This window comes from Hyperolius riggenbachi, chromosome 1 (assembly GCF_040937935.1).
Source record: "Hyperolius riggenbachi isolate aHypRig1 chromosome 1, aHypRig1.pri, whole genome shotgun sequence".
Taxonomy (NCBI): domain Eukaryota; kingdom Metazoa; phylum Chordata; class Amphibia; order Anura; family Hyperoliidae; genus Hyperolius; species Hyperolius riggenbachi.
Window position 1 is genome coordinate 514,439,310 of NC_090646.1, and position 266,752 is coordinate 514,706,061.

A 266,752-nucleotide genomic window follows, 5' to 3' on the forward strand; every position below is an offset into this window, starting at 1 on the left:
CTGGCGAATCCAGTTCACCGCAGCGTATATTGCTGCGGTGCTCACTGATCCTAGTCCTTACTTCCCAAGAGGTCTGTAGAACATAAACCCGGCCGCAGGGACAGAAAAGACAAACGTTCTTAGTGATATGTTCCCCTGTACGGGGTTGTGGAAAAGAGGGGCCCCTTTGAACATAACTACATTGTGCGCAGTGGCCACATGAGAACATACCGATAGGCCTTGGTAAACTGCTGAGCCAAGTGTTGCGACTTGATGTTGATGGACTAGTGCTTTTGGCATGAACCAGAGAATCCCGCAGATTCTTGGAGCGACGAAATGCACATACAGGTTGATCGCGAAAGGTGTCAGCTAGAACTGGATCACTGCGTAACACATGCCAGTGTTCCTTAATGACTTTACGTGCCTGTAGGGATAGAGGAGAATAAGTTAGGATCATTGGGATACGCGTGGTACCCTCTTTGGGCTTAATTGAAAGCAAGGCTGTACGATCCTTAGAAGCAGCTCTCTCTAGGGCCTGTCTCAGAACATTAGTGTTATAACATCTTTGTTGGAAATTGTCAAACATGACCCCCGCCTCTCTATAAAATGCTTCGTCTGTGGAGGAAATCCTCCGCAGGCGTAGAAACTGGCTGTATGGGAGTCCCTTCTTCAGCCTCTGTGGATGGTAACTCTTTGCTTGGAGGTAGGTATTTTTGTCAGTGGGTTTTCTATATGGTGCTGTATGTATCGAGTCTCCCTGAATGGAAACCAAAACATCAAGAAAATGTACTTGTGTTGGGCTATAATCCAAACTAAACGAAATGGTAGGCACTGATCTATCAAGATCTTGTTTAAAGCTAAGCAATGATTCCTCTGTGCCGGCCCAAATCAGGAAGACATCATCATTGTACCTCAGCCAGCATAAAGCATGGCTGAGGTACAGAGGGTGGGTATAGACAAAACTGACCTCAAAAGCCTCCATAAAAAGATTAGCGTAGCTAGGGGCCACATTACTTCCCATGGCGGTTCCCTGTTGTTGCTGGTAAAAGCTATTTTCAAAGCGGAAGTAATTCTTCATCAGAACCACTTCCAACAGCTGGAGAAGAAAGTCCATCAGAGCTGGGATAATATCCATTTTAGCCAGGTTGTTCCGAATAACAGAGATGCCTTCAGAATGAGGAATAGAAGTGTACAAGCTAGTGACGTCCATCGTGCATAAGAGAACAGGAAAGTGAAAAGAACCAAAACCGGAGAGTTTAGAGAGAAAATCAGTTGTGTCCAACAGAAAAGAACGCATGCATGTTTATTGTCTTTTCTGCGGCCGGGTTTATGTTGGACAGACCTCTCGGGAAGTAAGGACTAGGATCAGTGAGCACCGCAGCAATATACGCTGCGGTGAACTGGATTCGCCAGTGGCACGTCATTTTTTGGAAGCAGGCCATAATGTTTCGCAGTTGAGGTTTAGGGTAGTAGAGGAGGTGACCCCCATCGTTTAGGGGGGGTGATCTGGAGCAGAAATTGCTTCAGAGAGAGTTATATTGGATTTATAAACTAGACAGTAAATCACCAAGTGGTATGAATGAGGAGGTGGATTTAATACCCTTCTTGAGATAATGACTGAGGCTCTGGGGACTGCTCGATTTGGTTTTGGGTTAATGTGAGGTTTTTTCAGACTACCTGTTGGTTTTTACACATTAGTACTTTATGTAGGTTTTCCTCTTTAAATGCTGCTGATCGGTGCTGCTCCTGTAGATTTATAATGTATTTTTGTGTTTTTACTTTTTAGATTTATATCTTGGTAACCTGTACGGGAAAGCCTTGCTCCTGGACACCGTTTTGTATAAAGAATTGAAGACCCGCCTTCTGGAACATCCACATCGCTACCTGCCTATCTTATGTTGCTCATTACTGTTATTGTATGTAGCGTATGTGTCTCCGGGTTGGTGTCCCCGCTTTGCGCATGTGCGGCGGCCATATTGGGGATGTCTGTCCCCGTATGGTTGGTGGTACAGGAAGCGGGGATTCGCGATACCGGAAGTGACGCGGTGGGACTCGCGGCGGCCGCCGCGTAGTCTCTCATGCGCCAAAAGGGCTAGCCCAGGTGTCCAGGGCGGGCGGTCGGCGTTTGCTTCAGGTATTTAAACTAGTGTGTCATAGTGCTTTCTTGCAGCAGCCAGAAGGAGCTCATTGTGTATACTCTCTGACGAAGGTTACGAAACAGCGCGCTGTCAGGGTATACTTTTCTCACTATGGAGTCCTTGTTTTGCTCTTTCGCTTGATTTGATTTGTACAGCTCACCATCATGTTTGTTGCCAGTGTCATGTATTTATCAATTTATACTTATTTCAACTTGACTCCATGTGATTGATCAGTGTGATGCTCATTAACTGTGATGTCTGCTAAGCAGGCCATTGTATGTAATCCTTTCTGGCATGTTATACTGTGTTGCTATTTATTGATATTTTGAATACAGACTTTTTGCATTTATAGCCTTGCTGGTGTGCGAGTCATTTCTGTATATATTTTGGTATTATAGGGCCATTTATGTGCCCGTCTTACAGACTCAGCACCCATTAAACCACTTGTATGATTAATTTAAGGCTTGTTGCATAATTAAGGGAGTGCAAACCTTTTTTTTGTAAATAATTCATATTCACTGCACAGTAGTGTTGTCCATTATGATCTTTTTTGTGAGTCAATCATCAGGAAGCAGGGAGGATATACAAGATACAAAATGGATTTATTCGGCAAGTACGGTGGTGCCGTACTCAGAATTGCTTGTGGTACACATGGCTAGGGCAAATACGTAATGACAGTTGTACATTTTACACATATACGGCAACAATTACACATACTGACACAGCATTTACAATACATTAGCGGCTACAGTTCCACATACTAGCAGCATAACAGTACGATAGCATCTATTTTGAAATTGTGTGTTGGAAATGCAGAAGAGAAGGCAGAAGAGCCACTAAGGCAAGTATGCTGGTTGCAGACTAGGATGGAAGAGTCAGGGGTCAGAATTGTTGAGCAGCAGAACTGCCTGGGGGAAGAAAGAGTTCCTGTGCCTAGTGGTCTTGGTTGGGATAGTACGGAAGCGGCGGCCGGATGGGAGGGGCTCAAAAAAGCGGCTGCCAGGGTGGGTGGGGTCGCAGGAAATCCTGGTGGCCCTCTTCCTCATCCTAGCCGCGTGGAGGAGATCGAGAGGTGGCAGGGGCGATCCGATGATCCTTTCCGCCTCACTAATTATTCTTTGCAGTTTATGTCTGTCACTGGCCGTGGCGCAGGCATACCAGACGATATGGTGACATCACAATTGGCTTCATAGGAGACAGACAAACATGGAACCTGCCATCATTCTCTGCAAATACTATATAAAAATTCTGTGAAATCCAAACGTGGACAGTGAAATGCATATGTAATGTAAGTACAGCCAATATTTAGCTACTGATATGTTTTTTTTTTCTCTGAGACCTTATACCTAACAGCTCCTCTTTAAAGGTTATGCTGTTGCATATCTTTTAGGCCTCTTTCAGTGGGAAGTTGCGTTTGATACGACGTTAAAGTCGTGCAACGTGCCCCTAACGCGGCACATGTAGGTTATGAAATTAGATGTTATTTTGCACTGCGTTGTCTCTTGTTGCGCCGTTTTCGTCGCATACTGATGGAACGAAAACAGCGCATGTGCTACATTTAAAAAAAAAACATTACTGAGCAACGCAGCAAATTTATTGCTAAACGCACAGCATGCAGCACTATCTAAATATTGTTACACACAACGCAACGTGTGCACTGTGAATGTCACACAGACTTTGTATTACTGTGCGTTAGTCTGCGTTATACATTTTTATAACGTGCGACTTTAACGTCCCACTGTGAAAGAGGCCTTAGAGCAGAGAGGATGTTCTGAGTTCAGGTCCACTTTAAAAAATACACAAAACCCCCAAAATAAACTGGCTGCTGGATGGAGTCAAAGACTACACATTTTTCTCAACTCTCCTCAACCTCGACTACAATACTTAATTTTATTCCAGGTGCACAGTGGTTCGGCATAAAGGCTGCTGAATAATGTGGCTTGACGCACTGCAGTGCACCACCTATGCGACATTCACAGTGCATTACAGCGTATGCAATGCCCACTGTGAACCTATCCGTTTCATCACTCTCGTGTTTTGCCCATTTGAACTGGTGCATAAGGGAAAATTAACAGTCTCATGCCATGTAAACAGTGCTTTCCTCAGGGATCCAAAACTGCTTTAGGCGTGGGGCACACTATAAAAATCGCAAAACGCTATAGCAATTGCTAGCTCTTTGTGCAAGCGCTTTGCAGGCAATTGCAGCTGCGGTTTCCAGCGATTAAGCTAGCTCACATACTATATATACACCAGTACAATCCTCACAAAATGCTGCATGACAATAGATGCCACAACACCATAGACTTGCATTAGCAAAGCTGCTTTGTTTTTTACAATGCCGGTGATCAAAACGCCAAAAAGCGCTGTAGTACATTTCAGGCCTTACAGTACTCAAGCTATTGGAGAGTTCAAGCATAGCCATGTGGAAGACGACGCACCATTCCCAACACAATGTGAAGTCCTTAAATGAGAGGTATTATGATCTCACAGAACTAGGTTTAAAAGGGAGTATAGCATTATCCAAAGCACCTACTAGACTTACCGGTAGCGGTGTTTCTATCCTGAAGCTGGGACACGTCCTTCAGGAGTTTGGGCACGCCCAGACACCTGCTGAAACACACCAAAAAGGATTAAAAGCTCCCTCCCTCTAACCTCAGTGTATAAAAAGTAAAAGACCAGACACACCAGGAAAGAAGAGGAGCGAAGCACCTCCTAGTGACCCCTAACAGGAACAGACGCCAGGAAAGTGCGCAGAAGGGTAGGGTAGTGGACAGTGTCCCAGCTTCAGGATAGAAACACCGCTACCGGTAAGTCTAGCAGGTGCTTTCTCCAACCCTCAGCTGAGACACGTCCTTCAGGAGAGATGGAAAAGTAAATGACCCACCTAGGGAGGGACTACAGCCTGTAGCACTTTCCTGCCAAACGACAAATCCTGTTGCGACAGCACATCCACTCTATAGTGTTTGATAAAGGTGGAAGGACTTGCCCAGGTCGCCGCCTGACATATCTGCTGAACTGTAGCCCCCGCTCTCTTAGCCCATGATGAAGAGATGGAACGAGTCGAGTGTGCGTTAATACTAGCTGGTGGAGTGGAGTCTGAAATCTTGTAGGCCAAAGAAATAACCTCACAGATCCATTTAGCCATAGTCTGTCTAGAAGCTTGGTGCCCACAGTTATTTGATCCATACAAAACAAATAAATGAGAGGTCTTCCTAAACTCCCTAGTTCTAGTCAAGTAGGCCAAAATAGCTCGCCTGACATCTAAACAATGAAATTCAGACTCCTTGGTACAAGAAGGTTTATCACAAAATGACGGCAGAACAATACTTTGTGATCTGTGAAACTCCGAAGAAACTTTCGGCAAATAATTTGGATCTAACCGAAGAACAACCTTGTCCGGAAAAATCGTCAAAAAAGGATCCTTAATAGATAAGGCCTGAAGATCACCCAGTCTTCTGGCCGACGTAATTGCAACTAAAAAGATAACTTTAAGTGTCAAAAATTTTAGATCGATCTCAATGGGTTCAAACGGAGGTTTGGTTAATACATTGAGGACCAAGGAAAGATCCCACTGTGGAACAATCTTTTGTTTGATAGGTGTGGATTTTTGTACCGCTCGAAAAAAATCTCTGATTAACCTTTCTTGTGCCAAGGGCCTATCTAGTAAAATAGACAACGCTGAACATTGTACTCTGAGCGTACTGAGGGACAAATTCATTTCAAGACCCTCCTGAAGAAAATCCAGAATAGTACCTAGCTCAGACTTAAATCTATTATGCGAAATACACCATGAATCAAACACCTTCCACACCTTTCTATAGATTTTGTGCGTGACAGGTTTCCTGCACTTCAATAATGTATTAATCACTTTCTCGGATATCCCTTTATTCCTAAGAATTAGCCTCTCAGGATCCAAGCCGATAGACTGAACAACTCTGGCCTGGGATGAAATACAAGCCCCTGTCGTAAAAGATCCGCCCTCAGCGGTAGAGCTAATGGAGATTGAACTGACAGACTCAAGAGCGTGGCAAACCAAACCCTCTTGGGCCAGGCCGGTGCAATCAATTAAATTTGCCTTTTCCCTTTGCACCTTCTCTAGAACTCGTGGAATTAACTTTAAGGGCGGAAAGGCATAGCCTAGATTGAATGTCCATGGTACTGACATTGCATCCAATCCCAGGAAGCTCGGGCTGCTGTGGAGAGAGAAAAACCGGGCTATCTTCGCATTGCTCGGAGAAGCGAAAAGATCGATCTCTAGAGAACCTAACTTTTCTGTTATCCAGAGAAAAACTTCCTGATTCAATTCCCATTCCGCCTGATCGAGTTCGTGGCGGCTCAAATAATCCGCCTCCACATTCAGCGTTCCCTTTATGTGAATCGCCTCGACCGACAACAGATTTGCTTCCGCCCAGCAAAAAATCTCTGTAGACAAGAGGGACAGACTTACTGATCTGGTGCCCCCTTGCTTCTTGAGATACGCCACCGCAGAAACGTTGTCGGAAAACTCCAGAACATGCCTGTTCTGTATCGATTCCTGAAAGGCAAAAAACGCCTCCAGAACTGCCCGAAGCTCTCAGAGATTGCACAAGCTCCTTGCCAGTCTTTTGGACCATGTCCCCTGTGCCTGGTAACCTAGGGTCGTGGCCCCCCAACCCCCAGGCGCTTGCATCTGTGTGGTTTCTCACTGGGTCTTCCTGTCTCCACACTCCGCCCTGAGCCAGACTGGAGGTGTCCAGCCACCAGTGTAAACTTTGCTTTACCTGACCTGGAATCTGAACTACGTGCTCCATAGACTCCTGAGTCTTGTCCCAGATTGTTAACAACCACCTTTGCAGACCCCGACTGTGAAACTGTGCCCAAGAGACCGCCGGGAGTGCTGCTGTCATTAAACCCAAAACGTTCATTATGTTTCTGATGGATGTTTCCTGTAACCGTAAAAGGATTCTCAACTGACTGTAATTTTTCTATTTTTACTGTGGGAAGAAAAATCCTGCCTCTGACCGAATCGATCATATAGCCCAAAAATACAATAGTCTGGGTTGGTATCAAATGGGATTTCTGATAATTTATTATCCACCCCAACTGTGTTAAGGTTTGGATTACCTGGTCTCTGTGCTGGATTAATGTCTGCTGTGTTTTGGCAAAAATTAGCAGGTCGTCTAAATAAGGAATTATCTCTATTCCTTAAAGCCTTAGAAACTTCATGACCTCGGCCAGCACCTTTGTAAAAATTCGAGGGGCTGTCGCAATCCCGAAGGGAAGTGCTTGAAACTGGTAATGGAGACACTGTCCCTGCGATTGAATTGCGAATCTCAGAAACTTCTGCTGCAACTGTGCAATGGGGATGTGTAAATATGCGTCCTGTAAATCTATTGACACAAAGAATTCCTCCCCCTGAAGTAGAGCCTTTACTGAGGAGATGTTCTCCATTCTGAACCTCCTCTAAGTTAAAAAAAGGGTTAAGAGACTTCAGATTCAGAATTGAATCTGAAATCTCCTGTATTCTTTGTCACCAAGAATACGTGGGAATAATACCCCTGGTACTCTTCCCTTTGAGGCACCGGAAGTATTACCCGCTTTGAAATTAATTTTGAAATTTCTGTTTGAAGACCGTTAGCCTTCCTCTGATCTTGAGGAAGATTGTTCACGTAGACCCTGGGAGGAGGTGGAACAAAAAATTGCAGACAATAACCATCCCTTATAATTTTTAAAATAAAAGGATCTGGATTTATTTAACTCCATTGAGAAACGAAATAAAGAAGCCTCCTCCCACTGGCCGAGAGTCATTTATTTTCTTTGGGGTTGTTGGGCTTTGCAAGGGAAAATCCCCCTTTCCCCTTGCCTGCTGGAAAAGACCATTTCTTTTGTTGCGACTGAGACTTGGGCTGATCCTCCCCCTCTGTCCAGGTCTCCTGAAATGTCCGTGTTTCTTAAATTGAAAGGGTTTACGTTTACTGGGAATAGGTTTCCCCTTCTCAGCTGATCGGGAAAGCACATTCTCTAATTCACTCCCAAAAAGTAAATTCCCCTCAAAGGGTACCGAATATAATTTGTTTTTTGATGTCAAGTCCCCATCCCAGGTCTTGAGCCAGAGCGCTCTTCTGGCAGAGTTAATAAGAGCCATAGAACGGGCAGAAACTCTAATAATTTCTACCGCCGCGTCTGCCAAAAAAGCCACCGACCTCAAAACCACCGGCAGAGACTTGACATATGTATTTAAGGCTTTACCAGAATATGTGAAACTAAATTTTCCATCCACACCTTTAAATTTCCTGATATGCAAGTAGCCGCCACACTCGGTAAAAAGGCAAACGAGGCAGATTCCCATGCCTTTTTGAGCAATAAATCAATTCTTTTATCCATAGCGTCCTTTAGAACTCCTGCATCCTCAAAGGAAAGGTCTGCATTTTTTGAATATTTAGATAAAGAAGCATCAATCTTTGGACACTTCGTAAATTTTTCCATATCTGACTGAGCAAACGGATATTTTCTTTTAGCTAACTTCGGGATAAACAAACGTCGCTCTGGCTCCTGCCATTGCGATGCAATAATGTCTTTAAAGGAGTTCTTTCGCGAAAAAAGTAGGCAGTTAAAAAATGTGACAGATGACAGGTTTTGGGCCAATCCATCTTTTTAAGGGGGATTCTCAGGGCTTTCTTTGTTTTCAACAGCATTTCCTGAACAACAGTTGCAAAATTTAACTGACATAATAGTGTACAAGTGATTAGGGAGGCTGGCTGGTATCTTGCTATTTTGGCAGTTAAACTGTTGTTCAGGAAATGCTGTTGACAACAAAGAAAGCCCTGAGAATCCCCCTTAAAACGATGGACTGGCCCAGAACCTGTCATCTGTCAAATTTTTTAACTGCCTACTTTTTTCACGAAAGAACCCCTTTAAGAGACTGGTGAAAGGGAAAGACTCTACCCGTTTGCTGAGCCAAACCGGAATATACCGGATCTTGAACTGAAAGTTCCTTTTGAACCTCAGGAATTTGTTCAGTAGTGTATACAGCTTTAAGTAACTCATTAACTTCATCTGTATTAAACAAAAATCTTGCTGGTTTTTTAGACTGTTCATCAGAGTCCTCCTCCGATTGAACGTTCTCTCCCTCCTCAACCTCAGAGAAATGTCCCCTGCTCTCTAAATCTTCCCTCTCCTCCTCCTCCTCTAAAATAAATCGGTAACTGAGAAGGGCCTGCAGGAGGGTCCGACTCAGCCAAATCACCTGAGATAGGAGGAGGAACGGACTCAATAGGTGCAGGGGAAGGACCAGCCCCGGAGACCTCAGTGGAAACGGACAAAAGAGACTCTTTAAATTTACCCAAAGTCTCAGTCATATCCTTCTTAACTGAACGCATTAAATTTTTAAAAATAGCAGATGACTCTGAAGCAATGACTGCATCAATACAATTCTGGCATAAACTTTTTGTATAACTGGAAGATAATTTAGACAGACATTGGCAACATCTCTTAGATCTAGGCCTATCACTAGAGCCACCAGATTTAGACTCCACCTTGGCCGGAAAAGAGATAACAACAGAGACAGAGAAACCCCATTAGTACACTTAGCTCTTATGGCCGGTTCCATTAAGGGAGCAATATCTCCCACTCACCTCACCATCAGACTGTTTGGTTGTGGAGGCTGAGGATGCGGACGCAGACGATGCTGCAGTTACTGTTGCCGCTGCAGGCGCACTGCCTAGGGATGCAGAGGCCGCTGAAGCGCTTGCTGACTCCATTCTGCGCCATAGCCGCCTCTCCCTGGCGTCCTTTCATACACGCGTCTCCTGTACGTCACTTCCGGTCGCCTCCCCTCTCTCCCGGAAGTTCGTCATGCGCCTCACCCGGAATCCCTGCCTCCTTCTCACAAAAGCCGGCAGAAGACTAGGCGCGCAGGAGGAAGGAAGCTGGACAGCCCTATTCCACCAGAGGGCGTCCAGCGTAATGGCGGCGGCACATTCTTCCCGGTGTTCCACGGACTACCCCCCGGCCTAACTAAGGTACCACTGCCAGGACCAAACTCACCCTCCGATGAGAGAAAAAAATAACAAATAGGAGCTACCTTTCCGTATGTTCCCGGGCGGAAACACAAATACAGTGGGGTTAGAGGGAGGGCGGGAGCTTTTAATCCTTTTTGGTGTGTTTCAGCAGGTGTCTGGGCGTGCCCAAACTCCTGAAGGACGTGTCCCAGCTGAGGGTTGGAGAAAAACTGTTAAAAGACATGGCAATATTAGAAAACCGGTATAAAAGATTTAAACATGCAGCACCGTGTCTGCGGCAGACACAAACATACAGCATGGGGAGATTTTTAAAAAAACGCACTCAGAACACTACCGGTCACAGGAGCACGGCCTGGCCGCTCATGCACAGAAGCACACGACTGGCCAGATTTCCTGGGGCGAGGGGATTACAAGACAACAGAGCGGCCAGAGAGGAGAGCGAGGTAGCCCACGCACCTCACTGGGCTGGGGGAAGCCACAGGTAAGTATAAAAAGCCCCATTATAGAAATCCCAGGTACACTTTAAAATATATTTCTCTGCTCTCCACTAGATTGCTATGCCAATGCGGTGACTAATCCTCCCATATCTACAGCATTACATTTTGCTACTGATATTAAAGGCTCAATATTTTAGCACTCATAGCTCCTACACACCAAATTGTGATGGTAAGGTGGGTACCCTCCAAAAAACTACTTCTGCCAAATGGCAGTCCCGCTGGTTAATGAGGGTATATCAACGCTATCTTGTAAACTGCTGAGGCTGTAATGTGGCACAGAGGTAGTTCGGGGGGTCCCCTCCCTACCATCAAAATTTGGGAGTGTGCAGAAGCCACAAGGCTATGCATCACTAGGTCAAACTTTAAATAGGCCTACAGTATGGGAGGGGTTTTACCTTTTCAGCTGGATTTTCATTGGAAAAAGCTGCTGTGCCTTTAATAGAGTATGCTCTAATATTTTGAGGAATTAGTAATCCTTTTTATTAAGGAAGATGGTGACCTTGAGGTTACTGCTTGGTTTCTTCTCGGGGCTCTAGTAGCTACAAATAGGTTGTTGACTTTCTGAAAGATGATGTACTCTACATTTTGAGACATCTTCCAATATCCAGTGCATGAATAGCCTGCTCTTCACTGCTAGAAAAGATGAGTGAAACTGGTTTAAAGAAAACCTGTAACGACAAAAAGTCCCCCCCCCCCCAGGGGGGTACTCACCTCAGTAGGGGGTAGCCTCCGGATCCTATTGAGGCTTCCCCCGCCCTCCTGTGTCCCACAGCGGTCTCGCTCTGGCCCTTTGAACAGCGGGGATGTAAATATTTACCTTCCCAGCGCAGGCGCAGTATCGGCTCTCCGCTCGGAAAAAGGCGGAAATAGCCGATCGCTGTCGGCCTGCTCTACTGCGCAGGCGCAAGTGTCCTGCGCAGTAGAGCGGACCAGACAGAGATCGGCTATTTTCGCCTATCTCCGTGCTGAGAGCTGCAACAGCGCCCCCGCTAGAGCCGGAAAGGTAAATATAGCAAGACTTGTCAGGCTTATCGAGTGTGGATTGCAGGAGACTTCAGGGGAGCCAGCACTGGATTGACTGCGACTACAGCAGAGGGGGAAGCCTCATTGGGACCCTGAGGCTTCCCCCTACCGAGGTGAGTACCCCCCAGGGGAAGCTTTTTTTTTTTTTTGTTAGAGTCTCTTTAAAATCAGTGTATATAAAACTTGGAGGGTATCTTGGGTACGCAAGATATATGCGGTCCTAAGACTACCATCTTCAAAACAAAATGAAAGCAGCAGTTGTAGTATGACCGCACAAGGAGATGAATGAAACCTGCAAACACATCAAGCATTTTGTCCACAAAAATGTTTAATTCGATCATCTCAGGTTCACTTTAACGAGGAACTGGAAGGTGGAAATGAACTCACCACCAGTGTCAAGAAGATGGCAGGTTTGTCAGAGAAAACCCAGGTCTTAGAGGGGAAAAAGTCCTGCAGCCAATGAAAATGCAGCTGAAAAGGTGAAATCCCTTCCACAGTGTAGGCCTAACTAAAAAGGACCACTATTGCGGAAAAAAAATTATTTTTTTTTAAATACATGTAAAACATACAAATAAGAAATAAGTTTTTTTCCGGAGTAAAATGAGCCCTAAATTACTTTTCTTCTATGTTTCTATCACTTACAGTAACTAATAGAAATCTAACAGAACTAACAGGTTTTGAACTAGTTCATCTCTTCATGGGGGATTCTCAGCTTGGCCTTTATTCTTCATTAAAGTGAACCTAAAGTCCCCAAAAAAAACCGAGATGAACTCACCTGGGGCTTCCCTCAGCCCCCAGCAGACGATCGGTGCCCTCGCAGCTCCGCTCCGATGCCTCTGGACCCGCCGGCGAGCACTTCCGGTTTGGCCGTCACCGGCCGACAGGCATGGGAACGCGAGTGATTGTTCGCGTTCCCAGCCTGTATATCGCCCCCTATGCTGCTATTGCGACCTCCTGGCCGCAATAGCAGCATAGGGGGCGATATACAGGCTGGGAACGCGAACAATCACTCGCGTTCCCATGCCTGTCGGCCGGTGACGGCCAAACCGGAAGTGCTCGCCGGCGGGTCCAGAGGCATCGGAGCGGAGCTGCGAGGGCACCGATCGTCTGCTGGGGGCTGAGGGAAGCCCCAGGTGAGTTCATCTCGTTTTTTTGGGGGGACTTTAGGTTCACTTTAAGACACTCTTCTGAAAAGGATTTAATGATGCTGGCCAGCCCCCCTGCTCGCTGCACACTTTTTTGGCAGTTACGCGGAGCAGTTGCCATTCACTAAGTGCTTTTGAAAATAAAGAAAACCCTGAGACTCTCCCATGAGAAGATGGGCTACTCCAAAACCTGTTGGTTCTGTCAGATTTCTACTAAAATTAGTGGCTCATTTTACTCTAAGAAATGTACTTCTCATTTGAATGTGCTTACATGTATTTTAAATTTTACCATGTTCTTGATAGTGGTACTTTTGCCCTACTGATGCACACCCTTGTGGCTCCTACACACTCCAAATGTTGCAGATTTTGTTATTTTGGACATTTGCACTATTTATTTAGCGGTTTAGTCTACTTTTAAAGAGAACCCAAGGTGGCATATTATAATCCTAATAGGGTCATTGTACCGCCACTGCCAGCCCCCCTGCTCCTCCAATAGGAAGCCAAGCCACATCACAGGATGTACTCCTGGGTCGTGGCTTGGCTTCCTATTGGTGGAAACAAACAGAGGCGGAGAGAGGCGGGGGAGCGTGTTATCGAGGGGGTGATGCTACAAGGCTGACTGACAGCCTCACATAAATAAAAGCCAGCTAGCGACAAGCAGATTGTCACTAGGCTGGTAATCTTTTAAGAGGGTGCAGCATGGCGTAGGGGGGCTGGCAGCGGTGATACAATGACCCAGAGGCATGTCATTGTGCACACAACATGCCTCTGGGTCCTATTAGGATTATAATATGCCACCTCGGGTTCTCTTTAAAAGAACAGCCACATATGTGGGTGTGCACAGGTTTTAGAACTTCAAAACAAAGCCTGAACTATTTGAAATAGTATGAATACCGAAAACAAAATAGATTGTATGCACAGAGCTAAACTTGTGCCTATTGTCGTCAACATAATAAATATGTAGAATAATACGAACAAAATTGGAAACCAAATAGTATAGGTTTGTTTATTCTACAACAATCTTGTTTGCCCATAAGTATATTACTTTAACAGTAGAATTCATGGACGATAAGCATCTATCTACATTAGGTAATGAACCATAACCAACAAGAGTTCAGCTTAAATGAACAAACTTCATTTGTGCAAAAAAGATGGTAAAAAGTATGCATTTTTCTTCATTTTTTTATATTTTATAAAAAAAAAAACCTAACTGATATGTTTTTTCCCCTTGTTATATTACAGCGTCTAGAATTATATTCGAACATACACGTTTGTCGACTGCTTTAACACCTATTACAAACATATGTAAACCAAGGTTTTGTCTTCAACCTCCAGGATGAGTGTTTAAGAATGTGAAGTGAAAAAACATCTGTATAGACTTACCAATAAGTTCAGACCTACTTATGTGGTCCGGAGTGGGAAAAAAAGAAAAACCCCACATAGATGAGCACACCTTTCACATCATACACTCTTCTGAATGTCCAAAAATATAAACTTTAAAGCTAGAATAGCTTCCTATTGTAGTTTAATGAAAATGGTAATTTGATGACACTAACACCGGTATCACTGCTATTTACAAAAAATGATTGTGTTTTAATAAGTTAAAGTCAATGCAACATCCATGCAAGCTAGAATCCTAGCTTTTTGGTTACAAGAACACAAAGTGAGAAGTCCAGAGTAGATGAAGTGATACATCCATTTCTTCTCAGTTAAACAGCGTCCATTCCTCGCATGGATGATGTAAATCCTAAGCCCATGCCCCTCTGGGTGTGAGTCTGTGACCTTGCCATCTCGTACTGAGCATCCAGGTTTCTGAAAACCTCTTCTTGCGCCTTTAAGGTTCTGAAGCTTTCTGCATCTAATGAGCTAGGGCCAGCAGCTTCCTCTTCATTCTAAAACCGTAAAAAAAAAAAAAAAAAAAAAAAAAAGAAAGCACATTTCATTTCATGACTCAGTGATATAAATGTACAAGCACTGACAAGTGAAGGAATAGAAGAAAATTTGGTGCAAGAACAGGGTTAGATACCAGCACCAGGGTCACAATGTTGACAAGTATTTTTTCTGAAGAGTGGGGTGAACCAGAGGTTGGGTTGTTAAAAAGTAGGAGTGCAGTAGATAGCAAATAGCGTGTCAATGTTCCAGTATTAGTCTGGTGCACCATCTGTCCACAAGAGACAACGTTAGGATATGTGCGCCTAATCTTTTCATAGGTTGATGCACAGTATGCTTGCATTTTGCAATATACATGTTACAGGGCCAGAATTAGGGCACAAACTCAGGGGAGCCTCAGCACCGGGTATGTGACTATGCAAAATAATGCGGTTCCCCCCCCCCCCCTACCGAACACCCCTGCTTTTAACTTAGCAGTAGGGATAGCATTGGTTTTTGGGTGGTTGGTTTGCAACAAGTATTTGAGTGCACAAAGGGTTAAATTACTTGGCATACTGAATAAAGCATCTCAAATATTTAGATCTAAAACATGCAAGCACCATGCAGTAGCACTAGAACTTCACAACAAACACTACAGAGGCAAGTTCACCATGGTGTACAGCGCATGGAGTGCAAATCTTAGGGATTGCGGGCATAGCTGATCCTGGGTTTGGCGGGGGCTTTGTGTACAAAACCAAATAGGTAAATACTTAAGACACATCACCTCAGATATACTTAAATGTTCTGTTCTATACAGTGACAAAACACAAACTAATGGGGAGTAGAAGAAACTTATTTAGCTTTAGACCACACATTTCAAAGTTTTCTGGACATTTCTAGCCTCATAAGTAACTGTACAGAGAAATGTAGTTAATCAGTACTAGAAGATGGGGATTAATAATTAGGGCATCTCTTGAACAAATAAGACATACTGTAAAAGAGAAATACCGTCCTATATTATGCATTTTATGGGTCTTATGTGATGTCCGTTTATAATTCAATGAAAATGTAATAAAAAGATAATATATCAAAGAAATACCATGCTGCAATCTGAGTCAAGCACGTCGGTGGAGGCGCCCCAAGGATATATTGTGGCAGCAACTAATTAGTTATACTCATATAAATTATGTAGAAAAATTATATATGGTATAGTAATATAACAGTTATTTTAATAAAGACTCCTTTTTCTATCTACGCGAGTTCTTTTGGAGGTAAGAGACCTCCTTACTATACCATATATAATTTTTCTACATAATTTATATGAGTATAATTAGTTGCTGCCACAATATATCCTTGGGCGCCTCCACCGCCGTGCTTCACTCGTATACAACGCTTGAGGTGTCACCCCTATCCCTAGGGACACAGTCTACTGGGGACCAGGACCATAGGAGGAGAGCGACCACCCAGATCCAGAGGGTCCGGGACACCGAGCGGAGACGGTTATCTTTCCGCAGGCATTTATGGTGGTTATACTCACCTTTGTGAGTATAATTTATTCACAAACTTACATCTCCAATTATACTAACAATACTGCACCATAAGGGCTCCCGGTCTCACCTTTTCTGTAGGTCAAGGACAGCCCTCTCCATTGCGATGGGAGCACCCGAGACCCACACAGATATACATGCTGCAATCTATATTTTACAGTCCGCTAGAATGTTATGATTGTTACCTATCCTCATCTATTGTTAATGCATAGAAACACACTGAAATATGGTTCTTGTAAAAAGTTTTATGTAAAAAAAATAAAAAAATCAATATAGAGTGTAGGCCAAGCAAGCTTCAATTTGCTTGAGGGGGTCCACTGTTCTTTCATGTCAGCTCATTTATTTCTGCTGCTAAATAAGTCCATTGCATTAAGATCAAATGGCCTCAATTCACTAAGCTTATCTCCTGTCTTTAATAACTCTTCTAGAGTTGTTACCATGGTGATAAGGCATGTAGTATTTACCTCAGGCAAACCTAAAGTTAACTCTTCAATCCTTAACTCCAGAGTTAAAGACAGGCTGTTTATTAACTGCATGTGAAAATAACTACAGAGGAGGTAAATTAACTACAGGGGAGGTAACTTAAGGAATGAAGAGATAAGATAACTCTCACTTATGTGGAGGTAAGTTTTCTCTTGCCTTATCTCCAGCATGATCTTAGTGAATTGAGGCCAATGCATCATAGTTGAAAGATGCGCCACATGTTACCACTATGGTGGGACCAGACAGTGAGGCACGCAATACAATGAAAGTATACCTTACTGCCACCAAAAAACGCAAGCGCTACAGCATTCTGTGCATTCCTGAACCAGATCCCACCACACTCACTGTGGAATTCCCATAGGAATGTATTTTTTACTGCAATGCAACAGATTCAGTGTGGAAAGGCCCTTATAGGCTTCATTATTTTTCTCAGTACATATGAGACAGTCCGTGCACAGCTTCCTTAATTCACATTTATTTTAACATTGACTTTCGCCAGCAGACATAACATGAGATGCAGGTTCACAACATGTGTAAAGCGGAACGATCTGACCTGTATCGAAGACGTCTTCGATACAGGTCAGATCGTTCCGCTTTACACATGTTGTGAACCTGCATTTCATGTTATGTCTGCTGGCGAAAGTCAATGTTAAAATAAATGTGAATTAAGGAAGCTGTGCACGGACTGTCTCATATGTACTGTGAATCCCTTGCTGCCTACGTTAGCCTGGATGCACGCCTCCTCACATATATAAAGCAGAGAAGTGGAATAAGATGGAGCTTCCATTTAAAGGTGCAGAGACCAATCCATACCCCCATCACTGAGTGCCAGGCACAACAGCTCCTTTTGTGTACTTCATTATTTCTTAGCCTAAAATGGGCTTTATACAGTCATTTCTCGAGGAAAGTTTATTTTGATTGGTATTAGGTGCTTATGATGTCTGTATTGTATTTATTTTGCCCGCAAATAAAACATTCTGCCGATTGGAAAAAATAGAAAAATGAATGTCAAGATGTCAGGTATGCAGCAAAGGTTGAGAAAAATATCTTATGTATCAGGAACCAAAATATGGTTTTTAACACTCCAATACTGCAGGTAAGGTATATTAATAACAGAATGAAAAAAAAAAACTTCAGTGTTGGACAGCGGTAATGTGTTTTAAACTGTCTGGATTTTTAATGTTGTCCTGTGTTCTTGTGTGTGTGAATTCCTATCGCTTTCTAAAATCTCTCCCACAGTGACAGTGACCAATGCATAATGTTTAGAATCCCAGACTAATACTTATTGCTGTCACTTATTTTCTATGCTTCCACAGTTTCCACATGAAAAGGTAATTCTACCTTTATAAAAAAAAAAAAAAATAATTTAAAGAGAACCAGAGATGAAGCACCCTCTTGTATTTTACCTTATAAATCAGTGGGAACATGGCAGTAAACACCTAATCTGCTCTTTGTTTAATCTGACTGACTGTTATCACCCCTGATAAGAATCCCCGACTGAGCACTCAGTCTAGCTTTGCTACGGAAAGATTATAGTGGAGTCTGTCTTCTCTGGTGTCTTTTCAAGCCCAAGCCTGCCCCCTTGTGGCTCTGCTATAATAACTCAGCTATAATTATTCCCTGCAAAGCCAGACTGAATGCTGGATTCTTATCACAGCTGATAAGACTCTTTTAACAGTGAAGATGAAACAGAGAGCATGGTAAGCGTTTTCACTAATGTTCTTACTGATATATATGGTAAAATACACAAGGGTGCTTCATCTCTGGTTCCCTTTAAGGGGAGGGGATGCGCACACATCTAAAAATGGCGCCAGGAAATTTGGTAACAGGGTGAAGCTGGAAAAACCGTCTAACCCTGCTCCTGCAAATGTCCCGGCAGCGTTAAATATTCCCCCTTCAGGCCACCACACTCCATGTAATTAGGCTGCCAGCTGTTGCTGGAAGCTGAACTGCACTGTTTATGTAGTTTAGGCTCCATCTTTTGCCAATGCCCAAATTACCTACTGAGCACCGCTGTAGCCATAATTCACATTACAGCCTACGGTGGCTGTAATAATTCATATTCCAGACTATGATGGTGGCCATTTTGTTTTCAGCTTGGGATTAGTTTAACCACTTCACAACTGAGGGGTTTTACCCCTTGAGCACCAGAGCAATTTTCACCTTTCAGCGCTCCTTCCATTCATTAGTCTATAACTTTATCATTACTAATCGCAATGAAATTAACTAGATCTTGTTTTTTTCGCCACCAATTAGGCTTTCTTTAGGTGGGACATTATGCCAAGATTTTATTCTAAATGTGTTTTAATGGAAAAATAGGAAAAAATGTGGGGAAATTTTTTTTCAGTTTTCGGCCATTATAGTTTTTATATAATGCATGCTACTGTAATTAAAACCCATGAAATTTGCCCATTTGTCCCGGTTATAAAACCGTTTAAATTATGTCCCTATCACAATGTTTGGCGCCAATATTTTATTTGGAAATAAAGGTGCATTTTTTCAGTTTTGCGTCCATCCCTTATTACAAGCTCATAGTTTATAAAGTAACAGTGTTATATCCTCTTGACATAAATATTTAAAAAGTTTAGTCCCTAAGGTAACTATTTATGTATTTTTTTATTGTAATTTTTTTTTTTTATTACAAAAAAAAAAAATTGGGGAGTGTGGGAGGTAAGGAGTTAAATTTTAGTGTAAAACTAAGGTATTTGTATATGAAAAATGCTTTAGGGTGTAGTTTTACTATTTGGCCACAAGATGGCCACAGTAACTTTTTGTAAATGCGTCCTGCAAGCGTACAGGAAGTACGCTTGCAGGAAGTTCAGGGAGGCTGGGAAACGTTTTTTTTTCACAATGATCGCGCTGCTTCTCAACGAACGTGAACGGTTTTCCTGTTCTTTGATCTCCGGGTGGGAGGCGGCGTGCACGAGAGTGCGCGAATGAGCGAGCGGGAGTGCGGCCAGCGGCGGGAGGTGCGGATATCTCCGTCCCTGGGGGGTGAAAGGATGGAAAAAGGGACAGAGATATCCGCACCGTTGGGGGTAAAGTGGTTAAAAAATTTTTTTAATCAAATCTTCATATTAAAAAATGTTGAGCAAGTGAAGTATGGTCCAGTGCTGGTCGAGGTGGCAACTCCTACACATTAGGTAGGATTATTAACCACTTAAGCCCGAAGGGTTGAAATTTTTTTTACATCCGAGCAACTTTCACCCCCCATTCATTTGCCAATAACTTTATCACTACTCATCACAATTAATTGATCTATATCTTGTTTTTTCCGCCACCAATTAGGCTTTCTGTGGGTGGTATATTTTGCTAAGAGCCACTTTACTGTAAATGCATTTTAACAGGAAGAATAAGAAAAAAATTGAAAAAATTTATTATTTCTCAGTTTTCAGCCATTATAGTTTTAAAATAATACATGCCTCCATAATTAAAACTCACGTATTGTATTTGCCCATATGCCCCGGGTATTTCACCGTTAAAATTATGTCCCTATCACAATGTATGGCGACAATATTTTATTTGGAAATAAAGGTGCATTTTTTCCGTTTTGCGTCCATCACTGTTTAGAAGCCCATAATTTATTAAATCATATTGATATACTCCTTTGACATGCATATTTAAAAAGTTCAGACCCTTAGGTAACTATTTATGTTTTTTTTTTTTTTTTTTTTTTTATTATTGTCTTTTTTTTTTTTAATTTAAACTTGTATGTGGGTATTTTTTGGTGTGGGAGGTAAACAGGGTTTTTTTTTAATATATTTATATGTTTATCTGTAAAACTTTTTTTTAGGTGTAATTTGCTATTTGGCCACAAGATGGCCAGAATCAAAAAGTCCTGGGAGCGATCGATCTCGCTCCCAGGCAGAAGAAAGGAGACCAGAGCTCAGAAAAGCCGCAGCGTCTGAAGAGACGCTGCCGGCTTTTCTCCGGGGGTGGGGTCCGATCAGTGAAAGGGATTATAAATCCCTTTCGCTGATCGGTGGGCTAGCGGCCAGCAGCGGGGGCGCGCACGGGGGACCCGCGGGAGTGCGCGCAGCCCAACTGGACGAGAAATCTCGTCCAGTTGGGCTTAAGTGGTTAAAGTGAATGTTTACCAGATTAAAAAAGAAAAAAAGTCAGATACTCACCTAAGGAGAGGGAAGGCTCGGTCCGAATGAGCCTTCCCCCTCCTCTCCCGATCCCGCGCAGGATCCCCCGTGGCAGTATTCGACCAGTTCGGTCAAATACTGCCACTTCCGCATGCCTTCGGGAGCTTTCGGAAGCCTTCGGGAGCACTCGGGCTCCCGATGACGCGGCCGCTCCATACTACGCATGCGCGAGTGCCCTCTATGACGCACTCGCGCGTACGTAGTATGGAGCCGCCCGTCTTCGGAAGCCCGAGTGCTCCCGAAGACCTCCAAAGTTCCTGCGGCGGCGGACGCGAACGGGGGAGCCAGCGCAGCACCGAGGGCACCGGGAGAGGAGAGGGAAGGCTCATTAGGACCGAGCCTTCCCTCTCCTTAGGTGAGTATCTGACTTTTTCTTTTTTAATTCGGTACCCATTGGCTTTAACAGAAAGAAGTTCATTTAGCGTTACTACTTTACACTGTTAATATCAATGGGTATTAAGCCCCTGAAAGCATGCATATATTTGTTTTAGCATATCCCAGGTTGAAATAAACAAAACACGCAGACAAGAGAATTATCACTAAATATAATGTATTCTTGTGATAATATACAGAGAATATACAAAAATTACATATAAGAAAGTTATGATTAAGATGCCAATTACTAAGATATCTGCTAACATATTATAATGTCCACCAAAAAAAATTGCATGAAATACATTACCAGGTCCTAGAAACCGTTTAAAGGGATACTGTAAGGGGGGGAGGGGGGGGGAGGGGGGGGGGGGGGTCAGGGAAAAATGAGTTGAAGTTACCCGGGGCTTCTAGACATCCTGTGCCCGCTCAGCCACTCCCCAATGCTCTGGCCCCGGCTCTATTTCACTTCTGGAATTTCAGACTTTAAAGTCTGAAAATCACTGTGCCTGCGTTGCCATGTCCTCACTCCCGCTGATGACACCAGGAGCAAGGGAAGCAAGGACACGGCAACGCAGACGCAGTGATTTTCAGACTTTAAAGTCTGAAATTCCAGAAGTGAACCGGAGGCGGGGCCAGAGCATTGGTGAGAGGCTGCACGGGCACAGGATGCCTGCGGGGGACCATTAGAAGCCACGGGTAACTTCAACTCATTTTCCCCCGACCCCCCTACAGTATCCCTTTAAGCAAGAGCAGCAGCAGCCTAAAAATCTCTCTCTTTCATTACCTATCTTTATAGGGTTAGAACAAAGAAAGAACTAACTCCTCCTGCTGATTAAAGGGAAGGTTCAGGGACACCTTGAAAAAAATAAAAATCGATATCCACTTACCTGGGGCTTCCTCCAGCCCGTGGCAGGCAGGAGGTGCCCTCGCCGCCGCTCCAGAGGCTTCCGGTCGTCTTCGGTGGCCGACTCGACCTGGCCAGGCCGGCTGCCAGGTCGGGCTCTTCTGCACTCCAAGGACGGGCTCTTCTGCGTCCCACGCGGGCGCGCTGACGTCATCGGACGTCCGCCGGGCTGTACTGCGCAGGCGCAGAACTACTGCGCCTGCGCAGTACAGCCCGGCAGACGTCCGATGACGTCAGCGCGCCGGTGTTGGACGCAGAAGTGCCGGGCGTTGGAGCGCAGAAGAGCCCGACCTGGCAGCCGGCCTGGCCAGGTCGGGTCGGCCACCGAAGACGACCGGAAGCCTCTGGAGCGGCAGCGAGGGCACCTCCTGCCTGCCACGGGCTGGAGGAAGCCCCAGGTAAGTGGATATCGATTTTTATTTTTTTCAAGGTGTCCCTGAACCTTCCCTTTAAAGGAAAGGTTCAGGGAGGGTGGGCAAAAAATAAAAATAAAATTCCACTTACCTGGGGCTTCCTCCAGCCCGTGGCAGGCAGGAGGTGCCCTCGCCGCCGCTCCGCAGGCTCCCGGTGGTCTCCGGTGGCGCGCCCGACCTGGCCAGGCCGGCTGCCAGGTCGGGCTCTTCTGCGCTCCAAGGCCCGGAACTTCTGCGTCCCACGCCGGCGCTCTGACGTCATCGGACGTCCTCCGTGCTCTACTGCGCATGCGCAGTAGTTCTGCGCATGCGCAGTAGAGCCCGGAGGACGTCCGATGTTGTCAGAGCGCCGGCGTGGGACGCAGAAGTTCCGGGCCTTGGACCGCAGAAGAGCACGACCTGGCAGCCGGCCTGGCCAGGTCGGGCGCGCCACCGGAGACCACCGGGAGCCTGCGGAGCGGCGGCGAGGGCACCTCCTGCCTGCCACGGGCTGGAGGAAGCCCCAGGTAAGTGGAATTTGATTTTTATTTTTTACCCACCCTCCCTGAACCTTCCCTTTAACATACGCGTATGTCAGCACATCACATTTCAGAAATTCATTCCGATGATGTAATGTGCTTTTGGTTTCACTTTCTATCTTAGGAGTCATTCTAGGAGACCTTGCCAACTATTAGCTACTTGCTAAAATATTTCAGTTATTAGTTAGGTCATTTTCAGCGTTAGAAAAAAGCGTGAGAATAAAGTGTGGGAATACATGAGAATAGTTTCACATCATTACACTCTATGCGAGATATAAAACTGGTTATACAAAAACTGATTACTTATTTCAACAGCAATTTTGAGACTATGATATAAGAATAAATCAAAAGATATAAATTCATGATATATAAAAGGAATACAACGTTAAATATTTGACAGAGGAGTTGACAAACCAAAAAAAATGTGGGTAATACCTTTAATGACTAACTTGGTTACATGTAACATGGTTTGTTACAGCTTTTAAAAGCTTACAATAAACCATGTAGTTAGTCATTAAATGTATCAACTGAATCAACGTTTATGTCCGCATATTAAAATGTAATATGCCAAGTTACTTACCTGGGGCAGTCCTCTTGCTACCTCACTGTGATTACTCTGCTGTCCCCCTCCATGTGACGGACGACGTTTGTGCCGGCAGCCACTGCACATGCCTCCTTTATCATCTTCCCACAGCCAAGGGTAATTTCTGGAGGAGGCATGTGGCACGCATACGAGAGGAATCGGCGCAGGATACAGCCGGTATTCGGCTGATCCTGCTGCTGCACAAGTCCCGGCCGTATTAAATACTATTCCCCCTCCGGGCCGCCACGGATGGTAGGGAATGAAATAATTCGGCTTCCAGCAATTGCTGGAGGCCGAATTATAGTGTTTTAGAAGTAACTTCAGCTCAGTCTTCTGACGGCGTTGAAGTTACTCACTGCTGCGCCCAAGTCTCCTGCGCTGGAATGAAAGAGTTCGTGTGGCACGGGGCCACGTATCCAGCGCTCTGAGGTGGACCGCAGAGGAACGGAGCAGCGTGGGATGACAGCAAGAGACCTGGAAGACTTCAGGGGATGGAAGAAGCCCCAGGTCCTGTTTTGGGTTATGCCGTATATACTCGAATATAAGCTGGATGAAAAAGCTGGATTTTTTTGATGACTCAAGTATAAGTCGACCCAAATCTGGCTGGGATAGATACCTGCTGGCTGAGATCAATAACTCTGCTCTCCCCCTGGCGCTGCACAGTGACTCTAGTCGAGTATATACGGTAGTTTCCTTCAATCATCCTGCAAGGAATGATCCGTTTGGGTCTGCTTTAATCACCTACACAGGTATTCCATTTCCAAACAACTAGATCTAAAAAAAATTAGATCCGGTTGATTACAGCCAGAAAGCTTGAAATTTGTCACAACAGATGTGCTTTAAAGAGGAACTCCAGTGAAAATAATGTAATAAAAAAAGTGCTTCATTCTTACCATAATTATGTATAAATGATTTAGTCAGTGTTTGCTCATTGTAAAATCTTTCCTCTCCCAGATTCACATTCTGACATGTATTACATGGTGACATTTTTACTGTGGGCAAGTTATGTAGCTGTTTCTAGCTGTTCTGGCTGTTAGACAGCTCTAAACAGCCATTTCCTGTCTGTGAACATTGTTACATTGTAGCAGTTTGCCAGGAGTACCGCGGTATTCAGAGCCTCTAGTGGGAGTGGTTTCAGCACAAAATCAGTCACACAGCGCCCCCTGATGGTCTGTTTGTGAAAATCATTCTATTTCTCATGTAAAAGGGGGTATCAGCTACTGGTTGGGATAAAGTTCAATTCTTGGTTGGAGTTTCTCTTTAAGTCCTGTTTATATTATGTTACACACCAGGTAACATTGCTTCAACCTACACCCTTTATATTATTTTTAGCAACAGGTTACTTACCTTAATTCCCATTAGTTTTCTAAATTTAACATTTTGGTCCTTGTTTCCAAAATTTAGTTTCTCCCAGATTTCTGCAGATTGAGATTTATCCTAAAAGAGGAAAAAACATGGAGCTTTAAACATGTCTTCTCTGTATTAGATCAACATGAAAACCATATTAAAAATACTGTACGTGTGCGTGTGTCTTCTGGCCACCTTTTAAGTGGCACATTGAAGGACACAAAGATGCAGTTCTGGGGATGCTAAATGGTGCACATCAGCTGACACTAGACAATGGGCTCTATTCACAAAGGGCAGTTCAGTGAAATCAATTTGTGTCTGTAAAATACCTCATTCGGTATTTTACACTTTTTTCCAAATTCACTAAAGATTTTGCACAACTTTGTTAATTTACCGAACAAACATGCCTCAATTCACTAAGACCTGCTGGTAAGTGTCACTTACCAGTGTGGAGCAAGCCAGCGGGCAGAGAGCTGCGTGCATCACTGAGGTTTTCTGTCCTGTGCATCCCAGTCATCCCCTTTAGATGTGCTGCAGCCACCAGGGGGAGCTCTTCTGTATGCCATAATAAAGAATTTCACATCTAAAGGGATGCAAAGAAGCCCCCCCTCCCACCCAAAAAAAAAATATAAATAAAAAATAAAATAAAAACTTCCTCTGCTCTGATACAGTGAAAGTCCTGCTCGATACCCCTTTGCTTCAAATCAGAGTGAGAAGCAGGGCTGTGTGGCTCTTCCCAAAGGCTGTCTGTCAAGTTACCGCACAGAGACAGCATGGAGAGAGAAAGTTATCAGCTGCTATGGAGAAAAATACTGAACACTTTTTTTTTGCCCGGTAAACCGAACGCGGAAATCTTAGTGAATTGCAATTTCTTGACATTTGAGGCAAATACTGCACAAGTCAGTATTGTAACTCACTAGTCGATGACTAATTTTTTTTTTAATAGTTTTTATTCAGAATTTTTTTTTCAAAGAATAAACACACAGTAAGACATGAGAAATTATCAGAAGAAAATATACAAGGTACATGACAGTCCACTAGGATAGGTAATTACCAAATATAAAATCAGAGTGTTAGCGGACTCATTTAACAAAAAGAACCACTTATCACAAGAAGTTATGTTATCCCTTGACCATGTGGTCCCTCGCTTTGAAAAACAAAGTAGTAAATTGTGAAAGAATTTGGTGAGCAATGGTCACCGTAATGATAGCTAAATTATATGTAGTAAGGGAAGACATGGTCTGAAATAATTGATCACATATGTATGTAAAGTATTGATGAAAATTAGTCACTATTGTCAAAGTCAAATATCAGATTTGTGTAACAGTAGGCATACATGAACCAGGCACATCTGCATTAGCTGATAATTCTAGAAAAAACAGAGGAATTGGAAGAGAGGGAGAAGAGAAAGAAGAGTCGGTGACTAATTTTTAGTGCAGTAATAGATTTAGTGAATTGCGATGTGTGAAGGTGATCAGTAAAATTAGCAGTTTCAAGATTTACCGAATGCGGTAATGCTTAATGGAGAGTGTTTGGTGCATAGTTCTAACCTGGACCTGCTTTGGTATGTAACTAAACTTCAAGTTGTAATGTTAAAAACTTAACGGGATACTGCGGGGGGGGGGGGGGGGGGGGGGGGGGGGGGGGGTTGGGCGGGGGAAAATGAGCTGAACTTACCCGGGGCTTCTAACGGTCCCCCGCAGACATCCTGTGCCCGCGCAGCCATTCCCCGATGCTCCGGCCCCGCCTCCAGTTCACTTCTGGAATTTCTGACTTTAAAGTCAGAAAACCACTGCGCCTGCGTTGCCATGTCCTCGCTCCCGCTGATGTCACCAGGAGTGTACTGCGCAGACACAGACCATACTGGGCCTGCGCTGTGCGCTCTTGATGACATCAGCGGGATCGAGGACACGGCAACGCAGGCACAGTGGTTTTCAGACTTTAAAGTCTGAAATTCCAGAAGTGAACCGGAGGCGGGGCCGGAGCCTCGGCGCCAACACAGAATGTCTGCGGGGGACCGTTAGAAGCCCCGGGTAAGTTCAACTCATTTTCCCTTGACCCTCCTACAGTATCCCTTTAAAGACAGCTAAAAGGAAAAGTCCAATTTGAGTGCTTGCCAAGGGAGATTGAAGCCTCTGGATCTTTCATCTCCCGTCACCCTCCTCCTCGCCATTCCAGCCTCGAAAACCCCCGCAAGACTGTCGACAAACCTCACTGTGACTGCGCCGGCAGCTCGTGCCTGCACACTAGCACGTAGTTGCACAGGCTTGGCTTTTTCCGCTGAGCTAGAGCGGTAGCTCCATGCTACTGCGCAGTTTGTGCAGTGTGGGCAAGCTCCATGGAACTTCAGGGGTCTCAGTACTGAAACGGAAGGATGGGCAACTCTCCCAAGGCAAGGATCCACATTTTTCACCTAAAAGTTCTCTCTGATTTAATTTAAGATGGGTACATGCTTTCAATTGTGACTGGCCAATCACTGACCAATTAGACCACCTCTATGTAGTACGAGGGTTAACCTAAGCAATCTGTTCATAGTACTCAAGGGGCTTGATTCACAAAGCGGTGCTAACTGTTTAGCACGGGTGTGCTAAACAGTTAGCACGTGAAGTGCCGTTCGCGGACTGAATCGCGGCAAATTGAGCACGCAAAAGTCCACGAACGGCACTTCGCGTGCTAACTGTTTAGCAAACCCGTGCTAAACAGTTAGCACCGCTTTGTGAATCAAGCCCCATATCTGTTGACACTCATACTACATGGAGGTGGTAAACTTGGCCATCCAATTTTGATTGACACAAAGAAAAAGAAGTTGGCCCTGCAAGAACCGCACCACAAGGTATTTGAGTACAAAAAGTAGCCTTTATTAAACTATACCAACAATAAAACCAGTTAAAAACAATCACACAGTATAGGTAATGCCCTCAAACATTGCACTGTAAGTGCTCAGTAATGCAGTAAAAAACACCTATTGTAAAAAATAATAATACAGCTGCAAGCCAGTAGCAGTCTGGAAGTGAAGGGGTAAAAGAAAAAAAAGGGGAAGATCTGAGAATGGAAGTAGACCAACCTGTAAGGGTGAGGTGCACCGAGTAAAAAGGGTGGTAAAGTGAAGTGAGAACCGGTATCCGAGGTGAAACGGAAATCCGAGTGTAAGGACCAAAATCGGCCAAAAAGTGAAGAGATTTGGACTCAAAGGGTCAAGCGTGAGTGGAGAGCTTACCAGTCAGGCAGCTGTACGGAGGGACTAGTCTGTGGAGGCCTCCACAGACTAGCCCCTTCGTACAGCTGCCTGACTCGGATTTCCGTTTCACCTCGGATACCGGTTCTCACTTCACTTTACCACCCTTTTACTCGGTGCACCTCACCCTTACAGGTTGGTCTACTTCCATTCTCAGATCTCCCCCTTTTTTTTTACCCCTTCACTTCCAGACTGCTACTGGCTTGCAGCTGTATCATTATGTTTTACAATAGGTGTTTTTTACTGCATTACTGAGCACTTACAGTGCAATGTTTGAGGGCATTACCTATACTGTGTGATTGTTTTTAACTGGTTTTATTGTTGGTATGGTTTAATAAAGGCTACTTTTTGTACTCCAATACCTTGTGGTGCGGTTCTTGCAGGGCCAACTTTTTCTTTGTGTCAAAATTGCTGCGGTTATGGCTGGCCTTTCTGCACACAATGGTTGTTATTCTGTTTTAGAATTAGCTTGATATACAACAATATAATTTTTTGATGGGGCTTGTCCGCTTCTCTGTTTTGTCATCCAATTTTGATTGGCTAATCAGCCAGCTTTACCACATCCATGTAGTAGGTGTTAACATTTCAGAAGATTTGAAAGTTATGACCAAAGCTGAATTGTTGATAATACAAAGTCATAATTCTTACCCCCTCCTTCTTGCCTTGCCAAAGCATCTTTCGCTTCTTCTCTTGTTCAGCAAACCTCATTGGGTTTACAGCTGCAGGGTTATAATAGCTAGGAACAGAAATGCCAGTTTCTGCTAATGCCTTTGCCTGTAAAGCAGCCATCTGGGCTGCCATTGCAATCTGAGGGGTAACCTGTGTTCCAGAGGCCAACAAAGCTGCAACATTGATGACGGATCCTCCACCTGCTGCAGCAACTGCATAACAGAAAAGAAGAAGAGGAGAGAGTTATTAGCATTACAACACAGATTTCTATTACAGTACATGTGAAAAAAAAAAAAAAAAAAAAAAAAAGAGGGGGAAAAAAATTGATAGTCCCTTAAAAGGACACCCGAGGTGAAAATAAACGGATGAAACAATTGTATCTATCCTCCTACTCCTAAAAATATCCCACAGTTTTATTTTGTATTTAAAGTTACTTTTTACGTTTTTACTGTTCCATTGTCTCTACTCAATGACAAATTAATTTAAGTATGCCAGAGCTAAAATTTATTAGCCATTGACCCTTTTTTATTCATTTCCTGCCCTCAGAAGCCATTTTCTGCCAGAAAATGTATTTTATGGTTGTAATTCTTTATCAGTGAGGGTTACGCTAGAGTCTGACCCAGTCCCGACCCAGACAGACAAACTGTCATTTGCATACCTGATTTTTAACTTTTGAAGCCAGAGAAATAAAAAATGAACACAGCACAGTTGTGTGCTTGGCACTATACATACACATATCTATCTTATGTCACCTCGGGTGTCCTTTAAATGACATTTTATACTTCAGTCCTCTGTGTACCACATGCCTCTTTACACTTCAGTCTTTTGACGTTCAGAACTGCTTGTACTCCCACACAAAGTCCTTTCTGCGCACCTTAACTATGCCTGCCATTCGTATATTTAAAGTGTACCCGAGATGACATGCAATGTGATAAGATAGACACGTACGCAGGAACACAAACACCTATGCTATACTTTTTTTTATGTTCTCTTCTCCCCTGCTTGAAAGTTGATATCTAGCTGTGCAACTGGGGCTATAACATCCCTCACTGAAAAATTAAAGCTATAAAACACTTTCCTAAGCAAATAACTGGGCTTCTAACTGCAAGGGATAGAGAGGGGAAAAAAGTCAATAGTTCATGTATTTTTGCTCTGGGATGCTTGAGACACTACAATTGGGTAGAGACAATAAAACATCCACTTTGTAAATGTTAATACATAAAATAAAACCCACGAGATGTTTAATCGCAGCCGCCGGATATGTAGAAGGCGCACTTCTCTTGCGCAGACTGGCCGAAGGTATGGGACCCGGTACCGGAGCTGTAGAAGGCTAAGGGGGCAGCATAGGAGCGATCTGTGCGGATGGGGCTGGAGGAAGCCCCAGGTATGTATAAAACTTTTGTTACTGGTCTCGGGTTCCCTTTAAAGTGGACCCAAATTAAAAATACAAGGATTTCAGAAATAAAATCTATTTTCTAAATTATAATAATAAATAGCAGCCTTTTTTCAGCTTGATGATGACAAATATAAAATATTTTACATTTATTGGAGGAACCCCTCCCTTCCTTTCAAATTGCCGGGACAAAATCCAGCAAACTGGTGGAGTAGGTGGTGTAAGGCAATGGAGGAATTGCTAATGGCTGCCCCCAGTATAACCCTAGTTATGAAAAAAGAGAAGGGTGAAAAGCATGCACTGAAATGCTCATAGGTTTGAAGGAGTGTTCATTTATCTTTGTATGTCAGAGTGGTGCAACTAAATATTTTTAATTAAAAAAAATGTTTGGTTTGGGTCCACTTTAAGAAGGATTTGTTAAAGGGACACTTAAGTCAAACAAAAAAAATGAGTTTTACTCACCTAGGGCTTTCAATAGCCCCCTGCAGCTGTCCGGCGCCCTAGCCGTCTCCCTCCGATCCTCCTGGCCCCGCCAGCAGCCACTTCCTGTTTCGGTGACAGGAGCTGACAGGCTGGGGACGCGAGTGATTCTTCGCGTTCCCAGACACATTAGCACCCTCTATGCTGCTATATGGTATATGATATATGCTATAGCAGCATAGATGGTGCTATTGTGGCCAGGAACGCGAAGAATCACTCGCGTCCCCAGCCTGTCAGCTCCTGTCACCGAAACAGGAAGTGGCTGCCGGCGGGGCCAGGAGGATCGGAGGGAGATGGCGAGGGCACCGGACAGCTGCAGCGGGCTATTGGAAGCCCCAGGTGAATAAAACTCATTTTTTTTGTTTGACTTAAGTGTCCCTTTAACTACCGTATTTTTTGGACTATAAGACGCACCAAGGTTTAGAGGGCAAAAACCAGGGTGAAAAAAAAAATATACTAAACCTAGTGCGTCCATGGTGCAGGGGCGTCTTATGGACCTTTTCCCCAACTATTATGTCTTCCTTATGTCTTTATTGCACTTCTTGTGCTCCCCTGTGTTCTCCTATGTCCCTCTGTGACCTTTGTACCACTTGTGTCCTCTGCCCCCTGGGTCCACTCGTGTCTCTGTGTCCTCTTTTTACTCCTTCCTCTGTCTCCATATCCTCTGTCCTGGTGTCCGATGCCCTATACCCTGTGCTCTGTCCCTCTTGGCCATTGTTTCCTCCATGCCCGGTGTTTGCTATCCCTGTGTCCCCGTGCCTGCCTGTCCCCCTATGCCCCAGTGCCTGCCTGTCCCCCTATGCCCCAGTGCCTGCCTGTCCCCCTATGCCCCAGTGCCTGCCTGTCCCCCTATGCCCCAGTGCCTGCCTGTCCCCCTATGCCCCAGTGCCTGCCTGTCCCCCTATGCCCCAGTGCCTGCCTGTCCCCCTATGCCCCAGTGCCTGCCTGTCCCCCTATGCCCCAGTGCCTGCCTGTCCCCCTATGCCCCAGTAACTGTGTATCTGCATGTACCCCATGTCCCAATGCCTGCCTATCCTATGTCCAAGTGTCTGCCTGTCCTATGTCCCAGTGCCTGCCTGTCCCTCTATGCCCCAGTGTTTTTGTGTCCCCCTGTGTCCGAGTATCTGTGTGTCTGCATTTACCCCATGTCCCAATGCCTGCCTGCCCGCCTATGTCCCAATGCCTGCCTGCCCGCCTATGTCCCAATGCCTGCCTGCCCGCCTATGTCCCAATGCCTGCCTGCCCGCCTATGTCCCAATGCCTGCCTGCCCGCCTATGTCCCAATGCCTGCCTGTCCGCCTATGTCCCAATGCCTGCCTGTCCGCCTATGTCCCAATGCCTGCCTGTCCGCCTATGTCCCAATGCCTGCCTGTCCGCCTATGTCCCAATGCCTGCCTGTCCGCCTATGTCCCAATGCCTGCCTGCCTCCCATGTCCCAGTGTCTTCATGTCCCCCTGTGTCCCAGTATCTGGTGTCTGTATGTACCCCATGTCCCCGGTGTCTGCGTGTCCTGATGTCATGCATACATGCAGCTGCCACTTATTCATAGTCAGGCTGTTCCCCCGTGTCTCAAATACATACATCTCTTTCTGCTTTGATCATCGCTGTATCCCCCGGTAATCTGCGTGTCTGCATGTACTTAGTGTAATCGGCGTTTGCGCGTTCCTGGTTGCGGGTTTCCCGATATCTTATACGCATATTTGAAGCTGCCACTTAGGCTTTCCTCGGCGTCCCAAATACTTAACTCTCTTGCAGCTTTGATCATCGTCCGGGCCAGCACGTCTCCCGGTACCGCTGCAGTTTGTATCAATCAGGAAGTCCCGGACGGCTTTGCAGAGAAATGTACCAATCAGGAGGGCGGCACTGTGATTGGCCCCAATGACAGAGGTGGTAACGCCCTCTTGCTGAGCTGTGCACAGCGTGATTGGCGGTTGAGGCTAGCGCCCCCGCCTGATTGGTGCTTTTCTCGGCAAACACGTCCGGGACTGATTGATACAAACTCCAGCGGTACCGGGAGACATGCTGGCCCAGACGATGATCAAAGCTGCAAGAGAGTTAAGTATTTGGGAGGCCGAGGAAAGCCTAATAAATAAGTGGCAGCTGCAAATATGCGTACAAGATATCGGGAAACCCGCAACCCGGCACATGCAAACACCGATTACACTAAGTACATGGAGACACGCAGATTCTGGGACCGGGGGCACACAGACACTGCAACACAGGGAGACATGCAGACATGGGGATAGAAAACACGGAAAGGAGGCACAGGTCAAAAAATTGTAGCATTCGGTCTATAAGACGCACTGACTTTTCACCCTTTTCCCCACTTTTGGGGAAGAAAAAAGTGCGTCTTATAGTCCGAAAAATACGGTATTCACTTTAGAATTTCTGCTCACCTGCGACTATTTCTTGTTGCTTCTGCTTTTCAACCATTTCTTTTTCTCGCTGCTCCTGTAGTTTTTTAGCCCTCTCCAGCCTTAAATAAAAGAAGTGAAGTGATTTAAAGTGAAGTTGCACACATTCTGCATCTATATGCATGGAAACCTATCTGGTAATACGAAAGATGTTAAAAGCTTTCCTCAGGCAAATTACATCTGCTATTACAGATAATTAGATCTGCTTTATTGGGCACTGTAAGGTTTTTCTGCTGCCAATGCATGCAATAAAAAAAAAATAAAATAAAAAAAAATAAAAAAAAAATTTACCTTCTAGCCAAAGCTTCCTGAGCATCCATGGCAGTATTTCTCCCCCTAAATACTGGTGGGGTTGTCGGCGTACGGCTTCGACTTCTACTTTGCCTGGGTCTTGGTTTCTCAATTTTCTTTTTTCTTTCCCTGAGGAAAGAACATTCTTATACATTAGGATAACAGGATGCCATACTGCCAGCAAAACGATCCACTTCAAAAAGTGGCACCATAATTAAAATTTTCTCACTGTTTCAACTGCCTAGCCACACTGATAGAATGTCTACAGAAAAGCAGTTATTTCGCAAAACGTTACTGAAAAGCTTAACAGTCTATTTAACTTTGCTTAGAAGCTTATCAGTTACATTGCAAATCGGACCATCAAAAAGGAACTTTAGCAAAAATAGGAACAAAATAAATCAATACATTGCAAAGTGAGAAGTTAAAAAAATAGATATCAAAAAATGATTGAAATTCGCCATGTAATTTGTTCATGTTGTTTGATCCACAATCAGCCTGCATGTCATCTTTACTACTGGCAGACAGCACCAACTGACATTTATAACCACACCCACTAATATTGCAATAGGCTAAACATTTTTTCTTTAAAGATATACATATGCACAGAGGAACATACTGGTTGCTTGGCACTTGGAAACATGTTATTTCCCACAATGCAACAAGGTTCATAGACTGGAAACTGTCAGGACTGTGGGAGTGATTTCACCACTATATCAGTCGTACAGACCCCCCCTAATGATCTAATCAAGAAAAGGTAAAGACTTCTCATGGGAAAAGAGGTATCAGCTTTCTCTTTTAATCGCAGATGATTCGACAGTTATTTTCTCTGCAGGATTCAGTTACTTTTAGCAGAGCACGTAGCATTTTCTTTACGGAATAACTTTTTGAATAAACTTAATGATAAAATATACAGTATATTAACCAGGGCTGTGAAGTCGGTACAAAACTCATCTGACTTGAGCTCCGACGACTCAGTTTATGAAACCACTGACTCCAACTCCAGGTACCCAAAATGGCTCCGGCTCCGAGACTCCTTAAGGGTCCCATACACCTAACGATTTTCTCGCCGATATACAGATTTGATCACCGTGATCGAATCTGCTGTGACATCGTTGTGCAATCGATTTCCGTCCGAAATCAATCGTTCCTGCCGATTCCCGTCGAGCCGCCCGTGCGGAAGATTTTGCTCGATCGCCGGCAGGTCGGGAGTGCGTCGATGGCGGCGTTCGAATGCCCAATGACCGACGCAGTTAATTACCTGTTCCGCCGGCGCGTATACCCCCGGTCACCGATGCTCCGTCTCCGCGCTGGGCTCAGAGTCCAGCAGGCTTCACGTCTTCATTTCCCGGCAGGAAGTTTAAACAGTAGAGCGCCCTCTACTGTTTAAACTTCCCCGGACAGAAAGAAGTGAAGCCAGCCGGTACACAGAGCCGAGAGCGCAGAAGACAGCGGTGACACGCGCCGGCGGAGCAAGTAATGTATGCGGGGGAGGTGGGGCAGCGGCAGCACCACCACAGATTGTGATCGGTTTCATGCTGAAATCGATTCACAATCTGTTAGCAGTAAAGGCAGCCATACGATCCTTCTCTGATCAGATTCGATCAGAGAGGGATCTATCTGTTGGTCAATTCTGATGGCAAATCGACCAGTGTATGGCCACCTTTAGTCTAATACTTACCAGGGCAGTGGATTTTGTACAAGAATCCTCCGACTTCTCAGTTTATGAAGCCACTGATTCCAGGTGCCCAAAATTGCTCTGACTCCGACTCCAACTCCAAAGCCCTGATATTAACCATTGTATTCTATGCAGGGAAGCCTTCTCATTTTTTTCACAGATGGCCATTACTTTAGAAGAAAGCAAATGGGATCGCTAAGGTCAATACAGAATAGGGGACAAGTTTTTGTTGTATGCTATGTAAATCTGCTTTAAAAAAAAACAAACAAAAAAAAAAAAACCACACAAGACATACCGGCTTTTACTTCGGCTGCGGCTCCTATGACGGTGCCTGGGTCTTGACCCTGAGCGTGAACGAGGTCGTCGTTTTCTTTCTCTGCTTCTTGATCGGGATTTTCTCCTTTCACGACTCCTACTACGACGACGTCTTTAAATGCAAAAAAACAAAAAAACTGTTATATCTAAGGTAGACTAAAATTAAACATTCAACATAGCCAAATAGTATTGTGTATAAAACTAAATTCCACTCACACACTCGCTATGAACATACTAAGTGCTGCACTCATATTTTTGCAGTTTAGCCATTTCAGCCGCATGGGCGTGAGCCTCACGCCCATTGCGGGAGTGCGCGCGCAATCACAATGGTCACGCAGACGGGGGATTGGTGGAAAGGGAGAGAAGTCCCCTGAGCCAATCCGTGCTTGTGCAGCAAGAATGATCACTGTTTTTGTTATAAACAGTGGGCCAGATTTATCAAGGCAAAACGCTGGTAGGTGTGTAGAACTCCATGAAGAACTGTCTCGGGCACCTTAAGAAGCCACTAGATGGTGCTGTTTCCTTCCTAAACTGTTCTAAGTGAGGAGGAGCTAGTACAGTGTCTTACACAAATGAACACATCAGTGTATGACTTGTTTGTTTATCCATCTGGGACACAAGCAGCCCAGGCTGTAATTTCTCTCCTAAAAACTTTCATTCTCAAATAATCCCAATGTCTGCTCCGTCTTTTACACATTTTTAACATGCTCTAAGCAGTCAATTCTCCACACACTCCCCTCCTTTTCTTAAACAAATAAACATCACCAGGGTGAAGGGGAGTTCACCTCAGTAACAAATGAGTGTGGGTAGATGGCAGTAAATTAAAAAAGGAAGCTATGAGGTGTCAGCGTAAACCTGCTCTGCGGGGTTAAGAAGTGGTATTAGCCACTTCTTATTCAGGGACAGTTCTGCGCTGTTCTTAATCTAAGGAAAAACTCTCAGAACTGCTACAATCTCCCTTCACTTAAAGTGAACCTCTGGACTAAAAATCTACTCAGCAGAACTGAAAAGGCTTGGTGTTTCTTTAACAGTTTCACAGCATCAGAATTTTGTTTTTCTTACCAAAGCGTCATTTTTAGCTGCATTTTTAGCTAAGCTCCACCCAGCAAAGAAAAAAAGCCCAGGCTTTTTTCCCCCTGATGCTGTGCAGAGCATGATGGGATTTCCTATGTTGTTCACGTTGCCTAGCAACTGGGAGAGGTGCTCAGGACTCAGGACAGTTGGAACTGTGTCTCATGCTCCCTGTCACCTCCTTTCAACTTCCTTTCAAAAAGATGGCTGCCACCATGAAATCAAACATTTGCCTGTTCTTTTAAAACAGTTTGGGTAAGAGACATTACCTATCTATTTTAATTAACATAACTAATGTAACTTAATGACAGTATGTTTCTTTAGGCTGGAGTTCCTGATTAAGAAAGCATTGGGGAGCACTCCCCCCTGCTGGTAAAGACAGTTTAACCCCCTTGCCATTCCAATTATGTCGGCAAGGGGGCGGCAAAGCACTTTTTAAAAAAAATTGTTGTAATTCACGTAGCTAGCCTTGCGCTAGCTACATGATAGCCGCTGACAAGCGGCATCCCCCTACCTACTCCGATCGCCGCTCCTTGCAAGCAGGAAATCCGGTTCAGAACAGGATTTCCTGCTCGGCTTCCCCCGTCGCCATGGGGGCAGCGCGGCTGCAAATCGGCGGCGATCGAGATATGCACGCAGGTAGCAAAGTGCTAGCTGCGTGCAATAAAAATTGTGAAAAATCGGCCCAGCGGGGCCTGAGAAATCCTCGGGATAACCGGCAAGGAGGTTAAGAAGAAAAAACAGTCGGTAATGCTTTGATAAATCTGGCCCACAGATCATTCTCAGATGTAGGACGGCGTGCGCGCAATCAGGCCGCCCACACATGCCCACCGCCCATAAGAGGGGAGATGAATGAATGAGAACGCAGTTCCCATTCATTAATCTAAATACCCATGTGAATGATCTAACTAGTCATTATTAACCACTTCAGCTCGCAGGTGTTTTCACCTCAGGACAGAAGCAATTTTCCCGTCAGTGCCCCTTCCATTCATTCGCCAATAACTTTATTACCATTTATCACAACAAAACAATTATCTTTTTTGCCACCAATTAGGCTTTCTTTGGGTGGCACATTTTGCTAAGAGACACTTTATTCTAAATGCATTTTAACAGTAACAAGAAAAAAAAAAGTGGAAAAAAATTATTTGTTTTCGCCCATTATAGTTAAAAAAAAAAAAAAAAAAATACATGAAGTTCTACTGTGCATGAAATCCACACATTTTATTTGCCCACTTGTCCCAGCTATTGCAACATTTAAAATCTTTCCCTAGTACAATGTATGGTGCCAATATTTTATTGTTTTGAACCAACCAATAATTACGAGTCCATATAGGCAAAAGATAACAGTAATATACTCTTGCAACATACATATATATAAAAAAAAAAGTTTAGTCCCTAAGGTAGCCATTTACTGTTTTTTCGGACTAGAAGACGCACCTAGGTGTAGAGGGCAAAAACCAGGGTTAAAAAACCTGGTGCATCCATGGTGAAGCAGCATCTTGTGGATTATGCTCCCTTTGCATCTCATGCCCCCTTGTACCTCGTGTCTCAGTGTCCTCCTCTCTCCTAATGTCCCCATGTGTCCGCCCCTGTCCTTGTGTCCCATATGCCCCTTTGTGTCCAACTAGTATCCTCCTCTATGCCCATTTGTGTCCTCCATTTGTCCCTGTGTCGTCATCTGCATGGGCACAGTACAGCGAGTCCCTGACATAGCAGAGGGATGGAGGTTCGTATTGGCAGGTGTTCACTGGATCTCCACTTGAAGTTATGTTTTTATGAATCATATCAACATGCCTCGTGATTGAAGACATGTAGATTGATTTATAGGGGATCAGTTGTTTTAGGGGAACACTCTTTCCCCTTTAGTAATCACTCCCTTGTAATAGCGGAGGAAAACGAGTGTGCACTCGACTGCTGCAAGCACCCACCTACCGCTGGACGAATATATTCATCCAGATTGCCGCTAAGCGGCTCCTGCTGGACAAATATACTTGTCCACTTGGGCTTAAGTGGTTAGAGAAGGCTGACACCTATCTTATATGCATATAACCATTGTGCTACTGATCACTTGAGCGCCTCCTACTTCTCTGCTTGCTGAAGTAACTTAAAGAAAACCCGAGGTGGGTAGATGGGACACAGAGGCATGTTCTCTGCCTCATAACATGCCTCGGTGTCCCCAACGCCGCCGCTCTCTGCCCTCCCCCAAGGTTAGCGACAAATATTTGTCGCCATCTTGGAGGTTAACAGAGGGGATCCCTGTTCAAACGCCCGCCAGGGGTGTTCCTGCAGGGTTTCCAGAGCAGCCATTGGGCACCTTTCCCCGGCTGCACCCCCTGCTCGCTATGAGAGAGACACACAGTCTCTCAGTGCAGCGACGTGACCCAGGAGGTCACCAAAGCTAAAGTGGGCCATTACGGCCTACGGGAGCGGCGTTTTTTGCGGCTACCTGATCCGCTCAGCCCTCCGGATCAGGTAGCCTACTTTTTGTTTTTATTTTTTTTTTTTTTTTTAACCCACCTCGGGCTCTCTATAAATGTTCTACTCTTTCAAAAACCAGTTTCCTCACAAACATGGATGGCTAAAGAGATGCAATTCTGTGTTGATGCAAGATTATGCAAGAATATGCGGCGTGAAAATAAACCAATCAAATGAACCTTGGTGGGTTTAACCAACTTCCTCCCCTTCTCTTGTTCTACCCCTTAGCAGTAATATAGCATGAGTAAGAAATGATGCAAGATGAGTTCAGGTCAAATTCCTTCATAGGACCTATCTAACTCCTGAGAGGATGCACAAGATCAGCAGCACAAATAGTGAACTCTGCCTTAGATGTCTGATGGAGACAGGAACATTCTTTCGTAAGTTCTGGAGCTTTATACATATACAACCCTTTTGGGAAGAAATGTTTACTATTATTATAGATATACAGTATTATCTTTTTACCTATCCTGTTCTACTAGGGTGGCATTATTGGGTTTGTAGGATGAGACGCCTTCTAGTAAACATGCCCAATATCTCATACGCCCTCTGTTACCATGCCCACAAAGATATTAACCTTCCTGGCGGTAACCCCAGATTTCTCAGGCCCTGCTGGGCCGATTTGCATAATTTTTTAACACGCAGCTAGCACTTTACTAGCTGCGTGTGCATTCTCATCGCCGCCGCTCCGATTCCGATTAGCCGTCGCTCCACCCCCCCCCTCCCTCCCCAAGACCCCGTGCGCTGCCCGGCCAATCAGTGCAGGCAGCACTGAGGGGTGGATCGGGACTCCCAATGACGTCACGACATCGGTGACGTCATCCCGGGATTTCCTGATCGCCGGAGGCGCTCGAAGCGGGTGGGGGGATGCCGCTGCACAGTGGCTATCATGTAGCGCGCCCTGGGCTCGCTACATGATTTAAAAAAAAACAAACAAAAACTGCTGCGCTGCCCCCTGGCGGTTTTTAATAGACCGCCAGGAGGGTTTTAGGGCTCGTCTCCACTAGTGCGGCGTGCGTCTCGCAGACGCACGCCGCACTGAGCCGGTGGGCGGGATCGCAGGCGAATCCCATGAGCTATGGGATTCGCAGCCTCCGCGGCGAATTCTGCGGGGGTTCCGGACGAATCGCTCCCGCAAACGATTCCGCCGCTGCGCCGTCATCCCCTATGGCAGAGTTTCCCCGTGCGAATCATGTGCGGGGAAACTGCAGAATCGCCAGCGAAACCGCCCTAGTGGAAACGGGCCCTAAGAGTTTGGAAAGGGGATAGACTACCCTCTGAATTACTGGAAGCAGTTAATACAGCCCTCCCTCTTTATTGCCCGACTTACAAGAACCATAATTGCCTACTGAGAATTGATAACATATGGTCCGTGGTATAACAACATAGGTACAAGTAGTTCCTGAGTGAGTGGAGATTGATGATTGGCCTTTGCTTGCGTGTGAAGAGCTGTTACAGCAGGTGATGGTGAGGTGATTGGTCATGGATTTCCGGTGGGAGGTACTCAAGCAGCCCAATCTCTTTTCCTTTCTCTTATGATTATTTATTTATTATTTATTTATTGTATTTATAAAGTGCCAACATATTACGCAGCGCTGGACAATAAATAGGGATACATACAATATTTAAGGGTGACATACAGCAAAATAACAATACCTGAATACAAGAAAGATCAGATCATGCAGCACAGTATGAGTACAAGGTAATGCTTAGTCACTGGATGGAGCATGGAGATTAGGCAAGTTAGGTTCACTCAGATGCCTAGCATGGGTTCACAGTAATGGAGGTGCATGATCAGGTTGGACACAAAAGGAGGAGGGCCCTGCCCAAAGGCTTACAATCCGCCGGGCGGATCGTTCAGAAACAGCCTTATCAGTCCGCCAACAGACAGTACACACACTGTACTGTCTGCTGAAAACCCGCCCAGCGGGAGGTGACGACGGACCAGTCGTTGCCTTTAGTACGGTGTGTGTGTACGAGCCTTTAGGATCACTTTTAGGACAATAAGTTATTGGTGATAATTTGTTTTCTGTTTTTTATTAGCATTAATCTTGGGCACAGCAGAAAGAGCTAAAGAAAGTTTAGGCAAGAGATTACTTTCAGGTGTACTTAAAAACTCAAGATTTTATCAATTTTTAAAGTGGACTGGAACTCAGAACATCCTCTCTGTTTAAAAGATAAGCAACAACATACTAAACTTTAAAGAAAAACATCTTTGTTACAGCTGATACAAATCCTGCAATAAATCAGCAGAGTTTCTACATCCTGCTCTTATGGAAGCAGACATATGTTAACATCCTGTGTTTACCAATTAGCTGCTCTGCCTGACAGCTAGCTGACTCAGCTCAGATCAAATTACAACTTAGAGAAGTCTAAGACACAAGTCTAATTAGGCACAAATGAGGGAGAATTAGAGATGCTAAACTCTCTAAATACATACAGTGTGCATTTCTCAATGCTCTCTATCTGTCCTGTGCATAAGTTCATGTCTACTCTAAACTAGCTAGAACCATAGCTTGTAAAACACTGAATTGTCAAGATATAAGCTCAATTAAATAGGACCTGACGGACATTTACCTATCACGTGAACGAGACCTGGAATGACTTTTCCCTCTAGAAGGTCTCCGATCCTTCCGGCGGTGTTTTTCCTCCCCATTTTCTGAAGAATTAAGCCGTTCCCTCACTCTGTCTGAATGATCTCTGTCCATAGCGTCATCCATACGGTATTTCTTTGAAGATTTCTCTTTGGACCCATGCCTTCGAACCTGTTTTAAGAAGAAGTTGGTTCTTTCAGGAAAATAGTGCAACAAAGATAGTTAGTATAAAATGTCAAATGACTGACATAGGCTGTGAAGTAACGTGAAACCTTAGTCAAATATTAAGCTTAAACCACAGCTTCAGTGTTGAATTTCCACAATGTGTCAGGTACTAAAGGAAACGTGCTGGTGTATATAAAGGAAACTACCCTAAATTCACAAATCTGCAAGATATTAAAAGGAAAGTCCTAGTTTAAGTAGGATGAGCCATATTGTAACAGGAAGTCCCCCTGTAAGTTGTCCATAAATAGATTGCTGCAACAAGAGACATTACTTGAAGTGCCACCTACTGGTGAAAATCTGAAATCATGCATCACGGACAAGAAAGCATCAGCCCTTATGATATAATCCTATAAAACAGTTATTGCACAAGCCCATCATGTACCACTTTGCTCACACGATAGCAGGCAACATGCAGGTGGTGGCCCACATCTCCCAGGTACTCAATGGCTGCAATAGTTTTTCTAATATCTTTCGCCATTGCATAATAGTCTTCTCTCCTGACATGGCTTAATCACTCACAGTGCAGGCAGCATATTATATGGGGGGGGGGGGGGGGGGGGGGGGGGGGGGAAGAGAGAGAGAGGGGGGGGGGGGGGAAGAGAGAGAGAGAGAGAGAGAGAGAGAGCTGCATAGCCACTAAGCACTCAAGTGATGTACGAAATCAAGGAAGGTAGCACAACAGGACATGCTACTTATAAAACCAGTATCTACTTATTAATAGTAACAGATAGTGTTAGCAAAAGTAGAAGACGGGGTCATAATTTAAAGGCACTAGAAGCATCAGAAAGAAGGAATGTATGGAGGTGGCTTGAGAAAAAGGCTATAAGATAGTGGAGACAAAGGGCCAGATTTATCAAGAGTGTCTGAGACAAAATGCTGGTAGGCTTGTAGAACTCCGTGCAGAACTGTCTCAGGCACCTTAAAAAGCCACTAGATGGCGCTGTTTCCTTCCTAAACTGTTCTAAGTGAGGAGGAGCTAGAACAGTGTCTCAGACAAACAAACAACAGTGTATGACTTGTTTGTTTATCCATCTGGGACACAAGCAGCCCAGGCTGTAATTTCTCTCCTAAACTTTCATTCTCAAATAATCCCGATGTCTGCTCTGTCTTTTACACACATTTTTCACATGCTCTAAGCCAGTCTTTCTCAACATTTTTACCTTGGAGGAACCCTGTAAATAACTTTTGGATCTCAAAGAACCCCTTCAAACAATTTTTTGGTCTCGAGAAACCCCTACATTTATTTTTCAGGAGGCATGGTCTTTAAATAGGTTAGGCTGCTAATTTCACTACCCCCTATTACACTGCCACTCAGTATACTGTCTCCTGACCCCCCAATTTAGTGCTTCTTGTTACCGTACCACCTATTATAGTGTGCTTTATTATACTTCCCCCCCCCCCATGATGGGGTAAAATGCCAGGGAACCCCTGCAGAGTCCTCAAGGAACCCTGGTTGAGAAAGCCTGCTCTAAGCAGTCAATTCTCCACACACTCGTCCACAATTCCCTCTTTTTCTTAAACAAATCAACATCACCAGGGTGAAGGGGAGATCACCTCAGTAACAAATGAGTGTGGGTAGATGGCAGTAAATAAAAAAAGGAAGCTATGAAGTGTCAGCGTAAACCTGCTCTGTGTAGTTAAGAAGTGGTATTACCCACTTCTTCAGGGACAGTTCTGCGCTGTTCTTAATCTAAGGAAAACTCTCAGAACTGCCGCAATCTCCCTTCACTTAAAGGACTTACGAGGCCAAATGCCCCCCCCCCCCCCCCCCAAAAAGTTAGATACCTGCATAACTTTGGAGGACACGGAGGAGTCCGTGCCATTCCGCCGGGTCCCCGCTACTCATAGCCCCCCCGAACGGCTCACGACCCCGCGGCCAGGGTCGGGCTCTCCTGCCTGCATAAAGATGGCCGCCGGCGATGGCTACAGTTGCGCACTCCGCATAGCCGCTAGTGCGGCTGCGCAGCTCTAGGGCCAACCCCCCCGATTCACGATACAGGAAACAGCCTGTTGCATGGATCGGGGGGTTGGCCCTAGAGCTGCGCAGCCGCACTAGCGGCTATGCGGAGTGCGCAGCCGCGGCCAGCGACCATCTTTATGCAGGCAAGAGAGCCCAACCTTGGCCGTGGGGTCATGAGCCGTTCGGGGGTGTGTGTTTGGGGGCTATGAGCGGCGGAAGGGCACGAACGGCGTCCTTCGTGTCCTCCAAAGTTATGCTGGTATCTAACTTTTTTTTTGGGGGGGGGGGCCCAACATTTATCCTCGTAAGTCCTTTAAGAAAGCATTGGGGAGCTTCTTACAAATGTGCAGAACACTCCCCCCTGCAGGGGGGACAGTTTAAGAAAAAAAAGCTGTTGGTAATGCTTTGATTTGATAAATCTGTCCCAAAGAGCTGTGGCAGGTTTAGGATCCCATAAGGCCCATCTATGCCCACTTTTTAACCATTCAGTTACCGCTCTACTGCACCTAACTGGCTCTTTTTCCCCCCTCAGACACAGAAATTAGGCATGAGCAAAAAGCAAGCAGACAAAAGGAAATTGGCAATATTTAAAATGATTGACAACTTGCCTCTAGTTATGAATGACAAAGCTCAGGTATGCATATCATAGCATGTCCGCTTTTCCAAACACCCATTTCTAGAATGCACTGGATGTCAGAAATTTTCATATACCAGTACATGTACGGTTTAGGGTTGCCATACTCAGGGCAATACTGTCCAGACAATCCAACATTAGATCATAAAAGCAATAAGGGTGCAGAGATGCACCAAAGTAATATCCAATCTTGATCAGATTTCTACAGGAAAATTTTAATTGCACCAAGGCTCCTGATCAAACTTCCAGACATTAAAGTCTGAATATATCTCTGTAAAAACAAAATGTGTCCCTCTAACAAAGTGTGAGTACCTAATGTACTCTGAAGTCCCCCGTCTCAGCCTCAGTCCAGTTCTGCCTGAAGCCACATACTACAACGTCTTCTGTAGCTCACACTGCCTTCTCCGGCCTGCGCGTTTATCAGTTCGAGTAACAGATGCTGATTTATGGCCACAAATAACCAAGTCCATTTGTGCTGAGAGATTAGCAAAAGCACATGGTTAGGGAAGAGCTGTGCATAACTCTGCAGTCCTGTGAGCAGGGAAGGCTTCCTTACACTGACTTACAGGACCACAGAACGTGGATGGCAGATGAAGCTCTCTCTGCACCAGGGGTCAGGAACCTTTTTGGCTGAGAGAGCCATAAACGCAACATATTTTAAAAAGTAATTCAGTAAGCCATACAATTAAACTGGGACGGTAGAGCTCATGTCCCTGTTACCATGGTGATGTGTATACAGTTGATCAGCCAGGCAGCGGCAGTGTCAGACACTTCTTCAGCTTCTCTTGGGTTTTAGCAACATCAGCAATTTCCCTGAGAGAGGGGAAATACAGACTAACAGCTTGTACAATTAGCTAGCTGACTTGGGGGTTGATTCACTTTGTAGGATGAAATCCCTGCACTTTGGCCCAATAGGCAGCCTGTTGGCCCAATCACAGTGCGGGGATCTCGTCCTACAAAGTCAATGGACCTGACAGGGTCCAGAGTGGGACAATTGGAGCAGCCGTTCGTTTTGGGGTAGCGTGAGTAAGTTAGCAGTGCATGTTACAGCAGTAGCGTGCCTACTTTGAAAATGTTACTTGCGCTGCTTGAGCAGTGTAGCTTAGTGAATCAACCCCTACTGATTTGGCTGTGAGCCAGATGTAGCCTCAAAAGAGCCACATCTGGCTCCTGAGCCATAGGTTCCCTACCTCTGCTCTACACTATCAAAAACTGCCACAGCATTTTTTGCTAATGGTGGCTTCAGATGAAAGTGGGAGGAGGCAGAGATAGCGGGCCAATTCAGAGCACTTTATGTACTCACACTTGTTAAACCACTGCTATACTTGGGGCACATTTGTTTTTTTAAAGAGGTAGAGACATATTCAGACCTGCTTTAAGTTTTGTATATATGTATGAGGATTGTCACTGGGCATGGATTGGGGCTGTACAGACAAGGCTGCTATCCTAGAGGTTAGGGACACATCTGCTACTATGGAAAAAGGAGGAGGGATGATGTGTGGTGCATGACAGAGAGGCTTTCGGTTAGAGGGGTAAGAGAACAACGCACTTGGGTATTGGACGACGCTAAAGATCTGCAATGTCAGATCTTTATGGGATGTTGGAACACCCACTACATTCTCGCCTGAAGCAATCTTTATCGGCCTCCCTGGTTAAGTAATCTAGCATGTGTGGGTAGTTTTAGTCACTTCGATTATAATGGAGCATTAAAGTGACACTGAAGCGAAAAAAACCCAGAACATAATAAATTGTATGTGTAGTACATATAATACAACATTAATAGCAAAGAAGAGTGATTTTTGTTTTCAGTAAGTTTTTATATAACTGCACCATTCTATCATATTTGCAATTACAAACCACACACTGTATTTTAAACTATGAAACACAAAGCTAATGCCCCATTGAACTCCCCTGCAGGAAAACCGTATCTGAAGCTGTCTGTTTTTTTTTTATGTATAAGTGCTTCAGAAAATAAGAGTCTACTTAGAGAAGCTCTTTTGCATCGATAACAAGTGAAGTTTTTTAAAGAGAAACCGTGACCAAGAATTGAACTTCATCCCAATCAGTAGCTGATACCCACTTTCCCATGAGAAATCTTTTCCTTTTCTCAAACGGACCATCAGGGGTCTCTGTACTGCTAATATTGTGGTGAAACCCCTTCCACAGTGTGATGCCAGGACCATGGTCCTGACAGTTTCCAGTCTGTGAACCTCACTGCATTGTGGGAAATAACAGTTTTACTGTTTACAGCTGTTTCCAACTGCCAAAAAAGCAAACAGCATCTCCATCCACTGACATCACATGCCAGCAGTAAAACTGTCACCATGTGTCAGAATGTAAATCAGGGAGTTGAAAGATTTTACAATGGGCAAACACTGACTAACTCATTGATACATAATGTAACAATGAAGCACTTTTATTACATTATTTTCACTGGAGTTCCTCTAACTCTTCTTGTACTGGAAACAATATTATACTTTGTTCTTTGCTACTAATGTTCTATTTGTTACCTGTACTACTAATACAACTCCTATCATAAGTTTTTTTCACTTGAGATTCTTTTTAAAGAATTTTCAGGCACAGTCAATACAATTTTGAAGCTGCCTGAAAAACTGACCCATGTGTGTCCACCTCAAAGTGGATCGGAGATAAACTTTTACTCATTGCATAATTGTGTTCCTTACATATAGTTTATAGGGCATTCCTCCAACCCAATACTGTTTTTTGTTTTTGTTTTAATACTCCAATTCCCTATAAACTAAACAAGCTTCGCCCACAGCTCAAAGTGCCCTGGCACTCCATGTAGCAAGGGCTTATGGAAGCGCAGTCTGGGCAGGAGGAGGAGGTGGTTACTAGCCATAGATTTCAGAGGCAGAGGGGAGGAGGGAGCAGGAGAAGGGAGTGAGCTGAGGGCGGGAGATGCAGTTGCAGCTTACCTGTGTGTAATGTTACAAACAAAACATGGCTGCTGTCATTGTATCACAGGAATAAATAAATATGAAACTGTTGAAGCTGTTTGCAGCTAGATTTGCTGTGTAAACTATCTAAACTTTAGATAAGATATATAGACAAGTTACTTGTCATAGTTAGTTTTTCATCTCGGATCCACTTTAACAGTTTGTGAAGCTTATGTCTACATGTAATAAAGGTCACTCCAAATTCCAGCTTGCCAGACAGTGATAAATATTAGAGTGTTATATATAGAGTGAATATTTAAAATGTTCATAATAAACCTCTGGTTGGGGCATCACAGAGTATGGGAGGAGTGTAAAGAAAAGTGACCTAAACTCCGAGTGGATAACTTCAGAACCATTAAAATAAAAATACAAAAAAGTTTTGATTTTAACAACAAAATAACTTTGCTTTATTATGAACACGTTACACAAGAATTTGTGCAATTTGCTTCCAAGCTACATTCCAAAGGTCAAGTTTGCTCAAAAATGTAGTATGTGGGCGAATTAATGCAGCATTCAGTTTCTCCTCTATACAGAGAAAGCGGTTATTTAAGGCCATTATATAGTGTTATTGTTTCCTGCACAAATATCCCTAAAATCCTGGTCCACTGGGGCAGTATGCAAATACAGGCCTCCAGGGAAAACCAATTGTAAAACTGGAAAAGACCATCATCACACTGTTTTCAGGGTGTTCCAAAAGTAAAAACATGAGGAAAAAAAAAAAAAAAAAGCTTGCTGTAAAATATCAACCTTAAACATTGCACTCAAATTATTGCACAAGTCAAGTAGGAGGTTGAATGACTGATAGTTACCTTATCATGAAGTAGGCTTATTTTTTTGCTATGAGTCTGCAGCGTCTTCAGTTCAGTCTCTTCGTGCTTTAGCACGCTGAGTATGATTTATTACAGAAAAGTTATCATGTGGTCTACGCACAATATTCAATTTTTATATAAACTCTTCCTATCATAAGCGATCACCATATACTTTTAGAATATTATTCCAGCTTGCAGTATCAACCCAGGCACTACTGCTCAGCAATATGTTTTTAAAAGATGTGAGCAGCTACAATACAAATGGGTAGGGAAGAAACTAAACTTGGACTACTCCGTTAGTGATATATACTCTAATGAAGTCAGTCCAATGAAATAACCCTTCCGCTAAACCCAATTTCGTAGCTAGACAGATAAAACCAATGTAAAAAAAAAAAAAAGGTAACTCCAGAAATGCAAAATCTCTGGATTGAGCTGGTGTAAGCCAAAATGTGAGTTTTACACCCACCTGCATGGCCCAATCCCAATATCTTATGTTGTGGTGAACAAATTAAAATGGATTTTGGAAGCCAATCGGAAATTTTAAGAGACGGCTCCAGTGACAATTAGAGAAAGGCTCAGACAAAGATTTTAAAGGAACCTTGGCTACCTGGGATTTGTCCAGCTCTGTCTTAAACCTTCAGGTGTCATAACTGAGGCCTCTGAGCATCAGCCTGCAGCAAGGTAGAACTGATGGTCAATAGTGATGTCATGTCTAGAACTCATGGAGAATCATGAGATTGGTTTGATCAGCTGATACATTTGCAAAGCTCTGATCTGCTGTGATCACATCCTGCTTTAGCACATGATCGTGACTAGCAAATCACCTAACCAAACTGATCACATGCTTCTCTCCTTCACTAACAGCCAACCCCAGAGGGGTGGTGGAAGAGAGCTTTTAGTAATTGAAGTTCTCTTGGGCACAAGAAGGGGCACAGGTATAATTGAAATCAATGTGCTCATTTCAACCCAAGCAAGAGAAATTGCATTGCTGAAGAACTAATCAGTAGGGTTGCTGTTTATACTAGGTTTTAACAGCAAATTTTAAAATGAATTCAGATACTGCTGAAACTGCAATAATAACAACTGAATAGCATTTGACAAAGTGTGCCATAACCAACAATATGGTGATAAGTTTCAAATACTTCATTACTACTTACCATGAAGTAAACAATCTTCAATACATACACAAAGACAAACTTATTCAAAGTACACTACAAAGTATTAATTACCTCTTTGCTCCTGCTTCGACTCCTGTGTTTTTTTCCTTCATGATCTGTGAAGTGGTGACAAATTTTGAAAATTAGAGCATTGAATAAGTAGTAAGAAAAGGCGTAAAATAAAAACAAAGGCTCATCTTACCAGGCTTCCGTTTATGTTCTCTTGAACGTGAACGAGATCTGGATCGTGAATATTGTCTGAAAGTTGATGGGGACTTTGATGGATCACAATCTTCCATTCGCTTTTCTAAGGTGGGTGAGCAGCTATCTGGGGAACCACCTTCTCGTTCTGTATCGCTCGACTAAACAAAAAGATAAATACAATTACAAACTTTGTCAGGATTCCAGGAGCAGAAGACAACAATACCACACATTTCACCATTTTGCAACAGTACTGGACAAACAGTTCTCTCCACCTTTGTCCGATCATCAACATCATGAGGTAGTCTGGGAGGGCATTTGTACGGCTGGTTAGAGGAAAACCCATGCTACAGATGGTCATGTACAACAACTCTTAGCCCAAAGTACCTCCCAGGCTGTATACCAATAATAAATCCAATAGGTCAACAACACTGTAGAATTATGCCTGGTACACACCATGCAATTTCCTGTCAGATTGATAACATCGATCTGATTTCCGATTTTTTTCAGGTCGATTTTGTACAAAAGGGATTGGAGGAAAAAAAAAAAAAAAATCGATCAGAAAAACAATTGTGAATCAGATCAGACCTGTAAGAAATGGACAATTTGACCACACACAGGCAGGGAATCCCTAACGTGCCAGCAGTTCGTATCGGCAGACGTTCGTAACTCGGGTTTCCATGCCTTTGCCGTATAAGACGCAGAGACTTTTCCTCCCCATTTTAGGGAAGAAAAAGTGCATCTTATACGGCAGCAAATAGGGTTTACTAATTGACTCAAGCAAAGTAAGCTCAATAAAGCGATCCCAAGCCACAGTTCGGGATCAAAATCAGATACTCACCTTAATAGAGGGAAGCCTCAGGATCCTATTGAGGTTTTCCTTGCTACTCAGATGTCCCCGTAGCTGAGCGCTACTCCCCTCCAGATCGGGGCCGCGCAGTAGACCTGCAAGCATGGCCACGCATGTGCAGTAGCACGGAGCCTGTTGCTCCGACTTACTGTACATGGGTGGGCTCACGCTGCCACAATACAGGGAGAAGAGCAGCACGGCCTATAGGAGGTCGCGCTCAGAGACGGGGGGACATTAGATTAGAGAGGGAAGCCTCAATAGGATCGTGAGGCTATCCTCTCTAAGTATCTAATTTTGTACCCGAGCTTTGGGCGGATGAGGTAGCTGCCAAAACCCACGCTCCTGTGGCCCACTATGCCCCACTTTCGTTTTCATGACCTGAGGAAGGGGGCGTGTCCAGCGAGAGCTGCCCAATGTTAGCTCTGGAAAGCCTGCAGGAACGTCCCTAGTGGGTGTTTTGAGCAGGGAATATCTCTCCTCCCATAGCCCTCCGAGATAGCAACAAATGTCGCCAATTTTGGGGGGCTATAGCGTGGCAGTGGAGGCACACAGAGGCATGTCATGAGGCAGAGAACATGCCTCTGTGTCCCATCTGCCCCCCATGGAACCAACTCAGGCTCTCTTTAAGCAACAATTCAGACTACCTGGTTGATGTACATACACCAATCAAGTGCTCATGAATTCTTTTACCAGCACAAATCCTTGAAAACAAAAGATTCCAGGGTGAATGTTTCTGTACACAATATGCTGCAAGGTAGAGCTGAGCTCAATGAAAGCAAATATTTGAATAAAAATCTGGTCACTGTAGTTCGGGTATCATGTTTCTTTTGTACTCTTAAGGTGGCCATACACTGGCCCGATTCACGGCCGTTTCGACAGCAGATTCGATCCTGGGATCGAATCTGCTGCCAATCGTTCGCGCTAAACGCACCCGCCGATCCGATTTCCTCCCGAAATCGGATCGGTCCGTCGATCGCGCCGTGCGGGAAATTACCCTCGATCGCCCGCGGGTAGGGAGCGTGTCGCTAGCGGCGGCCGATCCGGTATACATTACCTGACGCTGGCTCCCGGGCGTCTTCTCAGCGCTGCACCGCTCTGTTTCGGCTCCATCCCGGCGCTTCCTGTGTCACTGCAGTGACCAGGAAGATCAAATAGAGGGCGCTCTATTTGAACTTCCTGGTCACGGAGTGACACAGGAAGCGCCGGGATGGAGCAAGAACAGAGCGGTGCGGTGCAGCGCGGAGAAGACGCCCGGGAGCCAGCATCAGGTAATGTATACGGGGAGGGGGCACAGGCGGCAGGAGCAGCTCAACAGATTGTGATCGGTTTCAGGCTGAAAGATTCACAATCTGTTTGCAGTAAAGGCAGCCATACGATCCCTCTCTGATCAGATTCGATCAGATAGGGATCTGTCAGCTGGTCGATCTAATGGCAAATCGACCAGTGTATGGCTACCTTTAACAGGGAAGAAATCTGAAACTCGATGTAAAGTCTGACACATGGGGCCATACACAAGTTTTCTCCTAGGAGATAATTTTTCATCTTTGATCTTAAATAACCTTCCAGTACATAACTATAAAAAGTGCCAAAAAGTTGGTGAAAAAGTACTATCAAAATTATTATGAGTATATTCCTGCCTTCTGGGGGCTTAAAAGGCATTTTATGGACAAGTTGAAAAATATCACCTAGGAGAAAACTCAGGTGAAAAAGTGAATTGCATATGGTCCATGGGACCTTATGCATTTCTCTTTTTCTCCTAAGGAGTGTGGGTACCCTAGCCGTCCTCTACAGCTATGCCCCCCCTCCTGTAATCTGGCCACTCCTGCGCATGTGTGGCTTGGTGTGCCCCAGTGGGTTCTAAAGTGCAATTAGGGCCCATTCCCACTGGAAATCACAGCACTATCAAAGTCAGTAGCAGTTTCCTAATTTCCAAACACTTCTAAATAAAATCATCAGAAATCTGATCAGACATGACAGAAATAATCGATTTGATCTGTCTGATGGGAAACTGCATGGTGTGAACCAGGCATTAGAGATTATTTCTTACAAATTAGTGGTCATGACCAAATTAGGAAATGTTCTGTAATCTGAGCTAGTCTAGGAGGTTCCCCGCTGGGTCCCTTCAACTAGACTAGCTCCATAAATCATACCAAGTTACCTTTGAACCAGCCTGGCCATACAAAGCTGTAATGAGCCATTCTGTACAGGTTACAAAATCTCACAGCAAATATACTCGAGGAAAAAAACTCTGAAACGTGCGTTCCTCTCTTCTTCTGACAAAACCGTGCAGGTAGATATACACTTTAGATTCAGAAATTACTATTTTGCAAGATAAAGAAAGTAAAACACATCTCACTATCGCCAGGCAGCCATATTGCTATCCGGGCCAGAGATCTGTGTAACCCCATACTGCATGGATCTATGACACAAGCTACAGTCATACAGTGGATGCTGCCACAGCGCAGACGCCCGTCTATCCGGGATGAGGAAAGGAAAGGCAGCGCAATGCTAGGCACAAGAGGTGCGGCCGCTCTATGCACAGGCCGCATCCACCATTGCGAAGCCGCGCCGCCATTTTCTCCCTCTCTACAAATGGCCTCACCAGACTCGGGTCGAGGCAAATACCTACCGCCATCTCCGCGGCTCAGTCGCCTCTCTCCTCCGTGCGCCGTGCTTCAGGATGCGGCCACCCAGGGCAGCGCCACACAAGCGTTCAGCGTCGTCCGATAAAAGCGGGTGGAGCAGCTCCAGCATACAAAGAAGAGACACACAAAGGAAACGACCGTCCCGCACAGCCTGATGGGAAGCAGCGTCACGGCGGAGAGGTTGTCCGGCTGACGTCACTTAGTTTATGCCGCCAAATTGGAGTGGGTGACAGGAGTGTGGTGACGGTAGATGTGCGGAGGAAGAGGGCTGAGCTGAGCTGGATGAGAAAGCTGGACCGGTGACACCGGTGTGTATTGCTTGCTGGACTCACTGCTGGTATCCCTGCATGAGGGCTGTACAGGCTCTATTTCACAAGAAATGTCACATAATTAACAACACTACTACGCATAATCTGAGGGTCTGATTATCAAGTGCGAAGCATAGGGAAAAAAGTGAAGCAGATGCCCAGAATGGTGTTTCTCTTTGCCTTTTCTGGGAATCAATTCTTCATTTGCTCCAGTTAACTAGGCACACTTCTTTGTATATTAGTATTTGTCACTTCAAATCTTTTTTACAATGAAATGTGCAATTGACACTTATGTGCAGATCATGAACTGTATGTATCCCTTGTCAGAACTTTTATTTTAGTTTTTCTCAGCAGTGTGAAGGGTTGGAATTTCAGAATATTATTATTGATTTAAATAGTTTTATGTAGCGTATTAAAACAAACCCGGAACAGCATAGTAATTAACACTACCACATCAGCAGTGATGGCTGCTGCCATTCATTGGGGTCTTCTGAAACTCATCTGGTCTTTAAAGGTGTGCCAGTAACCATGTCTGTAAGAAAATTAGGCTTCCAGACATAGCCGTCAGTACAATATTTGCAATACTGCTGATGAGATGGACTAGTCCAAAGCCTTTCAGATCTGTCATATTTGTGCTGCCTACCATAAGCGACAGGAACATAGGAGAATGTAATTTATAGTGCATTTCACTCATAAGAAGTTAATTTCTTCCAGAGTATATTTACACATGTATTTAAAATTTTACCATTTTTTGCAGTAGTGATCTGGCCCCTTAGAGACGAGAGCCTTTTTTTTTTTCCTGCCGTTTGTGATCACTATGATTGGCTTAAGCTGGCCACTAACGGTCCAATTTCTAGCGAAAAATCGTTCGAGCGATCAGAAATTCTGATCGGACGAAAAATCGTTCACTATACCATCAACTAACCAATTATTGCTTCCCATCTATCACGACCACCAAGAAAATCCAAATTTTCGTTAGACGAAAATTCATTCGGGCGACATTTTTTTCACTCGTTCATAATCGATTGTGTCCACCAATGGAGATTATTTACAACCAATCCGATCAGAATTTCTCATCGCTCAAACGATTTTTCGCTAGAAATTGGACCGTTAGTGGCCAGCTTTACAGTGATCACCTAGTAAGGAGCCAGTGAAACTGGCTTTTTACCAGTAGGCAAAAGCTCGGCTGTCACACTGTCAAATCTGCTGCCGCAGCAACTGCTCAGGAATACGGAAGGCCGCAGCGTAAAATCTAAGCCTCATTGTAGATAGAGCGGCGTAGATTCTCACTTTCATGGTCCGAGCTGGTTAGTATACAGTAATATCCCTGTTATCTAGCACTCTCGAGCAACCAGGTTGCATATGGCAGTATTCTCCCCAGGCTCTTTTAGCCGGGTGCTCCACCCGGCTAGTTTTGATGAGCACCCGGCTGTCATCGGCTCACCTCCTCCTATTCTGTAAGCATAATTGCTCACAGAAGCACTGGCCCTGCATTCTCTCATCTCGCCCCACCCGACCACTTTTTCATGCCACCCGACTACTATTTCATGCCACCCGGCTGGAAAAAAATTCTGGGGAGAACACTGTATGGATTACTACACCGCTAGTGAGCTTGGTGTAGAGTGAGCTGAATGATGAATCACCCTGCTGCTGCTCAAACCCCCGGCAGCATTAAATACCATTCCCGCCTCCGAATTGTGATCGCAGGAACCCCAAATTACCCTTACGCACCATGCGCACTATAGCATTGCTGCTATAGAAGTGATGAGTTTCAAGCCTTGAGGGCCGTGCATTGAAACAAGCTTATTGCCATCCTTTCCTGTTCTTCCAGCCAGGCTATGATGCTGTATCCTCCTGATGATTGTCACCTGACCCATTGTATGTCAGATAACATGTATTGGGGGACCATAGAGCAGGGCTTTTCAACCCTGTCCTCAAGTACCACCAACAGTGCATGTTTTGCAGAAAACCACAAACATGCACATGTGAGGTAATTAGTGTCTCAGCAGAGCTGATTAACTACCTATGTGGATTTCCACAAAACATGCACTGTTGGTGGTACTTGAGGACAGGGTTGAAAAGCCCTGCCATAGAAGATGGAGCACCACAGTAGATAGCTGTGAGGAGAGGAGGACTGTGCCTTGTGCTGTGATAATTTACTCCGCTTCTTGGTGCGCTGTATAGCTGGGAAGGCGACCCTCTCGAGCAAACAACAAGAACAGTTATTTGGTATCAAGTAGTCCCCGTCTGAGCTGGATAACAAGGGTTTTGCTGTTGCTTTAAAATTCCTAAGCTTTGGCTATGATGTAATGTCATTTATGTTACATACTTTCAATCAACCTGAAAAATACATTGTTATATTTAAATGAGAGAAGTTGGAGTCAGTAGTACCATAAACTGAGGAGTTGGAGTCTGATTTTTTCCGACACGCTAGAGCCCTGATTTTATTTTATTTTTTATTTATGTCCTCAATCGCCCAGTCCCTTTTTGTTTTTTAAATAACCAAAGCCAGGCTTTATTGCAGACAAAGAGGATTACAGTTACATAGACATGAGTGTCAAAAACATTACAAAAATGTCTTGCAGATGTCAGATACTGACTGCAGTTTATGCAGCAGTGATCGTAGAGATACACCAATGTGTAAATGTGTAAATATTTGTCGTACAAGCAGAGTGTGTTATTGTATGACAGCTTTTTGTACTCCCATTCTTTGGGCCTGATTCACAAAGCGGTGCAAACTTTTTCGCGGACTTTTGCGCGCGCAAAAGTCCGCAAAAAAGTTTGCACCGCTTTGTGAATCAGGCCCTTTGTGATAAATAGCTTGTGTTGGACCTTTTTATTTTATGATGGGGTAGTGTTTTGTAACCCATCTATGTCAAGATCACTGCTTTCTTCTTAGCTACATCTCTCTCTCTTATAATATCACAATACTGTAGTTTTTAATTTTGCAGATAAACCCGCCTTCAACATGTGGAATGACATTGAACTTTTAGCAAGTGACGATACTGGAAGCTGCCGTTTGAGTATTGATTCACGGCAAGAAAGTGGGTCTGCTTTATACCAAGTGGACACTTTGCTTAAAATCTCATCAACTGAAAAAGTAAGATTTCTTTTTTGCATTTATTTCAGGTTATGTAACCAATGAATGAAATGGCAAAAACAAACATGTTCAGCCGTGGTTAAACTGTTGCATATAGCGAAGTAAATGTAAAGCCTAGTATCAAACTTTTTTTTTTTTTTCTTCTAATATGGACTACGATGAAAATTTCCCTCTTATCCAATATTTAGTCACTCTATTTAAAAAAAAGTGCCTCAACGATTTTTTAGTTTAACTTAGTCCTAGAATTATTAGTGGGCCACACCACAAGAGAATGTTGTTTTTATCTCTGACTGCAAGAGATAAAAGGCCAATTTTAGCAGAGAGCTTCTGTGTGCAAGTACAATAGTTTGTAATGGCATCTTCCTGAATGCAAAACTGATTCTGATTGAATTGGACATTACATTATTATGCAGAATGGCTGCTTCTGAATTTACACTAGCTCTTGTGACTTGGGGAAAATGGTTTTAGTGAGTGATTCTGAAAGTATTAAGGCCAGATAATTTGCACTGCAGTCAGGAATGGCTATGTGCATGTTTCACTTTAAAGAGACTCCGTAACAAAAATTGCATCCTGTTTTTTATCATCCTACAAGTTCCAAAAGCTATTCTAATGTGTTCTGGCTTACTGCAGCACTTTCTGCTATCACAGTCTCTGTAATAAATCAATGTATCTTTCCCCTGTCAGACTTGTCAGCCTGTGTCTGGAAGGCTGCCAAGTTCTTCAGTGTTGTGGTTCTGCTATGAACTCCCCCTTCCAGGCCCCTCTGTGCACACTGCCTGTGTTTTATTTAGATAAGGGCAGCTTCTCTCTTCTCTCTTATCTTTTACAAGCTGGATAAATCGTCCTCTGAGCTGGCTGGGCTTTCACATACTGAAGAATTACAGACAAGGGCAAAGCTGTTTGCAGGAAGAAAAGAGCAGCCTGAAACTTCAGTGCATGAGAGATGCAGGGGGAAAGAAACACACAAATTATCTCTTGAGATTCAAAAGGAAGGGTGTATACAGCCTGCTTGTGTATGGATGTATTTTCTATGTGTGGACATACTGTACATCAACCTACTTCCTGTTTTGGTGGCCATTTTGTTTGTTTATAAACAAACTTTTTAAAACTGTTTTTAACCACTTTTAATGCGGCAGGGAGCGGCGAAATTGTGACAGAGGGTAATAGGAGATGTCCCCTAACGCACTGGTATGTTTACTTTTGTGCAATTTTTACAATACAGATTCTCTTTAAAGGATACCCGAAGTGACCTGTGACATGATGAGATAGACATGTGTATGTACAGTGCCAGCACACAAATAACTATGCTGTGTTCCTTTTTTTTCTTTCTCGGCCTGAAAGAGTTAAATATCGGGTATGTAAGTGGCTGACTCAGTTCTGACTCAGACAGGAAGTGACTACAGTGTGACACTCACTGATAAGAAATTCCCCTTTTTATCTTTCTTGCGCTCAGAAGCCATTTTCTGCTAGGAAAGTGTTTTATAGTTGGAATTTCTCATCAGTGTCAGTCACACTGTAGTCACTTCCTGTCTGAGTCAGGACTGAGTCAGCCACTTACATACCCGATATTTAACTCTTTCAGGCCGAGAAAGAAAAAAAGGAACACAGCATAGTTATTTGTGTGCTAGGCACTGTACATACACATGTCATCATGTCACAGGTCACTTCGGGTATCCTTTAAAGTGAAACATGCACATAGCCATTCCTGACTGCAGTGCAAATTATCTGGCCTTAATACTTTCAGAATCACCTGTATATATTGGGACCCCATAATTCACACATTGTAATGTGTTGTTTAGAAATTTTGAGGTCAGTTCATATGTCCTTCACTAATAGCGTGTGTTTATTATAATTTTGGTCTAGATCTACAGTATAACTTCAACATTTCTTACTGCTTTGGCTATTATATTAATATTCTTTATATTTTAAATTCCTTTATCAAGGTGACGGACAATCCAAAGCTATACGCCTGCAATTCAAGTGAAGGATGTGTCATTGTTGCTGACAAATCTGTTTGCCTGCTCGACAGCATTTGTCAGTCTCTTCAACTTCAGCTACAGTTTGGTAAGTTTTGTGCTCTATAATTCGGAACCTTGACTCAAATATATCCATTCAAGCCTCATAATATAATGCACAATATTAGCAGCAATCCTGGTGCATATCTGTTGTTAACATTTAGAGGCCAGTATGTAAAAATAAAAGTTGTGAAGTATAGTAATAATTCAATCAGCAGTACGCACACGTGCAATATTCAAGAGTGTATACACCTGATCAAAAGTAATTTTCAGTCCACATACCATTATATGTAAAATCTCATTTACTTTTATTACTTTCCTGTCCCGAATGCTCAGTAATATAAGGGAGAGCAGTCTTCTCCCCAGAATTCTTTTCCAGCCGGGTGGCATGAAAAAGTAGCCGGGTGAGGCGAGATAAGAGAATACAGGGCCGGCACTTCTCAGCACAATTCTGCTTACACAGAATAGGAAGTGAGCCAATGACACCCAGGTGCTCAAAAAAATTAGCCGGGTGGAGCACCTGGCTAAAAGAGCCTGAGGAGAACACTGGAGAGGTCTCACCCAATAGCGAGAGTGTGTTAATATGCTGCTGACCAATGGACAGTAAGTGGGCAGCATCAGGCAAGGTTACTGTTCTGGGTCTGAGGGAGGAACTTGTGTGCAGGGCAGAGCAAAGATGGCATGGTCTGATGTATTGTATTTTCTTTGGTCTCCAAATTCTTTAGAATATATTCTGGGATACTCTGTATAAATGCAATTCATAGAGGTCCCACATTGCTACAGGGCTTAAAGGATCTGTTTCGACTGCCTTGATGCCAGTTACCACAGGACACCCCGTGGAGTCCATGCCTTGTTTAATGTTTTGGCAACAGGAGGTGTACTTCACAGTGTTAGCGTGGTCTTTTAAATGTTTTGACTGATAGGCATACATCTACAGTATGTAGTATTGATTATATTATTGATTGGGAGTTTGTATTAAGGATTTCTGGGAAGAGTTATTTAACTCGTTTTGGTCCTTAATGCTGCATTGCTTCTTCCATATGACAAGTGTCTGTTACTGTTTTCTTGAATTTTATAGATACAGAAGTAGATGTTGTTGGCCTTTGCCATGAAGGACAGTTTCTCTTGGTTGGAGAGAGAAATGGCAATATTCATCTTATTCATGTGTTATCTAGACAGATCTTGATTACGAAGGTATTTATATTGAATATTATTACAATGGCAATGGAAATAATGATTTGAAAGGTTTTGTTTTACACTTTTTTTTTTTTTTTTTCATCATGACCATGTCCTGTTTTGTTTTGTTTGGTGTTTTCTTGCAGGCTATGGTACAAAGTTCTGAAAAGAACAAGGAAAGGACATTTACAAAATTACTTCTGGAGAAAGATGCTGCTGAAGAAGGTTAGTACAACTCCTTTTCAGCATAACTCAGGTCCGGTCCTGTTGCACGGCCCACGTCCCTATCACACTCCCATCGCTGGGAGCGTTCTGTGCCTGTGCAGTACTACCTGTGCAGACGCAGAATGTTCCTGGTGATGGGAGTATGCAGCCCGCATGCGCAGAGCAGCGTACCTGGACCCTATTACTGCCAGAGAAAACTACAAAGTAAAGTGGGGCCTGCTAGACCACCAGAGAAAACATTTTAAATGTTTTATACATGGTGAAATGTGGATAAATGATTTTCTTTTGGACATATAGTGCAAATTATGTTTTTAGTGTGGTTTTTAAGTGTTTTAACCCCCTTCCGACTGACTGCCTAACACCGATTGGCGTCAAGTCCTAGGGCGATGTTGTGCATGTGATCGTGTGCGCCAATGTGCTCGCATCTCCGCTTGAATGTCAGTCTCCCAGCGGCGAACGCCGCTAGGAGACTGTTAGACGGCAAAACCGCATCCATTTACATTGTACAGCGCTGCGATCTACGGCAGTGCTGTACTGGGGACAGCCGTGACACTCGGCTGTCCCCCTGGGAGAGGCTCAGAGAGCAATCGGCTCTCACAGGCTGATGTCTATGAGAGCCGATCACTGTGATTGGGAGGGGGGAAAGGGATCGGGGGAAAAAAATCATAATTTTTATTATTAAAAAAAGGCAGAATAAATTAATAATAATAAAAAAAAAAAAACCCTCTGCCTGCAGCAGCGACCAGAGCCCGCCAACAGAAAGCTCTGTTGGTGGGCAGAAGAGGGGGGAGGGGAGATTCATTTGTGTGCACGTATGTGTGGGCTCTGCAGCAAGCCATTAAAGCTGCAGAGCCCTAATTTGAAAAAAAAATAGCCTGGTCACTAGGGAGGGTAAAGCCTGTGGTCCTTAACTACTTCAGCCCTCAGTCGTTTTCACTTTATGCATCCAAGCAACGTTCACCTCCCATTCATTTGCCTATAACTTTATCACTACTTATCACAATGAACTGATCTATATCTTGTTTTTTCCGCCACCAATTAGGCTTTCTTTGGGTGGTACATTTTGCTTAGAGCCTCTTTACTGTAAATGCATTTTAACAGGAAGAATAAGAAAAAAACAGAAAAAATTCATTATTTCTCAGTTTTCAGCCATTATAGTTTTAAAAATAATACATGCTATAATTAAAAATCACGTATTGTATTTGTCCCGGTTAATACACCATTTAAATTATGTCCCTATCACAATGTATGGCGACAATATTTTATTTGGAAATAAAGGTGCATTTTTTTTTCCTTTTTGCATCCGTCACGATTTACAAGTTTTAAAATTAAGAAAAAAAATAGAAATATTTAATCTTTACATTGATATTTAAAAAGTTTAGACCCTTGGGTAAATATTTACATGGTTTTTGTTTTTTTATTGTAATGTTTTTTTTGTTTGTTTGTTTTGTTTTTTTTATATATTAAACATTTTATTTGGGTATTTTTGGGAGGGTGGGATGTAAACAGTAATTTTTTTTTCAGTAAATATGTGTTGATTTTGATTTTGATTTTCATTTGGTTGTAGTTTTACTTTTTGGCCACAAGATGGCAGCCATGAGTTTGTTTACATGACGTCACTCTAAGCGTAACACGCACGCTTAGAGGGACGCTAGAGCCAGAAAAAGCGAAGCTTCCGAGAGAAGCTGTCGCTTTTTCTGCGTGGGAGAGGAATCAGTGATCGGGCACCATAGCCCGATTCACTGATTGCCTGGCTAAAGAACCGCGGGCCGGTGCACGTGCACGATAGGCCGCGGGAGCGCGTGCACGCGCACATGGCCTCCTGGACGTAGCTAGTACGTCCAGGAGGCGAAAGTAGTGAAAGAGAATCTGTACTCTCAAATTACAATAAAGTGAACCATTCTATTCATTATGTTCTCCTGGGCCCCTCTGTGCCGTTTCCGCCGCTCCCTGCCGCGATCCTGGCTTTTAATCACCAGTTTTAGGCAGTGTTTACAAACAAAAACATGTAACCAGGAAGTGATGTTTGTGTGTGTGTGTATATATATATATCTATCTATCTATCTATCTATATATATATATATATATATATATATATATATATATATATATATATATATATTCTCATGTTACAGTATACTACAAGTTTTTATTACATAGAGAATTAACTGCACTCCAGTCTGACATTCTCACAGTTCTCAGCATGAGACAGGCAGCTCCCTTCCCCCTCAGAGAGCTCTGCCTGTGAGTAGTAAACAAAGCACACAGAGCCTGGAGGGGGCGTGCATAACTCCTCCCTATCACAGCAGAGGCAGCACATTCCTCCCTGGGTTGACAAAGAAAAGAAGATTAGATATATTAGAGACAGTGCAACTAGATAAGACTGCAGTAATCCAGACCACAATAGAACAGGTATAGGAAGTTATAGGATAGAAGAAATAAGGCTGAAAATGTTGTTACAGAGTCTCTTTATGGCTGGTTTCACAGTGGGACGTCAAAGTCCCACGTTACAGCAGCCAGTAACGCAGCCTAACTCACAGCACTGTAAAATCAATGTGCTGTTTCACAGTGCACACGTTGCGTTACATAGTAACGCAGCACGTTTAAACAAAGTGCTGCATGCTGTACGTTATACTGGGCTAAGCAGCGTTAGACTGCACATGCTCAGTAATGTTGGAGGAGGAGGTCTCCCCTCTTCCTCGTGGCCAGCCACATGGCTAATTAATATTTACTGCACTGTGGAGACTCGTGGGGGGACTGTAGTGTTGTCCGGATCATGAACGAATCGTTCATTTGATCCGGATCTTTTTTGTGAGTTTAATCATCTGGATCATCACAATGAAAAATTCGGTTCACAGGATGTCTGTCTGGAAGAAACAGGAACATACAGAATGTACAGTGCAGGGAAAGTCCTGTCCTGCTAGTCATTTCACCCAGTCTGCTTCCCTAGTAAAATGATTCAAATGATTCGGTTCAAAGAGCCGGATCTTTTCAATGATCCGAATCCTTAAAAAGATCCGGACTTCCTATCACTAACCTGGAGCGGCTGCTTTGAGAGCTGCATAACGTAGCTCAATCTGACGTCCAACTTCAACACCACCATACCTTGCGTTAGGGGCATGTTATGCGACCATAACGTCCCCTAAAACGCAACGTCTTGGTGGGAAAGTAGCCTAAAGGGACTCAGAGCTCAGGGACCTAAAAAGATGTAATCATACCTGCGGCTTCCTCCAGCCTCATACTCTCCAATCGCTCCCACACCGCCGTCCTCCGTCTTCTGCAGCGCCGGTCCCGGCTCCCCCCGCACTTCCGTCAGTTGCAGCCAGTCTACGCAGGAGAAGTGCGCTCTTTGTGTATCTCTCCAGCAGCTGCTGGAAAGATACGTAGGGGGCGCGCTTCTCTTACGCCAGACTGGCTCCGACTGTTGTAAGTGCGGGGACCCAGGACCGGCACTGCAGAAGACTGAGGATGGTGGCGTGGGAGCGATCGGAGCATATGGGGCTGGAAGAAACCGTGGTATGTATAAATCTTTGTAGGTCCCTGAGCTCTGGTACACTTTAAGTGGTTAAACTACTTATAACCGTTTATACAGTCTTAGAAAAATACAGTATTCCACCTGCATGCTCCTCCTCCTCCTATTACTTGTCACTCATAAAGAAAATAAATAAAACCCCACATAGTATAAACCTGTATATTGGAGTAACAGTTAATATGACAATTGCAAATAGCACCCAAGTGCATAGAACGACCCCTTTCCACAGCACCCTCAGTGATGACCAACATGACACACCCCACCAACAGTGAAGGGGCTCACCAAATTGTCACCACCTCAGACACCAGGTGGATCTAGCGCTTTTTATATATTGCCAAAAACGATCTCTTCCACAGTAAGCACAGTCAGCTACTTCTTCAAAGTTGTACAGCAAGCTTTAATCCAATCTCATAAAAAGACATAAAAACATAGCACCATAGCGTGATACTGTTAGGAAGCAGCTCCTCATGCTCACTTCAGAATTGCACTTGCATATCAAGGTAATAGGCATATCAGACTGCTAGGCTGTCCAACCAGGCACTCTAATCCAGAAAACCACAGCACCCTGCTCTGTTCCTAATAAATACTTTCTCTACTAAGTTGGATTGCTTTTATACAGTACTGTAACCTTTAATAACAAAAATATGTAAAAATGTATGTAATAAAATAGCAGTATTGTATACTGTATGTTGTACTTGAAGACAACTTTGTATCTCTGAAACATTGTAACTCCACTGAGGCGCTACACCTGCTATTGCCAAAATTCTGTTTTGTCCACACGTTTATTGCATGATGAAGTGGGCTTGGCCTGCAAAACACGTTGCACTGCACTTTTTGGGGTACTATATAATAAATGTGATTGATACTATTCAGACAGTCTTTCATGTCTGCTTCATGGAGGTAAGTCCACCACTTCCTCCAAGCAAATTTTAAAGGTTTTATCCATTTTTATCCTGCTGGCGCCTCTGTTCACCTACTGCTATACCGTGTCCACACCTGGTGGAGGGGTGATCTACCCCTTTTTCTGATCTACAGAGAGCGACTTCTTATCCCTGAGTGAGGACAGGTCTAATCTCCTTACCTGCCTATACAGTGGTTGCCTATGTGGTAACCCACGCTTGTGAGTATACTTTTCTCACTGATTATCCTTACTTTATTTTTGCATAACATACTACACTATATTGGGCTCTTATTTCTCTAAATATTGTAACTCAAGTCATTTGTAAGTATGGACTACCTGTATTCCCCAGTAGTCTAGTCGTCCCCTTTCTTTCTTAAAAACGTCCTTGGTAGTTTAGTAGTCCGCCTCCCTACTGTAGCAGAGGCAGAAGTGGTTAAAGTCCATCCATGTGTTGCCAGGAATGGGGTGAGGGGTATAGTACATAAATAAAGTAGTGCACATAATAAATGTACGAGGTATATTCACTTTCATAATATCACTTGGCTTTGTAACATATAACATATAGGACACATGCGCTTTGTCGGCTATAACTACTTGTAATATCTTCTTGTTTGTCGTTTGAACAACGTGAAGGGAAATATTAGACTTGCGTACAATTATAGTAATGAGAGTTTTTCTTTCTTGGATTTGATGTTGACTATAAGCGGAAACAAAGTTGTTACGTTGTCTTATCAAAAACCGACCGCAGGAAATAGCCTTCTCCACACCACCAGCCTTCACCCAGATTACCTGATAAGAGGGATCCCATATGGACAATTTGTCCGTTTGCAAAGAAATTGCTCCACAGATGAGTGCTTTAGAGTTGAGGCTAGAGAGATGTATATGAGATTTCGTGAGCGTGGTCACCCACACAAAACCCTCAGAAGAGCCCTAAAAAGGGCATGGGGGAGGAATAGGGGTGAACTTGTGAGTGGGGAAAAAAAAAACAAGGCAATGGAAGGTTGAACAGAAAATGGGAGAAAATGAGAAGGTCAGATTGATCTCCACATATGGAGCTCATTGGAAAAAGTTACATGAGATGTTAGACCATCATTGGCACATACTGACTGGCTCTCCAGAGACAGCAGAGATAATAGACCCTGTCCCTAAGGTTACAGCAAGACGTGCAACCAGTCTAAAAGATATGCTCGTCAAGAGTGAATATAGGAGGAGTCCAGCACTGACCACGTGGTTAAATAAAACTCCAGGGGTGGGAATGTATAAGTGTGGCAGTTGTAAGGCTTGTCCCTATGTACATAGGACCCAAACTTTTTGGGACAGTGGAGGTTCGATGGAATATAAGATTCAGTCATTTATTAATTGTAATACTGAGTATGTAGTATATATGATCACCTGTCCATGTGGCCTTATGTACATAGGGATGACCAAGAGAGCCTTGAAGTCACGTATACTGGAGCACATGGGTAATATTGTAAATAAAAACATGGACACAACTCTGGGTAGGCATTATGCAGAGCAGCATGGATCAAGGTTGCAGGGTACACTTTTTAAGGGAATTTATAAGCTGTAGATCTTGGGGAGACGGACGGACGGGGGGGGGGGTTGGAGAAATGAACTCCCTTGTAAGGAGAGTATGTGGATTTTCAAACTACAGACCCTGTCCCCATTTGGACTCAATAATGAGTTCAGTCTTAAGCCGCACTTAAAGAAAATGGCATATACCTAAATGAAGTGATAATGGCTCTGACCTTAGGGATAGTTATGTCTGCAATGAGGGTGTATGCAAGATGTGGACGGCTGACTGTGTGCTTCTCTCATGACAATAGTGTATTGTCTTGTGCTGCATTCCTTGTGTTGTTTTGTACCATATTTAATGATTTATATAAGATAGGAGCGTTCTAAGGAGATGAACTGATATAGTGTAGGGGAAATACTGAATGACTATACTTATACTGTATATGAAAGTACCTGAGCATGCGGATCTCTGTGTGAACTGTGTGCACTTTAATGGTGCGCTCTTCCATTTAGTTGCCTCTGCTGAATTGCATTGAGTTCCCGAATGACAATATGAGCTATGTAAGTGAGGAGGGAGGAGCCACTGAGAAATAGGAGGTAAAAAGAGAGATTGTCATTGCCCCAATTCACAACCTGACGATCGCCCAATCAAGGGGTGGGAAACGCATCGATGAGCGGAGTCTGTGCGTCCTTGGCAAGTCCCTTGCACGCTAACCAAGAGGCGGAAATCACCGCTGGCGTCCATGCGATCCCGCTGACCAGCCTAAACGGGAAACGGCCAGGTGTATGAGTGCCGGAGCAAGGGTGGATGCCACACCGCCACAAGCTATACATGGTGGAGCTCCTTATCAGCAAGAATATACTCACCCTCAGGTGGTAAGAGTGTGGGTACCCACTGAAAGCATCTGAGCGACGGAAGTGGTGAGACAAACGGTGTCAACAGATATAAGGTATTGCCATGTGCCATCGTTGTAGTTCCATGAACTGACTCATTTCTGTGAAAGTTCAGGTTTGCTCCTGAATCGATATTGCTGCTATGCAGGTGGACCCCCTTGCCCCCTATGGGGTGCCTATTTGCTGGTTGAAGCAGTAAATTATCGAAGTGTAGCCACTGAAGTGTGCATGGGCTCCCTGGTTGCATATGAGCGTAGTGGAGTGGATGATATGCCGGCCTAGACTAGGTGTATATCAGTCAGAGCCATGTATCTATCCCTGTGCCGCACAGATATTCAAGCAAGTTTTTTTTATTGGTTTTTAAATGGCTAATTTTTGCTTGTAATTAAGCCTATTGTACAGTTGTTAATAAATTGATTTACCTGGCAAACACATTGAGCACTCTAGCCCTACATATATTTTTGAAACGCCTCCCTACTGTAACAGAGGCAGAAGTGGTTAAAGTCCATCCATATGTTGCCAGGAATGGGGTGAGGGGTATAGTACATAAATAAACTAGTGCACAGAATAATTGTACGAGGTATATTCATTTTCATAATAACACTTGGCTTTGTAACATATAGGGCACATGCGCTTTGTCGGCTATAACTACTGGTAATATCTTCTTGTTCTTTGTTTTTATTTCCAGGTGTTTATCACATGTTTCTTTTGACCAATGGAGGGCTTTACTGCATTATGTACTTTCATCTCACAAGGATAAATGATGGTATGTTTAATTTATTGACTCAAGAATTGCATATCTATTTAGTTTATGAGTACTCTGAAGTGTAAGTTGACAAAGAGCATCTCCTCTATCTACCTGTTGCTATTCAACTTCTATTGTGAAGAGAGGGGTTAGGAAGGAGAGAGAGGAGGAAACAAAGAGCAGGGCAAAGAAGAAAGCTAATTAAACCATTCAGCAGAATGAGAAAGTTAATGAAAACATTTCCTAACTTCACTGATGTTGTATATAACGCAAACAGTAGCTGATCCAGATTGGCAGCGGGGAGGTTTGATAGTAACCATCCAAGGTCTTATCACACTTTTTATATTCAACTATTTTACAAGATTAAAACAATTCACTTGATATCACCAAATACTAATTGTATCACAGCTGGCTTCCATTTTCCATGTATTGCAACAAGGAAGCAATACCATAGGAATCTTTAAAATGAAGAGTGAAATACCACATGAATCCTTCAAGTTAGAATTTAGTCTTTAAAGCATGAGATATAAACTTTTGTCAAGTGACATAAAATGTATTTGGCAGTCTGTAAAGATAACCTTGAGTCAGAAGAGAACCGTCACAGTCACTGTGGACACATGCAAAACACTTACCACAGTTTGATAATCCATCGTAAACTGAAATACTGGATGAGGATCAATGACCAGGGTATGAGCAACATATACAGTTCCTTATTCATTGTGCTCTGAGATGTATTGAAGAAACATTCAGTTATGCGTTCGTAGAAGCAGTCACAACTCCCGCACTGCTGCCAAAGGAATCTTGATTTATCGATAACTTTCAAAATGTGCCACACCTATTGATGTAAGATGTTTAACGTATCCAACCTGTGAGGTTGTGGAGTAGCATTTTTGGAGTGCAAGGAAGCTTGATGAACGTTTCGCAGTGCGACCTCGGAGGCTATAGCCATAGCCTGCCTGTGAGCCTCCAACTGCTCTCAACCGATCATGCTGTGATATCCCTCAGAATTCCTTACTGGATGTGACAATTTAGTATGGAATAAAAGTTCTGTGTATGCCTTGACTGCTGCAGTGCCACCTTTATTCCCTTCGATTGAATTCCTACTTCTGCACACGCTTGTGGCTGAGCATGCCGAAGGAGGCAAGCATGCCACTGGATATCGACAGTCCTATTCTGTTCATTCCACCTGATATCATAAGTGTGACGACTTTCCTTTCTTTTGCTCCACAGACTCATTATAGCTTTCCCTCTTCTCTGGAAGTCAGTTTTCCAGGTGCACTTAATAGTTGGGAAAGGGTTCATCAGAGAAAATAACTTAGCACCAGTCTTCTGCTGTCCATTCTTTGTACTCCCTACAGAATTTCAGTCATTTCCAATGTTTTTTTTTTCTTTTCTTGATACGCTGTTGTCCAAAGGTCTTCTCCTCCATGTGGCTGCACATACAGTCATACCCACTTACTGCCATTTACAGCAAGCTCTGAAATAGCTGCGCCACAGTTCTGTAGCTGACTCTTTAGGAGGGGACATCCTGTCATTTGCTGGACACTCTTCAGAATGACTTGACGCCTTTCTCACAGGAATCAAATGTCTCAAGTTCTTGATGATTTGGCAAATGGTTTATTCTGATGCAATTGTCTTGCATGTGGTACAAAGTAACAAGGGCAGCGTGGATTTCTGTGGAGGTAACCATTGCTAGTGCAAGAAGACAACTATTTCAAGTACACCTGTTCTTCTGGAATAGCAATTAGTTACTTCCCTCAATTTTCCATCAAAATGTTTGCATAATTTCTAAAATATTCATTCAAACCTTCCCCTGTGCTTGTGATGACACTAGTGACATGAAATTGGCAGACTTTTTTGTGCCAGACAAAATGCAATGAACATGGGTTTTGTGATAAAGATTGCTTTTTATGCTAACGAAGCTCATTGCATTGAATTAATATGCATCAGATTACTCTAATAACAATGTGAAATGCCACCACTAACACCGAAGATGCAGATTTTGTAAAACACATTTGTGTTTCTGCCAAAACTATTGACCTTGATTGCACTTTTCTGCAGATACAATAGAAGGTAGATGATTACTATCCTCAGAATAGTTTTTATTGTCACTCTTCATTTCCTGTGCTCATGTCATCAATCTCTATATCGTATCCATGGAGCTCCCATGGACGGGAAGTGAGGGAAATTCTCCCCATGTGGAATACTGTACAAACAAGAACCTACAAGAGGTCCTAGTTCCTTTCCAATACTATACAAAGCTAAAAAGAAAACATTTTCTCCTCTGTTTTGGTTTCTGTGCTTTACTGATGAATGAATGACGGTTATTGGTTAGTATGGCTTTCCTTTGTATACTAAACATGCAACAATATAATTAATTATGTCTGCATTTTATGTTTTTTTTTTTTGTTTTTTGTTTTTTTGCAGCAATTGAAAACATGGATCTGCGTGCTGCAAAGGAGGTAATGGCACTTCACAGTTGTCTGCAATTAATTTTTCTCCTTTAAAATGATGTTTTTGTTTAATGTTGTTATACCTGTTTATTTATCAGCTGGAAGCAAAGCTGAAGACCTGCTTTATTTCTACAGAAGAATATCACACCAAAGGATGTTTACATTTGGTTATAGGAGATCTCACGACTGATCTTCAACTAGTTATTGGGGTAAGCAACTTGTCTTTAATTCTTAACCATTAATTTAAAACAAATCTCTGTTTGCTTATTTGTTTAAATTAAAATGAACCCAAGGCGAGCCATGGGTCAAAAAACTTTGAAGAATGAAGCCTCTGAATCCTGTGGTTTACATATGTGGTTGGTGACTACAAATTAAGTTGCACAGTAGTACTCTACACATGCACTCCCTGCAGAGCTGTTGTGAATCCACTGAGACTGTTGTGCACATTGAATGCAGAGCTGTTTATCACCTGTAAACCTGGTTCAGATTGTGTGTGATCAATGTGTAATACAGGAAGAATCCCCTTATTCCCTGCAGCGTACATGCACATCACTCTTAAAGGGAACCAGAGATTAACGTTTCACACAAAATAAACATATCAGTCAAAACAGTCGATGGCTTGTAAAGAATAAATGCTTTCCCACAAAAAGTTGTGGCTTTGCTGGTGACTATGCTAAGCTATAGAAAGCAACGGGAGGTGACGACGGACCCGTCGTTGCCTCTAGTCCGGCGTGTGTACAGACCTTTAGTGAAGGGTAATTCCATTGATTTTATACCAGTCTTTTACTGTTTTCTGTTAGTTAGTTTTTTTTTTTTTTTGTCTGTGTTAAGTATTTTAGAACAGAAATGCAATTTTGAGTTTTATACCACCTTAACGGACATATTTTGGCCACCAGAGTTTGAAGAATTTTTAACTGTGGTAAATCAGAGTAAAACCGAATTTGGAGATATGGCTGATGAATAGCCAAAGTACAATATGAGAGTTAAAGGAGATAAATGCACATTTTGATTTGTATAATAACAGTACACAGTAAGGCAGGGCTCACACCTAACAGGATCGTGTGTGTTTTCCTTGCATGCAGATTTGTATTAGATCGGACAGCACACGTAAGTCAATGAGCTAGTTTGAATCCAGTGCTATTTCACTTACTGCATTTCAGCATTATACACAATGCAGAGCATCGCATTGTGTTATCTCGAATACAACTATTTGCTAGTGTGGCAAAACGTGCACATTATAAAGTGTGGTGTGCGGGGAAAATGATGTGCGCGTTGTCCGTGCATTACAAGTGAACTGTTCCTTGTTAAAGTAGAAAATGCTAAGCTATAGAAAGCAACATTTTGGCCCACAGAACCTGATAGGATCCTCCATACGTGGAGAATCAAAGCAAACAGGAAACCTGTTTTTTAAAGGAAACCTAAAATGAATAAATATAAAAGTTTTATGCATACCTGGGGTGTCCTCCAGCTTCCTCCGCACCGATTGCTCCCACGATGTCTTCCTCTGCCTCGTCCTTATCCCAGTAGAAACCCTATAAATTTGGCCAGTCGAGGCGTACTGCGCATGCCCAGCCGCATGCAAGTGCCCGCCGCCCTCCCGTGACCTGTAGCGCTCCGCGCCTGCATAGTACTACTGCTCAGGCGCAGAACTCTCCCAGCTGCTGGAGCGAGATGGGGGTGCGTGTGCAGCTACACTGTGCATGCGCCGACTGGCAGTGCACACAACCTCAGTGTTCTCCCCAGGCTTTTTTAGCCGGGTGCTCCACCTAGTTAATTTTGGTGAGCATCCGGCTGTTATGGGCTTGCATCCTTATTCTCCTACTATGCTGTTAGCTGAGTTGCATTGGTCCTGCTATCCCCCTTCGCACCCCACCCAGCTACTTTTTCATGCTACCCAGCTTGAAAAATATTTCTTTGGAGAATACTGAACTTTTTCTACCTTCATTCTGGAAAAGAATAAACAGACAATGAACAATAATTTAGTGGTCAAAGAATAAGAGTATTTAGAAAAAGAGCTAGTACTGTTTTGTGTTCTAAAGAAGTATACTTCAGAAAAGAACACATGCAAGGTTTTCCAAAACGTTTTACTACCACCAACGTGCTTTTATTTACCCTCATGCTAGGGAAGAGGGGATTATGCTCTTTCAAAATGGAGGATGAATCCTGTGAACAAGCAGCTTTCTTTACAAATTCTTGCAGATTCAAGTATGATCCAAGGTAAGTTACGCTCACTAATTTATTCTACAGCAATTAGTCGCTAAATCTATAACTGTTTTACTGTATTTGGGCAGTTCATGATGTAAGTGTACGGTTACAGTAGCCACACAATTGCATTTTATTTGCTTTCTTCCTTAATTTCCCAAGGTGCAAAGAAACTCCAGATCTTGGATAATTTGCTGTTCATTCTGGATGAACATGTAAGTCCGTCCCCTCCCCCTCCCCCCCGGCTGCTCTTGCCTTTCACTACAAAATGAAGGTTTCCCACAGCAATAGCATTTCTCACTCCCATGCACGCTTACAGGACCTCTTAAAGTGGACCCAAATTACAAATACAAGATTTCAGAAATAAAATCAATTTTCTAAATTATAATAATAAATAGCAGCTTTTTTCAGCTGCGTGATGACAAATATAAAATATTTTACATTTATTGGAGGAACCACTCCCTTCCTTTCATATTGCCGGGACAGAATCCGGCAAAATGCTGGAGTAGGTGGTGTCCAGCAAAGGAGGAATTGCTAATGGCTGCCACCTGTATAACCCTAGCTATGCAAAGAGAAGGGTGAAAAGCATGCACTGAAATGCTCATAGGCTTGAAGTAGTGTTTATTTATCTTTGTATATGTCAGTGAGTGATGCAACTAAATATTTTGAATTAAAAAAATGTTTGGTTTGGGTCCGCTTTAAGAGCTTCCCCCACCCTATGGATCTCCCTTCCATCGCCCCTCAGACTTGCTCCTTCCTTCAAGCAAGCCCTCGACACACATTTCTTTAAAATGTCCTCCCCCCTTCTTCCCTCCCTCCCCATCTACCACACTTTAACTCTCTCTCAGCTGAGCACCTTTTCCACAGCCCTTCTTTATGTGTCCCTCCTCCACCCTTTAGATTGTAAGCCTTTGGTAGGCCCTTCCCTCCCCCGCCCCACCTTAGTGTGTCCTTCTTGATCTTGCAACCCCAGCCATAACACCGTTCCCATGGCCTAACTTGGACTTAAATTGCTGAGTCTCTGTAAAATCACATGATCATGCATATAATACCCTGTTTGCGTGGACAAACCTAATCTTCTGCTATGTTGTATAACCATTTGCTACCTCTCTGTCTGTCACCCCTTGCTTGCATTGTATGTATCCCTATTAGTCCAGCGCTGCATATTATGTTGGCGCTTTATAAATGCAGCAAATATTACTAATACTTCTTATCTACTGTATTTCTAGTGTGTTGGCAAACTTTTTAAGTTATTTAAGGCTTGTTTTATGAATTTGATCTCTTTCACAAAATAGTTTTGCATGTTTTATTTTCAGGGTATTTTAAGTGTGTGGGATGTCTACACTTTGATTTTAGTTTGGGACTGGCCAGCTTGTCGCATATCAGACTTTCTTTTAACATCTGAAGGGGATTCTTGTACATCAGTTACCCGGTATGTATCAAAAGAATTGTGATATTTATTTTTGCTGTGTTACGTGCAAGAATTACCGGTACTATTTTATGCTCTGTCTGATTTGTGTCATTTCAGCCAAAAGGACACTAACCTAAAACTTATAGCTTTGACGCTTCCTAATGGCAAACAAGTAAGTGATATAGTTCAATGTACTCCCCACAATTTTTTTTCCAGCCAGGTGGCATGAAAAAGTAGCCGGGTGGGGCATGATGGGGGACTGCAGGGTCGGTGCAACTCGCCTTACAGCATAGGAGGAAGATGAGGAGGCGAGCCGATGACAGCTGGGTGCTCACCAAAATTAGCTGGGTGCTACACTAGGGAGAACACTGTAGTTTCAGTGCATCATACAGCAAATATAATGTATTTATTTATAATTCAACACCACTGTCAGATCTAGAGCTAGTAATTATAGTCCTATCCTCCAGGAAGGTATAATAAAATGGTCCATTCCCACTATATGCTATGGCATAAAGTGCATTGCAATGGACATAATATGATATGTGCAGGGGAATTGGTCACTGTTTAGAGTGCACTGTCTGTCATTCCCAAGTAGTTCAGTGTAATGCAGTGCTATGTGCAGTGCTCCATTTAGTGGTATGGTTTACAGATGTACAATGCATTGCCATCTAGCTTCAGTAGTGGCAAAAGTACGACAGACCGGAATGACTTGCTGAAGAACTTCTTTATCGTGGTTGTGAGTAATGCTAGATCCACACTTGTCCATGACAGATCGGATCCGTTTAAAACTGATCCGGTTCGGGGGGCATGCTGGAGGGGATAGCAGCCAGGACCAGCTATTTGGGCAAAAGTTGTTAAAATGTAACGTGAGCGGGGAAGCGTACCTTCTCTCCTAGCGTTCCATCGCTTGCCGCTTGACTTCCTGAAGTGACGCGGCGAGCGGATGAAGTGGAGAGAAGGTAAGCTCCTCGCTCGCTGCATACTTTACATTTTAAGAAATTTTGCACAAATAGCTGGAGGTGGAGCGGGGACGGGGGACCCAGGTGAGGGAGGAGGGGCGACCTGCCGACCGCTGTCACCCCCGTCATGGCTGCTACCCCCTCCAGCATGGTGGCCCCCAGCCCACCAACAGTCTGTGACACAGAAATGGATGTATCTGTGGCTCCGTTTTTGATCTGGGACAAAAAACTGAGCCACGGATACGTTTTTAAAACAAGTGTGAACCTAGTCTAACAGCAGCTAGGAAAGGCCTGAGATGTAGATGCCAGTGGGTATTTTGAAATCCTGGTAAGAAAAGGGGCTTGTGAGATAGAAAAATAATCCATAAAAGAGTGGCTAAGTCAGGAAATGTGTAGATTACTGCAATTTGAAAGTGGAAGGGGAGATGGGCATGGGCTGAGTGGACTTCAAGAGATGGAAGTGCCTTAAAGGAATCATCAAGCAATTTATCTTAACCCCCCCCCCCCCCCCCCAATCTGCTTACCTAAGGCTTCCTCCAGCCCCTTGCAGCTGACCTGTCCCACGTCGCAGCTTCGCTCTCAGCCGCCAGCCCGGGTCCCCGCACGGTGTCTCGCCAGGTGGGGACCCCGGGCCAGCGGCAGAGAGCGGAGCTGCGGTGTGGGACATGTCAGCTGCAAGGGGCCTTAGGAAGCCTTAGGTAAGTGGATTCGAGATTAACTTTTACTCATTGCATAATTGTGTTCCTTTCCTATTGTTTTATAAGGCATTCCTCAATCCAAATTTTTTTTGTTTTAATACTCAAATCCTTATAAACTAAACAAGCCTCGCCCACAGCTTTTCAGAGAGCCTTGGCATTTTCAGACAGTAGCAAGGGCTCATGGGAGCTCAGTCAGCGCAGGAGGAGGGTGAAGTATTACTAGCCACAGATTTCAGAGGCAGAGGGGAGGAAGTAGGAGGAGGGGGATTACGTTTTTTCACAGGCTGAGTGCTGAAGATGATCAGTTTACCTGTGTGTAATGTTTACAAACAACATGGCTGCTGTCATTGTCTCACAGGAAGAAATAATCATATTCTATTGAAACTGTTTGCAGCTAGAAACTTTAGATAAGATATAGAGACAAGTTACTTGTTATAGATAGTTTTTCATCTCGGATCCATTTTAAAGCTACATAGGTACTGGTCAGGCATTTTGTACGCAATAAACGTTATCAGGCAGCTATCCCTAGAACTGCTCTAGTGTGTGTCATTGTTCACTCTTTTTATTGCTAGAAAATTAATTCTGCAGCTGGAAAAATACTGGCCCTCCCACCTTTGCAGTGTGGAATAAATAATTGAAAAAATACTTGAAACTCAATAAAATTATATATGCGCATAGGGAGTCCCCTGGTAAATGTGAAAACCCTTGAGAAAAATTGACTTGAAGTCCACAACTATGTTGATCCTGATTTTATTAGAGACCAAATTCCTTCTGGAATTGGTGTGTCTAGAGGAAATATTGTGGATGCTTCATGTATGTATTTTTGCTTTGACTGTATGCCGTTTTTCTGCTTTTGATATACTCAAATTGAACTGCTGTAAATTTTTTCTGCACTTAAAAAAAAATATATATATATATATATATATGGAAGAGCGATGCAGCACAGTGGGCTTAATGAGCAGTGTTCTGACAGGAGGCCACCATGTTTATTTCCTAGTTTGGGTGTGTGACTGAACTGTAAGCTGTCATATGATAGTGAGATAGTGAGTCTCTGAGAGAAGCAACCCAGTCTTTTTGAGGCCCAGAAAGTATGTAAGATGAAGAGGTTATGGATATGTCAAGTTTATTATGTACATAGCAAGCATTCCATAATCTGCCAGCTATGGAGGAAAGATGAATTAGGACATTGAATATAGTAATAAGGTTATGGCATATACAGTACAAATGTTGTGAGATGTGAGAGTCTGGTATGCCTAGGATGCTAGTCTGGACTAGGTCCCTGGACCAAGTTTAGGTGATATACTGTATCACCAGCAGCAGGCAAGAGACCAAGAGAGTGAGAGTTTGTTTTTAATGTGGCCCAGGTATGTTTGAAGATGGAGAGTAGTTTAATTTAACATGCTCTGCAGTTCAGATTTCAAAATTGCAGCCATTTCATGAGCCTGTACCACGCTGGTGGGTTTGCTTGGAGCTTGCTGTCATTGGATATTGTAGAAAAGTGTTCCTCACAAAACTGTACCACTTTGATGGAAAGGTTCATTTTCACATTCATTAAATGATTGGAAATTATTATAACTCATGGATGGTTGCCCATCTAAGTTTGGGAAGGTAAGACGTGAAGATACAGTTAGTCTAAATAATCTATTTTTTATGCTTGGGCATTAAATATGGACTGTAATAAAATTGTGGAGAAAAGAAAACATACTGGATAATCTTGCCACTGAACGCATGTGAATCTTTTTAAGTGACACACGGTTCTGTGGCAATTTGTATAACGAATATATTCCACAAGCATGTTCTGTTCAGACCTGGATATACAAACTGGACAAGCATTTTTCTTGTTTTTATTTATGGAAAAAGTAATATTTTGTTTTCTTCATATGCAACACAAAGGGAATGATGACCGCTCCCACCAAGCCATGAATAAGTAGCTGTCTAATTAGAAGTAGATCATTTGCACATACAGTATGTACAGGTACATGTGAAGCTGTAGTCCCCATGTCTAGGCTATTTTTTTCCCTGAGGTTCTACTCTAATAGTGAGAATATCCACAGTGGGATATATGCAATGGTAGCTAATCCTGGGGACAGACTTACCTGAAAGGGCCCAAGTTTTCTCTCTGCATTCTGTAGGAGAGCATGGTCTATGCCAAAACAACCCCTGCTGAATGATCTTTCACTGCACCTTGCTGAAGTGAAATTTGAAGTATTCTTTGGAAAAATTACCCCATAATTGGTATTTTACTGGTAAAAATGAACACACTAAAAAAACAGATGGACAAAGATTTTATACATTTTTTTTTTGTTAAAAAGCACTTGACAGAGACCAGGTTCTGTTTTCCTTTACAAACCACAGGTTTCTTTCCCCATCAAGACCAGAGCAATTTTCAAATCATGCTCCTTCCATTCATTTGTTAATAAATGTATTGCTACTTATCACACTGAAACAATCTGTATATTATTTTTTTGCGGAACAAACTAGGCTTTCTTTGGGCAGTACTACCAGTTTTCCTAAAGAATATTTTATTTTATATGCATTTTACAGTAGAAAAAAAATGCAAAAATTCATCATTTCTCAGCTTTCAGCTATTGTAGTTTAAAAATAAAATGTGCTATTGTAGATAAAACAGACGTATTTTATTTGCCCATGTGTCTGGTTATTACAACGTTTAAATTGTGTCCCTAGTACAATGTATGGCGATAATATTTTATTTGGAAATAAAGGTGTATTTTTTAATACTATAACAATAATTACAAGCCTTTATTTACAACATTAACAGTAATATATCCTCATTAAAAAAAAAAAGTCCCTAAGGTAACTATGTAGTTTTTTTTTAAAATGGTGTAATTTTTTTCAAGTGCTTTATTTTAACTATGGGGTAGGGGTGGACGCGGTTAAAAAATAATTAAAATGTATTTAATTTTTGTAAGTTAACGTGTATTTGGGTGTATTTTACCTTTTGGCCATAAGATGGCACTACACTTAATTCCTATGTAGTAACAGTTTGCTTTCAGTTTTGAATGAGAGGCTGCGTCTCACTCCTGCAAGCTTTCATTCATCACAGTCACTGTGATTGGGTTTGGGAACAGCAGTTCATCATTCACTGATAACGGCAGGACTGGGTTGTGACGAAGGCGAACTGAAACTACGTGGGGATTGCGATTGGCGGCAGGAAGTAAACAGTGCCCCTTATCCACAAGTGAAGTACACAGGGGCGTGTAATATATGTATATGCCAAGGATTCGGAACTGGTTAAAATCGGTCTTCACAGTATTCTACAGTAAATCCTTTTGAAAGAATCCCACTTCCGATCTATTGCAGATAGTAGTCTTTTTCATTACTGTTGACATTTTGTGTGGTAAATATCCTTTATTTAAAGATGATTGCAAATCATGTCCCATTTTATTCACAGATGAGAAACCTTGCAGTCTATTCCCTACCCACCATGAATCATTTATATTCAATTGAAGTATCTGATGTATCCAGTATTGTTCAAACTGGTGTCACAATGGTATGTTCTGTGGTGCATTTTTCCCATTTAGGAATGGATGGTTTTTAAAACTGACCTAAAGGTTTTCTTTTTTTAGATGTGCCTTAGTCAAAGCTTGCACCTCATAAAATAATCACCACCATCGCAAAAAAAATAAATACCTTGTATACAAAGAAGACATACGTTTCTTCCAGAGTAAAATGAGCCTTAAATTACTTTATCTCATGTTGCTGTCACTTACAATAGGTAGTAGAAATCTGACAGGTTTTGGACTTATCCATCCCCTCATGGGGGATTTTTAGTATTTTGTTTATTCTTTACAAAAGCAATTCTTGCAAGGAATGTATGCAAAGATGCCAGCTGCTCTCCCCACCTCACCTGTTTACTCACATTTTTTAGCAGTTGGAATGAGCAACTACCATTCACTAAGCGCTTTTGAACTTCAAGAAAACCCATAGAATCTCCCATGAGAAGATGGGCTATTACAAAACCTGTCAGTCCTGCCAGATTTTTACTACCTATTGTAAGTGACATCAACCTTTTTTGTGATAGTGGTTCTTTAAATACAGGAATCACTCTTCCATGTTTTCTGTGGCTGGTTATGCATGGAACAGCACTGTAGAAAAGAAATCAACATTCAGGTCATTCCATCTGCTTGGAAAGTGCAGTTTCAACAACAGCAAGACTGATCTATTAAAGTGGACCTGGATTTAGAATTTAGGGCTGCCATAAAGTTCAGCCCTAGATTTATGAGCCATAATAGGGAAAGGTTAGATCTTTGATGTTTTATTTGGTGCCTGTGTTCTACTTAAGAAGACTCCTGACTTGTGTCAGTACTAGGTTTTTTTTTTCCTGTGGGAATACAGACAGTTATGCTGCCTGCATCTTTATTCTGAAGATTCTCCGTGCTACCTGTTTTCTTTAGGATTTGAGAGGAAATCTCCCCATCAAGGACATAGACAGCAGTAAGGACCACACAGGTGTTTTGACCCTTTCCTGTAACAATTTGAAAATAAATATATATATAGCTGTAGCCAATTTACAAATGTGAAAGCAAAAGGACTCCTTACATGGGAGCATACTGAAATTGGGAGTAGTATACATTTGTAATCCTCGTGCTACCCTCTGTGTAAAAGAGTGACCGAACTGTGCAGGCAGGGAGGAAAAAAACGGACATGAACAGCTTCATATGACTGTGCAGTTCGGCCATGTTCGCAGATGGGGGTATGAAGATCGGGCAAGCCAGAGGCTTCCCTCTACTGAGATAAGTATCCAACTTCTTTTTCTTCACTTCAGATACACTTTAAATGTGAATTCTAAGTACACAACCAAACGCAAAACTAAGATATAATGTATTTGAAATATCTCACCTGCCAAATGTATTGCAATTCTGTATCCAGTCCTGCGAGGTGTCTACTCCCCTTGGTAGCAACAAGAGCAGTGTTGCTCTGTTTGTAGTTGATACTATGTTGACTGTGTACTCGCTAGCCACAGAGCAACTTTGCAGCTGATGGAAGCAGTCACATTCATTAACAATGAAAGTGTACCTGAAGTGATTGTTTCAAAGAAAAATGAGATACTCTTCTTAGTAGAAGGAACCCCTGGCTAGTCCAGAGGCTTCCCCGCTTATCCTCAAGTCCTCCATTCCAGCCCTGGGGTTTTCTAAATATATTGGTCAAGAGCTTGTCAAATATGTTCTCATGGCCGCAATCCTGTCAGTGTGAGCGCGGCCGTGTTGTGCATGCATAACTACAGTCCATGCATGCCCAGTAGCATGAAGCCACATGTACATGGCTTTTTCCTTTGTACATGAGCGGCTTTGCGCTACTGCACATGTGCAGACCACACAGGCGCAGTACAACTGTGCTTGTACACAGATGAGAGCCTTGCCATAAAGAGGACGAGAGACCAGAGCAGCAGTGGTCAGCGGGTGGAGTATCTGGGAAGTCTCTGTAGCATTCAAAGCCTTCCCGCTACTTAGGTAAGCAGCTAATTTTAAAACTTTTTCTCCCACAAGTTTGCTTTACATCACCACTATGGAATTGCTCTCTGTATTTATACAGTACATCAGTAGGTGGCAGCTAGTGCTGCTTTTCCATCTCCTAGTATGAAAAATGCTGAGCAGGAGATTACTGGAGACAAAGGCAGTTTTATCATCTGTACATAAAAATACATGTAATACTTAATAGTGAATTTATAAGGAACTCCAGGTGAAAGTGATATGGAGGCTGACCTGTTTATTTACTTTTAAATAATTCACATTGCCTGGCTGTCCTGCTGATCCTTCTGCCTCTAATGCTTTAAGCCATAGACCCTGAACAAGCCTGCAGATCAGAAGTCTATGACAAATCTGACAGGATTAGCTGCATGATTGTTTCAGGTGTGTGATTTAGACCCTACTCACCAGAGAGCAGCTTCCATAGGTCTCACACATAGGGTTCCTTCCAAAACTCGATTAAACGGTAGACTGAGGCGCGCACTACATGCAATTCTGATTATTTATTTTTTTTAAATATGATCCAATTTTTTTATTCCGATTAAAAAAGTAGCAGCATGCAGTTTTTTTTTTTTTTAATTGGAATCAAAAATGGGATTGTATCAAAAATAGGAATCGCATGTAGTGTGCAAGAGGCCTGGAGTCAAGCTTTAAACTAAATGTAAATTAAAGTATCTGCGCTCTCCTTCCTGCAAATCTTCCAGAAGTGATTAATAAAACCCCTTATGGGTACAGACTCACCAGACTCAAGGGTCTAACGACCAGAGCTCGCATCCGGGATGTGGGCCCCCCGTCGCCTCTCAGGCACTCTATGGGTCGTCTCACTCCCTCTAGCTTGTATTTCCTCCTCTCCGTCTGGCTTGTATTTCCTCCTCTCCGCACCGAGTGGCTGGCTTTCTGGTTCGCGTTCAGCTCACACCCCGGATGCGAGCTCTGGTCGCTAGACCCTTGGATCTGGTGAGTCTGTACCCGTAAGCGTTTTTAAAATCATTTCTGGAGGATTTGCAGGAAGGAGAGCGCGGATACTTTTATTTGCTTTGATTGGACTAGTGTAACCTAGTGTGTCCTGCAGCGCTCCGAAAGCCACACAAGATTGTGGACTGGACATATTATAGACTCTTGCCATTGTGCAGGAGCTTTGATGCATTACATTTTTTACAGACTTGTATAATAACAGGGTACATTGTGGGACTCATCAAGTACCTGGTTGCATGTGTCTGTAGTACTGTGAGCGCTGCTTCATCAATCTTTTGTGTTTTAAACTAAATGTAGACTTTGTTATGCTGAAGTTGCTTTTCATGTAATATTTTACGGAGACAGCTGTTCAGTCAGAGTTTGTACATGCATATTAAAATCCAATTCTCATTCTGGCAGGATACAATATACCTCCTGGAAGGAATATATGATAACCATGGAAGGTATGTTATTGTAAGCCATTCATTTTGTATCTTGTTTTTGTAATGAGTTTTGAAGATTGTTTTAATCCTTCTGTGCTTCTACAGGTCCTCTGACACTACAGTGAGTGTCATTACACTGAGATGCCTTACAGAAGCATTACCAGAAAACAGGTACAATAGCAAATAAGAAACCTGCATTCACCTGTCTCAGATGAGGCTGGCATAGACCATGTACGGTAATAACATTTAATGAAGAAGACTTTAGATTCGGTATAAACATTTACCTGATTTAATACAAATTGTACAGTGTTTGTCCAGCATAAGGGCTATGAAGAGTTGGTGAACATCTGTGTTGTATAGAAAATTAAAATCATCTTGAGGAACTTAACAAAGTCTGTTTCCAACTAGCAATGATGGGCATTTGGGCACCAAGTAAGCAATAGACTCGCCCTTGTAGTCTGGCTCATAGGTCCAATTTATGTAAGGGGAAAAAATCCAAAAAAGTTCTCTGAGTTGAAAATGGCAGCAGACTTCCTTTTGCAGAGCATAGCCAAATCAGTAATGAGGTCTTCTTAGTACACCTTAGTAAAAAAAAAAAGTAGTGAAATGGACATAAGGAACAAAATTGCATATTTTTTACAATATTCCTTTATAAATCATTCTGCCAGTGTCTACCCAAATGTAAAATCTTTTCTCTCCCTAATTTACATCCTGTAATTTATCACAAGAGGGGAAATCTTTAGCCCTGCCAGGTGATCTTTGTGCATTTTACTCTCAGTAAACGAACATTCTGCAGAGTGAAAATGGCTTCCTTGGCAGTTGGGAACAGCCATTATTTCCCACAATGCAATGAGGATACACAGTAAACTGTCAGGGCCATGGTCATGAAAGCTCACTGTGGGAGGAGTTTCACCACAATATCAGCCATACAGGACCAGCTCCCCCCCCATACACTGTTAGAGAAAAGGTAAATATTTTTTGTGGCAAAGGGAGTATCGGCTACTAATTGGGATGAAGTTCAATCCTAGGTTAAAGTTTCTCTTTAAGGCAGACAGTTAGGCTGCATTTCTGCTCTGCACTCACAGGCAAGTGGCTGGAGCATATCCTCACTGACCACATAAATGTTGAGAGACTCTTTACATAGGTTACGACACTATGTAAAACTACAGCAAATTCTGTGGAAACTGTTGGAGTCCTGATATGGGTTTGTTTCCCTCCCCAGGTTGAGTCGTTTATTGCACAAGCTTAAATTTGAAGAAGCGGAAAAATTTGCTATACAGTTTGGTTTGGATGTTGAGGTATGGCCTTGCTAATTGTTTTTACACTCTTTCCCTCCTGTTTTCCCCTCCCACACCTCTGTTTCTTTCTGATTGGCCAAAATTTCTAAATGCACTTTCTACTGCAAACCTGGGTGGGAGTGTCTGAAGACTGGGAGGGGGCGGGCAATGATACACAGAGTAAGGAAGGAAATGATGTCAGGATTGGCTTCAAGATAGACACAGACAAAATGGAAAGTCCTAAGAAGGATTTTCACTTTTCTTACTATAGAAAAATCACTAAAATCAGAATGTGGACAGTGCAATACATTGTGTGTGTGTGTGTGTGTGTGTTTTCTGAGATAGTATGGCTGTCAGCTCCACTTTAAAAGCATGGTGTCCTGGTCTCTGGCAGTGGTTTCCCGCTGCTCTTCCAGTTGCTGTCTGCTTACCTGTCTAGTTCTTGATTGTAGGCACCTATGACAGTCTACTGCAGCCATTTGATTAGTTAGATATGCAGGATACTGCAAAGCATATGCATTTCCTAAGCATGCTTAACATCAGCTGACAAGAATATTATCATTCCAAAAGAGTAGCTCCAGTGATGGCCTCCTGCAAGGCAAGTAGGACTAACACATCTGCTTTCCCCTTCATTCACACTACCATATGGCTCTGGGAGGAGGTTACTTGAAATAACTTTTATTAATTAGGTGTTAAAGGGCAGCTGAAGTAAGAAGTATATAGAGGCTGCCATATTTATTTCCCTTTAAACAATACCAGTTGCCTGGCTGCCCTGCTTATGTATTTGGCTGCCGTAGTGGCTGAATAACACCAGAGACAAGCATGAAGGTAGCCACTAATGGTCCAATTCCTAGTGGAAAATCGTTCGAGCGATCTGATAATTCTGATCGGAAGAAAAATTGTTCACTACACCATCAACGAACCAATCTTTGCTTCCTGTCTATCACAACCAACTAGAAATCCAAATTTTGGTTTGACCAAAATCCAATCGGATGTAATCGATTGTGCCCATCAATGGAGATTATTTACAACCAATCCAATCAGAATTTCTGATCGCTCTAACGATTTTTCACTAGAAATTGGACCATTAGTGGCCACTTTAAAGCTAATCTTGTCAGATCTGACCATAATGTCAGAAACACCTTATCTCCTGCATGCTTGTTCAGGGTGTGTGGCTAAATGTATCAGAGGCAGAGGATCAGCAGGACAGCCAGGCAACTGGTATTGCTTAAAAGGAAATAAATATGGCAGCCTCCTTATACCTCTCACTTCAGTTATCCTTGAATGTAAACTCAAATGTGATGAAAAGTCTGTGCAGGCGCTCAACATATGTAATAAACAGCTCAAGTCTCTCAGAGTCTATTAGTAATGAGATTCCAGATTCAAATATAATTCCACCAGGTACTCTCACTAGATCCGATGGCTGATTGTATCACAGATCAGCATAGACAGCATATAAGAAACATCCAGCAATCTTCTATCTCTGTCAGTATCTGAAACTCAAACAGAATGTACGGACATAGCGTAGTCCAGTTTCACAGATCATAGAAGTGACAGCACTCAGCCCCACACTCGTGACAGGTGTCAAACTCAGTATTCCCACCACCGTCTATGCAAGCAGTACTGATATACGCTCACCAGATCGGGACGCTGATCCCTTATGCTGACCAGCAATTTGCGCTTATTGGGTTAACCCTTCCCGTATCCAGCTTCCATATGCACTCCTTAAAAACTAAAACAAACGCTAATACTGTATTTGTTAAAAAAAAATTAAAACATATCGACACACTCACAATTGTAGAGATCAAATGCGCATATAGTAAAATCCTCGGCAGTCCAGTACAGCCTGTAAGCTTCCTCTATTACGTCTCCCAGTGCGACTGCCGCCAGAGGCCACGCCTTACTAGTTTCGTCTGTCTGACTCATGATGAAATTATCAATATTAAAAGAATAGTCCGGCTGCAATACTTGTGCGCACAGAATGAATGATTTTTGTATTGCAGCCGGCTCGGAGGAGGTAGTAGGGCTGATAAGCTGATAAGCTTCAGCCAGCACGAGAGCACCTACAGCGCATGATCAGACTTGTACTCCTCTTGTGCACGGTTCTCATGCACGGCTCACTGCAAGTGGGCACACGCTCTGCCACGTAATTCTGATTTAGGCGGCCATGTTTTCTATTTACATAACACTTTATGAAAGTGTTTTTTGTTTAACGGCAGAATAGCGGCGGGGAGCGGTGAAAATTACACAGAGGGGACTAGGAGATGTCCCCAAACAGGGTAATATGTTTATTTACATTATTTGTATTCGATACAGATTCTCTTTAAACAAATTCTCTTCTTTTGAGCAGCTTGTATACAAAGTAAAAGTGAACACTGTGTTGGAGAAATTGGCATCAGCATCCATTGGAAGTTACGGACAAGCTCTCTGGCAGGAACTAGTGGATGAAGCCAAAGACAGTCTACATAAAATAAAGGTATCCAATTATGTAATTTAGGGGTGCGGAATGCCATAATCGGGCACTGTTGTACACACTTTTGGCAACTACCAAAAGTAGTTTTACAGCCATATGGACAGCAGAAGTATAAACATTAACCTAAGAATTTTTAAACATAGATATGAATTTTCCCCCAAAAAAATCTAAGGCCTGCCCTGGTGGCTAATTAGTAACCCAACTGAATTGAAATGCTATAATTGAATAATATTGTTGGAAATATACTCAAATAAGTGTGCAGTGAAATTCACTTCCAATCAGTTCCTGATAGATTTATTACAATGTGAACTTTTCTGCACCTGATTAAGGCCTTGTGCGTTGAGAAACGTGTAAAAGTGCATGATAAAAAATGCATGCATTTGTGCGTGCTTCAGCGCCATGTGGCGCGCTTCTTTAAAGCATGTTTTGCTTATTGTAGCAGTCGTCAATAAAGATTTGTTTTCAAATGAAAATGTGGTTTTGGGGTTTTTTTTTTGTTTATTTAAGTGTAAAAAATGCATGCGTCTCTATGTGCTTGTATGCACTAAAAAAGCGCACCCATTCACTTGCATTGATATGCGCTTTACAGCTCAACGCACAGAAATGCATGCACTACTACATTTTTGTAACGCAGCATTTGAGCCAGGCACATTAATTACAGTACATGGGAAAATCAATACCTTGCAGAACGCACAGTGCAATGCGCTCTGAGAAGCACACAAAAACATACCTAGCGTGAACGAGGCCTTACCGCTGCCCATGTAGGGAAGATGGTGATCACAAAGTGCAGTGTTCCTGACTAGTGAGACCACAGAAATGTTGGACAAGTATTTAGTGAAATAAAGATGCAAAAAATATACAAGTGAAAAAGTAATGCAACAAATGACCATATTGAACCAACCCAGAACAAAGCTATTGAATAAAATATTACAGTATTACAGTATTTTACAACTATTGGGTACAAATATACAATAGGTGGAACATCAGAGTCAGGATCAAATATGGATCAGAAACAGAACAACAGGAAAGAGCAAGGTTGCTGTTAGGACTTCTGACGATTTTCCAGGAAGTGGTAATCCATAACGGAAGGGAGTACATATTAAACCAATGCTGCTTCTCCCCAAGTAACTAACAATTCCCCTAGTGCCTAAAGGCCCATATACATACCTGACTAAGGCAGCCAATAATGACCGCCTCAGCCGATAGACATGTGTACAGCAGCCACCGACCCATTGGCAATCTGCCCGGCGGATTAACTCACTCTGCATTCACATAGCCTGCGTCGCTCTGCCACCACCACGTGACGCTACGCACACGCCGCTCCACTGTCCCAACTTCCCCCTCATAGCAACAGAACTGAAGGAGCTACAGATGCATGACTGCTATTTGCTTAGGGCAGTTAGCAGAAAGACTTGCTGTGAATAGTGGACGTACTGCAGTTCACGTTCACAATGCCACTAGGAGGTGTGTAAAGGAATTGCAGGGACATGATTGTCCACAAATGATTACACAAAATCACCTTCTGGTGAGTAGACAGTGTTCTCCCCAGATATTTTTTCCAGCCGGGTGGCATGAAATAGTAGCCGGGTGATAAGAAAAAGTAGCCGGGTGGAGCGAGATGAGAGAATGCAGGGCCAGTGCTTCTGTGAGCAACTCTGCTTACAGCAGAGGAGGAGGTGAGCCGATGACAGCCGGGTGGTCACCAAAACTAGCCGGGTGGAGCACCCGGCTAAAAGAGCCTGGGGAGAACACTGGTAGAGGAGGAGCCAGAGTCCAGATGCACAGTGCCACCAGTGAGTGCAGCAAAAAGAAGCAGGACTTCCAACAGACTGGATATTTGACATGAATAGAGTGAAACATCAGGGCTGCAGGTTGACTTTAAATCGTACTCGAAAGGTAGTTTATGTTGGATTTTTCAAATCTGAATATTGTATACATGATCTTCTGTTCAAATATTACAATAAGATAAAAATAGAACTGTTGCTATTGTTATTAACAATGTCATCTTATTTCTTTCATGCGTTCAAGGATGACCATTTTGTGGCTGAGTACTGTGTAAACGCACCATGGCCTACCTATCGAACAGCCTTTGATATGCTCAATTATGCAAAGAGCAGGGTAAGACAGCTTTCCTCCTTATGTTTGCCTAGTTGTTGGGTATCACCAGCACTGACGTTTTTGTAATTCAGTAAATAAGCATTTTAAACAAATCAAGAAATAAATTGTCATTTAGACAATTAAATGTCAAGAAATAAAAAGTCATTAAAGAGACACTGAAGTCTCGTAAAAATCATGCTTTTATTAAAAAATGCTGGACTTTATTGTCTAGTAGTCAATGTAATTTTTCAACATATAAAAAAAGTTTATTCAACCAAAACCATTAATACTTCAAAGTTTCTTCCCACATACAAACCATACAACACATTCATACATGGGAGCTATGCGGTGCTCTAAAATGAAAAATGTCAGCAATAAAATATTCTAATAAAAAATACGTATTACGCATATATGTAAACAATTGCAGATAAATCTCGCATAAAATGATCCTGTGTGAGATGGTCAATTACAGATGCACTGTCATTTTTTTCCTTGGGGGAATATACTTTAGCTGTATGTGTGAAGGGTCGGTGACCACTGTGGCCAGTATACTTCAGGCAAATGGATAATAACTAAACTCGTGGGTGACAGTCACTCCAATGTCGCTCCACATTACCTCGTTCCTTCGTGTAGTCCTTTGATCGTGTAGTCCTTTGATCTACCGTGCTGGCCTCACAGTGACCCCGTAGTGATCCCCGCCAGTATACAGATTTTTTTGCAATACAGTCGGCGCGTACACCCGGACCAGCGCTGCAACTCACGTTCCGGCTGGTTCTTCCTGGTGTGACGTCACTCGCTCTCGCGATAGTTCTGGGTCACTTGCGCTGCAATCCTTCTCACGGAGAGAGGAAGTGGATTGTTTGTGCGTTCCACCTTGGTCCTTCCTGATTCTCCAAAGTACTGTACGCAATAAGTTTATGCAGGATGATAAACGGTGATTCCAGATTACAATCTAGGTACCTTTGAAAGTCTTTGGGGCGCCCCTCCAGACCTCAGATTGACATGTTTCGACAAATCCGTTTGTCTTCATCAGAATCAGCACCTGGATTGTTACTGAGAAACTCCATCTTTAAATACTCTTTGTACTCCTCCTCTTCCTGTTTTTTCCATGAGTCATTCAAACTGAATGGATCTATCAAATTCCAATGAATAAATGTATTTTCCCCCCAAACCACTCTCAATATATATTAATTATATGAAAAAAATGTTTTAAAATTAAATAATTTAAAATGCACATCAATCGTGCCAAAAGTTACATGCATATATCAATCTATACACACATATATGTATTCACGTGTGCACATCCTTATATAGGCGTCATGGGATAAAGCTCAAATTACCCCCATCCGCCCTCATGTATATACATACTGGTTATAGATCCATATGGCATCTCCTAAACACAACACCGCTGCTCCCATCTGGCACTGCACAACTCCCCATACATACCATACTCCCACATATCACCATATATGCATACCAACTCATTATAAAAACCCATAAATCTCCATTTCCTCATTTAATCCCTTTGGGGCCAAGGTCTCAAGATTAAAAATCCATCTGCTCTCACTCCTAGACATTTTGGCTATATAATTACCCCCTCTAGACTCCCTACAGGGGTTTTTGAATGGGATTAATAATAATGATAGGGGTATACGGTTCACGTCTGTCACTAGCCGAGAAACTGTCAATTTCTTGGACTTGAAAATTTATGTGGAGAACTCTAAAATAAAAACTTGCACATATAAAAAGCCGACAGACGTGAACGGATATATACTCGCCACGAGTAAAGTGTTAAATGAATTATTGCCTGATAATCCAGAGTTTATATATAGAAAACCAGGGAATGTTGGTCTCAAAATAGCTACCGCAGCAGTCAGTCAGAACAGAATAACGAATAAAGAGTCACTCCGGGGATTGGTGAGATGCGGTAGATGTAAGAATTGCCGCAGTACTAGAGGTTACCCCAAAGTAAGGTCAGTGGAAGGGCCAAATGGGGAATATGAAATTGAACAACTAATTACTTGTGATACCAAGGGTGCCATCTATTGTTTGAACTGTCCGTGTGGGAAAAAGTATATTGGCCGTACCAAAAGAAAATTACATAAACGAGTGGGTGAACATTTTAATAATATACGCAAAGGGTGGGAGGAACATCCCTTATCCAAACACTATAAAAAACACCATGCGTGTAATGTGTATAACACAAAATTCTTCGGGATAGAGAAGATTATACGTGATTCTAGAGGTTGTAATTATATAGCCAAAATGTCTAGGAGTGAGAGCAGATGGATTTTTAATCTTGAGACCTTGGCCCCAAAGGGATTAAATGAGGAAATGGATATTTATGGGTTTTTATAATGAGTTGGTATGCATATATGGTGATATGTGGGAGTATGGTATGTATGGGGAGTTGTGCAGTGCCAGATGGGAGCAGCGGTGTTGTGTTTAGGAGATGCCATATGGACCTATAACCAGTATGTATATACGTGAGGGCGGATGGGGGTAATTTGAGCTTTATCCCATGACGCCTATATAAGGATGCGCACACGTGAATACATATATGTGTGTATAGATTGATATATGCATGTAACTTTTGGCACGATTGATGTGCATTTTAAATTATTTAATTTTAAAACATTTTTTTAATATAATTAATATATATTGAGAGTGGTTTAGGGGGGAAAATACATTTATTCATTGGAATTTGATAGATCCATTCAGTTTGAATGACTCATGGAAAAAACAGGAAGAGGAGGAGTACAAAGAGTATTTAAAGATGGAGTTTCTCAGTAACAATCCAGGTGCTGATTCTGATGAAGACAAACGGATTTGTCGAAACATGTCAATCTGAGGTCTGGAGGGGCGCCCCAAAGACTTTCAAAGGTACCTAGATTGTAATCTGGAATCACCGTTTATCATCCTGCATAAACTTATTGCGTACAGTACTTTGGAGAATCAGGAAGGACCAAGGTGGAACGCACAAACAATCCACTTCCTCTCTCCGTGAGAAGGATTGCAGCGCAAGTGACCCAGAACTATCGCGAGAGCGAGTGACGTCACACCAGGAAGAACCAGGCGGAACGTGAGTTGCAGCGCTGGTCCGGGTGTACGCGCCGACTGTATTGCAAAAAAAATCTGTATACTGGCGGGGATCACTACGGGGTCACTGTGAGGCCAGCACGGTAGATCAAAGGACTACACGATCAAAGGACTACACGAAGGAACGAGGTAATGTGGAGCGACATTGGAGTGACTGTCACCCACGAGTTTAGTTATTATCCATTTGCCTGAAGTATACTGGCCACAGTGGTCACCGACCCTTCACACATACAGCTAAAGTATATTCCCCCAAGGAAAAAAATGACAGTGCATCTGTAATTGACCATCTCACACAGGATCATTTTATGCGAGATTTATCTGCAATTGTTTACATATATGCGTAATACGTATTTTTTATTAGAATATTTTATTGCTGACATTTTTCATTTTAGAGCACCGCATAGCTCCCATGTATGAATGTGTTGTATGGTTTGTATGTGGGAAGAAACTTTGAAGTATTAATGGTTTTGGTTGAATAAACTTTTTTTATATGTTGAAAAATTACATTGACTACTAGACAATAAAGTCCAACTTTAAGATTTTACTACCTGCGCTCCTTTACTCTTTAAGGTATAATTGTGTCAGAAATTTGGCAGTGAGGTTAAGGGGCCCATCACTGCAATAAAGGAAGCAGCAGGTGGAAGGACTGTTCTTGTATAATATCAATAGAAGTAATAAGCAGCGCCGTCTAGAATAATATATTTATTAAAAAATGCGTTTATCATCATAGCCCTACCTAAATCACCACATCCCCGCCGCTGAAATCTAACTAAATCCCCCCTCCCTCTCCCCCGCAAAATCCACGACTATCTTGGTTGAGGATTTTGCCGCTGTTGGAGGAAGAGCTTTCAGCCGCAGCTCTTCCTCCTTTACGCGTCTATCAGCTGCGTATCCCCGCCTCTCCCCGCCCCTCTCAGTGAAGGAACACTGAGAGGGGCGGGGGAGAGGCAGCGATCCGGGCTGATAGACGCGCTAAGAGGCAGAGCTGCGGCTCATAGCTCTGCCTCTCACGGAAGCGCTGCCCGGATTGCCCCCCGGGGAGTTGGGGATTTAGTTAGATTACAGTGGCAGGGATGCGGCGGTTTAAGTAAGGCAATAATTAAGCATTATTATGCTTAAGGAGGAGGCGCCTGGAGATGGCAGCCTCAGCAGCTTGCTCTGTCTTTCTATGTTTGTTTTATGTATTTTTGTTTTTCAACATTGCCTTGTGCAACCCAACCCGGATAACCTTCACCAGTGAACAACTACTGAGCATTCAGAAGTTAGCTAAATATAATCTACCCCTGGATATTTCATCTACTCTTGATCTTCTGGGGATTCTGACCAGTGGAGCTACTGTGCTGAACCAGGCAGTGAGGCTTAGAAGAAGAGGCAAGCGCTCCGGGATCCAGACTCGCTTTCGACGCAGAGGACTACCTGGAATCATACTCTCTAATGTCAGGTCCATATGCAACAAACTAGATGAGCTTCAACTACTGATCAGAATAAAGAAGAACTTTCATCTCTCTGCGGCTATTTGCTTCACAGAAACTTGGCTATCTGAGCTTATTCCAGACAATGCTCTGCAGATAAATGGATTTACACTCTACAGATCTGACCGGGACCCACTTACTTCTGGCAAAACCAAAGGTGGAGGACTCTGTTTCTATATTAATGATAGATGGTGCACGGATGTTACAGTTATTAAGAGGACATGCTCGGCTGGAAACACTCTTCATAAACTGCAGACCCTATTATTCACCCCGTGAGATCTCTTCATTTATTTTGGTTGCTGTGTACATCCCTCCACAAACATGTATGCAGCCTGCGCTCCAGGAACTCGCAGATCAGATCACCGAGGTGGAAAGGGAGTACCCAGATTCTTTTTTCATCATACTAGGGGATTTCAACAGTGCTAATCTTTCCAAAGAACTCCCCAAATACAGGCAACACGTCACAAGCGCAACTAGAGAAGGTAAGACACTTGATCACTGTTACACTACGACTAAGGACTCCTATCACTCTGTCAGCAGGGCAGCTTTGGGGAACTCTGATCATGCTGTTATACAGCTTATCCCAACATACATCCAAAGACTAAAAACTGCCAAACCTGTAGTGACCACAGTTAAGAAATGGACTAGTGAAGCTGTAGAAAAACTGCAGAGCTGCTTTGATTTAACTGACTGGAATTTATTTAAAGAATCCTCCAGTGACCTAAATGAATACACTGACACTGTGACATCATATATTACCTTTTGCGAAGAGTCCTGTATCCCCACAAAAAAGTGCACCAGGTACAATAACGATAAACCCTGGTTTACATCACATCTTAGGAAGCTGCGCCTCGATAAAGAAAAGGCATATCGTACAGGCGATAAAGTCCTCTACAAAGCTGCGAAATACAAACTGCACAGAGCCATTACCGATGCAAAAAAAAGATTATTCCCAAAAACATGAGGAAATTTTTTTTCTAACGCCGACTCATCCACAATATGGAAATCTCTACATGAAATTGCAAACTACAGGAAGAATAAATCTCCCACCTCACTACATAACCTGCAGCTTGCAAATGAACTGAATACATTTTATTGCAGGTTTGACACTACCAACAAAAGCCAAACACAACAAGTCAATTTGCATCTCTGCAACAGGCAAACTGAACACTCTTCCTGCCAGCCAACGTCTCCACCCCCTGCGGTGCCTCAGCATCTACACAACACAGCAGACCAGACACAATCTGCTAACCTGTCCCCAGATGTGCATACTCTAACAATATGCCAATCAGATGTAAATAGACTCTTTAAAAGACACAACACCAGGAAAGCAATGGGGTCAGACGCTATCTCTGCGAAATGCTTGAATCTCTGTGCCGATCAATTAGCGCCTGTATTTACAGACATATTCAAAGCATCTCTAGAACTCTCAATTGTTCCCGCCTGTTTTAAAAGCTCAACTATTGTACCAATTCCAAAAAAAAAAAAAAACCTACATGCTTAAATGATTACAGGCCTGTTGCCCTGACATCACTGGTCATGAAAGCATTTGAAAAACTGATAATGACTTATCTGAAATCCATCACAGATCCCCTGCTGGACTCTCTGCAATTTGCCTACAGGCCTAATAGATCCGCAGACGATGCCGTGAACATGTGTATGCATTATGTACTACAGCATTACAGCTCTGCATTTAATACCATAATGCCATCTCTGCTACACAGCAAGCTCTCCCAGCTACACATACCTGAATCCATCTGCAAATGGATAACTGACTTCTTAACCGACAGAAGACAGCGTGTTAGACTTTGTAAACACACATCAAGCTCTCTGGCACTCAGTACTGGTGCACCCCAGGGCTGTGTGCTTTCCCCACTGCTGTACTCACTTTACACCAATGACTGCATCTCCACAGATCCATCTGTTAAGGTTCTGAAGTTTGCAGACGACACACCAGTTGTTGGTCTCATTCAAAACGGGGATGAGTCTGCATACAGGCATGTGGTGGGACAGCTTTCCTCCTGGTGCAGCAGCAACAACTTGGAACTAAATGCTCTCAAAACTATGGAGATGATAATAGACTTTAGGAGATCTCCCGCCCAGCACCTCCCCTTAACCATAAATGGATCCACAATAAAAAATTGCTGAATACGATTGTAGCGCTAGTGCATATAATTAGAATTGGCAGCAACAAGTTAATATAGAATCCGTAAACTATACATCAAAAACATAAACAGTAAAACTCATGCGCCTCTGCATATTTTATTTTATATGCAGAGGCGCATGAGTTTTACTGTTTATGGATCCACAATAACCCAAGTAGAGTCATTCAAGTTTCTTGGGTCCACGATCTCAAACGACTTAAAATGGTTCAACAACACTGCCACTATTGTCAAGAAAGCGCAACAGAGAATGTACCATCTACGGCAGCTGAAAAAGTTTGGCCGACCTCAAAATCTAATGGTGCAGTTCTACACTGCAATCATCGACTGCAGAGCATCATCCGATCAGCGGAAAGGATAATTGGCTGTAGCTTACCTTCCCTGCAGGATCTTTACGCTAGCAGGTGCAGAAAGAGAGCAACCAAAATAACCTCTGACCCCTCTCACCCAGCTCACTCCATCTTCCACCGCGTGCCTTCAGGAGTAAGATTCCGGTCAATCGCTACCAAAACCTCTAGACACAGGAACAGCTCTTTTCCTCAAGTGGTAGGCATACTTAATGCTGAACCACGTTAGAGCTGCTAGGACTGAAAGTAATCAGCACAGAACTAAACATGAACAATTCTCACATTGCTTACTGCCACTATACTTATAATGTCCTTAACTTGTAATATTCACACTGTCTGTCCTTGTATTGTTTTTGTTTGTGTTTGTTAAGCAACTGCCAAGACAAATTCCTTGTAGGTGCAAACTTACTTGGCGAAAATAAATTTGATTCTGATAATGTTAAATACATTTTTTAAATAAAAACATGATTTTTACGAGACTTCAGAGTCTTTAAGTTTTACAGTGTTTGTAAAATCACAAGGTTGTGTAAGTGGTAGTACTAGAGAGTACCTACAAATACTGTTACACAATAATATACAGCCTATTGATCTAAACCTGAAACACCCATAAATCAATCACCACTAAATATGCTAATGGGATAAAGTTCAAGTTGCATAAATTATCAAAATCACTGCCACAGCACGGATTACTGCAATATAAAATCTAACTTTTTTTGCTTATACATAAAATACCAAATCCTACAAAACCCTATATTTAAAACGCCCTCTAATAAGGTACTACCTGTGAAAGTCCCACAGTGCACACTGTATATATGACCCAGGGCGATAAAAATCGCCTATGCACTTAAAGAGAATCTGTATTGTTAAAATCGCACAAAAGTAAACATACCAGTGCGTTAGGGGACATCTCCTATTACCCTCTGTCACAATTTCGCTGCTCCCCGCCGCATTAAAAGTGGTTAAAAACAGTTTTAAAAAGTTTGTTTGTAAACAAACAAAATGGCCACCAAAACAGGAAGTAGATTGATGTACAGTATGTCCACACATAGAAAATACATCCATACACAAGCAGGCTGTATACAGCCTTCCTTTTGTATCTCAAGAGATCATTTGTGTGTTTCTTTCCCCCTGCAGCTATCTTCCACTGAAGTGTCAGGCTGTTTCTTCCTGCAGAGTGCAGACAGCTCTGCCTGTATGTAATTCCTCAGTATGTGAAAGCCCAGCCAGCTCAGAGGAGGATTTATCCAGCTTATAAAAGATAGTAGAGCAGAGAGAAGCTGCACTAATCTAAATAACACACAGCAGTGTGCAGAGAGGGGCCTGGGGGGGGGAGATGCATCACAGAACCACAACACTGAAGAACTTGGCAGCCTTCCAGACACAGGCTGACAAGTCTGACGAGAGAGATAAGTTGATTTATTACAGAGATGGTGATAGTAGAACGTGCTGCAGTAAGCCAGAACACATTAGAATAGCTTTTGGAACTTGTAGGATGATAAAAAACAGGATGCAATTTTTGTTACGGAGTCTCTTTAATATAAATCCTCAAATGACTCACAATGTCCATAAAAATATATCCATCTGTAACTGCAGTGTTCAAAAAACATCCGTATTCATATTTGCGCAATAGTGCATGAGGTAAAATAAATTGCGTAAATTTCAGCAATGCACATAAACAATTGCATAGTCCGATTGGGCCTCAGTATATATAAAGTTCATATAAAGCCGCTAGCTGTGCTTGATATTGGCCATGAGTGTAACAGAGGAAAATAAAAACAAAAATTTGCTTTCCTAAAACAGAAAGAATTTGTGATAATTCAGGTTGGAGTGAGCTCGAGATGTCTCCCAGAGCACCACTGCTGAATATATGCAAATTAACCATTGTACCCTTAGAAGCTAAATACACCTCCAGAACCGCTGGAATGCAATGATGTGTCAGAGGAAAATAAAGTATGGAACGGTCTCACCATTTGTAGTCACCAGTTGAATTCGCTGGATATTAGCGGTAGAAGTTTTAGAGACCCTGCTTCACCACTCTGGCGACGTCTCGCCTTGTGGCAGTCAGTACTCCATGTCACACTCCCGGCAACCTGCATAAGGTTTACTGTCCCAGTTAGCGTCCAACTCTCAGTGGTGATGCTGATTAGCACTGTAGCGGCACAATAGAGGCACACACTGCCTAACTCTAATAGATTAGCCACGCCATCTAAACACAGACTCCTGTTGTTGTTGTTTTTTTTGTATAAAAAATGAATTGGCTCACTTTTCATTATGTGCTGGAGACTTGTCATGTGACTTGCTATGTGACTGAGCTGGTCAGACGCTGTGCTCAATTCAGCTTTCTCTGCTGTGGGGAATGTGTTCTTTAGTCTACCAAGAGCAGGAGTTAAAGGCCTCAATTCACTAAGCTTATCTCCTGTCTTTAATAACTTGTCTATAGTTCTCACCATGGTGATAAGGCATGTAGCATTCAGGAAACATTTTACCTCAGGCAAACCTAAAGTTAACTCTTCTGTCTTTAGGTTAACTCTTCAATCCTTTAATACAGGATCTTCTCAAAAAATTAGCATATTGTGATACAGTTCATTATTTTCTGTAATGTACTGATAAACATTAAACTTTCATATATTTTAGATTCAAATACACACAACTGAAGTAGTTCAAGCCTTTTATTGTTTTAATATTGATGATTTTGGCATACAGCTCATGAAAACCCAAATTTCCTATCTCAAAAAATTAGCATATTTCATCCGACCAATAAAAGAAAAGTGTTTTTAAAACAAAAAAAAGTCAACCTTCAAATAATTATGTTCAGTTATGCACTCAATACTTGGTCGGGAATCCTTTTGCAGAAATGACTGCTTCAATGCGGCGTGGCATGGAGGCAATCAGCCTGTGGCACTGCTCAGGTGTTATGGAGGCCCAGGATGCTTCGATAGCGGCCTTAAAGAGAATCTGTATTGTTAAAATCGCACAAAAGTAAACATACCAGTGCGTTAGGGGACATCTCCTATTACCCTCTGTCACAATTTCGCCGCTCCCCGCCGCATTAAAAGTGGTTAAAAACAGTTTTAAAAAGTTTGTTTATAAACAAAATGGCCACCAAAACAGGAAGTAGGTTGCTGTACAGTATGTCCACACATAGAAAATACATTCATACACAAGCAGGCTGTATACACCCTTCCTTTTGAATCTCAAGAGATCATTTGTGTGTTTCTTTCCCCCTGCAGCTATCTTCCACTGAAGTGTCAGGCTGTTTCTTACAGCAGAGTGCAGACAGCTCTGCCCGTATGTAATTCATCAGTATGTGAAAGCCCAGCCAGCTCAGAGGAGGATTTCCAGCTTGTAAAAGATAAGAGAGAAGGTGCCCTAATCTAAATAATACACAGGCAGTGTGCAGAGAGGGGCCTGGAGGGGGGAGATGCATCACAGAACCACAACACTGAAGAACTTGGCAGCCTTCCAGACACAGGCTGACAAGTCTGACAAGAGAGAGATAAGTTGATTTATTACAGAGATGGTGATAGTAGAACGTGCTGCAGTAAGCCAGAACACATTAGAATAGCTTTTGGAACTTGTAGGATGATAAAAAACAGGATGCAATTTTTGTTACGGAGTCTCTTTAAGCTCATCCAGAGTGTTGGGTCTTGCGCCTCTCAACTTTCTCTTCACAATATCCCACAGATTCTCTATGGGGTTCAGGTCAGGAGAGTTGGCAGGCCAATTGAGCACAGTAATACCATGGTCAGTAAACCATTTACCAGTGGTTTTGGCACTGTGAGCAGGTGCCAGGTCGTGCTGAAAAATGAAATCTTCATCTCTATAAAGCTTTTCAGCAGATGGAAGCATGAAGTGATCCAAAATCTCCCGATAGCTAGCTGCAGTGACCCTGCCTTTGATAAAACACAGTGGACCAACACCAGCAGAACACCAGCAGCTGACATTGCTCCTCAGACCATCACTGACTGTGGGTACTTGACACTGGACTTCAGGCATTTTGGCATTTCCCTCTCCCCAGTCTTCCTCCAGACTCTGGCACCTTGATTTCCGAATGACATGCAAAAGTTGCTTTCATCCGAAAAAAGTACTTTGGACCACTGAGCAACAGTCCAGTGCTGCTTCTCTGTAGCCCAGGTCAGGCGCTTCTGCCGCTGTTTCTGGTTCAAAAGTGGGTTCATGCTTCCACCTGCTGAAAAGCTTCATGGAGATGAAGATTTCATTTTTCAGCATGACCTGGCACCTGCTCACAGTGCCAAAACCACTGGTAAATGGTTTACTGACCATGGTATTAATGTGCTCAATTGGCCTGCCAACTCTCCTGACCTGAACCCCATAGAAAATCTGTGGGATATTGTGAAGAGAAAGTTGAGAGACGCAAGACCCAACACTCTGGACGAGCTTAACCTGCTGAGCGGTCTGGACGAGCTCAGCTCGTCCAACACCGCCAGAGGCTGCCGCTCAGGCCCTGCTGGGCCGATTTCCACCAAATAAAAAGCAGCACACGCAGCCGGCACTTTGCCAGCCGCGTGTGCTGCCTGATCGCCGCTGCAGCGCGGCGATCCGCCGCGTGCAGCGGCGAAAGAGGGTCCCCCCAGCCGCCCGAGCCCAGCGTAGCCGGAACAAACAGTTCCGGCCAGCGCTAAGGGCTGGATCGGAGGCGGCTGACGTCAGGACGTCCATGACGTCACTCCGCTCGTCGCCATGGCGACGAGGGAAGCGAAACACGGAGGGCCGCTCGTTGCGGCCTTCCGTGTTATTTCTTGCCGCCGGAGGCGATCGGAAGATCGCCTCCGGAGCGCCCTCTAGTGGGCTTTCATGCAGCCAACTTTCAGTTGGCTGCATGAAATAGTTTTTTTTTATTTAAAAAAAACCCTCCCGCAGCCACCCTGGCGATTTAATCAGAACGCCAGGGTGGTTAAGGCCACTATCGAAGCATCCTGGGCCTCCATAACACCTGAGCAGTGCCACAGGCTGATTGCCTCCATGCCACGCCGCATTGAAGAAGTCATTTCTGTAAAAGGATTCCCGACCAAGTATTGAGTGCATAACTGAACATAATTATTTGAAGGTTGACTTTGTTTTAAAAACACTTTTCTTTTATTGGTCGGATGAAATGTGCTAATTTTTTGAGATGGGAAATTTGGGTTTTCATGAGCTGTATGCCAAAATCATCAATATTAAAACAATAAAAGGCTTGAACTACTTCAGTTGTGTGTATTTGAATCTAAAATATATGAAAGTCTAATGTTTATCAGTATATTACAGAAAAAAATGAACTTTATCACAATATGCTAATTTTTTGAGAAGATCCTGTATAACTCCAGGATTCTAGACAGGCTGTTAATTAACTGCATGTGAAAATAACTACAGAGGAGGTAACTTAAGGAATGAAGAGATAAGATAACTCTCTCACTGTGCGGTGGCAAGTTTACTCTTGCCTTATTATCTCCAGCATGATCTTAGTGAATTGAGGCCACTACTACTACTGAATTCTGTATGATATAACCATGCAGTCCTGGACTATCCAGAGCCTTGCAACAACTGAGTTAAGTATCTTAAAGAGACTCTGTAACAAAATTTTCAGCCTTAGTTCTTCTATCCTATAAGTTCCTTTGCCTGTTCTAATGTGCTCTGGCTTACTGCAGCCGTTCCTAACTGCACAGTGGCTGTGTTATCTCTGTTATATGATCTAATCTGTTTCCTTCTGTCGGCTCTGTCGGGCTAAGGCTTGAATGTGTGGAATGTGCAGGGCTGCTTGTGATTGGATAGAAGCGATACACATCCTCTGCAGGCCCCCTGCAGGCTCTGTATGACTCACACACTCTGCTTATGTGAGCCTATCACAAGCTAGTTAGTTTGTTTGTAAACGCTGCCTAAAACTGTTAATTACGTCTTATCTTTATTGAGAAATTGAAATCTTTGACGAATAGTACGTCCAGTCACATTTTTTTTTTTTTTTTTTCCTGTCACCACATTTTTAACGTAAATAATGAGTAGCAAAGAAGAGAATATTTAAATATGTACATTTTTGGTGTTCATGTCTTTTATGCTTTCAGATGCAGAGAAAGGAAGATAGGTCTTTTCCTGTGTTGCCTGATGATAGTCCAGTTTCCATCACAGATGTAATAATACCTTATTTATATTTACATTTATAAATTCTCTTTCCAAAATGATGCTGCAATATTTATTTGCTTTATTTTGACATTGTAGGTAATGAGAGCACAAGCTAGGTTGGCCACTTACTATGGTGCCTTTGGGCCAGATAAATTCAGGTCGGTTTTTTGAATTGTGAATTTTTATCTGACAGGAAATGGCAGAATGTTCTTCTTTCTTTAAGGAGTGTTTTTGTTTATTTCAGTGGAATTGCTTGGATAGAGTTTTTAAACAACAGTGAGATACTGAAAGACGTTATGCACCAGTTGGAAGAGATGAATTTGCCTTGTGCGCAGTATCTATGGCTGAGACATCAGGTAAAGTGCTGAAAAAATGACATTCTTCATATCAAGAGATTGTGGGAGATTTAGCTTATTAGTGCATTTAAATTTAACACACAATTTCTGCTGTGTCCCTTTTTGTAAAAATGTGACGAGACATTTCACTAGAATAGCTTGGCCACATTTCAGGTGGTGAAGTCTATTCATGTCAATGGAAGCTCCAGGGATGCTTTCCCTCTGCAGTGAGTGCAGTTTCTTCCAGTAATCTTCAGCCAACCCTCAACTAACATTCATTTTCAGTGTTTTTCATAAAGGGGTACTAATATTGTAGTTTAGCTTGTTCCTCAACATTATTATCTGAATACATATCAACAAAAAGTTATTATAAAGTAATTATACCTTTAACGACTAACTGTACAAGATTTCTTTGCAAGCTTTCAAAACGTTAATTTTTGTTCTGATTCAGTTCTGTATCATGCCTAAAGAACAAACTTAGTTTCAAAAGCTTGTATAGAAAACTTGTACAGTTAGTCATGAAAGGTATTACTTAAAGGATACCCGAAGTGACGTGTGACATGAGATAGACATGGGTATGTACAGTGCCTAGCACACAAATAACTATGCTGTGTTCCTTTTTTCTTTCTCTGCCTGAAAGAGTTAAATATCAGGTATGTAAGTGGCTGACTCAGTCCTGACTGAGACAGGAAGCGACTACATTTTGACCCTCACTGATAAGAAATTCCCCTTTTTATCTCTTTCTTGCTCTCAGAAGCCAGGAAGGAAAGTGTTTTATAGTTGGAATTTCTGATCAGTGAGGGTCATACTGTAGTCACTTCCTGTCTGAGTCAGGACTGAGTCAGCCACTTGCATACCTGATATTTAACTCTTTTAGGCAGAGAAAGAAAAAAAGGAACACAGCATATTTATTTGTGTGCTAGGCACTGTACATACACATGCCTATCTCATCATGTCACATGTCACTTCGGGTATCCTTTAAGGCTTTTAGTCCCTGCACCCACCGCACCCTGCTTGTAGCAACCTTCTGGTATGTGACTCTATATATTTATGTATGCACTGTATGCAACAATTTTATGTGATACGACAAGCATATTAAAGACAATTGATAGCAGTGCCGGCGTTCTCTCCTCTCTCTTGAATGTAAGGTATTACTTAAACAACTTTAGTTGTTACTGGTATGTCTTAGGATTCTCTCCATGACTAAGGGCCGGTTCACACTAGAGCGGATGCAAAACGAAAATGGTAAGCACATCCAGTAGGCGGATGTATTCCATCCGTTTTGCATCCACTTGCAACAAATTCCCTGTCCATTCCGGCCATCTGCTCCTGCGTCGATCGTGTCCGCCCGTACTCCTCCCCGCTCACCTGTTGCACCGCCACTTAGTCAGTCATTATATTTAGCCGAGTGGCCCGCAGGAGCAAGGGGCTATCCATAGCCTGCATTAGGCCAATTCTCCCTATCTCCCTAGCAACAGGGAGAATTTTTATTGGTCCACCATGAACCAATGGGATTTCTCCCTGTTGCTGAGGATTCCCAATGGTGTTTTGCAGCCCAGTGAAGATCCTGGTGCTATGTAGGAGGGACCGAGCAGCAGCAATCAATGACGGGACATGTAAGTTTTACGTCACAACGACGATCGGAGCGTGCAAAGCGGATGCAGCAACTAGCCTAGTGAGAACCGACAGTGTCCGTTCTCATAGGCTTTCATTGCAGACATTTTTCTGTCTGGTCCGGAAAAATGTGCCAAGTTCGGACTCTGCAAGTGGATCCATTTTTTTTTTAACAAGTGGAGGATTACGATCTGCTTCCTGTGCTAGGTGGAGCTTAAATGTCCCAAACTATTACATTTGTGTGAACCAGCCTTAAAGGGACACTTAAGTCAAACAAAAAAAAATTAGTTATACTCACCTGGGGCTTCCAATAGCCCCCTGCAGCTGTCCGGTGCCCTCGCCGTCTCCCTCCGATCCTCCTGGCCCCGCCGGCAGCCACTTCCTGTTTCGGTGACAGGAGCTGACAGGCTGGAGACGCGAGTGATTCTTCACGTTCCTGGCCACAATAGCGCCATCTATGCTGCTATAGCATATATCATATACCATATAGCAGCATAGAGGGTGCTAATGTGTCTGGGAACGCGAAGAATCACTCGCGTCCCCAGCCTGTCAGCTCCTGTCACCGAAACAGGAAGTGGCTGCCGGCGGGGCCAGGAGGATCGGAGGGAGGCGGCGAGGGCACCGGACAGCTAAAGGGGGCTATTGGAAGCCCTAGGTGAGTAAAACTCATTTTTTTTGTTTGACTTAAGTGTCCCTTTAACACCGGACTACAACATTATTACAGCATGTATCCCTTTATTAAGGACCGTGTTGGCCAAGTAACTTCTGTTTTAAGTAACATCTCATGTACCCCTTGGCAAATAGTTATTTTTTAGAAGTACTTTAATAATTGTATATACATTTATTGATTTTTGTAATTATTAAGACTTACTTGAGTTAATTTTTGGGGGCGGGAATCCTTCATTATTATGACGTGAAATTGAAAACTGAAACTGGCCTTAACAATAATTTGGTCAGTGTTCCAATTTAATAGTTTGTGGGTTTTTTTGTTCTTTTTTGCAGGCAGAGTTTGAAAGCAAGTTTGATGAGAAGATGCTTGAGAAGGTCCTTAGTACAATTCCTGCAAATATTTCTTCACAAGAACTGTGTCTATGGTTTAAAAATATATTGATTCCATTTGTAAGAAGAGTTGTGCCAAAAGGGCAGGTATGTAATTTTTGTATCACCCACATTGAAGCTCCCAGGACAATACACACAAGTGTATATTGGGAGGAAGCCAATGAAAGTAATGAAGCAATGAAACCTCACTCAGACTTTGCGTTGTCTTTAGGTAGAGGCTACAGGGTTCTTTAACATTCCTTTGTAAGTTACCAAATTCTTGTTTTGTGTCCCACTAGAAAATTATTGCAAAATGGCTGGAACATAGAGCACGGTCCCTAGAACTGACTGACAAGGTATGTATGAAACCACAAAAATCAATGAGTCCTTGATATTAAATAAAGTCCACAATCAGTAGTAGATATTTCCAGTTCAAATGATGACCAGAGTAAGTTCCAGCAAATTCAATATCTCAGGCATTGACCACCACCAGCACCCTTTTGTGTGCCACTCACCGAATTGACTGACCACCAGGTCAATATGAGCCTTGGGACAATTCCCAGGTCGTCCCCCACCTTTCCAACCACATCAACAATCCACTTTAGTCCCAGAAGGTTTCTTCAGTTTCAATCACCTCAAAAAAAGCTCCACATAGTGTGATACCGTATAAAAATGTATTTATTTTAAAACCATCTGAACATGTGAGTGCAATATGGTTTTAAAATAAATACATTTTTATACGGTATCACACTATGTGGAGCTTTTTTTGAGGTGATTGAAACTGAAGAAACCTTCTGGGACTAAAGTGGATTGTTGATGTGGTTGGAAAGGTGGGGGACGACCTGGGAATTGTCCCAAGGCTCATATTGACCTGGTGGTCAGTCAATTCGGTGAGTGGCACACAAAAGGGTGCTGGTGGTGGTCAATGCCTGAGATATTGAATTTGCTGGAACTTACTCTGGAAATATCTACTACTGATTGTGGACTTTATTTAATATCAAGGACTCATTGATTTTTGTATTGATATAATTTTGCCTGTATATCTATATGTGTTAACTCTATATATGCACCTTGAGCGCCACCTCTTGGGTTAAGATTTGTGATTGATTAAGAGGAGGCGAACAGGTGTCTTTCAGCTGTCACTGTGAGCGCTACCTCTTGGGTTTATGTATGAAACCACGTTTAGTCACATGCCATAGGCAACACTAGGAAGAGTTTAGCAAAGATTATTTTCTTAGGTCGTGCACAGGCAGCACTGTTTTGCCAGCCCAGCTGTTGTCTGTGGTAATTTTAGTTTGTCTGAAATGCTGCATGCAGCTAGCAACAGCTCATGCATGTTCAGCTCCGTCTAAGCAAGCCTGTGAGGAAACACGCTTCAGGTAGGATACTTATCTATGGGGAAGGAAGGCTTTGGATCCCCAGCGCTTCCCAACCCTGTCCTCAAGTACCACCAGCAGTAAATGTTTTGTGGAAGTCCACAGAGTTAGTTCATCAGCTCTGCTGAGACACTAATTACCCTACCTGTGAATATTTGTGGTTTTCTAATAAATACCGTTGGCGGTACTTGAGGACAGGGTTGGGAAGGAAGCCCTGCCATAGAGCCATCTCGGTCCTGTATCGATTCTATGGTTTCACTGCTGCACCCTGTTTAAAATTCACGAACGTCTTCAAGACTTTTCGCGCAGGCTTCAGAAGTTCTTTGGTCCCCAAACACTACAGAGCTCAAGCGGCTTCATACTAGGCATGCGCAGCGCAGTACAGAACAGCTAGTCTTCAGGATTACTCAGACACCCCAGTACTCCTAAAGCCTGCCCCATGAGGGCCAAATGCGCATTTGGCCTGCATAACTTTAGTGGGGGACACAGACACAGAAAGAAGGCTCTATATCAGGGGTCTCAAACTCAATTTACCTGGGGGCCGCAGGAGGCAAAGTCAGGATGAGGCTGGGCCGCATAAGGAATTTCACAATCGCGGCACACCGCCGCCTCTGCCCGCCCCTCTCACTCTTCCTTCACAGAGAGGGGCGAGGAGAGGCGGCGATCTGTGCGGAGATTGACGTCAGGAGGGGCATAGCTGAAGCTGAAAGCTCTGTCCCTTCCAAGAAATTCCGGCAAATTGCCCCCCGGGTGATTTGGGGGCTCTGCAGCCCTCGTTTAGCGGCGGATTACTTGGGATCACTGAAGCGAACTATAAGGAAGCTTTTGCCGGCGAGGGTCACAAAATATTGTATCGAGGGCCGCAAATGGCCCGCAGGCCGCAAGTTTGAGACCCCTGCTCTATATGATCTAGCCTAGCTCCTTCCCTTTCAATAGGTGGGTATCTGACTTTCCTGATTTCATAAACCAATATAATTTAAACAGCTGTAAAATCACTGAACACAAAATCAGAGGCAAATGAATGCCAGAAGAGGCCCTGGGCTTCGAAATATCCTAATTGCACAGTATTTAACTGTTATCATCCCTCATTTTAATTAATATTGGTATACTATATAAATTGCAATGTGTTTTTTTTTGGTTTGTTGTAAAGATTATTTTTAAAAAATGTGCATTTGCTCTGTATTCTCTCTGAAAATAAGAGGAGTTTCTTCAGTCTTTAAAAGATGCCATTGTTTTGTACAGAGCAACTGGCCAGAAAACGGTTATGAGATGGCAGAAGTGTATTTCATATCAAAGAATCCAGCAGAGCTTGGAATAGCGTCCTCTTGGATGTGGATTCCTCTGGTGAGTGAGATTTGTCATTCGATGATTGATTCAATTGTTTTGATCAATGTGTAATGTAGGTCCTTTTTAAGTAGTGAACACAGTACGTTGCAAATATTTTAAAATATGGTATCTGAACAATTGTCTTTTAGAAAGAAGATGGTCACTGTGAGGAAGTCCAGCAGCTGATGAAATTAGTCACCAATCTCCAGGAGTTAGTGGATCTGTACAGGAAGTATAATTGCAGGCTGGCTCTTTCTGATTTTGAAAAGGTTGAGTAAAAAGTACAAGATACAGTTTTATTTTTTCCAAATTATGTTTGTAGACTGCATATGTGAATGTATTGTTTACCTTTTAGGAGACTACGACTACAATTGTGTTCCGCATGTTAGATAAAGTCTTGGCTCCTGAACTTATCCCGTCCACTTTAGAAAAGGTTATTAGACCCTACATGCATCAGCATAATCTACATGAAGAAGAACTCTTACTTCAGTATATTAAGGTAAATCTGGTAAAACGGCAAAATGTTAGGGTTTATACTATTTTATATGACCTATGCAGTGGTTGGTAGGAGGTTTCTTAGTGTTAGATTGTCTTTGTTTCTTCCTGTACGTAACAGAAAACATATATACCCTGTACAAGCTTATTTACTGAATGAAGGAAATCAACCAATAGTCTTCAGCATACCTGAAGAAATTGCTTTGCCCACCTACTGAAAAAACACACGGCCACAAATGTTTACAATATCAGAACTTATAGGCTAGTAATGTTCTTCCTTACTGTTTATGGTCAGGTGAAACATCGAAGCTCCACTGGTTGCTATAGAGCTTACCTCAGTGGGTAAGGAGTGTGTCGGTTTTTATTATACAGATGCTTGGTAGTTTGTATATGTAGTCACTCCTAGGAAGCAGGGGCTGGATATCGCACTCTCATGGGATAGGTATGGCCTTGTTATGCACACATGCCAGTTACTGCTGCCATATTAGATGAGGCAAGGATGGAGGTTGGCATCCTACAGCAGCAGAAAGGTGGTACTGTGTTTTTTAGGTGCAATATTTCAATTGCAAAGGGGGCTATGGGCAGGTCTCTATAAGGCAGGAACTGCCACTTAATGATAATATAGTGGGGAGTGCATTAGAGAGCGATAAGGCAAACCACTTTTAAAGTGCAATTACAGGTAACTAAAAAGTCAGTTGAGTGAACTATTCTTAAAAGACAACTGAAGTGATCGGTATATGGAGGCTGCCATATTTTGTTTCCTTTTAAACAATACCACTTGCCTGGCAGCCTTGCTGGTCAATTTGAATGCAGTAGCGTCTAAATCACACTAAAAACAAGCATGCAGCTAATCCTGTCATATCTGACAATGTTGTCAGAAACACCTGATCTGCTACATCTTTGTTCAGGGTCTATGGATATTAGAGGCAGAGGATCAGCATCATAGCCAGGCAAGTGGGATAGGAACAAAATATTCAAGTCCAAAAGAAAAAAAATCTGTATGGCTTTTTATTATTTATTTTTTATACAATATGCCTTTTAGTAAAAAATTGATTTTAACAAAAAAATGCAGTTGAGACATTTTTTTTCCTTAAATTTCTAATATATATATTTTTTTTTCTCCATTTGCCCTTCAGGATTTGCTGGAGCGCTGCAGTTCTTACTCTGTATCTCTGTTTGAAACTGCATGGGAGGCAAAATCAATGGCTGTGATTGGATGCATGACAGATACAGATGTAAGTAAAACACCAGATTTTGAGTATGGACAACCTATAGAAATGTTATAGAACTGTACAGTATTAGAGCTGTTGATGGGACACTCAAACAACCAAAGAAAGAAGACGAAGGCATAAAATGCACTGATGCCTAGCCCTTACATTCATCCTTTGAGAAGGGAGGAGCCAGGAAAAGGGTGAATCAGGGCTTGTTCACACCTAGGGTGTTTTGCGTTTTTTAGCATCAGCAATTTTTAAAAGCGCCCTGAAATCGCTACTGCAGTGATTCCTTATGGGGCAGTTCATATCAGCGTGTTTTGTCTGCTTTCCGCTCAGCAAAGCGCTGCATGTACAATTTTCAGGGCGATTTTGCTACGATGGAAGGTATAGGAAGAGCACAAAACGCTCACAAATCGCTTTATCCAGCGATTGCGTTTGCACTTTTATGAATAAATATATGTATTTATTAATTTCCGGTGAAAGAGTTCACTTCCTGACTGATGTCAGGAAGAGAAAAAAAAAATCGCTCTGCAAAAGCGCTTACAAAAATCGGGCAAAAAAATGCAAAACGTGTCCGTCAGCAATTTCGATTTTAGATTTGAACAAAGCCAAAGTGTCCTAAGGTCAGCCTTCCACAGGCCATGCCTACAATTCAGCATCTTATTCTGCTGAAATCCCTTTGGTATGATGTCATTTATTGTTTTTACAATTCTGTTAATTAAAGCACAACTAGAAAAAGTATGTCAGTAGAATTATTTCAGTCATTTATTTCATACAAAAGCTATGTCCATCAGACCACACGCTGTTCAGTTTGCTTTTATGAAAGGCGATCAGGCTTTCATGATGTCTCTTTGCAGCTAATATTTGATGCTGTTCTCCAAATCATGTATGGTGCTGTGGTCCCCTGGAGTGATGCCGTGGAGCAACTTGTCAAGCAGCATTTAGAGATGGATCATCCCAAGTAAGTTTACATCTCCTTGCTAAATACTTTGTTTCATATACAATTTACTTTAAAGATTTTTTTTGTTTCAAAGTAAATTAATAGGATACATAACTTATTAACTTATTATATTATTACTACTGACCTTAGCCTAAAAAACGGGCTCTAGGTCTGTCATTGCCGCTGCATGCACTCGCCCGCACACCCGCCCCCAGCGCACACACATGCCCACCCGGCTGGCCCGTCCTGCTCCTGTCCCAAGCTGTCCCTGCGGCACATGCGAAGTAGCGCAAACGCACACACACACACACACACACACACACACACACACACACACACACACACACACACACACACACACACACACACACACACACACACACACACAGGAACGGGATGCAGAGACACAGGGGTTTTATTATATAGGATTATTACTGTGATGGTCAAAGCCATGATTGGTGTTAATACAGACAACAAGCATTTTCAAACATATATTTCTGATAATGGGTTAGTATATTTACTTGGAGATATTATGGATTACATATTATGAATATCATTGGATATACTATTTACAGTGTCTATAAAAAGGAAGCTCTGCGACCCTAGAATCAGAAAACAAGGTATCATAACGTTTTTTAGTAAAAGTCTTATTTCACAAAGGTTTGCCTGATGGAGTATCTATTTACTAACAATTAAAGAGGTGGTTAAATGGCACTCATGGGCATCATAGGAGACATTGAGCTGCTGGACAAGCACTCAGTTCAGCCATTCTCTGAAAAAACATTGTTTCTTGAATGGTTTACTGTGTTTGTTATCAGGGTGAAACTACTGCAGGAAAGCTACAGACTGATGGAGATGAACAAGCTGTTGCGAGGCTATGGAGTCAGGGGTTTTAATTTCTCACATGACAAAAAGATAATGGTGAGCACGTCATTAAGGTTACATTTGTGTATTTGTATATTCCAGTCCAATGTACTTACTGTTCTATACAAAATAATCTTTGTTCATTATTGTTTAAGGGTTTGATCAAATACATACTGAGGCAGGACTCCTCTTCTTCTTTGGAAGATGCTTTGAAGATTGCCCAAGCTTATCAGCTGCCAACTGTAGAAGTGTACATCTTTAGGATTGTGCAGCTAATTTACATGAACAGGGTGAGTACTTGCTTATTAGTTACTAGCTGGACGCCCGGCGTTGCCCGGGTATGTATTTGGCTAGTGTTGGCTCTGCCCACTTTTCCTAACCCTAACACACAATTACTTAATGGCCAAGTATGTGAGATTTGCGGTCAATAATTGGCATCAATAATTTGCAATGAAATAAAATTAATCTGATTGGATGTGGATCCACCCCTTTGTCTGAATTTGAACCCCAGTCACCCAATGACCAACTGTACCAGGTTTAAGGCTTGTGCCATTAACCGTGCAAGAATGGTAGCAATTACATATTCCCCTTGAAAATCAATAGATGAATTCTGATTGGCTTTTGTAGGCTCCACCCACTTCTCTGAATATTCATCCCAGTCACCCAGTGACCAATTGTGCAAAGTTTGAGAACCCTACCATTAAAAGTGTAAGAATTGCTGCAGTTTACATTTTCTCAGTGAAATTTGCATTTGTCTCCGCCTACTGATGACCCGGCATTGCCCGATTATGTATTTTGCAGGTGCTGGCTGCGCCCACTTTTCCTAACCCTAATACACAATTAATCAATTACTCAATGACCAAGTTTGTGAGCTTTGCAGTCTTTGGCATCAATAACCTACATTAAAATGAAACAAATCATAATGGCTGTTTGTGGCTCCACCCCCTTTTATAAATTTAAACCCCAGTCACCCAATGATCAACTGTACCAGGTTTGAGGCTTGTGCCATTAACAGTGCAAGAATGGCAGCAATGAAATATTCCCCTGAAAAATCAATAGGTAATTTTTGATTGCCTTTTGTAGGCTCCACCCACTTTTCTGAATATTAACCCCAGTCACCCAGTAACCAACTGTGCAAAGTTTGAGAACCCTACCATTAACAGTGTAAGAATGGCTGCTGTTTACATTTTCCCAGTAAAATTTGTATTTGTCTCCGCCCACTTATGACCCGGCGTTGCCCTTTTATGTATTTGGCTGGTGTTGGCTGTGCCTACTTTTCTAACCCTAACACACAATTAATCAATTACCAAGTTTTTGATCTTTGCGGTGTTTGGCATCAATAATTTGCATTGAAATGAAACAAATCAAATTGGCTGTTTGTGGCTCCACCCCCTTTCTGAAATTGAACCCTAGTCACCCAATGATCAACTGTACCAGGTTTGAGGCTTATGCCATTAACAGTGCAAGAATGGCAGCAATGTAAATTTTCCCCTTGAAAATCAATAGGTTAATTTTGATTGGCTTTTATAGACTCCACCCACCTTTCTGAATATTAATCCCAGTCACCCAGCGACCAACTGTGCAAAGTTTGAGAACCCTACCATTAACAGTGTAAGAACGACTGCAGTTTACATTTTGCAGTGAAATTTGTATTTGTCTCCGCCCCCTTTTTGGTTATGGGAATAAAAAGTATCCTATACTTTATTCCAGGTAATGTACTATATGTGTGCTAAATTTCATTCAAATCCATTTTTGCGTGATCGAATAACAAACATCCGAACATCCGAACTTTCCCATTTATTATATTAGTAGGATTCCAGTTACTAGATGTAGAGACCTGTTAATTTTTTTTTATGTGACATAAGAGTTCTGGGCCCATATGCAATTCACTTTTTCACCTGAGTTTTCTCCTACCAGTAGTAGATAATCTTTCATCTTTGATTTAAGATAACTTTCCAGCATGTTTCAACTAAAAAAAAAAAAAGTAGGTGAAAAAGTACTATCAAAATTATTTTAAGTATTTTCTTGCTTTCTGGTGGCTGAAAACACAGGAGAAAAGTTAATTGCATATGGGCCCCAGAACAGCGAGGGACTTGCACATGTTTATGGGGCGTGAGGAAGCCCCGACTTGCACATGTTCAGTGTTCTCCCCAGGATCAATCGCCGGGCGGAGCGCCCGGGTAAAATAAGTTACCGCCCGGCTGATGAAATCACCGCTAGCCGCACTCTTCACTGACAAGTGCCCGGCTGTCAGGATGTGCTTTTTCCCCTCTGCGCATGAGATCTCGTGCTTCCCGGCGAGATCCTGCACTGATTGGCTCAGCGCATGGTGAGAGGTGTGGCCATTGCGCTAGCTAGCTGCCGACTATTACTGCAGACTCAGAGGCTCATGACTGTCTGTTAGTGTAAGCTCTGCAGGGATGTGCTGGGCAGAGAGTAGAGGCAGGCAGAGCACAATTATTCACCGGCTGAACATGTTAATTTATGTGCACGAAGTTCAGTGCATAAAGCGGGACGGAGCAGTGCGGTGGTCTGTGATTCATAGCACTCGAGAAACACGTGCTGGAGTTATAGGGGAGCTGACAGCGGGATGGAGAAGTGTGGTGGGCTGTGATTTATAGCAGGAGAATCCTGGGCAGGTCACGGTGAAAGGTGGAATGCTGTCTGGAGTCAGCCATAATGTAAACTGCAGACATAACTGAGAGCCAGTGGCTGTGGAAGCACATAGCTCTCTTGTTGTTCTATATGTGTGCTTGTGACGGGGAAAGTCCTGTGTCTCCAGACTGCAATTCTTCATACATGAATCTCTCCTGGACTCTGATGGGTCTGTTCTGCCTATGCGTGTCGGGTGTGTGTGGGTTTGTGTATATTTTACTTTCCCTTCTCCCATAGGGCTTGATTCACAAAAGAGTGCTAACTGTTAGCACAGCCGTTTTCGCGCGAATTTTCGCATTGCGCGCGATCGCGAATTTTCACGTGAAATGATAACGTTTTCGTGCGCAAACGCGAATTTAATCGCGAAATCGATAACGTTTCCGCGGTTATCGATTCGTGCGAAAATTCGCGGCCGTGCTAACAGTTAGCACTCTTTTGTGAATCAAGCCCATAGTCTTATTCTCTTGTCCACCAGCACCTCCCCATCGGCATCACACGAGACACCCCCCCCCCCCCTCCATATAACCCAAAGGGAGATGGTTCCCTGTCCATTAGCAGCAGCCAGTCATGTACCCTCAATCTACTAGCAACACAGTGTGAGGCATCTAGTATGAACCCCTCACCCACATCAGCTGCACCAAGGGTGAGATCTCCCTCCCCACCTAATAGCTGTCAGTGGTATTACCTCCACATCCAGTAGCACTCGGCGCAATCTTCTTCCACACTTAGTATTATCCAGGGTGATCGAAGTACCCCACCTGACACTTTTTGTGATCTTCCCCCCCGTGACCCTCCTTCTCCACTCAATGTGACCTTACTTCCCCACCCGGCTACTTTTTCATGCCACCCGGCTGGAAAAAAAATTCTGGGGAGAACACTGATGTTTATGGGACGTGAGGAAGCCCTGGGTGAGTATTCATTCTTGAGTTTAGTTGATCTCTGGTTTTCTGTAAAATGTTATGTATCCACAGGGAGATGAATGCTTGAATCTTCTGAAGTCTGTTTCTTCATCTGAAGCTGAAGTCACAGTGGAACGTCTATCTTTATGGGCTAGAATAGCACTGCAAGAGAATCCAGGCACATCTGAAGAGGTATTGTAGATAAATGATTTTTCATATATATCTTACTGTATATCATATATACTTTTAGAGACATTCACATGAGTAACTGACGCAATGGAGCTTATCACTTGTACAGAGGTTTGCAGCAGCAACTTGTCACTCATAAATCTCCAGCCTAGTTACTGCTAATGTTATGGAGTTGCAACCTGGAGCTCCAAAGACTTGAGTTGTAGTAGGAAAAATCTTTTCTGCCTGTAGATCTGCTTTTCCGTAGTAGCAGACTGCTATTGTATAATATCCTGTCCACAAACAGTGGCTACATTTGACCAGATGTGACATAATTTAACGTGAAATTGAACTGCTTTAGGCCTCATTCACATTCGGGCACTTTCAGCCTGCATTTCTCTGTTTGCTAATCACTGGTGATTAGCAAAGCGTTGCAGGAAAGGTAATCCATGAGATTACGCATAATTGCAGCGCATTTGTGATTTCAGCCGATCGCAAAACGTGCTGCATGCAGCAGTTTCCCAGTAATTGTGTGTGTCGCGATTCTCATTCGCTGAATATGCAGTTCTGACTGAACAGAGCGTTAAAGTGAACCTCCAGACTAAAAATCGACTCCGCAGCACTGAAAAGGCCTGGTGTTTCTTTGACAGTTTCACAGCTTCAGAACTTTGTTTCTCTTATCCAAGCCTAATTTTTAGCTGCACAGAAGAAAACAGCCCGGGCATTTTTCCCCTGATGCTGTGCAAAGCATGATGGGATTTCTGATGTTGTTGTTCTCGTTCTGCTGTTTTGGTGCAAATTTTTTTTTTTTCTACATTTGTGTATGTGAATTTGACATTTGAAGCCTAGCGCATGCAGCTGGGAGGGGTTATCAGGACAAAGGACAGTTGGAACTGTGTCTTATGCTCCCTGTCACCTCCTTTCAACCAAAAAGATGGCTGCCCCCATGAATCACAAACATTTGCCTGTTCTTTTAAAACAGGATGGGTAAAAAATTATATTACCTATCTATTCTAATTAACATAACTAATGTAACTGAATGACAGTATGTTTCTTTAGGCTGATGTTCCCCTTTAATCTTATTACTCTCTTATGAAGGCTGGCCTGGGTGAGCCTTTCTGAAGTGTGCTGGTTTCTTCCTACTTCACTTACCTCTTTGGATGTTGCTTCTAGGCCCCTCCCTTTTTTGTGGCTTCTCCCTGGGGAGCTGCAGGTGATGTCATAGCACTAAAATGAGGCTGGGGAGTGACTTCTGTAGGAGGAGGCTCTGTGTTCTCTAGTTGGAGAGGAGAACAGCGGGGGACGGTTTTATAGCAGGATAGTTGAGGTAGCGGAGCCTAAGGTCTGTTTTACACCTGAGGTGTGCGATGAGCCGCTGTATCGCACCACAACTCAAAAAATCACAAACATATGACCCTGCGGCAGAGTATGCTGACAGGGGCATATGCATAGCACCACACGCCCATCGCTGTGTGACATACTCCCTGCTGGACAGGGAGTACATCACTGGGATTCCCGGGGTTTTCAGTCGTTCAGCGCATGTGCACTGCTGCCGCCAACTGTTTTAAAATGTATGCGTCGCCCATTTACTTCAATGCCTTCTATTGACACGGAAGTTGGCCGATAATGCACTGTTGACTTTGCAGTGGCGCGGCAGCAGAACGGGCACCGGCGCAACACGGTTACTGTGCTAGGACCCATTGCCTTGCATTGCTGTTGCATTACCCTATGCTAAAACAGAGTATGGCAACACAGGTTTTTAAATGCAAGTGTAAAAGGGGCCTAAATGAAAAGATTTTTGTCAGCAAGTATGTACAGTATTTTTTATTGTAAATTTGCATGTTCTATTCCCCTTTTTTGATGTAAAACACTTCCCCAGTGAAATCTTTTTGTACTCATGGACTGCTTCCAATTTTTTGGGTTTCAGTGCAAAGAAGATCAGAAAAGAATTGCAAGGACACTTGTGGACATTCTCAAGTTCCATGTGTGCGTTCTGAAAGGTGTGTTGTTTATAGGCAATATCTTTGTGTAGTCAAGCTCTGTCTGTAACTATTAGCCCATTAAGGCTAAACTATCTTTGTATTCTACATACTGCCAGTGGTTCAGTAAATATTTTTCCTTACACCAGATCCAGAGTCTAATGCCTGATACACACCACGCAACTTCCCATCAGATAGGTGGGTTGAATAGATAATTCCCGACAGGTCCGATCTGATTTTCTGATCATTTTCTATTCAAAATCAATCAGAAAAACGATCGGAAATCAGATCGAACTTGTCGGAAATGATGTATTCGATCCATGTATCTGAGAGAAAATTGCATGGTGTGTACCAGGCATTATATTTTTTTTGTCACATAGGCTTTCAGAGCTGCATGTTGTGACCTTCTCAGACAGCTCTACCTGTGTGTCTTTTTATCCTGCAGTCTGAGTGGCATGTTGGTGCCGAGCAGTACTGGTAACCTCGCCCACAATTTGAGTCACCTACCAGAATTTAAATAGGAAAGGGTAACCTCTATCTAATCTGTTTGCTATGCTTACAAAACAACTAATGTAGAACTGTGATTGGAGTTGTGATACCCACCCACAGTGTCCCTTTACACCTTTCTTTTGTAGCTGCTAGATGAGTTCCCTGAGAACGCAGCAAAGAGAAATCCCAAAGCTGCTGGTGCTATACTACCAACTAAATTGAAGTACGTCTATATTCAGACTTTCATTGGCAGAAATGATCCAAAAAAGGGTTTTGGGATGGTTACCCATGAACCTAAAATCAAAACATTTTTGAGACCAACCATTGTATGAATTGGGAAAGCCTTTTAGAGAAATGTAAAACTCTGACTTAGCACATATGTAGAATTGTGTTGATAGCCATTTCCAGTTATCTACTTGTAGACCTGTACAATGATTGAGTCTTGAAGTGGAAAATGTATTTTCTTTAGTGTTATCCCCATTGGTGTGACAGGTTTCTGTCTAGCTACAAGAAAATTGCAATTTTGTGATCAAGTATATTGGTACTAGGGATTATCAATGATATGTTAATTTTTCTGAGTTGATGCAAATTTTTGGAAACTTGAATGCAAATATATGCAGCTTGAAAATAAACCAAGTAATTTAAACCTGGGTTTAAATTAATTGGTCCATTTTCAAGATGCATATATTTGCATACACATTTGCATACATTTGGAAGTATTTGCATATGATTGAGCATCTCTAATTGGTACCAGTATAGCCCGCTCAGTTGTCACTGTACATTATCTTTCACGTTGTCTGGTGGTTTACTAAATGAAAATTACATTTGTTTTCAGAAAATCTCCTAAAAAGAGAAGTTTGTGAAATAAATTTAAACATGTTTGAAGCGATCTCCAGTTTACAGGTAAGTATCCATGCATACTCTTTACACTATGTTTTATCTGTTAAATATATCCTCTCATATTGGTATCCACTAAAAATGGTAACACTTTGTGACTGTATTGGCTTACAGTATTTGGCCATTCCTGAATTCATGTGTTTCTGCTCCTTGTTTTGCAGGAAGATTTTGACATATTCCTTTCTCTAGAAGAGTATGAAAATCGATCTTTTGTGTCTCACCTTAGAGAGGAGCATATTATTGCTTATGAGACTACAAAGTCCAAACCCAAGTCTGAAAAGGCAACTGAGCAGATTCCTGCTGTTGATCATCATTTCAAAGTGCCATCGACAGAGTCCAGACTGTACAGACTTGGCTTGCTGCTACATGTCACAGAGCAGGAGCTTGGTGCAGAACTGGCCCTAAGGGCTTTGGCAGCTGGAAAGATTGAAAAGTCTTTGCAAATTTGCAGGTATGGTCGGGTGGTATTTTGTATGTTTCATATTTTTCACTCCATTAGACTCACCTGACCATAAGATGGGCACACCTAGGTTTAGAGAGGGGGGGAAACCAGAAAAGAAATATTCTAAACCAGGTGCATCTTATGGAGTGTTAAGACTGGCGTCATGTCTCCCCTCAAACTGTCAGGTCTCCCTCCAGGTCTGCCTGGTCTCCCTCTACCCAAGGCTGGCGTAAGGTCCCCACCTTCCCCAAGCTCTCATGTCTCCAGCTGCCTCCAGGGCTTCATAGCACATTTTCCTGCTCAGGTTTACTTTAAAATCTGCTCTGATAAAATCATTCATGCATATACAGTATGTAACTCATGCATATTATTTAAATGATGATTGGAAATTGAAGTTCGCATCTTCAATACAGGAAAACGTGCTATTCGGGAAACTATGCTTAGATACCTGATTACCCTTTTCCAGTCCTTACTAGACACTGATAGCTATGATGGGCTATCATCCACCAGGAAGACCTTGCCGTTGGTAACAGCAATTAGTCCCGTCTTTGTACCCATGTAAAATCAGGGAAGGGAGTAACCAAACAGCTGTAAATTGTTAAAGAGAAGAAAATATATGAATTGGAACAGGTATTTTCCTTTTTTAGTTTTCAAAGACTCATTTAAAAAAAATGTTTATTATTTTTTTTTATTTATGCATGCATAAAGTAACTCTAGTACTGTCTACCGGTAAGGCTGCCACTCCAGCACTGGCAGCTCTCATTTACAAGGCTCTGTTGAGCTTCCATGAATCAGCTGGACTTTGTAGTAAAAAAAAAAAAATCCTAGTCATGACCTCTCCCAGCCTTTACCACACCTCAACCTGCTATTTTATTCCTTTGCTTACCCCGCCCCTCCTCAGAGGGCCATTATTGCCTGCAAGAGTACGGAAGTCGAGATTGTTGGAAAATCTTTTACAGCAAAAAATGGTGTATGGTTGAAGCTACTTTACATTTTTTGTTCTTTATGCACTATAATCTGGATAAATGAGAATCTGTACAGAAATACCGTGCACAGCCATTTCTGGGTTTCAGCATGGTTCCACGAAATGCTGTTTGAACCAGAGACAAAGCACCCTCATGTATTTTGCCATATATATCAGTGGAAACATTAGAGAAAACCCCTACCCTGCTTTCTGTTTCATTCTGCACTGCACAGCTTGCTTCTTATCTGCCCTGATAAAATCCCCAACTGAGCATTCAGCCTGGCTTTGCTCAGGAATCATTATAGCTGAGTCTGTGTTCTCTGGTGTCTTTTCAAGCCCAAGCCTGCCCCCTTGTGGCTTTGCTTAGGAATCATTATAGCTGAGTCATTATAGCAAAGCCAGACTGAATGCTCAGTCGGGGATGTTATCAGGGCTGTTAAGAAGCAAGCTGAGCAGTGAAGAATAAAACAGAGAGCAGGATAGGTGTTTTCTCTAATGTTCCCACTGATATATATGGTAAAATACATGAGGGTGCTTCGTCTCTGGTTCCTTTTAAAGGGACTCCGAGCTCTGAATAAAAACGAAATTGGTACTCACCTGGGGCTTTCTGCAGCCCACCGTAGGTCGGGAGGTCCCACGGCGTCCATCCGGCTCTTCTCCCAGGGCCTGATCAGAAATGGCAGCTCCCGGCGACACTGGGCCCGAGTGTCTGGCTCCTTCTTCCTCATACGTCACATCTGACGCCACCACGCCGGACGTCTCGCGTAATCACAGCGGCCAGCGTGACAGTACGGCGCATGCGCAGTACTGTCACGCCGGCCGGCGTGGTGACGTCAGACTGACGTTTCAGGAAGAAGGAGCCCGACACTCGGGCCCAGTGTCGCCGGGAGCCTCTGGGCAGCCATTTCTGACCCAGGACCTGGGAGAAGAGCCGGATGGACGCCGTGGGACCCCCCGACCTACACTGGGCTGCAGAAAGCCCCAGGTGAGTACCAATTTCGTTTTTTATTCAGAGCTCGGAGTCCCTTTTAAAGAGATTTTGTTAATTTCCTGTTGATAATGATTTTTCTGTATAGAAGGTTAATTGTCATGTATTTGTGCTTTGGTCAGTTTACTGCAATTACACTATAGAATTATTTTCTCAGGGATCTCTATGAACATCATTGTAATCCTCAAACTGGATACTTATTATTCCTTGTTTCCCAAAAACTTTGCCAAATGTTGGAAGCAAATACTCCAATGATAATTCCTCCTGGAATGAACTTGCCTGCTGTCGCCTACCAGCTAGCTTGTCAAGCAGCCACCATATGCAGTCCAGGTAACGTCTAGCATTCTAAACCTGCACCATGTTCACATACCCACTTTAGTGACTGTACAAAAATTGCACATATATATACTGTATACACACACATACATATCATACTACTGTCAATTTCTTAAATAAATATTGTTTAAAAGCAAAACCACAAGTAGTACATTATTATTTACGTAACTTACTTATTTATGTAATTTATTTAATGTAATACTTTGTGTGAATGTTGACTTATTATTGCCTGAAATCCTCATAATTGATAGTTTTGGGGGACGCTTTAGTAACGAGCACTGTACAGACATGTTGTTTGAATATTTTGGGGTTTGTATGAATAAGCAGCACTTTGATGTGGGATCTTTGAAGGAAGTCTCTGCAGTAGCAATAAGCATGAGGCACAGTATAAAACTCAATTATTTCCTTCTGCCATACTTTATAAAATAAGGCAGGGAAATGTGTCTATTTGTTAGCCCATTCCTGCATTTAGGTTAATGATGTTATTAGTATGTGGATAATAAAGAGGTGCCAAAATTAAAAATCAAATTCTTTGGTCCCATGGACATTACCTTGCATATTCAGTTGTAACTGACAGCTGCTGATATATAACTGACAGCAACTGGTATATTCTATATACTGGTATATATGTATAAATATTGTCAGAACTGGAAGGGATCACTGTAAGAAGAAAATGGTGAGCTTCTGAGAGGAACGGACTGTGAGGTTAATATGTAATATTCATTTGCACCTACGTCATGTGTTTATTTAAAATAATTTCCCAGAACGTCATTTCGGTCAGCACCCCTGGATGAGACCCATCTCCCTCCGCACTGTGGACAGGAAACTGTTAAAACAAACATTTGCATAAGCAATAGGCAGCAGTACATAAGATACATTCAGGCTATAGTACCTCAGTTTAGTTTCCTGTCCCGGACGGAATGCGTGGGGAGATGTCTCCAGGAGTGCCATCCATGTCAGGCGGCAGGGGCAGCGTTTCTCAGGGCTCCAGGTGCAGCTGTACAGGGAGACAGTCTGGAGCCCTGCAGCGTGTCGGAGGCTTCTCCATTGGTGGCAGCGGATTTATGCGCACAGGCGCGCGCATGGAAGAAAGGTCACTTCCGGTTGAACCGGAAGTAGTCACGCGCATGGCGTCCCGCGTGATCTGAGGTCTGAGCTGCGCGGCAGGGGCCGCGGCGGTGATTGGAACAGCACACAGCTGTTCCCTGGAGGCGACATTAGCATACAATGAGCGGCAATTGCCGCATGATTAATGAGGTAAGCAGCATCTATTTAAAGTATATGTGGACATGATTCAGTTGGTTTGTGACTCTGAATCATGGAGGACGCCGCTGGGTCAGCTCCTGCACAATCTGTCAAGTCTGCCCAAGAACCCTCTCTGGCAAGTAGATGGATTATGATATTCTGCTTAGCTAGCTATACATTTGATATACATATTTATATCTGGAGGGAATGATCTAATGGCTGGTTATTTTTTATTATGTCTTATAGCCTAAAAGACAAGATAAAAGTGATAAAGCTAAAGAAGCTGAAAGGTCTGACAGCTCCTCTGCTCATTCCAGCCAGCATGGATCTAGCAAGACTGAAAAGAAATGTGCCATTTGTAACAGCCATTTATCATCTTCCTCTACCAAGAAATTGTGTCGTCATTGTACAGATAAGCTTGTTAAGGAGGAATCCCCCGTTATATTCAAGGATTTAATGGGTTGGATGCGGGCTGAAATGTCCACAGCAATTAAAGAAATTAAAGATTCTGCTATTGCCTCTACCGCCTCAGCTGCTTCAGATAACGCTGGAACCAGTACTGCTGTAGATTCAATACCTATAGTAATTAGTCCGTCATCTCCAGGGGTACCTGTAGTTCCACCCGTACCTCCTAGGAGACAGAGAAGAGAAAGCGATATTGAAGGTTCTGGTTTATCAGATGGGGAAATTTCTCCTTTTGATGAGATTTCTAATGAAGAAGATGATTTATCTAAGCCAGATAAACCAAAGTTTGCATTTTCACCCGAATTAATGAAGGACTTATTGATTGCCATGCATGACACGATGGGTATCAGGTCTGAGCAGAAATCATTGATACCCTTGGACGAGATGTATGAAAGCTTGGCGGATCCCCAATCCAGGTTTATCCCAGTCCATAATACGCTTATAGTTATGATTAAAAAGGAATGGGATAATCCGGAAAAGAGGGCCTTTTGGCCCAAATCCCTATCCAAACGGTACCCTTTCAGTCCTGAGGACCAGGGGTTTTGGGGTGTTCCGCCTAAGTTGGATCCATCTTTCTCAAGGGTGTCAAAAAAGACTGACTTGCTCTTTGAAGATTTTGGGAACCCTAAAGATCCAATTGATAAAAAAAATGGACAATGTCTTAAGAAGAGCATGGGAATCTTCTTCTCTAACATTTAAGCCTGCCATAGCCTCCACAGCTGTAAGCAGATCTTTAAAGACCTGGCTTTTGGAGATACAGAATAAGATTGCTTCTGGAGTACCTAGAGAGGAAATTTTAAATGACTTTCCTAAAGTTTTGAATGCTTCTAATTATTTGATTGATGCCTCAGATGATACGGTTAAGTTAACTGCTAGATCTACAGCTTTGGTTAATTCGGCGAGAAGAGGAGTATGGGTGAAAACTTGGAGTGGTGACACTGCTTCAAAATCAAAGTTGTGCGGTATCCCATGTGAGGGGGGTTTGCTCTTTGGCTCAAAGCTGGATGATACTCTGGACAGAACAGCAGATACCAAGAAAAATTTTCCAGTTAAAAAGAGACCCTTTCAGAATAAACGTCCCTTTCGTCCTCCATCCAAAAACGAGCCAGATCCCAGGTCCTCTAAGGGTAAAAGATGGGCTCCTTACAGATCACAAAAATCCAGATTCAATTTTGTTCCCTCAAAAAAGCCAGATAAACAATGACGCCAGGATCCCAGTGGGGGGGAGAGTTGCAAACTTCTTCGAGTTGTGGCAGCCTCTATTCCCAAACCAGTGGTTGCTAAAAGTAGTATTGGAAGGTTACAGTATAGAATTCAGTCAACGGCCTCCAACTCAGTTTTGTGTTACTCCCCACCCAAGAGATCCAGAAAAGGTTGTAGCTCTTCAAGAGGAAGTTCTCTCCCTTCTACAAAAGAGAGTGATTCGAGAGGTTCCAAAATGCCAAAGGGAACAGGGGTTCTATTCCCCGGTTTTTCTAGTAAAAAAGCCACAGGGCAAGTTTCGTTTTATTCTGAACCTGAAAAATCTGAAACAGTCAGTAAGGTACAGAAGATTCAAGATGGACAACATCCAGTCAGTAATTCGTGTGTTACAAAGGGACGATTATCTAGCATCCCTAGACCTAAAAGATGCCTATCTCCACCTGCCAATACATTTATCCTCACAACAGTATCTAAGGTTCGCAATACAGATGGAGACAGAGGTAAGACATTATCAGTTCAATGCTTTGCCTTTTGGATTATCTTCAGCCCCATGGTTATTCACCAAGGTGATGTCTGAGGTCCTGGCAGTTCTTAGACAGAAAGGGGTTAACATTATTGGATATCTTGATGATTTCCTATTGTGGGGTAATTCACCTGATAAGGTAAACGAGCATATTGAAACTACGATAGACTTCCTACAGCATCTAGGCTGGATCATTAACTGGGAAAAATCTTCATTAATCCCTACTCAACTTATAGAATTTTTGGGGTTTAATGTATCTACTAGGGAGGAAAGACTGTTTTTGCCTTCCAGAAAGAAATGCATTATTCTTAATACTGTCTTCTCTTTTAAGAGATCAAGAAGCATATCATTGAGAAAGGCTATGGCTCTACTAGGTCTTCTCACTGCTTCCTTTCCAGCGGTCCAGTGGGGACAGTTCCACTCCAGGTTCCTTCAACTGTGGATCCTCAGATCCTGGAACAAGTCACTTACAGCTCTAGACAAGAAAGTACTGGTGCCTCACAGCATAAAAGTGTCTTTGATGTGGTGGCAGAACCACACACATCTATCCACGGGACGTCTTTGGAGTTACCCGGTTCAGACAACAATAACAACGGACGCCAGTTTATGGGGCTGGGGAGCTCACCTGAATTTCCTACCAGCACAAGGTCAGTGGTCTACGGAAGTAAGTTCGCAATCCTCAAACAGGGAGCTAGAGGCTGTCTGGCGGGTCTTACAACATTTCAGTACACAGATCAGAGATTCTCATGTCTTGATAAAAACAGACAACAGGAGTGTTGTGGCCTTCCTGAACAGGCAGGGGGGTACGAAGAGCAAGAGCTTATGGAAGCAGACTGCAAAGATCCTTTTCTGGTCAGAGGCAAACCTCAGCTCTCTGACTGCTGTACATTTGAGAGGGGCGTCAAATCAGACTGCAGATTGTCTCAGCAGGAAGAAACTGGACCAGAACGAATGGTCCCTGGATCAGGGGATATTCCAGGAGATTGTTGCTCAGTGGGGACATCCAGAGGTGGATCTCTTTGCCAGAAGGATCAATGCGAAGTGTCCAAAGTTCTGTTCCCTTTATCCAGAGGATACTCCTTGGGTAATAGATGCCTTCACGATCAATTGGGGGAATGCAATAATGTACGCATTTCCTCCAATCCCGTTAATCCCAAGAGTAATAAGGAAGATTATTCAAGACAGAGCACAAGTAATACTGATCGCCCCGCTATGGCCGAAACGAGCATGGTACACAGGTCTTCGATTACTAGCAGTATCAGCACCAATCACATTTCCACTTTTACCGAATCTATTGACACAAGGACCGATTGTCCATCCGGATCTGGGGCGCCTTCACCTATCAGCATGGAACCTGAGTGGGAGATATTAAAATCTAAAGGTTTCTCAGACGAATTATCACAGACTTTAATACAAAGTAGAAAGAAGGTTACCCGTGTAATTTACCAGAAGGCATGGAGGGTATTTAACAACTGGTGTTTGGAAAGATCATTCAATACATCTTCACTCAGGTCTATTCTGGAATTCCTGCAGTGTGGGTACAAAAAGGGTCTCAGTGTCAGTACTCTTAAGGTACAGGTGTCAGCCCTTAGTGTCTTTTTGGAAAGAAGACTGGCACAAGGGGATCTGGTGATCCGTTTCTTTCAAGCATTAAAAAGATTGAAACCTACAACTAGATCTAGAGTTCCAGCCTGGGACTTGAATGCTGTCCTTCAAGCCTTATGTGAGTCTCCGTTTGAGCCTTTAGAGCAGATTTCAGACAAATATCTAACTCTTAAAACTATTTTTCTTCTAGCAATTACTAGTGCTAGAAGAATAGGGGAATTACAGGCGCTATCCATAAAGGAACCTTACTGCATAATTTCCGAAGATAGGATAACGCTACGTCCAGATATGTTGTTTCTTCCAAAGGTAGTGTCTTCATTTCATAGAAATCAGGAAATTTTTCTACCATCCTTTTGTGAGAATCCATCAAATGACAAGGAAAGAAAGCTCCATAATCTGGATGTCAGAAGGTGTCTTATTCACTACCTAGAGCGTACAGTTTCCTGGAGAAAGACAGAGGCAATTTTCGTTCTGTTCGCAGGAAGATCCAGAGGTAATAGAGCTTCCAAAACTACTTTGGCACGATGGATTAGACAAACAATTGTTTCGGCATACCAACTTCAGGGAATACAACTGAAGACAACTATTAAGGCTCACTCTACAAGAGGTATTTCAACATCTTGGGCAGAGAGGGCAGGGGCCTCCATAGATCAGATTTGTAGAGCTGCAACCTGGTCAAGTCACAATACATTTGTGAAGCACTATCGTCTGAACGTTTCTGCAAGCACAGATCTATCCTTTGGGCGAAAAGTGTTGCAAGCAGTGGTCCCACCCTAAATCTTTATCTCTTGTATATCGTCTAATCCAGGGGTGCTGTCCGAAATGACGTTCTGGGAAAGACCTCTTTACTTACGGTAAAGTCTTTTCCGGTAGTCATGAGGACAGCACCCCTGCAACCCGCCCTTAATTGGGTGGAAAAGAAGATAAGTATTTGTGTAAGCAGGATTTATGTCCGTGTCATCTTTTGTATTAACTGAGGTACTATAGCCTGAATGTATCTTATGTACTGCTGCCTATTGCTTATGCAAATGTTTGTTTTAACAGTTTCCTGTCCACAGTGCGGAGGGAGATGGGTCTCATCCAGGGGTGCTGTCCTCATGACTACCGGAAAAGACTTTACCGTAAGTAAAGAGGTCTTTTAGTCGCTTCAGGTTCCCTTTAAACCACAAATGGACCTGTTTTTTTACATAAAAATTAAATTCTAATTTGTGTGAAAAATCCTCTCTTTGGAAGAACTGAAACAGCCTGACAGACAAGCTTGCACCTTTACACTTACACTAGATAGTGTAGCCGTGGCTGGATACTGGTTACAGGCTCGATCTCTGACACAGGAAACCAGCATATGAGCTACTGCATATGAGCGGGCCGTAGTGACTGCAACTCTGGCGCTTTGAGTCCGTCAGGGGAAAAGCACAATGAAAATGTTGTGTGTCTTGTCTTACATGCCATGTTTGATGACATTTATACATGCTCACAATGACAGGGTTGTGGTTAGAAAGGAGGGTCGGGACAGCAATTTATGGGTAAGCGTAGAGGGTAGACCTCTAGGGGAATTCAGTAAAGCTTGCCCTGTCCAGCCTGAGGCTGTATTAAGCTGACACCAATTCTCCTGCTGGACCGCTTCCAAGAGCAGACCACTGCGGACCAATGGACATGCAGAATGGACCCTTGCCTATTTATGGGCCCAATCACAAGTCAAGGTTTGTCCATTGCAGCTCTGCAATGCATAAACCCGACGCACAATTTTTTGGGGAAGGTGAAAGTGTCACTATTTATGAATTTATGTAGACTTTTCCTTTGAAGTTTTAAACACATCCCAGAGTTCTCCTTTAATGCCCAATACAAACATAAATCATAATGTAGAACTGAACATCTGGTGAATGTGTGCATAATAATACAACTAACTAACATTAGTTTTAACTTTTACATTTTTTTCATTCCTAGATCATTTGGTTGATGCATTGGAATTGTGTAAATACACACAAATTGCGGTGGAGCTCTACAGTCAATGCCAAATTGAAGACTATGGTTTTATCAATAAAGTGAGTTTCATCCTGGGTCTTTATCTAATATAATAGTTTAGAAAAATGTTCTGTTATTATTATGGTTTTATGTTCTAAACATAAAATTGTTATAGCAGTGAGGTTGAACATTGACAGGGTGAGCGCACTGTGATAGTGACTCTGCACTGTGACACACTGTTAGCTACTTGGGGGACTGCATTGTGATACTGATCGCAGCATGGGGGGCTGCACATTGCTTCTAATACTGAACGTTATATTCATTGCATGCATTATCAGGAGAACACGTTATGCATGGGCTTTATTTTATTTCTTTTTTATAAACTGTCAAATGTTAAAGTCGCTTATTTGTAGCAGGAACTGTCCAGAAGCATGCGAACAGCTCTAATGAGGTGATAATGTGAAATGCTCTAAATTGCTGTAATAACTTCTGGCTTTAACTCACATAGACCTCAATTCACTAAGCTTATCTCCTGTTTTTAATAACGTTTCTAGAGTTGTTACCATGGTGATAAGGCATGTAGTATTCAGGAAACATTTTACCTCAGGCAAACCTAAAGTTAACTCTTCTGTCTTTAAGTTAACTCTTTAATCCTTAAAATAACTCCAGAGTTAAAGACAGGCTGTTCATTAACTGCATGTGAAAATAACTACAGAGGAGGTAACTTAACTACAGAGGAGGTAAATTAACTACAGAAGAGGTAACGTAAGGAATGAAGAGATAAGATAACTCTCTTACTAGTGGAGGTAAGTTTTCTCTTGCCTTATTATCTCCAGCATGATCTTAGTGAATTGAGGCCATTGAGCAGTGTTCACCAACCCTGTCCCCAAGGCCCACCAACAGTGCATGTTTTTTGGAAATCCACACAGGTAGTTAACCACTTAAAGGGGAACTGAAGAGAGAGGTATATGGAGGCTGTCATGTTTATTTCCTTTTAATCAATACCAGTTGCCTGGCAGCCCTGCTGGTCTATTTCTCTGCAGTAGTATCTGATTAAAACCAGAAACAAGCATGCAGTTAGTCTTGTCAGATCAGACTTATAAGTCTGAACCACTGAAACACCTGATCTGCTGCATGCTTGTTCAGGGGCTATGGCTAGTAGTATTAGAGGCAGAGGATCACCAGGGCTGCCAGGCAACTGGTATGGTCTAAAAGGAAATAAACATGACAGCCTCCATATACCTCTCTCTTCAGTTCCCCTTTAAAGAGACTCTGTAACAAATTTTTCAGCCTTAGTTCTTCTATCCTATAAGTTCCTATGCCTGTTCTAATCTGCTCTGGCTTACTGCAGTCTTTCCTAACTGCACTGTCTCTGTAATAAATCAATGTATCTTTCCTCTGTCCTGTTTGTCGGGCTAAGGCTTGATTGTGTGGAATGTGCAGGGCTGCTTGTGATTGGTAGAAGCGATACACACCCTCTGCAGGCCCCCTGCACACTCTGAATGACTCACACACTATGCTTAGCTGAGCCTATTAGAAGCTGGTTAGTTTGTTTGTAAACACTGCCTAAAACTGTTAATTACAAGCCAGGATTGCAGCAGAGAGTGGCAGAAACAGCACAGAGGGGCACAGGAGAAAATAATGAATAGAATGGTATGCTTTTTATTGTAAGAATATTAGAGTACAGATTCTCTTTAAGGACTGCAGTCTTTTCACCCCTTAAAGGAAAACTTAAGCCAAACAAAAAAAATGACATTTACACACCCGGGGCATCCCTCAGCCCCCTGAAGCTGGATGGTGCCCTCGCAGCCCCGCTCCGATCATCCTGTCCCCGCCGGCGGCTACTTCCGGGTTCGGCGACAGCCGCCGACAGACTGGGAACGCGGCTGTTTTTCCGCGTTCCCAGCCGCTATATCACCCCTCTATGTTGCTATAGCGTAGCCTGTCAGCGGCTGTCGCTGAACCCGGAAGTAGCCGCCGGCGGGAACAGGATGATCGGAGCGGGGCTGCGAGGGCACCATCCAGCTTCAGGAGGGGGCTGAGGGATGCCCCGGGTGAGCAAATGTCATTTTTTTTTTGTTTGGCTTAAGTTTTCCTTTAACCACTTCCCGACCGCCTAACGCACAGAGGCGGCTGGGAAGTGTGCCCTGCAAGAACCGGCTCACCCACAGAGGCGGCGGTCCTTGTAAGGGCATGGGCGGAGCGATCGCGTCATCCGTGACGCGATCCTCCGCCGGCGCCTGCCGCCGCAACATCCTGCCCGCCATACGGAAGCGCCGGCGGGATGTTAACCCCGCGATCGCCGCATACAAAGTGTATAATACACTTTGTAATGTTTACAAAGTGTATTATACAGGCTGCCTCCTGCCCTGGTGGTCCCAGTGTCCGAGGGACCACCAGGGCAGGCTGCAGCCACCCTATGTCGCACCCAAGCACACTGATCCCCCCCCCTGCCCCAGATCGCCCACAGCACCCCTCAGGACCCCCCCTGCCCACCCCTCAGATTCTCCCCAGACCCCCCCTCCCCCTGTGTACTGTATGCATCTATCCCCCTGATCACCTGTCAATCACCCATCAATCACCCCCTGTCACTGCCACCCATCAATCAGCCCCTAACCTGCCCCTTGCGGGCAATCTGATCACCCACCCACACCAATAGATCGCCCGCAGATCCGACATCAGATCACCACCCAAGCGCAGTGTTTACATCTATTCTCTCCTCTAAACACCCACTAATTACCCATCAATCACCCCCTATCACCACCTGTCACTGTTACCCATCAGATCAGACCCTAATCTGCCCCTTGCGGGCACCCAATCACCCGCCTACACGCTCAGATTGCCCTCAGACCCCCCCTTATCAATTCGCCAGTGCAATATTTACATCTCTTCTTCCCTGTAATAACCCACTGATTACCTGTCAATCACCTATCAATCACCCATCAATCACCCCCTGTCACTGCCACCCATCAATCACCCCCTGTCACTGCCACCCATCAATCAGCCCCTAACCTGCCCCTATCGGGCAATCTGATCACCCACCCACACCAATAGATCGCCCGCAGATCCGACGTCCGATCACCTCCCAAGTGCAGTGTTTACATCTGTTCTCTACCCTAAACACCCACTAATTAGCCATCAATCACCCCCTGTCACTGCTACCTATCAGATTAGACCCCTATCTGCCCCTAGGGCACTCAATCACCCGCCCACACCCTTAGAACGCCTTCAGACCCCAGCCCTGATCACCTCGCCAGTGCATTGCTTGCATCTATTCCCCCCTCTAATCACACCTTGAGACACCCATCAATCACCTCCTGTCACCCCCTAGCACACCTACCCATCAGATCAGGCCCTAATTTGCCCCGTGTGGGCTCCTGATCACTCGGCCAAACCCTCAGATCCCCCTCAGACCCCCTTCCGATCACCTCCCCAGTGCATTGATTGCATCTATTTTCCCCTCTAACCACCCCCTGAGACACCCTCCATCACCTCCTGTCACCCCCCCCCCCCCCCTAGCACTATTATCCATCAGATCAGGCACAATACAACCTGTCATCTAAAAGGCCACCCTGCTTATGACCAGTTCCACAAAATTCGCCCCCTCATAGACCACCTGTCATCAAAATTTGCAGATGCTTATACCCCTGAACAGTCATTTTGAGACATTTGGTTTCCAGACTACTCACGGATTTAGGCCCGTAAAATGCCAGGGCGGTATGGGAACCCCACTAGTGACCCCATTTTAGAAAAAAAGACACCCCAAGGTATTCTGTTAGGTGTATGACGAGTTCATAGATTTTATTTTTTGTCAAAAGTTAGCGGAAATTGATTTTTATTGTTGGTTTTTTTTTCACAAAGTGTCATTTTTCACTAACTTGTGACAAAAAATAAAATCTTCTATGAACTCCCATACACCTAACGGAATACCTTGGGATGTCTTCTTTCTAAAATGGGGTCACTTGTGGGGTTCCTATACTGCCCTGGCATTTTAGGGGCCCTAAACCGTGAGGAGTAGTCTAGAAAACAAATGCCTCAAAATGACCTGTGAATAGGACGTTGGGCCCCTTAGCGCACTTAGGCTGCAAAAAAGTGTCACACATGTGGTACCGCCGTACTCAGGAGAAGTAGTATAATGTGTTTTGGGGTGTATTTTTACACATACCCATGCTGGGTGGGAGAAATCTCTCTGTAAATGGACAATTGTGTGTAAAAAAAGAAAATCAAACAATTGTCATTTACAGAGATATTTCTCCCACCCAGCATGGGTATGTGTAAAAATACACTCCAAAACACATTATACTACTTCTCCTGAGTACGGCGGTACCACATGTGTGGCACTTTTTTACACCCTAAGTACACTAAGGGGCCCAAAGTCCAATGAGTACCTTTAGGATTTCACAGGTCGTTTTGCGACATTTGGTTTCAAGACTACTCCTCACGGTTTAGGGCCCCTAAAATGCCAGGGCAGTATAGGAACCCTACAAATGACCCCATTCTAGAAAGAAGACACCCAAAGGTATTCCGTTAGGAGCATGGTGAGTTCATAGAAGATTTTATTTTTTGTCACAAGTTAGCGGAAAATTACACTTTGTGAAAAAAAAACATTTAAAATCAATTTCCGCTAACTTGTGACAAAAAAATAAAAACTTCTATGAACTCACCATACTCCTAACGGAATACCTTGGGGTGTCTTCTTCCTAAAATGAGGTTATTAGTGGGGTTCCTATACTGCCCTGGCATTTTAGGGGCCCTAAACCGTGAGGAGTAGTCTTGAAACCAAATGTCGCAAAACGACCTGTGAAATCCTAAAGGTACTCATTGGACTTTGGGCCCCTTAGCGCAGTTAGGGTGCAAAAAAGTGCCACACATGTGGTATCGCCGTACTCGGGAGAAGTAGTATAATGTGTTTTGGGGTGTATTTTTACACATACCCATGCTGGGTGGGAGAAATACCTCTGTAAATGACAATCTTTTGATTTTTTTTACACACAATTGTCCATTTACAGAGTTTTCTCCCACCCCGCCTGGGTATGTGTAAAAATACACCCCAAAACACATTGTACTACTTCTCCCAAGTACGGCGATACCACATGTGTGGCACTTTTTTGCACCCTAACTGCGCTAAGGGGCCCAAAGTCCAATGAGTACCTTTTGGATTTCACAGGTCATTTTGAGAAATTTCGTTTCAAGACTACTCCTCACGGTTTAGGGCCCCTAAAATGCCAGGACAGTATAGGAACCCCACAAATGACTCAATTTTAGAAGGAAGACACCCCAAGGTATTCTGTTAGTAGTACGGTGAGTTCATAGAAGATTTTATTTTTTGTCACAAGTTAGCGGAAATTGATTTTTATTGGTTTTTTTCACAAAGTGTCATTTTCCGCTAACTTGTGACAAAAAATAAAATCTTCTATGAACTCACCATACTCCTAACGGAATACCTTGGGGTGTCTTCCTTCTAAAATGGGGTCATTTGTGGGGTTCCTATACTGTCCTGGCATTTTAGGGGCCCTAAACCGTGAGGAGTAGTCTTGAAACGAAATTTCTCAAAATGACCTGTGAAATCCTAAAGGTACTCATTGGACTTTGGGCCCCTTAGTGCAGTTAGGGTGCAAAAAAGTGCCACACGTGGTATCGCCGTACTCAGGAGAAGTAGTATAATGTGTTTTGGGGTGTATATTTACACATACCCATGCTGGGTGGGAGAAATCTCTCTGTAAATGGACAATTGTGTGTAAAAAAAATCAAACAATTGTCATTTACAGAGATATTTCTCCCACCCAGCATGGGTATGTGTAAAAATACACCCCAAAACACATTATACTACTTTTCCTGAGGACGGCAATACCACATGTGTGGCACTTTTTTGCAGCCTAACTGCGCTAAGGGGCCCAAAGTCCAATGAGCACCTTTAGGCTTTACCAGGGTGCTTACAATTTAGCACCCCCCAAAATGTCAGGACAGTAAACACACCCCACAAATGACCCCATTTTGGAAAGTAGACACTTCAAGGTATTCAGAGAGGAGCATAGTGAGTCCGTGGCAGGTTTCATTTTTTTTTTTGTCGCAAGTTAGAAGAAATGGAAACTTTTTTTTTTTGTCACAAAGTGTCATTTTCCGCTTACTTGTGACAAAAAATAATATCTTCTATGAACTCACTATGCCTCTCAGTGAATACTTTGGGATGTCTTCTTTCCAAAATGGGGTCATTTGGGGGGTATTTATACTATTCTGGAATTCTAGCCCCTCATGAAACATGACAGGTGGTCAGAAAAGGCAGAGATGCTGGAAAATGGGAAAATTCACTTTTTGCACCATAGTTTGTAAACGCTATAACTTTTACCCAAACCAATAAATATAGGCTGAATAGGTTTTTTTTAATCAAAAACATGTTTGTCCACATTTTTCGCACTGCATGTATACAGAAATTTTACTTTATTTGAAAAATGTCAGCACAGAAAGTTAAAAAAAATCATTTTTTTGCCAAAATTCATGTCTTTTTTGATGAAAATAATAAAAAGTAAAAATCGCATCAGCAATCAAATAGCATCAAAAGAAAGCTTTATTAGTGACAAGAAAAGGAGCCAAAATTCATTTAGGTGGTAGGTTGTATGAGTGAGCAATAAACCGTGAAAGCTGCAGTGGTCTGAATGGAGTGGCCGGTCCTTAAGGGGGGTAAAGCCCTAGGTCCTCAAGTGGTTAAAGAGAACCAGAGATGAAGCAACCTCATGTATTTTACCTTATAAATCAGTGGGAACATGACAGTAAACACCTAATCTGCTCTTTGTTACATTGTTCTCTGTTTAATTTGCCTGTTATCACCTCTAAGATAAGAATCCCGACTAAGCAGTCGATCTGGCTTTGCTACAGAATAATTATAGCTGAGACTGTGTTCTTTGCTGTCTTCAAGTCCAAGCCTGCCCCCTGCTGGCTTTGCTCAGGAATCATTATAGCTGAGTCATTATAGCAAAGCCAGACTCAATGCTCAGTCCGGGATTCTTATCTCAGCTAGATAACAGACACTTTTAGCTGTGAGGATGGAACAGAGAGCATGGTAAATGTTTTCTCTAATGTTCCCACTGATTTCTATGGTAAAATACACAAGGGTGCTTCGTCTCTGGTTCACTTTAAGGACCAGAGCCTTTTTTCCATTCAGACCACTGCAGCTTTAATGGTTTATTGCTCAGTCATACAAGCTACCATCTAAATGAATTTTACCTCCTTTTCTTGTCACTAATACAGCTTTCTTTTAGTGCTATTTGATTGCTGCTGCGATTTTTACTTTTTATTATTTTCATCAAAAAAGACATGAATTTTGGCAAAAAAATGATTTTTTTTAACTTTCTGTGCTGACATTTTTCACATAAAGTAAAATTTCTGTATACATGCAGCGCGAAAAATGTGGACAAACATGTTTTTGATAAAAAAAAAACCCATTCAGTGTATATTTATTGGTTTGGGTAAAAGTTATAGCGTTTACAAACTATGGTGCAAAAATTGAATTTTCCCATTTTGAAGCATCTCTCTCATTTCTGAGCACCTGTCAGGTTTCATGAGGTGCTAGAATTCCAGGATAGTATAAATACCCCCCAAATGACCCCATTTTGGAAAGAAGACACCCCAAAGTATTCACTAAGAGGCATGGTGAGTTCATAGAAGATTTTATCTTTTGTCACAAGTTAGCGGAAAATGACACTTTGTGACAAAAAAAATAAATAAAAAAAAGTTTCCATTTCTGCTAACTGGTGACAAAAAAAATGAAATCTGCCACGGACTCACCATGCCCCTCTCTGAATACCTTGAAGTGTCTAGTTTCCAAAATGGGGTCATTTGTGGGGTGTGTTTACTGTCCTGGCATTTTGGGGGGTGCTAAATTGTAAGCACCCCTGTAAAGCCTAAAGGTGCTCATAAGACTTTGGGCACCTTAACGCACCTAGGCTGCAAAAGAAATGTCACACATGTGGTATCACCTTACTCAGGAGAAATAGTATAATGTGTTTTGTGGTGTATTTTTACACATACCTATGATGGGTGGGAGAAATATCTCTGTAAATGAGATTTCTTTTGATTTTTTTTTACACACAATTGTCCATTTACAGAGATATTTCTCCCACCCAGCATGGGTATGTGTAAAAATACACCCCAAAACACATTATACTACTTCTCCTGAGTACGGCGATATCACATGTGTGACACTTTTTTGCAGCCTAGGTGCGCTAAGGGGCCCAACGTCCTATTTACAGGTCATTTTGAGGCATTTAGTTTCTAGACTACTCCTCACGGTTTAGGGCCCCTAAAATGCCAGGGCAGTATAGAAACCCCACAAGTGACCCCATTTTAGAAAGAAGACACCCCAAGTTATTCCGTTAGGTGTATGGTGAGTTCATAAAAGATTTTATTTTTTGTCACAAGTTAGTGGAAAATGACACTTTGTGAAAAAAAACAATACAAATCAATTTCCGCTAACTTTTGACAAAAAATAAAATCTTCTATGAACTCGTCATACACCTAACGGAATACCTTGGGGTGTCTTCTTTCTAAAATGGGGTCACTTGTGGGGTTCCTATACTGCCCTGGCATTTTAGGGGCCCAAAACCACGAGGAGTAGTCTGGAAACCAAATGCCTCAAAATGACTGTTCAGGGGAATAAGCATCTGCAAATTTTGATGACAGGTGGTCTATGAGGGGCCGAATTTTGTGGAACCGGTCATAAGCAGGGTGGCTTCTTAGATGACAGGTAGTATTGGCACTGAAGTGCAGGAATGTTCTCAAATCGTGACCTGGACATGGCAATTAAGTCAAACCAGCAGTGATCAGGAAAAAAAATTCTGTCACTGCGGTGGGGCGGGTGAGGGTTTGGCCGGGTGATCAGAAGCCCGCAGGGGGCATATTAGGGCCTGATCTGATGGGTAGCAGTGACAGGTGGTGACAGGGGGTGACGGGGTGGTTGATAGGTGATCAGTAGGTGATTACAGAGGAGAATATATGCACGCAATGCACTGGCGAGTTGATCAGAGGGGGTCTGGGGGGCTAATTGAAGGTGTGGGCGGGTGATTGGGTGCCCGCAAGGGGCAGATTAGTGTCTGATCTGATGGGTAGCAGTGACAGGTGGTGACGGGGTGATTGATGGGTGATTGATGGGTGATCAGTGGATGATTAGAGGGGAGAACAGATGTAAACAATGCACTTTCGGAGGTGATCTGAGGGTGGGTCTGCACGCAATCTGAGGGTGTGGGTGGGTGATCAGGTGCCCACAAAAGGCAGGTTAGGGTCTGATCTGATGGGTGGCAGTGACAGGGGGTGATTGATGGGTGATTGACAGGTGATCAGTGGGTGATTATAGGGAAGAATAGATGTATACAGTACACAGGGGGGAGGGTCTAGGGAGGATCTGAGGGTGTGGGGTGTTCAGGAGCCCCCAGGGGGCAGTTTAGGACCTAATCTAAAAAATAGCGTTGAGATAGTGACAGGGAGTGATTAATGGGTGATTGGGTGCAAACAGGTGTCTGAGGGGTGGGCAGGGGAGGTCTGATGGGTACAGTGGGCGATCAGGGGGCAGGATCAGTGTGCTCGGGTACTTACTAGGAGGGCTGCAACCTGCCCTGGTGGTCCCTCAATCACTGGGACCACCAGGGCAGGAGGCAGCCTGTATAATACGCTTTTTTATACATTACAAAGCGTATTATCCACTTTAGATGCGGCAGTTCGGGGGTTAACAACCCGCCGCCGCTGCTAATTGGCTGGCGGGTTGACGTCGCGGGTGGGCACATCCAGCGTGCGATCCCAGGCCAGCTAGTCCGCAACGAGCTGCCGCCGATCGGCGTATTGCGGTCGTTGCGGGCTCCACTTTGCCGCCGCCCCAGGTAGGAGCGGTCGGCAAGTGGTTAAAATCACAATCCAGTAAAATATATATATATAGATAGATAGATAGATAGATATAGATATAGATATAGATATAGATATAGATATAGATATAGATATAGATATAGATATATATATATATATATATATATATATATATATATATATATATATATATATATGAGAGAGATTAGATATAGAGATATAGATATGTATATATATAGATTAGATAGAGATATAGATATACAGATATATATATATATATATATATATATATATGTAAAGATTAGAGAGATATATATATATATATATATATATATATATATATATATATATAGATCTATATATAGGTGGAGGGGATCAAGGGATACAGAAGGGGGGGGGGGAGATCTGGATTAAAAAAAAGTGTTTTTTTACACTAAAATCGCACAGCCTGTCACGGCTGCAGGCTGTGCGTCTCTCCCTGTCACACAAGATCCACAGTGACAGGGAGAGGGAGGCGGAACGGCATTGCCTTTCGGAGGGTGATCGCTGTGATTGGCTCACAGCGATCACACGGCAGGGAGCCAATCAGTGACGGCTCCTGCCGATACCCGGAAGCCTTAGCTGTCATAAGACAGCTAAGTGCAGCCGGTTCGGTGCGCACGATCGCGGCGGGGAGCGGCGGCGCCGGTGATAGAGATCTACGCCCTACCAGCCAGGAGCCCATCAAAACAGGGCGTAGATCTCTATCACCTCGGTCCGGAAATGGTTAATCAGCTCTGCTGAGACACTAATTATCTCACCTGTGAATGTGTGTGGGTTTCTACAAAACATGTACTGTTGGTGGGCCTTAAAGAGAACCAGCGGTGGGGTTCTAAGAATGATATCCGCACACAGAGTTTTGGTTCTGCCTATACAGCCCAGCCACTGTTGCTATGTAGTGTCAGCCCAGCCCCCCCTCCCGCGCTCTGACAAGACAAGACAAATAACATTTATATCGCGCTTTTCTCCTGGCGGACTCAAAGCGCCAGAGCTGCAGCCACTAGGACGCGCTCTATAGGCAGTAGCAATGTTAGGGAGACTTGCCTAAGGTCTCCTACTGAATAGGTGCTGGCTTACTGAACAGGTGGAGCCGAGATTCGAACCCTGGTCTCCTGCGTCAGAACCCTTAACCAGTACACCAGTGTCCCCATAAATCACAGCCGCACTGTCAACACGCAGCGTGTCGCAGCGGGCTGTGTTTAACTATGTAGTGTCACTCTCGCCGCCTCCTGCATAGCTCCGTTCCCCGCCCGCGTCCCTTCCCTCCAATCAGCGGGGAGGGAAGGGACGCGGACGGGGACCGGAGCTATGCAGGAGGCGGGGGAGTGGCGAGAGTGACACTACATAGGTAAACACAGCCCGCTGCGTATTGTCCCCCCGGAGGGGGGGGGGGCTGGGGGGACACTACATAGCAACAGAGGCTGGGCTGTATAGGCAGACCCAGCCTCTGTGTGTGGATATCATTCTTATGCTTCATACACACTTGAGATAAAAGTCTTTGGAAAAGGCAAGATCACAGACCAATTTTACCCCCTTCCATGTAGTATGAGAGCCATACTCTACACAGTCTATTCTATGGAGCTGCACTCCCCATCAGATAAAATCTTTGCAAGATGCTGCACACAAAGATGCTGTACAGACACAAAAGATCAGTTTCTGCAAAAGATCTGTTCCTGCAAATGATCCATTCCTGCAAAATGCATTCATAGTCTATGATATCTGCAGATCATCAATGATCATACACACCTTGTTTAACTGACATTCATCTGCATATCTGGCAATCATCTGCAGATCTTAAAATCCATCCTGGTGTATCTGATCTGCAGATGATTGTCTGTTAAACAAGGTGTGTATGAGGATCTGCAGATATCATAGACTATGAATGCATTTACAGGAATGGATCTTTTGCAGGAACAGATCTTTTGCAGATAATGATCTTTTGAGTGTGTACGGGCATCTTTGTGTGCAGCATCCTGCAAAGATTTTATTTGATGGGGAGTGCAGCTCCATAGAATAGACTGTGTAGAGTATGGCTCTCATACTACATGGAATGGGGTATAATTGGTCTGTGATCTTGTCTTTTCCAAAGACTTTTATCTCAAGTGTGTATGAAGCATTAGAAACCCACCTCGGGTTCTCTTTAAGCACAGGGTTGGGGAACTGTGACATAGAGCACAGAAGCAAAGAAAGCCTTATAAATCTTATCACTTATTCAAACTGATCACGTTTCTCTATGACTTCTGCTACATAGGGCACCTGTATCAGATACCACTATCTGTCCATCATTTTGAAGCAAAGAAATGGACCATTATGAATCAAAGCCTTTGAAGACTCCCTGGCTTTTTTTATTTGTATATTCATTTATGTTTTTATCCCAGTTCAATTGCATTCAGCAAGGATACATACTGTGTAGATTGATTTGTAGCTTTTAGAAAGCCATGTGTCTCTAGTTGTTTATGATAAAGGAATTACTTCCTGGCTTTTCTAGCCTCCTTTACTGTTAGAAGTGCTTCCAAGACGTATTTGCTGCTGTTGGAGATTTTCAATCCTACTAGCTATTCCCTGTCCTGTGGATCGTTTATTCCATGTAAAATGTGTTTTAGACAGAATAGTTATGTTCCTGTTTCTTTATGGAAGGCATAACAAGGGATCTTTTGTAGCTCTTTTTTTAAAGAGAGCCTGAGGTGGGAGTGCAGGGGGGGCAGAGAGCAGCGGTGTGGGGACACAGAGGCAAGGCATGTCATGGGGCAGAGAACATGCCTTGGTGTCCCATATGTGCCCCCCCCCCCCCCCCCCCCCAAAAAAAATTGTATTGTCTTTAAACCTCTGACTGGTAAATTATAGCACTGGCTGCCTACTGTGCTATGTCTACTATGTCTTGTGTTACAGTTTAAAGTCTAGTTTAAAGTATGATTGTAAAACATATTCTGTTTCAGAATGCCAGTTTTGGTAGTGATAGAGACCCTTATGAAGAGTGGACTTATGAAGATTTCTTTAGTGAAGATGGAATAGTTCTTGATTCATTGGTCGTCCTGCCGGTTGCCTATGACTTAATTACAGCTTTTCTTCCAAGTTCAACTGGTAATTAATACTGTTATGTGTTTAGCATATTGAAGTAGCAATCCTAGCTTTGTTCTGTTGATTTAAATGCTTTTGTAGTGCATATAGCTAGCCCTACATACAGTTTAGGGGAAGCAGGAAATTTGGGGCGCATGAGGCAGGTGGACAAAAAGGGCGCCGCCATTCACTCTCATAATAAATATCGTTTAATGGGCGCCCAACAGGAAAAAAGGGCGCCGGAGAAAAATAACATTTTACAAGCGGTGCCCGGAGACTTTTAATGTTTTATAACTGCTTTTCATGATTACACATTATTTAATGATTTATAATTTTTTAAACATAATTTTTAAACGAAAAACAGCACAATATTTTTTTTTATAAAACGCTATTAATGCTTATCACAGGGGGGTCTTAGGTTTAGGCACCACCAGGGGGGTCTTAGGGTTAGGCACCACAAGGGGGGTCTTGGGTTTAGGCACCACCAGGAGGTCTTAGGTTTAGGCACCACAATGGGGGGTCTTAGGTTTAGGCACCCCCAGGGGGGTCTAGGGGTTAGGGGTAGGTACAGGGAGGGTTCTGTGTGAGAGTAGGGTTAAGTATAGTTTTAGTAACATTCTTATTAATCTTTTATAAAACGTTATTATACATTTCACTTTTTAAACAGGGAAGATTAACGTTTTTACAATTCCCGATTTCATACACATTATTTAATGATTTATAACTTTATAAAACATTATTTTTAAACGAAATATAGCACAATTTTTTTTTTAAACGTTATTCATGCTTATCGTTTAAAACCCTGCGCCCTTTTTTCCCGGCGCCCCTCATACGCCAGTTTAGGTTCATTAACTACTTTGTTTAAACTCCTTTTGTTTTGTAGACCGAAAGTTATATCCTTTGGACTGTACAAATCTGGCTACATCTGCATGCATTAAAGGTAATGTGAGCATAAAAAGCTATGGAAGCTTTGGAAAAAAAAACTTCAGTTTAGATCTACACATTACAAGGAATTTTGCAACCAATCCTTCTGATTTGTTACATTGCTTTTATCTGCATACACAGTACATAACTTAGCCTTCATGCCAGCACAGTGAGTATTGTCAATGTCCGTTTTCTTATTGTTGCAGTTAATTAGTCCTCCAGAGTTGCTACGCTTCTGGTTAGCTGAGACTTCCTGCCATTGTATGAAGTTTTGGGTGTGTCTTTTTACTGATTAGTCAAATTAGTGGCAATACATCCTGCTTTTGTGCAGATAATTACACATGCAGGGAAAGGGTTATTGCTGGGCGGTCAGTACTAGAGTACAGTTGAGAATCCACCTCCAGATCCTATGTCTGGCCTACAAATCTGTACACAAAGCTTAAAGTGGATCCGAGATGAACTTGTACTCATTGCATAATTGTGTTCCTTTCCTATTGTTTATAGGGCATTCCTTAAAGGGATACTGTAGGGGGGTCGGGGGAAAATGAGCTGAACTTACCCGGGGCTTCTAATGGTCCCCCGCAGACATCCTGTGCCTGCGCAGCCGCTCACCGATGCTCTGGCCCCGCCTCCGGTTCACTTCTGGAATTTCTGACTTTAAAGTCAGAAAACCACTGCGCCTGCGTTGCCGTGTCCTCGCTCCCACTGATGTCATCAAGAGCGCACAGCGCAGGCCCAGTATGGTCTGTGTCTGCGCAGTACACTCCTGGTGACATCAGCGGGAGCGAGGACACGGCAACGCAGGCGCAGTGGTTTTCTGACTTTAAAGTCAGAAATTCCAGAAGTGAACCGGAGGCGGGGCCGGAGCATCGGTGAGCGGCTGCGCAGGCACAGGATGTCTGCGGGGGACCATTAGAAATCCCGGGTAAGTTTAGCTCATTTTCCCCCGACCCCCCCCCCCCCCTACAGTATCCCTTTAAGCCAAATACTTTTATGTTTTTGTTTTAATACTCTAATTCCCTATAAACTAAAGAAGCCACGCCCACAGGTTTTCAGAGAACCAAGGCACTTTCATACAGTAGCAAGGGCTCATGGGAGCTCAGTCTGGGCACCAGGAGGGGGAGGTATTACTAGCCAGAGATTTCAGAGGAGGAGGGGGGATTAGATTTTTTTGCTCAAGATGCAGATAAGCCTGCTTCTGTGTAATGTTTACAAACAACATGGCTGCTGTCATTGTATCACAGGAAGAAATAACCATATTTTATTAAAGCTGTTTGCAGCTAGATTTGCTGTGTAAACTATTATCTAAACTTTAGATAAGATATAGACAAGTTACTTGTTATAGTTAGTTTTTCATCTAGGATCCGCTTTAACTAGATCTCTGACCTGGTCAGCAGATACACACCTGGCTGCCTACTTCGCTCCTCCAACGACCTCCTCCTAACCACCCTACGCATCTCGCACTCCCATGCATGACTACAAGACTTCACTAGAGCCATCCTCATCTTGTGGAACTTTCTCCCACTGCCTATCAGGCTTGCCTCCTCTTTCAACACTTTCTAACAAGCTCTTAAAAATCACCTCTTTAAGAAGGCCTATCCCACCTCACTGATGCCATTACTCTCTCTGCCAAGAACCTCCCTCCCAGGACTGTGGCGTTGGTACAAAAATCATCCGACTCCTCAGTTTATGAAACCACCACCGATTTCAACTCCAGGTACCTAAAATTGCTCCGACTCCACAGCCCTGCTCCCGCCTATCATGTCGCCACCACCTCCCTTCAGATTGTAAGCCTTTGGCAGGGCAATCCTGTATTATTGGGACTATTACTCCAGTAATGATCTGGCATTGTGTATTTTACCGCTTATTACCTGTATTGTGTTGTTTGTCACCCCCTATTATCATTGTCTGCAACCTTATCTATTGTCCAGCACTGTGTAATATGTTGGCGTTATATATGTCCTTCATTTAGCAGTACAACATTAAAGCCCCTTCCTGACATTTGCGCTGCGGGAAATGGAAGTGCCCCCACAATGCATAGCACTTCCGTTGCGGTGATTTTTGGAAATGCGGTTGTGCACAATGCATTTGCATATGTTCGTGGTTACCATGTGTTGCCTCATGGATGGGGACAGCAGGCAGGGAAGGCTATGCACTTCTGATGTCTCTGTAGATTATGTTACCGAAATTGTGTCTAAAAAAAAAACCTGAATGTGGGGAAGAGGCCTAACTGAAATAGTGGTTTGATCAATTCAGCAAAAATCTGATCAAAAGCAAAAAGGAGCAAGTTGGTACATCAGTCAGTCATAGAAGCCCGATACATTTCTAGTTGTGGAGTGATCTATCACTGTAGACCTGTTAATGGCCAGTTTTATTCACCTAGTGAAACCATTTCTAGAGATCACCTTACTGCAGTTATTCCAGTATCCTTATAATGTCATAATTATCATACAGTAGAGCACATTGAACCGTTCACATCAGTACACTTGTTAGATGCAGAAAGTAAAGTGCCAGTAAATGGATTAGAATACCGTTGACCATGTTTGTTTTCCTTTATCACAGTATTTAATTGAGCATATCTGATACAAATAGAGTATTTTACTTTGCATACCCTAACAATAAAATGATGCCTTGATTCTATTACTATTTTTTTTCCAGGGGAAAACAAGTTGCTTCCTGCCAAAACTCCTATAGTTGCATTGCTGGATAATATGCAGGAGTGTAGCCAGTGCGAACTCACCTTACAGCTCATCATACGGGCATTTGGTACATGTCTGCAGCATGGCATTTCAAATAACATGGATAAAAGTTTGAGTGCTAAGGTATGGTCAGTTATTTGTAAAGTGTGGTTTACCTTCTTAAAGCAGAAGGAATTTGCGATAATTCAGCTTAAAGTGAACATCTGTGGTTACCCACAATGCACCGCTACTAAATATGCAAATTATCTCTTTATGCCCCAGAAGCCAAGCTTGCATCCAGAACTGCTGGTGTCTAGCAAGCCCTATAGCTTTAAATTTCACAGAGCCACATCAATCCCTCATGCAGACAGCCTGTTTCGGACTTTTCAGTGCATAGCAGGAATTGATATGGCTCTATGGGATAGGGCTTGGACCAGTACAACACAGTACTGCTTGGTTACTGTGTCAGTTATTCGTGCGACAGCTGCCTAAAGGCACATACCCACAATGCGACTTTCGCATGATTCCTCCCACGACTGGCATTTTTTTGCATGACAAGCAAATGTTTCTGTGATTTTGCGATGTGGGTACGTGTGCGTGATTACACGAACGATGTTTTGTGATGCGTGGAGATTATGACCGTTGTGGTGAATCAGATCTTTTAGACCCCTGACTCCTCCTGCACAAAGTGCTGCAATAGGAAGATGGACGGGGAACACTCGTTCGTCTGGTCGCTTCTGTGGTTTCCCTGATCCTTCTTCTGGTAAATATGTAGCTTTATGCATTACTGCGTTACCAATGTATTACCTTGTCCTAAGACGCTGAAAACTACTTTAAAACCACTAATGCAACGATCTCTCTGTAGTTGACTTTCCTTTTTTTTTTTTTTTTTCCCCAATGTCCGCTCATTGTGTACCTGAGATGCAGGTTTTTTTGTTTCTATTTTTACATGTGCATTTTTGGTTTTAAAGATGGAGCTTTGAAATTGAATAAAGGTAAACTTCTTAATAATAACATATTTTTAAATTATTTTGTTAGTAGTTTATTTTATTTTACAACTTTTCATTTTTAAAGGGTTAAAGTGAATGGTTACCGATTTAAAAATAAAAAAGTCAGATACTCGCCTAAGGAGAGGAAAGGCTCAGTCCTAATGAGCCTTCCCTCTTCTCTCCCGGTGCCCTCAGGATCCTCCGTGCAAATCCGCCGCCACGGGGGACTTCGGAAGTCTTCGGGAGCAATCGGGCTCCCGAAGACAGGCCGCTCCATACTGAGCATGCGCGAGTGCGTCATAGACCCGCGCAAGTGCATCATAGAGGGTGCTCGCGAATGCGCAGTATGGAGCGGCCCGTCTTCGAGAGCCCGAGTGCTTTCGAAGACTTCCGAAACCTCCCTTTGGCGGCGGAAGTTGCAGAATTTGACCGAACTGGACGAATACTGCTACGGGGGAGCCTGAGCGGGAGAGGGAAGTCTCATTAGGACCGAGCCTTCCCTCTCCTTATGTGAGTATCTGACTTTATTTTTAAATCGGTACCCATTGGCTTTACATAAACTTTTTAATTTATTTTACATAGAGACATGAATGCTATTGCCAGAAATCTGTTGTTTCTCTTCTTACATAAAGCTACATCGACATGCATGACTAAAGTCGGCTGAGTTGGCTAATAACGACTGCCTCAGCTAATAGTCAGGAGTGTGTGAATAGTCGCCCCACAAGCGATCCGCCTGGCTGATCAACTTGGCCAAGCGATGGCCAACTTCAATGTGCACACCGCTCCCCCCTCTCACCACATGACGTCATGTACACACTGCTTCGTTGTCCCTTTGCCCTCCCCCTGCATAGCAACAGACTGTGTTGTCAGCTAAAACAGCTGGCTTTGCTTCTGTACAGCCCCGTCCAGTGATGTCACTGAAAGGGATGGGTTTTTGATCCCCGACAGGCAACATCAGTCAAAGGTGTGTACGCACCTTTAAGACATATTGGGGCAAGAAAGGACCTGCAAAAGGGGTCTGTCCTCTTCCTGCAATTTTTTTCTCTTCTTTTTTGTTTTCTTTGACCTAGTTTGCTTTTTAGCCATCCTTGAAAGATCAGCCTCATTGAGTGTCATGACTTCTGAATTTACTGTTTTGTATTCTCTTTTGATACCAATAGGTGGGATCTTGCAGTTTCATTGTGACCTGCTGCCACCTACTGATAACATTTGATATCACAGCACAAAAATAAAAACTAAGAATCTGGATTACTATTGATATTTAGTACACACCTAAAATTATTTATGCACTGCCATATCTTGGATTTATCAATCTAGGTTTTTGGGGGGTTTTTTGCTTGTCAATTAGTGTCTAGAAGTCATTTTTTTCCCCAAAAATATTAGCATTATAAATACATGTGTTATTGTTGTTTTAGTTGCATGATGAAACGTTAATGGCAGAAACAAAAGCAATTATATCAGTAATGGCAGAGAAGACTGTAACACTAATTAAGGATACAGCTGTGGCTTTACTACACAAGGTAACACATGAAAGATTACTTCTTTTGTTTGTATGTTTTAAGAAGGTGTAACATTAATGCTCTCTTAATTGTTATTTTGATCTCTCTTGATCTCCCTAAAGGTAGCCACGAACGATCCAATTTCTAGCAAAAAAATCGTTAGAGCGATCAGAAGTTCTGATCGGATTGGTTGTAAATGATCTCTGTTGATGGGCACAATCGATTACGATTATAAAAACAATCACCTGATTGAATTGTCGTCTAACCAACATTTGGACTTTCTTGTTGGTTGTGATAGATAAGAAGCAATGATTGGTTCGTTGATGGTGTAGTGAGCGATTTCACTTCCGATCAGAATTTCTGATCACTCAAATGATTTTTCGCTAGAAATTGGATTGTTAGTGGCCACCTTTATTGGACCAATCAACAGATTTTCACTGTAGCAAGGGCTGGTGTTGATGTTACAGCCATGTTATCTCCTGTGTTTACTGCAAATTGTCTGGAGACTCAGGACACTGAATTACTACATGTAGGGGAGGGGATGTCTATGGAATACATGTAAATTGCAACATTAGCTAAGGAATTCTATTTGGTTCAACTGTTTTGTCTTCTGGAGCCTCTGAAGAAACAGTTTTTGTCTACTGCGTGCCAAGCATTATTTGCAGGAGTCAGCTCAAGCATTATTTGCAGGAGTCAGCTCAAGCATTATTTGCAGGAGTCAGCTCAAGCATTATTTGCAGGAGTCAGCTCAAGCATTATTTGCAGGAGTCAGCTCAAGCATTATTTGCAGGAGTCAGCTCAAGCATTATTTGCAGGAGTCAGCTCAAGCATTATTTGCAGGAGTCAGCCCAAGCATTATTTGCAGGAGTCAGCCAAGCATTATTTGCAGGAGTCGGCTCAAGCATTATTTGCAGGAGTCGGCTCAAGCATTATTTGCAGGAGTCGGCTCAAGCATTATTTGCAGGAGTCGGCTCAAGCATTATTTGCAGGAGTCGGCTCAAGCATTATTTGCAGGAGTCGGCTCAAGCATTATTTGCAGGAGTCGGCTCAAGCATTATTTGCAGGAGTCGGCTCAAGCATTATTTGCAGGAGTCGGCTCAAGCATTATTTGCAGGAGTCGGCTCAAGCATTATTTGCAGGAGTCGGCTCAAGCATTATTTGCAGGAGTCGGCTCAAGCATTATTTGCAGGAGTCGGCTCAAGCATTATTTGCAGGAGTCGGCTCAAGCATTATTTGCAGGAGTCGGCTCAAGCATTATTTGCAGGAGTCGGCTCAAGCATTATTTGCAGGAGTCGGCTCAAGCATTATTTGCAGGAGTCGGCTCAAGCATTATTTGCAGGGGTCGGCTCAAGCATTATTTGCAGGAGTCTGCTCAAGCATTATTTGCAGGAGTCAGCTCAAGCATTATTTGCAGGAGTCAGCTCAAGCATTATTTGCAGGAGTCAGCCCAAGCATTATTTGCAGGAGTCAGCCCAAGCATTATTTGCAGGAGTCAGCCCAAGCATTATTTGCAGGAGTCAGCCCAAGCATTATTTGCAGGAGTCAGCCCAAGCATTATTTGCAGGAGTCAGCCCAAGCATTATTTGCAGGAGTCAGCCCAAGCATTATTTGCAGGAGTCAGCCCAAGCATTATTTGCAGGAGTCAGCCCAAGCATTATTTGCAGGAGTCAGCCCAAGCATTATTTGCAGGAGTCAGCCCAAGCATTATTTGCAGGAGTCAGCCCAAGCATTATTTGCAGGAGTCAGCCCAAGCATTATTTGCAGGAGTCAGCCCAAGCATTATTTGCAGGAGTCAGCCCAAGCATTATTTGCAGGAGTCAGCCCAAGCATTATTTGCAGGAGTCAGCCCAAGCATTATTTGCAGGAGTCAGCCCAAGCATTATTTGCAGGAGTCAGCCCAAGCATTATTTGCAGGAGTCAGCCCAAGCATTATTTGCAGGAGTCAGCCCAAGCATTATTTGCAGGAGTCAGCCCAAGCATTATTTGCAGGAGTCAGCTCAAGCATTATTTGCAGGAGTCAGCTCAAGCATTATTTGCAGGAGTCAGCTCAAGCATTATTTGCAGGAGTCAGCTCAAGCATTATTTGCAGGAGTCAGCTCAAGCATTATTTGCAGGAGTCAGCCAAGCATTATTTGCAGGAGTCAGCTCAAGCATTATTTGCAGGAGTCAGCTCAAGCATTATTTGCAGGAGTCAGCTCAAGCATTATTTGCAGGAGTCAGCTCAAGCATTATTTGCAGGAGTCAGCTCAAGCATTATTTGCAGGAGTCAGCTCAAGCATTATTTGCAGGAGTCAGCTCAAGCATTATTTGCAGGAGTCAGCTCAAGCATTATTTGCAGGAGTCAGCTCAAGCATTATTTGCAGGAGTCAGCTCAAGCATTATTTGCAGGAGTCAGCTCAAGCATTATTTGCAGGAGTCAGCTCAAGCATTATTTGCAGGAGTCAGCTCAAGCATTATTTGCAGGAGTCAGCTCAAGCATTATTTGCAGCAGTCAGCTCAAGCATTATTTGCAGGAGTCAGCTCAAGCATTATTTGCAGGAGTCAGCTCAAGCATTATTTGCAGGAGTCAGCTCAAGCATTATTTGCAGGAGTCAGCTCAAGCATTATTTGCAGGAGTCAGCTCAAGCATTATTTGCAGGAGTCAGCTCAAGCATTATTTGCAGGAGTCAGCTCAAGCATTATTTGCAGGAGTCAGCTCAAGCATTATTTGCAGGAGTCAGCCCAAGCATTATTTGCAGGAGTCAGCCCAAGCATTATTTGCAGGAGTCAGCCCAAGCATTATTTGCAGGAGTCAGCCAAGCATTATTTGCAGGAGTCAGCCAAGCATTATTTGCAGGAGTCAGCTCAAGCATTATTTGCAGGAGTCAGCTCAAGCATTATTTGCAGGAGTCAGCTCAAGCATTATTTGCAGGAGTCAGCTCAAGCATTATTTGCAGGAGTCAGCTCAAGCATTATTTGCAGGAGTCAGCTCAAGCATTATTTGCAGGAGTCAGCTCAAGCATTATTTGCAGGAGTCAGCTCAAGCATTATTTGCAGGAGTCAGCTCAAGCATTATTTGCAGGAGTCAGCTCAAGCATTATTTGCAGGAGTCAGCTCAAGCATTATTTGCAGGAGTCAGCTCAAGCATTATTTGCAGGAGTCAGCTCAAGCATTATTTGCAGGAGTCAGCTCAAGCATTATTTGCAGGAGTCAGCCAAGCATTATTTGCAGGAGTCAGCCAAGCATTATTTGCAGGAGTCAGCTCAAGCATTATTTGCAGGAGTCAGTCTACTGTAAGAATCCAAAAGAAAAAATATGAAGGCAAAATGTTGAAAAATACACACATACATTTTGCTGAAATACTTGACTGACAGTTCTGATGTCAACAACCACTGTTCAAAAAACAGTAACACATTGGAGAAGGCTGCCAGTCATTTTTAAACTCTGGAAATAAAGGGTTGAATAGAGAAGACTTTTTAGTACCCCTAAGCAGATCATTACCTTAAAGGAATACTATTGAAATATGCATAGTTTTGTGTCAACATTGCAATGGGTGTAAAAGTAATTTAAATGAAGGACTCTGTATATATTTTTGTCCTGTAGTGCATTTTATATACTTGGTACCTTTAAGTCAGTGTCCCCTGAGAACACTGACGGCGTCGGAACAGTGGAATAGTCCATCTTTGTGGGGGAGGCCTTTGATTTAATCATGGGGCGTCATGGTCCTGGCCTCCCTAGTCCCTTCACCCGAACACACAGAGATGTATGAGGGAACTTCTCTCCTATTATGCCGCCCTCTCCCCTCCCCAACGTGAGTTTTAACTCACATGGCCGCTGCACTAATTGCTGTGATGCCCGTCAACAGGATGTAAGAGAAGGGAGAGCGTCTCTCTCTTCTCTCGCTTCAGAGCTGCAATCTATCACTGTGTTTTATTGCACACGCTGTATCTGCTGAATCATTGGAGAGTTTTGCTTGCTAGGCACAAACAACTACAAGCAAAGGAGTCCGCACTGTCTACACTAAAATACTGTATATTAAAATTACTTTGCAGACCGGAATGTTAATGCTCTCCTTTGCCTAGTTGTTTGTAGTTGCATAGCAACAGCAAACCTCCAGTGACGGGGCAGACACAGTGTGGTCTGAGAAATACATGACAGGAGCGAGAGAAGGGGAGAGAAGCTCTCGGCTCCTGTTACATCCTATTGACGGGCATAGTACTAGCAGATATACAGGACAGGACTGAGAGAAAGGGTGAGACGCTCTCAGCTCCTCTTATCTACATAGCATCAGCAATTACAGGCATTATCAATCACTGAGGCTGCACGGAGTTACAGCTCGTGGGGGCAGGAGAGGCTTCAGTACATTTTTATTGTCAGCGAGGTCACCTACAAAAGTGGACTATTCCTCTGTCCACTGCTGTCTATGGACAGCTATTAAACGGGTTCCTAGGGGAAAAAAAACACTACATGACAAAAATATATACAGAGTCTTTCATTTATATTACTTTTACACCCATTGCAATGTTGCCACAAAACTATGTATATTTCAATAGTATTCCTTTAAGGGTTGGTTCACACTTGTTTCAAAACAGTATCCGTGGCTCCATTTTTTTTTTCCTGAACAAAAACGGAGCCACAGATACCAATGTTAAAAAACCAGAACTCATTGGAGCGTGTAAGGGGCTACAACGGTCCAAAAAGCACTCTTACTAAAATGCTATAAAAAATAAGTTTGCTTTCTTAAAACAGAAAGTATTTGTGATCATTCAGGTTGGAGTGAGCTCACAGATTTCGCCCAGTGCATCACTGCTGAAATATGCAAATCAACCATTGTTGTCTCCTTGAAAGCTAAACACACCTCCAGATCCACTGGAATTCCGTGATGCCACGGATACCAATGTTAAAAATAGCGGCCGTCTTCACACACTTCAAAAAAATGGATCTGTGGGCTCAGTTTTCGAAAACTGAACGGAGAGTCCGGATACCCGTGGAGGCAATGAAAGGCAATGCAAAAACAGATCTCCCCCTATACACAGAGGACTTTTGCACACAAAACGGATGCCAAAGCAGATTGCCTACTGCCTGCTCCTCCCCTCAGTGACATCTTTGCGGACCTCTTTTTTCACAGAAATGAAGGACACGTTTGGATTCGTTTTTAGAAAAACTGATCCATTTAAACGCATTCCAATCTGCAACCTGACAAGTGTGGACCGACTCTTAAAGGAAAAACAATGAAGTGCAATAATCACATAATTAAGGGGACTATTTGATTTCCATTACCCTGCTCAGACTGCACGCTGATTTTTATTTTACCTAAAAACGAACATGACGGGGATCAAAGTTTTTATACTCTGACAGGGAGAAAGTGGACTGGAATTGATGATTATGTATTGTAGACCATAAACTTCAGTGATGGCCAGGAAGAGGTAATCTTTCAGCACAGGCAGAGGGCAGGGTCTGCTCTGTGTTCACAGTGGTAAAAAGTCTGCTCTCCCCTCCTAGCTTCTATTTTGCTACTCATGTGGATAATGATATGTAAGTAAAAGGAGTTCTGACATGCACACAGGAAGTCAGTTTTACAAACACAGTAGGACAGGTAATAAAACAAGAATAATGCTATGTGTTTGTGAATGTATCTGCTCCTGATTTTTATTTTTGTGTCCGTATCTCCCTCCGCAATTGTGATTCATTCTTATTGGTTACTGGGCTCACAACTGCAGGGAATTCATAATGCCGAAAGCCTGTTTACAACTCATGAGCAGTCATACCCAGTTCTGTTTCACTGTGACTGTGAGAGTTGAGAAACAGAGTAAGCCATGTACAAAGTTGTCTTCTATCATCTTTACAATGTATCTCCTGGTTCTGAAGGAAATTTGTTATTATTCCTTCATGAAAAATGCCGTTACATCTCTTAAAGGACAACTGATGTGAGAGATATATCGAGGCTGGCATATTGTTTTCCTTTTTAAGCAATACCAGTTGCCCTGCTGGTCTATTTGGCTGCTGTAATGAATGAATAACACCCGAAACAAGCATGCAGCTAATCTTGTCAGATCTCACAATTATGTCAGAAATGCCTGATCTGCTGCATGCTTGTTCAGGGGCTATTTCTTAAAGTATTTGAGGCAGACGATCAGCAGGATAGCCAGGCAACTGGTATTGTTTTTAAAAGGAAATGAATATGGCAGCCTCCATATCACTCTCTATTCAGGTGTCCTTTAAGTAACCCTGCTGTCGTACTACATATATAATGCTTGCTATATACTATTGTAATTATTCATAATCTAAAATTAGTATCCAGCACCCAGATATCTTAGTAAACCTTTGTCATGTAATTTCTGAAAACAACTTCCCCATAAAATTCTACGCTGAGGATTCTGCCCGTTACTCGCAGCATTCTCAGTGGCTGCTCAGCTGTTCACATGACACTGCTTGGAGGACAGTGGTCAGCAAGTTTTCCCATAACAGAGTTTACTTTCCAATTGGCATTATGTGTATTTTCATCCGTGTTATACTTTTTCTATCTACAGGTTTTCAATTGCCGTGTAGTTGATTGTAACCTTGCTTTTGGTTATTGCACTCTTTTTCCAAAAAAGGAAGTATTCACAAAGCTATGGAATATCATAGATAACACATGGCAAAACTACAACAAAGTTCAGGTATTATCAGAATAATATAAGACAATGTGAAAGTTTAAACATTTTTGATCTTTAAGTTCTCCACTAATACATTTTTGTAACATGCTTTGTGTAGGCTGTAGCTGTTGTTGGTGCCCAACTTGCACTTATATGTCGTGAAGATGAAGAAAGGAAGACATTTCAGGAACTTATCGCAGATGCTGAATGGGGTATCAAGCTTGGTGATTTTGGAGTAAGTACTGTGTATAAATGGGATGTTATGATACCAAATAAATTAAATTCTACTACGTCAATTGACATTCTCTATTTGTTCTTAGTTTAGTTTCCATTGTTGATGCTTTGCAGTCTGCACCCCCCACCAACACCGCCATCATCATAGCAAACAGATTTAAAGTGAGATAAAACTCAGACATAACATTCAATACAAATGGGTTTTCCTACTTTATTACCCAAACAGTTTTCATATTTGCTTTTGTGCACAAGTAATATTGTCTGTCTACGAATTTCATAAGTTTAGTTTACCTGTTCTGAAAGCTGCCATAGCATTTTAAAGCATAGCGGCTGTATATTAAAATCTATCTGGTGATCACTTCTCAGTTGCACAGACAAGAAGCAGATAAAGCTCAGTAGTCTGCACTTTGCTAATGCTCACTAAATGTATAAGATAAAGGAATGTAAACCAAAGATAATGTTGTTTGAATGCTTTTCTACTACATTTTTTTTGTGGTAGTAGATTTTATGCTATCTAAAATGCAATGCTATATAAAATAATATTTTAGAGCAAAGAGTCAATTCTGAGTTTCACACTACTTTAAGGCTTATAGCACAAGCATTGTTGCAACACCAAATAGCTACATGTGCAATGGCCATAGTTATTTTGTAACAGGAAAAAAATGGCCAACTACTACAGAATGTGCTGTCATTTTGACCATTTTTTTCTTAAGAGTACTTGATTTAAAACGGACAGAGTTTGTCATGACAGGTCACAGGGTTAAATGCTTACCTGTCCTGTGTCATCTCTCCAGGCAGGTGATCGCTCCACCTCCCCTCTGAGTTGGGCCATTGCGATTTATTTTTTTCCAAACTGGTTGCCATGGTTCTGGCCACGTCCACCTGTGTGGCCACAGCCCTCCCCCAGCTCGGCAGCCGCAGCCTTTATTGGTGGTTGCCCAGCTGGGGGTGGGCTAAGACCATCTATCGAAGCGCTTTGGCAGTCTTCGGAAATGTGGCTGCACCATACTGCTAAGGGGGAGGCGGAGCATCACCAGTTCCCTGAAGGCATTGGTGCAGATACGTATTTAACCCCACTGACAACCCCCATTAATTTGTATTAAGACAGAGCCTGTCATTGACAGGCTGTTTTGCCCCAAAAATAGGGTTTTTAAACCCTGCTACAATGCACACACTACTCATAGTAGGGTAAAAGGAAATATAGGCAAAACTAAATAATTCAAACAATAATAGTATTTATTGTTCTATAATTCTGTTGTGAATGTAAATGTATCTTACATAGAATCATAGTTTAAGGGTTAGTAATTATGAGTAAGCATCGATATACGTAACCCAATATCGTAGCTATCATAGTGAAATCACCCAGGGAGAATCTGTGAACTTTAACGACCTTGATAGGGAAGATACCTGGAAACAGCACTCAGTACATTTACTAGCTGCTTCTACATTAAAGTCCCAAGTCTCTGGTATCTTCGCCTGACTATAATAGAGGAATCTTTACCAATACGCATTGAAGAGACCACATAACAATACTTATGCAAGTCCCTCATATCCAATGCGTGTTCAGACCAGTACGCTTGTGCAGTAGCGCCACGTGACATCGTGCCCACTGAATGGGAAAACAATGTCTTACTACATTTGCATATCGTATGCACCAATATCTCATGACTACCCGCTGAAACTGCCGGTAGCAGGATTCAGGAATGCATCAAAATACTTCACTGAACCCAAATAGCATCCAGGACATCTGGAATTAGTTGGAATTAACCAGAAGAAAAGTTACACGAGAATGAACACTAAACATACATACAGGGGCAGGCATGTCACACACGTATCATACAGGTACTGTTGTTTTTCTCAAGTACTCTTTAAGGCTTAGTTCACACAGACAGTTGCTAGAAATGCCTAGCGTGTTCGTGGTTGCGAAATGACTAACCCAGGTGTTAAGCTGGTCCCTGACTACTTCCACTTGCTGCAGTCTATAAATGCTTGAAAACTTGAGAGAGGTTACTGCATTTCAGACAATGAATGTTACTCTTCCCCCCCACCCCCAGGCGTGTATGGCCCAAGTGTTATCTTCATGTGCAGTTTACCACCTTTACCACCCTAACACTGATATTAATGGTGGTCGTGAGAAACAGCTAAGTTGTGTTGATTTGTGTGTGCTGTCAACCAACCTGGCCACATCCGTTTAATGCATCAGATTTTCTTTAATTATCCAGATTTATATTTTTTTTTAATATTCCACCCAATGATTAAGCAATTCTACTGTTGCTACCTTACCTGTGTGTTGATACCTTCAAGTACACCTGTATTGTGCACAGAAATTGCAAAAAGCAAAGTAAGATACATACACTCTTTAACTTCTCCTCCGCCAATAAAATCGATCTTTATCATTTTGTTTGAAAATGTAATGTGTATACGGGTATTCGATAAGCACAGGGTATTGCTTGTTCCTCAGATATACAATGTAATCAATCAATTAAAATACTATGTATTAGCTGCTATTTAGTAAAGTGGACACACACACACACACACACACACACACGCTGGATGAGAGGGTCACACAAATATTGGTATTCAAATGAGCGGCTCAGGTAAGTGAACCCAACTATTGCCTAAAACAAAAGTACCTGCAAATAAACCTCTACTAAACACAAATGGTGACCCTACATGTTTTGCCCCAACTATTGGGCTTCGTCAGGGGTAATTAAGTGCTATAGTGCTCAGTGCATAAGAATTACATACATATATATTTACACAATATAATCAAAAGCGTAACATTGTCATTCTATTTTGGGTGAGTTTACCCCCTGCTTTCCAAAGGAATATGCTTTTATTTAATTCTCTTTTTTAAATTTGAAGCTGCATTCTCATAAATACAGCTGCATATTATGCAACCTTTCCTGCATATTATACAGCCTTGCCTGCAGTTTAACATTTTTTAACACAACCCACTTGTGTGATTTGTATAAATACACTTTTTTTATACAAATATTTATATTCTGCTGGGTAGCTTTGTTTCATTCAACAAATACTGTATTATATTTATTATTAAATGATATCATTATAATATTTTAAGTCGGTGAATTTATTTTACAGATATCCTTCCAGTCTGTCTTCAGACAGGGATCACAGCAAAAGAAAGAATTGATTTCCACGTTAGTTAAACACTCGAGTATGGATACAGCACTCATTCTGAAGTATTGCCGGTAAGAACCTAGTATTTAAAAGCTGCTTTAGTTACAGACAAATGAGGTGTGGTAACTTTTTTTTTTTTCCAATTTGTTTTTCTTCACAGTACTTTCATGTTAGACAGTGATCCTGCACTTCAACTCTACATAGAAACTCTCTTGTTGTCTGGCTCAAAAAACAGCCATGGAGATTCCCCAATGGATCCTGAACAGCATCTTAAACTGGTTTCTAAAGCCAAAGAGATCATTCCTCTATTGAGCAGCACTCAGGACCTAGTTAATAGTCTTTCTGGAATACTGTACAAGGTAAACCTAGGCCTTACGAATAGTAAATATTTTGCCATATTGATACTTTTACCTTTCTTTTTATATTACCAGCTTGTATACGTACATTACAACTTTCTCAATAAAATCATATCATTGGTATGTACAAATGATAAAGAAAAGTTAAAGTTGTTGCTGTTTAAATGTTTAGACTTCATGCTTGTGCTATGGACCGCCTCATCTTAAGCACCATTGTCAATAAAATGAGGAAAATACGTATCCTGGGTTCATACACATCTAGAAAGTTTAGTTACTTAACCACTCCACCACGGAGGGGGTTTACCCCCTGACCACCAGAGCAATTTTCACCTTTCAGCGCTCCTTCCATTCATTCGTCTATAACTTTATCATTACTTATCACAATTTTTTTTTTAATATATAATTTTTATTTAAACTCAGCCAGTTAAAATTTACAAACGTTTCCAGAAAAATTTCACAATATTTGGTGAATACATTCCGGTACTTACAGTAATATACGTGCGCATGTTGTCTCCTATATACCTGTATATTTTACATATTGTGCTAATCCAGTGGCGTACCTAGGGCATTTGGCACCCGGTGCTGGGTATTAAAAGACACCCCCCCCCAAAAAAAAATGGGCGTGGCCACAACCAGATGAGGGCGGAGCTAACTGTAATTTAAAGTATTCGCTAGTATAGTTGCCCCAGTATAGCTAGTTTAGTTGCCCCCAGTATAGCTAGTACAGTTGCCCCCAGTATAGCTAGTTGCCCCCAATGAAGTTAGTATAGTTGCCCCCAGTATAGTTGCCCCCAGTATAGCTAGTATATAGTTGCCCAAAGAAAAGCTAGTATATAGTTGCCCCCAGTATAGCTAGTGTATAGTTGCCCCCAGAATAGCTAGTGTATAGTTGCCCCCAGAATAGCTAGTGTATAGTTGCCCCCAGTATAGCTAGTGTATAGTTGCCCCCAGTATAGCAAGTATATAGTTGCCCCCAGTATAGCTAGTATATAGTTGCCCCCAGTATAGCTAGTATATAGTTGTCCCCAGTATAGCTAGTATATAGTTGCCCCCAGTATAGCTAGTATATAGTTGCCCCCAGAATAGCTAGTATATAGTTGCCTCCAGAATAGCAAGTATATAGTTGCCCCCAGTATAGCTAGTATATAGTTGCCCCAGTAGTATAGTTGCCCCCGGTATGGGGGAAGCTTGGAAGGAGGGGTGGCGGGGAGGGGGGCCAGACCCCCCACCTCCCTCACCTGGGTCCCCTCCTTCTGGCGCTTCCCCCCTCCTAATTAGCAGCAGCATATGCGGGCAGGAGCGGACAGTCTGTGTGTGTGTGAAGAGGAGCGGGAAAGGCGCATAGCAGAAGCGTGGTACTTGGCGGCAGGTCACCGGCCAGCGTCATGCAGCAGCAAGCTGTGTGTGCTGCTGCTGTGCAGCGTCCATTGTGTGCCCCCTGACTGACGGATGGCCGCCGAGTACCACGCTCCGTGCCTGGCCATTTCATGCCGCTGCTCCCCTCCATCCATGCTGCCAGGCCGGTCCACACGCTGCTCAACGCAGACCCGCGCACTCCACTTCCGCTCCGGCAGCCCCAGCATGCAACAGGGGCTGGAAGCCGGAATTTAAGCGGAAGTCCCGATGCGGAGGCGGGGCCGAGTCTCCAAGACTCCAGCAAGCAAGCCAATTGCAGGAGAGGAGCGAGCGTGTGCCTGCTGCCCTGCCCCCCTGCCTAGACAACATGTAAAGAGGCTGCAATTTACCTCCGGCTCCGCTCCGTGTCATTAGTCAGTCAGCCAGGTGTTTTAAATTATATTTGGCTATTATGCTGGCTGACGTTTTTGACACCCCCCTCAGCTGTGTCACCCGGTGCGGGACGCTCCCCTGCGCCCTATTAAAGGGACGCCACTGTGCTAATCTAGCTTTTTGGTGATTGGGAGTTTAGTAAAAGAGAAAAGAGAGAGAAGATAGAAGAAAAAGTAAGAAGATAGAAAGATAAAAGAGAGAAAAAAGAGAATAGATAGAAAAAGAAAAGTCAGTAACATAACATATAACTGCACAGTGCACATGTTTGTCTAGGTATTTCTTCATAATACAAAACTTTCTCTTCTGTCATTTCTCTGAGAAAGATCTTTTTTAATCCGGGATTTCAGCACTCACTATTTGTTTATAAGAATCTGTATCTTGGTATAGTAGCCATGGGAACCATACCTTTTTGTATCTTTCCCCCCTGTCTCTACTTGTCAAAATGATTTCTTCTGCTTCATGCAGTTTATTGATTCTCTGAAACCATTCTTTGATGGATGGGGGGTTATTTAGTCTCCAATATCGTGGGATCAAGCTTTTTGCAGCGTTCAATAGGAAAGGTAATACCGAGGTCTTATAGCGTTTTGAGGATATTGGGGCTAGGTGAAATAAGATTTGCCATACATTTAATTCTAATGTCACTCCTGTGATTTCTTTAGTTATTCCAATCACCTTTTCCCAGAAAGAGAAAAGTACCGGGCATTCCCAGAAAAGATGAAGAATGGTTCCCATGGCCCCACACCCTCTCCAGCATTTATTATCCGACCCATAAATCCTAGCCAGGAAAACAGGGGTCCTATACCATCTTGTCAGTAGCTTGTAACACCCCTCCTGTGTGTGGGTACTAATAGAGGATACATGGGACATGCCTAGGACCCTGGACCATTGTGCTTCCGAGAGAGTCTGGCCTGTTTCCTCCTCCCACTCCCTTAAATATACCGGTTTACTCTTGTTTAGTTCTGACATCATAGCTTTGTAAATCCATGAAATTGCATGGGGAAGTTTCTCTTCCTGAACGAATAGCTTTTCCCATTCAGTCATGTCATTAATTGCCCGTATTTTTTTTTGAAAATTATTTTTTTTTATTTGTTTTTTAAACACAAGAAATAGCATACAAACTCAGACACCGCTCCTTGCGCACAGGCAGAAGGGCATCTATACAAACATAAACTGCACAACACAACTAAGGACCATCACCACCCTCAACCGCCCACCCCTGCCCACTGTCCGAAGCAACCTCCCCCCCCCCACCCGAGTCCATCCCCAGGCTACCAGCCCTTTGTCAAGCAACATAGATCAGGGACTTGGCTTAGTTAGTTTCTGCTTTATCTATCCAGGGCTTCCAAATTTTCGTAAATTTTTGAGGACATCCTCTTGCAGTATATGCTGCCTTATATAAAGGCAGAGAGTTATTAATTAGTGATTTCCACTGTTGTATGGTTGGGGGATCAGCTGCTTTCCAGTTAAGGACGATGGCTTTCCTGTAGTAATAAAGTGTAAGTCCAAGCATCGTTCTTTGGGTTCTCCTTGGAGCAAGTGAGGTGGTCAAACCTAGAAGGCACCAGGTGGGATCTGGTTGCACTGGAATTTGGGAGATTTGCGATATGAAGTCACAGACAATAGTCCATATAGGGACAAGCCTAGGACAGCTCCAAAAGATGTGGGCGAAGTCAGCTTGAGGAGAGCTGCATCGCCAGCAGGTGTTGGTATAGGAACTGTCGAGTTTGGCCAGTCTAACAGGTGTCAGGTAAGCTCTGTGCAGAATTTTGAATTGGATGAGCCTGTCTCTAGTGGCTATTAAATGCTGGAATGGCACGATCCAGGCATCCTCCCAGTCCTCGTCGTCAATAGACGGAGCAATGTCCACCCATGGAGCTTTGAAGACAGAAACATGAGGTTCAGTAATGAGGATAACGTTCTTGTATATTGCAGACAGTGCTTTGGTAAGATTCTGATTAGAAAGAGTGTCTTCAATCTCAGATGAACGGATGCGTGGAGGAGAGGAGCCAAACTGAGCCTGGAAAGCATGACGTATCTGTAGAAACCGAAAAAATTGTGAATTGGGGAGGTTATAAGCTTCTTTCAAGTGATCAAAAGTAGCGAGTGAGCTGGAGGAGATAATGTGAGAGATGGTGCTGACCCCCTTTGAAATCCAGATGATGGGATCGGGTATAGTGTAGAAGTCCTTGAGAGTAGGATTGTTCCAGAGCGGAGTTTTGGGTGAGAACGTTTTGGTCTTAGGGGAGTCCCATGCATGTACCAGGTTCCACGCTTTGATTACTGTTTTCATGGAGATAGATATGGGGTAAGGGGCGTGTAGACCACGGTAAAGGAGTTGTGATAGGGCTTCATAGGAGCCAAGTTGGGCAGCTTCCAAAACTGTCGCTGCATTAGTTTCATCCGGGGAAAGCCACCAGTTTGCAGTTACAAGAATACTAGCTATGTAATATTTCTGTATATGAGGAAATGCTAGTCCCCCCTCTGTCCACGGCCTCTGGAGTTTTTGGAGACTTATTCTGGGAGATTTTTTGTTCCAAATAAAGCTAAGGAAGAGTGAGTTGGGCAAAGTATTTTTTAGGGATCCAGATTGGACAGTTCCTAAATACATAGAGCAGGCGAGGTAATATTTTCATTTTAATTAAGTTTATCCTTCCAATTAGGGATAGAGGGAGAATATACCATTTGTTTAGGCAATCTTTAGTATGGGATATTAAAGGCAAGAGGTTATATTCATAGAAGTCATTTATACTGTTGGTGATCTGTATACCCAGATATTTGGTGCTAGATACAACTTCGAGAGTAGATGATGAAATAGTCATTGGTGTAAGTGGGAGAAGTTTGGACTTCCTCCAGTTAACTCCAAGGCCAGTAAAAGGTAAACAATATTCGAAAATATCCAGAACACCAACAATGGAACTATCCGGGTCCTCCAGATAAATGACAAGATCGTCAGCGTACAGGGATACCCTCTCCTCCAGCCCTCCGACCCGAAAGCCCGAGATGTTCGGACTTTGTCTAAGAGACGCAGCTATTGGCTCCATCGCTAGGGCAAAGAGGGCCGGAGAGAGAGGGCACCCCTGCCGAGTGCCACGGTATAGCATGATTGGCTGTGAAAGGATATTGCCTATTTTAATGCTAGTTGAGGGGGATTTATATATGGCTTGAATCCACGAGATCAGTTTTGGCCCTAAGCCAAACTTAGCGAGGGTAGCCCATAGGTAGCTCCACTCCACAGAATCGAAGGCCTTCTGAATATCAATAAAGGCCAGGGCCTTAGGAGATGAGGAGTCTGCATTGAGTTGTATGTGGGTGAAGAGCCTTCTGAGGTTTATATCTGTCGTCTTTTTAGGGATAAATCCTGTTTGATCTGAGCTAACTAGTTCTGTAATGATTTGGTTTAGTCTAGTGGTGATAACTTTTGTTAATATCTTGAGGTCGTTATTTAGGAGGGAAATCGGTCTGTAGGATTGGCATTCAAGGGGGTCTTTGTCTGGTTTGGGGATAAGTATTAAGTGGGCCTGGTAGAATGAAGGGGGAAGAGAACCCTCCATAAGGGAGGAGTTATATAAATTTTTAAGTTTGGGGGCAATGAGTCGGGAATATCTTTTATAGAACTCGATTGGAATGCCGTCAGGGCCAGGGGATTTGTTGCAGGGGAAGGAGGTAATGGCATCTATTATTTCGTCTTCTTGGATATCAGCTTCAAGAGCCTGGGCTTGTTCATTGGGCATCTTAGGTAGCTCTATTTGATCTAGATAGCTGTTCATAGTGGCGTGGGTACTCACAAAATGGGATTTGTAAAGATCTGTATAGTAATTGTGAAAGCACTCTACGATGAGGCCGGGGACAGAGGTGGTTTCGCCTGAGGGGAGGTTAATTTCTGGTATAACTGAAATGGCAGTCTGGTCTCTGGATACATTTGCTAGGAGCTTACCATTTTTATCCCCTTTCTCAAATATTTCTTGGCGCCACTCTGTGAGGGAAGATTTGGTGATGTCCGTCATATGTAAATTTAAGTTTCGCTTGGCCTGCATTAAATGCAGAAAGTCGGCGTCGGAGCTTGAGTCCGCAAAGTTTTGTGAAGCCGCTGACTCAGTGGTCTGCAGGTTCTCAAGTTCACGGTTGAACTCTCTCCTATGGATACTAATTTGAGAAATATATTCTCCTCGCAGAGTGGCTTTGAATGCATCCCAGACAATTGTATCAGATGCCGAGCCCTCATTGATTTCCCAGTATGACTGGATGGTAGGTGCTATATGCTTGCTTATATTTTCATCAGAAATCCATTTGGGATCCAACCTCCAACTACTTCTACTGGCAGTGCATTTAAGGGATAAGGTAATTTCAAGGGGGGCGTGATCCGAAAGCCCACTTGGAAGGTAATTAGCCGAGATCACATTGGCTAACAGATCTGCATTCCCAAAAGCCAGATCAATTCGGGAAGCTGATTTATGTGTTGTGGAAAAGTGCGAGTAGAGTGTTCTGGAGGAGTTCTTCCACCTCCATATTTCTGTTAAGGAGAGAGCAGAGGCCCAGTTAATTAGGTCTGAATTTGCAGATCTATTGGGGTTAGAGGTGTCTCGTGTCGGGTCTAAGATTGCATTATAGTCTCCTATGAGGAGTAGTTTTGCAGGGAGAAATTTAGATAATTTATTGCTGATCTCAGTGAGTAGTGGAGGTTGGAGGCTAGGGGGTGCATATAAACCAATAATACAGTATATCTCACTATGTATTTGTATTTTCAGGATAATATACCTTCCATCCTGGTCAGCTTCTGAGGAGAGCATTTTACATGACAAGGCCTTGCTGATCAGGATGGAGACACCCCTCGAAAAGGTAGAGAAGGTTGAGTGATAGGCCTTCTGCGTCCATGGGCGACGGAGCGTGCGTAGTCTCTCGCCACTCATGTGAGTCTCTAGTAAAATAAGAATCTGCGGCTTATATTTTTGGATGTATTGGAACGTTAGGGAACGCTTGAATGCGGAGCCGAGGCCCCGAACGTTCCATGAAATTACTTTCAGGGGGGTCTCCATCCCGACTCAGTGGTGCTTGTGCACAATAGTACCGTGTGGTGCCACTCGGCGAGAGGCCGTGGTGAGGAGGGAGCAGCAGCGTAGGCCGCAGGGGGGACGGGAGGGATAAAGATGCTGATGGCCATTGTATACAGTACACACATTAACCCCATACGCAACAAGCGTATGTATAAGATAACCCCTGCTGCTATACCAAACAAAGAAAACAAAAAAAAAAACACAGTAGTACGCAGCCTTGTATCCCAACAAAGTTAACGTTAGCACCTGGATTTTATATCAAGACCCTGGGTGCGCAAGTATACAGGTGACGGTATCCATTAGGCATACCTGAGTTCCGTGTACAGCTAGTTAAGAGTAAACGACATCATAGAGCTGGGTATAGGTATATACGGTGTAGCATATATTTGAGCATTAATCCGCATATTTAGTGAAAATTTAAAGGTTGAAAGTACTATACCCGATCAGAGAGTGTCTATCCAGTCACTGGCGTCCTGGGGGTAATCAAAGAATTTGGTAGAGCCACCATGCACCACTCTAAGTTTAGAAGGGAAGAGCATACTATATTTAATTTCTTTTCCACGAAGGCGCTTTTTAACCTCCATGAAGGATTTGCGTTGTTTTTGGATCTCAGCAGAGAAATCCAGGAAGAGCATTACCTTTGCATTTTCATATATAAGTTCTTGCTGTTTTCTGGCCTCTGATAGGATTAGATCTCGATCCTTGTAGTTTAGGAGCCGCGCCAGGAATGGCCGCGGAGGAGAGCCAGGTGGAAGCGGGCGGGAGGGTACCCTGTGGGCTCGCTCGACTACATACGTGGCTGGGAGGTTTGTTAGGCCCAAGAGTGCCTTAAAGAAGGATTCTGCAAACTCTGCTGGGCTGTCGCCCTCTATTCCCTCGGGTAGCCCCAGGACTCTTACGTTGTTTCTGCGGAGCCTGTTCTCAGCGTCCACCGAGCGGTCCATTAGCTGTTTCACCTGCTGCTTAAGGGCTCTGATATCTGTGGTGTGCGTAGCAGTGGTATCTTCGTTATCCGACACACGCCGCTCAACTTCCGTTGTCCGTGCCCTGAGCTTGTCCATATCCTGGCGGATTAGGTGGATGTCCGCCTCGACCTTATCCAGCTTAGCAGTAAGTGCCACTCGGGAGGCAGTAATCGCCTCCAGGATGACTGCTGTACTCGCAGAGCCTCTGCCATCTTGTCTGGTTTATGGCGGCTGCTCGTCACGTGACAGCACTGTGTGCAGGCTGTACATGCGTCAGGAGTGTTTTTGTTCCCGGACTTCTTTGTGTCACCTTTTTTTGGGGGCATGTTACCTCGTTCAACTCCTCGCAATCCCAGTAAGCCAGTAGCAAGGTTTAGGTGCGTGGATATTGTCGTTTAAGCAGGATTTCAGCAGGATTATCACGGAGCATCAGGAGCACACGTCTTCCCTAGTCTACATCCGGACACGCCCCCTAATTGCCCGTATTTTACCTCTCGAACTAAGCCAGTGCGTGATTTGGCCCAGTCTCCAGGCATCCATGGGGAAAGGGCCGTACTCTCTCCTCAGTTCAGTAATCGTTTTCAATTTAGTCCCATTTAGGAAGTGTCCTAACAACATTGGTTTATCTCCCTTCCACTTCCCAAAGTACCCCTTTTCCAACCCTGGGAGAAAATGCAAAAAGCCCTCTAAAGGAGTTAGAGGGGAGGGTTCACTTGTCCATTTAGAGTTTTTCCTCGTTTCGTCCCACTGTCTAAGTGTGTGTTTTACCCAAGGGGGGGTCCCAGCTGAAAGGCCCCGGTATTCCGGCCTTGTCCAGACTGCTCCCGCCAGGTTCCTTCCCGCTAAAATCTTTTCCAACTTTACCCAGCCTTTGTGTGCCCCATTATGTTGCCAGTCTAGTATTCTATTAAGAGCGACCGCTTTATGATATGTTCTCAAGTCTGGGACCCCTAGGCCCCCTCCTTCTTTTGATCTAATCATTATTTTATATGCGAGCCTTGGTTTTTTCCTCCTCCACAGGAATTTTATCAGAAGGGACCTGATTTTTCCAAAGTATGTTTTGGGCAGGGAGATTGGGATCATAGTCATCGGGAAAAGTAGCCTGGGGAGCACATTCATTTTAAAGATGCTGACCCTCCCCAACCAGGTGTAGCTATGATTGTTCCATCTGTCTAGGTCTTTACTTATAATCTCTAGTAGTGGGGTGAAATTTAGTGCATATAATTCTGCTAAATTGGCAGGTAATTTAATTCCCAGATATTTCAGGGAACCTTCTTTGGCAGTAAAGGGGAAATTGTGTTTAACTCTATCAAGGTCCAATTGACTGAATCCTACCCCTAGAAACTCAGACTTGCTCGGGTTTATTTTAAAGTCCGAAATGGCTCCATAATTTTGGAACTCATCTAGCAGTTCTGGAAGAGAGGTCAATGGATCTGTCACATATAACAATATGTCGTCTGCGAAAGCCGAGAGTTTGTACGTTTGGTTTCCCATTTGTACTCCTTTAATCCGCTGATTCAGCCGTATGCTCCGGAGGAGCGGCTCTAGTGTCAACACAAAAAGCAACGGGGAGAGGGGACAACCCTGCCTTGTGCCATTAGTCAGAGGAAAGTTTTGGGACATTGTCCCATTCACTCTTATTCGTGCTGAGGGGTTTGTGTATAAGCTGGATATCCAAGCCCTCATTGTGGGTCCTAAGCCAATATGGGTTAGTACTTCTTGTATAAGGCCCCAGTTCACCCTGTCAAAAGCTTTTTCTGCGTCCGTGGAGAGGAGAAGAAGCGGAGTCTCGTTATTTCGGGCCCAATGGAGCAGGTTTAAAGCTTTGTATGAATTGTCTCTCGCTTCTCTCCCCACCACGAAACCCACCTGGTCAGGGTGAACTAGGGCCGGTATACCTATTTTAATTCGGTTGGCTAGTATTTTTGAAAATATTTTAATATCTAAATTGATAAGGGATATAGGTCTATAACTCGGGCACAAGGCAGGGTCTTTCCCCTCTTTTGGGATAACAATGATGTGAGCTTCCATACTCTGTGTCGGAAAAATGCCTCCCCTCTTCAGCCCGTTCAGAGCTACCGTTAAGTGTGGGAGTAATAGATCAGCAAAGGTGTAGTAATATTTTTTCCGTGAGGCCATCCGGCCCGGGTGCTTTGCCATTTGGCATGTCTTTTAGGACCCCCTTTATTTCTTCTACTGTTATATCTTTTTCCAGATCCATGCACCACTCCTCCGACCACCTAGGCATTCCCACCCTCTTTAAATAATCTTTAATTTTTTGCTTACACTGCTCTGCCGATTCCTTAGATTGTCCTTTCCTTAGGTTGTACAAAGCCTCATAGAAATTCCTGAAGAGACCTGCTATTTTGTCAGCCCCATACTCCATCAGACCTCTGATCTTTTATTTTGTGAACGTAGTTCAATTCCCTCTTCTTTCGTATACTATTGGCCAGCATCTTCCCACATTTGTTGTTAAACTCATAAATTCTAGCCCACCAGTGTCTTTGTTTGTGTTTTGTTTTGCGGTCCATAATCTTAAGCAAGACTCCCCTCTCCTCTCTTAAGGCTTTCTCTATTTCTTTTGATGGATTCTTTTTGTGTGCCTGCTCTAATGAGGAGATTTTTTCCAAAGTGTTCACTATCCATCCTTGTTCCTCTCTCTTTATACGTGCCCCCTGGGATATAAGCTCTCCCCTCACCACTGCCTTATGGGCTTCCCACACAATGCGTTCTGAGATTTCTGGAGAAACATTTTCCCTGAAATAATGATTGATTGCCCGTTTAACTGTTTGTTTAACCTCTAGGTCTTCTAAAAGGGCCTCGTTTAGTCTCCAGTGATGCCCCCTATAGGAGGAGGACAAATATAGATCCACCCAGATCCCTGCATGGTCCGATACTGTTATATTTTCAATTTTAGCTTTTTGTAAATCATGTAAGTGATATTGATCGACCCAGATTGAGTCGATGCGGGTGTAGACCTTGTGTACCTGTGAAAAATAGGAGAAGTCCTTATCTAAAGGGTGCATGTACCTCCAGCAGTCTATTAAATGCATTTGCTTCATAAGGCCACCGAAGTCTTTCAAAATTTTGTAAGATAATGCTGTTGAGCCAGTGGACGTATCCATTTTAGGGTTGCTCACCATGTTTAGGTCCCCCCCAAATATCAACATCCCCTCTGCAAAGGCCTGGATCTTCTTTTGAATATTTTTCAGAAAGTGGACCTGGTGTACATTAGGCACATATACGTTTACAAATGTGAATCTCTTCTCCCCCAATTGTGCTTTTACAGCTATATATCTACCTGAATCATCCTTATCAGATGCTAGGATTTTAAAGGGTACTTCTTTGGCTAGGGCTATCGCCACACCTTTAGCTCTACTAATAGTAGCATTATTGAAAAACCAATTATTAAAGATATGTTTGGGCAGGCGTGGGATGCAGCCATCTCTAAAATATGTTTACTGAAGGAAAAGTACTTGTGGTCTCAGCCTCTTAATTTCTGTCCACAACCTCCCCCGTTTGCATGGTGAGCATAGACCCCGAACGTTATACGTCATCACTCTCAGTTTCCCCTTTTGGGCCATGACAGAAAGATAATACTCATATGAGATAGTACAACCCAGTACATGTGCACAAACAATAAGATAGAAAAATAATAAACCATGCTTAGAAAAAAATAAAAAACACAACTAAATGAGCCTATAGTGTGGCTCAGAGAATATTTCTGCCAGTCAGAGCAAAACTTGTAGTTCTCCGAATGTCTTCCCTTAACCAAGGGAGCCCTATTTGGGGTAAAGCACATCACCTCCGCATCCACCGCCTTTGCTTTTTCCCCCCTCAGCAAGTGCTTTTGAGTGTGGGGGAGATATGTCCTCTCCCTCCCGCCACCTTCAATCTAAATGTACACCCTGCATTCAAAGTGTCTTGTGTTCCCCGGTATAACAGTTAGCTTAACGTTAGCAAAGGATATGGGGGAACCCTCAACAGTTTCACTTTCTCTTATGCGACCCGCTGTGCCCTTAAGCTGCCTCTTCATCTTGGCTCCTCCGAGCGGTGGGAGAGCCTGGTTGCGAATTTTGGGCGTGTGCCCTCTTTCTTTTAGGGTCTTTTGTTTGCCAGCGTTCCTTTTGCGGCAGGGGTGTAATATTAGGTGGGCCTCTCCAGTCATCAAAAGTAACCGGTGGCAAGCTCAAGTCCTCCAAAAATTTTGCTAAATCATCTTTGGTTTTCAGTGTGGCGGAGACTCCATCTACCGTAGCGTGTAGTGCAAAGGGGTATCCCCACTTGTACAGTCCCCCTTTTTGTTTGATAGCTACTAATAGCGGTTTCACCGCTTTTCTCTGCATTAGTGTTCTCCTGGAAAGATCCGGGAAGAGCGTGATTTTTGCGCCTGCAAACTCTATGTATTCCTTATCTCTAATGCTTCTTAGTAGCTGCTCTGCATCGGTGAATCTTAGTAGGCGGCATACTATATCCCGTGGTCTGTTAGGATCTGTGTTCTTGGGACCTAAGGCCCTGTGTGCCCTTTCAATGTCCATGTGATCTGAGGCCTGGCGGTTCAGGATTATATTAAATATCTCAGTAGCTAAAGCTTTTGGATCCTCTGTTCCTGTCACTTCAGGGAGACCGCGTATTCGTACGTTTTGTCTCCTAGAGCGGTTCTTTTGATCATCCATTTGTGAGATTAGGGCCTCTATCTGCTTGTCCTGAGTGTTTAGTTTGTTCTGCATGGCCGCCATTTTAGTGTCAGCCTCTTCTCTCTGATCCTCCAGGTTCACCACTCTATGCCCTATTGCTGTTATGTCCTTATGGAACTCGTCCATCTCCCTCCTAAATGATCTCTCAATCCGGCTGGCAAAGGAGTCTAAGTCCTCTTTTGTGGGTAAATTACGGATCTGTGTACGGAGATCCTCTATTGCATCCCTGTGCTGCGCAGTCTGTGGGCCTGGAGAGCCGCTCGGATTCCCGTTCTGTGGGCTCGGACTATACTCCATCCCCCTCTGAGACCCAGTACCTGGTGAGCTCGACTAAGCTGGTGAACTTTGTGCTGTTTGGGATCTCCGGGGTGGGGTGTTCTCATCTGCGGCTGCAGTGGTCTTCTCCTGCTGCTGCCCCGTCGCCATCTTGGAAAGCATGGGTCTTTCCGTGTTAGTATCTTTCAGGTAGCGCTGGATCCCGGGCCCTTTAATCCTTTTCCTTCCTTCTGTTGTTTTTGGAGATCTTCGACCCCTCAGGCATCCTTCCCCCGTCCGGAGGTATAGCAGTAAGCGGGTTAGCTGTGATCTGTGCAGGGTATTTGCTACAGCTTGCCGGGAGCTCAAAGCGCCGCGTCCTACTCCTCCATTAGCCGGCCACGCCCCCCATTACTTATCACAATTAAACGATCTATATCTTGTTTTTTCCACCACTAATTAGGCTTTCTTTAGGTGGGACATTATGCCAAGAATTATTTTATTCTCAATGTGTTTTAATGGGAAAATTAGGAAAAATCTGAGAAAAAATTAATTATTTTTCAGTTTTCGGCCATTATAGTTTTTAATTAATGCATGCTACTGTAATTAAAACCCATGAAATGTATTTGCCCTTTTGTCCCGGTTATAAAACTGTTATAAAATTGTCCCTATCACAATGTTTGGGCCAATATTTTATTTGGAAATAAAGGTGCATTTTTTTCAGTTTTGCGTCCATCCCTAATTACAAGCCCATAGTTTATAAAGTAACAGTGTTGTACCCTCCTGACATAAATATTTAAAAAAGTTCAGTCCCTAAGGTAACTATTTATGTATTTTTTTTAATTGTAAATTTTTTTTAATTTTTTTTTTTTAATTACAAAAAAAAAAATTGGGAGTGTGGGAGGTAATGAGTTAATTTTTTGTGTAAAAGTAATTTATTTGTATGTGAAAAATGTGTAGGGTGTAGTTTTACTATTTGGCCACAAGATGGCCACAGTAACTTTTTGTTTTAATGCGACCTCCAAGCGTCCTCCCGGAAGCTTGGAGGAAGTACTTGGAGGCTGGGTAAGATCACAATGATCGCGCTGCCCATCGGAGAGCAGCGGATCATTGCGGGACTTAGATCAACGAACGGGAATGGATTTTCCCGTTCATTGATCTCCGGGCGAGCGGGCGGCGGCGTGTTTACGAGCGGGAGCGCGGACAGCGGCGGGAGTGCGCAAAGTACGGATTTCTCCGTCCCTGGGGGTTAAAGGATGGAAAAAGGGACGGAGAAATTCGTACGGGCAGGGGGAAAGTGGTTAATAAAGGGGTCTGACTCTGACATAACATTAAACATGTCAAACTCCAGATTAATTATTTAGTTGTTCCTCTACCTGTTTCTGATCCAAAGTACTGCCATTTGTTTAAATCACAGTTCTCCTCCTGGTCAGAGCAGCCCACATCTTATGTAATAATGTTATATCCAATTCAGACTGCAAGTAGCACACTATTTCCCTGAATAGACAGCTTTGTCAGGTTACATTGTACAGAGATAAAACCTAAATCAACAAACGGGAGTTTCTGTCTCCTTTATCTGAAGAACTGGTAAGAAAGTGGTCATTAGTTTTATTTGAGGATCTCCATGTCTGCAGACCTGACAACATTCTGGTTGTAGACTTGCCTTTTTAAAGTTTCTAAAGCTTTTATGGATTGCACCTGCTGCCTACATCAAGGTCTCCGCTCCAGTGCTCCTAGGGAGGCGTTTGTGGGCATTGCCAGTCAGTTAGTACAGGTAGGCAGTAGGGATGTAGGGATGGTCAATGAGATGCAAATAGTTACAGTTTGGTTGGGAGAAAAAGACATCCATTTATCAAGTTCAATCATGAAAAAAAAGCCACATTTTTGTCCTGTAACCTCACATATCCTAGTTCATCCAGGAAAAGTCAATAAATAAATAAAAACCCTTGCAAGGCTTGTAAAATTAATCTTTAAAGAGAAAAAATATCCTTCCCGACTCCAGGTGCCAGTCAGACAAAATCCCTGGATCAACACTGCCAGGAATAACTTGGCAATTATAGTTCTGAGTTAATGCATGATTATGCAAATTCTATATGAGGATTTATGCAACCTGAAAATAGACCAATCTAATCATTCCAGAGTACATGCATACATTTGCATATAAAATTTGCATAATCTTGCATCAATGCGGAACTATTTTCATCTTATTGACCATCCCTAGTGGCCAGTTTCCTTTGCAAGGTTTGGATGCAAATGATAGTTGGTTAGGACCAATTCCACATAGCTAGCATTGAGTAAGGCCCTGTTGATTAAATGCTGGTCTGCAGATAAGATTTTCAGGGAATCTTTGACGGGTTTGCCCTTCACAGACGTGTGTCAGTTGTAAGTCCACTAGAAATATTTTTGGTGGAGAAAGTGCTCAGTTGCTAAAGAGGGCTTTTGTGTTCATGACCTTTCAGAATTGTTATTTCCACAAGAAAAAGATAAAACGAATCAGCCTTTATCCCAGTTCCATGTGCGATTCCATTCCAAGTTCTCCTGCTCAGGCTGGTTATAGAAGCCTGCTTCGATGGGTGGGGTTCATCTGCAATACTTTGTGAGACTCAGGCTGCTCCCATTTCTGACATAGGGGACAAGGATGTGGTTGGCAATTACCACTTAGAGTTCAGCAGCCTTCCACAACATCTTTTTTTGTTTGTTTGTTTGTTTGTTCACTCCGACATCCCTTTTTTCTTTAGAGCATTCATATGCCATGCTTAATATTGGGCAAGTTTTTGAGTCAGGCGGAAGTACATACCATGCAGGTGAGACAAGTACGGATCAGCGATAGATTGGAGGATTCCCCTATCATCTTTTCTTTATTTTAGATTCTTTCAGCATCAATAATCTGGGTATCATACTTTAGACAACCATCATGATTGATACCAGCCTTCAGATTGGAGAGGAGTCCTTAGTTATCTAATCTCTAAAAGTTCAGGGTCTTTGGTAGAGATACTACTGCAAATCAGCAGCTTGTAGCTATGGACTATTTGTCAGATTAGTAGGACCTTCTGAAAACGTTGCCTGTCAATGTCAATTGTATATAACTGTACAGTATATAATATAGTTAGTCAATGCTGCAGTTGTGACGTGCATCAATGATTAAGGTGGAACTCCAATTCATCTGGCATTGTGGGAGTTGACTTGTATCCTTTGAGTGAAGAATCTTATTTCACCTCTGTCACTGTTCCATACTGCATGAATGGAAAATTACTTTATGAAACCCCATAGTGATCAGGACATGGATCCTGACAAATGGTCACTTTATAATGACATCTTGCAGCAAACCAGCAGTCACTGGGACAACCAAGAGGTCAACATGGTATCTAGGCCATGCATACCTGCTACATAAGAGTCAGTACCAATGATCACAATAGGCTGAAATGAACTTAAAAGCTGCTAAATTGAAATGGTCTTCTATTGTATTGATTTGTGCAATATTGATACAATGAAATAAAATATCTGCTCAGCAAGTGGAAACTAAAGGTGGTCACTAACTGTCCAATTTCTAGCGAAAAACCGTTCGAGCGATCAGAAATTCTGATCGGATTGGTTGTAAATAACCTCCATTGGTGGACACAATCGATTATGAACGAGTGAAAAAAATGTCGTCCGAATGAATTTTCGTCGAACCAAAATTTGGATTTTCTTGTTGGTTGTGATAGATAGGAAGCAAAGATTGGTTCGTTGATGGTGTAGTGAACGATGTATTACAATATTTCACTTCCGATCAGAATGTCTGATCGCTCGAACGATTTTTTGCTAGAAATTGGATCATTAGTGGCCACCTTAATAGTTTGTTTTACTATGCGTGTGTTTAAATGAAGTGATCTAGTATGGGGGGGTAGGATGGTCTTTTATCCTAATGCCACGCCTCCTGTGAGCAGTGCATATATCCATTGGCCTATTAAAGGGAACCTGTGGGGCAACAGAATGAAAACATACATACCTGAGGATTCCTCCATCCTGATCACTCCCATACCATCCTCTCTGGCTTCCCCTTCGCCTGCATTAGGCGCTGGAAAGTCCTGTTGGGCTTGTAAATAGTGATGGATGCAAAACTAAAAAAATGCACCTTTATTTCCAAATAAAATATTGGCGGCATACATAGTGATAGGTGTCACAAACCGCAAGGCCGGTCTGCGGATGGGGTAAATCGATCAGAGTCAGAAATCCTCTCACACTGTCATTTTGTCCATCACGAAGCGTAAACCCGACTTCGCAGTTGATGAACTGACTAATGGAGGGAGCGTTCGGATGCCAACGGATTCACCACACACATACAATTCAAAGATCTGCCACCAAGCGAGTTACACAGCCCGCTACTGTAATTATACTCGGACTTTGAGAACGCTCTATTAACCCTTAGCAGTATGCAGGAACCTGGGTCAGATCGTTATATCTGGGCCGGGTTCTCGCATACGGGTTATAAATGTATACTTCTATTAAACACAGGGTAGCGAGTTCAGGAGAATAGGTACGATTGTGTATGTTCAGCAACAGGTCATAACCGCTACACGATTTTTAAAACGTTTAATAACAAAAATGCATTACATACAGTTATATACACCAATTAACATATATACACAGAGCTTAAAAATAAAAGGGAATAAAATCAGAAATTTCTTACTTAGTTATGCTGAGCAGTCCATTTGAAGAATGAAGAAAAAGAGTCCAGTTTAAAAGTAGGCATTCAGGTTTAGAGTCCTTGAGCACTGCAGGCGCTGGCTCTCCTTAAGCGCCTGCATGAACGTTCCTGGTCGATGGAATTTGGAGAACTGGGCAGGTTTGGTCCCGCCCCACTTTTATAGGACCTGAGTTCTGGGGCTGTCACTACCTGGAAAGTAGGTGTGTTTCAGGCGGGGTTACCTCCTAATCAGCAGGTTGCCGCCCACAGACTCAGAGTAAGAAATGTACCAATTATTAATAATCTGTGTAACTCCGCCCCAGATTGGCGCATCGCAAATCCGAGACTATATTCATAAGCGGCTTGCGACCCTGTATCAAACGAGGCTATACATGCATATTCTATCGCCTGCGCTCTACACAGGCCGGATAAAGTGGTTTCTCTATTGGATTCCTGATAGCTAGAAAATTATAATTCAGGTGAATGACAGAACTGTTTCCTAGGTATCAGGGAATGTAATTTTTGTCTTGCTGTGCCAAACCTATTTTGAATTATTAGTAAATTAACGTTCCCTTTGTTTGAGGCTATGAGCTTGGAGGGAATTTTTAATCTTACTGGTTCGAGCTGGTTTTTCTTTTGGGGGAAGATGAGCTGTGTAGCCAAATGGCTTCTCGGCAGGGGAGTTGGCCATTTGTGAAATTCTTTCCTGACACAGGATGTGGGGGAAGGTTACTGTTGCTCTCAGTAAGAAGAGAGGAAAAAGGACATCTATTGTACATTTACACAGGACTGACAGTAATTGTGCACGGCCATACGAAAATCGTTGGCGCTTGCGCACGACTTTCCATAATGTTCGTCACAATAGGGACATAATTTAAACGGTGTAATAACCAGAACAAATAAAATACATGGGTTTAAATTATGGTAGCGTGTATTATTTTAAAACTATAATGGCCGAAAACTGGGTAATAATGACATTTTTTCCATTTTTTTTTATTAATATTCCTGTCTAAAATGCATGTCGAACAAAAAAAATTCTTAGCAAAATGTACCACCCAAAGGTTGCCTAATTGGTGGCAGAAAAAACAAGATATAGATCATTGTGTTGTGATAAGTAGTGATAAAGTTATTGGTGAATGAATGGGAGGAGTGCTGAAATTATGCATAAGGTGAAAAAACGCTGAAGGCTGAAGTGGTTTAAGTGTGAGGAGAGTGGCTTAGTTTTTAACATAGTTGTGTCTGAACAGTAGTAGTGCAGTTTTATCCAGGGGCAAAACTTTGGTATTGTATCTGTTATGGTAGTAGGCTTACACTACTACTATTACAGTATTACTGTCCCAATTCTCATACATTCTTCTACTTTACACTCATTTCACTACTGCATGGAAAAACGTTTTACTATCAAACATCTTTATTGAAAGTGAAGGTAAACAGTCCATACTTGTTGACACTTCACTACAGTAATGACAATGGGGAACTGAAGTGAAAAGTGAATATCAATAGAGTAAACAATAGGATGTGCAAAGTAGTATATAGAAAATACAATCCTAAAATAATACAAAATAACCAGAGAGATAGTTGAGGTCACGAACATACAAATTCTCTGATAATTGTGCATCCAAAAAGGAGAAGAAAGAAAAAAAAAATGACAAAGACAATGTCTGAGATAAGGAAGAGAGCGTCAAATCTGGATACGTAGGAGTAAATGAGAACCATATGTAGAACTGAGCCAAGGTTTCTGTAATAGATAGCGGAGAGGTCGCCGCGGCGGTGAGCAGCATGGCGGCTGTCTCCGCGTCTCAGCCGGCGGCCTCCACCGCGCAGTTACATGTTGGAGTTTTGCCTGGTCCCTCAGTTGCACATAGATTGAGGGCTAGGCGCGCGCCAGGCGACAGGACCTTTATGCAAGCAGAAGGGGAGCCGGTGCTATGTGTCAGCACTCAGACCTTAGTCAGATCCAAAAGTGTGCTAGAACCAGCAGGAGCTGGGGATCCACACTTAGCCAGATTCTGTTGATAGCTTAAAGTACTAATTGAATTGTATTATTTGTTATGACCCTCTGCTAGCCTTGACTACTCTTCTGATTCTGTGCCTATGCCTATCTGATCTTGTTGCCGACTCAGCTTATACCTCACTCTGATTCAGTCTTCTGTCTTTGTACCGTATCTGTCCGTGTGTTGCCGATCTTGCTTGTCTGACTCTCCTATCCTCACCAGTGAGCTTAGTTCTGGTGAGGGATTCTCAGGGATTCTCAGTTTAGTAATCACCTGCCCCTCAGGTTGATAGCTGCAGTACAGTCTTTTTCACCTGCTCCTCAGGTTGATAGCTGCAGTACAGTCTTAATCATCTGCTCCTCAGGTTGATGGCTGCAGTACAGTCTTAATCACCTGCTTCTCAGGTTGATAGCTACAGTACTATCTGAATCACCCGCTCCTCGGGTGATAAAGCACCTTCCGTTCTACTGTGCATCACCCGCTCCTTGTGTGAACCGATCACTTATTCATCTGTGTCTCCAGCCTGCTGGAGTACTGATTCCAGTGTTCTATAGAGATACCTCCCTCTACCAGCTCCTCTGGGATAGTGGGTATCTCTATCTATATTTACTGTTGCACCAAACACTTATCTTACGCCTGGTTGTCCTGTGTCTTGCTATACTTGCATTATTGGTGATTCTGCAGATCACCACATAATCCGGTATAACATCTGTATTATTGGTGATACTGCAGATCACCAATAATCAGAAAATCTGTTCTTGCTGACACCAATCGTTACAGTTTCCATATTTTAGGAAAGGTATTGAAGTTGTCCTGGATACAACTTGTAAGATATTCATTTTGGCAAATGAAGTTAATTTTGGCCACAATTTGGTTCCAATCTTACCGCCATGGAAATTTTGACAGCAATTGCAAATACTGAACATTGGTGTGTACAGTACTCATAACTCATTTTTATAAAGTAATTATTGTAGTGATAAACTTGTATTTTTAAAACAAAAATAGTAATACATCCACCGCTTATTGATCAGAGCTTTATTTTTAAAAAAAAGCAGTATTAACGCACTCTTAAGTTCAATAACTAAGAAGTTTCTTGTGTTTATTTAAAAATTATATTTTCCTTTCTTTCAGTTGGATCCCTATGACTATGAAACTATTGAGGGTACCTTGCAAGTTATTATGGCTGCTGATGAAAGGAATACTGCTATCCAGCTAAGTCAGGTAGAACAAGCTCTGGGTTTTCACATATATTACTTCTATTTACAGTACACAGTTAACTTTAATGTAGTTCTGCTAGCCAGATCAATAACTGTGTATCTTCTGTAAATGGCAAGCTTCAGGAATATGTTTGTGTGTGTCTTTAATCCATATGAAGTAAAGGAATACTTTCTCATTATATAAACTTTTAAGATGTCTGTTTCTGTCTGTCCTTTCCAACTTCACAGGTTCTGAAAATTGTTGTTTTTCATAGCTGTTTGAATGTACTTCTAGTAATAGTGGTATTTGTTTTTTCTTGTCTTTTTTGTAGGCTTTAAGTTTAGTTAATCTCCTTAAATCCTATAAAAGGATCTCTCCACCTGCTGATATTGAGCACCAGTATATTTTGGAGCAAGGCATTGCAATGTCCAGTTCTGCTCAAACAAGACTTCCTTTTCATTTGCTCTTCTTCACGACCGCAACAAGTTTTTGGGGTATCATATGTAAGTTTTAGGACTAAATATCCATATACGTATCTGCATTTTCCATGGCCTTTTTTTCTGTTTGAGCTTACAGTACAATAATTTCTCCTAGGATATAGCGGGTTAAAGAGACACTGAAGCGAAAAAAAAATTATGATATAATGAATTGGTTTTGTAGTAGGGATAATTACTAGAATATTAGAAGCAAGGAAAAGATCCTCATATTTTTATTTTCAGTTATATAGTGTTTTTTATAACATTGCATCATCCTCTAATATTTGCAGTTTCCCCACTACTCAGCATTGTAAATGATTTTTTTACAGAGCAGGCTGTGAACTTTTGACCTGTCCTGAACTGTTCTCTGCAGAAGAAAAAGCCTGACAGTGAGATAATAAACTTCAGATAACCGCTCTCTGTGACTTTGAAAGTCCTGGCACTGAATGGCTTGTTTTGCAGAGATAACAACTAGAGTGTCTTAACTCTTCCTGTACTGGAAACCATTTTAGACTTATGTCTCTGCTCCCAATGTTTTATTTCTTAGCTGCACTACACACACAAATCATTATATCATAATTTTTTTTTTCGCTTCAGTGTCTCTTTAAGGCCCATATGCAATTCACTTTTTTACCTGAGCTTATTATTCAATGTCCTTTTTAGGGAATATCTTTATAAAGAATAAAAGCCTTGCGGAGTATCCCCTATAAAGAGATGGACTAGTCCAAAACCTGTCACTTCTGTCAGATTTCTACTGCCTACTGTGACAGCGTTATAGGAGAAAGGTTATTTATGGCTCATTTTACTCTGGAAAAAATGTACTTCTTATTTGTATATGTTTGCACATATTTTAAATTTTACAGTTTTTAAACATCCTCTGCTAATGTGTTAAAGAGAGACTGAAGCGAGAATAAAACTGGCTTTTTCCCTTATATTCAGCAGGGGCATGTTTACCCCTGCTAAAATGCCGCTATCCCGCGGCAGAACGAGGGTCCTTTAACCCGGAGCAGTGCTTTTCAGCGCTGCTAGATTTGGGCGCCTCCATTGACTACAATAGGAATCATTCCTATTGCAGCGCTCAGTGAGTAACGTCGGAGCCGTCAGCAGACGGAGCCGAGGTTGCTTAAAAACATAATAATTTGGCCTCCAGCAATCGCTGGAAGCCGAATTATTTCATTCCCCCACTATCCATGGCGGCCTGGAGGGGGAATAGTAATTAAATCGGCCCGGACTTGTGCAGAAGCAGGATCAGCCTTATACTGCTGTATCCTGCGCCCAAGTCTACCGGCGCCGATTTCAAATGTACTCCCTTTACCCCCCAAATCCCCTCCGTGCTGTGCGGGGAGTGCTTCCTGCTTGAGGCAGGGCTAATGGCCGCAGCCCTGCCTCTAAGCGCGTCTATCAGCGCTGATCTCCGCCTCTCCCCCGCCCCCTCAGTCTTCCTTCACTGAGGGGGGCGGGGAGAGGCGGAGATCCGCCGCTGATAGACGCGCATGGGACAGAGCTACAGCTCATAGCTCTGCCTCCATGAGCAGCAAAGTCTACGACCAAGTTGGTTGTGGATTTTGCAGGGGGGGATTTGGGGGGTAAAGGACCCCCGTTCTGTCGCAGGATAGCAGCGTTTTAGCAGGGGCAATTGTGATCCTAGAAAGAGTGGGGCTGTGCGGCCGTGGCCGCGCATGTGCTCGCTCCCGCGCTAGTCATCGGGAGCTTAATGCGCAGACGCAGTACAAGAGAACTTCGCAGTAAGCTCCTGATGGTGCGAGCGGGAGAGCGCACTATCCGTCTTGGAATCGGAGGAGGATGGCGCAGGACATGACAGCTGCAGGGGGCCAGTAGAAGCCCCAGGTAAGTGTCCGTTTTTATTTTCAACCACCCTTCCTCCTCTTCCCCCCCCCCCCCCCCAGAGAACCCCATTAAGCATCTCTGAAGCAACCATAGCCTAGGCAAAAAAATCTTAAAGGACACCAGAGGTGACATGATGAGATAGACATGTGTATGTACAGTTAAGAAAAGGTGGGGGAAAGGCTGCGCGTCCCTAAACACATGCTGCAATTGAATGGTTAGTCGTACAGGCATACACCGCCTCTGCTAGACTGAAAAATGCATGCCCTGCATCCAAGACAAGTGCTAACATTTATTAAACTAGGAGGAACTTTAGCTTCCAATATGGTTTGCATGCAAAGTATATTATACTAGACACTTGCGCCACGGTGAGGCAAACCTCCAGGCAAGTGACCTAACCTTAATTTAAAACCTTGGGAGCAGCTAAGCAAAAAAAAGTGTAACTTACATTTGGTTGAACAGCGAGGAGAACGCCAGCGCATACCACTAAGGCTGCATGGTGGTCATTTCAGATGCAGCCTTAGTGGTATGCGCTGGCACTCTCCTTGCTGTTCCTCGATGTGTATGTACAGTGTCTAGCTCACAAATAGCTCTGCTGTGTTCCTTTTTTTCTTTCTCTGCCTGAAAGAGTTAAACATCAGGTATCTCACTGATACGAAATTACAACTATAAAACACTTTCCTAACAGAAAATAGCTTCTGAGAGCAGGAAAGAGATAAAAAGTGTCGATAGTTCATAGATTTTAGCTGGAATACTTCAATGAATGTGTCATTGAACAAAAACAATAAAACAGTAAAAACTTAAAATGTAGATTTAAATATAAAATAAAACTGGAATATCTTAAAGTAATTTTTAGGAGAAAAAGGATACAATTGTTTATTTCATTAGTTTATTTTCCTCTCGTGTGTCCTTTAAAATGAACTAAATTCCACCTTGTCAGCATTAAAAGCCGCAGAAGCTATAATGGTGTAGCATGAACAAATGTTTCAAAATGGACCACCTGCGTGCCACAATCAGGGTTTTGCAGTCTTGCTATGACCACCCTTCTGAAACAATGTGATAGCAGTCTTTGCTGAGGCTAAATCTGCCAAGAGATTGCAAGTTGTGGCGGGAGGTGTCGCTTAGAAAAGCCCAGTAGGTGTGGCCTGGGAGATACTGTGCTTGTGTCTGTGCCACTGAGATGGCCTATCACAGAAAGAAGGGGTGAAGACAAAAGAAGTGGAATGTTAATCATATTCTGAGGCCTTCCAGTGCCGCCACAGTACTTCTCTGTTGCTCAATACAGAAATCAGCTGTTGCTGTATTGGCTAAACCAAAAAAAGGAAAAAAGTCATAGAAAATGTTGTCCTGTCTCTTTTTTTTATTTTGGTGTTATTTTATGGAAAGCTTATTTTTTTTGTTGCATGCTTTTGATTCACCGTATATTTTGAAGAAAGTGATAGGAGGATTGGTGTTGTCCAAGGTTTTGTATTGGACAGGAAACAGGTCTGATAGGCCTTGCTACCATTCCCCCCAAAAAATAATAAGTGTGGACTCGAGCCCACCAGATGCTATCAACATCTGTAGCAACACTTGCAAGAAATTAAAGTTGCTCCAACTAGAGCTAGGTTAAAAGTGCTTTGTCTCTTGGTGTATGCCATGGTGGGTAATTGTATAATCTCTCATTCCAGCTGCTGAGCTAAGTGAAGAATCTTTTCCAACATTGTTACTCATTTCTAAACTCCTGAAGGTGAGAATACCCAAATCAATATATTTCTACATTGAAAAAAAAATGTTTTTCACTGAACATATATAGTAGATTGTAATAGTTTGTTAACTCATATAACCATGTGCAACAGTTCACAATTATATGGTGAAGGGCCGTGTTCACGACAAAACATTTTGTCAGATTTGGTTTTGTCTTCCTGCGTGTAAAATGTATTTATGGTTTGTGCTTTAGCCTCACTTCAACACCATTGTGATTTTGGTTGCTATGTTCTAAATTAGAAACACAATTGGCTGGTCTTCAGTCAAGATGAGATGATGAAGTTGTGATGGGTTCAACATAAGGGGTACCTTAACTGACTTGTGGCATGATGTGATAAACATGTGTATATTCAGTGCCAAGCATACAAATAACTATGATTTGGTCTTTTTTGTTTTCCCCTAAGGGAATTAAACATTTAGGTATGCAAGTGACTGTCTCTTTAGTCAGGCCTAGTCGGACTACAGGGTAACCCTCACTGATAAGTAATTACAGCCATACAACTCTTTCCTAGAAGAGGACCGCTTCTAAAATGAGGGGATATATAAAAAAGGTCAATAGTTCATAGATTTTGGCTAAGAAAGATTGTGTAAAAGACTGTGTCATTCAGCTGATGCAAAACCTAATTTTACATGAAAAACAAAACTGGGGATTCTAAAAAAAAGTATTGTTTGGGTCCGGACTTTACTCCCCCGCAAAAAAATTTAGTTACAGAAAAAACATTTTTGAAAACTTTCCGTGTATAAAAATTCTTTACGTTCACTGCAGAGAACAGTAAGACTTTGCGTATCTCTCAGCTAATGGGCAAATGTAATAATTGTTAAAGCGCTCTGCCAGTGTCTTCACTCTGCCTCCTCCCTCTGCTGAATAGACACATTGCCCTGGCAACAGCTAAAACACTTTAGCAAAAAAGGAGGGGGCAGAATGAAGACACAGGCAGAGAGAATCTTTCTGGCAATAATTATTTTTGCCGAGTAGCCAGATATAAGCAAGCCTGTACTGCAGGGGTCTCAAACTCAATTTACCTGGGGGGCTGCAGGAGGCAAAGTCAGGATGAGGCTGGGCCGCATAAGGAATTTCACAATCGTGGCGCATCGCCGCCTCTGCCTGCCCCTCACTCTCCCTTCACAGAGAGGGGCGGGGAGAGGCAGCGATCCGTGCGGCGATTGACGTCAGGAGGGGCAGAGCTGAAGCTGAAAGCTCTGCCCCTTCCAGGAGATGCCGACGGATTGCCCCCTGGGCGATTTGGGCCCTCGTTTAGCGGCGGGGATGCGGCGGATTACTTGGGAGCACTAAAGCAAACTATAAGGAAGCTTTTGCCGGCGAGGGCCACAAAATATTGTATCGAGGGCAGCAAATGGCCCGCGGGCCGCGAATTTGAGACCCCTGCTGTACTGCTATCTGCAGTGAAAGTAAATGGTTTTTACACACAGACTTGGGAATGCTTTCAAATGTTCTTTTATGTAACTACGGTAAAGGTGGCAGATAAACTGGTCGATAGATTATGCCAAATGCTGTACCGATTTTGATCAGAGCGATTTAATTGGCTGTGAATCGCCAGGAAAATATGGTCTGCTTTAGAGTAGTTATTGAAATTTTAGTTTGGGCAGTATAAGCTCATTTTAATGATTGTTAGGAGGACCTGAGCATGCATTGTTCTTGAAAACAGTATGTAGAATGTAATTCACTTACAAAATAGACCTGTTTGTTGCCAGTGTAGACATACAGTGAGATGCGAAAGTTTGGGCAACCTTGTTAATCATCATGATTTTCCTGTATAAATTGTTGGTTGTTACGATAAAATTAGGCAGGTGCATACATTTGAGCACCACAAAGAAGAAATAAAATCAATATTTAGTAGATCCTCCCTTTGCAGAAATTACAGGCTCTTAACGCTTCCTATAGGTTCCAATGTGAGAGTCTGGATTCTGGTTGAAGGTATTTTGCACCATTCCTCTTAACAAAACATCTCTAGTTTATTCAGGTTTGATGGCTTCTGAGCATGGACCGCTCTCTTTAACTCACACCACAGATTTTAAATTCTATTTAGGTCTGGGGACTGAGATGGCCATTCCAGAACGTTGTACTTGTTCCTCTGCATGAATGCCTTAGTGTATTTTGCGCAGTGTTTAGGGTCGTTGTCTTGTGGAAAGATCCAGTCCCAGCGCAGCTTCAGCTTTGTCACTGATTCCTGGTCATTGGTCTCCAGAATCTGTTGGTACTGAGTGGAATCCATGCGTCCCTCAACTTTGACAAGATTCCTAGACCCTGCACTGGCCAGACAGCCCCACAGCATGATGGAACCACCACCATATTTGACTGTAGGTAGCAGATAGTTGTTTTTTGTTTGTTTTGTTTTTTTGGAATACTGTGTTCTTTTTCCTCCATGCATAACACCCCTTGTTATGCCCAAATAACTCAATTTTAGTTTAAGTCCACAGCACCTTATTCCAAAATGAAGCTGGCTTGTCCAAATTTGCTTTAGCATACCTCAAGCGATTCTATTTGTGCTGTGGGTGGAGAAAAGGTTTCCTATGCATCACTCTCCAATACAGCATCTCCTTGTGTAAAGTGCGCCATAAGGTAGAACGATGCACAGTGACTGTTCTCACCAATCGTCGCTTCTGTTTATCTGATATTTTTCTTGGTCTGCCACTTCGCGCCTTGACTTGAACTGAGCCTGTGGTCGTCCATTTCCTCGATATGTTTCTAACTGTGGAAACAGACAGCTAAAATCTCTGAGACAGCTTTCTGTATCCTTCCCCTAAACCATGATTGTGAACAATCTTTGTCTTCAGGTAATTTGAGAGGTTTTTTTGAGACCCCCATATTGCTACTCTTCGGAGAAAATTCAAAGAGCATGGAAACTTACATTTGACCCCCTTAAATACTCTTTCTCATAATTGTATTCACCTGTGTATGTCGGTCAGGGGTCACTGAGCTTACCAAGCCAATTTGAGTTCAAATAATTAGCTCTAAAGGTTTTTGAATCAATAAAATGACAACAGTGCCCAAATTTATGCACCTGCCTAATTTTATTTAAACAATTATTGCGCACTTTCTGTAAATCCAATAAACTTCATTTCACTTCTCAAATATCACTGTGTGTGTGTCTCCCATATGATATACAGTGGGATGCGAAAGTTTGGGCAACAACACTGTAGGCTCAAGTGGTTAAACAACTATTGCACACTTTTTGTAAATCCAATTAACTTATTTTCACTCCACAAATATCACTGTGTGTGTCTCCTAGATCAGTGTTTCTCAACATTTTATTAGTGTGTACCCTTTTTAAAACCCTGTACTCATCGAGTACCCCCTAGCATAGTAAACATGATCACAAGTACCCCTTGACAAATATATATTTAATCGTAGTACATGATAATTGGTTCTAAACAATGTGCAAGCATTTATTATTGCTTTTAATTAGCTAAAATACTAATTTGGTGTTGTTTAAATAAGAATTATAATTTTCTAAATCTCTAAATTTGTTATTCTTGGTTAAGTATATCAAGCCCGAGTACCCCCTGGACCCATCAGAAGTACCCCCTGGGGTACGCGTACCGCATGTTGAGAACCTATGTCCTAGATGATATATTTAACTGACTTTTTTTTATCGTAACAACCACTGATTTATACAGAAAAATCATGATGATTAACAAGGTTGCCCAAGCTTTCGCATCCCACTGTATATCATATGGGAGACGCACACACAGTGATATTTGACAAGTGAAATTAAGTTTATTGGATTTACAGAAAGTGCGCAATAATTGTTTAAATAAAATTAGGCAGGTGCATAAATGTGGGCACTGTTGTCATTTTATTGATTCCAAAACCTTTAGAGCTAATTATTTGAACTCAAATTGGCTTGGTAAGCTCAGTGACCCCTGACCGACATACACAGGTGAATACAATTATGAGAAAGAGTATTTAAGGGGGTCAAATGTAAGTTTCCATGCTCTTTGAATTTTCTCCGAAGAGTAGCAATATGGGGGTCTCAAAAAAACCTCTCAAATTACCTGAAGACAAAGATTGTGATGGTGGACAACGAGACCATGTGAGGTTGGAATATCACCGTGGTGAAGTTTTATTGACTGCATTTATTCCTCATTGATCTGCGCTGACTTCTTAATACTAATTTTGTGGACTTTGGACGTTGTTCATTCTCGGCGGCGATCATATGTTTTATTTCCTTGGAGCTAATAAACTGTTTGCTTGTATCACAATTAATTGATGTATATCTTTTTTTTTTTTTTTTTTTTTCCCCCGCCACTAATTAGACTTTCTTTGGGTGGTACATTTTGCTAAGAATTAAGAAAGAAATGGAAAACAATTCATTATTTCTCAGTTATTGGCCATTATAGTTTGAAATGAATACATGCTGCCGTAATTAAAACACATGTATTTTATTTGCCCATTTGTCCCGGTTATTACAGTTTAAATGATGTCCCTATCACAATTTATGGCGCCGATATTTTATTTAGAAATTAAGGTGCATCTTTTTCAATTTGCGTCCATCACTATTTACAAGCTTATAATTTTAAAAAATATAATATACTCTCTTGACATGTATATTTAAAAAGTTCAGACCCTTAGGTAACTATTTGTTGATGTTTTTTTTTTTTATTATTATTGTAATTTTTTTATTATTTTTTTTTTATTAAAAAATGTATTTGGGTAATTTTTGGTGTGGGAGGTAAACCGCTAATTTTAAATGTAATATAATGTAATTATTTAAGCTTCCTGGAAGTAAGCCAGAGCTGAGCTCGGGCTATGCCGCGCAGGAAGATATCTCAGCCCCTGGTGGGGCGATTTTCGCCATTTAAAGTGCTGTGCGCGCAGCTAGCACTTTGCTAGCCGCGCGCACAGCTTGATCGCCGCCGCTCTGCGGCAATCGCCCGCACGCAGCGGCAGAAGAGGGCCCCCCCCCCGGCCAGAGCCCTGCGCTGCCCGGACCAATGAGTTCCGGGCAGCACTATGGGCTGGATCGGAGGCGTCGGACGTCTGCTGACGTCCATGACATCATTCCGATCGTCGCCATGGCGACAGAAGAAGCCAAACAGGGGAGCGCGTTATATACGCGTACCCCTGGTTGCTATTGATGCCGGCGACGATCGCACTAGAGGGACACATGCGCCCTCTAGTGGTGTTTCATGTAGCTACCACTCTGGTAGCTTTACATGAAACAAAAAAAAAATAAAAAAAAAAAGGATTTTTGCCTATTTGGCAAAAAAAATTAACCGCCAGGGAGGTTAATTAAAAAAATTTATGTGGGGGTAGTTTACTATTTGGCCACAAGATAGCCACAGTCAAAAAGTCCTAGAAGCAAACGATCATGCTTCCAAGAACAAGAACGAGGCCGGGAAACTTTTTTTTTTTTTTTGAATTTGCAAAAAGACCAGTGGCCTCTTATAAGAGACCGTCGTTTTTTCTGCGGGGTACTTAGATCGTTGAATGGGGACTATATTCCCATTCATTGATCTCGGGGCTAACGAGAGGCGGCACGACGCAGTGGCAGCAGAAGAGTCTATCTGGATGGATATATCAGTCCAGATAGACTTAAGTGGTTAAACAATTATTGCACACTTTCTGTAAATCCAATAAACTTCATTTCACTTCTGAAATATCACTGTGTGTGTCACCTATAGGATATATTTAACTGACATTTTTATAGTAATAACCAATGATTTATACAGGAAAATCATGACAATTAACAAGGTTGCCCAACTTTTCGCATCCCACTGTATCTGGATGGAGCCATAACACTCATTGGCCCATATGCAATTCACTTTTTCACCTAGGTGATATTTTCATAACTTGTAAAAAAAAATGCATTTTAAGTCACCAGCAAGCAAGAAAAGTCAAAATAATTTTTGTAGTAGTTTTTCAACTATTTTGTGGTACTTTTGCAGTTGCAAAATGCTGAAAAGTTATTTTAAATGCAAGATGAAAATGATCTCCTTGGAGTGAATTGCATATGGGCTATTGCATTTTACCCCTGTTGATCAAATATACTTCCAAAACTAGAAGCTTATAGTGCACATACAGCCTTATGCTTATAGAGCTCTTAAGTCCAGTTTTCATCTGGCTTTTTGTGTATTTGGCATAAGGCATACAAATTAATCGGATTTGGGGATTGGCAATACGGGGTACAAAAGTTATGGATTGCTAAAAGGGTGTTAACCATGAACTAAAAGGAGCCAAAGACCCACATATTACGAGAATGAAACATTTGCAAGCATAAGCAAAAGCTGTTTAGGGCAATGTTTGACTTCAAGGAAAAGTGTGTAATTTTCTGTGTTTTTTTTTTTTTTTTCATGTATAGGTGTCACTGGATACATTGTACATGAATGCTGTCAAGCATGTCTTTGAGAAAAATTTAAGGCCCAGAGCACTCAAGCTGAAGAATAATGAATGTTCTTCACTTATTAACAAAGAAACAGCTAAGACTGTGCTTACGATTCAGTCATACCTTCAGTCTATCAGTAACCCGGAGTGGGCTGCAGCTATAGCTCACAGGATTGCACAGGAACTTCCAACAGGTAAAAAGTTCCTTCCGATCATATTGCACTTAACAGGCCTTTGTGCTATGACCAAAGGCTCTTGCCTGTTTTATGTTTTTCACCAGTGATTTTGATTTTGTTTTAGGACAGGATAAAAATGATGCCTTAAAATTTTGTTTACATTTGGCTGAAAAGTGGAAGAACAGCATTTTGTCTGAGGTAATTCAAAAAGTATCCATAGAAAATAAGTGCATGCTTTCGTATTACATTTGTCACCCCTCTGTGGTTTATACTGTGTATAGTTCATAATATTTTGGCTATACAAGAATTCTAATGCAGTTACTAAATAAGGACAAAGTCGCATACAATTTTTAATTCACAAAATCCACACATTTGGCCTTTATGAACAAATCTATTTAATTATTGTATACATTTTTATCATAGAAATCAAAGAGGCGAGGAATTGATTTCAGTGTAAACTGCCTTGCTTTCCCACATCCAAGGTTTTTTTTTTTCTATTTAAAGCACACTTCTAGTGTACACAAAAATCACCGAGGTACAGTAATGCTTAAGTTATAATTACCTGGAGTTGCAGTATCATGGGAACAGTGATGAAGCAGCCCAGACCTACACGGGGGAACTTGTTAATGATCTCAGGACAGCTGGGATCATAGTCACCAAGAAAACAATTGGTAACACACTACGCTGGTATGGATTTTACATAGCCTACAATGTCGCTTGCTCAAGACAGCACATGTACAGGCCCGTCTGCAGCTTACCAGTGCACATCTGAATGATGCAGGGGAGAGCTGGGTGAAAGTTGTGGTCAGATGAGACCAACATTGAGCTCTTTAGCATCAACTCAATTTTTATTTGCTAAGGGGACAGGACACCTTCACTGCATGGAAGGGACAATGGATGGGGCCACGTACTGACAGATCATGTGTTTACCAGCTCCTTTCCTCAGCCAGAGCATTGAAAATGGGTTGTAGATGGGTATTCCAGCATGATAATGACCCAAAACAAGAGTTGCCAAACATCAGCCTTTAAAACCTTACTGACTTGGAGGGGATCTGCAACCCCTTTGCAGATCCCCTCCAAGTCAGTAGTGGCCCCTAGTGGGCCAAGGTCTTCCCTGAGAAGTGTGCAAGCCTGGTGGCCAACTACAAGAAACGTCTGACCTCTCTGATTGCCAAGGAGGGTTTTGCCACCAATTACCAAGTCATCTTTTGATACTTATTTCACTCATTACAGTGCACATCAAGCTCTGACTTTGGCACTGGGGATTTTGAGGGTATGTTTTGTTTTTATTTTGTCAGTTATAACTACAATAAACCTATCATTACAATTATAGACTGGTCATATCGTGGGCAGAGGGCAAATGAGCAAAAACAACAGGAGAACAAATACGTCTTTCGCTCACTGTATCACATCAGTAATTAATGGCTAAATAATTTCTTTAGGAGTATGTTCTATAACTAACTAATATATTTCCTTTCCTGACTTTTCAGGCAGAAGCCCACAAAAAAGCAGATGTACTAATAAAGAAGCTTAGTGTGCAGTACCAGCGTTCAGCCACAGAAAATGTGCTGATTACACATAAATTGAATACCCCAGACTTACTGAAACAGATTGGTAAACCTGCAAATCTCATTGTGTCACTCTATGAGCACAGTAGTGTGGAAGAAAGGATACGAAATCCAACAGTCAGAGATCATCCTGGTATGTGCAGAATTAAGTTATCGCCACCCGGCTGGTCATTGCTGTGAATCTCTTTGTGAATGCCTGCTAGGATAATCCATTCGCTTGCAACGTTTAAATTAAATTTGTCATTTGCAAAGACTATTTGCGCGTTAATGTAGTAGTGGCCTCGCTACTGGAGTACTGCGGTCGCACTACAAGCGTTAAGTGCGTACACTTCAGTAATTTTACCACGCGCTGTGTAATATTACTGCGCGCTGTGTGTGCCCGGTAATATTAACACAATTTGATGAATCAAGGCCAAGAAGTCTAATCTTCACCAGCAACTGTTCTCTTATGAATGGAGGATTTTGTAAGGGCTCTTTTACTCTGAGTGAGTTGCAGTGAGTGTATTTTTTTGTAGGTAAAATACCTCATAAAGTATTTTCCTCTTTTCATAGCAATTCTGATAGATTTTTCTCCATTTCTGAACATGAGGTAAAACATGAGGTATTTCAGTAAATACAGTACCGTATTTTCCGGACCATAAGACGCACTTTTTCTCCCTCAAAAGTGGGGGGGGAAAGTGTGTGCGTCTTATGGTCCGAATGTAACAATTTGAACCAGCGGGCCCACACAAACATCGGTCGTCAGCGTGTGTCACTCGCTTTAAAGGTAGTCTCCACGTGGCCTCCAATTCCATATTCTTTCTTTAGATGCCAGCCAATCATTTGAGGGCACTGTCAATCATGGCCGCAGCAGCGGCCCGACATGCTGACCCCTGCTGTCCCACTTCCTCCTGGCCTGATGCTTCCGTGTACAGCGGTATCCATGCGTGCGTTCCACGAAGTCTCATCTGTCAGAGTGCTGCCTCGCTCGTCTTGAAATGCCCATTTTGAGTAACTGGCAGTCTTGGTCAGACACGCTGACCCATATGCTGTCCCCCGCACCAGCGGGTTCGATCGCTGTTCCTCCCGGCTTCTGCCTCCATATGTTCCTATCAGGCGCCGCCAGCCAATCAGGAGGGGGCCGATGGTCTTGAGGGCGGGAGCAGGCTCTGCCGTTCTGGCCAATCACTGCACTCGCTGATCTCAGCAAGTGCAGTGATTGGCCAGAACGGCAGAGCCTGCTCCCGTCCTCAAGACCATCGGCCCCCTCCTGATTGGCTGGCGGCGCCTGATAGGAACATATGGAGGCAGAAGCCGGGAGGAACAGCGATCGAACCCGCTGGTGCGGGGGACAGCATATGGGTCAGCGTGTCTGACCAAGACTGCCAGTTACTCAAAATGGGCATTTCAAGACGAGCGAGGCAGCACTCTGACAGATGAGACTTCGTGGAACGCACGCATGGACACCGCTGTACACGGAAGCATCAGGCCAGGAGGAAGTGGGACAGCAGGGGTCAGCATGTCGGGCCGCTGCTGCGGCCATGATTGACAGTGCCCTCAAATGATTGGCTGGCATCTAAAGAAAGAATATGGAATTGGAGGTCACGTGGAGACTACCTTTAAAGCGAGTGATACGCTGGTGCATTGGTGCGGTGAGTGAGGACCTGACTGGCCGGCAGGCATCTAAAGGGGACCATGGGAGGTGCAGCATAAGGCCACAGGACAGAGAGGGGGACACAGAACAGAAAAAGGGGGCACAGAATGAACGCAGGAAGGACATGGGAGGCATAGGACAGACATTGGAAGGACTGAGGAGGACAAGGAGTGACACAAAAGGCACAAGGGGGACCCAAAAGGTAAAAGGGAACCATAATAATTAGGGGCGATTGGGGTAAAAAGGACCATAAGATGCCCCTGTGCCATGGACACACCAGTATATATATATATGACACATATATATATATATATATATATATATTATAATATAATATAAAAAAAAAATTTCCCTGATTTTTGTCCACAAAACCTAGGTGCGTCTTATGGTCCGGAGCGTCTTATGGTCCGAAAAATACGGTATATAATAGTAGTCTTTAATTGTCTTCCATTAGTTGAGATAGTCTTTGGAAGATTTTTTTTTATTTATTTTTTTTTAGGTGGGGAAGGTGTATTTGATTATGTAGCAACCTATGAAAAGTATATTTGTAGGCATCCTTAATTTAAAAAAAAATCCAGTAAATATTTGGAGTTTTATTTCTACTATTCTTTTCTATTACACAGCCTGATTAGGAACAACGCTAAAACAGCAATAGGAACTCGACTAAAAGCTGCAAAATGTATATAAATTGACTTTACCTCGAGGTACAGGCAGGTCTTAAACTGATCGGTAAATTATGTGCTAACATGCCACCTAATTTCCATGAGAATAGCTATTTTTGATAAAATTAATGCAAATTACCTCATGAATTACCTCATAATTTACCCCATGAGGTAAAACATGACTAAAACCTACCAGAATTTCTAAATGTCATTACCTCATGAGGTAAATTACTCACATGAAGTAATTTGTTTGATAACCCTACCAGAATTGAGGCCATAGTGTGCATTTTACATGGGAACAATTCAACAGTGAAAGCAAAGCATTTCAAGTCTTCAGGAGTTAAAGCTCATGGAAATGGACAGCAACTTCTCAAACCCATTCACGTTTTTTTTTTATTCATGCATTTCAACCCACTGACTAGTGTGAATGAGCCGTAAGGAATTTTTAAGTTTTTTGATATACCCGTATATACTCGAGTATAAGCCGACCAGAGTATAAGCCGACCCCCCAACTTTTACCTAAAAAAACTGGAAAGAAAGAGTGACTCCAGTATAAGCCGAGGTCAGTGGTTGCATTGGTGGCACAAGATTAACCTATCCCATATCAGCAACATGTTTGTGCTTTTCCAGATCAATGTTTTAAAGCAGGTAGTTAGTTCCTCTTGTAGCCTGAAAGAGTTACAATCTATCCTCTATTGCCTCACAATAAAACACCTTCCAAACAAACACAACTTTTGTGCAGAGTAACCCTCAGAGCCAACTGATTATTACAAATAAGCAGACATCATTATGGAAGATTTTGTTACCCTAATGAGGACCTGTAGTGATGGCTGTGGGCTGCTTTGCAAAGTGATGGTTGTGTCCTGTTGATTTACATACAAGTGATAGCTTTCTTGTGCTGTGTCCCTGTCCCCCATCACAGCAGCACTGCATATTTATTGATCCACGCCATTGATTTGCATACAATGCCTGGTCTCCTGCTATGTGCTGTGTCCCTGTCCCTATCAAAGCAGCACGGCATATTTTACTGATCCGCGCTGGGCATTTGCATACAAAGAGCTTGTCTCCTGCTGGGTGCTGTGTCTCCCGTCACCCCACCCCCACCATAGCTGTGTGCGTGGCATATTTACCTTGGGCGATACACGTGGCTGCCATCCCCCAAGTGCCAGGCCGACATATGGAGAGTGGTGCGTTCTTCTTATGCTCTCCAATCCACGTTGCCAGGGATCATTTTCAATTGGTCAGTTGGAGTCTCAATTGCTATGATGCCATCTAGTGGCGTCACTGAGATGAGACTCCGACTGACCAATTAAAGGGGATTCCTAGTGGTGTTGATTGGAGAGCATAAGAAGAACGCAACGCTCTTCATATGCTGGCAGGGACACTCTGGGGATAGCAACCACGTGTATCGCCCAAGGTAAATATGCCACGCGCACAGCTATGGTGGGGGTGGGGTGACGGGAGACACAGCACCCAGCAGGATACAAGCTCTTTGTATGCAAATGCCCAGTGCGGATCAGTAAATATGCCGCACTGCTTTGACGGGGACACAGCAGGAGACCAGGCATTGTATGCAAATCGATGGTGTGGATCAATAAATATGCAGCGCTGCTGTGATGGGGGACGCAGCCATCACTTTATTTTACATTTAAGCATAGTGGGGGGTAAGTGACTCGAGTATAAGCCGAGACCCCCACTTTTGGGACACTTTTTTGGTCCCAAAAACTCGGCTTATACTCGAGTATATACGGTAAATTAGCCATAAATATGGAAGCCCCAAAATCTTTTATCTTCCATTTCAATCAGCAACCAGCTAAGCATTTCCTAAAGTAGCTAAAAAATATAACATTGTCCTAATTTTCTTTTGTGTGTGTGTGTGTGTGGGGGGGGGGGGGGTAAATGTTGTCAATATATAGTTTAGCGAGTCACAGACATGTTGTTTAATCTACATAACCATTTTTCTTTATGTATTCAGATATACATGCTGCAGCAAAGCAAATCGCTGCTGTAAACAACTTGAGTACGAATAAAATTCGTGATCTGCTTCTTGACAAATGGCTTTGTCCAGCTACCCTACCACAAGCAGCAGTAAGTGCACACATTTCTTACAGTAATAGTCACCTGAAACAGTTATTCTGCTTTGCTTTAGATGCTTTCCTTGTAGAATGCTGCTGCTCAGCTCTCTGCTGAACAGTTTGCTCTACTCTATTAGGACTGGAGGGGGAAGAACGAGTGAGAGGGACTTGCCAGTGTCTGTGCATAATAACAGACAGGCATGGTTTTCAGCATGCCAGGAGTCACCTCTGCACACGTGGAAAAGGTGCCAAAAGGCTTGAATAATCATTTCAGTAGTGGCTGGATGGTGTAATGGTTAAGGGCTATGTCTCTGACACAGGAGACCAGGGTTCGAATCTCGGCTCTGCCTGTGCAGTAAGCCAGCACCTATTCAGTAGGAGACCTTTGGCAAGTCTCCCTAACACTGCTACTGCCTATAGAGCGTGCCCTAGTGGCTGCTGCTCTGGTGCTTTGAGTCCGCCAGGAGAAAAGCGCGATATAAATGTTATTTGTCTTGTCATTTCAGACTTGTGTGTATGTGTGAATGCTTTGTCTACACACTCAGTTTTAATGTTCAGAACTCTGTTTCCAGTTTAAAACATCATTTAATATTTACCTGAAAGCCCTAAGGGTAGGAACACACAAGGCAGCAACGCTAGCGTTGCAGGAAACGCACATAATGCAAGTCAATGGGCTGCATGGAAAAACGCATATGTTTGCGTTGTGCAATGTGCGTTTTTAAAACGCAGGACTTTCTGCATATTTTTCCAAAATGCATCTAAAGTGCACATAATGAATGTCAATGGTGACACAGAGCTATTGTGTTTTAGTGCGTTGTTTTTTTTATGCGTTTAAGAAAAAAAAAATGTTTGATGTACTTCCACTTCCTGTTCTCTTCTTAGTGATTAGCATAAAGCTGTCACAAAAAGCATATGCGATTTATATTGACAAACTGAAAACACATTAAAACACACACAGAATGCAAGAAAAATGCATGTGCAGAACGAAACCACAAACGCATGTGCAGCAAAATGCTAACATTCACGCACTGCCTAGTGTGTTCCCACCTAGAGGGCTAGAGTAGGCCTGCTGCACACAATCGGCAGTAAAGATACTCAACTAAATGCAAATAATTCTGCCTTGCATGCCAGTTGTTTGCAGCTTAGAAATGAGCCAATCAAATGCCGCAGTGCATTTGATTTGAAGCTGCATACATTTTTCATGCCAGCCTTAATTAGCATGTCATTGAACATCTGAATTCAGCATACAAACACACAACTCGGCTGTATACTGTGTTTGAGCCATAACGGTTTTCTTTTTATATTTTTAATTTCTGAGCGTGCTTGAATAGAACATAATGGCCCATATGTAATTAACATTTTCTCCTGAGTTTTCTCCTAGGAGAACATTTTTCATAATCCATTTAAAAAAATATTTGTAGTGCTTTGCAATTGAAAAAAGTACCAAAATGTAAATAAAGTACTATCAAAATAATTTTGAGTATTTTCTTGTTTGCTGGTGGATTAAAAGGCATTTAATTGAAAAGTCATGAAAATATCATCTAGGCGAAAACTCAGGAGAAAAAGTTAATTGCATATCGGCCTATGTGTTTGGAAGACACTATTCAGCTGCGGCTAGACAACACAAAATCATTTACGTACACGAAGCCCTACAGCTCTTGAAAAGTTACTCTTGACTTGGAATATTTTATCTCTTTTATGAAATTTTAAAATCTGTGTACTCCAGTTATCTAACACTAGGTGGCACAAATGCACCTAGTGAAGAAAAACTGTGCATGTAATAAGGTATAGTGGTTTTTTGCTGCTGTAGGAAGTACATTAAAGGGATACTGTAGGGGGGTCGGGGGAAAATGAGTTGAACTTACCCGGGGCTTCTAATGGTCCCCCGCAGACATCCTGTGTTGGCGCAGCCACTCACCGATGCTCCGGCCCCGCCTCCAGTTCACTTCTGGAATTTCTGACTTTAAAGTCAGAAAACCACTGCGCCTGCGTTGCCGTGTCCTCGCTTCCCCTGATGTCAACAGGAGCATACTGTGCAGCCACAGACCATACTGGGCCTGCGCTGTGCGCTCTTGATGACATCAGCGGGATTGAGGACACGACAACGCAGGCGCAGTGGTTTTCAGACTTTAAAGTCTGAAATTCCAGAAGTGAGGCGGGGCCGGAGCATCGGTGAGTGGCTGCGCCAACACAGGATGTCTGCAGGGGACCTTTAGATGCCCCGGGTAACTTCAACTCATTTTCCCCCGACCCCCTACAGTATCCCTTTAAGTATAGCAATGTTACTGCAATACTCCCACTATCTGCTCTTTATATGCATATCCTGCTGGTACCTGTGCATAACCTTTTTAAACTATATGCATTCCATTGTGTTGCACATCAATGTGGAATGCACTGCACATTAAATTCAATGTATTTGTTTACATCATTATAGTGTTTGCATAATAATAAGTCACTGCTGCATGCTTTTTTTTTGTGTGGATACCAGTGGTGTGAACGCATGCTGACGACTCCGTGCGTGCGTGTTTGTGTACTGCAAATTTATACACACCGCAGCCTAGAATATATCAGTACAATGCCTCTGCTATACAAATATTTCATATTACAAAAGAGCACACAAGAAAAAAAATAAGAGTTTTAATTGTGCCTAAGTGTTTCCAATTAAAATTTAACTTTTAATACATGATATAGAAATCTTATAAGGACAGATATATAAAATTAAATACATGACGGTAGTGTCATTGAGTGCAGCCTGATGCTTGTTTTGCGACCATGAAAGGTCACCTCTTCAGAGGCATACAGTACAAGTACTAAATTCCAGGAGTACTCCTAAAAGCATACATGTATCCCTTCACATAGAGGGTCAAGTAAATCAATCATCTTGGACTGTTTCCAATAAGGTAATTTCACAGGGTAAGTGTGTGTGGAGGGGGGGGCTTATATCAGTGCCACCGTGGTCCGATCAAGTCTATTCATTATTCTGCTGCCATGGCAGAGAGGGTTGCATGCAGAGGGGAGGAATGGTATGGGGAGCCGCGGCTTCAGAACAATATACCCCCTCCCCTGTTCGGTGCAGCATACACAGCACATTGGTAGCATATGGTATTTAACAGATAATAATTTGACCACTGAAAGATACACAAAACTCCTTCTATGTGCATAAAGAAATGTGTTTGCCAGCCAACCCTATCTGACCATAAGATGCACCTAGGTTGAGAGGACAGAAACCTTGTACCTCTTGTGTCTCCCTGTGTCCTCCTCTGTCCCCCATGTGTCCGCCTCTGTCCTCCTCTATGCCTCTTTGTGTCTCCGTGTCCTCCTCTGCATGGGCACAGTACAGGGAGTCTCCCCGACACTGCGGAGGGTTGGAGCTTTGTACAGGCACGCGTTCACAAGTCAGGAAGTCCCTGCATGTGGACTGAAAGACGCAGTGATTACACCCCCCCCCCCCCCCCCCCACACACACACACCCCCACACACCCCCACACACACACTTTTGTAGGCGAAAAAGTGAGTCTTCTAGTCCAAATAATGCAGTATTCTATATATCCATTCATATTCACAAAGTAGCTTATTAGGAACACTTGTATACTTATTCATGCAGTTATCTAATCTTATCAGAAACTGCAGTTAATGTTCACATCATACACCAGAATGGGGGGAAAGTATGATCTCAATGATTTAACTGGTACAATAGTGGGTGTCCGGTTCTTTTAAGGTATTCCTGACCTAAGGCAAAATGATTCAAGCTAAGCACAAAGATCCCCGTACTTTTTTGTGTTTCCATTTCCACTTCTCATTACCCCCAGTCTCCATAATCACTCCTTGAAAAATTAGACTTTTGGGTAAAGTCAAATTTTCAGACAAGAAGAGGCAGGCCTGTTGTCATGTTCCATTCTATCACCCTCCCATTGTCCCTTCTCTTAAAAGGAGGCAATGGGGCAGGGAAGAGGAGTGAATGGGAGGGTGATAGGAGCGAACATTGCAGCAAGCCTGCCTCCTTTCTGTCAAGTCAAATTTTACAAGGAGGGATTACGGGGATCCGAAAGAATAATAAGAGGACAGACCACGCACAGAGGTATTTGGCCAAACATGTTTGAGCTATGGCAACTCAGATAGCCAATCTTTACAACTGTGGTGACTGGTGAGTAGAAAAGGATCCCAGAATACCCATCCTATTGAACCTTTCTGGGTTCAACTCCTGTCAGCCAAAAAGGAATATTTTTCCATTAACCTCCAGGACAGGTCCACCACGAGAACGACAGGCTCCTCCCAGGAACAGGAAACGTCCAGATAGAGTACTCTATAAATCTTTGTCCAACCCCTTGATCCTCAGTTGACGTTTCCTGTTCCAGGGAACAAGGAGTGCTCTGGTCGCTCGCCGGTCCGTCAGACCAGGTGTGTTTGGGACCCGGTTGGTGGCGGATGGTGGACCTGCCTAGAGAGGTGTTGGGGTCTGGTGGGGAGAAAGCGAGAGTTACCTTCTCCCATGGCTGTCCTGGCTGCCCGAGTTGCGGTGGATCCGGAGGACACGCGCGGCGTCCATGATTCCCCTGGAGCGGAGGCTAATGGCGCGCCGGAGGTGACGTGGATAGTCATGCGGGCCTCCAGAGGGTAGGCAGCTGATTGCCCTCAATGGCGGTGTACGCGTGACGTACTTCCGCCCTTACGCGGCGTCACTTCCGGTCGCGTGGGGGAAGAGACGCCGGAAGCCTGCATGGTTCGGCAGTTCGTGTGCTGAGCGGAGCGGGATGGACGCTAAGCAGGAGCCAGGAAAGGTAAGCGTGGCGGAGGCTTGGTGACCTATATGGTATGAGCTGTACGCCCTATGCCGCGTCTGTACTGAGGTCTGTTATTAAATTGAGACTATGCAGTATAACATAACAGCCTGCTTAGCGTCTGATCTGAGGTCTGTATAACTATGCATAGAATAGAATGCTGGTACAGATTATTCGGGGAGATATACGGAGATGTGTATATATATGTTGGGATATTAAGACCTCATAGATATATGTGTAAACCATTAGGGTATGGGCAACATAACAGTTATATGATTGGCCTTTATGATATATTCCCTTGACTACTATATGCAAAGAAATTATATATATTATAGATTTCAGATGGATTATATGTATATGATATCTCTATACATGTTCCTTCTTTTTTCTGGTCTCAGGGTTGTTATCACTCTTGATATTTGTGCACCAGGGTGTTTTTTTCCCTTTTGGTTTGAGAAAGAGGGATGACATTATTTTTGTTGTTTGATTGTTATTATAGGGCCCGGAGTCTACTGAGCCGACAAGGCCAAGAAGGCGGTGCCCGCTCTGTGATGCAAAAATGGCCCATAATTATAATAAGCAGTTTTGCCAACCTTGTTTAGTAAAACTAATACAGGAACAATCAGGGGGTTTAAAGGAAGAATTAATGTCAGCTGTTAAAAGAGAAATGGCTGACACAATTAAATCAAACAAAAATTTGCTTTCCTAAAACAGAAAGAATTTGCGATAATTCAGGTTGGAGTGAGCTCGAGATGTCTCCCAGAGCACCACTGCTGAATATATGCAAATTAACCATTGTACCCTTGGAAGCTAAACACACCTCCAGATCCGCTGGAATGCAATGATGTGTCAGCTTGTTAAATTGTTGCTTGTCAGCTTGTTAAAATTAAATCATTAAGAGAAGTATTTGCCTCTGCTATCCCCCCAGCAACAGAGGCAGTAATTACAGGTACGAGTACGTCCATGCCGACCGTGGAGATACCAAATGCTGAGTCTCAGCCTATTAAACATAAAAGTAAAAAGATGTTAAGACTTGGGATAGATGTCCCAAGCTTGATGCAGCATTCTCACAGGTTAATAAAGACAACAAATTGTCCTTGGAGGATCTGGGGTATCTGAAAGATCCACAAGATAAGGAAGTAGAATTGCCTTAAAAAGGCCTGGACAGCAGCAGGTGAAAATTTTAGACCAGCAGCAGCTACAACATGTGTAGCAAGAGTTATATCTCTATGGGAAGCAGTGGCTGCATGGTGTAATGGATAAGGGTGCTGCCTCTGACAAAGGAGACCAGAGTTCAGATCTCAGCTCTGTCTGTTCAGTAAGCCAGCACCTATTCAGTAGGAGACCTTAGGCAAGTCTTCCTAACACTGCTACTGCCTATAGAGCATGCCCTAGTGGCTGCAGCTCTGGTCCTTTGAGTAATTAAAAAGGTAGTGTGGTTCATGGTCTAGAGGTTAAGACAGTTACCTACTAGCTACTACACACTGCATACTGGGTTCAGATCCCAGCTATGGTATATAAGGCCTGCGGCCACACTAAGCCGAAAGCGCCGCTCTAGTCAGATCGTGGAGGCTAAGCGGCTTCAGGCCTGGTTAGTAGCTGCATGGGAGACCGGCTGTGAACCCCAGGTGCTGCAGGTGAGGAGCTTCTAAGCAGGAGATTCTAGAATCATTAGAAGTAGTTTCCAAGGCCACAGACTATATAATTGACGCAGCAGCCGAGAACATCAAGGTAAACGCAAAAACCTCGGCATTGATTAACACAGCAAAGTGCAGGAGGCTTTACTCCTTGAATCCAAATGAGGGAATATTCGACAAGGGTTATGCGTTTCCACCAATCCAACTGATTCCAGGGATTTTACAAATCTAAACCTGTCAGCCTGGCTTCTGAGAAGTCCCCTCTAAGGATAAAGGGAGTTTAAGTGAGGGTCATCAGTACCTTGTTAGACTGTAGGAAGAAGGGACAAGGAAAATATACTTAAGATATTGGAAAACCTTCAATATGTGGCAGGAAGAGTCAGGGTTCAAGGGTGAATAAGTACCGACTGTTTTAGGGTTTCTACAGGATGATGTAGCAAAGAATATGTCATTAAGTACCTTAAAGGTACAGGTAGTGGGAATATCTACCTTTCGGGAGGTAGGGTTAGCAAAGGACCCCTTATCATCCAATATTTTAAATCAGTAGAAAGGAAACCTATGGTAAATAGGAAAGTTGGGATGTATCCTTAGTTTTGAAGGTATTGAAAATAGAGCCCTTTGAACCCATATCATAAATTCCCTTCAGACTCCTAACAATGAAGATTGTATTCTCATAGCTATTACCTCGGCTAGACGGGTGAATAAGTTAGAGGCCCTATGTTGCGACGAACCTTTTTGTATAATATTTAAGGATCTATTACCGTTATTTGAAGAAGAGCCGGGGTTAGATGTCAGAAGATGTCTTATATGCTACTTAGAGAGGGTAGCGGAGTTTAGGAGTTCTAGAGCCTTGCTAGTCAACACTTCAGGTGCTACAAGAGGCGGAAAGATGTCAAAAGGATCTATAGCTAAATGGGTAAAACGATGCATAGAGGAAGCCTATAGGATTACAGGAAATACTGTGTTAAATACAGTTAGTGCCCATTCAGCCAGAGCAGCAGCCACTTCATGGGCTTACAGAGCGGGTGCTACGCCAGAAGAAATCTGCAGAGCGGCTACATGTTTAAGTCTAAGCGCCTTCTCTAGACACTACAGAATGAACCTGATGTCTGCAAGGCAGCAGTCATTTAGAAGGAAAATCCTGCAGGCAGTCAGCCCACCCAAAATTGGTAAGATTCTTGCTCATCTTCTCGTTGTGGACCTGTCCTGGAGGTTAATGGAAAAACCAATGTTAGTTACCTGGTAACATCCTTTTTAGTAACCTCCAGGACAGGTCCGTAACCCACCCGAGTAAAGGATTTATATGTGTATATAAGTACAAGAAAAGTATATGTATATGCAGTATGAATATTAAAACCCCTTTGTTTTTAGGAACAGTACTTGGAATTGACTGAGGATCAAGGGGTTGGACAAAGATTTATAGAGTACTCTATCTGGACGTTTCCTGTTCCTGGGAGGAGCCTGTCGTTCTCGTGGTGGACCTGTCCTGGAGGTTACTAAAAAGGATGTTACCAGGTAACTAACATTGGTTTCCAGCAGCTTGTGGAATCCCTGCCACAAATAATTTGGTTTATTTTCCAGGGAGAACCAACCCAGTATTAGTATAATTCTCCATTAACATTGCGTTCCGATCGCGTGGCTGTTCGCGTTGGGGGCGTTTTTTGAGGTTTATTTTTTTCCGATTCCTGGCGATTACCTGCGCGTGGCTTTTTTGTAAAATCGTTTTTCTAAGCGGTTTTGCCAGCGATTGTATTTATTTTTTTCCGGGTTCAAAGAGTTCACTTCCTGACTGACGTTGGGTAGTGAAAAAATGCAATGTATTTATTCCTAAAAACACGAACGCAATTGCTGCACAAAGCGATTTTGTGAGCGTTTTGCGTTTCTCCTATACCTTCCATTGAGGTGGAATCGCCCGTGTGTGAAAAAAGGATAAAAACGCCTCCAGTGTGAACGAGCCCTTGGAGTTCATTTGTTTTTGTTGGTATTTAGCAAGGAATGCAGTGACTTATGAACAATAAGAAGTCCTACTTCCTTGAGGCTGATATTTGAATTATTTCTATATGTTTTTATTATATGTATTTTTTTTTATTGACCAAAAGTTTGACATATGGAAAGTACATGTTAGCACATTGTGGAAAACAGAATATGGAATACTTCGAAAACCAACATAGATTACATAAAAAGGAGCAGAATAATGACATCTCATATGGTTAGACTCTTGCACATACTGTATATGTTGTTAAGCACTTTATGGGGGAAATCATATGTAAGAGAGTACATGAGAGGGATAAAGAAGGGTAATTAAGTTGACCCAAACTTTACAGAGTTGAGAAATAATTCATAAATTAGGGTTTGTTAACCATCTGTCCCAAACTTTTTTTGAATTTAGAGGGACAATTTCTTTCTTTTTTTTTTTTTTTTAACAAATCAGTTTTATTTTTTAAAAGTAAACAAGATATAGATACAGATACAGAAATGGCAGCACTGTTTTCCAGTATGAGAAAGTTAATGCATAACAAGACATCATGGCAACAGCATATAATCATATTATATGTACATAAAATGGTTTAGAAGATGAACAGCAGTACATAATAGTAAATATATGTATAAATGGATACATCAAGATTGCATGTAGTTACGGATAATAATGTACATGTCAGTACCAACCAGTGCCGCTGGAAAAAAGACTAGAGAGGTGTAAGAAAGAAAGGGGAGAGGGACAATTTCTATGTTAGAACACTAAATTTTTTTATAGGGAAGAGAGTTTTTAGTTTTACCTTTTCTGTCTTCAAAACGAGGAGCAGATGGCTGATAGCCACATGACGGCCACACATTGCTTAGCAGCAAAAAAAGGTTTCTTTGAAAAAGGCCTCATTAATAATAGATGTATCGTAGTCTGTCAAGTTTAGGATGCCTGTGTTACTATCCAGAGAACCAGGAGAGCCCATATAATCATGTAAGAAATCAACAACTTGTATTTTTATTATATCTTGCATCCAATAATATCTTGTGATTAATGTTGCGTGAACAATTTAATTTATGTAATATTTTCGTTGTCCAACTCTTAATATAGTTTTTGCTTTTCAGAAGGATAAAGATGTGTTTGGTGATGTACAAGGGGATGAAGACCTTAGCAGGTATGTGTGTCATCTTGGATATCTCTGTTCTCTCCGCAAATGGTGACAGTTTATGCAGGACAGTTACTGATGGTGATTTGTATCATAGTATATACAGTAGAATCTTGTTATAGTAAACTCTGATATAGTAAACCTCTGGATATAGTAAACTCAGTCCTTAGGTCCAAGCAAATGCATCTGTATAAAATACACAATGTATGACCAAGTCTGATATAGTAAACTACTTTCCCTGGTGCTTTGGAGTTTACTATAAAGGGATTCTACTTTATTTAAAGGTTCGCTCTTTGTGTGGTAACCTAGTAGTTACTGTAGATCGGTCAGATACATAAATACTTCAACAAGTAAAATTATTTAGTGCTTACTAAAGCAACCTGGCAAACGTTGTTGGTGCTGTTTAAAATGTACATCCTATTCAGTTTTATGTACTGTATTTGCTGTGATTACTTGTAATCAGTGAGTTGTCTACGTGAAACTGTAGCATCTGCCTAAATGGGTAGTGGTTGCAAACATGTAGTTGTGCACAAGCTACTGGCTGTTGTCCTACAGCCATGGTTGGGGGTGCACAACGAGATGATCAGATGGGCTTTCTCAAGAATTATCAATTGTATATATTATATACTCAGTACCTATAGTCATATTAATAATAATAAAGTATTAAGTGCAAAAGACCTGGTATCCTACCTGCAATAAGAAGTAGCACAACTGTCACAGTACTGTACTCCTAAATGTTTTACAGTGTTTAATGAATTGACAGCTAGTGTGTATAGTTATCTTTTATTTGACATGTCTATGTGCATAGCACTAAGATTTGGTTCACAATACAAATAAATATGTTCAGTTTAGTTTAACTACGGTAAATAGAATGGACCAAAGCAATAGAATCCATTCACATTAGTCCGTTTGAAACAGATCCATTCTAAGAAACGCAACACAAGTTTGGGTCCTGCAAGACTTTTAGGGTCCGGTTACACAAATTAGATGCTGACAGAATCAATAAAAAGCCTAACAAACAGTATCACCGCATATGTTTTGCAAATTATATCACTCGCTGTCATCCGTTCAGATCCTCCACTGCTGCTGGCACCCCTACATGGGTCCTCTAGACCCAGACCCATACATGTCACTATTGCATGCACCCATCAGCCATAGAGCATTGTCCTTGCTGATTTCTTCCAGTGTTGTTTAACATTGTCCATGGGTATGCAGGAGTCCTCCAGAATTCTCTCACTAATGTACTGCAGTTATCTAATACGCTGTCAATGACTGATGATAACTCGCTGACAGCATATTGGGTGACTACAGTAGATTTTTGAGAGAATTGCCCATGGACAGTGTTAGGGCAGAACAGGTTTCCTGTCCTTATTATTGTTAAATTGTGTTTTAAATAAAGCTTAGAGGGGATCTAATTAACATGTATAAATACATCAGAGGGCAATATAATAGCTTGGCAGATGAGCTTTTTGTCCCTAGGCCTTCTCAAAGGACTAGAGGACATGATCTGCGCACGGAGGAAAAACGTTTTAGCCATTTATTCAGGAAAGGGTTTTTTACAGTAAGAGTGATTAAGATGTGGAATGCCACAGGAAGTCGTTATGGGAAACTCTATACCTGCATTTAAAGGGGGCTTAGATGCTTTCCTTGCGTTGAAAGACATCCATGGCTACAATTACTAGGTAATGCCTAATGATGTTGATCCAGGGATTTTATCTGATTGCCATCTGGAGTCGGGAAGGAATTTTTCCCTTTTGGGGCTAATTGGACCATGCCTTGTAAGGGTTTTTTCGCCTTCCTCTGGATCAACAGGGATATGTGAGGGAGCAGGCTGGAGTTGTACTTTGTACTGGTTGAACTCGATGGACGTATGTCTTTTTTCAACCAAAATAACTATAACTATATAACAGAAAATAAAAATATCATACTTTTCTTTGCTACTAATGATTTTTTCATTATCCAATACAACAAATACAGGGAGTGCAGAATTATTAGGCAAATGAGTATTTTGACCACATCATCCTCTTTATGCATGTTGTCTTACTCCAAGCTGTATAGGCTCGAAAGCCTACTACCAATTAAGCATATTAGGTGATGTGCATCTCTGTAATGAGAAGGGGTGTGGTCTAATGACATCAACAGCCTATATCAGGTGTGCATAATTATTAGGCAACTTCCTTTCCTTTGGCAAAATGGGTCAAAAGAAGGACTTGACAGGCTCAGAAAAGTCAAAAATAGTGAGATATCTTGCAGAGGGATGCAGCACTCTTAAAATTGCAAAGCTTCTGAAGCGTGATCATCGAACAATCAAGCGTTTCATTCAAAATAGTCAACAGGGTCATAAGAAGCGTGTGGAAAAACCAAGGCGCAAAATAACTGCCCATGAACTGAGAAAAGTCAAGCGTGCAGCTGCCAAGATGCCATTTGCCACCCGTTTGGCCATATTTCAGAGCTGCAACATCACTGGAGTGCCCAAAAGCACAAGGTGTGCAATACTCAGAGACATGGCCAAGGTAAGAAAGGCTGAAAGACGACCACCACTGAAAAAGACACACAAGCTGAAACGTCAAGACTGGGCCAAGAAATATCTCAAGACTGATTTTTCTAAGGTTTTATGGACTGATGAAATGAGAGTGAGTCTTGATGGGCCAGATGGATGGCTTGGTAAAGGGCAGAGAGCTCCAGTCCGACTGAGACGCCAGCAAGGTGAAGGTGGAGTACTGGTTTGGGCTGGTATCATCAAAGATGAGCTTGTGGGGCCTTTTCAGGTTGAGGATGGTGTCAAGCTCAACTCCCAGTCCTACTGCCAGTTTCTGGAAGACACCTTCAAGCAGTGGTACAGGAAGAAGTCTGCATCCTTCAAGAAAAACATGATTTTCATGCAGGACAATGCTCCATCACACGCGTCCAAGTACTCCACAGCGTGGCTGGCAACAAAGGGTATAAAAGAAGAAAAACTAATGACATGGCCTCCTTGTTCACCTGTTATATGTTATATTGGTTTCACTGGTAAAAATAAATGAATTGGGTATATATTTGTTTTTTGCAAACACAGATATCCCCCTAAAATAGCTAAAACTAAAAACAAACTAAAAACTACTTTCAAAAATATTCAGCTTTGATATTAATGAGTTTTTTTGGGTTCATTGAGAACATAGTTGTTGTTCAATAATAAAATTATTCCTCAAAAATACAACATGCCTAATAATTCTGCACTCCCTGTACAGTTAATTATCTTATAAGTATATTTTCGCTTTGGTGTCACTTTAATCCTAAAACATGTAAGTCTTTCTGTCACTTATGTGTTGTGTTTTTGGATAATTAAGAAACAAATCCATTGACCGTTGCTGCGGACCTGACTGTCCGTGGCATGCCTGCTGCCGATAGTCACAAAAGTGGAATTTCACTTTTGTATCTGAACTGCCAATGTCCTATACCCTTTTCAGTCCAGTGGGCCACTAACACACATTCAGAGTAACACATCACAGATTTAGTTGACTTTTTGTTCTATATAATGGTTCACCTATTTTTTGTTTACAGAGTTATATATCTCCTCCAGCCATATCCTATAGACTTCAGTTCAAGAATGCTATATGCAATTGCAACGTCTACAACCTCCGTAAGTGCTTTAAGTTACATTTCAGGTATAACTATCTATAGATACGAAGGGTTTTTGGTACAGTTCAGATATGATTGTGCAGAATGTATGGATCATAAATGTAGGCATACACTACACAATGCTTTTAACAAATTAGATGATGAATTTAAAACAATATCGAATCTACTAAAAATCTGGTAAAACTATGGCATTTACAATAGATATCCAAATCAAAATATTGATTTGTATTTAGATGAAATGCTTTTCTCCCAAACAATGCCAGTGGGGATAATGGGGTTGCAGGCAATCGAGGTTCCCGTAGCTTTCATCCATACCTTGTCAATAAAATGCTTTTTAACCACCAGAAAGCAAGGACAAATATTGAAAATGCCGTAATTGTGTTTGAGTATTTTTTCAACTACTTTTTGATATATTTGCAGTGGCAAAGTGCTTCAAAGTTACCAGTATTTTAAAGTGATAATGAAAAATGATCTACTAGGAGAAAACTTAGTAGAAAAAGTTAATTTCTATTGGGCCAAGGTCTTTTTTTCTCATCCATTATTTAACATAAGGAATGCTTCTGCAGAGTACAGTCATTTATAAAGCTTAGCAGAACACTGAATAGTATGATGGTTACAGTGCAACTGAACTGAGAATTTCCTCTCTGCTCTAGCATCAGCCACAGCGTGATAACCCTTATGGGGAAAAAAGTCTTCATTACATTTTATGAACCTAACCCCCCCTCCAACCAAAAAAAACACAAAACAAAACCCTGACGTTTCACTATGGGGAACGCTAAAAAGGGTTAAGCCTCAGTGTTTGCTGTATGGGAGAAGTTGCTAATAGGAATTAATTAGACAGGTTTATTTGCCTAAACAAACACAGAACACAGAGAAGTGCATTTCTTCAGCAGCTATATGTAAAATAAAGACTTTTCAGAATCAGAATTATTTATTTCGCCAAGTACAAAGGTACTCGGAATTGGTTTGGCTCACACAGGTTCTGGAAGGTGGCGGGGGCAGTTGGATGGTGAGTGTAAGGGGGGAAAATGTCCGAAAGCAAAGAGCCAAGGGCGCTTTACTATGACGTCACTCTTGGCATTGTGTGCTTTGCAAGAGTCCGGGTCCTGTTAAAAAAAAAAAAAACATGTTTGTAGTGATGCAGTTAGACGAGAGTATGGACATTAAAGGGATACTGTAGGGGGGTCGGGGGAAAATGAGTTGAACTTACCCGGGGCTTCTAATGGTCCCCCGCAGACATCCTGTGTTGGTGCAGCCACTCCCCAATTCTCCGGCCCCGCCTCCGGTTCACTTCTGAATTTCTGAAAGTCAGAAAACCACTGCGCCTGCGTTGCCGTGTCCTCGCTCCCGCTGATGTCACCAGGAGTGTACTGCGCAGACACAGACCATACTGGGCCTGCGCTGTGCGCTCTTGATGACATCAGCGGGATCGAGGACACGGCAACGCAGGCGCAGTGGTTTCTGACTTTAAAGTCAGAAATTCCAGAAGTGAACCGGAGGCGGGGCCGGAGCATCGGTGAGCGGCTGCTCGGGCACAGGATGTCTGCGGGGGACCATTAGAAGCCCCGGGTAAGTTCAGCTCATTTTCCCCCGACCCCCCTACAGTATCCCTTTAAGTCCAAACCATGAACTTTCCCATCTCTGCATTTTGTATAGTGAATGTTATTCTGTTAATAATCCAGCACAAGTCTTTGGTTTTTGCATAATTTTACTTTGCTTTGCTTCTGTAAATAAGGCTTTCACCCTGACTTCCAACTTTAGTTACTATTGGGGCCATTTTTCTAGACTATCACTCAGAGAGGAATTTAAAAACAGGAGCAGAGTTCAGCAGATTTCCTGTAGCAGGGCAGCATGAGTCTTATATCCTCTAGAACACGGCACTGCCTGCAAACATAATTTTCCCTATATCACTGTTTTCAGTCTCTCATCAGTTGCAGTTCTGCTTCAGATGTTATGCTTATAAATACAGCTTTCCATCCTGTGCTGATCGCCCTTATCTCAGCAGTATTTGGGATGGTGAAGCCAATTATGACAGTCCCTTCTCTGAACCTCCAGTGTGCTTCAGAACCTAATGCAACACGTTCATTCTTTTTATCTTACATACTACTTTTATATGTTGTTATTGTTCTAGTTTGCTTGTATGTGGTTATCTATGAGTAACAGTTTTTTTACTGAAGATTTTCTTTTTATTAACAGCCCATTAGTGAAACTAAGTTGACATTTGCACACAGAAGTCGAGCTTTTCAGTGTCTGATCCATTTGGCTGACACAGAAACTGTGGTGTCGCTAGTCAAAAAACCTATAGACCAAGTCAAGTAAGTGAAATAGATTACCTGTTTTTCACCTGCTATAACTATCTGCATCTTGGAGAAGACATACATTCTCACTGGCTCTTACAGCTTATTTCCAAATGGCAGTTAGTACAACAATGTGAAAAGTTCATTCGTGAAGTTTGGGAGTATAGCCAAGGCAGTCTGTCATCTTTAACTTATTTTTTTCGTGAAACGTGTATTTTAAAGTCCTAGTTTTCCTTCCCTAGTTTTTAGTTGTTGGCAACTGTTAATATGGCCTTTTTATGAAACCAATCACACAGTATAGTAAATAACAGTATCACTCTTTATTCTTGAGTCTTCCGTGCTTTGGGTGCAAATTGTAGGATTTACATCAGGTGCACAAGGCAGAAATCCAATTCACAAACAAAACACCAACAGCCTAGCCCTAAAACAACCAGAATTTTTTTGGCAGCCTATATTGTTGAGGAGGGGCCTAATTTATGTATTTTGTTGGAGAATTGTCTAACTGTTATTACGGGCTATGCCATTGCTTACACAGTTTTGTGTATTTAACCCTTAGACTGCCGCCAACATCTTTAGACTTTTCATAATTGCCATCTCTATGTGCCGAGAGTGTCTAAAGATATTTTCTGCCAAAACGACTTCTGCCTGCCCAAAACGGCTGAATTTCTGCATTAAGTTTTCCACATTTCGCTTTTTGTTTTCCGCATTTCGTTTTCTGCTTTTAGTTTTTGGATTCCATTTTTCAGTTTTTATTGATTTTCAGTTATGAATAAAATGTCTTATATTTTACAATATCAATCTATAAATCATTAGCTTTTTGGAGTATAGGTATGATAGCCTATTGGATTCATGGATGTTGCTTCTCTAGTTCTTAATGTGGTTTATTACACTTCGCTACACTCCACTGTTGGGGATTAGAGCTAGAGATATGCAAAGAAATTGATGCAGAATTGTGCAAATGTTGCTGAAAATCTGTGAAGCTTGAAAGTGGACTAATCTCATTCTTCCAAGATTTTATTAGCCATTTACAAGTTGCATAGATTGTCATCATAATTACCATAATTCTATATAAAAGCATAGTTATTTGCCATCAAACACAATCCCTGCTGACTAATGTGGTTTATGGAACATGTAGCTGGCACAGGCGAGTAGCTTTAAAAAAAAAAATACTGGCAGTCTAAGGGATAATGCAGTTATTTCAGATAAATTCCTTATGGAAACATCAGTTACATCACCCGGTTGGTGACCTCTCCTAGCTTCTCCCTGCTTTGCAGTGCAGCCAAGCTGTATCTGGCATTCACACAGGAAATCAGCACTACAAAACACAACTAGCCTAGTAATAAGGTAATAAATAATGCAGAAATGATGCTTGTAATTCAGAAAACTGTATGCACTGCAAATTGTGATATGTTTCAAATAAGAAACACAAGCTTTAAAGATGGCTTTAAACACAGTTGACAAGCATTAAAGTCTACCTGAGATGAAAGCCATCCCAGGTTACCATACTTACCTGGGGCTTCCTTAAGCCTCCTTGCGGCCGCTCAGTGCCTCGCTGTACCCGGATGGCTTCTGTCAGCCACAATACTGCCCGAAAGCCTGGCTTTGTTGCGTGGCCCGGCCAGATGTGCTCCTTGTCCTGCTCCTGCAGCTGGGAGCATTCTGCACAGGCGCAGAGCGTTCCCAGGGATGAGAGCATGCTGGGCCAAGCTTGTGCGATGAAGCGTGACTTGGCCAGGCTTTTGGGCAGTATTGCGGGTGACAGGAGCCACCTGGGGAGAAAGCAAGGGGCTGAGTGGCCTCAAGGGGGCTTAAACAAGCCCCAGGTAAGTATAGAACCTGAGATGGCTTTTTTTCTCTGGTTCTCTTTAACCTTTTCGGGACCGGCCGCCTACCCCCCCTTAAGGACCAGGCATTTTGCGCGGGAGGGGGGGTCAGGCGGCCGGATCCTGTCTGTGGCTGGCTGGTTTTGTGTCCCCCCATGGGGGGATTTTGTGTCCCTTACCCCCCTTCTGCCAGCAGCCTTCACTCACCTTCCAGGCATCTCCGTTCTGTCTGACGATCAGTTCCGGGTCGCGGCTTGATGACGTCATCAAGCCGGGACCCGGCGCTGACGTCAGACGGAGCAGAGATACCGGCCAGAGCGGTGGGGGGCGCCGATCGTCGCGGGAACGGCAGGGAGGTGAGTGGATCCTCTTCTTTTCTGCCCTGCCGCCGCAGCTGTCAAACTGATCCCTACGATCGGACGGCGATCGTAGTGATCATGTGATCAGCAGCCATACGCGATGGCTGCTGATCACTCGGGGGAGATGTCGGCTGTCATATGACAGCTTAATCTCCCCCTCCGGGTGCGCACAATCGCGTCGGGAGCGGAAACTGCGGGCCGGCGTAGATCCTACGCCGTATCAGGCTAGAACAGCCACAAGTGCGGCGTAGGATCTCATTCACATGGTCCCGAAAAGGTTAAGTAATACAGTACATGCTTTCAGAATCTAATACAGTTTGACTTGCAAATAAGTTTGGTTGTATTTACTTTTCTAATATTATTTTCTTTAATCCTTTGAGGTATTACCTGAAGTGCTGCATCTACCTGTCAGAGTTTGAAATTCTGAACATCCCCTATACACTAGAGTCCTTTCACAGCAGTCCCAAAGAGGGAATGATTAAAGGCCTTTGGAAGAACCACAGCCATGAAGCAAGGGTGAGCCAATATTACTTTTTAACGTATTTTAAAGCAGAATTTCAGGCTGGGCTAAAATCGCATTGTTTAAACCACCACAGCATACATTTATGGGATAACACCATTAAATATCATTGGATTGGGCATTCAGAAGGAATATTTGTAATGTGTACGTTTCAAAATATTTTTGTCCTTCAAAGGTTATAAGGTGGAAACGTTTTAAACACGTTCTGTAGCCATTACACATGAGCCTTGCATTGCAGTATAACACAGTGCTCATGGCTCGGGTGCTGGGTCTGCTGCAAGTCAGGGGAGTCTTCATGCCATTCATCATATCAAAGGCAACAGAGTCTGCGGTAGGCCTGAGGGATTTGAGGAAGAAATTGAGCGATTTCTGTCCGAAATTGCGATTTCGATTCACGATTTCCTTCAAATCAAGCTTTGTTCCCCCTCTGTGCCCATTTTTTTCCTCTCTGTGCCTCTCTGCCCCCTGTCTCTCTTTGTGCATCCACTGTGTCTCTCTTTGTGCCCCCTTTGTCTGTGTCCCTTTTGTGTCTCTCTTGTGCTACCTTGGTTTCTCTCTGTCCCCCAAGCTGTACAGTGCTGGAAATACCTTCCAGCGCAAGTCCAGCGATGCGAGTCTATCCACTTCGCCTCCTGCAGGAATGCACGGCATACTTCCTGTGTGTCATGTGAGAGAGGCCGGACAGCATTCGACTCATGCGGAAGGTATGTCCAACACTGCCGATGCTGCAGGGCGCACGCGCCTGGACTTGGGAAGTTTGAAGCCGCTTATTCAAACTTCCCCATGTGGAAATGACGTCGTCACGGAAATCACCGCTTTGACTATTCCGAAATCGTGATCTTGGTTATTGTGATTCTGTTTTAAATTTGATTTATCGTTCAAACCATATGACGAAAGAGACGCCACACCACTGGCTGTAAAAACTTTGCTGTATATTTTGGAACAGGAGCACTACATGTTATGGACCGTAGTCCTTCATCAGGTGCATAACCACCTGATGAAGGACTACGGTCCATAACATGTAGTGCTCCTGTTCTGCAATACACAGCAGCGTTTTTGCAGCCAGTGGTGTGCTGCCGCTTTCATCATATGGTTTGTTCCAGGACCGTTTGAGCAATCCGGTCGAAACTTGGCACCGGCTCACAATCAGGTCTCATACACCGAAATCGCTTTTTCCTTGGCACCACACACACAGTTGGCAAAATCTTTACTGCTGGCAAGGTACATCACTGCGGAATGTTTGTTGTGTGTTCTGAAGATAAGTTGTTAGTTATGCAATTATTGTTGCCAAGCAGCCACATTCTCAAGGCAGTGGGTGCCTGAGACAGACACATTACTACACTGCCTGCAAACTGCATAGATTTTGTACTCGAGTACCTACTTGCATCATTACACTGATGCAAGGGTGAGTGACCACTGCATACACCAATAGAGTCCTCTATAGGCGGAGTTATAGAGGGCTGGAAATACGCTTCCTCGTGCAGATATTCATAATCGCTGCATTTTCAGTCAAATACTCTCAGTGGATGAGAGGCAGAACATTTTTGATTGAATCAAATCAGTGGTTTTTTAAAACCAGTTAAACAATTATTTTAGATTATTTATACTCGATCATTTAAAATGTGTCAATGGCTGGACAACATTAGGACATTATACCACAGCTGTAATAATTAAATCACCAATTCTCTGCTCTGTATCTTCGTGCATGAATAAATATGTATGGACTCCGAGATTTAGCTAGAATATGTATGGACTTGCCAAGAGTTCAGATAAATTACGGTAATGTGAGGACGATGACACAACGGAAGTTCCCACAATTTTAAACCATTCTTCTCTTCAGTTTCTCTTATCTAACTTGCTAAGACAGGACAAGGCCATTTTTTTAGGTTCACATGCAACATTTATGCTGTGTAGAATGAGTACTTGTGTGAGAAAAATGTAGCATTGACAAAACCTTCTAATGTTTATGGATACTTGTATCTGTGTACTTCACTCACTTGTTTTATGAGTTCCCTGCCGAAGCCAACTGATAAGCCATTTATGTACTATTTTTGTTCTGACATACTCATAGCCTACAGATGTTGTTTATATTCCTAGTTGCTCTATTTACCACTGTAGACAAAAGTAGAGAAAACAACAGGCACTGCAGTCGCAAGTGTTCAGTACAATTACTGTAGATTGGTGGCTGTAACACTGATCGGGTTGCTTGATGGCAAGGATAGCATGCTCAAATCCGCAGAAAATACAAAATATATATTGCACAGTGGGAGAATGACAGGATTGGCACATGCAGTTCCTTATATAAAACAGCTTTATTGAATCCGGCTGTACATCATGGGAAATAAAAAGTTCCAATTATGACAAAAGTTCCTACCCGATCCTGTGCTTGGTGGGGTGAAGTGGGAGCGGTGTAAGAAAACAAAATTGTACAATCTAATGTCTTCTGTGTGCAGTATCATTTGTATAGGTTCTATGTATTTCTACGTGAGAGTCTAATTCACGTGAGGGTTTATTTCTATGTCTCGCACTCCTTTGACAGGTCATTGTGACTAAAGTTATAGAGCAGGCTTCTTCAGAATTTTGACCACATAATATAAACTCACTGATATTCTGTCTAAAATATCTTAACACGGGGCCTTAACCCATGCATTGTAAATCTTGTCCCTCTTATGAGATTCTTGCATAGCATCATCTTGTGTACATAAAATCAATCTACAACTGCTGTGCTAATATCTAATGCAGTTACTTGCTACTGTTTATCTAAAGTCCTGGTGTCCAGACCAGGCCCTTCAGTGCCTGTTGTATGACCCCTAGACTTTTCTATCCATGGGAAAAATTCCATTAGCGGCTTGTCTCTGCATACAGCTCACTCTTACGTGTGCAATTCTTTACTGGTTTAGTAACATGCAGCTGTGACATAAATGTCTTTTTTAACATGCATAAAGATGGTTCAGTTGGATACTGACATCAGAGTAACTAACTGATACCTGGTGCGTTGTTTCCACAGATCACCAAACCCACAGGCATACGATAGAACAAACAAAATAGCACATAACTAACTCCAAAAATAGTATACGTACACTACATGTTACACGCTTTTCCTGTTTTCTTACTTACATGCATTTTTCCCCTCTAGGTCAGGGGTGTTAAACTCAAATACAAAGTAGGCCAGAATTGAACTCTGGGACCAAGTCGCTGATCAACCTCCCTCCCTTATATAGTTCCCTGGTGTCTAATGCCCCCCATCCCTCCAGTTCCCTGGAATTTAGTGGTTCCCCCTCCCTCCCATATATAGTGCCTTGGTGTCTAGTGGCTCCCTCCCTCCCTTATACAGTTTCCTGGTGTCTAGTGGTTCCCCTCTGACCCTTAAACAATCCCCTGGTGTCTAGTGGCCCCTCCCCTTCCCTATACAGTTGTCTAGTGACTCTCCACCTCCCCTTCACAGTTTCCTGGTGTCTAGTGCTTTCTCCCTCCCTACCCTATATGGCATAAGAGGACACCTTAGGCACGCAGCAGATAGAGCAGGCAGGATGGCATAAGTGATCTAACAGTAAAATTTGTTGCAATGGGGCAATCTCAGTGATGCAAGAACATGAGATTATTGGTCTGGTTGTGATTATAAGAGAATTCAGGTGAAGTGCAATATTCATTTGTTATCCATGATAAAAACAATGTTCAGTTTAAATGAGTTGAGCATTAATGTTTTGGTACTACCGGTATAAGTACTTGCGCAAGAGTGGATTGTTCCTTGCAGATTTAGTGCACAATAAGATTAAAATATAAATGTCTTTTGAAGAAATACAAACTATCAGTTGTCTGGTATTCTACATCCCATGTATATGTTGATTTCTTATATTTCAGGCAGTGAGGCTGGTAACAGAGCTTAGTTTGGAATATCAGGTTTATGATCCCCAGCTCTGGAGCGGATTATTGCAAAAGCTACTTGGATTCAACATGGTAAGAACATGTCACTGAAATACTAACTAGAAAGCACACAGACGTTGTATTCTGACTGCGCTGAAAATGACTGTTTTGTAGACAGTACTTATAATTAAAGTCCTTTCAAGCATATTCTATGGCTCAGATATCCCACCCACATAGATAGCCAGATTAAAGTATACCTGAGATGGGGGAATTTAAAAAAAAAATACACATATCTGGGGCATCCTCCAGCACCCTCTAGGTTGATTGCTCCCTCGCCGTCCTCCACCGCTGCCTGGATCCTCTGCGATTTGGCCGGCGTACAAATGTCTGTATAGACATGTACAGCGAGACAGTTCATTGGGGTGTACAACGACAGTCTGCAGACAAGGTCTTGTCCGAGCGATTAAACTGTTAAATCGCTTGCAGCTCTTGTCACGCAAACCGTCGCCTACTCTGTTGTTGTCCTGCTGTGTGTATCAAAGTCTTCTACAGACAGCAGAGTCTCACACAGATGAAAAAAGGATGCGCGAATATAACAAACTGCCCCGTTTGAAACTGAAAACTGATCAGTTTTTACAGTATTAGTTTAAAGGACCACTATTGTGAAACATTTTTAAAATTCACAGAAATAAAATGTACATTTGATCCAGAAGAACAAAATGCACTATGCATTTTTCTTTTTCTATGTCTTTATTCTTTACATTTGGCAGTTACAAGCTGACAGGTCTAACAGATTTTGGAGCTTTCTTTATTTTCAAAAGCACTTGCTGAATGGCAGTTGTTGAGTCCAATGCCAAAATAGTGCGCAAAGGAGTAGGGTGACTGTCTGGCATCTCTGTATAGATCATTTACAGGTAATCCTTTTGTAAAAAAAAAAATACTAAGAATGCTCATGAGGAGATGGACTAGTTCAAAACCTGTCAGATCCTTACTCTTGCTGTAAGCAACACCAACATAGGGAAAAAGATATTTTTGTGCAATGTACTTTTGAGAAATGTACATATATGTATGTTACAAATTTTCATGGACGCAAGCCTTTAAAGAATCAAAATCAGAATCATATTTATTTCGCCAAGTGCGGTGGTTGCCGCATCCGGAATTGTTTGTGGTACACATCGGCATGTAGTAAAGTGCAAGTGCAAGGAGAAAATAAAGCGAGAAGAAATTTACCATAGTAGTGCAAAAAACAAAACAAAAACAACAAACATGCAATGAGCAAATAAGACTATACAAGTTATTTTGGCCTAGATGACAGTCATCCTAGGGGGTTCCGCTGTGCGCTGTGCTCGAGTTCAGCTGGAGTTCAGAAGGAGCACTGTTTGAGGGTAGAAGGAGTTCCTGTGCCTGGAGGTTTTGGCGGGAATAGATCTGTAGCGGCGGCCTGAGCGCATGCGGTTGAAGAAGTGACTGCCGGGGTGGCGAGGATCGTTCGTGATCCTGTTTGCCCTGGTTCTCATCCTGGATTCGTAGAGGAGGTCCAGTGGTGGTTAGGAAGTACCAATAATCTTTTCTGCAGCATTTATGACCCTTTGTAGCCTGTACTTGTCGCTAGACGTGGCTCCACCGTACCAAACGATGATGGAGGAGCAAAGGATAGACTTGATGGTTGCCGTGTAGAAACTTGACAACAACTCCTGCGGCATACCAAACTTCCTTAGTTGTCTTAGGAAGAACAGCCGTTGCTGAGCCTTCTTTTGGCATTTAGTGGTATTTTCGCTCCATCTCAGGTCATTGGTGATGGTGGTGCCCATAAAGCGGACACTTGATACTCTTGTGACTTCGGTGCCCTCGATATAGACCGGATTTAGAGGGGGGGCGCTTTCTGAAGTCCACAACCAATTCCACCGTCTTTGCTGCGTTTAGGACGAGATTGTTGTCCTTCCACCAGTTGCAGATACGCTCGACCTCGCTGCAGTAGGCACGTTCGTCATCACTGTCGATGAGGCCAAGGATGGTAGTGTCATCTGCGAATTTGATGACCTTAACACGGTCGGCAGTAGGGGTGCAGCTGTTTGTATACAGGGAGAAAAGGATCGGAGACAGTACGCATCCTTGGGGGGCACCAGTATTTGTGGTCCTCACTCGGGAGAGGCAGCTGCCGAGTTTGACTTGTTGCGTCCTGTTAGTGAGGAAGTCCTTGCCCCAAGCGCAGAGCGTCAGATCAATCCCTACTCACACTAGGTTGTCATGCAGGATGTTCGGGCAGATTGTATTAAAAGCAGAGCTGAAGTCTAGGAAGAGGAGCCTGGCGTAGGTGTTTGGTCTGTCCAGATGTTCCATGATGAATGCCAGGCTGGTGTTGATGGCATCCTCTATGGACCTGTTTGCTCTGTATGCTAATTGAAGTGAATCTAGGAGAGCATCAGTAGAGTCTTTCAGGTACTTGAGGATTAGTTTTTCGAAAATCTTCATAACAGTTGGAGTAAGGGCCACGGGTCTGTAGTTGTTGAGATCCGTTACTCCTGGTTTTTTGGGCACCGGAATGATGGTGGATCTTTTGAGGCAGGAGGGTACTATGCCTACCGACAGGGATTTCTGGAATATAGAGGTCAGGACAGGGGCCAGCTGGCTAGCACAGGTTTTCAGGCACATAGAAGACACGCCATCCGGGCCGAAGAGACACTGAAGCGAAAAAAAATATATGATATAATGAATTGGTTGTGTACTATGAATTATTACTAGAAGATTAGCAGCAAAGAAAATATTCTCATATTTTTAGTTTCGGGTATATAGTGTTTTTTCTAACATTGCATCATTCTATAATATGTGCAGATTACACAACACTCAGCATTCAAAATGATTCTTTCAGAGCAGTCTGTGAACTAATGACCTCTCCTATGGCAGAGAAAAAGAAATTTGTTCACTAACAGTTGAGATAGTAAAAGTCAGAAGACGGCCCTCTCCACGACTTTGAAAGTTGTATAGCTTAATGGCTTTTTTGCATAGAGATAACAACTGGAGTTTCTTAACTCTTCCTGTACTGGAAACAATTGGACTGATACACATACAAATCATAATATCATCATTTTTTTTCCGCTTCAGTGTCTCCTTAACCACGCGTTGTACACTTATACTGACGTTCAGCACACATCCGCTGTACCTTAAAGGTGGCCATACATACTGGTCAACATGGCCAACAGATAGATCCCTCTCCGATCATTATCTAATCGGAGAGGGATCTATCTTCTCGATTGCCTTCACATACTACAAACAGATTTTTAATCAATTTCAGCATCACATTTTTTTTTAAAACTTTTAATTTCTGTGTGCACCTCCCGTGTCTCCTTCCTTGTTCCTCCATCATGCGGTGTATTTGATCAAATGATCGAATCGGTCAGATATCGATTCAGAAAATGTTTAGGTGTATGGGCACCTTTTGGCTTGTAAACTGAATATGTTCAATTACAGTATCCACACTTAGCACACATACTATACATACTTTACATTTAGGTGCTGTACACTTTTGCACCTAATATACAAACACTGTTATCCATATATTATATTCTTTCCCATGCACTGTACACATGTCCTGTACACTTACTGAAGTGATGTGAAGGTCAACCATTGCAGTGATTTTCTGGCCATTCGGTATAAAATCAGTTTACTGTCAGAAGTATCTTGTTATAAGCGCCTCAGAAAGTTGTCGTCTTCCACTTCACTAAAGGCTTTTTCTGCTCACTGGGGGTTGCATCATTTGAATGAGTGATGATAAAAAGTACAGGGCATTGTTAGAGGAAACACTTCAGCATTTCTCAACAACATAAAATTCTCAGGCAGGGAACACACTTGTCTTTCAGTTTTCTGTGCGCATTTTTCTGCACACTTTTTTCTGCACACCAAGTGTGTTTCTATGCAGGAAAACGCACATGTTTTTTCACAGCAGCTGATGTAATTGATAGAGAAAACTGACAAAATGTGCAGAGTCCTCATGCAAAATGTCAGGTGTTTTTTTTTTCTGCCCGTGAAAAACATATTGGGCTCTATTCATAAAACATTTACGGGAAAAAAATCTTGGAGGGAAAACACTGCATCAGTATTTTAGACTTTTGTGTGCTAATTCATAAAAAAAAGTTTACACTTGCGATAAAAAGTCAGGGAATTCCTGCACTAAACTGGCGGTGCTGCTGAGTTGATACATTTTCTCTGTGCAGAGACAGTTACTATAAAGTACTTTGCTAAATGGTCGGTAAAGTCAGCTGTTTTGAGCATTACCACATGTGGGAATGCTTTATGAATAGAGGCCATTAAGTGTGAACTAGCCCATTGATTAACATGAGTTCTCAATTTTTCTGTGCAGAAAACGCACACAAAAACAGTCAAGTGTGTTCCCTGCCTCAGAATTTTTCTTAGACTGATGCTGTCTCTTGAGATTTATATTTATTTATTGTTGTTGTTTTTTTTTATAGATGTCCTACTTGAGAAAGGTGTTAATAGCCGTCACTGGTGTTCACTGCTTGTGGGAGGTAAGTATGTGATTAGCAACAGAATAATACAAAAACAAAAATCATACAATAAACTGCACTGAAGTTGGTGGTTCTACTGTTCACAATTCCCACAACACTTTACTCCCTTGATACCAAGACACTCACCACCCTGCAGAGCTTAGGATGAATGTAAGGGCTGTCCAGTTGTTACAAACTTCCTCTTCAAACCTTCAATATTCAGTAGCTGAATCCAGATCACATCAAATAAAAAAGTAAACATCCATAGTTATACTGTTCTATTGAACATCTACACATAGAAACATTACACTAAAAAAAGGCATTGCTCTTCAACAGCATGCAGGTGCCGCTTCTCACTGTATACTAGGGCACTTGTGCCCTTATTGTCCACCTGTGACTGATGGTCTACACTTGGGCTATAAATGACAGTTAAGTTTGAGATCATGGACTCTTCTCATATGAGGCATAGATTTGACTCATTATGCCACTGGTACATTTACAGCTCTTGTTTTTAAGCCTTGCTGATTTGTACCGGGGTTTACTGTTTTTGAGTTTTACAGGTGTGTACATCTCAAGAGAATTATTGGCAGTAGAGCTTTCTCTCTCTCTCATTCATAGTGTGGGATGGTATTGTCATCTATTGTAAAATGTTTGGAGCGGGTTCTCTATTTGTGTCAGATGTCAGTGTTATTGCTGCTTTACTCCTGGCACTTAGCATGTAATTGTAGTGTTAGTTTGCTTATACCGAAATTTGTTTGAAATCTTTTGGTTAAAACTAAGTTTCCAGTTACATCATGGTGAACCAGAAACACCCTGACTGTTGACGAGGGCAAAAGGGAACCAAACTTAAAGTGAACCAGAGACGAAGCACCCTCATGTATTTTACCATATATATCAGTGGAAACATTAGAGAAAACACCTACCCTGCTCTCTGTTTTATTCTTCACTGCTCAGCATGCTTGTCATCAGCCCTGATAAAATCCCTGACTGAGCATTCAGTCTGGCCTTGCTCAGGAATCATTATAGCTGAGTCTGTCTTCTCTGATGTCTTTTCAAGCCCAAGCCTGCCCCCTTCTGGCTCTGCTATAATGACTCAGCTATAATGATTCCTGAGCGAAGCCAGACTGACTGTTCAGTCTGGGATTTTATCAGGGCTGAAAACAAGCATGCTGAGCAGTGAAGAATGAAACAGAGAGCAAGGGAAAGGTGTTTTCTCTAATGTTCCCACTGATATATATGGTAAAATACATGAGGGTGCTTCGTCTCTGGTTCACTTTAACTGGAGACTCCATAGACCTATATCAGCCCCATACCCTGTACAGATTAAAGCCAAAACACTCCGATCAGCTGTCAGCAAGATTATGCAGTTCTGTGAAATGAATAGTCTGCAGGTTCTGAGTGCAAGCCTGGCTAAAGGAATCATTTGCATATTCAGCTACTAAACTGAATGCTTTTTGGTAACAATTTCTTCCTCATGTGAAGCCAAGTTGTTGCAAGAACATTTTATTTTAGGCAGACTAGAGCCTGACTACAACAGGACTGACAGGCATGTGGGGGTAACGGAGAAGATAGCCCAGCTTGTTTTTTTTTAATAAATATTAATTCCCCTATTTCCTGGCTCCATAGAGATTGGGAGGGCCCCTCTGGAGCATGAGGTCTGGTCATCATTGTAACCTCTGTGACTCCTGTGCCCATGTCAATTTATTAAAGAAAAGCCTGCTTTAAAGGAAGCATCAGCCAAAATAAGCCTCCCCTTATCTCCTTACCCGGGGCTTCCTTCAGCCCCTTGCTGCCGATCCGTCCAGCTCCGCTCCCAGCCGCTGACTTAGGGTCCCCGCCGGTGCAGAGGCAAACCTCGGGGTCGTCCTTTACTGCGCCTGTGTGAGCGCCGCTGTCAAACAAATCCATGTTGTCTGACGTGTGTCCGGAGTGTACTGCTATGACTAAGGAGCAAGTGTGAAGCTCCGATACTGCTATATCCAGTGTGCATATTTTTTTAATAAAGATCTGACTTTTTATACACCAGTTGAGCAGATCCTCTCCCTTCATCCTCTTATTTTGGCTGATGCTTCATTTAACAGAGTACTTCCTGTCTTACACACAGGTTTACAATTTTAAATGTAATTGTCAATGTTTTTAACTTATTAGCTACTGCAAGTGCATTTCAGTTTTCTTCCTTGTAGAATGTTTTCAAGTACTTACTGAATTCTGATGTATTAAATGTAAAATTGTTCAGTGTGCCTTGTAAAGCACATCTGAATGTAAATGCATAATAATAATAATAGCAATGGATTCTTGCAGGTACCGAATTTCAGCAGAGCGTGGCGCAGTGTTATTCTGGCACCCTTCACTTGTGGTTTGTAGCTAACCTAACATTTTATATTTGTCAGCAATGTCAAGCTTTGTTATTGCTCCACTGATCTATATTATCTTCTTTTATAGCCTCCTGCCCTCCGAGCCCCTCACAGCTTGCAGAATGCTACCAGTCTTTCCTGCTACTCCTGAAGTCAGTTTCAATATGTGGCATATTTTACACATTTAACTATTTTGTACATACATTATTATTTTGTACATTATTGGGCTGAATATTATATGTAAGTGCAAGTACAGGAATAGACATGGTGTTATATTTTCAGCAGGTGCAGTTAGTCTGGCATGCACATTTTTGAATTGCCATTTCACACACCATTCATCTACCATTTAGTTTCATCTCTGCTTTTACAGTGTTGCCAAATCATCCCTTTAAATACACATATATAAGGCATGTCACACGGCTGGGGAACATTGCAGTTTATTTATTTATTGTATTTATAAAGCGCCAACATATTACGCAGCGCTGATGGCGGAGACTGTAAAAACACAGTTAGCCTGCAGGCTAATGACTTGTTCTGCTCCCATGCGGGGGGGGGGGGGGGGCGGCCTGGAGACAGCAGAAAGCCGTAAAGATCGTTGCTTCTTAACACAGCTATACAGTAAAGCCCCTTTTCAAAAGGAGGCTCAAGGCGGTAAATTCCCTGCTTTTCAGCTGTTCCCATGAAATTCTTAAAGATTTTCCAGAATATGTGGAAAGTGTGGTAAAACGTGCAGTACTTCAGCGGTTATAGTCTTTAATTGTCTTCCATAACTTAGGATATTCTTTAGAAGATGTTTTTTTTTTGGGGGGGGGGGGGTGTATTTGATTATGTAGCAACCTATGGAAAGTATATTTTTAGGCATCCAGTATAAAAAAAAAAAATCTGTAAATATTTGTAGTTTTATTTCTACTATTCTTCTCTATTAGACAGCCTAAATAGGAATTCCACTAGAACAGGAATAGGAACTTAATAGTAACCCTACTAAAAACTGCAAAATGCACACAAATTGACTTTACCTCCAGGTACAGGCAAATCTTAAACTGATCGGTAAATTATGTGCTAACATGCCCCCTTTTTTCCGATTTTTGGTAAAATACCGCACATTTTATGACCTAATTTACCACAAGGTAAATTATGACTAAAATGTACCAGAATAGCAAATTTTAACACATGCTCTAAAAAACTACTTATGTGGTAAAACGGATGGTAAGCATACCAGAATTAAGGCCATGCTGTTACAAATGCTGCCAATCAGCTGCATTAAATTGCACCCGAAAAGAGCTTGGAGCCAGCAATAGGTGGATGAACTGACAAGTGTAATTCAACCATGAGCTGAGACAGCTCTGACTGGCCACCACAGCCAAGAACCAAATAGGGTTAGATTGGGTCTTCATTTTATCAGCTTACTTATCTGACTATATAAGCACACAAGACTGGCCACACCTGTGGCATAGAGGGATAGCCCACCAAGCTTCCTGAATTTCCAGTGAATATTGGTGGTGCTCAGTTCTGATTGAAATGAACTGAATGACTGATATTCTGGATGAATGTAACAGTAACACTAATCATGTATTATATTTGTATTTTTTATGTATTGCCATACTGTGCTAAATGTTAAACCAGAAATTAATGGATCTTGTTTTTAATATACTATTTTTTATTATGCAGGTGTCCTGTAGTTGCTGATCTGGACCTTTTAGGAATTGCTAAGCAATATGCGCAGATTGACTTACCAGCATTTACCTTGGGGTGTCTTTTGTTAATTCCCCATGTGGAAAAAAGAGAACAACAAATCCAGGTAAATAGCCAGTTTCATTATGCTCTAATCAGTGATTTCCAATTGAGCAACACAGTTTTGTTTTTTGGGGGGTTTGTTTGCTTTTTCATTTTAAATCATAACATTTTCTGTGCTGCTGTTGCCTCTTGTTTGGCATTAGGTAATTTTGTGTTATACAAATTAACCCTCCCATTTTAATCTGTATCCAGTTATCCAGTTACGCCTGGAAAAGTGCAAAAGGCATCTGTATGCATTCCTACAAACAATTTTCAAGCATATTTTGTGTGGTTGGTAGCACTTTTTAGGCATGGAAACTAGTCATCATAACACCTGTAAATGGGTATCGCTATGTATGTACATTCATTTCTCATCTGCATGCTGCCTCCCACGCTATGTTTACAACTGCTATTGTGTGTTTTAGCAGCAGGATCTAAGGGGGAGCTTAAAAACCACAGCGTTTTAGTGCTGGGAAACCATCTGTGTAAACTAGGCATTCAATTGTGAGGGTAATAAAATTCTGGTAGACCGACACTCCTCTTGAGAAATAAGAACAGTAATTATGTAATTAATGGTTAGTACTTTTGTTAAAACATACATACACTAAAGCAAACTTCCACTGATGAAATAATGATTTAAGACCTAGAAAAAAAATGGGGATTAACAACATTGGTATTTGTATACATAATAGCAATGCTTGTAGAAAAATTCTAAGTATGAATAGAGCCACATCAATTTTATTAACTTTCCATTACTTAAAAACGATCCCCTCTTGGAGAAGATAACCAAAATATATACATCCGTTATTTAAGCAGTGCATATAAAAGCTAAGAAATACAAAGAAGCAGCAAATACATTATACAGGTTTCGAGAAACATTTATGCTTATTGGACTGATCCTGGATAGAATAAATAAACCTACAAGTATTTTAAGTAGGTTCAAAAGTAAACTATAACGCCAGGATATTCAGTCAGCTGGGTTCAAAGGTTTTAGCTCAGCAGAAAGCTTCCTGATGTGTTTCCTGCAAAAGGGCTTAGGCCATGAATATTCAAATGTCAGTGGGAACTTCCGGGGCCAGTAACTATTCCCCTTGCAATCACAACATGGGAAAATATACTTCAACAAAAAGCCATATAAATTCCAGTAGTTCTTGGACTTAGGGGTTAAGTTTTGTGTAAATAGTGGAACACATCTGTTGGTAACTTGCAGACCAGTGCAACAGGTGGAAGGATGTGAACTTAGTTGTGTGTAGCGTCATCTTGAGAGTAAGGCTAGGTTAATGCTACACTTGTGCAATGCCATGGAGTGCAACACCTAGACTTGTCTGTTGCGTCGTACATGTCATAATAGCAATACCGTTACAAAACATCTGTCTGGTGTCCAATCGAATTGTGCAGGTTGGACCTTGCGATACCTTTTTCAGAATGGAGTAGACAGATACATTTCAAACAGATGTGTGAATGGGTCCTATAAATTCATCCACATGCCTATTTGTTTGCTGGCCCCTTATCTGTAAAACTGTACCTTTTAAAAAAAATGTATATACGGTATATAGAGTGACTTTAGCGTAAAGGTATTTTAACATTGAGAGACTGTGTAAATTAGACCTTAATTATAGGGTTAAAAAATTCTAAACTTGGAAATGATAGAGAAAAAAAAAAGATATTTACACTTCTCTATGGAGAAGAAAGAACAGTATGTTATGTATTAGTATTTTGCATTTGTGTCCCAAATGTTTCACATCCCTAATGCTTTTCCTTTGATCTTTTATGCCAGGGCTTTCTAAGTACTTGCAACCCTGAAACTGTCTTACTTCAAGCTGAAGACTGCATGAACACTGGAGAAGTGGCTGGCATTGCATCTCAGGTGTGTTATCTTTTCTGTTATGAGAACACATTAAGGAAGCGGCTGATTAGAGATAAAGGACATTTTTGATAAATATTATACCTTTCAGTTTGTTATTGGTAATTTCTAAATTAGTCAAAAATTATATCCAATCGGGCTGAAATGCAATTACTATTATCATAAATTGTTGTCGTTACAGTCTGCAAATATGATCCCCAAATTTCAGTATGAGTGCCCTGTTTCCTTAAAGGGAACCAGAGATGAACATTTCACACAAAATAAACATATCAGTCGATAACTTGTAAAGAATAAATGCTCTACCTGATAATTTTGCCACTCTGGTGTGCCTTTTTGAGTGTTTTTGTTATCCATTATTGCTCCAGAAAAAATCCAATATGGCCGCCGGCTCATATCCCTTTTGCTTCTAGGTTATGAGCTGTTCTGGATGAGCTGTCTAGGCTCTATGAGACTATAGACAAGCAGGGCTGCTGCTGCTGCAGCATTTCATCTGTGTGCTTTCAACTTTATTATTCTGGTATGCTGTGTGGCTGTCTGTAGGTAAGTATCTCATAGGAATGAAACTGCACAGATAATAATGGTGACTGCACAGTGCACACAGATTACACAGCAGCCACACTAGTCTGTTGTTTCATAGCTTCTTTCTCAGCAGAGCAGCCCCTCCCATGTCATCAGATTTCTGAGTATGCAAAGCATGAAAGCTGAGCCAGGAGGGGGCAGGCTTGAAAAGACTTCACAGAAGACTGACTCAGCTATAATTATTCCAGGGCAAACCTAGACTGAATGTTCAGTCGGGGATTCTTATCAGAGCTGGTAACAGGCAGATTGAGCAGAGAAGTATGAAACTAAAGGCGCGTACACACGCCATACTGTAGCAAACGACGGGTCCGCTGAGTGGATCTGTCAGAAACAGTGTTATCAGTCTGCCGACAGCATGTACACACGGGGTACTGTCGGCAGAACGTCCGCCCAAAGGGAGAGTCTGACGGACCCGTCGTTTGCTACAGTATGGTATGTGTACGCGCCTTTAACCGGTTGCCAACCGCGTCACGCCGATGGGCGTGGCCGCAGCGGCAGACCCAGGACCGCCTAACGCCGATTGGCGTAAAGTCCTGGGGCCAGCTAATGCAGGAGATTGCGCACAGGCTGCACGCGCATCTCCTGCTTGGGGGGCGGAGCTCCGCCCACCTTCAGTCTCCGAGCGGCTATTGCCGCTCGGGAGACTGTTAGATGGCGTGATCGCCGTCTATTTACATGTACAGCGCTGCAATCGGCAGCAGCACTGTACTGGGGACAGCCGTGTCACACGGCTGTCCCCCTGGGGGACAAGAGAGCGATCGGCTCTCATAGGTAGAAGCCTATGACAGCCGATCGCCGTAATTGGCTGGCTGTGGGGAGGGAGGGAAGTTATTTAAAGAAGCAGTGTTTTTTGTATTAAAAACGCTAACAATAATAATTATTAAAAAATAAACATGGGGGAGCGATCAGACTTCACCAACAGAGAGCTCTGTTGGTTTGGAGAAAAGGGGGGGGGGGAATCACTTGTGTGCTGTGTTGTGCGGCCCTGCAGCTTGGCCTTAAAGCTGCAGTGGCCTATTTTACTAAAAATGGCCTGGTCACTAGGGGGGTTTAGCACTGCGGTCCTCAAGAGGTTAAAGCAGGGTAGGTGTTTACTGTCATGTTCCCACTGATAAATGTAGTAATATACATGAGGGTGCTTCATCTCTGGGTTTTTTTAAAGGAAAGGTGCAAGCTGTAAATTACAAAAAAAAATCTCTTTATCCTGTGCTTTTGCTCCAGCTCTGCTTTAAGCCGGTGGCCCAATGTCCCTCCAGTGCAGATGCTGACCTCGCCAGGTCGGCATCACGTGTGCGAAATGCTCGCGGTTGCGCTCACGTGGTCTGAAATGTGGCCTATGTTTCCAGACCACGTGAGAGCAGCTCTCACACTGTGCGGTGAGGGCACAGGAGAGCTGCCAGGGGCTGGAGGAAGCCCCGGGTAAGTACCGTAGATTTTTTTTTTTTATTTACTCGGACCTTCCCTTAAGTCTCGCACCAATTTCAACCTTCAGGCCTGAGTGCTGTACAAACATGCGGTGGGTAGGGAAGAGGGATGGTGCACAATGGAGCGGCTTACTGTGGGTGGGATAGTAGTAGCCGTAGAGTGGGATGAGTAGAAGAACAATGGGCTCAGAAGTCAAATGGATGTTGCCAAGTTTACAGCCAGATATATGGGAATGGTGCTGCATGCTGAAACTTTGCAGACTTGCTATTTTGGAAAATGTCAACTTTGTATTCTCATATGGTGTGGATAATCAATTGTTATTTCCTCTTTTTTAATGACTTATATTTTTGTTTTAGATAAAAGACTTTATTTTAAACAGTATAACTGAGAAGAAGCAGCTTGAAAAGTTTGTGAAAACAAAATGCTATAATGTCCTCAAAATGCATGCGATTACATCTAGCCGAGTAAAAGAGCTGGTAGATTATCTGCTGACCAAGAACTGGTAAGTCTTCTCTGTGATTGCCTTCTTGGTTGAAGGTAGTTGTAACACCCAAAAAGAAAAAAATGCCAAAAATAGTTAGTACCCCAAATATATAAGTAACCCTCTTTTTTCCCTTAGCCTCAGTATCAAGCTTATCTCGGCATTGCAAATAACAGAAAGCTTCCTACAAATAAGATAAGGACACTGTGACCAGAAGAAGATAATTGAATCATCCCCCCCAAAGGTGCCCATACATCAGAGGATGTATGGACAGATCGACCAATAGACAGATATCTTTCTGATCGGAGAGCGATCTGTTGCCTGACCATACACCGCAGGCCAATTCCCTATCGATTACAGCATGATTTTCTCATGTTGCATTTCTCCTAAATCTGACAATGAACACTGAAAACAGCAGGATGGGTATGCTAAATAAGTAATTTCTAATCTGTTTTGGGAACCACAGGGACAGGGAAGGATATTAAAATACTTGAAAAGGTACGGAATTTATCAGAGGGATGGAAGGTTGCACAAACAGGTGACCTGATTAACATGTATAAGCTTGGCAGATACGCTTTATATGGCAAATTCTATATGGATCAACTCTGTCAGGAATTACCTAGTAATTATAGACCTGAATGTTGAATGCAAGGGAAGCATCTATGATCCATTTACAATCATTCTTTGACATCTGTCCCTTAACCAGCTATCGATCCCTGTAACAGGCTATTGTAGATAACCGTGTCAAAAGCCTTTGCAAAGTGCAATTACACCACATCTATTATCGAATGGGAGCAGCGCAGGTCTGCACAATCCCAAAGGGATTATGAGTAGCAATAAAACCGTAAACCTCCAGGCGGCTCTCCGTACACGCCACTGATGCATAGCGACTGACGTCAGATGCTATGTGCCGACGTCAGACACTATGCGTCGCTGACGCATAGTGTCTGACGTCGGCACATAGCATCTGACGCAGCGTCTGACGCAGCGTCAGTAGCGTGTACGGAGAGCTGCCCGGGGGTTACGGACACTGCGCGGAGGCTGCTACAGGACAGGTAACATATAAATGCACACATCTGGCACATTTATACATTGAGCAGGGGTTTTGTCGTCTCGTCCCTCGTTCTGGAAATCGCCGCCGCACACCCGACCAACCAACTTCGGCCTGACATTTTGCAGCATGCGCAGTGGACCATGCAACCAATTTTCGTCCCGAAATTGGTTGCTTTGTCGGTCGGGCATGCACTTAGCGGCACCAATTTTCATCCTATTTGATTATAATAATTGAATTGGATGGTCGACCTTTATAAAGAGTTGAAGTGACTTTACCCACTATATAAATTAGGTACCTTTTTAAAATGAGGTGATGGCATATATATCCTTATGAAATTGCCTCTAATGATGAGTAATTGAAAGCTTAGTACTTTAGTAAAAAGCTAGAAGTCCTATATAAAGGACTGCATTTTAACGACATGATTATTTTATAGTTTAGATGATGCTGCTGAACTTGTAGTGGAATTTCTAAAGCGTCGTGGGAAACCTTTCCCAAGGGATGTAACGTCTCTGGACATTGTGAAGGTACAGTACAGTAAGAATGTGGCACTTATTGCTGAGATAGAAACTACACTTTGGCATAAATATTTTATTTACACTTTTTTTTTTCCACAGAACTTTCTGAATGACAAAGCATTTTGAAAGAAAGCAATTTGATTTCTTAATTTATGCTTATTTAAGGATTTCAGTGAAGCTATTAGATTATTTCATCAGTTTTCTATGTGCAGAAAAACATTTTTTGCATGTCATTTTGCTACTTTTTTGTGCTTCTGTTGTGTTTTCTATTTAGCATACATCTTCCCATGGCAAGGTGTTCTGTAAGCACTTCTTTATCTATGTTCCTTGTTTATACTTTCATTGTATATCATTTACTAAAATTGTTTAACTGAACAAAGTTTTTTTTGTTGTCCAAGTGTTTTAAAGTTTTTCAGTCTATAAATATGCTCATTGCACACCTATGCATGTCTAAATAAAGAGAACCAGTTGTGATTCCTCTTCTCAGCAGCACATTACTCTGACTTCTAAATTGTTTATTAAAATATGTAGTTTATTACTGTTACCTTCACTTTGTAGAATCCCCAAAAATCTCTATTAAAAAGGTTGTCTGACTTCCTTCTTTCTTTGCAGTTGTTTCCCATAGTCAACTTCCAATAAAAGAAATGATAGAAAGATGTTCTTATTATATCATTACATAAGTGTAATACTACAGTAGAATCCATTTTTAAGCAAACACTAACCGAATAGAATACAACACCAGGGAAATAGTTAGCCAAACACTTAAGTCCAGAAGGCCATAGCCCTATAGGTACAATAAAAAGCTTGTAACTTTATTTATATACACAGAGTTAAGGTTATGATTAGGGTCCACAGTTGTGGATACTCCTTTGTGAAGGTATCAAGTGATACACCTCGCCAGACTATGGGGGTCGTTGCTTATCCCCCTGGGCTGTAGCATGGATTGCCAAGTCCAGGTGTAGCTATCCAATAGATCGGCAGATGCCTTCACAAAAAATCTGTATAAAGGTGGGGTAGTGAAGCGCCACCTAACCAAGAGGGTAGTTTAGGTTGGTGCTCTCACCTGTGGTCAAATCCCCCTATATACCCCAGTCTAAAACAGGTGACAAGGCTTTGAAACATCTTTACTTATTTTGAATATCTTGATAACAATATTATCATTGTAGGCCAACAGCACTATCCAAGCAGTAGAGTTAGTGGAAGTTGTTGATGCTGTTCCCAGTACTAGAATAATGCAGGGCTGTGGAGTCGGAGTCGTGGAGTCGGAGTCGTGGAGTCGGGCAATTTTGGGTGCCTGGAGTCGGAGTAGGGAAAAAATGCACCGACTCCGACTCCTAATGAATTTGTAACTGTAATTAAAATAGAAAATATGATAAAATGTTCTATTTCTCAGATAATAGTCATTAAAAATAATGTATATATACAGTAATAGCTGTGCTTAGTCCACAACAATGAAATAAACCAATCAAAATTAGTTACTTGTGCTGCTTCAATAAAGCAGTCCCCGTATTTTTAAGGTCAGATATACATATCTGATTGTGACTGTATATATGATGTGTACACAGGAATCTCTTATATATATACTAAATAAGATCTATGCTGTAAGAATAAAGCCTGATGTGTAGCTATGTCACTAATAGAGATGGTCAACGAGATGGAAATAATTCTGCATTGATGCTGATTTATGCAAATGTATGCACTCCCTTTGCTGATGAAATAAAATAATTTGATATGTTATTAAAATTTGGTTTGGTGACTACAAATTAAAGGGTAACTGAGACGGATGAAAAGTAAAGTTTTATACATACCTGGGGCTTCCTCCAGCCCCCTTCAGGCTAATCAGTCCCTCACTGTCCTCCACCACCCGGATCTTCTGCTATGAGTCCTGGTAATTCAGCCAGTCAGCGCTGTCCGGCCGCATGCCGCTCCCACAGCCAGGAACATTCTGCACCTGCGCAATAGTGCTGCACAGGTGTAGTATGCTCCTGTCGACGGAGTGTGTGCATGCGCACTACTCTTGACTGACTCAAGTACCTGGACTCATAGCAGAAGATCCAGGTGGTGGAGGAGGACAGCGAAGGACTGATTATCCTGAAGGCGGCTGGAGGAAGCCCCAGGTATGTATAAAACTTTAATTTCATCTGTCTCAGGTTTACTTTGTTACACAGTAGTACTATACTCTACATATGCACTCCCCACAGAGCTGCAGGGAATCCACTGAGAATGCTGTGCACATTGAACACAGAGGTGTTGTCTGTTTACAATCTCCTCATTCCCCTGCAGAGTACCTGCACATCATTCTTACATGTACCCACATTTACATTGCCTAGGGCCTGATAGTTGTTCTTTGTTCCGGTCTGTACCTTTTACAAGTACTCTTACCAAGGACTAGTTTTAGTCTAAAGGGAATAAATATAGTAGTCTACATATCCTTCTCACTTCAGTTGTCTTGTAAAATTCCTAAGCGTTGGCAGTTAAGAGACAAATTTCATGTTACATACTTTTAATCAACAAAATTGTAGTCGTGGAGTTGGAGTCGGTGGAATCCTAAACTGAGGAGTCGGAGTCGGTGGATTTTTGGACCGACTCCACAGCCCTGGAATAATGTCCGGACGCAGGACTACACTTCCCATGATCCTGAGTGATGACGGTTAGCTGCTGTAACTATGCACTTCTGCAGGCCATCAATTAATAATGGAAAAAGCAGAATCACATCAACTCACGCTTGTCTTCATCCCAAAATGGAAGGTGTGGGCACATTGCTTTTTTTTCCCCAAAAGCTTCTGCAGGAATATGTATGCTGTAAGAAACAGGTACATTCATATGTTCCTTTACGTATACTCGTGTGTGTGTGTGTGTGTGTGTGTGTGTGTGTGTGTGTGTGTGTGTGTGTGTGTGTGTGTGTGTGTGTGTTATGGTTTTCACATTTGCTTATTAAGTGATATATTGCATACTGGTGTTTGTCTTCATTGAACCCACTTTCTAAGGACAGTTCCATGCAGTGTTCAGTGCTGTTTGGAAAGAAGGGCTTGAGATGTAAATAGCGAGTGGGTTAAGTACACTGTTAAAATAAGTAAGTGCTAGAAATACTGCAAACACAAGGCTTGATATGTCAAACAGCTGGCATGTTCTTGAATGTTTAGAAATGACTACAATAATGGTGGAAAATGTACTTAGAAGAAAACAGAATATGAAAATAAAAGCAATGAATGTCATGGACTTGATGGCTCTTTGGATCTTACCACATTGGTCCTTGCATTGCTTCAGCTGTTTTACGATACATCCTGTACAAACTAATTGTAACGATCTGCTCAGCTGGCTGCACGGGCAGACAGCTGTTTGGCTATTCTTTAGGTCTGCGAGCTGCAGGTCTCTGGAAAAGAGACCTGTCTCTGCTTTGCAAGTTTCAGAGTTGTTCTGCTGAGGAATTTGCATACACTTGTCATGCAAATTGCCTAGCTGCCTCCTTTGACGGCTGGCAGTATAAATACCATGTTCTCCCAGAATCCCTTGCTGGTCATTTTCATGGTTTGTTACTGATAAACTCTCCTAGAGTATCAGCCTCGTTTGTTTGTTAAAATTTACCTTAGAGTAATTCCTTGGGACTGCACTAGGCAGCTCTTCTAAGTGCAGTCAGGTTGCATTATCTGTTTTGCCTGTGTTGTCTCTCTGCTGCGATTGTCCTGTTGCCAGTGGCGGTCGACAGGAAATCGGTCTGTCTGGGAGTGTAGGCCAGAGCTGCGGTTGCTACTGGCTGCTCCATCCGTCTTGATCGCACTCGCCATAGTGGTAGTGGCAGTGCCTCCTTCTGTATTCTGCCTTAGGGGTGCTAGCCAGAGCAGCGGTTGCTACTGGTAGCCCCATCTGTTTGTCTGTCTGGATCGCATCCGCTCTAGCGGTAGCAGCGGTGGTACCTTCTGAACTCTGTCTGGGAGTGTAGGCCAGAGCTGCGGTTGCTGCTGGCTGCACCTTCTCTCTGTCTTGTCTGATATGAACACTTGCTGTAGGCTCTGTGAGGTAACCTTTTAGCAAGCGTTCGCGTTCTCTATTTCGTGTTGTGTGTCATTGGTTAGTTATGGTGGCACGCTTATCACTGGGCGCCTAATGCGCGGTGATCGTGCTTAAATGCGTTCGCTGTTGCGAATGAGTGCGGTGTTTGCGTTTAGCTAGCGCTTGTTATTTTCTTTATCTTCTGATTGTTGTTTGCTGTGCCTTTGCTACTCTTGTGCTCTGTTCTGTTCGGCCTTGTGTCACTTCTGGCAATCGCCTCTCTCTTGCGATTGCGTTCCCGCTTTGTTTCTGCGAATATGTGTTCACCGTCGCTGGGTGGCGACTAGATTGGGGAACACACATTTAGTCTGTCTCTGTGCTCTTTCTCTTTGCGGGCTATCAAGCCCTACATTGCCTTTATTCATACAACTCCCACTGGCATCTGTGGCCGTGCAGAGCCTGTGCTCGTCTGCTCTCCACAGCTCCATCTGCCGGTGGGAATTGTCCTCTACTGGTGCATTGCATTTAAGCTGGGTACTATCTAATTATACGCTTGTGGAGGATTTCCGCTGTGTCAGCGTGCATCTTGTGCGCTGACCACGGAAATAGAAACCCGCAATCATGAGGCCCGGTTCACATTAGCGTTCGCTGTCCGGATTCGCCTGATCGGATCCGGACCGTATACTGTACAAACGGAACGGACGTTCCGCATAGCAATGCAAAGTCTATGCGGCCGTTCACACGCGTCTGTTCCGTACGGAACGGAGCCGGATCGGATCTGGACTCCGGACACTTTTCCAACATGCTCTATTTTTGGGTCCGGATCATCCAGCCGACGCACCCGGACCGGAGCCTGACTGCACCATCCGTGCATAGAAACCAATGGGAAACGGAAAGCACAGAACAACCTGACGTTCTACCCCACTTCCTATGCGTTTTCTAGCGGCTATTTTGGATGGGGACACATGGGCCCAGCATTTCTGGAGTGGAGCAGCAGTGACTTTGTGCTGGAGCTGTTTGCAGTATGTCGGACGTGGAGGTGAGGCCCTACACAGCGGAGGACCTGATTCTACATGTGCACCTTCTGCTGACCTCCCAGACCCCAACAATATTTATACAGTTTGTTATCTCTTTTACCAAATGGATCCAGATCGCAGCCGTATCAATACGTATGCAAACGGACCCGATCCGGTCCGGTCATCCGGTCCGTTCTTTACAGAAGTGCAAGTGTGAACAGGGCCTGACACTAATATAATGAGGAGGGGAATGAAAAGTTCAATGACAAAGAACACATAATGCCAGATAATGATGAAGCTTCCATCCCAGTTCAGATTAAAGCTCTCACAGAGTGTTGTATTTGCTACCTCTTCTGTTATTAAATGTGAGGATAGCAAAATGTATACTGTTAGTGATATGATAAAAGCCCAGAGCAAGAATGTGACAACCAGTCCTCCTGGGTTAGACTTCATCATGTTGATTCTGTGGTGGGGATGGACAATTTTGAAGTATCTGTTTAGCACCACCAAAGTCAAGAAGAAGATGCTTTCCGTCCTATTGAGTGACAACATGAACAGCATAATCCTGCAGGGTATGTCACCAAAGCACCAGTTCTTGCCACGGAGATAGTACATTGCTCTAAAGGGGAGGCAGATAATGAGGAGGAATTCTGCAAGGGATACATTGAAGACATAGAGGATGCTGGTGTTCCAAACGGGGATGCGAAAGCAGAAAACCCATAGAACTACACCATTACCGATCAGTCCCAGAGCAAACTCCACTAGCAGCAGTATACCGAGGGTTGGGGACAGCTCAGATTCCTCAAAGAAGCAATATCCGGAAGAATTCATATCTACTGAAAAGGATGGCCTTGAGGTTGAGATAGGTGCATAGAAGTCTAAAGTAAAATAAAATAATAAAAAAATTGTGATTTGTTTTCAACTTTATTTTCCATATAATATGAAAATGACTCTATTTACACTTGCCTTTCTTGGTAGCCTAGAATAGATGTTGCCACTAATTATAGTAGTAAAATTAAGTGACAGAATACCCAAGGCTTAAAATGAACCCAAGCTGAAGCTTAGGTTCAAAACAAGATCTTAACCTGAACAGAGGGAAGCCTCAGGATCCTATTGAGGCTTCCCTCCCTTGTTGGTAGCCCCCTATTGCAGAGCGCAGCCCCCTCCACAACAGGGACACGCAGCTCCACTTCCTTATTAATTGCCATGCAGTAGCCGTGGTAGCCCACCCACTCGTGCAGTAGCACAGAGTAGAGGCCTGCAGCGGGGCGGGTACCCGCGGGTTACCCAAAATGCAGGTCTGGTTCGGGTACCCATATTGATTCGGGGTGCGGGTCGCGGGTAGTAAAAACAAGCATAAGATAATTCTGTATCTTTTGCCTTCCCAAATCTGTGATGAATGCTGGCACCAGAATACTTGTTTACTGCTTCTCATCTTTAATGCCAGCAGACTCCTTTCTGCTCTCAAGCTGACACCTCCCCTCCCCCATACTAGTGCATATAACTGGGAACATGCCAGTGTGAGATTGAACATGAGTTTTTCATAGATGACCAGAAATCACTGGTGCATGATCTGTTACAGGAAAAGGTGTGATAGGAAAGCTCTGTCTAGTGACTGGGGATATTTGATAGAACAAGAACTAGAGAATATTCTGGCATGTTCTCTAAAGCTGGAGGGAGTAGGCACAGAAGCACATGGCAGATAGAGAAGCACATGCCACATGTGACAAGATCTGCTGGCAAACAGTCTAGCTGCATCCACAGCCACCGAGCACACACAGGTATGTGTTTGCTGCATATGACAAGAATAATTAAATACAGAATTTCAGATACATCAGTGTAATTGTTTCCAGTACAGGAAGAGTTAAGAAACTCCAGCTTTTATCTCTATGCAAAAAAGCCATTAAGCTCTACGACTTTCAAAGTCGTGGAGAGGGCTGTCTTCTGACTTTTATTATCTCAATTGTAAGTGAACAGTTTTCTTTTTATCTGCCAGAGGAGAGGTCATTAGTTCACAGACTGCTCTGAAATAATCATTTTGAATGCAGAATGTTGTGTAATCTGCACATATTAGAGAATGATGCAATGTTAGAAAACACACTATATACCTGAAAATAAAAATATGAGAATATTTTCTTCGCTGCTAATCTTCTAGTAATTATTCATAGTACACAACCAATTCATTATATCATATATTTTTTTCCCGCTTCAGTGTCTCTTTAAGCCTACACATTTTTGCACAAGTAGATCTGCCAAGCACCTTCATTCAGCAATAGCTCATCATTAACAAATAAGGGTTCTAACAGAAGTAATTGCACTTTAGGTGCATACACACACACACAATTTTGATTGGCCCTCATACTACAGGGAGGATCAAGATTGTTTGTGTATATACACCCTTAAATCTGAAAATTATTTACATGAGCCTGGATGCAGTGTCTATGCCTTGCAACTCATAGCTGCAGCGGTGGAAGTGTTACCCTGGCCACCACAATGCATGCTGGGAGATGTAGTACATTAATGTGCCTACATCTCCTGTAATTACATTAATGTACTACGTCTCCCAGTGTGCATTGCAGTGGCCAGGGGGCGGGACACTTCCACTAGATGTAGTGTTGATGGGGAGCAGCCTACAGCATACAGGGATAGAAATGTGGGTGCTCTGCTCTGCTATTTGTTGTTTGAGCAGGACTGTTACTTCTCGTTTTTTATTGATTTCAATAAGAGTAAAAAAAAAAAAAAAGAATCTTTTAAACACTTCTTTGGCTTTGGTTTGTGTATAAAAAACGTTTTATTTACTTTACAGCTCCCCAATGTTGCTTTAAATGTGCACTTTAGAAGAAAATGGAAAAGGCGGGTTGCGGGTCGGGTAGCAGAGCTGCGGGTGTGCGGGTCTGGTGCGGGAATCAAATTCACCTGAAAACGGATCAGGTGCAGGTAGCGGTTCTGCAGGTCGGGTGCGGGTATGAAAAATTGGACCCGTGCAGGCCTCTAGCACAGAGCCCGTGGCTCTAGCTTACTGCGCATGCGCTGGCTGTCAGCTATTGTGTGGCCATGAATAAGGAAGAGGAGCTGTGCGGTCCCAATCTGATTGGCGACTATGCCTTGTCGCTAATCTTCCAGGGGGGCTGCACTCAGCGACGAGGGGCATTAAAATAGAGAGGGAAGTCTCAATAGGATCCTGAGGCTTCGCTCTCTTTAGGTAAATATCTGATTTTGTGTACCCGAGGTTTGACTCGGGAACAGTTTAAATGCATGGCTGATTCATTTATTTGTTTCAGGAATAGAAAATATAACAATAATATTTATATAGCGCTTTTCTCCCTGGGGACTCAAAGCGCTGTGACCCTGCATTATGCAGTCTCAAAGGCTAGGGAAAAGAGGTGAGTTTTTAGCCTTTTTTTAAAGCTGTCCAGAGAAGGAGCCTCTCGTACTGATTGTGGAAGTGAGTTCCATAGAGTAGGGGCTGCATAGGAAAAGGCCCGAGCACCAAATGTTAAGTGTATCCTGGGAATAATCAGCTTCATCTTGTTGGCAGAGCGGAGGGTGCGTGGAGGGGCATAAAGTTCCAATAGATCCGCTATGTATTTGGGTCCCATGTGGTGTAGAGCCTTGAATGTCAGCAGGCAGATCTTAAAATTGATTCTCCATTTTACTGGCAACCAGTGAAGAGTTTGTAGTACTGGGGTGATGTGTGAGCTGCGGGGGGGCATTGGCTAGGAGTCTGGCTGCAGCATTCTGTAATAGCTGTAAGGGGCGCAGAACCTTCTTTGTAGATCTGATAAACAGGGCGTTGCAGTAGTCTAGGCGGGAGGATACAAATGCATAAACCAGGGCAGGTAGGTCTTCAGCTGGGATAAGGTGGTTGATTTTCGCTATATTTCTTAGATGGAAGAAGGAAGACTTGACGACAGCTGATACCTACTGTCTGAGTTTTTTAGATTTCCATCCAGGATCACCCCAAGGTTTTGCACAGAGTCTTTATACTGTACAGTATCTCCCCCAATTGCTAGTTTGAGGTGGTGAGTGTTTTGAACTTTATCCGTCATGTGTAGACCACCTACTACTAGACACGCATTTATGGATGCTGATGGGTCTTGGGTGCCAGGCTTGAAGGACAGATACAGTTGTGTGTCATCTGCATAACAATGGTATCCTAGGCCATAGTTTTGGATTATTTTGCCCAGTGGGAGCATGTAGACTGCAAAGAGTAATGGTGACAGCACAGAACCCTGTGGAACTCCGTAGGCAAGTGGCACTGGATTAGAGTAGTGTGTGCCCAGACATGCTTGCTGTGTCCTGCCAGATAGGAAGGTATGAAACCAGCTAAGAACAGTACCCCTTAGGCCACAATAATTCTTCAGTCGCTGGATTAGTATTTCATGATCCACAGTATCAAATGCTGAAGACAAGTCAATAAGAATCAGAATTGAGCAATCACCCTTGTCCCTTGCATTAAGTAGATCATTCATTACTCGGACTAATGCGGTTTCAGTGCTGTGCCTTTTCCTGAATCATGACTGAAAAGTATCAAAGATGTTGTTATCTGTAAGCCTGGCTTCTAGCTGGTTGGCGAATGCTTTCTCGATAAGTTTTGATAGGAATGGTAAGTTCGCCACAGGTCTGTAGTTGGTTACAGAATAAGGATCTAGTGATAGTTTCTTCAAGAGGGGTTTTATGATTGCTTTCTTTAGTTCTTCTGGGAAAAGTCCACTTTGCAAGGAGCACTGAGTGATTTTGTGAAGTGCTGGCCTGATCAGCTCTGGGCACTGCATTAAGGATCCAGTCGGGCCAGGTCACAGGTAGTGGGGCGGAGACTTTGAATGAGAATTCCAAAATCTAGCCTAAATCAAGGCAAATGAGATGTCCATGTATATAGATGTGGAAAGCTTTACACTCGGTAAGTATGATTTCACCACCTTAGGTTCCAAGAAATTTACTATGCCATATTTCTTTAGTTAGGCATGTAGCGTACCATTATTGCCAGCCTGTGTATCTGTAGCGATTGCATACGATCACTAGGGCACAAAGATGCATATAGCATTGGGTCCCGAAACCGTGATTTTTTTTTTTCTTCTCCTGTCACAAATGCATCACACCATGCACGTGATGAATCATGGTAGTGGAAAGAAACATGGTCACAGTTTCTTTCTTAGTCGAAAGGGCCCTTTTTTAACTAGATAAAAGTTAATATAACACAAAATAGTTTTATATTTACCAATTACATGTTCTAATATCCAGACAAGACCTGCAGCATTTTATAGGCTCATGCAACCAATGTGTGAATGTAGCAAGATAGATTGGGATGATAAGAAGACTGATTCACACAGGAAGTGGACACCACCTTGGTCACACCTAGCAGAGAAGGATGCACGAATGTTTCTTTAGAACCCTACTTTTAATTCACACCATACCCACAACCTGGCTTATACATTAAACTTCTAAGAAAAATGAACAGTACTTATGTATTGGGAAAAAAAAGTACAAAAACCCATAATTACAAAAGTAAACAATTTATTACAAAAGTAAAAATCAATTTATTACTAAATAACCTATAAAAGACAATGCGGTGTATGTCCCCAAAGTGCAACCCCCCATAGAAGGACCCAGGATTCAAGCCCCAACACAGTATCCTGTCATCCCTGAATTTCTTTAAGTGCCATTCTCTGTCCCCTAGTAAGATTACTTACTCCCCAGGACTTCCAATCAATCGACTTCAAGTCCTGTTTCACTAATTCCATGAAGACTGCAATTGATCGATTAGTTGTCAACGCCGGCATATATTCTGACTTATTTCTTAGTTCTGTATACATTTTTCTATTAGGCCTCTCGTCTCCTATTTCCTGGATCTCTTCATTCAATAATGATTCTAGGTCCCAATCATCAATGCCATCCAATCTCCGATCATTATCATTCACAACAGCCGTAGGGGCGTCTGAATTTGGGTTTTTTTCTTTTTCCATATGCATCTTTTTTAATAATACCCGTCTCAAAAATAGACTTACATCTTTATAAACCTCAAATTCATCGCCCAACGCTGTGGGACAAAAGGTTAGTCTCATACTCAACACATAGTAATGATTCTCATTCAGATTATGATCGGTTAGATTAATGACATTGAACGATTCTAATTTACTACATCCCGTAAGACTGCACCTGACCTGATTCTTATTCCTTCCGCTTCCAGTTTCACTTCCAATTGTTCTGCTAAAAAATCCTCCTCATCTTATCCTGCTGAGGATCTTACTCCTAATTCTTTCAATATTTTTTCTATATAGCCTGTTGCTTTGCCGACAACATAAAGAACTTTATTAGGCAGGCCTGCTTTACAAGAGCTCTAAGGGTAGAAGGCAGGAAGGTTTACCTGTGGTGGTTTCTCTTCCATGTCAGGGGTATTTCTTGTGGGTAGTTTTGGGGCTTGAATCCTGGGTCCTTTTATGGGGGGTTGCACTTTGGGGACATACACCGCATTGTCTTTTATAGATTATTTAGTAATAAATTGATTTATACTTTTGTAATTATGGGTTTTTGTACTTTTTTTCATTAGTGTCACATTGTACTAAGCACACAATTGTATGTGATTTTTTGATAGTACTTATGTATTATACCATCAACAACTTTGGCAGCGTCATATTCAAATTCTATTTGCTTGCCTGGCAAACCATCCTTGGAAAGCCTAAGTTGTTCTGATGCACTTTTCTTGAGTAATGCATTGTTGGAGGAGTGTCCACTCCTGCAACCTGCGTCCCAGAAGTGCCCGGCTGGGATGTCTCCAGTTAAGTCGGTGTAGTAGCTGTCCGGGCTGGTCTGAGGAGAGAGGGGGTTAGGCTGTGGCCAGGAGTTTGCTTTTAGGTGCAATAAAGCATTCGGAGGCAGCAGGCACAGCTCCAAGTTCCTGAAGTGAAAAAGATATTGCCCCTTGGGACACGTTGGCTGCAACAGTGCCCTCTGCAGTCATGGTGCATGGCACTTTACAGGTTATCTGTGTGTTCTGCTGCTGTGCCTGAGGCTCTAGACATGGGGGAACTCCTACTTGGAAAGGATTGGACTCTGCAATGGCGCAGTAGAGGGCATCATCTGGCACTTCTGAGACATCAGGGCACAGGGGTGGACACAGTAGCATAACTCAGGACCTGGTACAAAAGAAAGCCAAGACCTTTGGCTTTCCATCAATGGTTAGCTCTTGATCAAATTGAATTTGAATAGTAGGCTGCCAAAGTTGTTGACGGTAAAATAAGTAAGTACCATCTAAACACTTAAAACTATAGCCCTATGTACATTTTTGCTGTTAGGGAGGAGGCTGCTGTGTTACAGAAAGACCGTTTTACATTATCCAGATGCTGCGATACTAAAAATATACTCTGCTGAAGTGTAAAAATAGTGTCTGTTAAACTCATTTGAAAACTGGGTCAAACTTGACACAGCAATTGGGTAAGGCTGTGTTATACACAGTGGTTTGGAGTCTATATGGAGCTGTGGCAAGTTACACAGCTCTCTGTCAGGAATACAGGGAAAAAAAGGTGTACAGAACTGTTGCTAGTAGAATCTCACTAAAATTAGCGATATTCTACTACTGAACTCCGATACTTTACTATGGCTAAACATAACTTTACTCTTTCACACACGACCCTACTTCTACCGATGCCTAAGATAAATACTAATCCCCCTCCCCTTGCCCCCCCCCCCCTCCTCCCTGGAGGTGCCTAACACTAAACCCCCTAAATCTTCACTCCCCCTTCTACCACAAAGCCACAATATGCAGCAAAAAAAAAATGTAAATTTTGGCGCCTGGAGGAAATGCAAATAGCGCCATTGGTAATCAGGTGCTTCTGGTCACCAAAACGTACTGACTTTGGATCATTACCACTAATTGGGCGCCGAAATTTGCCTTATTTGCAACATATCGTGGCCATTATAAATTGAGGCGCCGGCCAACCAAATTTCCTTTCTATTATGATAGGTGCCTATGGCAGTGCCGTTTTTCTAATGGGCTCCTGCACCCTATTTTTCCTGCTTCGCACTGTCAAGGCCATTTCTAGCCTTTTTGCAACCCCAAGCCATAAAACACATCCTAACAAACTTTCTACAGTGCATTTCTAAATAATGTCTATGCTAGGCTGACCAGGCGTCCTCTTTTGAGAGGTCGGAAAAAGTGGACCTGTCCGGGCCGTCCTTGCGGGTTTTTGAAATGTCCGGGTAGGTGAAGAGAGCCGAATACGAGCCAACTCTTTGGGAGCCGAGCGGCCAAGCGCAAGCTATTAGAGCCGATGCTTGAAGAGAGCCGAACACGAGCCGACTCTTTGGGAGCCGAGAGGCCAAGCGCAAGCCAGAAAAGCCGATGCTTTAAAGAGCATGAATTCCCATCACAAGACTGAGTATCAGTCTAGTGATGGGAATTCCGGCTCTTAGTCTACTAGACTGAGACTTAGTCTAGTGATGGGAATTCCGGCTCTTTAAGCTCAGCTCTTCTGGCTCGCCCGCTCCCGCTCGTCTCCCAAAGAGTCGGCTCCTGACCCAAACCAAACTGCTCTTCTTTGGGCTTCGGCAATCAATCCCTCTCTGCTGCTCTGCTCCGCCTCCATCCCATCCACTGAGACTAAGAGCGAATTGCGGAGCAGAGGGGCGGCGGCAAGGGGCGGAGTTTAGGCTAGGGCTAGACAGGGCCTGAGGTCAGTGGTAGTCACACTGGGCTGGTGCTGTGTGTGTGGCCTGTTGGAGCAGCCTGAGCCCTAAGTTCAGTGAAGTCAGTGAATGAAGTCACGCTGGTGCTGTGTGGGAGCAGTAAGGGCCTGAGTTCAGTGAAGTAAAGTCACTGGTGCTGTGTGGGCGGCCTGTGGGAGCAGTAAGGGCATGAGTTCAGTGAAGTGAAGTCACTGGTGCTGTGTGGGTGGCCTGTGGGAGCGGTAAGGGCCTGAATTCAGTAAAGTCACTGGTGCTGTGTGGGCGGCCTGTGGGAGCAGTAAGGGCATGAGTTCAGTGAAGTGAAGTCACTGGTGCTGTGGGAGCGGTAAGGGCCTGACTTCAGTGAAGTGAAGTCACTGGTGCTGTGTGGGTGGCCTGTAGGAGCAGTAAGGGCCTGAGTTCAGTGAAGTGAAGTCTCGCTGGTGCTGTGTGGCCTGTGGGAGCAGTAATTATAACTGCGACTCAGACGCAGTAGTGCAGAGAGCGTAGCAGTATTATAGCAGGAAAAATGCCGAAGCGTACGTGCAGCTTCACCGATGAACTGCAAAGAAAATTTCCCACGTACCGTCCCGGCCGGGACAAGTGGGGGGCGGAGTGCACATATGTCTCGGTATCCAATAAAGGTGCTGGGAAACTGAAAGCCCACATGGACACCGAGAAACATAGAAAAGCTGTGCGAGGTGAGAGTTCATCTGCAAAGTTGACAGAGTTTTTTTGTCAGACCAGGAAAAACAGAGGATGATGTAAATGCAGCAGAAGGTGCAATGGCTTTTCATACAGTGAAACATCACAACAGGTCCATGGATTGCACCAGTACTTTGCTTAAAAAGGCATTTCTTGACTCTGACATTGCAAAAAGGTTTAGTAGTGCTCGCACCAAGACTGAAGCCATCGTCAATGGTGCTATAGCCCCCCACTCTGTTGAAATCACTTATGAAGCACTCAAAGAAATCCAGTTCTGTGGTGTTTCCACAGATGGGAGTAACCACGGAGCAGTGAAAATATTCCCAGTCATAATCCAGTATTTTGACTGGAAGAAGGGTGGCGTGCAAACAAAATTGATTGAAGTTAAAGACACACACAATGAGACAGCAGAAACCATTGCAAAATATCTCACAGAAACCCTGGCAAAAAACAATTTGTCGGAAAAATGCATTGCATTTACTGGAGACAACTGCTACACAAATTTTGGAGGAATCCGACGTGATGAAGCTGGAAAAAATGTGTTTGCTGCAAAACAAGACTGATCGGTGTGGGTTTCCCAGCACACATACTGAATAATTGTGCACACCATGGGGCAGGCACAATAGAAATTTACATTTAGAATATCATATTCAAAATCTACCAGTACTTCCACATTTACACTGTGCGCACTGAGAGCCTGAAGGAGTATTGTGATTTTGTTGAGATTGAATACAGAAGGATGCTCTCTCACAGCAAGACAAGGTGGCTGTCATTGTCCCCAAGCATTGAGAGGATGTTACAGATGTTTCCAGCTTTAAAAGCATATTTTCTGTCTCAGCAAAAGCCACCCAAAGCACTCCCAAGAGTTTGTTTGAAAATTATTTTGCTGAAATCTACCTTTGGCACATGCACACACTCAGGTATGTGTTCCACACCCACATTCAAGAAATAGAACAGGAGAACATGTCCATTATGGAAGTGAAGAAGATATTAAACAATATGCATGCCATTCTTCTTCAATGCAAGAGCAACAACTTCATGTCCCTTAAAGTTAAAGGCAACCTGTACGGAGTAAAATTATTTAAAGTAAACACATGAAGTAACTTTAAATGAACATTACATAGTTACCTTGCCATCAGTTCCTCTCAAAAGCTCACCATTTTCTTCTGACAACAATCCCTTGCAGTTCTGACAACATTTTGTCAGAATTGAAATATATCAGTTGCTGTCAGTTATAGCTGAGAGGACAACTGATGTGCAAAGTAAAGTCTGTTTCCCTATGGCTCAAAAAGGCCGATGTTACAGTTTAACAGTGTGCTGACCAGGAAGCTGTTATGGGGTAATGGCCATTTTCAAAATGGTGGACGGAAAATTCACTTGATCACAGTGGACAAACAGGACGTGGCAAAGGAGAAAGAGTTTGAGGTGTAGATTACACGGGAGGTAAGTATGACTTGTGTATGTTTATTTTGACTTAATTTTCAGTTCAGGTTTTCTTTAAGGGACTACTGGCACAGAAGCGCAAAGATGGACATGATACAGGCTGTGACCAGTTCTGTGCAGATGTGCATGGCCTGTACAGTGCATGTCTGGAGTATCTGGAGAAGTGGATGACTCCCATGGAAGAGTTCTCAACATTCATGTGGATGGATCTGAGTGAGCCACCAAACTGGAATGATGTGGAGGCATGCATCAATTACCTTGGAGAGAAGGGGGTGGCAGTTGATGATGTTAAGTGTTTTGACCAGGTCACCAATTTGAGGAAATTCACAGAAACGTACAACCTTGATGAGGAGTTCAGTGGCCTGCAGGTACACCAGAAGTGGACTAAATATTTTGAAAAGTCAAAAAGCATTGCGTGTTAGGCCCGGTTCACACTTGCGGTTTTGCAAAAACCGCACCGGATGTCCGGACCGCACCGGAGCCGGATCGGACCTGAACCGTACGGTTCCTGTCCGGATCCGGTCCGGTTGCATACGGTTTCCGTGCGGTATGAACACGGTTGCGGTCCGGATCCGGATTCTAAAAGAGATAACAACCTGTATAAAAACAAAAAAAAATGTTGGGGTCTGGGAGGTCAGCAGAAGGGGGACCTGTGGAATCAGGCCCTCCGCTGTTTAGCACTCACCTCCACCTCCAACATGCTGCCAACATCTCCAGCTCGTGCTGCTCCACTCCAAAATGGTTGCCCATGTGTCCCCGATACAATATCGCCGCAACAATCCTCATAGGAAGTGGGGTAGAACATCCGGATTTTTTGCCAGTGTGTTGTGCGCTCTCCGGTTCTCATTGGTTTCCATTGGCCGGATGGTGCAGTCCGGCTCCGCCCCGGATACGGCTGCCGGAGGAGCCGGACCAAAAAATAGCGCATGTTGGAACGGACACCGGAGTCCGGATCCGGTCCGGCTCCGGTCCGGACGAAACGGACACATGTGAACCCTGGCATAGACTTACATTGCTATGCCGTGCGTCCGTTTCGTCCGGCCAGCATGCGGTGCGGCTCCGGCACGGCTATTCCGGATAGCCACCGCTAATGTGAACCGGGCCTTACTCAGAGCTACTGACAATTGCACAGTTTGTCTTTGCACTTCCCTCTCACAATGCAAATGTTGAGAGGGTCTTTTCATTAATGCAAAGCCAGTGGACCAAGGAGAGGAACCAGCTCTCCATAGAGTCACTAATGGGGATTCTACTAGTTCAGTACAACTTCAAAGACATGTCTTGCAAAGACTTTCATGCTTATTTGTTAAGCCATCGAAAACTGCTAGGAAAGATCAGCTCTTCAGCAAAATATGGATGGGTTGACAAGGAGGATGAAGAAGAGAAGCAGGATGAAGAAGAAAACTAAAGATGAAAAGTCTAGATTCTTGTTGTTTAAGTTTTTGTCTTTGTGAGACTCTTCTGTTATTTTATTACATTTCAGAGTTATATTGTTGAAGCTGGAACAGAATAGTTCATATTTAATTTTCATCAACCAAAGCTTGTCTGAATTCGTCTGGAGGCCATGCTGATCGTCCTCTTTTTTTGAAAATCAAAATATGGTCACCCTAGTCTATGCTATGAAAATAATGTACCTTTTAACCACTTGCCGACCGCACGCTTATACCGTGCGTCGGCAAAGTGGCAGCTGCAGGACCAGCGACGCAGTACTGCGTCGCCAGCTGCAGGCTGATTAATCAGGAAGCAGCCTCCTGTCAATTCACGGCGGGGGGCTCCGTGAATAGCCTGCGGGCCGCCGATGGCGGCTCGCAGGCTAAATGTAAACACAAGCGGAAATAATCCGCTTTGTTTACATTGTACGGCGCTGCTGCGCAGCAGCGCTGTAAGGCAGATCGGCGATCCCCGGCCAATCAGCGGCCGGGGATCGCCGCCATGTGACAGGGGACATCCTGTCACTGGCTGCACAGGACGGATAGCGTCCTGTGCAGCCCGGATCACCGGGGATGAGCAGGTAGGAGAGGGAGGGGGAATTTCGCCGCGGAGGGGGGCTTTGAGGTGCCCCCCCCGCAACATGCCTGCAGGCAGGAGCGATCAGACCCCCCCTGCACATCATCCCCATAGGGGGGAAAAAAGGGGGGCGATCTGATCGCTCTGCGTGCCCGCTGATCTGTGCTGGGGGCTGCAGAGCCCACCCAGCACAGATCCCAACAAACAGCGCTGGTCCTTAAGGGGGGGTAAAGGGTGGGTCCTCAAGTGGTTAACATGCAGATTATGCACTGTGCTATGCACATTATACTACTAACTCATTTATTGTGAACTTAGCCTTATGGTTATGGTTGGCACTGTTAGGCAGGGTGATTGAAGGATTCCTGAACTGAAATGTAATTAAATTGTTTCTCCTATCAGTTTTCATAAGCACTTACTGCTCTCTGCGGCCTACAGTGTCCCTCCTTCATCACCATATTTTATTATTTGATTGCCAGGCTGTCAAACCCTTTATTCCAGAGGAGGCTGTGGCCGTGAACAAGCTCATATTGACTGGGTATGTATAATTTCATAAACCATGCATGTCCAGTAAAAAGGATTCGCTTGTACAAAAAGGAAAGAAGAAGCAATCCCTTTTCTTTAGCTTGTGCGGTTTGTGAACTTGCCCATGTGCAATGGAAAAGTGCTTGTTCACAGCCATTGGCTTTTCTAGTGTAGGTTAATACTAAAAGCTGATGGGAACGACATAGGAAGGGCTAGTTCACACTCAGCTTGGAGCGCCGCTAGCCCACGATCGCGATTTTAACTAAAATCTCACAATTCTGCACGATTTGCTCTTGTGATTCCCGTTCAATAGAACAAGAATCACAGAGCAATCACCCCCGAAACGCTGCATACAGCGCGTTTGCAATTAATTAAAACTGCAACCGCTGCAGTGTGAATGTATCCATAGTGATACACTGTAGCAGTGCTTTGCTGATCAACGGCGATCAGCAAATCGCTGAAGAATCGCTAGATTGTGAAGCAGCCTGAAACGCTGTCAGCACTGCTAGGAGCACCAAGCACTATATGAAGCACATCTGATCCAACCCTGTAATTGTTAAATTACACATACCGATTAGGCATGGTCGAAATGCCAATTTCCGGTTCCGTGGTAATTCCGCATACCGCCGCTATTAAATTCCGCTACCTTTGTATTCTGCGGTATTCCGTATGTATGTTTCCGTAATTTTTATCCGGACTTCCGTAATTTTCGGAAGTGTTACTTAGTCCATCAGTTGCTCATTTGCTACATCGTTTTTGGTTTCTTCTGCCATTTAAGATGATCATCAAGATTGTGTGTAACAGTGTATTGGTAATAAAGTTTTTGTGTATACTGTAAATTTGGCAGAAGCGTACTTTTGTAAATTTCGGCTTTTTTTTCCGGAATTCCGGATTTGTTTTTGTTTTTTACACTGATTGGTTCATTCATTCCTAATCCACTGATTGGCTTAAAGGGATACTGTAGGGGGGTCAGGGGAAAATGAGCTGAACTTACCCGGGGCTTCTAACGGTCCCCCACAGACATCCTGTGTTGGCGCAGCCACTCACAGATGCTCCGGCCCCGCCTCCGGTTCACTTCTGGAATTTCAGACTTTAAAGTCTGAAAACCACTGCGCCGCGTTGCCATGTCCTCGATCCCGCTGATGTCATCAAGAGCGCACAGCGCAGGCTCAGTATGGTCTGTGTCTGCGCAGTACACTCCTGGCGACATCAGCGGGAGCGAGGACACGGGCGTGCAGGCGCAGTGGTTTTCTGACTTTAAAGTCAGAAATTCCAGAAGTGAACTGGAGGCGGGGCCGGAGCATCGGTGAGTGGCTGCGCCAACACAGGATGTCTGCGGGGGACCATTAGAAGCCCCGGGTAAGTTAAGTTCATTTTCCCCCGACCCCCCTACAGTATCCCTTTAAAAATACCGCTTGGTGGAATTGCGGAAATTCCGCGGAAATCCGGTTCCTCGTAAAAGAAATTCTGGATTCCGCATACCGACACGGAAATGCAAATTCCAGCCGGTAATGCGGAAATATCAATGCCGCGAATTCCGGATGAGCATCCCTAATACCGATTTATGTAATATGGGATCCTTGTACTTAGAGGGCCCCCCGTTTGGATGGGCTCTCCATTTGTGGCTCTAGAGGCAGTCAAATGGAAGCCAAAAGTGCAGCCGCGGCTCATGCCCTGTCCACTGCGTGCTTCCTGTATGGGCAGAACTTGCGCTGCTCTTTCTGCTTCTGTCCAACTGCCCTTAATCAGACCCATCAAAATGAGACCTGAAAGTGTTAGGACCTCACAGTACACATATTGGCAAGGAAGGGGTTAATGTAAAACATTGCTGGGAGATGGGGTGAGAGCAGTAAACTTCAAAAAAACATGTTCACAGATATATATATATATATATATATATATTTCCTAACTTACAGTATGAAAACAATAAACGTCAAATAGGTAGAGCTACATTACATGCCCTGCCGGTATACATCATTTCATCACCACTATTGATCAGACCACAAATACTGCAGTCTGCAACAGCAGCTGGACAGCACCATGCAGTGCACAGTGAGTGATAATTCTGCACTGACTGGTGAGCCCATGCTGTATTTAAGTTGCTGCTGCCTCTACCCCTTTGACTCTCTCTTATATGATCCTGAAGGAGTCTCTCGGTCCTGCCACTATCAAGCTTACTACTGTGACCACACTCTGCCTTGCCAGCATTGTGAATGATGTAACTTGGCAGCAACAGAAAGACCAAGTTGCACTCCACGCAAAGTCCTGGAATGTTTTTGAGAAAAAAAATGGCCCGGCTCTTTGCACTTCCTGGCACTAGAGTCTGCAGAAGCACCTATAGCCATAATCCCCACCTGCTTAACTGGCTCAATACCAACTCTGCATTGTAACTAGCATGAAAGAAAGGGGGAGAACCGAGAGCCCGATATGGTGTAGTATGTTAATGAGGTGATGTCTGATGCAAACACACACAATGGTTATACTCACAAGAACGGGTCGCCTCCAAGGCAACCACTGGATAAGCAGGCGGGGAGAATTGTAACCTGACCCCGCTCAGGGTTAAGGAGTCGCTCTCTGTAGATAGAAGGAAATGGAGATACACCCCTCCACCAAGGGTGGACTAAACAATTATGTGGTATAACAGAGGCGCCAGGTAGAGTAAAATTAGTTAAAATTGTTAAAAAGGGGGAAGTGGGTGGACTCACCTCCCTTCTGAAAAAATGGCCAAACAGGCAGGTTACTTCAAGTTTAAAGTAACATTTATTATGCGCTCCAAAAGAGCAACGCGTTTCACAGGTAACAGTCCCGCTTCTTCAGGCAAACAATTTTTGGAGGGAGCAAAGTCGGGTCAAGAGCCAAATATAGCGCCTCTGTGCCGTGAAATGCGTTGCACTTTTGAAGCTCATAATTAATGTTACTTTAAACTTGAAGTAACCTGCCTGTTGTCTGGCCATTTTTCAGAAGGGAGGTGAGTCCACCCACCTCCCCCTTTTTAACAATTTTAACTAATTTTACTCTACTTGGCGCCTCTGTTATACCACATAACTGCATTGTAACTAGCTTTCCCCATGGCGACGGGGCGGGATGACGTCATGGACGTCGTGACGTCTAAGGGAGTCCCGATCCACCCCTCAGCGCTGCCTGGCGCTGATAGGCCAGGAAGCGCAGGGGTCTAGGGGGGGGGCTCTGCAGCGACGCGGATAGCGACGAATCGGCGCGGGGCAGCGGCAATCGGTGTGCTCACGCAGCTAGCAAAGTGCTAGCTGCGCGCAGCAAAAAAAAAATTACGCAAATCAGCCCAGCAGGGCCTGAGAAAACCTCCTGCGCGGCTTACCCCGAACTTGGGGAAATTGTAGATGGAGTCGCATAGACTTAAACCCCAGGTCCTTTTTTTTTGCAGGAAACTCATTTTTGTGGAGATAAGATGCCTGGTATGCCCTTGTCCATATTTGATACATGTTTTTTTTTTAAAAAAAGCTAAAGGGGTGGCAATAGCGGTGAATAAGTCTTGTCCATTTGTACTCTCGTATAAAAAGAGTGATGAGATGGGTAGATTTATTTTTTTAATGGGTCAAGTGTATACTTTTGTCAATATATACGCGCCCAATGAATCACAGGCTACTTTCTTTAGATTGGTGCTTGAACAACTTGAGGGGTTCAGGGAGGGATGTATGGTATTTGGGGGGGGATTGCACTTGGGTATCTGAGCCTAAAATGGATGTGTCATCGGGATCTAGGGGTATTTCGGCTGTAGCTAATAAAACTATTAAAAAGATTTTTCAAGATGCCCATCTTATAGATGTATGGAGAGCACTTTTTCCTTCTGTGAAGGACTATTCTTTTTTTTTTCGCATGTTCATAAAATTTACACAAGGATAGATATGCTGTTCTTGGACTCATTTTTTGGGGACAGAATAAAAGGGGCAGGAATAGGGAATATAACTATTTCAGATCATGCCCCAATATGGGTTGATTTGGATTTGATGGTTAGAAATAGGTGTGACTGGCATTGGAGTCTCAATTGCAATCTGTTAGATGATATAGAAGTTAAAGATAAGATACAAAAAACATTAGTGGAGTATTTTGAGGATAATGAGTTGGATGGTATGGACAAGGGCATAGTATGGGCGGCCCATAAGGCAGTGGTAAGGGGGGGGGGTCTTTATTTCCTTGGGAGCCAAGGAAAATAAAGAATATAATGGTAAAATTACAGAATTGTTATTGGAGATGGGAAAATTGGAATTAGCACATAAGGGGTCATAAGATCAGAAGGCCCTAGATGATTTGAATAGTGCAATAAATAAATTATCAGAATTATTGGAGGGCAGACTGAGGGAGAAAAATTGAATTTATTCTGCCAAATGGTTTGAACATGCTAATAAGAATGAGAAATGGTTGGCAAGGGCATTAAAAGGACAAAGGAAAAGTGCATATATTCTTAAGATTAAGGATAATGGGGGGATTGTTGAGCTGCAGGCACACACAATAGCAAATGTTTTTAAAGAATATATTAATTGTATGGTCTTCCAAAAAATTGATCTAAGGATTTTGATAAGGGGATGTGAAAATATTTAGAGGAATCTGGAATGGTCAAAATATCACAGGAAAATAGAGATATAATGGAAAAAGAGATAAGTGAGGAGAAGGTGTTAGCTATGTTAACCTGCTGGGCGGTCTGGACGAGCTCAGCTCGTCCAGTACCGCCGGAGCCTGCCGCTCAGGCCCTGCTGGGCCGATTTGGCTCAAATAAAAAGCAGCACACGCAGCCGGCACTTTGCCAGCCGCGTGTGCTGCCTGATCGCCGCCGCTCTGCGGCGATCCGCCGCGAGCAGCGGCGAAAGAGGGTCCCCCCAGCCGCCTGAGCCCAGCGTAGCCGGAACAAAAAGTTCCGGCCAGCGCTAAGGGCTGGATCGGAGGCGGCTGACGTCAGGACGTCGGCTGACGTCGATGACGTCACTCCGCTCGTCGCTATGGCGACGATGTAAGCAAAACAAGGAAGGCCGCTCATTGCGGCCTTCCTTGTTTATTCTGGGCGCCGGAGGCGATCGGAAGAACGCCTCCGGAGCGCCCTCTAGTGGGCTTTCATGCAGCCAACTTTCAGTTGGCTGCATGAAATAGTTTTTTTTTTATTAAAAAAAAACCCTCCCGCAGCCTGCCTGGCGATCTTAATAGAACGCCAGGCAGGTTAAAGGCTATGAAAGTAGGTAAGTCACCAGGTCCCGATGGTTTTTCAAAGCAATATTTTACCAATTTCAGTGATATGTTAGTGCTTCCTATGTGTAGATTCTTTAATTCCCTTAAAGAAGGTAAAATAGTGCCCAGGGATGTGTTAGAAGCCCATATAACAGTCATACATAAGAGTGGAAAAGATCCAGCTTTATGTCAAAGTTATAGGCCTATATCATTATTGAACTTTGATATAAAAATGTTTGCAGCACAGTCCCTAAACTCTCTCTTAATCTGATGATGGTTGAATCGGCATATAAAGTTCTATTCCGATGGTACTGGGTACCAGCCAGACTATCATACTTGGCCACTCCAGATTCAGACAAGTGCTTCCGGGGTTGTGGATCAAAGGGGGACATGTTACACACTTTTTGGTCGTGTTCTATGTTATCTAGATTCTGGGGCAGAATCTTTAGGCTCTTATCTACGTTATTTGGCAAAACAATCTCCAGGGATCCCTGGTCAGCTCTATTGCATCATAAAATTGACTCCCTTACTAAAACCCAGAATGCTCTAGCCCACTTTGTATTTGTCACAGCCTCTTAGACCATCGCTAAGGCATGGAGGGCTCAATTCGTGTCCTTTGAGGAAGTCAAGAATAGAATAACGGCCTTTCTGATCCAAGAACAGATGGCTAGTCAGCTCGAAGATAAAGTAAAACAGTTTTCTAAGATATGGGATCCCTGGAGGCTGTATAATAGCCTATCCTGAACAACTATTTATTGAGAATTGACTACTGACTCCATTGGATGACCGGACTCTTCTCTCTTTTTTCTTTTCTTCTCTCCTTTTCCTTCTTTTTCTTTTCTTTCCCCCTCTAACTCCTTCTTTATATGTGGGTTAATCTTACCTCTCCGCGGATAAAAGCTAAGTCTTTAGCCCTACAGAAGCTAGTAGGAATCCTGAGATATTAATGGCGTTTAGATCAAGGTTTGCCTGTTGATACAACATAATATGGAATGTGAAGCCTTTGGCAAGACTATTCAAACCCTTACAGTAATCATTCTTGTTATTTGGTGAATGTCATTATGTCTCTCTGTTTGATGAATTGCATAGACATTGCAATCTTGCTTGTAAATCTCCCTCTTTCTGAAAACTTTAATAAAAATATTGAAACAGAAAAATGTTTGCAAAAATTTTAGTTGAGAGAATGAAGCCATGGCTGGATTTAATAGTTAAGGAAATTGAGAGATATGGTATTTTTTCAAATTTTAAGATTAATATGAATAAATCTGAAGCACTGAATGTGTCATTGCCACAAGCAGTTTTGAATTTGGTAGAAAGTAATTTTTCATTTCCTTTTATAAAAGAGGCAATTAAATATTTAGGAATAATGTTACCTAGTGATTTGTCAAAGTTATACTCTTTGAATTATCTCCCATTATTAGGTTTAATTAAAAAAGATTTGGAGGGATGGAGGAAAAGGTTTTTCATGGTTTGGGTGTATAGATATTGTTAAAATGAATATTTTGCCTAGGCTGGTGTTTTGCATGTCCATGATTCCAATTTGTATGCCTGCAGCTTTTTTCATGTCTCTTAAATCAATCCTTATCAGGTTTGTTTGGCAGAAGAAGCCCTCAAGATTAGCATATGAGATTTTGGCACGTCCTAAAGAAAAGAGGGGGTTAGGGCTTCCGGATCTGAAACTTTATTATAGAGCTTGTGTAATGGTAAGACTTTTCGATTGGACATATGGGGGTGGAGGTAAGAGGTGGGTAGATATTGAAAAGAAATGGGTTAGATTGGATTTGGCAAAAGTTTTTTGGCTCCCTGGGAAATTTAGGGATCTATCAAGAGGGACACCCTCGTGGATTAAAAATGTATTTAAGGTGTGGGATGTTGTTAATAATAAGGGGGTTGGTCTGTGGGAATTTCCTTGATGACTCCTTTGGGGGGATTCTCCTTTTTTCTGCCAGGGAAAGAATGGGTTTTTGGGGGGGATCATGGGGTGAGAAGGGAGGTGTAATCTTGAGAGATATTATGAATAATGGAGAAATTAAAACTTTAATTTGGTTGCGTGAGGAATATGGTAAATTTCCATAAAATTTTTGGAGACATACTCAATAAAAACACTTTTTGGCGGAGAAGGGGAGAAATCTTTCCATTTGTACTGAATTATCAGATTTTGAGAAATTATTTGTGAAGTATGCTCCTCCCATGCATCTGAAATCATTTTTATATAAAAAGTTTAATAAAGTGAGGGAGGGAGAATCTCCTAAGTATTTGAGTAGATGGGAGGAGGATGATGGGTTGAAAAGAAAAATATGTATTTTGGCCCATGCTACATCAGTTAGTTCTAGAATAAAGGAAATTAACTTTAAATTATTGACAAGATAGTATAGAACACCAGATAGGTTGGCTACAATGTTCCAGGGGGTGATTGATAGATGTTGGAGGGGGTGTGGAGAAAAGGGGTCTTTAATGCATTAGGTGTGGGATTGCCCAGTAATACCTGGTTTTTGGAAGGGTGTGTTGGATTGTATTAGAACATTATGGGAAGATTGTGAAGATTGGAATCCAGTAAAGGTACTGCTGCATGGAACATCTATGACTATTGGTAAATATAAGAGATCTTGTGTTCCTCAGCTCCTGATTGCGGCTAAAAGTTTAATCCCAGTTAAGTGGAGATGCCAGGGTTCTCCAACCCTGAAAGAATGGGTTGAGAGGGTTAATATGGTAAAGAGTATGGAGAATCAGATTGCTTTGCAGCAGGATAGATTGGGAGCATTTAATGTTAAATGGGGAAAATGGAGTGAATTTCAAGATACTAAGGAGTATGGAGATATGGTGGAGATGTAGGGGAGGGAGCTTCCTGTAATGAAAAATTATTTTATTTTACTTTTGTAGTACTTTGGATGGTAATTGGTGGAGGGGATCTTCAAAGAAGAAATTCAAATAATGTTGAATTCTTTACGAGATTGTTGATTTGAAGATTGGGGAGAGTAGAGGGGGGGTTTCTTTATGGGGTTTGTTTATTTTGTAATTCTGAAAACTGAAGAAGAGGATATGATGATATGTTGTATTGGAATTGATATGAGAGCTGGAATATTCTTACTTCTTCAATAAATTATATATAAAAAAAGAAACACTAAGCATTTTCAGTCCTGCTGAATAGATTTTTAGTCTAGAGGTTCACTTTAAAGGTTTTATGTCCAAAAACAGACAAAAGACATTTTTTTATTTCCCACCCTGAAACTATGAAAACAACTGACATATGTAAGATTTGTTCCCACTTACCTGAAAATAACCCCCCATAATTCTCCTCCCATGATGCACAGCACATGCAGAAAAATTCAAATAATGTTAGTGTTAGGACCCTTCTCTCTCATGTTCACTCACTCCCTCCCTCTCCCCGACTTTATTAATTTTTTGTACTGGGTATTTTTTGATCTTATATGCAAAATACTTTTTCAGCACCTAGCAAGAGTCAAAAAGAAGTAAAAAGTGGTTTAAGAAAACCCCGTATTAAAAATACTGAATATGGCTTATTTTTAGAATCCCAGTTTTATTTTCATTTTAAAAGCCTAAAAAGTAGCTATAATTCTGTATTGTCTCATACATACATACTGTACTTAAATGGTTGACCTATTTTATCTATCTCCTGCAATCAAAAGATTGTTATGGCTGTAATTCCTTAACAATGAGGGTTCAGGAATCAGTTATAGTTCAAGGTCTTGAATAGAGAAAAACGGTCACTTGCATACCTGAATTTTGTATGCTTTCCAGCAGAAACATAATAATAGAAACACAGCCTAGTTATTTGTATGCTTAGCACTGTACATACACTTGTCTATCACATTATGTCACGTGTCACCTCGGGTACACTTTAAGAAAAGTGTTATCAAAGTTGTGTAAATTTGTGACCAGCTGTTTTGAGCACATTTTTGTTTGCTGGTAACTGTAAAGTATTTTATACCTCCATTGCAGTGTGCTTCTAATGCACCCTAGAAATGACAATTACTGATAGGTGAGTATTCACTTTTTCATTTTCTAGATGCCTCCATGGCAGCATGCATAAGTGATTTACCTAGCTGATTGTGAAGTTGGGGAAATAATGGGAGACACACTAGAAAATTATGCTGAACAAAACAAAAATGTATTTAGCAAGTAACAGACTCAAAAATGACCTTCCTCTTAAACTCAACAGAGTGTCAGGGTCAACTTTATTATGCAAGATAAAAGTGCAGATTGAAGACTAATTTTGGGCCTAACAGATGATCTCCTGAAGCAATCTCGAAAAAAAGGCAACCCATGAAGCCGAAGTCCCTCTGATGGAGTTTGCGGAGGTAGGTTAATAGCTCCATAAGCTGACTTCATAGAACAGACTGGCAAGACCGCTATTATTCTTAAGGAGGCTGGCAGACCCTTCGTGTACCCAGCTGGAACCACATACAGACATTCTGACCTCCTGAAGTACTCAGCAATCTGAATGCATACTCTCAGAGAGCGTTCCACATCTAAGGAGTGTAAACTTGAGGAATTTGAAAGCAGAAACCAGAGAGACACAGAGGACAGGAATGAGGGCTGTTTTTAACAGCCTTGAACATCCTGCTTCATTCTGTCCCTCTAGCAGACTTGCAAAATAGGGGACCCTCCATTGCAATGGGGACATTTAGACCCAGCAACACAGGCATCGCCACAGTGGAGGCTGAACCTATGCGGATCACTTAAAGAAGTTGGCAGGTGAGAAGAATAGTATAACAGCAGGAATACGGCAAAGGTCCATTAAGGAGAGGACAAAAAAGAGAATGCTGCTCACTGCCATTTTACAGTAATTTATAGTTCTATGGTTAGGGCAGGGGCAGAGCCAAAACCATATGTATGCTGCCATGAAGGCACCTATAAAAAATTGTGGTACAACAAAATGGTTGCTTATAGGCTATTTTTGTCATACTTTAAACCATACACATTCTAATACAGGTTCCCTTCTTTCCCATGTTTTATGAGAATGGAATATGCAACTAGTCTATAGATACAGAATGACACTTAGAATGCTCTGTATGTGTAGCTAATCTTGAGTCATAACAGGCTTTTCTCTGCGGAAAATAACTTCAAGCTTAAGAATTCATGTATTTAGGAATTATAATCTGTAATTCATTCCAAAGTGTGTATCAACTTGGTCTAAGCCTTCCTTTGGCAGTTATATTTTATGATTAACCACTTAAGGACCGCAGTCTTTTCACCCCTTAAGGACCAGAGCCTTTTTTCCATTCAGACCACTGCAGCTTAAATGGTTTATTGCTCAGTCATACAAGCTACCATCTAAATGAATTTTACCTTCTTTTCTTGTCACTAATACAGCTTTCTTTTGGTGCTATTTGATTGCTGCTGCGATTTTTACTTTTTATTCTATTCATCAAAAAAGACATGAATTTTGGCAAAAAAATGATTTTTTTTTAACTTTCTGTGCTGACATTTTTCAAATAAAGTAAAATTTCTGTATACATGCAGCGCGAAAAATGTGGACAAACATGTTTTTGATTAAAAAAAACCCATTCAGTGTATATTTATTGGTTTGGGTAAAAGTTATAGCGTTTACAAACTATGGTGCAAAAATTGAATTTTCCCATTTTGAAGCATCTCTCTCATTTCTGAGCACCTGTCAGGTTTCATGAGGTGCTAGAATTCCAGGATAGTATAAATACCCCCCCAAATGACCCCATTTTGGAAAGAAGACACCCCAAAGTATTCACTAAGAGGCATGGTGAGTTCATAGAAGATTTTATCTTTTGTCACAAGTTAGCGGAAAATGACACTTTGTGACAAAAAAAAAAAAAAAGTTTCCATTTCTGCTAACTGGTGACAAAAAAAAAATGAAATCTGCCACGGACTCACCATGCCCCTCTCTGAATACCTTGAAGTGTCTAGTTTCCAAAATGGGGTCATTTGTGGGGTGTGTTTACTGTCCTGGCATTTTGGGGGATGCTAAATTGTAAGCACCCCTGTAAAGCCTAAAGGTGCTCATAGGACTTTGGGCCCCTTAGCGCACCTAGGCTGCAAAAGAAATGTCACACATGTGGTATCGCCTTACTCAGGAGAAATAGTATAATGTGTTTTGGGGTGTATTTTTACACATACCTATGATGGGTGGGAGAAATATCTCTGTAAATGATATTTCTTTTGATTTTTTTACACACAATTGTCCATTTACAGAGATATTTCTCGCACCCAGCATGGGTATGTGTAAAAATACACCCCAAAACACATTATACTACTTCTCCTGAGTACGGCGATACCACATGTGTGACACTTTTTTGCACCCTAACTGCGCTAAGGGGCCCAAAGTCCTATGAGTACCTTTAGGATTTCACAGGTCATTTTGAGGCATTTATTTTCTAGACTACTCCTCACGGTTTAGGGCCCCTAAAATGCCAGGACCGTATAGGAACCCTACAAGTGACCCCATTTTAGAAAGAAGACACCCCAAGGTATTCCGTTAGTAGTATGGGGAGTTCATAGAAGATTTCATTTTTTTTTTCACAAGTTAGCGGAAATTGATTTTTATTGTTTTTTTCACAAAGTGTCATTTTCCACTAACTTGTGACAAAAAATAAAATCTTCTATGAATTCCCCATACACCTAATTGAATACCTTGGGGTGTCTTCTTTCTAAAATGGGGTCACCTGTGGGGTTCCTATAATGCCCTGGCATTTTAGGGGCCCTAAACCGTGAGGAGTAGTCTAGAAACCAAATGCCTCAAAATGACCTGTGAAATTCTAAAGGTACTCATAGGACGTTGGGCCTCTTAGCGCACCTAGGTTGCAAAAAAGTGTGACACATGTGGTATCGCCGTACTCAGGAGAAGTAGTATAATGTGTTTTGGGGTGTATTTTTACACATACCCATGCTGGGTGGGAGAAATATTTCTGTAAATTAAAATGTTTTGATTTTTTTTACACACAATTGTCCCTTTACAGAGAGATTTCTCCCACCCAGCATGGGTATGTGTAAAAATTCACCCCAAAACACATTATACTACTTCTCCTGAGTACGGCGATATCACATGTGTGACACTTTTTTGCAGCCTAGGTGCGCTAAGGGGCCCAACGTCCTATTCACAGGTCATTTTGAGGCATTTTGTTTCTCGACTACTCCTCACGGTTTAGGGCCCCTAAAATGCCAGGGCAGTATAGAAACCCCACAAGTGACCCCATGTTAGAAAGAAGACACCCCAAGGTATCCCGTTAGGTGTATGGTGAGTTCATAGAAGATTTTATTTTTTGTCACAAGTTAGTGGAAAATGACACTTTGTGAAAAAAACAATACAAATCAATTTCCTCTAACTTTTGACAAAAAATTAAATCTTCTATGAACTCGTCATACACCTAACGGAATACCTTGGGGTGTCTTCTTTCTAAAATGGGGTCACTTGTGGGGTTCCTATACTGCCCTGGCATTTTAGGGGCCCAAAACCACGAGGAGTAGTCTGGAAACCAAATGCCTCAAAATGACTGTTCAGGGGTATAAGCATCTGCAAATTTTGATGACAGGTGGTCTATGAGGGGCCGAATTTTGTGGAACCGGTCATAAGCAGGGTGGCTTCTTAGATGACAGGTTGTATTGGCACTGAAGTGCAGGAATGTTCTCAAATCGTGACCTGGACATGGCAATTAAGTCGTACCAGCAGTGATCAGAAAAAAAATTTCTGTCACTGCGGTGGGGCGGGTGAGGGTTTGGCCGGGTGATCAGAAGCCTGCAGGGGGCATATTAGGGCCTGATCTGATGGGTAGCAGTGACAGGTGGTGACGGGGTGGTTGATAGGTGATCAGTAGGTGATTACAGAGGAGAATATATGCAAGCAATGCACTGGCGAGTTGATCAGAGGAAGTTTGGGGGGCTAATTTAGGGTGTGGGCGGGTGATTGTGTGCCCGCAAGGGGCAGATTAGTGTCTGATCTGATGGGTAGCAGTGACAGGTGGTGACGGGGTGATTGATGGGTGATTAGTGGATGATTAGAGGGGAGAACAGATGTAAACAATGCACTTTCAGAGGTGATCTGAGGGTGGGTCTGCACGCAATCTGAGGGTGTAGGTGGGTGATCAGGTGCCCACAAAAGGCAGGTTAGGGTCTGATCTGATGGGTGGCAGTGACAGAGGGTGATTGATGGGTGATTGACAGGTGATCAGTGGGTGATTATAGGGAAGAATAGATGTATACAGTACACAGGGGGGAGGGTCTAGGGAGGATCTGAGGGTGTGGGGGGGGTGTGTGTTCAGGAGCCCCCAGGGGGCAGTTTAGGACCTAATCTAAAAAATAGCGTTGAGATAGTGACAGGGAGTGATTAATGGGTGATTAGGGGGGTGATTGGGTGCAAACAGGTGTCTGAGGGGTGGGCAGGGGGGGTCTGAAGGGTGCAGTGGGCGATCAGGGGGCAGGATCAGTGTGCTTGGGTACTTACTAGGAGGGCTGCAACCTGCCCTGGTGGTCCCTCAATCACTGGGACCACCAGGGCAGGAGGGCAGCCTGATATAATACGCTTTGTATACATTACAAAGCGTATTATCCCGCTTTACATGCGGCAGATCGGGGGTTAACAACCCGCCGCCGCTGCTAATTAGCTGGCGGGTTGACGTCGCGGGTGGGCACATCCAGCGTGCGATCCCCGGCCAGCTAGTCCGCAACGAGGCCGCCGACCGTTCGGCGTATTGCGTACGTTGCGGGCTCCACTTTGCCGCCGCCCCCTACGTAGGGGCGGTCGGCAAGTGGTTAAAATCATCCAGTAATATAATATATATATTGTATATATACATATATATGTATATATGTATATATATAATATATTATATATATATTATATATAGTATTTTTCTTATATAATATAGATATATATATATATCAATTATATATGTAGTATATATATATATATATTCTATATATAACTGTACTTTATATATATATATGCTATACTATATATATATATATATATATAGATATTATATATATATATCATAATATATATCTATATAGTATATATATATATATATCAATACATATATAGATCTCTCTCTCTCTCTCTCTCTCTCTTCTCTCTCTCTCTCTCTCTCTCTCACTCTCTCCTCTCTTCTCTCCTCTCTCTCTCTCTCTTCCTCCTCTCTCTCTCTCTCTACTATAGATAGATAGATAGATAGATAGATAGATAGATAGATAGATAGATAGATAGATATGATCATATCTATATATATATATATATTCTATATATTATATTATATATATAGTATATAGTGATATTATATATATATGCTAGTATAGATATATATATATAGATATATATATATATATAGAATATTATATATATATATATATATATTATATATAGATACTATATATAGTATATAGTCATATAAGTATCTATATATATATAGATCTAATATATATATATACTATATATATATATATATAATATATTATAATTATGTAGATTTCTATAGATCTATATATATATATATAGATCTCTATAGATCTATTTATATATAGATCTCTATAGATATATATATATATATTATATATCTAGATATCTATAGATATAGATATATAGATATATAGATATAGATATAGAATCTATCTATATATATATTAATATCATAATATATATATCTATATATAGATCTATAGATCTATAGATCTTATATAGATCTATATATATATATAGATAGAGATATCATATATATATTGTATAGATCTATATATATTATATATTAGATAGATAGATGATATAGTTAGATCGATAGATAGAGATAGATAGATCTAGAGTATAGATAGATATATAACTATATATATATATATATATATCTATCTAGATCTATATATATATATATATAGATAGATAGATTGATCTATATATATATATAGAGAGAGAGAGATCTATATATATATATATAATATATATATATCTCTATAGATAGATATAGATATATAATATATATATATATAGATATATACTATATATATATATATATCTATAATGATCTATATAGATATATATATATATATAATATATATATATATAATATATATATATACAGATCTATATATTATTATTATTATTATTATTTTTTATTTATATAGCGCCCAACAATCTTCCGTAGCGCTTGTACATAGTACAAACAAATAATGGGGGAACAAATATACATAAGAAATACAAGACACTGTACAGTCATGACATTGAATAGAATACAGATACATACAATTAGTTGATATGTAGTTGGTACATATGCATATGTTAAAAATTACCAGCAGTATGAGAAACACTAGGAGGAGGTCCCTGCCCTTGCGAGCTTACAATCTAGGAGGTAGTGGGGAGGAAACAAAGGGGAAGGAAACACCAGGATTAGTGGGTGAGCCAGTGTGCCTTCAGTGCTGCCTATAGCAAATTATAGGCTTTTCTGAACAGGTGTGTTTTCAGAGTACGTTTGAAGGTGTTCCAGACTCGTGGCATGACGAACCGGCTGAGGGAGAGAGTTCCAAAGGAGAGGGAGACCGCGTCCGAGAAGTCTTGATGCGAGAGAGTGAGAGGGTGACTAGGCTGGAGGACAAAAGGGTCTCCTGTGAGGAACGGAGGGTTCGAGCGGGGAGGTATCTGGAGATTAAAGAGGAAATGTATGGAGGCGACAGCTTGTGTAGAGCTTTGTATGCAAGTGTGAGAAGTTTAAACTGGATCCTTTGGGCAACTGGTAATCAGTGGAGGGATTGGCAGATCTATATATTGGCAGATCTATATATATTATATATATATATATATATATATATATATAAATCTATTATATATATATATACATATATATATATATATATATATTAATATATATATATATAGATCTCTATATACATATATATATACAAATACAGAGGGGCTGCAGCACACAACAGGAAAACAGTGACAGGGGCTCTTGTTACGCTTTAACGCGCTTAAGCTCACCAACTGCGCCAAAGTGTCCCCAATCTGGTGAGTCCTACTCTAACCAGGCAAAAATGCTAGTTTTAATCAGCGTTCTAGTGGGAACCATACCAAAAGCCCAGAGGGTCAACTAAATGGCAGAAATGAAATTAAAAACACCTCACCTTCTACTAGCTACTAACTGAACTATGAGCACCGCTCATTTATATGCTTAACTGTGCTAGAGGTGGGCGTGGTCATGCAGGCTCACAGGGGAAAAGTTATAAATAAATTACCAAGGGGTAAGCAGCACAAACCAATTTTTTTTATAAATGAGCGGTGCTCATAGTTCAGTTAGTAGCTAGTAGAAGGTGAGGTGTTTTTTAATTTCATTTCTGCCATTTAGTTGACCCTTGGGCTTTTTGGTATGGTTCCCACTAGAACGCTGATTAAAACTAGCATTTTTGCCTGGTTAGAGTAGGACTCACCAGATTGGGGACACTTTGGCGCAGTTGGTGAGCTTAAGCGCGTTAAAGCGTAACCAAGAGCCCCTGTCACTGTTTTCCTGTTGTGTGCTGCTAGCCCCTCTGTATTTGTATATTTCTTATGGAGTCTGGGGGACCTCCAGCGCTGCGTGCATGCTTTGCATAGAATTGCATAAAAAAAATTGGTTTGTGCTGCTTACCCCTTGGTAATTTATTTATAACTTTCCCCTGTGAGCCTGCATGACCACGCCCACCCTAGCACAGTTAAGCATATAAATGAGCGGTGCTCATAGTTCAGTTAGTAGCTAGTTAGAAGGTGAGGTGTTTTTAATTTCATTTCTGCCATTTAGTTGACCCTTGGGCTTTTGGTATGGTTCCCACTAGAACCGCTGATTAAAACTAGCATTTTTGCCTGGTTAGAGTAGGACTCACCAGATTGGGGACACTTTGGCGCAGTTGGTGAGCTTAAGCGCGTTAAAGCGTAACCAAGAGCCCCTGTCACTGTTTTCCTGTTGTGTGCTGCAGCCTCCTCTGTATTTGTATATTTCTTATGGAGTCTGGGGACCTCCAGCGCTGCGTGCATGCTTTGCATAGAATTGCATAAAAAAAATTGGTTTGTGCTGCTTACCCCTTGGTAATTTATTTATAACTTTCCCTGTGAGCCCTGCATGACCACGCCCACCTCTAGCACAGTTAAGCATATAAATGAGCGGTGCTCATAGTTCAGTTAGTAGCTAGTAGAAGGTGAGGTGTTTTTAATTTCATTTCTGCCATTTAGTTGACCCTTGGGCTTTTGTATGGTTCCCACTAGAAACGCTGATTAAAACTAGCATTTTTTGCCTGGTTAGAGTAGGACTCACCAGATTGGAGGACACTTTGGCGCAGTTGGTGAGCTTAAGCGCGTTAAAGCGTAACCAAGAGCCCCTGTCACTGTTTTCCTGTTGTGTGCTGCAGCCCTCTGTATTTGTATATTTCTTATGGAGTCTGGGGACCTCCAGCGCTGCGTGCATGCTTTGCATAGAATTGCATAAAAAAAATTGGTTTGTGCTGCTTACCCCTTGGTAATTTATTTATAACTTTCCCCTGTGAGCCTGCATGACCACGCCCACCTCTAGCACAGTTAAGCATATAAATGAGCGGTGCTCATAGTTCAGTTAGTAGCTAGTAGAAGGTGAGGTGTTTTTAATTTCATTTCTGCCATTTAGTTGACCCTTGGGCTTTTTGGTATGGTTCCCACTAGAACGCTGATTAAAACTAGCATTTTTGCCTGGTTAGAGTAGGACTCACCAGATTGGGGACACTTTGGCGCAGTTGGTGAGCTTAAGCGCGTTAAAGCGTAACCAAGAGCCCCTGTCACTGTTTTCCTGTTGTGTGCTGCAGCCCCTCTGTATTTGTATATTTCTTATGGAGTCTGGGGACCTCCAGCGCTGCGTGCATGCTTTGCATAGAATTGCATAAAAAAAATTGGTTTGTGCTGCTTACCCCTTGGTAATTTACATATATATATATATAATCTATATATATATATATATTACATATATATATATATAGATCTATATATATATATATATATATATATATAGATCTATATATATATATAGATCATATAATATTATATATATATATATAATATA

General features: G+C 42.7%; 3 protein-coding genes and 1 pseudogene across 5 annotated transcripts; 2 read left to right on the forward strand and 2 right to left on the reverse strand.

Moving 5' to 3' along the window:
- Nucleotides 1-13,774: 13,774 nt before the first annotated feature.
- On the reverse strand, nucleotides 13,775-53,195 carry RSRC2 (arginine and serine rich coiled-coil 2). 3 transcript variants are annotated; one of them, XM_068244161.1, is made up of 10 exons: nucleotides 53,007-53,195; nucleotides 49,529-49,688; nucleotides 49,399-49,442; nucleotides 41,568-41,755; nucleotides 35,425-35,556; nucleotides 33,455-33,583; nucleotides 33,146-33,225; nucleotides 28,856-29,088; nucleotides 24,973-25,062; nucleotides 13,775-14,674 (listed from the first exon to the last, which is right to left on the reverse strand). In XM_068244161.1, the coding sequence occupies exons 1-10, from the start codon at nucleotides 53,010-53,012 to the stop codon at nucleotides 14,492-14,494; spliced, it is 1,245 nt and encodes a 414-aa protein (XP_068100262.1). In that variant the 5' UTR covers nucleotides 53,013-53,195; the 3' UTR covers nucleotides 13,775-14,491. The 3 variants fall into 3 exon arrangements, with proteins under 3 accessions (XP_068100262.1, XP_068100268.1, XP_068100275.1); XM_068244167.1 differs by lacking the exon at nucleotides 53,007-53,195 and adding an exon at nucleotides 48,170-48,245 and having other exon boundaries at nucleotides 49,529-49,613; XM_068244174.1 differs by lacking the exons at nucleotides 49,399-49,442; nucleotides 49,529-49,688; nucleotides 53,007-53,195 and adding an exon at nucleotides 48,170-48,245 and having other exon boundaries at nucleotides 41,568-41,777.
- Nucleotides 53,126-230,667, forward strand: KNTC1 (kinetochore associated 1). The gene is made up of 64 exons (XM_068244149.1): nucleotides 53,126-53,330; nucleotides 56,282-56,430; nucleotides 58,374-58,494; nucleotides 59,524-59,639; nucleotides 59,768-59,846; nucleotides 67,377-67,454; nucleotides 69,861-69,895; nucleotides 69,985-70,095; nucleotides 72,010-72,103; nucleotides 72,251-72,303; nucleotides 73,405-73,520; nucleotides 73,617-73,671; nucleotides 78,569-78,667; nucleotides 82,017-82,060; nucleotides 82,145-82,210; nucleotides 83,262-83,337; nucleotides 85,667-85,792; nucleotides 87,818-87,907; nucleotides 101,023-101,088; nucleotides 101,177-101,238; nucleotides 101,325-101,436; nucleotides 104,032-104,175; nucleotides 104,367-104,423; nucleotides 106,686-106,787; nucleotides 106,919-107,038; nucleotides 107,125-107,268; nucleotides 108,401-108,499; nucleotides 109,336-109,439; nucleotides 110,237-110,339; nucleotides 110,438-110,572; nucleotides 113,909-114,028; nucleotides 115,932-116,004; nucleotides 117,308-117,375; nucleotides 117,531-117,820; nucleotides 119,921-120,093; nucleotides 127,085-127,182; nucleotides 139,927-140,071; nucleotides 140,931-140,987; nucleotides 143,630-143,793; nucleotides 146,054-146,158; nucleotides 152,647-152,775; nucleotides 152,870-152,986; nucleotides 156,088-156,197; nucleotides 156,287-156,485; nucleotides 177,030-177,119; nucleotides 177,427-177,598; nucleotides 181,087-181,145; nucleotides 187,486-187,702; nucleotides 187,809-187,882; nucleotides 189,175-189,385; nucleotides 193,523-193,635; nucleotides 203,125-203,174; nucleotides 206,706-206,784; nucleotides 208,980-209,098; nucleotides 211,643-211,778; nucleotides 215,644-215,739; nucleotides 220,113-220,169; nucleotides 222,450-222,504; nucleotides 222,591-222,654; nucleotides 224,171-224,300; nucleotides 226,053-226,142; nucleotides 228,500-228,645; nucleotides 230,112-230,202; nucleotides 230,293-230,667. The coding sequence occupies exons 2-64, from the start codon at nucleotides 56,299-56,301 to the stop codon at nucleotides 230,317-230,319; spliced, it is 6,663 nt and encodes a 2,220-aa protein (XP_068100250.1). The 5' UTR covers nucleotides 53,126-53,330; nucleotides 56,282-56,298; the 3' UTR covers nucleotides 230,320-230,667.
- On the forward strand, nucleotides 199,923-200,040 carry LOC137533171 (5S ribosomal RNA; annotated as a pseudogene).
- A 2,508-nt stretch (nucleotides 230,668-233,175) lies between the features above and the next one.
- On the reverse strand, nucleotides 233,176-236,030 carry LOC137533100 (hydroxycarboxylic acid receptor 3-like). The gene is made up of 2 exons (XM_068254313.1): nucleotides 235,321-236,030; nucleotides 233,176-233,365 (listed from the first exon to the last, which is right to left on the reverse strand). Exons 1-2 carry the CDS (start codon nucleotides 236,028-236,030, stop codon nucleotides 233,176-233,178), a joined length of 900 nt encoding a protein of 299 aa, XP_068110414.1.
- Between the last annotated feature and the right edge of the window lie 30,722 nt (nucleotides 236,031-266,752).

What these genes read in the sequence shown, in the direction of transcription:
- RSRC2 (XM_068244161.1), bottom strand. An exon ending in GTCGAAGCAGGAGCAAAGAG is followed by an intron (nt 41,756 to 49,398) that starts GTAATTAATACT and finishes TTCTTAAAACAG; the next exon opens with GTTCGAAGGCATGGGTCCAA. An exon ending in GCAACAAGAAATAGTCGCAG is followed by an intron (nt 29,089 to 33,145) that starts GTGAGCAGAAAT and finishes TCTGTTATGCAG; the next exon opens with TTGCTGCAGCAGGTGGAGGA.
- KNTC1 (XM_068244149.1), top strand. Translation starts at nt 56,299, where the DNA reads ATGTGGAATGACATTGAACTTTTAGCAAGTGACGATACTGGAAGCTGC. An exon ending in GACAGATCTTGATTACGAAG is followed by an intron (nt 59,640 to 59,767) that starts GTATTTATATTG and finishes GTTTTCTTGCAG; the next exon opens with GCTATGGTACAAAGTTCTGA. An exon ending in GTCCAGTTTCCATCACAGAT is followed by an intron (nt 101,089 to 101,176) that starts GTAATAATACCT and finishes TTGACATTGTAG; the next exon opens with GTAATGAGAGCACAAGCTAG.
- LOC137533100 (XM_068254313.1), bottom strand. Translation starts at nt 236,030, where the DNA reads ATGAATTCTTCCGGATATTGCTTCTTTGAGGAATCTGAGCTGTCCCCA. An exon ending in CTGCGATCTGGATCCATTTG is followed by an intron (nt 233,366 to 235,320) that starts GTAAAAGAGATA and finishes TTTTCTTCTAAG; the next exon opens with TACATTTTCCACCATTATTG.